At 38.3% G+C, this 252,614-nt stretch overlaps 3 protein-coding genes across 6 annotated transcripts; 2 read left to right on the forward strand and 1 right to left on the reverse strand.

The window, feature by feature from the left end:
* The first annotated feature begins 22,206 nt into the window (after nt 1-22,206).
* Nucleotides 22,207-136,361, forward strand: GAB1 (GRB2 associated binding protein 1). 4 transcript variants are annotated; one of them, XM_058550127.1, is made up of 12 exons: nt 22,207-22,719; nt 98,750-99,044; nt 108,662-108,887; nt 109,251-109,331; nt 112,400-113,001; nt 114,259-114,344; nt 114,535-114,838; nt 123,751-123,840; nt 125,546-125,639; nt 126,751-126,874; nt 131,953-132,075; nt 134,354-136,361. In XM_058550127.1, exons 1-12 carry the CDS (start codon nt 22,648-22,650, stop codon nt 134,510-134,512), a joined length of 2,256 nt encoding a protein of 751 aa, XP_058406110.1. In that variant the 5' UTR covers nt 22,207-22,647; the 3' UTR covers nt 134,513-136,361. The 4 variants fall into 4 exon arrangements, with proteins under 4 accessions (XP_058406110.1, XP_058406112.1, XP_058406111.1 ...); XM_058550129.1 differs by lacking the exon at nt 123,751-123,840; XM_058550128.1 differs by lacking the exon at nt 109,251-109,331.
* A 49,967-nt stretch (nt 136,362-186,328) lies between these two features.
* Nucleotides 186,329-232,109, forward strand: SMARCA5 (SWI/SNF related, matrix associated, actin dependent regulator of chromatin, subfamily a, member 5). Its single transcript, XM_058550126.1, has 24 exons — nt 186,329-186,897; nt 190,290-190,364; nt 196,796-196,962; nt 199,409-199,509; nt 201,028-201,128; nt 201,902-202,081; nt 203,660-203,815; nt 203,909-204,040; nt 205,514-205,582; nt 214,172-214,281; nt 216,440-216,666; nt 218,803-218,924; nt 219,006-219,158; nt 220,691-220,823; nt 223,608-223,756; nt 223,943-224,062; nt 225,209-225,319; nt 225,650-225,763; nt 225,955-226,077; nt 226,833-226,965; nt 227,554-227,672; nt 228,106-228,318; nt 230,880-230,987; nt 231,785-232,109. Exons 1-24 carry the CDS (start codon nt 186,721-186,723, stop codon nt 231,848-231,850), a joined length of 3,159 nt encoding a protein of 1,052 aa, XP_058406109.1. The 5' UTR covers nt 186,329-186,720; the 3' UTR covers nt 231,851-232,109.
* A 12,703-nt stretch (nt 232,110-244,812) lies between these two features.
* On the reverse strand, nt 244,813-247,898 carry LOC131411179 (FRAS1-related extracellular matrix protein 2-like). Its single transcript, XM_058549815.1, has 4 exons — nt 247,866-247,898; nt 247,490-247,594; nt 245,426-245,573; nt 244,813-245,263 (listed from the first exon to the last, which is right to left on the reverse strand). The coding sequence occupies exons 1-4, from the start codon at nt 247,896-247,898 to the stop codon at nt 244,845-244,847; spliced, it is 705 nt and encodes a 234-aa protein (XP_058405798.1). The 3' UTR covers nt 244,813-244,844.
* Nucleotides 247,899-252,614: the final 4,716 nt, after the last annotated feature.

Consider the following 252,614-nt stretch of genomic DNA (forward strand, 5'->3'; position numbering starts at 1 on the left):
ACAGCAGCCCTAGGAAACTAATACACATGCCCTACAGGCCTGGGCTCAAAGCTCTACCCCTTGCCCATGGAGCCCCAACAGATCTGCTCATGCCAGGCCTGAGTTTATCACTTAAGGTTCCCCAGAGCAGTGACTGCACAACCTCCACACTGCAGCCTCTGCCTTCCCACAGCCTCTCCCTCACACTCCACCTTCAGTGACACCTCACACTACATGAACTTGCTCGGGAAGTGTGGCCCATCGGCCATCTCAAAATCTCTTGGAGTTCCAGAAAAGAAAATGTCTCCATTTCATTTCACTATCATAATGTTTAATCCTGGGATTTAGGTTGCTGCTTAGATTTGCACCTGCAGGCCTCTGTCCACTCTCAACACAAAAGAGTACCAAGAAGATCTAGGTGTTACAGTTAAGAAGTGGAAATAGAAGAAAATCTGAGGCCTTTTCCTTTAACTCAGCATTGGCTTGTCCACACTAGATCGAGGGGCTGGTCCCCAGCTTTCCTTACAGTAAACTTTCAGCATGATCTTGAAACCAAATGGTTAATCCAAGGGCCCTATATAAAGTACAATTGCCAAATATACTGAAATACTCAGGTCATCTCTAAAGAAAAGTTCTTTTTTTTCTCCTCTAAATAAAAGTACATTGAGACAGGGCGAACCATGTTATGATCTGGATTACTGATGAATATCAAATCAGAATAATTGCAGGTAGCATACCCTGGTCATGGAGATCAAAAACATGAGCTCTAGTGGCAGACAGGCTGGGTTTAGATCACAGCTCTACCACTTATTGGCTATATAACCTTGGGCAAGTTCCATAGCCTTGGTTTCTTCATCTGTAAAATGAAAATAATAATGCTTAATCATGGGATTATTATAAGAATTACATGAGCTGATGCATGTCAAGTGATTAGCAGAGGCCTGCCTAATCCTTCCATAGGTTATCCATGACTTACATAAAAAGACCAGGGCTCTAGGCCAAGTGGTTATGGGGTGGGAGGTGGAGGTGCTGCCAGCTGTTGCCAGGAACTATGTTTGGTTGCTGATAACAGGGACTTGATATAGCAGTGGTTTAAACAAAATAGAATATTTTTTCTCTCCATCTCTCTTCCTCTCCCTCTCTCTCTCTCAAGGGAAGCAATGGGCAGCCCAGGGCAGGTATTGTGGCTCCCGGTCATGAGGGACCAAGGATCCTTACTTCTTGGAGGATCCAGGCCTCCTTGTCCTGTTGTTTCCTTTCTCAAGGTCACTTTGTAATACATAATGGAGCTACAGCCATTACATCTGCATCACAGGCAGCTGTCTGTCTCCTTTAAGGAACATTCCCAGAGTCTTTTAAAAACTTCTGTTTACATTTCATTAGCTGGAACATAATCACATGACCACACCGAGCTGCACAGAGGGCTGGAAAAGGCAGTTTTTTAGGTGGGCACTTTGCTTTCCCAAATAATATTAGAGTTCTCTTACTGAGAAAGAAGAGGAGCATAGATTTTGATAAGCAGCTCTGGTCTCTGGAACGAGAGCCTTTTTCTTCTCCAGTTTAATCTTCACACAGGCTTGGAGCCATAAAGGACCTGGGGTTCTGAGGTCCAGAGAAAAAGAAGAGTCACCCAGAAAGGTCAAAAGAATGCTGACTCTAGGAGACCAGCCTGGACCTCTTTGGTCTAACCACAGAAGGTCATTCCTAGAGACGAAGGAAGAACAGCACCAGGACGAAACGAAGGCCCTGATTTGACAGGGGTTCTTGTCATTTTAGAGAATAGAACTTGAGCAAGTGTCAGTATCACTGCCCATTATGAGTTGATGCTTTTGTAGTGCTTGTAAGGCAGATAATGTAAAAGAAACTCTGGACAAGGAGACGTAGGTCTGAGAACTGGCTCTACCGCTCCCTCAGTGTGGGCTTTGAACAAGTCACTCTCCTCCTGAAGGGAGGTGGGAGAGGGAAGTAACATGTACGGAGTGCCTATGTTAAAGAAGCTTTATATTATTCTATCCTAATAACAGTGAGTTAGATATTCTTAACTCAGGGTATAGATGAATAAACTGAGGATCAGAGAAGTGAGATAATGTGCCCAGGGTCACTCAACTAGGAAGTGGCAGATCCAAGGTAAGGCCTCAGCTCTTACCCACTTCCATGGACCAGCTCCCATCCTCCAGCTGGGTCCCTGAGTGAGGCAAAGATGAGCCTGACCCATAGAGGGGTAAATGAACTGAAGACCAGAAAGGTCAGCAAACTCAGCAAAGACCCAGGAATTCCTTCTCTTCCAATTTTGTTCAGCATCCTCTCTCCTATTTTCTTGTAGGCCTGTTGTCTCAGGCACCTTTGAGTTGATGTTGATGTTGATAATGATCCCACGATGATGCTGGTGCCACTGTTCATTCTCTCGAGAAAACAAAAAGGGGCTTTAATGGTCAACCGCCTTTAGAGAACATGGCACATTATAACCCCTTCTTTGTTACTCTCAGTGCCTAAAATCCTACAGCAAAGAACTTAGTGTAGTTTAATCTAGCATGTTTTAAAAGATTCTCTTTCAGTAAATGGTGTTATTTTCCATCCAATAGAAGATAATGAGAAACTTCAGACATGCCATTCACCCACTCCCCTCCCCATATGCACATATTTCTGGTCATCTCTACAGCCTCACTTGCCACCACCCAGATTTAAGTCACACTTGACTTTCTGTACCAGCCACTTAATTGGATTTACCTGCTTCTAGTCTTGCCATACTGCTAATCTGTCCTCCATGCTATAGCAAGGGCAATCTGAAAATAAGTAAATCATCTCACTGTGCAAACTCTTAAGACAAGATTTAAAATCATTAAATTGGGGGCCGGCCCGGTGGCGCAAGCGGTTAAGTGCGCGCGCTCCGCTGCGGCGGCCCGAGGTTCGCTGGTTCGGATCCCGGGCGCGCACCGACGCACTGCTTGGTAAGCCATGCTGTGGCGGCGTCCCATATAAAGTGGAGGAAGATAGGCACCGACGTTAGCCCAGGGCCGTCTTCCTCAGCGAAAAAAAGAGGAGGATTGGCGGATGTTAGCTCAGGGCTGATCTCCTCACAAAAAAAAAAAAAAAAAAAAAAAAAATCATTAAATTGGTCCAGACCCTGTCTCTGGCCTAAAACCCTTGATAATGCTCTACTCCAGTCACAGGGAAACCTTTTCAGTTCTTCAACAGTTTTACCCCATCTCTCCTCCCTGCCTTTGCATGTACTGTGCCCCCTGCTTGGCACACGCTTCCACCTCTTCATCTGGTGAACTCCAACTCATCCTTCAAGTCTCAGCTGAAAATTCCCTTCCCTCAACCAGGGCGTTCCCTGAGCTGGAGTCCAGGTTGTGATTCCTGGCCACGCATCCCCTGTCAGAGCATTCATTGCTGGAAATGTCTGGTTTAATATCTGCCTCCTTCACTGGAACAGGATCCAATCTCTGTTTACTGCTGTAGTTCTCACTTCCAACAAAAAGCCAGCATATTCTAGACACTTAAAAAACATTTGTAAGAATTTATGAATTGTTTAAATTAATTTGACCGTAGGAGTACTTGTTTATTTATTTACATTAACCCAAGCCATTTTAGAAAATATTGTTCCACATGTTAACACTGATCTCCTTACCTGGGATTCGGGGATCTTGAGATTTATTCCAGCCTTCCATACCATTGGTCACTATTCTCACCTTCCTGCATCGGGGCCTCGAGGATATTCTCTCCATCCGGAATGTAAGAATTTGGCCTCTTATCTGCCCAAAATGTAACCACTCATCAAAGCCCAGCTCAGATTCCACCTCTTTCATGGAGCCCGCCATGTTACTCTACAGCTAACACTAATTTTTCCCTTCTCTGGACACTTCTTAGAGCACTAAAAGTTTCTGCCAGCAATTTCGCATTTAGTGTTCGTGGTCTTCTTGTTTTGCGGTTGTATTTTTCAAATATTAACCCCCATTTATCCCTGGGTTTTCCCACTTCTTTCCTCTCCCTGCCTCATTTAAGCATGTAGTCAGACCTGAGTTCTGGCCACAGAGAAGGAAGCAGGAAAAAAGAAATCTCTTGGCTTTGTGTCTCATAAGAGTAAATTTCCAGAGTGGTTTTAAAAATTAGATCAAAGAGAGAAAGAGACTAACAAAAGTTTCCCCCAGACGGGGTGGAGAGAGGAGTAAGGAAGGAGAGGTGCCAAGCCAAGAGACATCAGTGGATCCCAGAGAGAGTGTTTCTCCATCTGTTTCAGGTCAGAAGCCTGGGGAGGGAGCAAGACCTCTGAGAGGCATGGGGACTGAAAGCAACAGGCATCTGCAGGATGATTATTGGACAGAGCTCCAGGGAGACAGTAAGACCTCAGAGAAGCTGTCTGCAAGATATGTCTGAGCAGACAAGGACGTGAACATCACAAACACTCTTAACTTCAATTTGGCAAGAAGGAAGCAGAATAATTCCTGGGCCTTCCAAACATAACATGGGAGTATCCAAGAGATTTACAGGACCTAAAGGGGCCATGCAGACCCTTTAGAGAAAAAGGACATCTTAGTGTCAATCCGTATGCAAAAACATCTAGAGTGGTGGATGCCTCATGGACAAATCATTTAAGGAACATATGGACACTTTCCCAACATCTTGGCACTATTTACACCCACTAGAACTTAGACAACTTGGAGATTAACCCTACTAGACTATAAGCTTCTTGATGGCAGAGATTTCATAAAATTTTCTTTTAGCGTCTCCTCACACAGTGGTGCCTTTTACAAGAAAGGTAACTAGTAACTAAATAAACCATGTTCCCCAGAAAGAAATTCCTGTTCTTAAACTGGAGTCTCCAAGAAGAATATATTCCTCTAAGCCAACCCAGTAATGCCGTGAAGTCTAGGTTATTGCACACGGGATATAGGAACTCAGGACAAAACTACTTCATCCCACTGTGGAGAAAAGAGGATATGTTAGCACTAAGAAGGCCTACTGGTTGCTCTATAGAATAGGAGCTGGTGAATGAGTGAATGTGCCTTCATTATGAACAGTAGACCATGGAGCATTTTGCAGTGACAGCCATCTCAAGAAGGCCTCAGAGTTCCTACTTCTCTCACAGGCACCAGAGGAAGTGGACTAAGTGTCTTCATTGAATGTTCTCTATCTTTCTACACTGTTGGTAACCTATGAGTTTCTATCAGCTTACTGAAAATTTTTATTTAGATATCTAAGTGCAGGGATAAAAGAAAATAGAAAAAAAGAGGATCTTTATTGAAAACATTAGTGCTTAAGTTTAAATGTCCTTAGAAACATTTTTAAAAAGAAATCCCAAGAAAGTATGAACAGGTTATAATAGGTTTATACCCCTCTACAAAATAGCATATATTCGTGTAATAATTGCATGAGAAATCTTAAGGTATGGCATAATAGGATAATAAAATCTTGACTAGAAAGCAAAGCCATTTTTGGAAATCACAAGTAGTGTACACATTTTAAACACATTAGCTTCCTTTTTATTGAGCCAAAACAGCTCAACTTGTAATAAGATAATAACTGTGGTTTTTGTTTCATTCTTTGCTCGTCACCAGCTTCAACTTTTTGTCACGCAACTAACAATCTGAAGGTCATTAATCACTTATCCAGGAATTCAAAGATGTAACTATTTCCAGATAAAAAAATCAATGTTTTTCAATGAGGAAATTTCTGGACTTAACATTTCATCAAAAGAAAGAAAAGAAAAGAGAACCCACAGTGAAACATGTGACTAAACCATTAGCTATAATTTGTGCAAAATAATTTTTACAATGAACACAGACTTTGGGCCAGGAGACCACACTTTTTAAACCAGGAGGGTTCGGAAGTCTGAGGTGAAAAAGCTGGCACTTGTAAGCATCCTTATTGCAGCAAAACACGGTCAGGACCTCCTGTGGGCACTTCTCAGATGTGCATCTTGGATTCTCATTCCTATTTAGATTGGGCATCTCCTTTTCTCTCATGCTTCCTGACCTCAGCTCTTTGTAGATGTATAGGACTAGCAATATCCAGGTCTTAGTGGCTTTGTCTTTGATGCTGTCCTGATCAGTGCTTTTATCAACCAACTTGGAGGAAGGCCGAGGTGAGGGAGAGGGCTGCTCTGGGTCACCAGGTCAGTGAGACCAATGAGGCAGTGAAGGTCATTCACTCACATAGACAAGAGCAGCTCTGGGATGAGCCCTTTATCAGTATAACAGGGTTCGCCATCCTTCCCTCCTGGGTTACTGAAATTTATATCTGCAATTGTCCCCAACATCGGTTATTCCAGTTGGCCTTCCAATTCAGTTTTGCCCTTGGCTACAGATTTCTGACACGTCCTAAAACCCATCTCAGTGCCTCTCATAAGAATACCTGTTGCCAGCTCAGCTGTCTGACCAGGGTCCAGCCTTCTAGATATTGGGCAACATCTGATACCCAATTGAGACTCCAGTCACTGACTGAGTATGCCCCCAGACTGGGTTTCAGACAAGCCTAATCATGCTAGGGTGCCATAGAGCAAAGTTTTCAAATCCGTGAATGACACAAAGCTAGGAGAGATGGCTAATGTGATGGAGACTTTTAAATACTCTTGAGAGGTTGGAAGACTGGTTCAAAAGCAACAGAGTAAGATTTAACAGCCCTGAGTTTGGGTTCCAAATACCAATACAGATGATGGAAAAAATGGCTTGACTATTTTATATGAAAAGACCAGGGTATTTTTGTTGATCATAAGTTCAGTGTGATGTGACTTAGCTGCTCTAAAAGCTAATCCTCTTGTGGGCTGCATTAATAGGATTGTGTCCAAATCACGCAAGGCAATAATCTCAGTAGACTCACCTTCAACTGGTCAGGCAACAGCTGACTACTCAGTTGTGACCTCCATTCTACAAAGGGGTCATTAACAAGCACAGACAACCCAGGGGAAGAGGACCAGGACAGAGAAGTCTGGGCTTTCTATTGCATAGGGAATGGTTGGGACAATTGTTTAGCCAAAGCAGTGGCTCTACATCAGTTAAAATTCTTTTGGTCAACAGAAGATTCAGCTGGTTTAGGCAAAGAGGAGGTCTTGAATCCTAGTGATATAGACAGGACTGCCATCCGGATGAGATGAATAGGTATGGCTGAACTAGTTGTTTATCTCTGGCATCTGCTCTGATTCATTGGTTCCCATAGAGTACTGGCTTTAAATATTTTGAGTATCACCCCTGGAAACAGGAGTGCCTCATAGAATCCAAGGGGAGGAATACAGCTGAGTTTTAGGAAGAGCTAGAGCCAGGAAATGGAATGTCACTGGGAAGGCTGGCAGTATTGGCTCTCTGCTCCTCCCCTCTGCTTCATTCTTCTTTGTGAGATACAGAATGTGAGACAGCTTTCTCCAATCCCTACTCCACTTGCCAGAAACTGGCTTTCTCTCGATCTCAGCTCCAAGTTCCCAACAGAAGGGATTCTGCTTGGCATAGCATGGGTCAAGTGCCTACCCCTGTCCCTATCAACTGTGGCCAAGTGGATGGAATATGTTAGACAAATACGGCTGCTAGAAACCCACTCCTATGAATTGAGAGGCGGATGATTAATGAGATCATTCTGTGGTAGGCAAATACCCAAGAACTTTTGTGTCAGTTTCTTAACCTTCTTTAATGCCACAGGCCCCTTTGAAAAATTGGAGAAACTTATGTTTTCTTCTACACAAAAACACACACAATTTTGTTTATGCTTTCAAGAGGTTCCTAGAACCTTGGAATATATCTATGAATCCCAAAATAATAAACCTTGGTCTAGAGATGGAATACTTAGGGGAGAAAATATGAATATCTTCCTTCAAATAGCTTAAGAATTGTTTGGGGAAGAATATTAAAATATGTAAATATATGCATAGTAAAAAGGTTAGAATGTTTTATGACAGTGAAAATGTGGTTCCCTCTGGAGGTAGTATAATGGACAATTCTTACATTTTTATACGTTTCCCAATTATTCCACCAAGAACATATATGGTTAGTTTTATAAGCAGATACAGCATTTTTTTTTAAGAAAAGTAATTAAATTTTCAAATGCTTCAGAGAGAGTTTAGAATAGTGGATGAAAGTGACAAGAACATAGAATCTGACCCAACGGTACCGGTTGCCTTAGGAATAATCACAATGTCCTTGAATCTATCCTTGCCCTCCTAAAATCTGTTCTCAAAACAGAAGCCAGTTATGTTAAAACATAAGTCAGAGCATGTCTCTCTGCTCAGAACCCCATGATGGCTCCCCAGCTCACTCAGAGTAAGACACAGTCCTTGCATTTGCCTAGAAGGCTCCATACAACCTTGCCTCATCTCCTACAACTGTCCCTCCAGCTCATTCTGATTCCTTTGTTCCTTAAATTCCATCACCTCCTTAAGTCTCTGCAAACAGCATGTTCTCAGTGAGGCCCACCCTGTTTTATTTATTTATTTATTTTTTTGAGGAAGATTGGCCCTACACTAACATCTGCTGCCAGTTTTCCTCTTTTTCTTTTTTTCTCACCAAAGCCCCAGTACACAGCTGTGTATTACAGTTGTAGAGTTGTAGCTCTTCTATGTGGGATGCCTCCTCAGCATGGCTTGATGAGCGGTGAGTAGGTCCACGCCCAGGATCTGAACCCGCAAACCCCGGGCCTCCAAAGCAGAATGTGCAAACTTAACCACTATGCCACCGGGCCAGCCCCAGGCCCACCCTATTTAAATTGCATTCCCCTACCCTATCACCACTATTACTCTCCATGCCCCTTACCCTATTCACTTTCTTTTTCTCATAGGACTTATCACCTTCTAACATATTATGTAAATTACTTATGTTCTTGTTCACCAGCTGTTTCTCCTCGCTTGAATGTAAGCTCCATGAAGGCAGAAGATTTTGTCTTTTTTATTTTTTGTCTGGTTTGCTTAATCCTAAGCACCCAGAACAGTGACTGGCTAATAGTGGACACTCAATAGACATTAGTTGGAGGAAGGGAGGGATGAAAAGAGGGAAGAAAGGAAAGAAGACTTGAAGTGGTCAAGCAGAGATGGAGTGGCTCTCTCATAGAAGGAATTCCTGAAATGGGGAAGAAGTTTGACTTGGATAACTTTGAAGTTTCATTGCAAACCTAAGATTCTACATGACAGGACTCTTCCTGCCACCGTAATCCAGATTTTTACTTACTTGGATTTATTACTTGCCAAGTATCTTAGACAGGAATCATTTGGATGCAAGGAAGAGAAACCACTCAGATAACATTAAATAAAAAGGAAAGTTTTAATTTAACACATGGAATCTCACAAATTCCAAGGGCAAGAACTCCAGGGTGGCCCCTTGAGAGGCTGAAACCAAGATTGTCTCTGCCTTTCTGGTACTTCATGAGCATTCATTTGTTTTTCCCTCAGCAGACATCTCGTTTCTCCTCACTGGAGAGCTACAAGACCTCCCAGCTCCAGGGCCCATCACTAACTAATTAAAGTCTCTGTCTCAAATCCAAATTCTTTAAGAGTGAATCTGACTGTCTTGGCACAGCTTATCAACTCTTTTCCCATATGTCAAGTGGTACCATCAGCTGTCACCAGAGACAATAGCATTAGAGAATGTAACCATGACCAAGAATCCACCCTGGTGGGCTTGGGAAGGGAGCAGTTCGCAGAGAAGAAGCACATGAGCTGAACAGGCAAATTGGCTAGCACGCCAAGGCACCACCCCACTGGAATCTAACTGCATTAACATCCTGAACAATCTAATTTCATTTCCCCAGCAATTTCCTGTCTGGAAGAGGTTGCTGATTTCTTTGAAGCTAAAATAGGCACATCCTTCACTTATAAAAATAATAAACAGCTTTCTGAGAAACTTCTGAGGAAATTTTTCTACCACCTGGAAAAGCAAAGTGAGAGGATTCATCTCCCAGAATAGGAGTGGCAGAGACTTTACCCTGAAACACAGCTGCAACGTGTCACAAAATTCTGTGCCATGATCACAGATATACATAATTGTTTTTTATAATAAATAAGACTTTTTAAAAATTGAAGTATAACATAAATACAGAAATGTGTACAAATCATAAGTGTTCAGCTGGATAAATTTCCAAAAGTAACCAGCACTCAGATCAAGAAATCAACACTACCACCCTACTAGAAGCAATTCCTTCTCCCCAACCCCCACACCAAAAGTAACCATTCTCCTGACATCCATTGATTAGCTCTGCCTAAGTTTGAGTCTCTGGTCCTTTTTATCTAACGAGTTGGCTATCTTTTTTTAGCAACTTTATTAAAGTATAATTGACATGCAATAAAGTGCACATATTTGAAGTGTACAATTTGATAACTTGGCATATGCGCACACCATGAAACTATCACCACAATCAAGATAGTGAAGATACCCATCCCACCCAACCCCAACCAACCACTGATCCACCTTATGTCATTATAGATTTGTTTGTATTTTCTAGAATTTTATATAAATGGAATCACGCAGATGCCCTTATTTTTGTCTGGCTTCTTTCACTCAGCATAATTATTTTGAAATTCATGTCATTACATGTATCACCAGTTCATTCCTTTTTATTGCTGGTAGTATCCCATTGTATAGATATACCACACTTTGTTTATCCATTAACCTGTTGATGGGCATTTGAGTTGTTTCCAGTTTGGGGCTGTTTAAAATAAAGCTGCTATGAATATTTGTGCACAAGTCTCTGAATAGACACATGCTTTCATTTATCTTGGGTAGATATTTAGGAATGGAATGTCTGGGTCATATGTTATGTGTATGTTTAACTTTATAAGAAACTGCCAAAATATCTTCCGTTTTACATTCTCACAAGCAGTGTATGAGAGTTTCAGTTGCTTATTCTTGTCACTAACACTTGATATGATCAATCTTTTTAATTTTAGACATAGGTGTATAACAGTATCTCATTGTGATTTTAATTTGCATTCCCCTAATGACTAATGATTCTGAGCACATCTTTTGATGTGCTTATTTGTCATCTGTATGTCTTTTTTGGTTAAGTGTCTGTACAAATCTTCTGCCCATGTTTTAAATAGGCTTTCTTATTACTGAGTTTTGATAGTTCTTTATGTATTCCAGATATGAGTCCTCTATCAATTACGTGATTTGAAAATATTTTCTCCCAGTTTGTGGCTCGTCTTTTCAGTCCCTCAATAGTGTCTTTCAAAGAGCAGAGATTCTTAATTTTAATAAATCCAATTTATAATTTTTTTCTTGGGTCATGCTTTGGATGTCATATCTAAGAGATCTTTGGGTAACTCAAAGTCACACATATTTTTCTTCTATATTTTCTTCCAGAAGTTTTATTTTTATCAGGTTATATATTTAGGTCTATGATTTATTGTGAGTACATTTGTGCATGTGCTGCAAGGTATGGATCGAAGTTGGTTTGTTTTTGTTTCTTTTTTCCTTTTGATATCAATTGCTTCAGCATCAATTATTGAAAACACTATCCTTTCTTCTTTGAACTGCCTGTGCACCTTTGTCAAAAATCAATTGACTGTATATGTGTGAGTCTATTTCTGGACTCTCTATTCTATGCCATTAATCCATTTGTCTAGCTTGATGCCAATACTACACTGTCTTTATATAAGTCTTGAAGTCAAGTAGTATAAGCTCTCTAACTTTGTTCTTTTTCAAAGTTGTTTCAGATATTCGAGGTCCTTTGCATTTCCACATGAATTTTAGAATCAGCTTATCAATTTTGGGGAAAAAAAGCTAGCTGACTGGGATGCTGGGGTATTGATTGGGATTGGGTTGAATTTATAGATCGATCTGGGGAGAAATTGATAACTTAATAATATTGTCTTTTGATTTATGAACTCAGTATCAATGTTGTGTCATGAATCTATGCATTGCACCAAATTTAGATAATTTTTGGCCATTATGTCTTCAAATATTTTTCTGTGCCCCCCACTTTGGAGACTCCAATTACATGTAAATTAGGCCATTAGAAGCGGTCCCATTTTCATGTGCTCTCTTCACTCTTTTCAATCTTTTTCTCTGTCTGTTGCATATTGCTGTGTTCAAATTCAGTCTTTTCTTCTGTGATATCTAATCTGCTGTTAATTGCATGCAGTATATTTTTCATGTTAGTCATTGTATTTTTTTGTGTGTATGTGTGTGTGAGGAAGATTAGCCCTGAGCTAACATCCGATGCCAATCCTTCTCTTTTTGCTGAGGAAGATTGGCCCTGGGCTAACATCTGTGCCCATCTTCCTCTACTTTATATGGGACGCCGCCACAGCATGGCTTGACAAGCGGTGCGTAGGTGCGTGCCCAGAATCCAAAGCTGTGAACCCCGAGCCCCCGAAGCAGAGCACAGGCACTTAACCACTACGCCACTGGGCCGGCCCCCTAGTCATTGTATTTTTTTATCTCTAGAAGTTTGATTTAGGTCTTTATAATATCTTCCTTGTCTCTACTCAACATGTTAAGTCATTCTTCTAGATTCTTGAACATATGGGATATAGTTACAACTACTGTTCTATTTTTGGCAACTAATTTTACCATCTGTGTCATTTCTGGGTTGGCTTAAATTCATTTTTCCTTCATTTTTCATTTTCGGTTATATTTACCTGCTTCTTTGTAACTTCTGATTGGATGTCAAACATTGTAAACAAACATTGTAAATTTTATCTTGTTGGGTGTTGGATATTTTTGTCTTCCTATAAATATACTGAGCTCTGATTTGGGACATAGTTAGGTTACTTGGAAACAGTTTGATCCTATGGGTCTTGCTATAAAGTTTTCTTAGGTGGGACCACAGCACCATTTTGTCTAGGGCTAATTTTTCTCCATTATGGAGACAAATCCTTCAGAGTACTCTACAGTGCCCTGTGCATTAGATGTTTCTTACTCTGGCTAGGAGGACAGGCACTATTTCCACCCTGTGTGATTACCTGATGATTTTTCCCTGTAATCCTTTCCAGTGGTTCTTTCCCTAGTGTCGAGTAGTTCTTCACCTGTATCTGCTGATCAGTATTCAGATGAAGCCTTGAGACGACCACTTGAGTGGGGATTTCCAGAGCTTTCTCTCTCTGTAGCTCTCTCCTGTTTGTACTCTGTCCTGCAACTTCTAACTGCGTTAGCCTTCCCAAACTCCCAGATCCACTTCTTCAACTCAGAGAGAACTGCGAGCTCCCTGTGCTGTGGCCTAGAAAGTCTCTGCAGGCAGTAAGCTGGGACATTTACAGAGGTCACTTTGTTTATTTCCTGCCAGCAGGTATCACTGTCCTTCATTGCCTGATGCCCAATGCCATGAAAATTGTATCATATATTTTGTCCTTTTTAAAAAAGTTGTTTCAGTAGGGTAGGTAAATCTAGTCTCTTTTACTCCATCTTGGTTGAAAGCAGAAGTCTTGGGTTGCCTATCATCTTCTTATTGATTCTAGGAGTATTTCATATATTCCAATTATAAGCCCTTTGACATATATATACGCATCAAAATATCTTCTTCCACTCTGTGGCTTGTTTTTGTACTCTCTTAAACACGCTTTTTGATGAAGAGATGTTCTCAGTTTTACTATTGTCCAATACAAAATCACTTTTTTATTGTAGGGTTAGTGCTTTCTGTGTTTACCTTCCCCAAAGTTAGGAAGACAGTTTTCTATGTTTTTGTTTAGCAACATTTTAGTTTTTTCACTTTAATTTTTAAATCTACAAATCATCTGGCATTGATTTTTGTGTATGTGGTGAGATAGGGGTCAAGATTCTTTTTTTTCCATATGAATATCCAATTGACACAGCACCACTTATTGAAAAGTCTGTAATTTCCCCACTGTACTGCAGTGTCAACTTTGTCATCAATTTAATGACCATATATGTGTGGGTCTGTTTCTTGGCTCTCTGTACACATAGTTTTAACCTCAGTTTGATAAATAGCATTGATCTGAGGCAGTCATTTCATAATTTTCAGTTTAAAAGAAAACTAAGTTTTCTTAAGTATATATGTTTTGACTTAGTAGAATATTGTTGCTCATCCAGAATAAAGTACAGTGCAAACACAAATGTGAAAAGGTAATTATTATATTAAATAACTCTAATACTATTGTATTAAATTATTGTATTAATACTGTATTAATACTATTATATTGTATTAAAATGTTTCTATGTCACAATCACAAAGGGATTTTAGTTTACATTTTACAAAATAAAAACTCTCTTTTACCCAGTTAGTGACCTAAATTTTCAAATATTAGGTTAGAAATAAAATTATCCAGGGACTGGCCCCAGTGGTGTAGTGATTAAGTTCACATGCTCTGTTTCGGCATACTGGGGTTTGCGGGTTCAGATCCCAGACATGGACCTACACACCACTCATCAAGCCATGCTGTGACAGCATCCCACATACAAAATAGAGGAAGATTGGCACAGATGTTAGTTCAGGGCCAATCTTCCTCACCAAAAAATAAAGTAAAATAAAAAAGAAATAAAATTAAAATTATCCAATTCAGGCAGTGTTAATGTAATCTGTTTAAATTTATCATAGCCCCTAGTAATTGTAATTCAAATATTCTAAAAACAAACAATATTTTATTTGTTTGTCAAATGACCATCTTCTCATTATTCCTATATAAATCTTATTGCAAGGATATTCTCATTCCAAGATTATTTAAACACAACTTCCTTAGAAATGTGTAGATGTGCGAAAACTTCAACTTTTAAAGTTTAAGTTATTTGTTAATTTAAAAATAGTAAGTTAATATTTTTAAAACAAAAAAATTCTATTACAAAAATAATGCATTTTTGTTATAGAGAAGTAATCAAATATACATAAGATACGGGGCCGGCCCTGTGGCTTAGCGGTTAAGTGCACGTGCTCCGCTGCTGGCGGCCTGGTTCAGATCCCAGGCGCGCACCTATGCACCACTTCTCCGGCCATGTTGAGGCCACGTCCCATGTACAGCAACTAGAAGGATGTGCATCTATGACATACAACTATCTACTGGGGTTTTGGGCGGGGGGGAACAACAAAAACAAATATACATAAGATAAACGGAAAAATTTAAAAAGAAAAACAATCCCACCTTCAGGTAGTGACAGAAAGCACAGTTTGTCACTTTTTGGAATCTGGTTATTCGGGAGACAATTCCTACCTGTCCCTTTGGGCTGCTATAACAAAAATACCTTAAACTGGGATGCAAACATCCGTAGCACTACCCAGGCACCTTGACTCCAGTACCACCTCTTGTTACCATGTCCGTAGCAAGCAAACACAAATCTGGGCCAGTCAACCACCCAATCAAAGCCCATCACTTCATTCATTCATTCGCTCATTCAACAAACATGTGTTAAGTACTTTTTATACACCAGGTACCCTGCTAGGTGTCAGGGGTACACTTGAACTGAATAAACAAAATAGTCATGGTCCTTTCCCTCCATAGAGGGAAAGTAGATATCGATAGTATCATAGTGAGAGAAGTAGATATCAATAAAATAATCTCACAAACAGATGTAAAACGACAACTATGATACATGTTCTGAAGGAGAAGACCAAAGGAGAGTAAGAGGGTAGAGTAGGGAATATGCCTCAACCCAGGGCATGAGGAAAAGTTTTCCTGTGGGAGAGACGGGTGACCTGAGATCTGAAGTGTGGGCAGGAATTAACCAGCCCCAATAAAATTAAATGAAAGTCATGCAAGGGGAATGGCAGCGTTCTAGGCACGGGAACAGTAAGAAGAGAGGCCTGGTAGCAGGAAGGCAGAAGAGTGTGTTTGAGGAACTGGAAGAAGGCCTGAGTGATTCAGCACAGGAGGTAAGAGAGCGGTATAAAATGAGGCTGGATACCTGCAAAGGGGAGAGGCCATGCACGTCTTTGGAGGCCATGTTAAGGATTTTGGTTTTTATCCTATGATCAGTGGGCATCTATTGAAGTGATCATATTTGTGCTTTACAACGATTAATCTGGCTGAAAAGTGGAGAGTCTATTGATCAGGGGAAAGATGATGTAGATACATTAAGTATATGACCAAAAATCCAGGTGAGAGATGAAGTAGTTTGAAAAGAGTGGTAGGACACAGAAATGGATGAAATGGAAAAATTTTCCATAGGCAAGCTCATCTACATTGGGTAGTGGGTTGGTGAAGGAAGACGAGAAAGAAAGATATAAAGAATGACTCCAAGAGGAAAAAAAAATAACTGGAAGAGGACTAGATTTGGTGAGAGCTGGGGAAGAGATCATGCTTCTGATTCTGTGCAGCCATGTGGCATATACAGAAGGCACTTGGATTTACAGGTTGGTTGTTCAGAAGAGAAAACTGGGCTGAGGATGGAAATTTGTGAAGTGTCTGTGTATAGACAGTAATTGAAGTAAAGACATGGATACCACCACACATGAGAAAGTATAGAATGAGAAGAGAGGCAGGCCAGACTTTAGAATGCCAAGGGCCAGTAAAAGAAGAGCCGGCAAACAAATCCGTGATGGAGCAAGCAGATAAGAAGGTTCAAAACTGTAGTGGTCTCAGAGACCGAGGGTGCTGAGAGTTTTAGGAAGGAGTGAACGAGGAATATGAAGACTGAAAAATCTTGTCTGATTTAGTGATATGGGGGTCATTGGTAATCTTAGCAAGTATAACAAATTAGGATGGCAGCCAGAACAAAGTAGGTTGAGGAGTGATAGAAAGTGAAGAACTAGAGAGAGAAACTATAGCAACAATTGATAGAAGTTATATATTGATATATATATTGATAGAAGAAACTTTCTTCTATATTGATATAGAAGAAAGAAGAAAGAAGAAAATTTCTTCTATATTGATAGAAGAAACTATAGCAACAATTGAAAGAAGAGACAAAAGCTGGTAGCTAAAAAGGAGTATAGAATGTAGAGGGTTTTTCATGTTGTTTTGTTTTAACAGAAGAGATGTGAGTATATTTAAAATGCGATGGATAATTTAACTTGGAATTCAATGAAAACTGAAGAGAACTGTAATCTATTGCCTACAATCTTTTTGTCAAATGCAACCAACTTTCATTCTAATTATCTGCAAGTTTATTCAGAAGAATAGTGCTAACACTAGGGAAAATTAAATAACCTGCAACTGCGTGTTATCTGCAATTTCATATAAGATTCCCCTCATAATAGCTATTTAAAAAGGCATCATAGTAATGGTTTACTTCCGTTTAAAAAAAAATGTGGTTTGTGTGTCTGAATGTACACTCAATTGGATCACGGTGGTATAAATCAAAATTTAATAAACTATGGCCCTTTGGCCAAATCTGGCTCACCACTGGGTTTTTGTGGTTTTTTTTTTTGGCTAAGGAAGATTCGCCCCCTGAGCTAACATCTATTGCCAATCTTCCTCTTTTTTTGCTGAAGAAAATCTACCCTGAGCTAACATCGGTTGCCAATCTTCCTCTATTTTGTATGTGAGCCACAGCCACAGTATGGCCACTGATGAGTGGTGTAGGTCTGTACCCAGAAACTGAACCTGGGCTGCTGAAGCGGAGCATGCTGAACTTAACCACTAGGTCACTAGGGCCGGCACTCACCACTTGTTTTTGTAAATAAAGTCTTATTGGAACACACACATACACACAAAAGGTGACAGAAAGAATTCATTGAGAGTAGAGTATTTAGATATATAGAGAAGAGACCATTTATAGGGAAAGGTTCTTGGGAAGGTACAATGGGATGAAATCCAAAGCATAAAGTGGAGGGATTGGCCTATCATAGGAGGAAAGCAATGTCCTCTATTTGCCATAAGAAGAAGGGAGAGTAGGAGGAGTGAAGATGGTATGTAGGTTTGCATGTTTAATGGCTAGAAGCTGAAGGAGTTTCCATCTGAGCACTTTGGTTTTCTGGTGAAGCTGTAAGAAATATCTTCAGTTGATGGAAAAGGTGGAGGGTTTGGAAATTTGAGAAGTTTGAAGAAGGTTTCAGTTATCACAAGCATTATTCATAATAGCCAAAAAGTAGAAACAATCCAAATGTCCATCAACTGATAGATGGATAAATAAAATGTGGTATATCCATACAATGGAATATTATTTAGCAAAAGAAAGGAATGAAATACTGATACATACTACAACATAGATGAACTTTGAAACCATTACACTAAGTGAAAGGACACAGTCACAAAAGGTCACATATTGTTTGATTCCATTTATATGAAATGTCCAAAAGAGGCAAATCCATAGAAACAGAAATATTACTGGTTGTCAGGGGCTACAAGGAGGGGAAGAAAGGAGGAATAGGGAGTGACCGTTAATGGAAATGGAGTTTCTTTTTGGGGCGATGAAATATTCTGAAATTAGATACTGGTGAGGTTGAAGAAATATTTGAATATACTAAAGACCACTGACTTGTAACTTTAAAAAATGTGAATTTTCTGGTATAGGAATTATATCTCAATCAAGCTGTTATTTAAAAAAAAAGAGAGAAAAGTTATTAAATAGGCTAGTTGCACTATGCAGATAAAGGAAGTGGGATTGGCAGGCAGCAGAGACATCCACGAAATTAAATAAGCTTCAGCTTGGAGACCCTCATTGCACAAGTCCCCATGAGAATAGGGAGCTGCTGGAAGAGGTGGTGTGTCCTAGTTGAGAAGGGAAACCAGGAAGCACTCAGGAAGCATATCCACGTTAGGATTCTGGTAATCATAGAGATCTCAAAAGAAAGGCATCTGTATCTCTAAGCCTCCAGTAATTTTTTATTTATTTCTTCATTCTAAATACATATTCATCCTAATTTTGTATTTGTAATTGTATATTCTTTTCCTTTAAAAGGACTCTCCCCAAACTGTAGAAGCTTCAAGTTCCAGAAAACCAAGATCTGCCCTTGCAGATAGTTGAGGATGTATTTGAGGTCATTGAACACGAATTTATAGTGATGTCACTCATCCTGTTGTGTGACTTGCTCCAACAGTACTCAGCTGCTTGGGTGTAAAAGAGAGTAGAGTTGAGTTCATCTAGAGTTGGGGTTTTGTGAGTTGGGAGCATGTTATTAAAAATGTGGACCACAAAATTTAAACTGGATAAGCGGGGATGTGAAGTAAGGAGAGGTCTGATGGATCATGAGAAAGCAGAGGAGTCAATAGGCCACAACAGTTGTTGAGAAGAAAGATGATTATAGAGGAGAATTTGAAAGATCAAGTTGGAAGATAACATGGTTAAGGTGGGATGCCGGAGGTGAATGACAATGTCCATAGGGGCGATTGTTTGAGGCGATCTGAAGGTCACAGGCGATGACATGATCATTTGCTCTAAGGAAAATCTAAACTCAAAGATGATCTTCAAGGAGCTGCACAATCTGTCCCCTGCCTGCCTCTGTAACCTCACTCAGCCCAATGTCCCTCTCACTTGCCTCACTGCTGCCTTCATTCAGGAGCTCCTTCAAGCCTAAGGACTTATACACCTAGGAGTTTCTCTGTAGTTTCTCTTCTGTCTAGAATGTTCTCCTCCGCTACTTGGCCAGGCCAACTTCTACTCATCCCGAGGATCTCAGTTTAAAGTCTTTTCCTCAGGGAAGTCTTTCCAAATCTAACCACTCTTCTCCCAAGGGGTAGATCCTCCTATTATATGCCCAAATAAGACTCTCTTTTTTCTTTTATTTATTTATTTATTTTTTCCCCCAAAGCCCCAGTAGATAGTTGTATGTCATAGCTGCACATTCTCTTTTTTCTTTCACAACATTTATCAACCATATTGAAGAAGTGATGGGGCTAACTATTTGTAAAATAAAATTATCTGTAAAATTTAATAAAATTATCTGTAATCTGTAAAATAAAACATACACAGACTTCTCCGGGATTGAGGAGTGCAGGAACAGGTCTGGCTTTCCTCTCTGTTGTATTTGAGATCCTCAGAGACTTGCACATACTAGGACGTTCCATAAATATTTGTTGTATGAATGCAATTTAAGACACGTATAATAGCTTTTTCCAGCATACGTTTTAAAATACAAAGATATAGAACATGGTTTAACAGATAATCTGAAAACGGCATATAATATAAAAATAATGTAAATTTCCTTCCTAAAATACATACATGGAGACATATCTATCTTCAACCTCTCCTCAACCCTTATTTCATCTCTACAAATACAAATCTAAAACAACACAGTCGAAGATAGGGAAAAATAAAGATTTCTTATATAGAAATGAGATAATTGGATCCCTTATTTGAAATAAAAAAGTTATTGGAACTTCCAAAGGTAAATAGTACATTATACTACCATTTTCCATTAAAAAGGACTTTACAACAGGAGTGGAGGGAGTGGTGAATTTTTTAAAGCCAACAACACATTTGGAGGACGTGAGGCAAAATCTGTGTTCACATACTTAGAAAGAATCGCTTTGGTTTATTAGCTGCCATAAAATTTACACTCATGTTCTAAAAAGCCTTTAAATTTAAGAAAAACAACAACAACCCCTCTTGCTTGTTCTTTCTCTCAATCCTCTTTATGGTTTTCCTTGTTTCCACAAAACAAGTCTGATTCTCTTCTCTTTAATCTTTTAAATCTCTGGCTAAAGGCCTCCTCAAAGAAGACTTCCTTCTTATTCTGTCTGACCTAGTCCACTCCAGTTATCCTTTCACCTTACTGTGTGTTTATTTCCCTCAGGGCACCACATTTATCACAATCTGTACTTATGTTGACCTTTTATTTGTTTACTATCCTATGCGACCGCGGGAATGTCACCTCCGTAAGTGCAGGGACCCTTGTCACCACCCCCAGCCTACTATAATTGTACATTTTCAGACTCAGAGGAACTCCTGAACACGAATGATGTGTTAATAAGAAAATGCCTGAGGTTATTTTTCCCAGAAATGTTCACTTATCTCCTTTTATCTGATTGTTTATATTACCTTCTAAAATTTGTTTTGGGGCTTTGTTTTTCATAAAAAAAGTGGAAAAGATATTTCTATTACAGGATCAATCATGTTAAACTCAGGACCAGGGATCATAATTGTAAAACACATACAAATAGGCAAATAGAACTAGGACATCCAGTAAGTTTCCCTTTCTAGTCCAACATCCCAAGGGTAGATTTTAAAGAAATACGAAGTCAGTGGAAGAAACTGGCAACAAATGGAGGCAGTGTGAGACTAAAATGTCCCAGAGCCAGACTCGGTCAAATCCTTTGGCCCCGATAAGCGCTCCCACCACTCTGGCAGGGTTGCTTCGGGGACCAGTCCACGCCAGGCTGGGTGGGTCCCCCTCTGTCCTCCCCGCCAGGCTGGTCCCTAAGGCGCACTCCCCTTCGCCTTCGCCCTCCCGGTCCTGGGGCTTCAGTCTCGCCGGCAGAGATCAGCGGGGTCGCGGACTCTCCAAGGCGCCGTGGGCTCCCCAGGCTGTTTTGCTTTGCAGGCTGTCAAGTAGAGAAACCCACCCCATGCCCCAACCCCTCCCCCCCAACTCCTGATTTCGTGCACAGTACAAACTCCGAAGTGACACCCGCCAGAGCCAAGATGGCAAACCGCAGACTGAACAAGAACGTTAGTCGCTCTTCCCCGCGCCCAAGCCCCGGTGGCGCTGCCTTCTCCGAGGACTCGGCCGCGTTCCCCGGCGAGGAGCCCCCTGGGGGCTCCAGCCGCCACCGCCGCCGGGCGGCCGAGGACCCCGCTCCAGGTTCTCGAACTACAGATCCCAGGGTGCCTCTCGGACTCCCGCTCCCTCCCTCCTTCGCTCCCTCCCTCCGTCCGTCCCCTCCTCCCCCGGCCCTTGTTGTTTTGGCTGGAAGCGTTCTGGCGGAGTTTCAGAGAAAGTCTGGACAGAAACCTGAGCCGGCCTGAACGTGGGAAGGGGAGGAGGAAAGGGAGGAAGAGAGCGCCGGGAGGCCGGGAGAGGGAGGGATCGGGGCTGGGGGCCGGGCCGCTCAGAACCTGCCGCGCGCCCCAGGGTGGGGGAGGCGGCGCGGGAAGAGCGAGAGGGGACGGGACAGTGGGATCAGTCCCGGGAGCCCAGCAGCCGAGCGCCTCGTCCCCCCGCCGCTTCCCGCCCTCTTCGGCGGCGGCGAGAGCGAACCCACCCTCCGGCGGGACCTGCGCCCTCCCCAGCGCCCGCCGCCCGGCGACGCCCCGCGCTTGGCCGCCGACCCTGCGGCTCCCTCCGTGGCCCGGGACCTGCCCTGCGCCCGCTGCCCACGGGACCCTCGCGGCTCCCCCTTCCCTCCGCGCTTTTGGGCGCCGCGGGGAAGTGACCCAGCCTCCCCCGAGGAGGGGGAAGGAGATCGCCCGGGGCGCACCGAAACCGAGAGCGGGCGAGCCAGAGTGGGCGCCGCGCGGGGTCATTGTGTGTGTGAGTGAGTGTGTGTGTGTGTGTACGCGTGCAGCGTAGTGTCTGTTTCGGAAAACGCTCTGGGGAGGTCCTGTCCCTAGAGGGCGGAGCGCAGGGGACCGAGGCTCCGGCGCTTTGCTGGGTCAGAGTCCCGCGGAGCCGGAGCGCTGCTGGGGCGGCCGGCGGGACGGCGCGCCTGGCGGTGAGGCGGGCGCCCTCGGCCCGGCGGCGGCCCCTGCCCGGAGCTGTCGGCCTTGGTGGCGCAGCCCGCCCCTGTCGACGTCCGCGGACCTGCGCGGGAGAGGCTCGGCCGCCGAGAGCCAGCGCGCCGCAGAGCCCGCCCGCCCCGTCGGCCCGGGCTGCGCCGCCGGAGAGCCAGGTCCTCGGCGCTGCGCGGCGGCGGGCGTCGGCCGTGTCGGGAGCGCGCCCGGCCGCCCGTCTGCTGCCCGGCGCGGAGCCGGAGAGGCGCGCACCATGAGCGGCGGCGAAGTGGTCTGCTCGGGATGGCTCCGCAAGTCCCCCCCGGAGAAAAAGTTGAAGCGTTATGTAAGTACAGCTTCGGCCTCGGCCGCGCCGGCCTCCGCGCCCGCACCCCTCCCCGGCCGGCTCGCCGGCGGCTGCAGCCGGCCGCGCGCGGGGCTGCTTCTCCAAGTCAGTCCCCATCTCTTCCCCCTCGACCCCTTCCCCATGCTCGGGACCGAGTCGACACTCACGCCCTGGCCTCCTCTTTGCCGGGCAACTTTCCTCCTCTGGATTCCAGACGCCGGCTTTGCGGGCCTTCTCGGCCCATAGGAGGGCCCGGCATGTCCAGCTAAACGCCCGCTGCGTGTTTCTATTATTCCTTTTAGCAGGGGTGAGGAGAAGACCATTCTTTCTTTATAGCTGCATCTCATCGTTATGGGGCTGCTGTGTCCTCAGTTTCCCGCACTAGGAAAACCGCGGAGATTTTAGAACTCACCAGCCCTCTCGCTGGTCCGCGCCGCCTCTCGCTTTCCCTCGAGGTGGGTTGCGGGAAGCGGGCTGTGGACCTGAGAAGTCAGTATTAGAGACAGGCATCTCAAATCGGCGCAGAAGGGAAAGAAAAGTTATTACGCGCTCTACCGTTTGCTTAACAGGGTTCACATTTTCGCGGTTTTGAATCGAGGGCCATTGGAGCTTGGCCCGAGAGCCTTGGCAGTTTGCTGCGAGAGGAGGGCGCTGGGGGGAGCCTGGTGGCTGGTGTTTGGGCGCCTTGGACACGCTGTCAAGCTCTGCAGGAGGGGACAGCTGGGGCCAGTAAGGATTTCTGTTTGTTGCGGTCCTTTCCCAGGCCACCAGAGTTGCTTAAATGGTATTTGTGTGATTGATACAAGATGCTGATTATGTGTTAAACCGTTTTAGCTGTTAGGGAGAAAATTCCTTGAAAGAATCAATGTTTCTTTGGTGGAAATCTGTGTCTTCTTCAGGGGTCTGAAATCTCGCCCCTTCTCCCCCATTGGTGCTTTTGTCGCTGCCCCCTGCAAAGGAAAGAACTGATGCTTTTGCCCTGGCATTTGGAGCAAATATTTTTCTAGTAAAATATATTTCAAAAGCAAAATTTATGCCCCCTAAAATATAAATTTACTATCAGGGGGCTGACACTTCTTCTAATGGAACCTGTTTCTTGTTGAAGGACATCTACACCCAGTGTTAAAGCTCGGGTTAATCCTATTAGTCACTGTTTGCTTGTATAGAATGGAGTGAAATATTTAACTTCACTGACAACTCAGCAGTGAGTTCTGATTTACTTTCTGCCAGAATTTGTTATAGACAAGTAATTCTCATTTAAAGATTTGATGCCACAAATCCTAAGAAAGTTCTCCAGAGATTTTGCATCCTTCCAAATTCTGTCTCTCCACCTATCACAGCTTGCCTGAATATTAATGGTAAAGATGCTGACTTTATTCCAAAAATTTGAGAGAAGTAGTAGTTTTTTTCAGCTCTTAGTTCTAAAGAGAACGTTGTATGTGTGTGAGAAGAGGGAGTAGGGAGAGAGATGTATTTGTTTTGAGAGGGCACACTTTAGGAAAGACATAGATCTAAGTGATTGGGTTCTTGGGGGAACTAAAGAACAAAATGTTTGCTGAAATAGGTAGTGATAATAGAGAATTACTGCATTCTTTCACGTGGTTGGTTTGTGGCTCCGTCAAAAGATGCTAAGCACTGAACTAGGCACCCTAGGATTAGAAAACACAGTAGGAAAACAGCCCTGCCTCTTGGACTTGCAATTTAATGTAATATAAACCAAGAAGAAAATCAGCCAAAAAGATTATGTCATAACAAGGACCAAAAAAAAAAGGAAAGTCTAACTTAAAAAAGTATTTATTATTTTATTTGGTCGTTACAACAGTTTAATGCGGTAGGTGTTATCTCTGTTTTACAGATGAGAAAACAGTCTACATAACTAGAATGTACCAGAGGTGGGATTTGAACCCAGATCTGCCTGACTCACTGGGCTCTAAAAGGTTAATGCCTCTCATCTAGTTCATTTCAGGTAGAGCTCAGACTAGATCATCGCTAAAGGTCCTTTCAGATTATAACTTTCTATAAGTCTGTGAATGTTAGTTGAGAATGTGAGGAATAGGTGGGCTGTGGATCAGATGTGCAGTGCTCAAGAAACGTAAGACCCTTCAAGCAGCTTTCTGGGTCTTTGGGAAGATAGGTCAAGTATACATGAAAAAGTGAGCCAGCAATTCATAGTGGTTTCTCATTGTGTGCCCAAGCTGAGTGGTATGTTTGTTCTTTTTTTTTAATAGATGTTTTGAGGAACAAATCCAATGTAGTCTGAAACCATGAGAATATTTGAGAGAGACAGCAGGCTACCTAAATTGTGTTTTCAACAGGGGGAAGAATATGCCTAACAGCTAGCTGGGAGGAGGCGGGGTTTTCTTGCCTGGAGGAACACTAGTCTTTTCTTTACACACCAGTGACTGGGCCATGGAGATGGCCCAGGAAGACTGGGCAGGGTGGCTGTTAGAATTGAGGGGTCCAAGAGGGTGACTGAAGTGTTATACGTTACAATGAAACTTGTCTCATATTTTAACTGTCAAGTTGATTGCCCAGAAGATTTTGAAATTTCCAGATTATTGATCTTTTGCCTTTGGTATCCAATTTAGGTTGTTTTTGCTAACGCTGCTTTGACCCACAAGGACATAGGCATATATGCATGCATTTCCTATGCTTGTTTTCTTTTCATGTAGAATCTTTATTTTGTGGATGAAAGGAAACATTGTTGGCCACCCAATAGGCAAAGTATTGCTTGATAATGGTTTTTAATGAATGGATTTGCTGTGAAAAGGTATCTTGGGAGCATGGTGCTGTAATTGTTAAATGAGACTTCAGAGAGTTTGAGCATTTGGGAAACATTTGGCCCATGGGATTTTTGACAGTTGTCTCGCTATTTACAGTATTTATAGGGTAGTCCAAACATTGATTAAGTTGATCCTTAAAGGCTTTTAAGTGACAAAAAATTGTTTTAGTTTTATTTTTAAAGTCATATCAAGTTATGGTGCCAATGCATTCCATTTACAACTCCATTTTATGTTACTGTTCCATAGTCAACTCACAGCATTGTGTTCTTTGCATACTAGTGTGTTCTTCTGATATGGAAGCTTTTCTTGAATTTCCTAAAGAGAGAGAAAGTGATGTAAAAGAAAGTGCGAGAAAGACTGGAGTAGTGAGCAGATTCCCTAGCCTTTTCATCTCTTCTTAATTGTTTCTATATATTTATTTGCAAAAGGGTGAGAACTTCTTGTATGTGTTTCATGCCTGGTGTGAATTTTTTGAAGTCTTCTTAAATGGAGGTGAAAATGCTCATGCTCTCTTGCAGTTTTGCTACTGCTCTGTTGCTGTTTTTGTCCTGAGTTATATATTAAACAGCTGCTTTTTCACTTTGTTAAGGAATCATATGTAGATCACTGTCGCTAGGGTTACAGAAAACAAGTACACTCACGGTAGTGTGCACTCAGCAGTGGTGCTCAGATTTTTTAAGAGTTGTTTAAAGACAAATCAGCCATTTGAAATAATGGTGGAATTTTCATCAGGACTTGAAATTTTAGCTGAGATAAAATACAAGTCTGAAAACAAAGGATTGATTCAAGCCAGCTGGCTATCACCATATCTCTGCAGGAGGAGCTTCCCTGTGGCCTGCCTTGAGTCTGGACACCAAGTTTGGGCTTCTCCATGGCCCAGCTGTCAGCACTGGGCAGGTGTGCAATCTCAGCAGGGGAACCTGCTTCTGAGGCCAGAGCAAGGTGGCCTGTTAGCTGCCAGTCAGCAGGGGAGCAAGACCTCAGCCGGTTCTCGGTTCTCGGTGTGTAATCTGCACCCAGCTGGGGCTCTGCTCTTCAGCTGTCAATTAAAGGATGGTTCTTATCTGGACTTCCAGAACATACCCCTGGTTCTGAAAATGGGCCTAGAAACAGAAATAACCTCTTCCTCTGGGGTGGAGAGGGACACTGGTAGTAGGAATAGCAGCATCTCCATGTTTCAAGGACAACCTGGGATCTCTGCTAAGTTTACGTCCCTGCTCGCTAGTGTCACTACCACAAAGAGGGCTGTGATGTGTGGAAGCTCTTCCTGCCCCTTTTTGGCAATTACCAATAGCAATCAATGGATGCCAAAGCTTCTGCTTCCAGTGACTGAAGGAGCATAATCATTCTGTTGAAGGAAATTTTTTTCTTGCAGTCCTCAGGTTAGTAAACATTCCATTCAAATTCCTAATGTTTTCTGTTTGCCTTTTCCAGTGTGGCGGAACAAAGATCATCAACTACCAATTACATTCAGCCTTTATGGTCGTTGATGAAAGTTAATTCTTTCATTGTGTCTGGGCTTAATGAGTACAAAACCCTCCATGTAAAACTTCCTGAATTCCTAAATCTGATTGTTGCCTTTTGGGATTCAAAATTACCATTAAGAAGGTGTATCAATTTGGAGGGTAGTTTTTAGTCTGCTGTTTTAAAAATTTATTTTTAAATTTTTTAAAAAGATCCTCTTTGAACAAAATACAATAAATATGGCAAGAGTTATGCTTGGGTAATTGGGTTGACAGCTGAATGGGTTATTTCAGTGTGTTTTGCCATTATGTCTGCTTAAAAAATATGAAAGAAATAAAATGATAAAACACTTTTTATGATTAAGTAAAATTCCGTATTTTAGAGTCGACGTAAGAAATAATGTAGACAAGGTCCTGATAATTTGCAGATTGCGAAAGTTTAAGAGGTGATATATTCAAAACATTAAGTGCCTGTACTCCTTATTTTCTCACAGAAACTAGCACAGGAGAAGGGACATCATAGCAGGTGTACCACTACAATTTTGAAGGTTTTGGGTGAATCGTGCTATGGTGGAAGGAACCCGGGACTGAATGTCAGGACCCAGGATTCGACTTGGCTTTGCCACTACCCGCATGATCTTTTGACCATTCTGATCTCAGTTTCCTTATCTGTAAAATGGGGATGGGGTGGGCAATAGATAGACTTTTTTTTTTTTTTTTGGTGAGGAAGATTGGCCCTGAGCTAGCATCTGTGCCAGACTTTTTTTTTTGGTGTGGAACATTGGCTCTGAGCTCACATCTGTTGCGAGTCTTACTCTTTTTGCTTGAGGAAGATTGCCCCCAAGCTAACATCTGTGCCAGTCTTCCTCTATTTTTTGTACATGGAACACCGCCACAGCATGGCTTAACAAGTGGTATGTATGTAGGTCTGCGCCCAGGATCTGAACCCGTGAACCCCAGAAGCGGAGGGCGTGAACTTAACCACTACGCCACCAGGCCAGCTCCATAGACTTTCCAGACTCTCTTGGTTTAACATTCCTCTTCTCAGACATTTCCTTGGGAGAGAGGGGCAGATGGGGGGCTTCTCAATAGGCTTCCTTTTTGGGAAATAAATCTTAGTTTATTGTACATCTTAAATAGTTCAGTGAAGATATTAGGAACTGCTTAAGCTGAATTCTTTGCGGACCCTCTGACATTCCCCTTAACAGAATGCAAGAGCACTGAGCACAGGGCTGCAGGGTTCCTGTGCTGGGTGCTGTGTTTCCAGCACCCAAAGCATGCCTGGCTTAGAGTAGAGCTCACCAAGTATCTGTTGACTGAATAAATAAACAGATATTTCTGGAGTTTTTGTAATGTGCCATGTGTGGAATACAGTGGAGGGAAAGGCCACTCCCTGCCCTTAAGGAGTTTCTAATCTATTTGTGAAGACAGGCTGTAAATTACAGGACATATCTTATAAGAGGATATATGATTAATGGCCAAATGAATGATACAGACAATAATTGCTTAAGAGTTTAGACTGAGAGGCGAGGGGGAAGGGGGATGCCAGGGAAAACTTCACAAATGAATTTCAGGTTCTGTTCTTGGAAGAGTTGAGGTACTGCTGGCAGAAATAGCAAAATCATAAGGGAAGCCTGGTTTTAAAGGAAGAATGAAGACTTTGTGTTGAGTTTAGACATCCTAGTGAAAAGAACAGCTTCAGAACACCTCAGTTTCGTGCACGGAGTGTGGACGTCAGCTGTAACTTCTAGCTTGAGAAGTTTCTGTTTCTGCCATGACCTAATAATGCTCCTGATGGGATCCTGACTACGAGTGAATTTTCTGTATCAGACTAGAAACAAACAAACAAAACACTTGTTTGATCACCTGAACTTATTAAAATTCCAAGGGACATGTGTTATTTAAGATTTCTTTATGTCTGTTTTCAGCTAAATAATTCATTCTGGCAAGCGTTTGGTTTACAACAGAGAGGGAGCATGTTCTGGTGGGAGGGAGAATAAAAGAGCCTTTGATTCCTTTACTTCTGAGTTCCAGCAGGAGGGCCCGCGCTGCCTTGGGCTACCGTCTTATTTTGGACTCTGGAAGCCATCTTAGCCCAGCTGTGTGAGTGCCAGCTAGCGTTGGAGAAAAGAGAATAACACCATTGGATCACATTAAACTCCTTCTGACTGTTGATGGAGGGGTTTATCTCATTTCACATTCCTTGCATTAACATGGTGGCTAATTTTCACCAAGTTAGAGCGCCATCTGAATTTGCCATTTGAACTTGGATTGAAGTCACAACATTTCTGTGACTCCCTTTATCTCAGTCTGTGGACTAAGTACAGGAAACTTATGAAGTCCCAGGTCTCTTGATTGTCTCCTCTTTGGCTACTAGAACAAATAAAATCAGCATTCTTTTCTTCTTTAGATTACTCCTAGGGAAAAGTGGCTCATTGTACATGGATTTCCACATCCATTAAATAAGTAGCCTCTTCAGTTGCCCACTCAGTGGCTGGGGGAGCCTGAATGAATTGTAGATGGCAATTCAGGCCTATGGAGTTACTGGAAAAGTCATTTTAGGAACTGGAAGTTTTTGACCATTCCAGGCTTGTATGTGTGAACACCTTAAGTAATACAAGAATGTCTTCACTGGAAGAATCTTTTCTATTTTAAGCAATTTTTTTGTTCATAGGAGTAAAATTCTCCCTAACCGAAGAGAAAAATTCTCATTGCTGAATACATATGAAGTAGAACCTAACAGCTTTTGACCCTCGCACACCCTGCTTTATAAAAAATAGTTAAGACTGTGCACTGAAATGCATGCTTGGTGGTTATCTCTGTTACATTAGCTCTTGAAGCAGTCTGATTACAACTCGTAGCTGCCAAGCCCCGTCCTACAGTATTATCTGGACAAAAATTTTCCATGTGGTTGTTTTTAGCAGAGCTACTATATACAAACCACACATGAAGATGTAAGTTGCAAAGAAATAGAACTTCTGCAAGGGGAAATGTGAGTTATCTTAATTTTTTTTTCTACTATTTAATTGCTCTTTCCTTTGTGTGTGTTTCAGAAATTTTTATCATATTTCTAAACTGAGTTTTCTTTTATTTTTTAGATACTGGAAAGAATGCCAAATTTACCACCAGTTTTTCTTATGGTGGTGTTCTTTTTTTCTCCCAGCTTTTTACTTTGAATTCATACTTGGCCTAGGTAATTCCCTATGTGTTCAAAAAAAACAATGTCCTAAAAGGAGAAAAACAAATGGCTACATTGTTCCATGAATTAAAAACAATATACCGAGAGTCCAAACATTTCTTTTCAATGTAAAAATCTTAGTTTATTTTTTTAAAAGGAAGAAAAATACTAAACTTTGCTTTAACTATCCTGTTCATTGTTTTTCTTTTCCCTTTTTTATTTATTTTCCTTTGTTTTGACTCATGTAGTTTAAATTTTTTTTGAAAACAGTTTTATACGTTCTTCTTTAAGAACATTGCACATGGAAAAAGAAAACATGAAAATGGCATTTTACATTTCAAGACACCAGTGAGAGGAGGACATCCTCTGGGGTGAAGAGGGGAAAAAAATGTCAACACCAAGGCTTTGTAACTTACTTTCACGTTGCTTGGTTAAATTGAATGTTTGTCTTTGTTGCGTCAAGATATTTAGCTATTATACATGAAATAAGCAGGTAAATATAATTTTAGTTAAGATGCTTGCTTTTGTGAAATGAAAATGCAGGACAGTAGGGTCAGAAGAGGGTTGAAAACTCAGTCTATTTTTGTTATCGTTTTTATTATTGTTTTTAATGCATCAGTGAGCTAGTTGCTGTACACTTTCATTGGCTCACTTTTTTAAGTGGGAGAAAGGTAGAAGCACTCTTGGATCCCTGCTCTCTTGCTCTTTCCTCTGTTTCCACTTCTTCTTCTGTAATAGAAGCCTAGCCACCTACATCACAAAGTATTTGTGTCAAAATTTTTACACACCTTCTTCCACTTTTCCTCTAAGAGCAGGGAGTTGTTTATGTCCCTGTAATGTGGTAGTCAAGACTGGGAATACTAATGTTTCACCCAGCATGTAGATTGTTTTTCTCTCCTGAAATGCAGCTTTTAGTTACTACTGTATTGGGAAATGTGGTTTGGCCACTTTCTGACTAGCAGAACTCCTCCCTGAGATGACTACCTGATTAGAGAATTAAGTACCTGGTGTGTGCTTTCTCAACTCCATCCCATCACACATTCCCGTCAGTGCCTTGGCCAGAGTCATAGTGGCCAAGATGAAGGTGCTTCTGGTTGGAGGGATGATCACTTGATTAGCGGGAGAGAAGTGCTTTCATCTTTGACTCTTGGAAGAGAAACACTTGGTAAAACGCTACCTCCAGTGTTTTGAATTCCAGTGGTGTTACGTAGAGCTTCTTGGGGAATGATGGCCTCATTCAGTTAGGGAGGTATTATATGAACCCCCTTCCCTCTGGCAAAGTTATAATTGACCCCAAAGTTGTGTAGGAGTATTGGATTTTACACATTCTCCCTGGCAATTTCAGGTTTAAATTTCAGGTTTGAAGTGTTGAGAAAAGGTAAGAGGAAATACAGAACTAGTAAGGAGGCAAAAATATTTGGGAAGGTCATTTGCTCCTAGCGATGCTGTTACGTAAAACCAGAGCCTGCTAGTAACCTACATGGGTATATAGGTCATTTATCTCCAAAGAAAAAGGCACAAAATTAAACTGGTGCTATTGAACAGTATTCTTCTTTTCCTTCTCTTCATTTAAGCAAATAGTCAAAACAGAAAAAGCAAACCTAATGTGTTTTTATATTTTAATATATTTTTCTAGATGCTTTTCCTAATGACCCACAGTATACACAATAGAAGGTGTATACACATAATCTGTTTACAAAGAAACTTATGTCTTCATTTATCATTCTTTGATGTTTGTAATAGGATATTAATTTCCAGAGGACAAAGATGGCATTTGTTCTCTGTCTAAAATGTGCAGTGTAGTAGTACCTTACACAGTCTCTTGAACAGCATGACCAAATAATTGTAGAATTTTAAACCTAAAATTATAAATCATCTAGTCCAATGTTTCTCAGCCTTTTTAACCCATTTCTCTCTTATGTTTTGTTTGAATGTCCTTTGGTTTTTAATCCAGTTTTACTTTCTGTGATTTGCATTACCAAAACAAAAGCTATATTGTATATCTTTTCCAGTTACACATAGCTCCTTCTCCCCTAGTTGAGTTCAACTTCCTTGTTTTACAGGGAATGAAAATTAGCCTCTGGGAGACTAATTGATTTGTCTGAAATTGATTTGTCATACAAGTTAACCAGCTGTTCTGGCAGGGCCAGATCTCTCACGTCTCAGGTCACATCCTTCAGTCACTGAGGGAGTGCCTGCTGTGAACAAGGCACTGCGAAGAATTCAGAAGAGGAGGACCAAGAGGCCACTGTTTCCACCCTTCTGGAGTTTATATGCTACTAGGGCATAGGATGCACTCAGTACTGCAAATTATATTATGATCAATGATGTGTGAGACAAGGCTCTAGAAGAATTTAGCAGAGGGAGGTGAATTCAGGGACTCTGTGAAGGCTTAATGAAGGTAGTAAGAGAGATTTCAGCAGGACCGTAAAAGATGGATTCAGTTGTCAAAGATGGGGCTGGAGTGAGACTCTTTGTATTCCTCTCTTTCTCAGCCAGACTCTTGAGTGAGTTTTGTACACTTGGCTGCCCCCTCTTCCTCATCTGCCACTCATTTCATAATAGGATACACCCTGGGTCCTTTTATACCACCCTTATCTAAACACCTCCCACAAAGGTCCCCACTGATCTCCTGGTTGCCAAATCTAGCAGAATTAGATTTGAACTTTTTAGTTCTTATTTTTCATGGAACTCCTGACTACATTGATGGAGATGACCAGTCCCTCTTCTCAATTATGTTGTTTCCTGTGCCTTCCTGATATCAGGCTCTGTTTTCCTTAAGTGTTGGAGTTCTTAAGGGTTCTAGTGCTAGCACTGGATGGTCTCCTCTCCCATCTCATGCTGTTTTCTTTTTCTTCATCCATTGTGAATTCATGAACTCCTTTGAAAATTTGATTAAAGCTCTGGGCTCTCAGTTTTCACAGAATTCTTACAAATTTACACACAAATGTTATTAGAACCTTGCACATTTTCTAACCTTTTAAAGCCCATCTATGGATCTTAAAGGCCCCTGAATTCTATGTTGATGATTCAAAGACTGTCTCAGCCCATTTCTCTCTCCACATCTGTGGATCTAACTGCTTAGATACCCCACAGCAACTCAGAGTCAGCATGCCCACAGCAGGTCTTAACCATCCTCTCCCTAAACCTGGTCCTCTCAGTTTCCCTCTCTCAGTCAGTCTCACCACCATCCCTCGTCCAGTGGCTTAAGCCAGAAGGTTTTCTTTGTTGTCCCTCCCTTTTTCTCCACACCCAATGACCAAATTCTGACAGTGTTACCTCCCAAATATCTCTTGACTTATTGACCCGTGTTGCCTAAGCTACCTTTGCCTTTCTTCTGGATTGTTGCAGTAGCCAGTTGGTCTCCCTACTTCCATTCTTGGCCCCTCCAAGCTGTCTTCATCAAGGCAGCCAGAATGGCCTTTCTCAAACACAAATCTGATAATACTGTTCCCCAGCTTGGAGCTGTTCTGCAGCGTTCCTTTGCTCTTGGGAACACCCAAACCTCTTCTCTTGGTTTGCAGGGCTCCTTGTGACGTAGCACCTGCACATGCCTCCCGGAGTACTTATTGCTGGCTTCTCACTCATGCTCTCCGCTTCAGCTGTACTGAACTTCCATGTCCCAAATTGGCCTTGTGATCGCTCACTCTGCCGTTTGCCCGTGCTCTTCTCTCCTCCAGGAATTCTTGGCTCTCCCTTCTCTGCCTCCACAGCCAGGCTGACTTCTGCTCACTCTCTGCCCTCTGGGAGCCTCGCCTGAGCTCCCACCACCTCCATCACTCACACACACAGATGCAGTGGGCTGGGAGCATCTGTTTTGTCCTCCTGTGATGCTCTGCCCTTCCCATAGCACAGTACCTCTGACACCTGATTATACTTGCTGGTTTTAATTACTTATTTCCACTTTAGATGGCAGGGCCACATTGTGATTTTTGTGAACTCCAGGAGCTTTTACCGTCATGGGCGCTCCTTCCTCTACAAAAAAAGAATAAAAATTATATTTTGCAATTCTGTCAGTATAAAGGTGAATATATTCCAAGCTAGTTTTATTATTATATATTCATTATTATTATATTCATTTTTTTATTCTAATTTTAAAAGAAATTAATGTTAAAACACTTTTCGTGGTCTCCGAAAAGTCTCATGGGCCCTAGCACTGTGCCTCCTGTGCCTGGTGGATACGTCGGCTCTGGTAAATGGACATAAATACTTTGGAGATGAAGGTGACAGCGTACTTCAACTGCTTGATTGTGACCAGGAGAGGTGAGGAGCCTACTCAATTATTTCATTTCGTGGCACTTTTTTTTTGTGTATGTGAGGAAGATCAGCCCTGAGTTAACATCCATGCTAATCCTCCTCTTTTTGCTGAGGAAGACTGGCTCTGAGCTAACATCTATTGCCAATCCTCCTCCTTTTTTTTCTCCCGCAAAGCCCCAGTAGATAGTTGTGTGTCATAGTTGCCCATCCTTCTAGTTGCTGTATGTGGGACGCCACCTCAGCATGGCTGGACAAGTGGTGCGTCAGTGCACGCCGGGATCCGAACCCGGGCCACCAGTATCGGAGCATGCGCACTTAACCACTAAGCCATGGGGCCGGCCCCCGTGGCACTTTTTTAATGGCTTGGATAAGTTAACTAAAACAATATTAAGATTTTATATTTTAGTCCTTGGTAATGGAAAAATTTATGGGAAAGTAAGATGATATACTTAAAAGGTATATATTTAATAGATATATTTAAGAGAAAAATCATGAGATTTTTATGATGTCAAAAGTATGTTCTATGAGCTGTTTTACTAGTATGAACATTTCTTCATGATGTTTCTGTGTAGAGCAGTGGTTTTTAGTGGGGGTGGGGAGGTGATTTTGCCCCCATGGGGGGCATTTGGCAATGTCTGGAGACATTTTGGGTTGTCACAACTGGGGATGCTACTGGCTGCTAGTGGGTAGAGGCAGGGCATTGCACAGGACAGCCCCCACAACAAAGAATGATCTAGTCCAAAATATCAATAGAGCTTAAGTTGAGAAACCTTCATAAAACTTGGTTCCTACATCTGTATTATTTATTTAGTTTGTTTCCTTATGTTTCCATTAAGAGCCACTATTCAGATGCGGGATTGTTGTAGCACTGGATTCAAACATTAATTTTTATGAATTCAATAGGTTGAGAAAAACAGTCATTGAGAGGGCTGAGCTTTTGAACATCAGAGGTTGGTACTGTGCAACCCTTTCACAAGGGTTCATATGATAGACAGACTCTCTGAAACAGGTCTGTTGTCATTTAAATCATTACCCAAATACTCATTTTGTCCTCACTAATCCTAGCTAGAGTAAACTCAATTGTTGTCCGGGTGGGGAGGGGGGAATGCTGAGTCATATATTCATGCTTTTTATTACCTCTTGGCTTAGATATCACCATTCATTGGTCACAAGCCACCCAGCTTGTTTACTTTTTATAAATTACATGTAATCAGTCCTCTTGCAGGTGTGGCTACTGTAATTGGCAGTAGCCACAGAGCAGGGCTGACGAGTCTGCATTTATGCTGACATCTCTCATTCAGTTCATGTTCCACTCTCCATGCTTTCTTGCCTCTTCCATTTGTATTGTAAAAGGAAGGTGAAGAGAGGACTGCCACCATGCTCTGTCTTCTCAGATGCTCTGACGCTACTTATTTACAGCTTGGCAAGTCCCTGTTTCCTTGGTTTGGGGCAGTGGTCCTCAGACTTCAGTGTGTATAACAGTCACCTGGGTAACTTCTAAAATGAAGATTCTTGAGCCCTACCCTCCTTTTGATATTTTTAGTAAATCTTGGTAGATGTCCAGAAAGCTACATTTTCTAACTTAAACCCTTACTGATTGTGATGTAGGTGGTCCTTAAATTATACTTGGAGAAATCCTGAATTGGGCATGGAGGAAAAAAGGAAGAAGAAAGAAAATCCACTAGAAGTAAATAGGTGTAGAGAGTGGGATAGGAGGGTAAGAACTCAAACTCAGAAAGTAACTTTAGGTTCTCTTCGCGAGATAAGGGAAATACACTGTGATGCTGAAAAAGATAGGTGCTTAGTGTTTTCTAGCAGTGACTTAGATCAAACTGTCCCCTAAAGAGGACATATTTAGAGGATGACAAAAGTGAAAGGGAATTTTTAGAAAGGTTAGAATATAAGAAAGTACCTAACCGTCGCCAAGAAGCTCAAAAGATCTTGTTAAATCAAGGAAGGTATTATGTAGGTATCGATTTAAAAAAGAATGTGCATTCCTGAATCAAGAGTCTATGAGTGGCTTAAAGCTGAAGAGGAGAGATGAAAGAGGATTAGCTTTTCACCAGAAGTTCTGGTTATTCTGGTTACTGGATCTAAAAGCATATTATTAAAATAGAGTCCAAATTTCCTGGAATAGCTCTAATTTCAAATATTCTTTCCCATTGTCTTTGTAATATTTGTCTGGTTCACCCTTATTTTTGGTTAGTTGAGATGTGGTTGATTTGTGAAACAGCACCAAATTAGTTCTAGTTGACTAAAGAAGTTCTCTTGTTTTCAAATCTCTCTCTCTGTATGTTCGTTGTATATATTCTAATCTATCTCTTATAAATAACCTAAACTTTGATTTTAAAGTTCATTTTAGAGAAAGAGAACAAGACAGACAGACAGACAGACAGACAGATAGACAAGACAGACTCTTTTAGAACACTGGTCAAGAAGTGGACCAAGTGAGAATGATTATTTAATCCTGAAAGAGGAGTAAAGGATTTTATTTCTACCTACTGAACTTACTCTGTTTCTAGAAAGCTATAATAATTTTTGACATATTATTTCCTTAGGGGAACTTTATGATTCCAATCAGTTACCTTGTAGAGCGATCTTAACCCCCCCCCCCCAAAAAAAAGGAATTTTGGAAGTTACTTATAAAATGATGGCTATCTATAGCTTTTGTAAAATCATTCTTTTTTTTTTTTTTGGTGAGGAAGATTCGCCCTGAGCTAACATCCGTTGCCAGTCTTGCTCTTTTTTTGCTTGAGGAAGATTAGCCCTGAGCTAATATCCATGCCAGTCTTCCTCTATTTTGTATATGGGTCACCGCCGCAGTGTGGAATGACAAGTGGTGTAGGTCCATGCCTGAGATCTGAACCCGTGAACCCAGGCCGCCAAAGCAGAGCGCTTGGAACTTCAAGCACTCGGCCACGGGGCCGGCCCCCTGTAACATCATTCTTTACCCTGCCCTAACCATCTCTGTGTCAAAGTATTCGTTTTTTCATAAACATGTGCTGGGAACCCAGAATGTGCTTGAGAACTCTTCATCACTCTGGTGTCATTGACTAGCTTGTTAATCTTTCCACCCTCCCTTCCTTTTTATCATCTTTCATGCTCTCTCCCTTCTCCTCCATTTATTTACTCAGGAGTGCTTCAGCCTCTTAGATACTCTGCCCGTCTGCCCACAGGATCTTATAGAATCTTCACATCTGCTTTGTAAGTCTTGAGTATCAATTATTGTTATTATATGAAGTGTCTACCACACCCTCTCACTGCACCCAGAGTCCAAGTAAGTTTGGTTAGTAGATCACTTTGCTCCCGAAGTGAATAGAAGGGTTGTTTCTGGGTGGTGGTGGAGACCCAGAACCAGCTTCTACCTTTTTCTCTGGCAACCGAGAAGGGCTGGACTCCTGTGACTTCTACGTGGCGCCAAGAATTGAAGGCTGGGCTCAGGACTTGCTCTCTTCCTTTCAGGTGACCTTATTTCTTGACTTTCTTGTATTTTTTAAACCATACACTTGGTAGATCTCTTTTCTTCTGAGCCTCTTGATATTTCTAATTATTTTTTCAGTTTTTTCCTCCAATTTGTTCTGACTCATGTGTCGTTTAACATAGTGATAGATGTTTCCAATGAATATTTATATTTGCTGAAAATAAGCATAAATGCTCTTAGGGAGAACCATAACATTAAGTAGTCATCCAAGTGCAGCATAAAAAATATATAGCTTATAAATTTTCAGTGGGAGTGTTTTAACTTAAAATTTTTTGGTTTTGGTTTAAAATATAGGAAAAAAAGTTATAAAATATTAGATAATCAGATTTATTGCCTTTTGGATAAGTTGCCAAAGGGAAATATTTCTTTAATAATTAATAAAATTTATCATTAAACTTAATATATATATTTAGCCTTATAATATTTTTATATTTACTTATATTTGAATAGAAAAATGTGCCTAGATTGACTTAAAATTCATATGTTGGTACTTTGATTATTTCTGTGTTTTAAGGTATAATTTTAATACTCAGACGTTTTTAAATGTTTAACTTCTCCCTACTTAGTGATTTTTTTAAACAACTTAAAGATACTCTTATGGTAGATTTTATGCATACTACATTTTTTAGCAAACGTGGTTTTCTCAAGTTGGAGAAATAGTTGCATGTTGAGAAACTCATGTTCTTACTAACTCAAGGAAAACTGGAACATGGATATTGAAATGTTTTTAATCTTTTAAATAAGGTTCTTGCCTTGAAATCATTCATGTCTATTTTCAAATAGAATCTGTTGTGTTTCTAAGCCACATATTTCCAAAGCAGAATAAATTTTCATAACTTTGAAATTTTTATTGAAACACCTAAGGAGAAGAAAATGACTGAAGGAAGATGATGGCCAGTTCTTCTTAAAGTAATGAAAGGAGAAAAACTTTTATTACTCTTCCCGTTCTTAATGAAAAAAATGAGGCCCTAGGGAATTGAGGCCTAGGAAATACCCTGAGTCCGAGGCCAGTTGGTTTCAGCAGGCAGAGGTGGACATGAATACAAGCTTCCTAACACCCAGCCCAGCACCATTCCCAATCTGCCATACCTACCTTCATCTTCAGTGGGTTGGTGTAATTTATGAAATTCAAATCCTTTCACATTTTAAGAGCATTTGAGCTGCCCCTCAGAGCAGTGGCAATATCGTTAAGTTCACCCCAATCTCCCTTTATTTTTAATTTTTATTTATTTATTTATTTTTTCTGAGGAAGAGTTGCCCTGAGCTAACATCTGTTGCCAATTTTCCTCTTTTTTTTTTTTTAACTTCCCCAAACCCCAGTACATAGTTGTATATTCTATTGTAAGTCCTTCTAGTTCTTCTGTGTGAGCCGCCACCACAGCATGGTTACCGACAGACAAGAGGTGTGGTTCTGTGCCGGGGAACCGAACCCGGGCCACCGAAGCAGAGCGCGCTGAACTTTAACCACTAGGCCATCAGGGCTGGCTCTAATTTTTATTTTTAATTGTGGTAAAAACAACACAACATAAAATTTACCATCCTCCCCGTTTTTAAGCGCACTGCTCGGTGATGTTACGTCTGTTGACATTCTTGTGCCACCCGGTCTCTTCTGCTTCTCCGTCTAATCTCTAGCATTGGAAACATCTGAAAGGGCTTTATACCAACACCTTTTGGGAAGGCGTGCGCCTCTCTTCTGCTTGCTTCTTCACTGTAGTAGGAAGTTAATTATGTGGATTTGCTCACCTGATCCACACAGAAGATCCTGCTTTAGTGCACGTTTGGAAATCCCACACCCCTTTCTGCCCCTGAGGAAAAATTCTTTCCTGATCCTAGATTCAGTGCTCAGTTTGCTCTTGAGCATATGAGAGTGAGTCACCCTGGGTGAGTGTGTAATCCCATTTATACCTTCCTTCCAACCTCCCTTTCATTTTTTAAGCTTCAGATACTGGATGATCCTGATGTCTTGCATAAGGGCTGGTGGTTTGGGGACTGGGAGATGTTGAGATTTTTTTTGGAACCAGCGCTTTCTGTTCCACTAAAAATGAAGCTGCATAGCCTGAGTTTTAAAATTCAGACTATGTGTGGAATGTCTGTGTGGATGAAGAAACAAGTTAATGCTTTTTTGGGAGGCAGGAAGAGCAGAGCGAGCAATGAAAATTTTAAGATAGTCTGATTTTGTGGGGGAAATTTTGAGATTTTTAGAATCCGTACAAACCAAAGCTGAGTCACTAGTTACTTTGTGATTTCTTTGTGTACACAAAAGAAATACTTGATATTCGGCTAAAGAGATATTGTTGAGTAGGTGTATTAACTGATAAAATAACTGAGTTTTGCTTTTGATTCCAGTTGTCTACACGATGTGGAACCACTCCTTCCATTTCTTCATCTGTAAAATGAAAAATACTTCACTGGGAAATTATTTTTAAAAGAATACTTGTGAAGTACCTTAGAATCTTTAAGGTACTTTAAATGTGGTACTTAAAAAATATAAATCATTAATGCTTATATTTTTACACCAATAGAGGAATAGGGAAGTGGGAGTAACTTGAACATCAAAATATTCATTTTTAAAGATGACATACGTTTGAGCAAAGCTGTTCTCCTGAAATGCTTGTTTTAAATTGGCAGTTGTTTAGCCAGCAGTCAGTAATCTCACTTAGCTAGTGTTTGGCACGCCTGTTTTAACCTGCACAGGTTCAGTTCGCACAAAGAAAGAGAGGGTGGGATTATGTGATGAGAGCCTCATTAACATATTTTGAATAACTGTATTTGAATATTTGCCAGCTAAACTAGGCTGGCTGGAGGTCTGCCACATGAGCTATAGGAATTTCTGAGAGGAGTGTAGAGATTTGAGCCTGTAAAATGTTTGCTTTTTCTTTTTGGAGGGGGAACGTTTTAGAAGATGCTATGCTATTTAGGATATTTCCCTTACCCTCCCAACAGAACAACCCTTTTTTTTTTCCCAATTCTGCAGAAACTTCATATCTTCTCTTTCCACCACTTTTTTATTTTTTTAGAATATGTACCATGGGACTTGTCTCAAAAGTAGCTTTTGGTAGTCTCTTCTGGAGAAGTTTGAGTTCCTACTCGGCCTGTTTTTTGTCTTTGCAGAATTAGTCCTAAAGCTCTTTCTGTGAGCCTAGCTGGAGAACCTCTTATACAAGCCTATTGTGTGAACACAAATAGTTGGAACAGGACAGACAGGATAAACTAGGATGCCTGTAGAGTCAGCTCCCACCTAGTGGGTGCTCAGGTCATAAAGATGCCAGCCTGGCTCAACTCTCGAGTATAGAAATGGGCTTTATAAGGTTCTCGTTTTGGGGCCTGTGTCTGTGTCTGTCAGAAATACTTTTTTGACTTTGCACTGACACCTGTCTGGCTGAAACCACAACTTTGGGCTCTAAAACTAGTCAAGGGAGTAGTCAGTTGAAACCAAGGGTTCTAAGATATTTTGATGTTGAGGTTTAAGAGTGAGAAGATGAGGTAGCGTATATGCTTAGTTCTGTAATTCTCATTTCGGGCTTTGGGGGGCAGGTCAGGGAGTGTCAGAATCACCAGGGAGCTTTTTCAAGAACCATTCACCTTGATTTTTTCCCTGTTTTTCTATTGCCATGAAGGATGGAGGGGGATGACAATGTAATGAGGTGGCATTTGAATCTAGAATCTGTTGAGGCTGTGGGTGCTTGCCACAGTGTGGTAGTTTCCATAGTTTAGGCCAGTTTGCAACCCTGCCTCATGCTAACTCTTTGGAATAGAAAGATACAGGCTGATGACACCAACTTTCATTCATATTAAAGATTTTGAAATAAAATGTTAAATGTTTTGGCATTTAATAGGATTGCCAAAAGAGGTTTATTTTTTCCTTGATTGGAGCTTTGTTTTTTTTTTTCTTTATCTCTTCAAAAGTGGTCCTTAAGACTGGCTTTTTAAAAACACAAATATGGATTATCAAAAAGAGGGAAGAACAAATTTGATCATAGCTATCTTTTAAAAACACTTAAAAAAATGAGAACCTAGGAAAGAACTCTGGTACATTAAACCAAACCCTAAATTTTTAACAGGTATTGTAAAGAGCAAATATATTTATATTTTATGTGCCAGTTGCATGTGTATATAAATTTATACACCATATATGCTTTTAAATATCTAGACTGGAGTTATTAAATTTCAGATAGCTTTTGTTGGACTTCACTGATTTAGTTGCATTTTGTCAGTGTTGTGTGTGATTCTTATTTTTACACAATCACCATCTACTCTTAACTAATTATATAAATACAACTTTGATTCTTCATAGCTTTTTTTCCCAGTTGATTCATAACAGCCTGTTAAAAGAAAAACTTTATACGTGATTGTAATCATGTACTTCATGAAGCAATGTAGGGTTAATGAATACCTTTGATTATCATTTCAGTATTTTCCTTTTTTATTGTAAACCGTTAAGTATTATATTTGTGGAGCTTTTCTACTGTCGGTGTATTGTATTATAAGAATACTTGGGGAATGTTACCAGTTTCACTATTTAGTACATCTTCAACATCTCTGAGGGTGTTAGATCTAAAATCTGTTTCTCAAACAAGTACATGCATGAAACTAAAACAATTTATTCAGGTCATACAACAGCACTAGTGAAACTTGAGTTCTGGCACCGGGCCTGCATTTAAGCTGATAGCATGTGTGTGTGGGAAGAAGATACTAATTACTGATAATCTCTTTAGAACGTGTTAATATTTTTAGGTCCAAATATCAGTTATTCAGGAGGTATACCAGATTTTAAAAAACTAAATGAAATGTAAATATTGACTTTTGTGTCACTTTTTATTAATTTTAGTGACTTGGTATTTGTGGGCATACATTTAATAACTTTTTTTGGTTTTCGTATTGTCCGTATTTTAGTTATAAAGTGCGGGGAGAGGAGAGTGAATGAAGACTCTGCCTTCAGGTGCAGTGAGGTTTAACTCATTTAACCATTGTTCCAGCTTGTCCTACTGTCAGCTCGCTCCCTGGCTCCCTGGCATATTCACATATTATATAATCCAGACTGGCTTGTCCTGTTGGGTAGGTTTGTTATAAACTGCAGAGCTAAGTAAATGTGTGATAACATTTTAAATGGCATTAGAAGGTAAACAGTCCTTGAGGAGTGATGTAGCAGAGGGCCCCAGCTGTCAGGTGCCTCAGGCTCAGCCTCCCTTGGGGCCTTTTCCGTTTTCTCTGAGTAACAGGAAATAAACCTGAAACTATAGTAACGCTTGGCCAGAGGACCACTCCTTTATCCAGATGACATCCAGCATGCCATGTCTGATACTGAAAATATCTGATACTGAAAGTAGATGTTAACTATGTCCGTTAATGAGTTTTGTACATAGGCAGAAACCAACAAACCTAACCGGTAGAACCATTTTCATCTGTCTGTGCCCACTATGAAGACAGTGAAGGAGGACGGTAACTAGGCAAGTCCTGTTCCTCTCCCATCTCAGTGCATAACAAGAGAACGTTTCCATGTGCTTTGTGATGAGCATTTCTGATGGCTTCACACTACTGGGTTGTGCTGACATATGGTGCTTAACTCATCTCCAGTGGTAGAGTTTTCTAAAGCATCCTCTGTCTTTATCTGTTTGACTTTATGAAAGATATGCATTGTCTCATGTGTGAGTTCTCCAAACCCTGTGTAGGGCTGTGTCTCCTGTTCAGTGTTGTGTATGTACTTCTCGTATTAACTTAATCATCAGCCCCCCAGCTGGAAATTGGGATCTAATAGTGGATGTGGAAGTCTCTCCTGGAATGCCTGTCCTCTCCATACAGAGCCTCTCTGAGATTTGCAGGGGTTCCCAGTGCCAAAGGGTGTTTGTTAAACCTGAAGTGATGGTGATGACCTTCCCCTGCCAGGTTACACTGTGCGGTCTTCCACTCTCACCTGTCCCAATCCCAGGGCTTCTCTTTGAGCAAACAGACTGGGGAATCCTAACTTAGAAGATCTCAGTTTAACAGCAACTTATTTTTTCTCCATGTGTCACTCTTAGTTCAAAATATCTTAAAAGAGGTTCTCATTTCTGTAGGTCAGACAGGTTGAAGCCTGCTTGATTTTTCAGTATCTCTAGTTAATAATGATTTTAGAGAGTAGAAGAGGAAATGGTTCTTTTATGAATGTTGCATAAAACTATATGACCTTGTGCAAATTGTCTAACTTCATATGAATCCTGGCTTATAGACAGAAGCTTCCTTTGTGTAAGTAGATTCACCACTCTGTGTCTTGGTCTGAAATAATGGAGGAGAGAATAATCTCCTATATATCACATAAATTTTAAAAAAAAAATCAGAATTCAGAGCTGGGAAAATTTTCAAACAGTTCACATTCTTCTGTTTCTGATTTTTTTTTTTACATTATGTTTGCTGCTTTAAATTGCTTTTATTGTTTGAGATCAAAAATAGTTTTTTCCATTCTAACTTTTTATTTTTGAACTGATGGTTAAAAAAGTACATCCATGGAATTACCATCTTTTCAGCAGTTAACTGTTGGAGTTTATAATCAGAAGATTGTGAGATCTTTAGAGGCCAAAATGGAAAATAAAATTAGGTTTAGGACAGGAATTCTACTTGGACATTGCAAAATAAAAAAAAAAAAAGTGAATGGATAACTGGCAACACAAACTCTTTTTCCTGTAAGTTCTTTTTTTCCCAAACCTTCACCATTGCACTAAAAAAAGTTTTCTTGTGAGTTGATTTTTCTCAGAATCCTGCTGCTTACTGTTAGTAAGAATTTTTTTCACATGCCAAAGTTTTGTTTTTCATGTGATTTTCTGCTGCAATTCGGGTCTTACTGAAAATATGTTTTTTTAAAGTACAGTGGTAAAAGTTATAAAAAGCCAAAAGGAAAATTTAATATGAACTTCTATACTATTTAGTTAGAGTGACCAGGGGAAATTAAATGCATTATCCGAGGCGAATGAAATTCGATTGTTATAGGAGAAATATCAATTCTGATTAAAATGAAGTATGAGTCCTTATTTCCAGTTTTGAAAATTACATTTTTCCGTTGCTACCTGGTCTTTTCCCCTAAGGATGCATGTTTGTAAGATTTCTCTCTCAGGCTGATACAAGATCACGCTACTGACTGAGCCAGCTTAATGGAATGGCATCACAGTTTCTTTGGAAGTAATTAAGCAGGGAGATAAAAATTCAAGTGTTTTGGAGGGAGCAATTGGACTTCTTGAACAACATGATACCTTACAACATACAGGAAAGTAACTGAATGCTTTTTAGGGGATAGGCAGTGTTTGCATCTCTTGGTGTGATAGGAAAAAAAAATTACATTTTAGATACTGCTATTAAAACAGCATGGCGATGTAGTTAACCTATCATTCCTTTTAAGAAATGATTTCAGAAATGTTCAATAACGTCTTCTTTGGCATCTCGCTCTGACTCCCAGACTTATTGGGAGGATCTCAGTGTATTTGTTTGCTCTGTAAATCTTACAGTGGCCTTTGACCAAAAGTCATAAAATGTTACGTGACTTGGCATATCAGTCAGGATTCTCAATTGCAAGCAACAGAAATCTCTAGCTAATTTCATCAGAAAAGGAGTTATTAAGGATATTAGGTTGCTCACAGACTCTCTGGAAAAGCCAAGAACCTAGCTTGGGAGCTACTCAGCCAGGAACACCACCACTGAACTGTCCAGGGACCACATCAGTGCCGCCTCACAGGCCGTGACCATAGGCCCTGCGTCTTGCACTGCCAACACCAGTGACACTAGACACTGAACGCTGCCGCTGCTGCCTCTGGAAGCTGCATTCATTCACCGCCCCAACCCTGGACCTAAGTTTCTGTGCAATTCTTGTTTCTTGAGATTTCTTGAGATTCAAAATCTGGGATGAATTTGGTGGAGCCAGTGTACCTGATCATGTGCCTGCACTCTGTTGCAAGAGCAGCTAAGAAAACAATTATCTGGAATTTTCTGCTTTTGTAGTATTAGGGTTAATGATTTTCCAAAACTGGGAAAGGGAGTTCAGATGCTGGACAACCTAAACTACTGTACTTGGCATATTGGAGGTAGAGGTGGAAGGAGTAAAAATAAGGACAATAGCTACCCTCCTACCGTACTTAAAATAAATGTCTACTAATAGTAGGTATGAGGGAAAAAATGTCATAACAAAACCCATAATTTCTCTGTATTTCCATGAGAGCAGCCTCCACAGACATGAGAGCAAGCACTCTGTGTATTGAATAGCTGCCATGTGCTGGGTGGTGGGGTTTTTGTTTTTAATTTTATCTCTAATCCACACAACAACTTTGAAAAGCAGACATTATTGCCCCTATTTTTACAAGTAAAGAAACTGATGCTCAGAGTGACTTCCCCAAATTATACAGCTGGTATACGGCACTGCTGAGACTGAAACCCGTATGTGTCTGTTTCAAAACGTCTGTTCTTTCTATTATAACCAGTTTCCTCCTCACAGAAATTTTGTCAAAGATCACAGATGACCTTCCTGATTTAAACCAGAAAATTTTGTGGGTGCTTCTGCATCGTTTCCCTTAATAATCCATTACTTATCATTTATTATGAGTCGGGAGGCCCTCCTAGGCTCAGCAGAGTAACTGAGCTAGAGGGGCTAGAGCTACAGATTTGGGAACCATAACAATGTAAGTGTCCCTGGTGCTTTGGGCATCCATGCAGTTGTCCAGGAAGAGTTTGTAGAGTCAGAGAAGAGATGATGGGACCTTACAGAACAGTAGTTTTGGGGATGCGTCAGAAGGAGAGGAACCAGCAAAAGACACTTTTACTTGGTAGGAGACGACCAGAATAGGGACTTGTTAGGGGAGCCAAAGAGCATAGTTTAAGAAGGTGGTGTGGTTGGGAGCCAGGTGCTTCGAGAATGAAGATAGGATGATGTGGAAAATAGGCCATTGGAGTGGACTGGCCAAGCAGGAAGTTATGGTGACCTTTTGTAATTTGAAATTATATTCTCTGAATCTTACCCTTCTCTGTAAATCTGCCATGAAGTCCAGTGATAGAAACACCACCCTGTATTTTAGGTTTATATACTCAATGGACATATACTATTTTGCGTTTTAATTTTTAATTCCTTTTTTAATGATGCTTTGATTTCAGTGGTGTTTGGGGCCACACTTATATAGTGAATTGTCCAGATGGACTGCGGTGTTTCCTGCATCCCATTCTGGAGTCACATTTGTTGATTTAGAGGCCATCATCCTTCAAGAGTGACTTAGATCGATTCCCCCTCAGTCTGTTATTTTCTGTCTGTCCACATGGAAGCTAATCTTTCACTTTCCTTCCTACTCACGTGGCCTTGTGAAATCTTCCAACCGCTTATGCTATTTGTTTGTCTTTTTGCAAATCAAAAGAGCCTCATGTTACCTTAAAGCATCCTTATAATTAAACTTCAGAAAGGATGAGTGATTAAAATTTAACTATTTATAGTTTATTTAATTCCTCCCTCTTTAGAGAACCTCTTTTTTGTAAGGAAGATCAGCCCTGAGCTAAGATCCATGCCAATCCTCCTCTTTTTGCTGAGGAAGATTGGCCCTAGGCTAACATCTCTGCCTGTCTTCCTCCACTTCATATGGGACGCCGCCACAGCATGGCCTGATAAGCAGTGCATTGGTTCATGCCCGGGATCCGAACCCCGGGCCGCCAGCAGTGGAGCGTGCACACTTAACTGCTACGCCACGAGGCCGGCCCCTAGACAACCTCTTTAGAGTTCACGGGAGTAGGAGTAAACATAAAAATATTCCTAAATGGGTTATGGAAAATTATGGGGAAAACGAGAGAGGTGTTGGAATAGATGTTAATGTCTACTGTAAAGTTGTATGTCCAGAGCAGAGTGTGTCTTGGGTGGGCCCTGAACAGGACAGCCTCTTCCTGACTTAGGTGCAGGCTTCTCTTGTCCACTCCTGAGCTAGCACCGTTTCTCCTTTGTTCTGGGGAGGTGGGATTTCCCTCCTCTCAGTCCTTTCTTGTCCCTGCTATAGCCCCAGTATTTGCTAGTCTATTCCTCCCAGCCTATGTCAATACCAGTCATCTCTGCCCTGCGCTAGTTGGCATTGGGATCTATTAAAAGGGGTGGAAGTAGGGGAGATGAAAATAAAAGCTCTCCCTGCATCTGCTTTTTAGTTATTTGTTTCCATCCCTCATCTCCTCTTACCCTACTGAGGAAATGAGTGCAGATGGAGGAAGGAGGGGAAAGTGATACCTAACATTTCTAATCTTCTTTTCCTTTTCTGCTCATCATACCTCTCCCCCCTCCCCACTCACCCCTGTTCTCCTTTCTAACACTTCAATGTCTGGCTTCCCTATTAGACCACAAGCTCCAGAAGGAGAAAAACCGTGTCGATTTTGGGATTTTGGTCTCTGCTGTGCCCCCCAGTGCCTAGCATATAGAAGACCTCAAAATATGCTTGCTTGGTGAATGAGTGAGAAAATGGAAGGCGAGTCAGGGGAGTAAGCCATTATTTCTGTCTGTATCATTCTTGACAACTTTACTCTGGTCTAATTTTTCACTCGTCTCCCCAGTCTCTAATCTCGAAGGAGCCTGCCTTCTGGGCAGCAGCAGGAGGATGGTTCCCACAGTGGGGTGTTGGACGCATTTTCCCGTGGTGCATTTTTCTGCATGGTGGTTAGTCTGTTGGGACTATATACTTAAGGAAGCTTTTGTGGGCTGGCCGGAGAAGTGAACCGTTACGTACAACATCATTTCTATGGGAAAATGCATTCTGAGTTCAAATGAATCTACTTACATACAAACTTTGGATTACAACCTTTCCGTTAGTTGGAGACTGCCATTGCCTGTGATCCCGTTCAGGCTTTTATTCATTACTAACGTATAAATGAACAATAAGCCATTTCTTTGTAGAAGAACCAGAGCCAGAAGTCTTTCCTTCTGAGATTATAAACTATTAGATTGAAATGAATTCCATTCATCCAACAAGCATGGCAGTTCATTTCAAATGTATTTATAGAGTGCCTGGCACGCGCTGGGCTGTGCACAGAGTATTCTCACGTGAATGAAATAGGGACTCTATCCTGGCAAGGTCACAGTCAGGTTTCCATTTAACTAGGAAGTGGACTTTTATAGCCCACGAGGTCACTTCCAGCTCTGAAATTCATTAGTTCTTTGGTTTTGAATTGCTCTATTCATTCGCCCATTTCCCTTGTCATATGCGGTTCCATTATACAATGTGTTTTTAGATGGTGATGGAGAAAGCATGTTAACATTCATGAGTAACAATTAATAGCAGCAGCCCCACCTTTACAGCTTTTAAGTAATTCTAAATTTGTTTTAATAAACTCCAGGAACAAACCATTTCTTTTTATTGTAGCTTTTTATCATAGAAAGAATGAAGCCAGAAAGATTATGAAATTGACATATAAAAGTAAAGATAAGGGCTTTACTTTGAAAGTATGAGTATTTCTCAAGGACATATGCATGGGTGTTGCAATTAACAGATATTTTTGTTTGTTTTTTCTGAATGCTTTTCTGTGATTTTCACACTTTTTACTGCAAGTATATATTAATCCCCCACTGTCACCATCACACATACACACATGACATGCGTACAACACAGTATTTCTTCAGATAAGTAAAAATATTTCAGTGAGGTATGCTTCTTTCCCCAAATCATTTACCCATGTGTCTTAATAAATACTGATGAACAAAACCTAGTTTCTGGGAGCTGGAATGTGGGAAATATGGATGTTTATATAACAAATTCTACAGATATTTGGAACTCCCTGGAGTAAAAAATAAGCCTTTCTTAAACTGAGTTGTGACTTATTCTGCCCTGAAACTTGGAAAAGTTACCCAGTAGTTAATTTCAAATCTATTTTGAGCCACAGACTTCTTGACTAGTGGATCTCTTTTATTTTCAATTAAAGTCTGTAATTCAAGTTATATATTAACAGTTTCTGGCAAATGAATTAATGACTATTTCCTCCCAGGACCTAGAGAGAAACAGATACTATATCTAGCTTCTAGAATTCCATTTAGTGAGCAGGCTAACAGGATAATCCCCGAATTAGTACTTAAACTTGAATTTGTCAATACATTTTAGGGTGTTATGTTTCTTCTTTGCAGTAACTACTAATAAACTACATATTTTATTGCCTTATTGGTTTCTTATTCATCCTTTTAGCAGTTTCTTTTAATGTAAAAATCAATCTTTAGCTAGAATCTGGCCCCCATAATTATGGGAAATTGGAAACCCACATTTGAGGACTAGTTCAGCTGTAGTAAAAGAACAATTCATAAATTATTCAGTAATTTGCTTCTGTGATCCTTTAAGTATTCTTTGCTGTCCTATTTAATACAGAATGATAACTCATGCAGGTATACATCACAGTGTTTCTACTCGCAAAAAGAGTTCATTATCTAGAGTTGGCAGAATCTTGAATTATTAAAACACGCTGGACTCGTATTAACTTGATTTAATCGGTATTTATTATTATTTCACCATTATAGAAATTAAAAGTAGAGGCACTTACACAAGTTTATTAGAAGGTTGTTTTTAACTGAAGTTTCCATTTTAGGAGAAAGTCTCATTGCAAAGCAATGAAAAAATTTTTAAATGAGGGAAATGCTTTTCTTGATAACTGGCACATAATAGGTACACAGTAAATAAAAATTTCACTTATGACAAGGTAAATATTTAGATTTAGAAGTTCAGGCTATCTCACAATCCACATGTCTGCATGTTGTAAGGCATTTTCCTTCTATTTGTGCCTTAAGTATGTGCATGTGGTGCAGTATCAGTGAGCTTTTTATTGTTTTATGTGCAGTTGTATTATCTTCTTCACTTTTAGTTGCTTTTACTCTTAAAATGAACATTTAATTAAGCTAAATTTTGCTTGTGCTGAGTCAAGTTTTGCTTATTCTTGAGCTTTTTCTAAGTTCATTGTGTATAGCAAAGCACAAAATCAGAAATTTATGGTAAATATGACGCAGAAGAGGATGCTGTTAGCTTCCTAAAGTCTTTGACCCTTTCTCAGAGGAAGACAGAATAAATTAAATACTAATATCAGGTCTACTTTGTATAATTAAGGACAAACAAATGAACCACCAACGCAAAACAAAAACTAGCACCTGAAAATGTGTGATTGAACTTTTTTTTTGTATGGTCTTAGAAAACTTGTACAATGGAATAGAGCCCCAAGTTTCCAAAAAAAATGCCATATGATAATTAAACCTGACGTCATATAAAGGACACTAATCTCTTGTAATAACCACTTTAGTTTGTGTTCAAATATTGAGCTTCATATAACTTGTGTTTATTTATCATTTATTTTTAATACCTGAAGTGAACCTGATTTTAGGGGTTAAAAGGATAGCAGATTCATTTCTTCTAGGAATGTTCTAAGGCAATGAATCTTAAACTCTTAAAAATTTCAACCTGCTGTGTCCTATGTTCTGTACATATGTGGTATTCTCTATCCATAGTTAATACATGTGTCTAAGTGAAAAATACGTGTAGGATACTAGCCTAAGTATTGAAATTCTTTATAAACATGAATATTAAAGTAGATTTTATTTTTTTATAATAGCTTTGAGGTATAAATCACATACTGTAAAGTTCACCCTTTTATAGCGTACAATGGAGTGGGTTTAGTGTATTCACAGAGCTATGCATCCATCACCACTATCGAATTCCAGAACATTTTTATCACCCCTAAAAAAACCCATATGCATTAGCAGTCATTCCCCATATCCCCCAATGCACCCCCCACCAACCTTAGGCAACCACTAATCTACTTTCTTTCTATATGTATTTGACTATTCTGGGTATTTCATATAATGGAATTATATAATATGTGGCCCTTTGCGTCTGGCTTCTTTCACTTGGCATAACGTTTTTAAAGTTCATCCATGTAGCATGTAGTAGAACTTCATTCCTTTTTATTGCCGAATAATCTTCCGTTGTATGGATATGTCACAATTTCTTTATCCAAAATGGGTTAAATTTATTTTTTAATTGAAAATTTGACGATCCTCTGGGGCCAGCCCTGTTGCATAGTGGTTAAGTGCAGTGTGCTCTGCTTTGGCGGCCCAGGTTCACGGGTTTGGATCCTGGGCGCGGACATACACCACTCATCAGCCATCCTGTGGTGGTGACCCACATACAAAATAGAGGAAGATTGGCCCGGATGTTAGCTCAGGGGTAATCTTCCTCAGCAAAGAAAAGAAAGAAAGAAAGACACGAGAGAGAGAGAGAGAGAGAGAAAGAAAAGAAAAGAAAGAAAGAGAAAATTTGCTGCTCCTCAAGGCCCTCTGTAATTTTCCCAGGCTTCTTTCTCTTATCTCTCTCTGTCTACATCCCACACCTTTCATGGCTGGTTTTCACTGTACTATTTCCTTGTTTGAGGACTGTCTCAAAAGCTACTTCCTTTCCAATTTTTTTCCCTTGATCTTTTGACTAATAAGTAATTTCTCTTCCTTCAAATTGTCACAGTTCTTTGTCTGTGCCACAACTTCCACTTGGACATTTGGTTATTTATATTCTTGTCTCTCATTTCAGATTTTAATCCATGAGACAGGGACATTTCTGTTGCTATGATAAATAGCCTTGCAAATAGCCAAAATAGTTTTTAATAATTTTCAATAATTTTCAATAAATAGTTTTTAAATTAGTTAATAAGATCATTGGAGATCGTCTGGGTGTCATAAGACTAAGACTGTAGTTGATAGTTATTATTTCTAGTTGGGATGCCAAAAAACTCTCAGGAATTAAGGAAGAAGACAGCATTTTTGGAAAAGCCTGTCTTCCCATTATCAGTGCAGGGATTTAGTGTCTGACACATAGTTGGAACTCAATAAATGTTTTGAACTGGACCCAAGTATCCAGTAGCAGGACTGGGGGAAATTTTCAATGTCTCCAGAAAGGAAATTCTATATTTATTAATAAATATATTTAGAGGGCCCAAGTTTAAAAGGGAGCGAGTGAGAGCCTGTGTTGGCCAAATGAGGAAAATGTTTGGAGGGTACCTCTTTGCAGGAGAGCCCCAGAGCCGCTGTTTTTCACTTCTATGTTGGACGTGTCATATTTGGATATGTCAGTAAATGTTTGCTTTTGTCTTTTCCCTTCCAGAGAAGTAAGTTTCACTGAAGCCTTAACAAAACAGGCTGTAATATGTTCTCCTCTAAGTTCAGGGGCTGAGGCTACATCCTTTTTGAAGCCGTATTTAGACCAACCTTAAGTCCGAGCTAGAACTGCAAATTCAGATGAGTGTCTTGAAGTTCTGGTGATGGTGCCGTCCACAAGTGCCTTCTTGGGTGCAGTGTGGGCTTTGATTCTGGCCTAATGTTTTCAGCCACATCCACAGGGCTTTGTAAAGAAAGAAAGATTTATTGGTAGGTCCAGTTTTTGAAAAAAAATGAATAAACATGTGTTTCTGCCAGCATGGCAAAGAATTTCTTATATTCTAGTGCTAATTACTTTGTGTGATCAAAGATCAGACAAACAGAGCCCTGGGCAGGACAGCAGCCCAGTGTTGGAAGAGGGAAGCACTTGGGGTTCTGTTTTTCCCGTAACAGTTGTCCCAAAAATAGGACTGTGTTGTTTTTGGAGTAGATGATGCTACTCCATCATTTTATGATTGTCTAAAACTTAGATATTCAAACAGTTTGAAAACTTGTTGCAGTAGGAATTATAACAAAAGTTTAGTGGATTTCATTTTTATCTTCTCCATTCCCACCCCTCTAATTTCTATATGCCAAATTTCTATAAATAGATAAACCATTGAAAATATTTTAATTATAATACATGAGTAGTTGTTCTTGGCAGTAGATTACTCTGGAGGTTTTGCTTCATATTTTGTGCAATTCTCAAGATTTTGTTCTCTCTATGTAATAATAAGTTACAAAGTTGTCTTTATTTTCCCTTGTCTAAATTCATCTGGTTTTTTGTGTACTTTTCTCACCTACTCTTTTGTTTGCTGAATGCTTGCTATGACACTAGGCCATATAAAGCAATACCGACCCTTACCAAACATTTTCATTCATTTTATACCACTCTGTTGGCAATGAGAAAAGACAATATTTTCCCACCTGATAGATTCTTTATAAGATAAAAATCAATGCAGGGTGAAAATGTCCATCTGCTCTAGTAATTCCCACGAAAGGTCAGCCTTAATGATAAAAGATGAAAAAGAAAAGTTGGGTGGATTTGCTCTTTCACAAAGTCCTAGCTGAAGAAAGAACATAATATATACATGATTTCCTGATAACCGCCGCTGGTGTCCAAAATCTGATATTGTTGCATGATAACCCGACATTGCTTCCTGCTTCTGAAGGAATGATTGGATGTGAAGCCAGAATGCTTGCTAAACCAGGAAACTGCTGTTGCGGAATGCACAGGAAATCAAGCTGCTCAGGCCGTTGTGCTGAGACACAAGACTAACTGTAAACCGTGCAGGCTGCGTGTCTTCCCACTGTCGTGGCTGGTTTTCAAAACTGCCTTCAAATAGGTGAAAGGCCAAGGGTTATTATCATAGTAGTGCTAAAGCTAGGGATAAGAATTGTAGAGTTGACTGAATTTTATAAAGGAGACACATCTAACCATTAGAGCTGTGCAACGGAGCTCTCCAAAACGTAGTGTGTTCCCTCCCCATCCCTGTAAGTGTTTGAACAGAAACTGGATGAGTACCTACTTAGCTGGGGCGTTGATCAGGGGCCTGGTGGGAAGCAGGCGGCACACTCAAGTTGTATAATGTGAGGAACTTTTAATAAAAAGACTACTTACCAAAATAGAGAGTATAGTAAGAATGCAAGAACAAGCAAGAGGGCTGGGCAAGGGCCAGTACCTACACCTGAGGAGGAGAGAGGAGGAAATGTTACCAAACCCCAGGAGAGATGGCTGTGTAGAAATGGCTGCCTTGCAGGAGCTGAGGTCTCCAGTCAAGGGACATGGCTGTCCATTGAGAACAGAGAGGGATGCGGCCAGGGAATCAGGCCCCTGACCTCAGGCTCCTCTCCCTCTTATCCCCATTGGGCAAACCTAACCAAACGTCAGAGAACAAGGATTGGTGCAGCCCTTAACAGTTCAGCCTGCCCAGGCTCAGAGCAGGATAGAACTAGGTGGAGAGTGGATCTGGAGGGGTAGATGGAAACTGCTCTGCACAGATGTTGTAAAAGAGATTCCTGTATTGAAGGGGACATTCCTATCATCCCCACTGATACTACAGAACTCTTTTCTATGAAGAATCATTGAGTCTCAGAAATACTTGAGGTTACCCGTTTCAAGCATCCAGACAATACAGACTTGTATTCATCCAACATTTAGTTTAATATTTTCAGTTATGGAGAACAAAATGGTACTTCAAGAAGCAGCTTGTTCTGTGTTGAACAGCTCTAATTATTAGGAAGGTTTTTCTTGAGTTGAAATCTGCCTTCCTGTACTTAGAATGCTTGCTAGTTCTCTCTTTTGGAGCCACACAGAACAAGTCTACTCTCTTGCCCTTTGTCTTTTGTCCCCATTATAGCCTTTTTGTTGTTGTTGTTTAACAGTCATTCATTTATTCAACATGCAGTTAATGAATTTCCACTGTGGGCCAGGACATGTTCTAGTTGCTGGATATTCAGCTGTGAGCAAGACAAAGCTCCTGCATTCATGAAGCTTATACTCTAGTGAGTAGAGACAGACATTGAACAAACAAATACGTAATGTGATGACCAGTGGTGATAACTGCTGAGACTGTCAGCTGTTAACCATCGTTCGCAAGAGAAAACTGTGGTTTAAGTTGGGTCTAAATTCATTATGAGTCATCTGTGTAATGCAGTTGCCAAAAAGCCTAATTCCATCTTGGGCTGTGTAAATAGAATGCCCGGCACTAGAGAGGTCGTGTTTCCTCTGCTTTCTTATTGTCCAGCTGGACCTGGAATATTGCATTTATATTCTAGAGGGATGTTGACAAACTGGAATTAGTTCAGGGGATGTCCCCATTATAGCTTTTTAAATAGTTTAAATAGGATGGGAAGCCATCCTATCCCCATAGAGAGTTCTTTAGGATAAACCTTCCCAGTTTTGTCAACAGTTTCTCAGATGGTATGATTTCTATACTCTTAACTGTCTTGTCTTTCTCCAGATCATTAATTTCCTCTTAAAATGCTGCCCCTAGAATTTAACTCGGTTCTCTAGATGTGGTTTCAACTTGAGTAATGCCTGGTAGACTGTTTCTTCCCTTGATCTGATTATTTAATTTTAGTAATGCAGCTGAGGATTGAATTTCCTATTTTTTTTAAACAGCTGTGTTTCTTCTGACTCTCACTATTAAAGTACTGGTAAGCTAGGTCTCCAGCATTTCTGTTTGTACAGTTTATGTTTATCTAAATATGGGACTCAATATCTGTCTCTATTAAAATGTCGTCTCATTGCTATCCATGCAGTATTCTGCACTAAGATTCTTTTGAATATTGTCTGTCATCTAACTTAGTGTCATCTACTGTATTAATAAGCATATTTCAAACTTCATCTATGCGATTAATTTAATTGTTCAATTAAAAAAGAATAATGACACCAGCCCATTCTTTCAGGTTACAGCTGTTCGATAAGTAATACTCTTTTAGGAGTATTTCTAAGTATAAGGCATTTCAAAAAACTATGAACACTCTTAACTGTGTCATCCATCTCACATTTCTTCATTTTATCCAGACATTTTCAAGAAATGAAGATATATTCTGTTTATGGCATTTCTCTCTGATACTAGGCTTATCAAAAACCACATTAGGATAATTTGACATAACATTGGAAATAAAATAAGCCATTGCTCCTCCTGCTCCCAAGTCTTTCTAATCTATCTACTTAAAAACCCAAGGGAGAATTTTATTTGACTTGAACCAGACTTACCTGTCTGTGGTTTACCCTTTTTGTATGTATCCTTTCCTTCTTTTCTGGAACCTCTTCCTTCATCTCTAGATAGCTTGCCAGTAGAGACTCCCTTGGTTCCTGAGAATGAGACGAGGCTAAGATTTAAAAGTGGCCTTTGTTCCCTCTTTTCAGGATGGGCCACCGTTTCCAAAGTCCCTTCCTTGATCAAATCTAGAACATTGAGGTAAAATAGAAGTTAAATAATTCGGCCTTCGGACTTTTGTGAAGTGTGTATCATCTTACCCAGGATTTTTATCTTGCCTCTGATAAAGCTTAAAAGAAAGGGAGAGAATGGATTTGTTGCCACAGTTGCTGCTGCTGGCTGTCCCTGAGCTCTTTCTGGGGTCTCTCTAGCCTTACTGAGGCGCTCGTAGGGAGTGAACTCTTATATTCAGTATTAGGTATGTGCCCAAAGCATTACTACATGTTTTTGGTTTGGTTTTTAATTTGCAAGCTCCCTGTAAGACTACAGTGTCTTCTTTAGAAGCCTCCTTATTTGTGGGTAGAAAAAAGATAGTACAGTCGTGTTGCTTAACGACCTGGATATATTCTGACAAATGAATCGTTAGGCGTTTTCATCGTTGTGTGAACCTCACAGAATGTACTTACACAAACCTAGATGGTCTAGCCTACTGCACACGTAGGCCAAATGGTACTCATCTTTTAGGACCACCATCGTATATGCCATCTGTCGTTGACTGACATATCATTGTGGGATGCTTGATTGTATTGACCTTATCCTTCCTGGGAATATTTTTGTTTCCAAAGAGTTTGATATGCTGTTTTCTAGGATTTTCTAGGTTAAATATATAACATCTTTACTCCACTCAAATGCCCACAAATCGATACACCTTGTGGCAGTGTGACTTTAAAGGAGAGAGTTACTGAAGCTGTCCATCTCTTGTCTAGTACAGAAGTGTCCATGGACTAGAATGCAGTTAAACATGCTAAACCTGTAAAGTCGGGTGACTTCTAGCTGAGGGTTTGCATTGACTGCACGTATCAGAAATGTGCTTGCACTGACTGGAGTCTACTAACTAAGTTTAAAAATAAGAGACTGTTTAACAATTTTTCTTGCTTTTCATGTGATGCAGAGAAAAGGCTAAATCCCATCTGGTGCACACTATTGTGGGAATTGTATACTTTAGATTCATAAACACAATATGTTCAGGTTTTCCGGATTTGGCATTTGCTTGAATATTTTCTGTGTTGATTTTATGCTGAGTGTCAAATTCTTTCCTTATGACAATAACCGATTTTTAGTTGATTAAAAAAGTAGTAGTCATACTAATGTTTAGTACCTGTGGCTGTTACAAGGTTTACGTGAGCATCGTTGCCCACCTGAGGTTGCTTCAGAAGTGCTGACATAGCAGTCATGGCTTCAGTGAACACTTGTCTTGGTTTATACCATTGTCCTGGCATAACTCATTCTCAAGTGTCTTGATTTGGAAGAAAAATTATATGGTTCCCTTGGATATGCCCCAGAGTATCCTAGAAAGTGAGTGGTTCCCACTGTGCAGTCATGGCTCTCACCTCTTGGGCCTTTCTTACTCACCTTTCTCTACAAAAAGAATCCAGAATGATTTGTAGGACCAGAAAACCCAGTGATCCTTGGAATACTGTTAATCTTCTTGAAGGGACGTAATTACATACGCACTTAGAAGGATACACAATGAAATACTACTCAGCCATAAGAAACGATGAAATCTAGCCATTGTGACAACATAGATAGACATTGAGGGTATTATGCAAAGTGAAATAAGTCAGAGGGAGAAGGTCAAATATCATATGATCTCACTCATTAAGTAGTAGATAATAACAGCAACAAACAAACACATAGAGACAGAGATTGGATTGGTGGTTACCAGAGGGGAAGCGGGGAGGGAGGAGTGCCAAAGGGATGATTAGGCACATGTGTGTGTTGATGGGTTGTAATTAGTATTTGGGTGGTGAACATGAGAACATAGTGTAATCCATGCAGAAATAGAAGTATAATGATGTACACCTGAAATTTATACAATGTTATAAACCAATGTTACCACAATAAACAAAACAAAACAAAAAAGGATAGAAATGATACTCATGGCTGAGGAAGACCTTTCTTCATTTCGTAGATTGAAAACACATTTTCTTAATGTAACCGAACTTTTCTGGCTGAATTGATCTGAATTTAAAAACTGGTCAGTGATGGCTTCTTAGTAGTATCTGCTGATTAAATGAGGTTTTGATACCTAATGGATCTTTTAAAGAACCTGTGAGCTGTTGTAAGCCACGTTCCATCTTGCTGTATCCAAGCAGTGACCACTCTGTCCATTTTCCTGTCTCTTTCACTAGATGGGAGCCCCTGGAAGGCAGGGACCCTGGCTTATTCATCTTGCCTCCCAGTATTGATCATTCAGTAGGTGTGGATGAGACAAAGAGGGAGATAGGGGAAGAAACGGAGCTGTGGACGAGCCGTGTTGCTTTCTGCTTCCTTTTAGGAATTGAAGCACTTCCGCTGCCTGTCTAGGAATATGAAAATATTTTAGGAAATGACCTCCACAATTTTCTGAATAGGACAAATCGTTTAGTTTCCCAAGTTTGTTACTCTGCAGCAAGACTTCTCAACCTCACCGCTATTGACATCTCGGCCTGGATGATTCTTTGTTGTAGGGGGTTGCCTGTGCATTGTAGCATGTTGTAGTTAGCAGCATCTGTGGTCTCTACTCACCAGATGCCAGTAGCACACTCCACCCCAGCTGTGGCAACCAAAAATCGCTCCAGACATTGCCAAATATGTGGGGAGCAAAATACTCCGACCCCGCAACCCCTCACTGTTGAGAAAGTTGAGAACCACTGCTCTACAGGAGCTCCTGTCTGGGATAAACGTGGACCAGAGAAACCAGCAAAGAATAGAAATTTGGAGTTGGAAGGGAACTTAGAAATCATCTAGCATCCAGGTGCTCGTCACCTCCTGGCACCCCCACTCCATCACACACCCCTGTTTGATGCCTGAAGAAACTGTAACTCAGGGGAATTAGTGAACATAATGAAGAAAAAATACAGGTATTTGGGGTAATACTGATTTTAGACTATAGGCTTATTTAAGTTTGTTTATAGATCATGAAATTGGGTCTCCTTTCAGGTAACTCAAAATAAGAAAACATAAGCTTATAGAAATAGATAAGGGGGGGATAAGGATTCCTGTCACAGAAAAGTGGAAGGCTAGCACCACTAAAAAAGAATTTACGTTGTACATTGAACATTTTTCAGATTAAAAAGAACAGAGCCAACTCACTAGAATGTGGCTGGTTTTCTGGCACAGCCCTGTGGGGCTGTAGGGCTTCACATTAGACTATTTTAAGTGCATGTATCTAAAAAGAAGCAGAGAAGAGTATTTAAAATAATGGTAATTTGCCTTTTTCAGAAAATGACTTGCTTTTTATATCTGGATAGTCGAGATGCTAGTCTCCCTGATGAGAGGTTTCTAGTGTAGGTTACTTATGTTTTATAAGGGCATTTTGTATCTTACTAAGAATTCTCACATAAAGGTAAGAACACCAAATTAAATATTAGCTGCTTGTGGTTCTTATAAGACTCATCTCAATAACCAAGAGAATTTGGTTCTCACATTTTGTACCTTTTGATTACAAACAGCTTTAAACAGGTTTATGTTGTACTTGATCAAAAATTATAGAGGATCGGCAGACTGAGACGCTTTGGGACTGAAATTAGGCAATTCAGAGTTTCTCATGCGCGTAAGCTGCCTTTTGTTTTGATCCCTATCATTCTCAGTCTCCCTCTTTCGAGAGTCTGCTGGAAGGACTGTCCTGAATGAGGACATAGGGAAGATGGCAGGATACTGAGCCACCAGTCCACCCAGTACCTGCTCTTTGAGGTAGGGTAAAATCCAACTGACAGATTTTTGTCGGAACTTTTGGTTGGGAGTGTCAGATTTAGATTCCATCTGTTCTTTCTTGTTTTTGTTTGGTTTGGTTTAAGTATAATACAGTCACATCTGAGCTTACACAACAGGAATGTTTCTGAAAAATTGTGGGTAAATCCATTTTTAATAAATCAGAAAGCACCAGGGGAACTTATTAACTGAATTTATCCTAATGTTCCGGTCACCTATTTCCTTTCATAGCTGCAGGGATCACAACCATACTCTGATTTATCTCTTTCTATAAGCTGGAATTTTTTTTAAATCTTCTTAAACCTGGCACCTTGATTCTCAATGAAAAGACTTTGAACCATGTATGTTGCTGATTTGTTGAAAATTCATAGCTGAAAACCTGCAACTCAGCTTTTAGTATTTGAAATCCCTTGGCAGGGAGACATTTTTCTCAGAACAAATCTTTTGGAGGACCTCAAAAAGTTAATTATTCTGGGAAGAAGTCCTATCTGAACTTTTTGGATCATTACAATATTATGCTGATTTATCTCAAAAGTGCATTCTGATTTGAATAACTGTAGAGTCCTGGCAGACATGAGCATGTCAGATGTCTTGGCGCAGTTTTGGGGCAGAAGGGGACTTTCCCACTTCTTTATGTAATCCACAAACATAACATGTGGGAGTTTTATGAAATTTCTTCTGTTATACTGAAATGCTTAGCGTTTCGTACTGTACGTGCTGCTCAGTGAAAACAGGCTCTATGTATGTCTGTATATATTTAAATGAAATGAAAAAGAAGAGTGAAATCTAAGAAATTCCTGAAGTTTGCAGTAGTGTTTATTTTTAGGCCATGTTCATGTGTTCCAAAAGATCTCTTTTAAGTCAGTTGATTGGAACTTGGAACAGAGCTTCCCATAGAAACAATAGTATAGTATATGTGGTGGTAAACTTTCCAGACTGGCCCTCAAAGCTTATTTAACCCATCATATACTAACATGTTTTATAGTACAAGGGACAATGATGGGTAGCTTATCAAAACACTGTTTAATGATATTCAATTTGCAACCTGTTTCAATGCTAGAAGTTAAATAAAATTGAAAACTCAAAAAAATAAATAAGGAATAAATTTTATTTCTTTTAAAAGGTGGGTTTGGAGGGAAAGAAGTTTTAAAGAGACTTGGTGGTATGGGGGAAGAGCCCCAGGCGGACCTTAAGATGTGCTACTAGCAGTTTGTGCTTCTTGACCAATTAAATCAACCTCTCAAGCCTCAGTTTCTTCAAATGTCGTGAAGTAGTTGTGAGGATCAGAGAGAAAGTGCACGTGAAGGTGATTTGTACTCTGTAAAGTTCTAAACAAATATACAGTATACAAGTTCTGGTTCTTTCCGTAATTATGAAAATCCTATGACTTGGCCTTTCTTTTCACACATGCGTTAGTAGCAAAACTCTTTATGCTTAACAACAATTCGCTCACAAGCCACAGTAAATGCATGTTATTTTGACTCATTTGGAAGACTGTAGTATTTGCTTTTTTGAGACAGGGGTTGGAATTTCCAGAATAATCTCTCTCCTCTATCTCACGCTCTCATTTTTCTAGTCTCCAAATCTCTTCTGTTCTTTGCTTGTCTGAGTATCTCTTTCTTAATCACCTTCTCAGGTTTCAGGTTACACACCAGGGCTCATACTCCAGGCTGGCCTCCCAGTGGCCCTGGCCTCTCTCTGACCTGTGCTTCTGGCCTCAGACCAGCTTCACACTGTCACAGACCCTGCAGTTGACCGGCCCTGACGAGGGGCCCTCTTCTGCTCAAGGTCTCACCAGACACCAAGCAGAGGCAGCCTATCTGGAGGGACCACGGCCTTGCAACAGTATTTTTGATGTGACAGGCCTAGCCTCGGGCCCTGATGCCAGGAGTAAAACTAGAAGTGCAATGAGCCTAATCTCGCATTGGGATGGCTCAATGGTCATCACAGAGCAAAGCTTTCCTCATTCATTGGGGCAGATGGGGGGTGAGGGCTGCTTGTATACAAGTAAGATTCACAATAACCCAGCAAACAAAGAGGCAAATCGAAGGAGGCTTATTAAAGTATTATTTTTTGTGTCAAAGTTATAAATTTAAGGACTAAACAGAATAATAACATGTCATGTTGGAAGAGGCCTTAGAGATCAGAAAGTATAATTTACTCATTTTGGAGTGGAAGAATCTTAAGCTGAACAGGTTAACTGATTTACAGGTGCCTTCCAATCCTGAGTCCTCTTATAGGATGTCCTTAAGACACTATACGTCTGGGGGGCCTCCCCGGTGGCGTAGTGATTAAGTTTGCCGCTCCGCTTTGTGCTGTTCGAGGGTTTGGATCTCTGGGCCTCGCTACCCTCTCTGTTTTCTGTGTAAGGTTCTCTGTGTAAGTTGGCATTGACTTTGCCCAGCTGTGTACTGAGACCCTAGGATCTGCCTAACCGTCTACAAATGAAGTAGGGATCGCCTACTACACCACTTGTGATTCCCTCCTCCCACCACAGAGAGAATTAGTAATATTTATTAAGGAAGGCAATTTGTGGAAGCTGTAGAAACAAGAAATATGACACAGATCCTCTTCTTTTAGAGCTTTTGGTACTGTATTATCTTACATCGTCAGAGGGAGCAAATTCTGGGCCATGTAGCACCTGTTGAATTAGATATTAGTGCACTGGGTTCTAGTTTTGTTTCTTCCACTGATTCTAGTTAAGACCTAGAACATTTAGTTCTTGGGCCTTAATTTTCTTATCCATAAAATGAGGAGATTGAGTTCTGAAGCCCTTATATCTGTATATTTTGTGAGTCATAGTCTCATGATACTTTTTTATTTTAATCATCAGGCTTTTGATCCCTATTATTCTTTTTATTTCAAGAAGTTCTTAGCCAGCATGTAGATGCTAATTAATTTATATGCTGATGTGATAGGCAACTTAGCAATTTATTGAACCACAGGCTAGAAAGAGTCTGGAAACATATAATGGTCCAATTTCTTCAATTTTAAGGCAGAACTAGATCCCAAACCTATGTAAAATAATTTGGATTATTATATACTTCACTAGGTTGGTAAAATAGAATGTACCTGCTTTTGAATATTCAGACTTAGAAAGTAAATTAGAGGCTGATTATTATGAGAGGTTTTGGCTTTACAAAGAGATTGACCACAGAATTCTTTTCAATAGTGAGTTTGTCTGGTGCGTTTAAAATGTAATGTGATTTGCAGAAGCTTAGTTTATGTGCACCAGATATACACAGTTGGTTATATTTACAATTCATAGTTCTCTGCAGCAGTACTGAGCATGTGAACACCAAATATGCTTTCTGTTACCTAACTGGGAATTTTCTGTGGTTTGAGAGGGTTTTTTGCTGTTGCATTGGAATTTTACCGACCTTTCTTCCCTTACTCTCCATGTTCCTCTGAATTGTTAAGGCAGCATTCATTGGTGAAATGACTAGCTCAAATATGGGAGATCATCTCTGGCTTTTGGATGAGTCGCCCATTTAGGGGATGAACCTGTGGCTGGGGAGGTAGGATACTTTCTGTAGTAGCAGGAATAGGGACACTTGCAAATGTCAGTTCAAATGCCAGCATTACCTCTCACTAGTGTTAACCAAGGTACCTAACCCCTCAGAATCTCAGTTTTTCATCTGTAAAATGGGAATAATAATAATAATGCTGATACGACATGATAGATGAGAGCATTTATCTTTTCAGAAGGGGGTGACATAAAGTAGGCGCTTAATGAAAGTAGCTCTCTGCGCTTTGCCCCCAATCCAGGGAGCAACAAGAAAGAGGCAACAAAATTGCAGCTCTGGGAGCAGGAGTTTCTGAGGCCTCCCTGAGGCTTAGGCAAGCAGGGCTGTATGCACTAGCACTAGCAGGATGCGGTAGAGGTAGCCTGGTGTCATGGTTAAGCCCTTGGCCTCCAGAGCTAGAGAGCCTTGCTTCAACTGTACTAGCTTTGTGATCTTGGGAAAGGCATTTATCTGTTCAGTGCCTCAGTTTCCTGATTTGTAAACTGAAGCAAATAGCACTTACGTCATTGGGTTGTTGGAGATCCCGTGGGTTAGTTTGTAAAGAGCTCAGAACAGTCCCTGGCACATAAGTCTCTGTGTTTACTACACTCTATTACAATGAAAATCTTTTGTTGTCAGAGTTTAATGCAAACTTTAAAAACATCGCAAGGAATGACTACAGGCTTTCTAAAGAGAGCTGATCTTTTCCATTGAGGAGGCTGTTGTTTCTGAACAGTACTTGGCCAGTTTCTTTAACAGGAGATAGATTTGCTCTTAGAAGTCTGCACCAGTCTTCTCTTCCTCTCCCCCTGCATGTCCACTCTGTACAGCTTTTGTTATTGATGTGGAGCAGTTGAAGTCACTGACTTGGGTGCAGGCCAGGCCAGCGTTCTCTGGGCATATATTACTTTCCTAGACTCTGGTCATGAACAGGATGATGGCAGTCAGAGGTACGGGGAAGCTGTCCTTTTAGGCAGCCTGCGTGAAAGGTGTGTTTGCTGTCTTCATCACATTGCTGCTGATAGATCAGAATCTTATTTAGTATCTTACTAATGTTTTTCTCTCTTATCCTACAACCTTTATCTCTTTGGGCTATTTTGCTTGTTCTCTGGTTAGACAGACTAATGCTGTTTTGTAATGTGTCTTTCTCCATTGTTTCATTGTTGAAAATCTTCTCTTCAGTTAACTGAGTATTATTTAAAGCAGGTAAAATTTCTGCATAAAGCTGTGTATTTGTGTAGAAGATAGATAGATATGACATTTGGGGATTATTCAGTCTATACTGTGTTTTTTTATCTGTAAATAAAATAACCCTGTGGGGAAAATATTCATGAAATAGCAAGTGAAAGTATGTTTCCCTCAGGAATGGTGTAATTTGAGAACACACTTCTATTTTCTGCTCTGCTTTTGTATTTGGGGCTTGGGAAACTATGTTTCTGTTATTTTGGAAAAGCAATGGAATTTTATCAGACATTTTCCTGAAACTCCCTAACTTCACCTTTTCCTGAAATATTTCTTTCAAAGTCCTGTTTTCCTCTGTTAGGAGGTTCCATCATTTAGAAAGTACAGGAGCTTGGTTAGTTTAGGCCTTTTTGATAGTCTATGGGCTTTATAAAAGAAGACAGTTTGTCTGAGAAACAGCCCTTGGAAATCATGTGACCATTTAGTGTGAAACTTGGGGCCATGATTTGTTAACTTGAGCCATTAAGATTTTTTTTTTCAGTATCTGAAAATAAATATGTGGCCTCGGACCTCGTTGTACCTTGTGACTGGGATGGGAGAGACGTTCTCCAGTTTTAGATTTTATTCTGACTTCTGTTCCCTAATTGTGGGGATTTTCTATGGTTTTTAGTAATTCCCATTGTGAAATAGAAATTGATTTCTAGTTGATTTTAGCTACTACTAAATTGTGACATGCACGTATTTCTTTTCAGTTTAACGGTTGTTTTCTGCTGTTTTCTCAGTTTGAAAGCAGTAATTGTGAAGTAGAATTCGTGGAAATATTCTTCTTCCACAATGATATGTCACAGATGTTTGATTGCCATACATACTCCCTGTTCCCTTTTTAATGTCAACTTAGTGGAGATAAAATGTGGATAATAGCTGTGTGTTGTAATGAGTCTGTACCCTCTCCCCAGTGGCTCTGCATCTCCATGTGCTGTGGTACCCCTCTGATCTTTCTGAAAAGTGCACTGTCAGAACATTAGACTTGGTGTGCCATTTAATATGTGAGTTTCTGAGATTTTTATATATGATTTGGACCTAAAATAGCTTGCACTATTCCCCAAACTGCATTCTGCACCTCTTACAGAACATAATGAAAGGAGAGTGTGCCTTTAGTGTCATGATATTCTTTAGATAGTCTAGTTCTTTTAAAAATATATACTTTTATGATATGTTATAGAAGATTTTGAAAATGCTGAGAAGAAAATAAAAATCACTTGTAATTTTACCAACTCAGAGAAAAATTGCTGTTAAAATGTTGAGGTATTTACTTCCAGACTAATTTCCTATGCATATTTGTATAGATACTTAGTTATTCTTTTGTAGGAATTTCTATAAACCTTTTGAAACCTGCCTTTTTTTTAACATGTGGGAACATTTTCCACATCCCAAAATATTCTTTGAAAATATGAGTTTAAGTGGCTGCATGGTTTGGCATCCATTATAGTTTGGCTCTGGAAATACTTAAAGATGTGCCAAATAAAAAAGTCCATTTTGGGGGTGGGGTCTTCCTTTCTAATTTAAAAAATAATTGGTTTAAAAAAGTGATTGAGAACGTGTTAATTTTGTGCTTTACTCAAGATAGACTTATTTATTCTTTGCTACATTTCTGTAATAAAACATTTTCTTTATATAATCCTTAGTATAGCAACAACTAATTATAATAATTAATTTTTAATTAGCCATTCATAGCTGATAAAACAAAGTTCTCAAAAATCAACTTATCCTATTAAAAAAAATCAGACTAATTTTGAAATAGTTCTTCCCTTTAAATTTGAAGTAAGGTTAAAATTTTTTGCAACTGATTTTTGGGTTCGTCTACTGTGATCAGTTGGTGCTGTTGTCTGTGCTGTGATTTCGGGGTGAACTCAACTTTCCTTGATCCTCCAGGCTGTGCAGGGCAGGAAAGGCCATGCGGTCAGGGAAATGGAGCCAGATGGTCCCCGTGATGAGTGCCAAGCCCCCCGCAGAGACAGATGCTACACCTGACAGCCTAGGGTCAACAGCAAATGTTAGTGGCGTTGCTCACCCTTTCCTGGAGAGAAAAGAAGCTCTTCCTCTCTGCTGGCATATTTTGAAACTACTTTGCAGGCTTTGTTCAGCCTGTTGTAGCAGGTGTCCAGGCAGTAAACTTCTAATGGGCAGTGGAGGAGGAGGTGGTAGCAAAGCTGGGGCCGAGTTGGCAGCTCCTGTGGCTGTCTCATGAAATCCACGTTCTGGCATTCTCACAGTCTTTCAAAGGAATCTGGGTAAGTCATTTAACCTTGTGTCATTTTGGTTTACTTGGCTTTTAGAGGGGAGTAGTAATTAAACCAAATGGAGCTGTCAATCAGTGGATCTTAGTGGCGCTTTTCACTTTGAAAATTGAAACCTGGAGTCACAGAACCATCTCTAAATATCACCCTCCAATTGACTACTGTGGCTTGTCCTTGACACGAGGGAGCTGATTTGGGGAAAAGAACATGCTTAAGAGTTATGTGTCCCTGAATTTATATATATGTATAACTACTTAGGAGCAGTATGACCTTGGGCATATATCTTAATCTCTCTGAACCTCATCTGTAAAAAATGATCATCATAATAATTGCCTCAAGATAAGTGAGCTTGTATTTTATAAGTGCATGGTTTTATAAGTGCATGTGCGTCATTAGATATTAGTTCCCGTGATGATGATAGATTTGAGCCGAGTTATCTGACGACTGTGTGGGTTTGTGATTGATCATTCTGTAGCCCTGCAACAGAGTCATTTCCCCTTCTGAATACAGCCTCGTGCAGTGAGCTAAACTTGAAAATGCAAAGCTTTATAAAAAGATGCCCCCCCAAAACACTGACTTAACAAATTAAACAGTTTTTGTGGCTTTTTTCCCTCTCTTTCTGTCTCAGAACAGTCCAGATGGTCCATACTAGTCCAGGACTACTATTGTACCTCAATAGACAAATTCCTTCCATCTTGTTTCTCTGCCATCCTGAGGTGTTGCCCCCATCTTCATAGTCAAAGATGACTCACCGTGATCTCTTTTCAGCCAAGAAAAGGGGGATGATCTAGAAGTTGTACAGATCATTTTCACTCACATCCTGTTAGCCAGAACAGTCACATGACCATAGCTAGCTGTAAAGGAGGCTGGAAAATGTCATCTTTAGCAAGGCAGACACCCTGCGAAAGCTTTGTTACTATAGAACAGGAGTCAGCAAACAATGATCTGAGCATCAAATCAGCCAGTTACCTGTCACTGTAAATAAAATTGTGTTGGAATACAGCCATGTCCATTCCTTTATGGATTGTCTGTGGCTACTTTCACATTACAGTGGAAGAGTTGAGTGGTTGCAACAGACCATACTGCCTGCAAAGCCTAACTTATGTACTATCTGGAGCTTTACAGAAGAAGTTTGCTGACCTCTGCTATGGGAACTGGGAAATGAGTATTAGGGAAGCAACGGGTAGTCTCTGCCACAGTAAGGGACCTGCTAAGCAGGGTGAGTCACTGCCTTGGAAATTCTGAGTTAGGAGTTTGTTCTTATGAAGACTAGTGACCCATAGAGGAGCGAGTTGGTAGGCAAGTGACTCTTGAAGAAGCAATGTTTAAGGAAAGATTTAAGGAGCCAGGCATGAAGTAGCCTGGTGGAGGTGAAGGGAGAGGGTACAGAACGTTGCTTACTGAAGAGAGCTTCCACCTTTAAAGTGGAACATCATTACTGAAGTACCTTTCCCACTACTCTGGCTTGCATTTGACACTTGCTACAGTCCCATCACCACTGCTATAGGTCACACGCTCTTTGCCCATTGCCTTCTCACTGGTCTCCCTGCCTAGAGCCTCATCCTCCTCCCAGCCCTCCAAAGTAGCCTCCAATAAGTGTGGCTCTTAAGTTCCTCCCCTTTAGAGAACTTCCCCTGCGTCCCATTACCTATGCGGTAAAGGCCCAGCTCTGTGGTTTGTCACTCCAGGTCTTCCCACTCTTTGGCCCTAATCTCCATTTCCTGTCCTGTTTTCCTTCATAGTCTTACATGCACCCTGGGCTCCAGCCTCGCAGAAACACCTCATGCCCACTCTGCACTTTGCCGTAGTCGTGTATTTGCTCCAGTTGTCTCCTTAGCCTCACTCTGCGGAAAGGCTTTGGGGACCTAGGACCCTGAGGACCCTAGCACAGGGTAGGCACCTCCAGAGCCGGGGCAGGTGGAGGTGCTGACTTCCTTTTGGTACCTCCCACATTTATATTTTCCTTTCAAGCTGGGCCCCTTCTCTTAACCTAAGAGTAAGCTCTCCCTCCTTGAATGTTTGTAGTGCTTTGTTTATATCTCTGTGGCATTCACTACTTTCTGTGTGGTACTGGAGTTATTCTGTGTATATTTCTAGTCTTGGAGAGACTGTGAGGTCTCTGAGGCCGGGTCCAGAACTGACAGCTGTGCAGTCTTCACTTCCATCTAGGAGCTGTTGGTCAGTGTATAGTGATGCTGTCTACAAACAATGCCATCTGCAAATTAATGCTTCTCACTGAAAATGGAACTTACTACCTGGAGGAATTTAGGTGCAAATGAAAATAGAGCTCTAATAATTGTGTTGAAAATGAGTGCCCCTTAAGAGCTTAAAAACCTAGAGCAATTTTTAGCTAGTTTTTAGTGAAAGAACACTACATATTAAAGGTGTTTTCTTAACAACTGAAGCAGTATTTGAATGCATTCATATTTGGAAGTTTTAAACAGTTCCTTGAGAAGCCAAGGCTGAGCCAGAAATCAGACGGCACTTTTGTAAGGCGTCAGGAGGAGCATGTGGGCAGAACCCCTGAGTGCGGGAGATGGGCCACCTGCAGAAGAGCCATGGAGTCTACTCTTGCTGCAGGACTGGAGCATTTTTTAAACGGTGCTGTCAGAGAATACCTTACTGCATAGAAGATCCATCTAAAATCACTCACATTATATTCACAGAAGGTAGTATTTTCACAGCTTCATCTTTCTACAGTTCGTAATTAAATGTAAGAAGAGCTTTCATTTGTGTAAAAATGGTCTACCCTATAGAGTGCCAGCTCCTTTTTCTTCAAAGACTCTGTCTTTTTAACCAAGCGTAGAATGAGGAAACCAATCTAAAGAACAAAATACTTGCTTATGCTGGCAAAGAATTCATGTTGTTCACTCATCTCCTGTTAATTAAAACCTGTTAAGGTTGGTGACAATGTTGAGAAGCAGATGGATAAGGGTGAATTTTAAATGTATATGCAGACCTTCTGAAAGGATTAGAAAGAGAGATGCTACCTAGACAAAGTGGTAAGGCATCCCCCTGTGGGTTCAATAGCTGATGCCCGAAGCAGAAATACAAATGGTGCTTACAGCCCCCTCTGACCGAGGGACATCTGACAGGTAAGAACAGAAAGAGAGGGGTTTTCTTTTCTTGCGTCTGTGCATTTTGCAATTATTACAGAGTAGGACAATTTATCCTAGAATTTTTACTCAAGCTTAAGTTAGGATAAAAAGCATTACCATTTTATGGAATTTCCTGCTTACTTCCATCTTCTAACTCTACTTGTACTTACTATTCTGTGTGCACTGTCTGGCACAGTACCGAACAAACAGTGAGTGTCCAGTATGTATTTGTTGAATGAATAAATAAATGGATTCTGGCACTTAATTATAAGAGCTTTCTGGAAGATTAAGTGCATTCTTAAGGAAAATAATATTTTTTAAGAGATGAAATGTAAAGACAAAAGAAGCTTGTCTTTCCAACCCCCTTTCTCCCTTCACCCTGCTAAACCCCTCCAATACATCCTTCTCTGGCAGCTCTCCCTGGTGTTAGTTTAAAAAGTTTGAGAGGAGTGAAGGTGTGTGGCCTCATATTACTGAAAGGAAAGCCCCAGTGTTGTGTAAGTGTTTCATGGGCCCTTTCATAATAAACAGTATTAAACACAGCCAAAACGAGTTTGTTTTGAATTAATCCTGTGTCTTACAGTGCTGAATTGAGGTACAGATCTAGGCTTTGTGTGGAACATAACCGAATTTTGGAAGCAGAGTAAAACGTTTCAACCAGAAAGCTGTTTCAACTTGGCCTGCTGTCTGATTCCTTTGAAGTTTTGGGGTTTTATACAAATTTAGAACTTCAACAACCAGAGGTTTAAGGGCATTATGAACAGGCCAAATGTAATTTATATCCTTTAATTTTGAGCTCATAATATTTCTGCTCTAGGTATATGAGAGAGAACACAGAAGAAAAATCTCAATTAGAGTGAGGTAATTTGCAAAGTGATTAGTAAGTTTCCTTTTAAGGACACTGTAGTGTAGTGGTTAGTTAGGTGATTGAACTTTGCATCATATAGATTTGCAATTGAGCATTGCACTGTCCTTTCTACTCTTTGCTAGTCTTTGTCTTCGGAAAAATCACTCAACTCTCCAAGTCTGTGTTTCTTCATCTGAAAAATGGGAAGAATAACTACTTTCCTCAGAGGTTCATTAATGAGATAATTCGTGTAAAGCATGCAGAACAGTGCTACATAGTGTTTGTAACAACTGTGATAAAGCCTATGCTGCTGGAACAAAGAAACCCCAAAACACAGTGAATTCAAGGAGGTAAAACTTTATTGCTCATGTAACAAAGTGGGCATTCCACGCTTGCAATGCAGTCATGCTCCTTGCAGAAATTCAGGGACCCAGTTTCTTTCTACCTTGTTACTCCACCCTCCCTACATCATGGAGTCCATCTTCATAGTCAAAGCAAGGTCATGGGCACTTCTGTGTCCAAGCTTGATGGAAGGGGAAAGAGTATGGAGGCATCATGCCCAGTGTCTTTAGACCCAGACCCAGAAAAGGTACACATCCCTGCCACTCACTTTCCGTTGGGGAAAATTAAGTCACTTGGCCACATCTGGCTGCCAAAGAGGCTGAGAAGTGTAATTTCTAGCTGGATGGCCATGTACCCAGTTACAGCTCATTCACTGTGGAAGAATAGAAGAATAGATTCGGGTGAGCACCACAGTGCTTAATAAATGCAACCATGATTTATTTATTAAAAAATAATATTTCAAGTAAAGGTTTAAATATCCTTGTTCAGGGGGGAAGAGGAATTAAAGAGCTGCTACAGCACAGAATTTGTGTCTACCGTAAGTTGTTAGTTGTTTTGGAGTCAGGGGGTCCTTTAAGTATTGAACCGCAAATCCAGGTAAACCTCGAGGGAGAATAGAAAGGGTAGATAAAAAGCAGTCGAAGGAGTGGGAATGCAATAAAATGAGTGAACACTGATTAGCTATGCTCTTCCTTCTTCTCAGCCAGCCACTAACAAGAAAGGCCTGCTTTATAAATTAAACTTAATCCCTTATCTGACCTGGCAAGGACAAAGTACACTGGCTTCTAAAGAAACTTTTTCTAGGAGTAAGGTTGTTATTTCAAAGCACAGAAAAGAAGGCCAGAAGAAGGGAATTATACAGGGAAAACATTCATCTTGATTTTTCTCTTTAAAAGCTATACTTTGCACTCTGTAAAGGAGAAAATTATATAAATATTCATTGAGATTATCTATGACTTGTCATTGTCGCCAAAGAAGAAACAAAGGTGAAATACACAAGTTTCTGCATTTAGAAGAAAGTACTTCAGGTAAAAATTAACTATTAAGTAAGCAACTTTTCTCAACAGAAGAAATGCACAAATTCTTAAGGATGACCAAGTTGGAGATAAAGATCTAGTAACAGCAGATATTTTTAAGTGCTTATAAAAATTACCTCCTCAAGTTATTTTATTCTCGTGTATCTAGCAATTGTAAGAAACGGTTAGAAGGAATGAAATGATATCCTGAGTTGCTCTATAGTGTTTCAAAAAATCTACAATTTTGGGCTTGACAAGTAATGTGCACTGGACTCTTCAGTATGCAAGTAATGCTCAGATGTTTGGTAACGGGGTGATCTTAAAGAGAAGGCGTCTGTTTTTGTTTTTGTAAGTAAACATTGCCTAGCTGCTGAAAATAGCTCCTGTTATTTTAAACAGGTGGTGCAAAGTTGACAGGAAAGTAGAAGTGTTTCTCAATTTTTGTTTTTCCCCTACTGAAATGGCAAAAGTAATTAATAGTAAATTTTCTGAACCAAACTTGATCTAAATGTTTATTTACCTCTAAGGTGTGAGTTGTCTGAGAATTGGGATTTGTAGATTGAGCCATTCGACTTTGTAGAGTTGAAAGCCAAGATAAAGTGCTTAAATTCCCACTTTCTGATTGAGTTCATTAAAAATGACTGCTGCATTGTTGCCATAGAGATTTTGATTTCTATAAGAAAATTAAGTTGTGGTAAAATATATGGGAGCCTACAAAAATTTATGTCAAAAATTCTGAATTCTTAAGAGGGCGGTAAGTTGTGGTGACATGTTAATGTTTTATGTGAGTAGGACATAAAACATTGAAGGAACAGTGATTGATGAAGTTCATGTTGTTATGATTTCCAAATTCTCAGGAGTCTCGAGCTAGTAGTTAATGACTACTCTTACTGAGTTTCTAACACTGAAGATGATAATGCAGCAATGAATTACTGTTTATGAGGGACTTTGAAAAAGAAGGCATTTCTTTAAAACGCAGATGCTGTTATTGGATTTCACTTAGCAGATTACAATTGTTGTTCTTTCCAACAGAGAAGGTAAGGAAGATGAACATCCAGAGTTTTCTACTTGTGAAATACTAGGTTGTTGACGCTCTCTTAGCTTTTTGGTTTTTATTAATTCCCATTAGTGATAATTTGCACCTGGTTCATATCTCTAAACTTTATGTCCTTAGGAGCGTCTACAAACCACCTAGATTCTTTGATTTTGATGTTTGCATTTTCTTTTCTTTCATTGTTTTATTGGCAACCCACAACTGATAGCTCCTGGGCGTTCATGGACTACGGTTTGTAAGCCTCCCTGTCTGGAATCTTTTGCCTTTGCTTCTGTCTAAATTTGTATAAATGAAAAAAAAGTGGACTGGCTCATATTAAATAACAAAATCATAGTCCAGGGTTTAGCAAACTACAGCCTGTAGACCTGATTGTGTCTAAGAAGTTTCTTTACATTTTTAAAAGATTGTTTAAAAAAAAAAGAAGAAGAAGAATATGAGATAGAGACCATATGTAGCCTGCAAGGCCTAAAATATTTACTATCTGGCCGTTTACAAAAAAGTTTGCTGCCCCGTGTCACAGACAGTGTAATGTTAAGTGGTTAACGGCACGGGCTCTGAGGCCAGGCTGCATTGGTTGCAGTATGACCTTGGGTAAATTAATCTCTCTGTGACTTGTTTTCTCATCTATAAATGGGAATAATTATAGTGCCTGCCTCATAGGATTGTGGTGAGGCCTATGTTAATGTATAAAGTGCTTAGAACAATGCCTGGTACTTAGTGAGTACTCAATAAATGTTAATGATTATTGTTATTGTGGTGGAAAAAGGCTTTAGAGATCCGCTAAACCAGTCCTTGCTTTCAACTGGTGAATGTCCAAATTATCGAATACCATTTTCTGTTTTCTGCGTCAAGAATGAAGGCCCGTTTTCTTTTTAATAGTGCCTGCTTTAATGAAAAAAGAAAAGTCAAGATGACCCATAGTCAAATGTAAAAAAATGCTTGAAAGCATAAAAGGAAATTTAAAGAGACTTGCTTTTTAAGAAAAGGACATTAGATGTGACACTTAAAGCAAATGCAAATTCTTTGATGTTCTTATGATAACGCATAAGAAGAAATAAAGTGGAAATGAGAGATAGAGAAGAGAGGATAATGATTAGAGAGAGAAAAGAGAGGAAACAAGAATAAGAAAGGTAGTCAGCAGAAGAGGAGAAAGATTTAGATCAAAGGGGAGGCTGGAGGTTTCTGCTGGGTATCCAGTGTTAACCTCCGTCCTTCCCTCGAGAGCCCACCTCAGTTATTCTGTGTGTTTAATTTAATTGCTCCCATTTGAAGGAAAGGGTGTCTCCTTTTTGTTTTATTATTTTCCATTGCAGAAATCAGTTTTCAGCATCAAGTCAAGTAATGTTTACTGAACATACGTTGTATGTAAGGTGTGTTCCCTCAGAAAACCTGTCACGTATATACAAAATCATCGTATTTTGTATATATATATATTTTTTTTGTATATTTATTTTTTAGGCCAAGTAATTTTATTACCTTTAGCCACTCGCCTTAATCATCATCATCATCATCATCATCATCATCATCATCATAAAATATTTGCTGGATTCCTAAATATGTTTCTTCATCATTTCTAATACCTCTTTATTTGCTTCACTTGCTTTTTTAAGTAGGGGAAGAACAAGCTTAGTTATTTACAAAATGTAGAAAATGTTAAAAAAAATTTTTTTAATGAAATGTAATTCATTCTCTCTTTTTCCTTCTCTTCTACTCAAGTTGTTTATTCTGTTTATGGATATTGGACTAGAGAGATGAGTGTTCCAGGACTGGTATTTGATGATGTCAAGGGACTGAAGTAATGGCCTTGCATGGAGATTACACAGTGAAGCCGCACATTGATTACCTCATCTGATTAGCTGATGGAGACCTCTCAGAGGCCAAGATGGCAGAGCTTTCAAGCCTGCTGCTCCCAGGACCTGATCCTAAGAGCTTGATAATTGTCACTGCCCAGTGCGACTGTGTTAAGAATAGCGGTGGCTTAGTGTACTAAAATACATTTTATAAGAGTGTTATAACAATTCCCCACATCCTTTGGATTGTTTAGGCAAGGTTAAGACTTTCAGATCAATTTGCATTTTCCTTTGTAGCAATTACAGAATTCTAGAATCAATCCTGCTTGTTTGCTTGCTTACTTGTTTTCATTGTCTTCCACTGTAAGTTCACTGAAAGTAGGTGAATGTTTGTTTCTTGAACCACTATTCCTCCAGCAGCTAGATCAGTGGCATATGTAGGTGCTCAATAAATATTTTTGGATGAGTGAATGAATGAATACATTAAATATAGCTACTCATTATTTCCACTGAAGTATCCTCCTCAGATGCATATAGTTGCCAGTTGATGTCATTTTAGATGTTTCTGTGCTAAGAATAGTTTAAATTTTTTTTCTTTTTTGCAGCGAAAGATTCTCCCTGAGCTAATATCTGTTGCCAATCTTCCTCTTTTTTTTTCCCCCTCCCCAAAGCCCCAGTGCATGGTTGTATATCCTAGTTGTAAGTCCTTCTAGTTCTTCTATGTGAGCCACCACCACAGCATGGCAACTGACAGATGGGTGGTGTGATTCTGCAACCGGGAAACAAACCCGGGCCACTGAATCAGTAAGAGTGCCAAACTTTAACCACTAGGCCATCAGAGCTGGCTCAAGAATAGTTTAAATTTTGAATGAATTCTGTTTAACAGATATACAGTTGAGTACATAAAAGGGAAATTGAACATGAAATCCATGTTAATCAATATTAATCCATTGATTAATATTATTGTAACTTAAATGGTGAACGATAAGGTTGTTAGATGCACATGACTCAGGCAGTTAAGGCCTTTAGCTGCAACTCTCCACGCCCCAAAATGTTTCAGAGGGCTTTTAAAATATTAACGTTCCCTTTATTCTAAGAGAGTAACATAATAAATACCAATTTTTTTGAACTGTGTTCTTTCAAAGAAGTGAAGTATAAAACATTGTTAACCACTATGCTATGCTGCCTCCTTTAAAGCATGCCTCCCATATACTCTTTCTTAGGATTTGAATGTAACAAAATGAGGAGTAAAGGAAGAAAGAGGAAGGTGTGTCTTGCAGGGGTTGGTGGACCCACCCTGGGACAGCAGTACAGGAAATCGCAGGATGAAAGCCAGAACCAGGCCTCTCAGCACCCATTCCTGATGAAGGAGAAGGGCGAGGTGGGGGAGGATTCCAGCAGAATGGACCTAGGAAAGGAGAGAGGATGATAAAATAGGAATTATAATGGGAGGCTTAGAAAAAGTTGAAGATCTGATAAGGGTAATTGGTGAGGTGAAAAACAAAATCCATTAGATCTTGACCCTAGGAGCATTCTCTGTTGGGTGACATGGGGGTAGTGGTACTGACACTGGACAAGTAGAGAAGCCAATGCAGTCCTAGCCCCTACTTGGGACTATGGGGAACAACACATCCATGATCATGATAGTGTAAATCCCCTTTATTGATTTTAAACTCTTAGACTCAACCTTTAGAGTAAAAGACCATAGAAAATTGAGGTGGTTATAGGATGTAAATGTTATCAACTTTGACAATGTAAAAGTATATATGTATAGCAGATGAAAATTAGGCAGTGGAAGGGTATGAGGGAAGATGGAGGGAGAGGGTGAAAACTAATTACTGTAAGAAAGTTACCCTCTATGACTGATAAACTAAAACAGTGCTTAAGTATGTGGCTTGAAGTCCCTCTGGTTGAGGGACTGGAATGGGTGGTGTCACTACATTGGGAGGAAGGAGGGGAGAGGCAGGTAGAAAGTGAGCTGACTGTCAAGGCTGGACTTGAATAGATAATATCTAAAAGTGATAAGTCACGCATAAGCATAGTATTTGGAAATATGAGGTGTCTCGTTTAGTGTCCTGGTAAGAAATGCAGACTTTAATGAAGGGACTACTTACAGTGCTGTGGGCTGAGTTTACATGAGGGCCCCTACACCCTTAGGACTGGAAGGACAGGAGGAAATAATAAGTGTACACAAGACCATTGAGCCCTGAAACAATGGAGGAGTGAGGAGCGACCACCTAGGGGCACTGTGGTCAGGAATTAGGCAGCCACTATTGGAAACCAGGAGTTAAAGCCAGGAGATAGGGAAATAAATACACTCAGCCCTCCCCAAACACAGAGAAAGGCAGAGTATGGGAGGGGATGAGGCGGGCGGAGGCCAGGGGAGGGGTGAACCAAGAATAACCAGCAGGGGATAACCAACAAGACAAGCCAAAACCAGGACAGGCTTCTCTTTAGAGTGGAACTGGGAATGAAGATGCCTTGGGTGGGGATTATCGTGTTGCCTGTAAGTTCTTCTGTATAGTTTAATGTTTTAACCTCCTGCAGGTAGGAATTTAATAGAACTTTTTAATATAAATACTTTTATTCAGCACCTGTTATTCCATGTAATGTGCTAGGAGCTTGGTGGACAGGAGAGACTCAGAATTTCTGCCCTGAAATTGCTTACAGTGTGCTTAGAGAGAGAAGATGTTAAATAAACCAGCAAAACCACATAATAAATATGATTACAAATTGTGATTAATGCTATAAGTTTAATTTCATAGCACACAAAAAAGTTAGTGTTGCTTGTATAAACTTAAATCTTTAATAATGGTGTTGCACTAATTTTTAAAATAAGTATGCTTCTTTGGGAGTGGGAACAATTCTTTCCTGAGCAGCCTCTTTTGCTCTGTTTAACTATAAATACGCTACTTGCTGCAAATCAGATACACAAACGAAACAGCTGCCTCTTCGTTGTTTTGTTCCGTTGTTACTCATTTCAGTGAATAATTTGAACAGACTCCAAAATGTTAAATTAGATGTATAAGCATGCTTTAAGAATTATGTCATAACGTTAGTGTATTTAAAACTTAGTAGTGATATCATTGTCTAAATATAGTAAATTTTAAGGAAGTCAATTATTGGAGCTGCTTTTACCCTCTATAAATAATTTGGCAGTAAAACAGACAAGACTTAAAAATTAACCCCAGGATCCATGTCCAAGTATAGAGAGCTGGGAGAATTCCCCCCACCTTCCTTCTTCCTGACATATGAACCTTGATGATTGGAATAAATCTTTTGAGGTCCTTGGTTAAAATTTGCCTTTCCTTGCTCTTCTAGTAGAGATCTGAGCAACAACAGAGAAACTGGGAAAAGTATTACAAGCATAGGAGTTTTATTCTGTCGTCTTTGATACTTCCTGTCACTGAGGGTTTTGTCCAAAAGGAAAAGATAAATGAAGAGGAAGATGAGTGTCAACTGTCTCCTCATCCCTCCCACCTTTCATAGCATTCACAACCGTCTGAGAACAGAAAAATTTAAGTCTTATGTTCTATATCCTGAGCATTTGCTTATTAAAATAAACCTTTGAACACTTTATCTCCCCTGATATAGGCTACTGTTTCCTCCACGAAAAAGCTGGGGAGGGTGTTTTAAGCTGATACTGCATAGATGTAAGATGTAGTCATAAATCACTGGAAACTAACTGCTTTTAGAACCTGCCAGAATTATCATACTAATGCACTTCTACAAAGGGTGTTAAAAATGGTAATTAAGTCAACTGTTTATTTTAGTACCTTTATTCATCTCAGAATGTTTTTTGTTTGGATTCTCTCCTTTGATTTTTATACAGTTCTGGGAAACAGAATTCCTGCCAATGCAGGAGGAGTTTTATATGTTGAAGTCCTTAAATATGGGTGAAAATCTAGAATCACCTCTCTAGAAATCATTTTGTTTATAATAATCGTGAGTTATGATGCATTCTGATTGCTCTGGAAGAAGTGGAACCACTGAATCATTGATGCCCAGAAACTGTGTCTAATACTTGTATTTCCCCTTCAGGGATCATTTTCTGATGTTTTTTGTTCAGTGAGTGTAGTTTGTATAACCCTGGCTGGCTTGCAAATGTGTGTCACCAGTCACAAGGGGAGGGGGTGTCACATGATTCGTTGTTTACGTAAGTCACTAGCAGTGTCTGTCATCTTTGTACTTAAGGAACTGTACATGTTAGTGCAAAACTCTGGTATAAAATGGGCAGCTGATTTAGAGGAGAGTCGGCTGTTGCTGATGATGAGATCATAGACAAAACCCACAGTCCTTTCTAGACAGAAAGATCCCCATGGAGATAAGCGTGCTTTCCGAAAGGAGTCACTCAACCACGCCTGCCATCACTGAACCAGCGTCTCCGTTTCACTTTACCTGTTCCTTGACTTGATGTACTGTGGAAATGAATCCATAGATTTCCAGAATCTTCTTTATCGAAATGATTTTGTTTTAGCTATTCATGTCTAAGACACCTGAAAACCAAAAATAAAGTGGCCAGAGCATGTCAACTTAGAAACTAGCAGTAAAATATTTGTCTTTTTAAATATCGAGAAAGCCATATACTACCTAGATGCAGATGCAGACTTTTCCTTAAAAGGCAATGAGCAAAAGTCCAAAGGTCCACAAGGAAATAGTGAACCTACCTAAGTTGATAGGAAAGTTTTGTCTGTGGGGAAAAAAGTGTTTAATAGGAATTCGTAAGTTAACTTTCTATTCTTGAGTGACTGATTTGTGGAAGTCCAAAGTAAGCTCTTTGTGCTTTGTGTTTTGTTTTGTTCTGTTCTGTTTTTGTTTGTTTTTCCTGATTTTTGTAGTGCCTGCCTTTTTTATGTTTTCTCTGCTCTTAAGGACTCCACTAGGGGGCAGACAAAAGAATGGAGAAGAAAGGAGACCCATATCAGTGCATTGCGTTCACTATAACTTGATGCCTTATGTTTTGCTTCTCCTTCTGCGTAGATTGGGGGAAAGTTTTTCTATTTAGTTGTATTTTGTATAATAGCACCAAAAGTGGTTTTTAGTATGCTTATTTCTACATTTAAAGTGTAAACATATTTATACAAGTTTAATGGTAATTTTTCAATTAATTCATTGTCATAGTATTTCTTTTGCTTTTCTGGCATGTTTCTACCATCTAACCACTTAATAATTGTTTATGGATGACTGTAATGATCCCTCTAAGGTTTGCCTTACACTGTGAATCAGGACTCTCATTCATTCATTCACTCAGTCACTGCTTGCTCAGACCCTACTTTTTGTCAGGCGTGGTGTATGTTAAGGTTTTCTGGGGGTTTTTTTGGTGAGGAAGAGTGGCCCTGAGCTAACATCCGTTGCCAATCTTCCTCTTTTTTGCTTGAGGAAGATCGTCCCTGAGCTAACATCCGTGCCAGTCTTCCTCTATTTTGTATGTGGGATGCCGCCACAGCATGGTTTGATGAGTGGTGTATAGGTCCATGCCCGGAATCTGAATTCACAAATCTGGGACCGCTGAAGTGGAGCATTCGAACTTAGCCACTACGCCACTGGGCTGGCCCCATGTGTTAAGTTTTGAGGACAGTGCACTTAAGAGAAAGAGCCTAGAAGATTGAGTATAAATGAATGGTTAGTTATAGTTCCCTCTAAGACATGGTGAAAGGACTAGGCTGAGAGGAACCAGATGGCATTTTTAGTGGCCACAGCGCTGACTAGTTTTTATTTCTGATTATTCTTTTAAAACTGCTCTGTAAAGATTAGAATGCCATATGGAGTTGGTGTGGGGAACAAGCTCCTCCTCTTAATCTGTGCCATGTCTAGGAGGCTAGCTAAAGATGTGTTTTTTATTCTTCCTCTGTCTTTGCTCCACCAAGAATTGGATCTAGTTACCAAAAAGTCATTTACCTCAGCCAATTTGGGGTTACATAATCTTAATCTTTAAATGAAAATCTCATTGCTTTGCCTTTCTTGGTCAATTATTTAACAAAATAGAGAGTAGTGCTTTTGTTTTTATTTCTTTTTTAAAACTTAAATTTTAACTAGAGATAGTTTATGTCTCCTCAACTTCCCCTTTTTTTGGAACAAATTATCCTGTGTTCATTGTAGATAATCTATAAGTAGATGGCCTAATCTTTTAATTTTTAAGGTATAAACATATAAATGGCCAAGAAGTAGAGAGATTTACTCTGAGAATGTCTTCAGGTTACAATGCCTAACATAAGTTGAAGTATCAAAAGACCTTTTTCTGGAATAAATTTTTCATCTTTTAGATTTAGTAAATCATTCTATACAGTATGAGATTGCAATTGTTGGTAAACAAGGTAATAGCATTTCTGTCAAGAGGATTATACATATTTGTTTTAGTCATTATTTGCTTAGAGCTTCAACTGCATACTGTACCAAATTGGACAAGGCTTAACAGGACGTTCTTTGAGTTATAATTAAATAGCTTAATTGCTAGAATGTGTGTGGAATGCTGTGCTAAATAAGAAAGCCCATGGTAAATAAATGTCTTGTGTTGTTACAATCATTAAATGTATTTTTTTAATCGGGTTTCAGAAAGCATTTCAGTGAGGGCTTCACCTTCATTTGCATAATCGTAGCGTGCTAAGTAAGACTTGGAACAAGTCACAATAAGTGAAATATTAATGAATTAAAATTTTAAACCTGAGAATTTTAAATCTCAGAAAATTAGAAGTGTAGCTCATGAAACCAAGGATACATTCATTCATCTTTAAAAAATTAATGACTTAAAAAGTATGTGTATATATATATGAATAAAAATTAGATGAAAATATGGAAAAAATACTTCTTGATGGTGGGATTATATATTATTTTTTCATAATTTTTCAGTTGAATTTGTTGTTGCAAGTAATTTATTAACAATAAATTTGTTAAGAAAGTGCCCGTACGACTTAGATGATTTTATTCTGGAGAACACTTTGCTTGGATATTGGATAACCTCCAGAAATATAGATTCCACCATAGTACTTTAAATTAAAAGGCACAGACATTTGAAGTTTATGACGTACAAGCATAGGGCTAAGTCTGTTGGTGCAGGTTTTTCTTTCTCTTAATTTTTTTTAACAGCTGTTAAATTTTTAAGATTTCTTAGAATTAAAGGCAGAAGATAAAACTTAAACCAATCCTATGCAAAAATTAATATCAAAAAATAAATTTACATAACTTATAGAGACCAAGTAGACATTTTTTTCTCCATTCATAAAATACTCCTTAGAATCTTTAATAGTCTTACCACAGCCGCCCCAGGCTGTCCCAACTGATATGAGCATTATGGTTTTCAGTTGGAAGATTTTCCCTGTGTTTGACTTAGACTTATCTCAGTTTTCAGGAACAGGAAAAGAGTTAGAATTGTTGTCTTCAAAATTCAGACACTCATGTGCCAGTTGGGATGTGGAGACTTTTGCATATATGTATATATGTTGCACTTGACTTCTTGTCTGCATTTGTCTGTTGCAGCAGCGGCTACAGATTTAGGAATGAGGCAGGGGGAGGGGACTGCTGAACTGGGGAGTGGATGTGTGGAGCGGAAAAATACAGGCAGGATATCCCTGTCAGAATTTCAAGAAGGTCAGGTCCCACCACAAAGAGGTAGGGGATTTGTGGTATTCTGAAGCCCTCTTATTAAATGGAGAAAGAGGTACCATCTTTTCCTTTCCTGCTCGCCTTCTCTATTCCAAACCCACTCCTCCTCCACTCTAGCTAAATACCACCAATTGTATATTTAAAGTAAAATACTGAAATGTGAACTTCTGTGGTGAAGTGGGGGATGTCCTGATGACGTCTTTGAAAACCCAAAGCCAATCCCTGTACTCCAAACTCAAGGTTTATATTTAGAAGACAGTGTGGATCCTGTATTTTTTAAATGCTGTAAACATGTTTGTGTGGTTATTTTTAGCTCTTGCAGACTTTAAGTGAACTTCCAAGTTGGCAAGTCAGACGCAGTCAGTTGTCCTCTTACCTCGGATGCCAGCACTTGGTGAATGACTCTGATTGTCCACAGGGTTCCTAACATGTTTAAAGCAGATAAGAGTATAAGTTATCTTGCATCAACTGCATGTGGTATATCTACATAGGTATTATTGTACATACTGTACATGTTTTTTTTTAGCTTTTCTGAACTGCGTAACTTGGGTAACAGTTTTGCTTGGAGTTCAAGATGAGTTGGGTCCTGCCAAATGCCACTGTTATTCCTCTGGCAGAAATAGCTAGTCATTTTCTCTTTTTCCCCTAACCCTTGTCTCCTAGTCCTCAAGCATTAAATCACGCATACACAAATCCTTACAGTCACTGTTATTTTCAGTCCATTGTATCTACTTCCTGTTGGTCAAAGGTTATGAGGCTTGGGTGGTGTAGAGGGAGATGGAAAGTTGACAGGAAAAAGAAAACTGGGCTCATTTTAGGGCTGACATACCATAGAATGGGCAAGATAGCACTGATTGATTGAAAACAAAAAGAGGTAAATGATCAACAGCTTTTCTTATATGATGAGATCATTATCTGCATGTTACATGGTTGAAAAAGTGTTTTCCCCCCAAAAATCAGGTTTTACAAAAAGGCGTACCCCCCCTCTGTCATGGGGCAGGGAGGTCATCAGCATCAGTACTTGGCCTGAATCTTCCACATTCGCATCAGAGATCTTCTTGATTTCGTTATCAGTGGAGTAATTTTTGTATCATGTTCAACTTTGTACTTAATTCTCCTCTTTGGATGAGGTTATTCTTCCTTGCATCTTAAACTTAATGTGTTTTATAGTGAGTGACTCCAGAATGCATAATTTATCTCTTTGGAAGTATCTTTCTAAGGAAACCTTTCATTGCCACATCTCTTGTTGTGAAAGCTTTAGACTTGAGTTTTATGTTTAGAAGAAAATTATACTAACCATTATTTTGGCTTATTACGTATAAATGTAATTATGAAAATTTGAAATTTGTTTTTGTAACACTTCATTGCTTTTCCTCTAGTGCTTAATGTGCAAGTGTTGTTTTTGAACTGCGATCCAAATCGCAATGTATCAGTGTTTGACTTGATTATAAATTGTGATTGTTCAATAAGGAACTGAGAGGAGAAAATGAGGATGTTTTTGTATATTTTGCTGGAAACTCACAACACTAACTCTATTCCAGCACTAATTATTTTGGATTGAATAGCTAAGCAAGAAATAGAGTTTAGAAATTTGTTGGTTTTATGGAAGATAAAGTTTGTTATTGGTGTTCTATTATTTTTTTTAAAATCTCTATTTAAGCAAGCATATTCTTTTCAAAAAAATAATAACAACATAGATGACATGCATTTGTGGGACAAAGTAAGTTTGTGGAACACAGTAAAATCAGGAAATAGGGTCACATAATTGTTAGCATCTCAGGCACAACAGCTTACAGTAGCACTACACAATTTAAACATTTGTTGTGGGTTTTATTATTTAGAGCTGCAGCCTCTTTAGCAGTTGGTATTGCCTCTCCCTCAAGTCAATGAAATGGACTTTAAAACTGCGCTGTCCGTAGGATAGCTACTAGCCACATGTGGCCAAATTAAATTAATGAACTAGAAAATCAGTTCCTCAGTTGCACTAGCTACCTTTCAAGTTCTCTATGGCCTCATGTAGCTGGTGGCTACTGGGAGGGTCAGGGCAGCCGTTTCCATTGCAGAAAGTTTTGTAGGACAGCACTGCTCTAAAACTGCAATTAGAATTTGTATCTGTGCTGGAAAATTCTGTGACTTTAATTTAAGATGTGAAAATAATTTCCTACTACTTAAACAACAATATAAAGTTCTCACATCTTGTTCTTCATGTAAACATGTTCATTGACACTATGCTTCATAGCACATGGATTTTGCCCTTATTCTCTAATGACGTTACGTTCTACCCTCAGAGACTGGAATGTCATTACACACGCATACACACAACAATGTTGAATATATATAGAGAGAGAATATAACCATGTATATATGAATAAGCATACTAACATAAACAATGTTTTATAACTAAAATATGTAGACATTCTCATAATACTATAGGCACTGTCTGAAGTTGTAGGTTCCTAATTTTAGCATATTGGCATGATTTCATATTGACTTGTTCCTTGATTAAGTTAGTTTCACTTTTTGTGGACTGAGCCTTGTGGAGGTGGAGATTCGATAGGATTTATGGCTGCACTCTTAGAGCAATAAGGAGGCCCCCTGTTGGTTTGGCATATCCTTCATTTACGTGAAAAACAAGTTAGTGAAGAACAGAGACATCATCAGGGTCACCAGGAGACATTCATTCATTTGTTTGTTTGTTCAGGTAACGGTTATCAGACATGGTTTTTAAGCCGCCAAGTCCTTGCGTGCTATGCACTATGCTAAGTTCTTAGAAGAGGAATAAGACAGGGTCTTGAGGAGAAAAGAAGCTGTGCAAAGGACTGATGGACATGCCAGAGAAGATGACTCTGCTAGAAGTTTGCACCAGGTGCTATGGACACCCTGGAGCAGTCAGCTCTACCTGGCACAAGTGATGGGGGAGTCAGAAAAGGTAGAAAGGAAAGTGTTGCCAGTATTCCTTCACAGCAGATTCCACTACTACAAATGGAAAAGATTAGTTGCTTGCCAAGATCTCTCAGTATTTGGGAAATTTTGCAAACCATGGGGAAAAAAATCTTAAAAATGACATTCAAAAGTGTCATTTTAATGACTATGTAAGACTCCCTTATGGAGATGTATCATGATTTATTTACTCAATTCCCTAATCTCACCAACCTTCCTGGTTTGCTCAGGACTAAAGGGTTTCCCAGGTTGTGGAACTTGCAGTTCTAAAACTGGGACAGTCCTGGGAAAACTGGGCTGGTTGGTCACCCTGTCTGTTATTGAAGATTTAGGTTGTTTCAAATATTCGCTCATATAAACAACACTATGTGGAGTATTTTGATGCCTCTGTATTTAGCTGCATTTTGCATTATTTCTTTGGGTGAGATTCCTAGAAATGGAATTAATGGCTCAATGATTCTGGGCATGTTTGGAGCTCATGGTAACGCTCACAGCTCTTTATTGCACTTTCGCTGTCTTCTGCTAGATTGGTGGAGTCTGCCTGGACATTTGTGCTACCTCTGCCTCCATGGGTTCTTAGGGAGATACGCAGAAGACAGAGCCACGTACATGCTTGCTCTATCACTAGCTGGGGCTCCGCTTCTAAATCTCTAACTGGCCAGATTGCTTATGACTCCAACTACCTTTTGTCCAGGCCAGAGGTGGGCCAAAGCTGATTCCAAAAGATGGAGTGGACTCCCTGACCCCATTTCCCCCGACCACACCTTAATATGAACTCACTGACTCTTACTGTACACGGTAGTAAGAAAAGGGTGAGATCAGATGAAACCCAAGGCAGGTGGTCTTCCCATTACAGACTCAGCTATACTATCACCCCAGGCCTTCATCCCCAGTCACACAAGATGTTGCAAGCCAAACTCTTGCCTCTCTTCAGCCTCCTCCTAGGCGGGGTAAGGAAGCCTGAAAACCCCCTGAGTTACAGTGTGTCCCACAGACCTGACAATTGGAAATATGATGAGATATGAACTAATATTTACAAGTAAAAATATACTCGACCTGCCCCATAATGCTGTGTTGAGAGTTAAGGCCATCAGGTGACCTACTTTCCTGTGGAACTTTAGTAACTAAATTTCCCTGGTTGGGGTCCAAGGTCTCATACCAGACTGTTCTTTGTAGTAAGAAGTGTTAAAGTGTAGTCCTATTTCATGTGTTCTTAACAGGTGCCACAGGAAACCTGTGAACCCCTGAAACTGTGTACAATATTATTCATGTGCCTTTTTCTAAGAAAAGGTGCTTTTATCAGGTTCTCAAAGAGGTCTATGACCCAGAAAAGGTGTAAGAACGACTTTGTGTATATTAAATACTAAGGAGTTTTTGTTGTTGCTCTGTTTGTTTGTTTTATGTGGGACTTGTGCCAGGGCTTTGAGGTAGGCATCAGTTTAGCAATGATTTCAACAAATAAATTATATACACTATTAATTAATATTTTAAGATTCCCTGTAGTATTTCTAAGTTAAATTTGATTTTTTTTTGTTTGTTTTGCTATTATGAAATTGTACTACTGTACAGCTACTGTAGTATTTCTAAGTTAAATTTGATTTTTTGTTAGTTTTGCTATTATGAAATTGTTTCAGGTCCAGCTAATTTGTTTTTGTCCAGGCAATGTATGTAAACTCTCATTTAAAAGGTTTGTGGAACAGTTGTTAGCCTACATCTAGGCATTGTTCTGCATTATTTTTGGTGTATTCTTTTGTTTATATTACTAAGCTAAAGTTAGCACAGATAGCACTAGGCTAGAAAATGGTGACAATGGTTTGAAAACAGGAAATTTTAGGCTTGTGTGTGTTTGGAACAGATGATCATAATGATAGAGCCAGTGGAGTGGAAACTTCCACCGAGCCTGTTTTTTCCTTATTTTCCTCTATGAGAAAAGATGGTGCTTCCTGGAAAACAACTCAAGTATTTTAAAGCAAATGGTTTTCTTTTGTCCCTGCTTCGTGGTTAATTTGTTTTTATTTTATTTACCCTGGTAGTAGTAGTATAGAAATTTAATATTTTTAGTAGGTAAAGTAATTCCCAAAGTGCTTATTTTAGATATTTAAATACCTTAGTATAGTACCATTTACTGACATGTTTTTAAAGAAATTTAAAATAGTATGAATATTATAACCATGAGACTTCATGGGAAGAAGAGAAGGTGAAATTTGTTCTTCTATCAAAGTGCTCCCAACTTTCCTTTTTTTAACCCTAGAATTTTCAGTCTTTAAAACAAAGTAGTTATACTTTATTTGTCTAAGCTATTTCCTGACTAAGACTCCTTCCAGATGTATCCTGGAATTCTATATTTAAAAGAAAGGTTGAATTCATTCACTAATTGCAGAGTAAGAAGAGAGTATGCATTTCCATACATCCATACACTTTTTTGTTTTGGGTACATCATTCCTAGATTTTTAAAAAATTAATAGACTTTCTTTTTTAGGGCATTTTTAGGCATAAGCTCTTTAAACATGTAATATTTTTTAAATTATAAGAGTAATAAGTGGAAGTTCCTTGAAAAAAATAAGACTATACAAAAGTATATAAAATAAAAATATGAAACTTGTCTGATCCTCCCATCCCTATATTCCAACAGTTAAAAATTCCAACAGAGACCAGAGACCTGGTCTCTAAACATAGTTTATGTGTGTTGTGTGTATACAAACACATGATCATTTCGGACAAATGCAGTCATACTATGTGTACAATTCTGCAACTTGCTTTTTTTCATTTAACAATTACTTTGTAGGCATTTTTCAAATATATATAGATTTATCTCACTTTTTAAATGTTTCACATAGATTTATTATTGTATAGATTTCCCATAATTTATTTAACCATTACCTTGCCAGTGAAATTTAGATAAAACCTATCCTATGAAAAATAGCATTTTCATCTTGTGATACACGTATCTTCAACTCAAACATTTTACGGATTTCTGAGATTAGACATAAATTTTGAATTCTACCAAAGAATTCACAGTAATGATCCCCTTTCGTTAAATATCAGTTGTGATATACCTTTTAAGAGATTTCAAAATAAGAAAGTTCCACTGCACTTTAGTCCCCAGTTTTCTAGGGTAATAGAGGGTTAGTAAATTACAGTGGTGATGTTTCACGATGGAAGGGCAGTTGGCTCAAGAAGGTCGAAAGTGCTGTTCTTCTGCAGCTTTGGGGTCCAGGTGAACTTGAGGATTCAGCAACTACCGAGAGACCTACATGCAGTCGTCAGAGTTCTTTCTGTAGTGCTCTAAGGGAATGGGCTTGTTACTGGCTACTTGAGACCTCAGCTCTTGTGCTGAGAGCTCGGAGGAGTGGGATGAGTAGGTGCCTAAACTGAGGGGAAGTTGAGGAAAGCTTCAAAGAAGAGGTCTTGAGCTAGGTCTCGAAGGAGTAGGAGCTCATTGAATGAGAGAGATAGGGTGTGTTAGACTCAGAAACAACAAAATGTAAAGCCATAGAGGAGTGAACAAGCTGTGTGGGTGCTCACTGAGGCCGTCTGTAGAGGTGAGAGATTGGAGAGGCAATGCGGGTAAGTGTGGTTGTGAAGAACCTTGTGTGCTATCCTGTGAAAGGAGTTTGGACTTGACCCTGAGGATAACAACTTTAGACTTCTTTTTTCTTTCCCTGAGATCTTTTCATTTAAGTTCACTGGCTCTCTGCGATCATTCTGATGAACAGAAATCTTTAAGAGCATCCCATCAAGGCTTTGAGGGCTTCACAATATGTAAAGCACTGTTACAGATACAAAAATATTTAAAGAATGGTCTCGGCTTTCAAGGAACTTGATGTCTAGTTGGAAAAATAATTCACAAGCATTTGGCACAGTTGGAAATGTACATAGTAAAATTACAGATGGTTCCAAACTGTCCCATGGCAATTTCAGGGCAGTAACTGTCGGGTTGCCAACAGTCCAGAGGGAAGGTGTGGCAAGAAAACGGGAGAGTTTGGACAGAATCTTGAAGAATGGATTAGGTTTCCAACAGTAGAAAGGAGTTTAAACATTCGCCAGTGGGATAAATATTGTGAACAAAAACAAGGAGGGAGATATATTTAACCGCATTGGTAAGAGCAGAAGGCATGAGAAGATAAGGAATTAGACATAAGCTTGAAAAGACCTCTGATTTTTTTTTTTAATTCTATTTTAAGAAGCAACCTAATTCTGTCTATTGGTTGGACTGGTGATTCTCAGTCTTGACGGCATATTAGAATCACCTGTTGAGTGTTTAAAACTACCTATGCCAGTGCAAGGCTGACGTCCCAGACTACGATTTAGTTGGTCTGAGGTGAGGCCCCAGACATCAATTTTTTTTTGAAGTAAAGTTCTCCAGATATTTCTTTTTTTTTAATTTTTTAAAATATTTTTGTGAGGAAGCTTGGCCATGAGTTAACATCCGTTGCCAATCCTCCTCTTTTTGCTGAGGAAGATTGGCCCTGAGCTAACATCTGTGCCCATCTTCTTCTATTTTGTATGTGGGACGCCTGCACAGCATGGCTTGATGAGTGGTGCATGGGTCCACACCCGGCATCCAAACCTGCGAACCCAGGGCTGCTGAAGCGGAGCACGCGAACTTAACCGCTACACCACCGGGCTGGCCCCCCCTCCAGATATTTCTTATGTGTCCTTAAGGTTGAGAATCACTGGACCACCCTGACCTCTTCCCTTTTGCCCATCTGTATATTGGCTATTTCCTCAAAAGTTATCTCTTCCAGTAAAGGTACAGGGAAGGGATTAGGGAGTCTTGGGAGCATTATATCAGGCATATACTCTGTCAGTTATACCACAGAGGACTCAGAAAACAAGTGTGCAGCAGTTGCCATGTTTTCTTTAAAACTAAGCTCGTTTGCCATTTAGGCAAATTAGTCATATTTTGTGAATTTGTTAATAATGTTATTGCAGGTAATGGTTTAGGGCTAATCCAGATTGAATGTTTTTCCCCCGCTTGATAATGGGACTCCGTCTATACTTCTTGCCAACATGCACATAGCCATACTCCATAAGGTGTGATAAACTTTATCTTAAGACCTTGCTTCAGTGTGACAAGTCTGTCTTCAATTTAACATGTGCAATTTGCTTAAATACAGAAAGTGTTTAAAAGAATAGTTCTTTTGAAAGGAAGTTTAAAAATATCTCTCGTATCTATCGAGTTTTTAAAACAGGTTTATTGTTTATATGCCTCTGCCTTACCTGACAATTCATGTCAGCCAGCTTGCCAGCGGGCTGGGCAGGTTGCAGTCATGTCAACATCCCCATGGCACGTAAATAGTTTGCGAGCTTCCATATTTTTCTCCTTGCCTCCTGTGATTGGAATATTCAGCAGACATTGACTGAGCACCTCCTTGGGACTAGGCAATGGGAAAAGAAAGATGAAAGGTGGAAAGACGTGGCTCCAGCCCTCAAGAAACTCACTTGTAGAGACGTCAGGCACGTAACTAGGAACAAGGTGGGAATGGAGAGCTTGGAGGGGCCCGCTCAGCGATGGTGCCCCAAAGAGGTCTGAGCTGAACCCAGGAGGTGGATTATGTGCCAGAAACAGCGTGTGTCAGGGCCAGAGGCAGGACAGAAGCAGAGTGTTAGGGGAACTGCAAGCATTTCTGATACGGATGTAATTGGAAGGCAGAGAGGCAAGAAGTGAGGCTGGAGAGATAGGGAGAGGCTTGGAGGGCCCCAAATGCCCTGCTAGAGAGTTTGGGCTTTATCCTGTGGGCAGTAGGCAGTCACTGAACATAGGGAATGGGTAAAGGGCAACCCAGATACCCCAAGCATTATGGATATTTAGTTTGGCAGTCTAACCTAAATGCGTCTAATCTAAATTGGAATCCAGGGACTATACAGGCTGTCCTCTTTTGGTATTAATGTAAGAGCCGAAGTTAATCTTGAAACCCTGAGATGAGACACTGGAATCAGAGTCTGGTGCTTTTAAGCTGCTTCAAAATGCAGACCTGCTGCTGAAGTCTGATGACTGCATCCTTTATTCAACTTAAAATAGAAGTGACTACTGCATATAAGAAACGACAACAAAATAAATTTTGCATAGCTCTTCTCAAGCGTACCTGCTCGTAATGGGAGTCCAGTAGTTAAAGTGATTTTTCACAAGAATTTCGTTTAAAATTGCTTTGAGTATTTGGTTTTGAAGGTTTCTAGAGAACTTGTTCTCTTTGCCTCTTACTGCTCTGCAGGGTTGCTGAGGCAGTATACAGCTTTCTCTGGGGCTACCAAGGCAGCAGGGATAAAAATAGGACAAACTTTAAGAATCCCAGATATTTTCAGATAACAAAGACTGATTTATTTGGGCCCATTTTATGCTCTGACAAAACATAGAGAAGCTTTTGTGCGGCGATTAGCAAGGGTGCTGATGTCAGTTCTCTTGTCGAGCATCAAGCTTTATTCTGTGGCTAAATTGTGCTTTGTACCCTAATCCAGAGAACCTTTGTATCTGCCTTATTAAAGTGTGTAGTTTATGTAATTGCTTTTGTTTTCCAGTTTAATCTGTGCCAGATTCAATGAGAGTGACTCATTTTGTGGCTGAGACAAACATTCGCATTTGGATCATGTTAAAAATAAATAAATAAGTGGCAGGTGCTGCTTGGCTAAATTCTGTGTTTTAATGCTGTAATTTCCTGCTGTAAGGGTTCATCTCTTAGATAATGTCTACTCAGCCTCTGTGATCGCTAGCCCAGTCTATCTAGTGCACCTCACTTCATTGCTGTTCATTTCTTGGCTCTTTATTTTAGTTTCCAAACGCCTTTGAAATTTTAACAATATCATTTCAACAGGGAAACAATGAAGTGGTTGGGGAGCCACGGTTAACCAGAAGACAAAGAGTGACACTTAAACTATAGCAAAAGGACACGTTCTGTTCTTTTCTGTTTTTGTCATTTTCCAAAAGTGTTTTGTGCGTGTGTTTTGGTAAAGCTGTCTTAGTTATGTTTATTATGTGTATGTTCAGTATTGGAGCTCTTTTTCTCAAGTGCAAGATGTTTTGAAAGCACACCTTTCTATTCAGTGTCACCCATATATCTAATCTAATATTCTCAAAAATTTTACAACTGAAGGAAATTCTGTTTATTTACTGTACAAATACTTCTACCTACTAGGCACTGTGCTACATTGAGTATGTAATGGCAAACAAAGCAGACACGGTCACTATCTTCATGGACTTGACAGTCCACTAAGGGAGTTAAATACTAAATAAACAAATACAGAGAAAAATTGAATTGCAGAATTACAAAAATCACTACCTAGGTAAAATAGGGTCCCTAAAACTATGCCCTACTTTACATCAGGGGTGGTTGGTTTGAGGGTGGTCAGGGAAAGGAAGGCCTGAAGGTCAGAGTCGGCCTGACAAAGACTGGGGGAAGAAACATACCTGACTTAGGAAACAGCATGTGCAAAGTCCCTGAGGCAGGAAACAAGTTTGGCATCCTATAAACCATGTTATTAGGAGGGAGAAGTGACAATTGATAAAATTTAAGAGAGAAAAGACAGAAAGCTGTATTAAGATGAACTATACAAGCACAGCAGTATGGCATTATTTAGTATAAGGGCAAATGAGCCTTCGTGCAGCCCAGCAGCCTCTAAGAGCCTCACTGAAGTGTAGTATAGAAATTGATGTCTATAATACTTGGTCTTGAGTCACTGGGGAGTGGATGAATTATGTTTGATGAATTATGTAGTAAGGCATTTTAGAAAGATTTCCATGCAAGACATTAAACTTTTAAAAAGTCATTTCTGTATTTAAAGACAGAACCTTCACCATCTGGAGAAATCACTTACTAAAAGATATGATTCCTTGATGGCCCTGGATAGATGACAGAATAGTGTTTTTTCTTTTCTCTTTACTTCTTTATTACTTTTTCAAGCTTACTGCTTGATAGGGAGGTATTCGTAAAGTCATAATTTTACTAAGAGATGATCTGTATTTATTTTGAAGTAAATAGATGTCTTATATGTTAACTGAATGGGTTTTTATAATCCAAAAACCAGTGCTAAATAAATGTGAAGTTAATGGTTTACGGCTTTTCAATATTATCAACAGCATCAACAGAAGTCTACACTGCCTTCTCTACTGGACACCAATCGTTTACTTTTTTTTTTTTTTTTTTTTGGTGAGGAAGATTGTCCCTGAGCTAACATCTGTGCCCATCTTCTTCTGTTTTGTGTGTGGGATGCCGCCACAGCATGGCTTGATGAGTGGTGCGTTGGTCCGCACCTAGGATTCGAACCCTCAAACCCCGGGCCACTGAAGCAGAGTGTGCAAACTTAACCACTATACCCCCGAGCCAGCCCCTCAATCGTTTACTTTTTTCCTTTAAGCTGCAGTCAGACTGAGACGTTAATTTAAAATCTTGATGGTATTAAAGCACTACATAATATTTTTAGGCCCTAGTGATTTTTGCCTGTCCATTTAGCAATAGTTCTGCAGATACTTCGCTAGGGTTGCTATATTCTCAAATAGTTTCATTTACAGTATTTTCTTCATAATTAGTAAACTCCTTGAGGGTAGGAATCATGGATTACCTACTTGTATTTCTTCCCACAAGTACCTAGCGTGGTATTTACAGTATATTCAATAATTTATTGACTGCTTAACTCATTGGTTTACTTCTTAATGTATCTAAATTTTCTTGAACGGATACAATTTAAAGAATCTATTAAAATATTAAACCTAAAGTTATCACCCAAGTTAATGCAGTTATCGGTACAGTTGTCCAAGTTATTAAAGACCAAATGAGCTGGTTTATGGACCGCTCAGTCCCCTTAGTTTTCATTTTCTCTATCTCTTCCTCAGACCATTGTCATAGTTTCCTAGCACCTCCATCAGTGAACAATACAAGTGAATATAGATTCATGTCAGAATTTATTATAAAATTTGGTGAAGATGGAGGTGAAGACTAAACATCTGTTGGAGAAGTATATGTGGATTGTAGTTAATCCTCTTTTCTCTCTGTTCACATGTATTTTTCAGGATAAAATGAAGCAGTTTTTAGTTGACGCTACAATGCCTTTTGTGTTACATATGCCAAATTTTGTAAAGCATAAAAAATGTAGAGATCCCATCATATCACATTCATATTGCTTTTGGTGATTATAAATTTAGTAGTGTTTTTTTTATAGACTGATATGTTTGCTCATGAAGACATAGAAATAATGCTTTGAGGAAATTGGCCTATGTTACGTACCAACATCGTGAGCATTCTTGGTCTGATTAGACTGTATGCAGAACACCAAACTCATATACTACTATAACATTTCTGAAAACACCATAAGTGTAAGACTGTCATTACTCCAAAAGAGACATACTTTGTCAGGTTATACCTTTCCAGAACTAAAGGATTGGGCTGTTGTGACTGGTGCTCATCGTGGTCTCCAAATGAACAGAAGTGTACAGTGGCCATTAAGAATGTTTGATTCGGGCCGCCCGGTGGCTTAGCGGTTAAGTGTGCGCGCTCCGCTGCTGGCGCCGCGGGTTCGGATCCCGGGCGCGCACCGACGCACCGCTTGTCCGGCCATGCTGAGGCCGCGTCCCACATACAGCAACTAGAAGGATGTGTAGCTATGATCTACTGGGGCTTTGGGGGGAAAAAATAAATAAATTAAAAAAAAAAAAGAATGTTTGATTCCATTGAGGATCATAAATTGTCATGTTTCTCAGTCTTTCTACTTCCTGGAGCGTTCTCCAGGTGATCTTACTTCACACGTTCAGTCTGGAGTACAAAATGTCTCTTAGTAGGTGACCAAGACTTGCTAAAATTGGCCTCTTTTCGATCTAGCTACCTGCCAGCTGAGGAAGAACTTCAGAGAGGAATAAGGCCTAATTTTGTTTCTGAGCAGAGATGTTGGATTTAAAGACTGCCTAAGCTGACTGGTTCAGTCATTTGGTTCTGCTTTTATTATTTGATCAATGCAGATTTTAGGGAGGGTAATAGGAAAAGAATTTTAGGCTTCTTTAGGCATAGTATGAAACTCAGAATTTACCAAAACTTCTGGAGTACATGGTGAGTATAGGTCCAGATGCCAATATATGTTTGTTGGGAAGAGAAGGAGAAAGACTAAAAAAAAGTTATCGCATACTCAAGAATACAGATCTTTTCCATGTAGTCTTTGAACAACAGTCTGGCCAAAAGAAAGACACAGTCCATTTCTTTGCTTACTATCCAGATGGGAAACCAGGAAAGCTTCTAAATCTCTGTTTCTCCTCCCTACTCCTTGCTTCCACACCAAAAAAAAAAAAGAGAGAGAAACCTATAGCTTAAAATATAAAGGAGTCTTTTGAAGAAGCACTTCATGTGTATTCTTTATGGCATGATATTAAGGTGTGAAAAAACATTGCTTTTAAAAAAAATTGTCCTAAGACATACATAACTAAAATGTACCATTTTAGGGGCCAGTCTGGTGGCATAGTGGTTAAGTTCGCTCAGCTTTGGGGGCCTGGGGTTCGCAGGTTCGGATCCCAGGTGCAGACCTATGTACCACGTATCAAGCCATGCTCTGGCAGGCTTCCCACATAAAACGGAGGAAGATGGGCACGGATGTTAGCCCAAGACCAATCTTCCTCAGCAAAAAGAGGAGGATTGGCTACAGGTATTAGCTCAGGGCTAACCTTCCTCACCGAAAAAAAAAAAATTTTACCTTTTTTTTTTTTTTTTAATAATTATTTATTTATTTATTTTTCCCCCAAAGCCCCAGTAGATAGTTGTGTGTCATAGTTGCACAACCTTCTACTTGCTGTTATGTGGGACGCGGCCTCAGCATGGCCAGAGAAGCGGTGCGTGGGTTCGCGCCGGGATCCGAACCCCGGGCCGCTAGCAGCGGAGCACGCGCACTTAACCGCTAAGCCACGGGGCCAGCCCCAAAATTTACCATTTTAATCATTTTTAAGTGTACAGTTCAGTGGCATTAAGTACATTTGTGTTGTTGTGCAATCATCATTACCATCCATCTCAAGAACTTTTTCATCTTCCCAAACTGAAACTCTACCCTTTAAATACTGACTCCCCACCCCCCCTCCCCCAACCCCTGGCAACTATCATTCTGCTTGCTGTCTCTATGAATTTGTTTACTGTAGGTACCTCATATTAGTGGAATCACACAATTTGTATCCTTTTTGTGACTGGTTTATTTTGCTTAGCATAACGTCTCAAGGTTCATCCATGTTATAGCACGTGTCAGAACACGTGTCAGAATTTTCTTCCCTTTTAAGGTTGAATAATATTCCATTGTATGTATACACCACATTTTGTTTCTCTCTTCATTCATCAGTGGACACTTGGGTTGCTTCCACCTTTTGACTGTTGTGAATAATGCTGCTCTGAACATGGGTGTATAAATACCTGTTTGAGACCTTGCTGTCAATTCTTTTGAATATTTATCCACAACTGGAATTTTTTGAGGAACTGCCATACCATTTTTCCACAGCAGTTGCACCATTTTACATTCCCAGTGCACAAAGTTTCCAGTTTCTTCACATCTTGGCCAACACTTGTTATTTTCTGCTTTTTTTTTGGTAATAGCCATTCTAATGCATATGAAATGGTATCCCATTGTGGTTTCAATTTGCATTTCTCTAATGATAGTGAAGTTGAGCATCTTTTCATGTGCTTAACTTCTTTGGAGAGTCTGTTCAAGTCCTTTGCCCATTTTTTTAATTGGGTGGTTTATTTTTGTTGTTGTTCCTGAGTTGTAGGTGTTCTTTATGTATTCTGGACATTAATGTCTTATCGGATATATGATTTGCAATATTTTCTCTTATTATGTGATTTGCTTTTTCACTCTGTTGATTATGTCCTTCAGTGTATTAAAGTTTTAAATTTTGATGTAGTCCAGTTTACTTATTTTTTCTTTTGTTTCCTGTGTTCTTACTGTCATATCCAAGAAATTATTGCCAAATCTAATATCATGAAGCTTTCCCCTGTGTTTTCTTCTAAGAGTTTTGTAATTTTAGTTCTTACATTGAGGTCTTTGATCCATTTTGAGTTAATTGTTGTATGGTGTGAGGTCAGAGTCCAACTTCATTTTTTTGCGTATGGATATCTAGTTTTCCCAGCACCGTGTGTTGAAACCACTGTTTTTTTATGATTAGTAAAAACTAAATCTTTTTTGGTTTGCTGACTTGATATTCCATATCAGTGTAATATCTTCTAATAATCAGTTAATATCTTCTAATATTCTATTACAAGATCTAATAGAAAATACTAAATATGCATATATACACACTGTTAAATTAATTGAGGCATCAGTAAACTTTGCTGGAGTGGTAGGTTATTCTATGGAAACAAAACATTGTATGTGAATTTCTCTCGACAATGCATTTGTAAAATTGGTTTGAGAAATGTGCATCTTCCTGAAAAATTTCTCTCAAATGAATACTAGATGGATATTTTTGTTTTGTTCCTAGGCCTGGAAGAGGAGATGGTTTGTGTTACGCAGTGGCCGTTTAACTGGAGATCCAGATGTCTTGGAATATTACAAAAATGATCATGCCAAGAAGCCCATCCGTATTATTGATTTAAATTTGTGTCAGCAAGTTGATGCTGGATTGACATTTAACAAAAAAGAGTTTGAAAACAGCTACATTTTCGATATCAACACCATTGACCGAATTTTCTACTTGGTAGCAGACAGTGAGGAGGAAATGAATAAGTGGGTTCGTTGTATTTGTGACATCTGTGGGTTTAATCCTACGGAAGAAGGTAAGTTCAAGACTTTGTTTTTCAACCCGAGTTCTCCTTTATTACTACTTTTTTAGACCTGTTATAAAATTCTTTATTTCAGTTATACAATATAATATTTGTTTTATTTTTTTATAATAGTAACAGCATTTGGAAAAAGCACTAAACTCTTTAATCAGTTTGGGGAAAAACTTTTTATAGGTTTTAGAAAGAGAGACTTAACCATTGTGAGGCAATGTCTGAATAAATGTCCTGGAGAAGAAGGTAACACGAAGACATACTTATTTAAGAGCATTTCTTGAGTTCCTGTCTAGATATTAAGTTGAACCTTACAACACTGCTGATATTTGACTATTTTTGTCCTATGAAAAACAGCACTTTCATGTGGCTCAACTTAATTCTTTAGGTGTTACTTTTAAAACTATGTTGGATTATGAAGTTATGAAACTGCCAAGGCAACTATCAGTACATATGAAAAGAAATGAGAATCCGTCACGAAATGTGATGAAAAAGTGACAAACAAATGAGTTTACTTAACGTAGAAGTTCTGAAGAGAGCATGGAGGAAGAGGGGGCTCAAGGTTTAGATAAGAAGTAGTGAAGAAAAGCTTCTTGGAGGAAGACAAATTGTAAATTGCAGGCTTTTGAAAGAAGTAGTACTTCTGCACAAATGAAAGGAAGGGTGCAGAAGCCTCCAGGCTTAGGGGCCAGGGAGAGAAAGGACCCAGAGGTAGACTAGAATTCTACTTCACTGGAGCAGAGGGCTATGAATGACAAAGGCAAGGGGAGAGTTGCTTGAGGATCTGAGATTTGGGGCGCCTATCCTGGGAAGAGCTGAGTGATTAGAGGTCTCCAGAAGAGTTTTATAAGTGGAATTCCTCTTCAGATGCTGTTATATAGCTGTCCTGACCACCTGTTCCCTGTCCACTTCTCTACTTCTCTTCCTTTTTAAACAAACACTAAGAACCTATGTAGGCCACTCCAATACAAATTTAGGTTTGTGAGCCAAGAGTCAGAAATAAAGGCAGCCTGAAGTCTTTGACCTTATTGTTTTCATGGTTATACTCATGTTTACAAGTGTGCATTTCCAAATATCTATATTTAGGAGTCCCGGCGATTCAGTGAGGGGTGGAAAAATTGTATTAGCCATCAACATCCAGTTTTGGATTGAAGTGAAACAGTAATCATCTCTAATTAGCTCACGTCAGCATGCTGTTTCCTTTCTAGCCAGTCAGCAGCCCAGGAGAAGGAGCCTTCCAGGGCTGGGATGGGCCCAGTGGGGTGGGGGAAACCCCTTGGTGAGGGAATCCAGAATGCCCCCAAGGGAGCAGACCTAAGAGGGAAGGAGACATCCAGTTTAGACAGGAGGTGCCTAATGAGCTAGAGTTTGTCAACAGAGCTCTGGTGATTAAAAGCCTCAAAAAATTGCTTCATGTGTGGAATTAAGGCTTCAGTTGTTTCTGTGAAGTTACTAAATATGTTCACATTTTAAGTGGGCACAGGGGTATTATTTCTAACTCCAGTTAAACTTCTTTCCTTTCTTGTTTGCATATAGAGTCATATTTGAGTGCAGTGGAAGATTTTAAAGTCACAAACCAGATAGCTCTCTTTTTAATGGTTATTTAACAACCACTCAGTAATGATAATTATTGGGTTTAGACACCACATTAGTTTCATTATGTGATGGATTTTCAGTTAAAAAAATATAAGCTGTGTAATCTTTTTCTTGATGTACCTTTGCGTGCTACCTTTTCAATTTAGAATTTGTTTTGGGGGGACAATGGGGACAGGCAACCCATTGGTTGCCTGTATAGATTCAGCTGATCCGAAAGACTGATCCTAAAGACTAAGTAGTAGGCGTTCCTCTGCCTGTCTGTTTTCTTTGTAATTCTTCTAAATATATTTAACAAAGGAAATGAGATGCTCTCTGAGAGGAGGCACATTCTCCAGTCAAGGAATATGAATGTCTAATTTTTGGAAGCCCGTTTAGGGGTGGGTAGAGTTGAGAACCCCCGAAGTAAGAATATCTAATGCTCAAGCGTCCCAGATTAATTTTGCAAATGTTAAGACATGGAGTCTGGTCCATTTGTCCACCTTAGAATGGGTGGACATTCTCCTCAGCTCTGGGAAGAAGAAAAGTTGTGTCTACTTAAGAAAATTGATTCATTAATTTACCAAAATTTGAGTTTGCCAGCACTCCACCAGGCTTTAGAGATTCATTCAACCAGCATATATTAGGTGACTAGTTAGGGAGACAAATGGCAAACATTACAGACATGAAACCGAGCATCTAGAGGGAGAGGATTCATACCCAAAATAATTCATTACAGTTGTTGATGATTGCAAGTTATATATATGTGTGTGTGTGTGTGTGTATCCACATATATAATAATCATACTTTAATGTATTAAGTATGATACTGTGGGAGTTTGTAAATACAGTTCTTAGAGCTTACAGTCAGTCCAATAGGAGAGACAGGCAAATAATCGAGGAATTACAAATACCGCTTGATAAGTGCTTGGCTAAAGAAAAGATAAATAAGCATAGATAGCAGTTGATTTAGTCTTAAGAGGGTTAGGAAAAGCCTAGGTGGTAGTAAATGGCTCTGTGGCTATAATTGATAATGCACTGAGAACTTTATTCTTATACTTAGCGGAACATTTTCGTTGATATTGGTAGTCAGAATCGGCCGGCCGTGTCTGTTTTCACTTTACAAAGTTACTGGTATAGGGAGGGGAGGAAGTTTCAAAACTTGAAAGCTACAGTGACTTTTTCAGTGGCAAAACTCCCAAATCCTTATAAAATGGATTAGAAGTGTTTTTGCCTTGAGTGAAACTCTCAATTTGTGAACTTTTTATCTTCACAATATCCATAAAATGAGTGACTGTAAGAAAATTAATAGAATGGTTAATCAAATTTGATATATATAATCTGAGTTAGCTACCAAGAACAGCTATGCTAATCACAAATCATTTTTATGTGTTCATTACAGCAAGCCCCTATGGACCTCAATTTGCCAGTGCTTTCTAAATTTAGTTCATGAGCTATATCTAAATGCAACTGCGTTTATTTTTTAAATTCTACAATTTAGATTTTTCACAAGTTCATCCTGGCCATCTCCCAAATAGCCACAGTTAGAAATGTCTTACTATGCTATGTCGAAGACTTGAGTTTCTTGGAATAAATCAGTTAAAGATAAGCAGTCCTTCATTGTGTAGTATCAGGGAGCCACAAAAATATTTTATTTTACTCTATAATTTAGGTTTTTGATGCATAGTAACAAACCTGCAAAAAGGCTTTGAAGTCTACCTCTGTATTTGCTTATTCACTTATAGTAGCTGACTTTGTTAGATGCCCTTTTTTTAAATCTGCACATTTAAAGATTTGCGTCAAATTCTAAACTGCAGAGAACTGCTATTATCCTTTGTGATCACATTCATACAGTTTAATAAGACAAGGTAGATACCAAAAAGTCTTTGCTCTTCCATTAACTTTACTACCTGCTTTATATTCTCTTGCTTCCAAATAGATCTCACGTCAATCACTAAATAATAGGTGTTTTTGTTTTTACCTAGATCTGTCCCCTGAGCCCTGTGCCCTTCCCATTTCAGAGAGCTGAATGTGCTCCCACTCTTGGCTTAAAACTAATAACACGAAATGATTTTTCACTACACTAGTGTCAGGCTAGACGTAGGAAGAAATAGGCTATGATCGGATACTGCAGTCTGAGAAAATAACTATCCCAATCCCTATGAGAATAACTAATTTTCTCCTGAAAACAAAAGAAAGGGGAAAAATCTGACCTGTGTTTTGATTCCAGGAACCTCTCAAAATATCGTTACCATGTTATTTCCGCTGCCCCAGGTGACCACTGCTATTATTGAATACTCAGAATGCTGGCAGGCGGAATCTGTTTTTAAATTCTAGCTCATTGAACTGTGTGCCGTTCCTATGAATGCTTTTATTTAGTAGATTTGAAGGTAGAAACTAATTTCTTTTGTTTTTCTTGGAAATGTGCAGATTTATTTTTGTTTCTACACTGAGGTGGAAGCTGTTAAATCTGCTAAATAAGCGCCGGGAAGCACAGTCTAAGGGCCGTAGCAGCTGACTGACTTCGCGCAAAGGCTTCTGGTCTAATTTCAGGAGGCAAGATTAGCAAGTTGCCTCTTATCATCAGAGGAGTTACTTTTCTCAAAATCCCAGATAATAGTGCCTTTAAAAAAACATCATGATTCTGTGTTTGATATTCTTCCCTTTAGAAAAGTAGATAAACTAACATGTAAGAATATACATATGCTCCCTTTCCTGTAAAGAAATGCTTCTTAATTAGGGAACTTTTAAATTTCTCTTATTTACTTTTTAATTCAGGTATAACTTACTATTTTGAAAAGCACAGATCTTAAGCGTACAGTTCAATATAGTTTTATATATCTATCTATATCTATACATAGAAATAGAAATCTGTGTAACTGCCACTCAAATCAAGAAATGGAACATTTCCAGTCCCCCAGAAGGTTTTCTCATGCTTCTCCCTAGTAAAAAAACCAGAAAAAAGCCCAAATGTAACCATTATTTTGCTTCTGTCACCATAGATTAGTTTCACCTATACTTGAACTTCATATAAGTAAAACTATTGAGTTTGGCTTCTTTTTTCGGTATTAAGTCTGTGAGATTCATGCACGTAGCATGTAGCGAGAGTTCTTCCTCATCCTATGTAGCATTCCATTGTGTGACTGTATCACAAATTATTGATCTGTTTGAATACTGGTGGACAATTGTGTTGTTTCCAGTTTTTAGTTAATGCAAGTAAAGCTGCTGTGAACATTATTATATGTCTTTTGATGGACATGAACAGTTAGTTCTTTCGGGTATATACCCATGAGTGGAATTGCTACATCATAGGATATATATGTATATATTTAGCTTTAGTAGATTTAGTCTCTTTAGTTTTCCAAAGTTATTGTACCAGTTGCTTTCCTACCAGCAATGTATGAGACTTCCAGTTACTCTACATTCTCATCAACATTTGATATGGTTGGTCATTAATTTTAGCCATTCTAGTAAGTGTGTAGTGGTATCCCATTGTGGGCTTTTTTTTTTTTTTTTTTTTTTGTGAGGAAGATCAGCCCTGAGCTAACATCCGTGCCAATCCTCCTCTTTTTTTGCTGTGGAAGACCGGCTCTGAGCTAACATCTATTGCCAATCCTCCTCCTTTTTTTATTTTTCCCCCAAAGCCCCAGTAGATAGTTGTGTGTCATAGTTGCACATCCTTCTAGTTGCTGGATGTGGGACGCGGCCTCAGCATGGCTGGAGAAGCGGTGCGTCTGTGCACGCCGGGATCCGAACCCGGGCCGCCAGCAGCACAGCGCGCGCACTTAACCACTAAGCCACCGAGCCGGCCCCCATTGTGGTTTTAATTTGCATTTTCCTGAGGACCAGTTCAACCAGAGAATTTGTTCTATTTTGTTTTGTTTTGTTTTATTACACATTTTCAAGCAATTACCCCTGAGATCTTGATTCACTGAGTCTCCTGAAGTGGGGCCCAGGCACCTAGATTTCTAGGTGTGATTCTGATGCTATGACATCTCTGGATAAGAATTAAGGCGTTAGTTAGCACTTCCTAAGGGTTTATTTTAAAAGTCTCCAAGAATATTTTCACATCCTGTTAAGGAGATAGTCATGACAAATAAGAAGATAAATTTTCTACTTGAAACACATTAAGTAGATTGGTCTATGATTAAAGGACTTCGATATTTGATTAAATAAATTGAAGAAACTGTGCAGGTTGCTTCACTGAAAATTGCAGCTACTGCTGTTTCTTGTTTGTATCCACTTGGTAGACTTACCTTTATAAAATGTTCTTCCATAAAAAAATGATGTGTTCAGAAGTGAGAAGATGGTTATTTTAGCATTAATGATAACGCATACTCTTTGTGGACTCTTATTTGGTAAATTAATTAGATATAGATCTATTTGAAATGCTTCTCATTACAGAAAAAAAATTCTACAACAGACTAGCTAAATCAGTAACCAGTGGAAACAGAATAAACTTGACCAATTTACCTTTCATTGTGAACATAAAGGTAAAACTTTTGCAATAGAAACCAACAAATATTCTATCAGCAAATGTAGCCCATCCTCAGAAAAGAGGCTCTCATCTGGTCCCCTGACAAGGACGTGAGCAATAAGACAGTTTTATTACCACATGCTCAGATGGCAGTATGTTGTTAGTCACAAAATCAGAGGACTTATCCCATCAACTTTGAAATATTCTGCCTTACCAATAAGAAAGAGTAGAATTGCTTCCCTGCGCTTAAGCTCTTGTGCCATTTGGTTAAAAAAAATATTATTCCGAATGTTTAGAGACATCATCTGGGCACTTCACCTTCTGTGAGGGACACTACCACCAGGGCATTATGGTTCCAAATAGGATAAAACTGGGCATTATGCTACGGATCGTGTGGACCAGTTTCTTATTTGTGGTTCTCCTCGTAATAAACTACTTCTCTTCACTGAAAGCTCATGAAGGCTTTCCTTAGCAGGACTTACTGGCTTTCTAAGTAAAATTCAGTTCAGAGTTTGCTCCAGCAGCTCATTAGACCTTTAATAGATGCTAATTATCCTCCTCATGCCTTCTGAATTAAGAGACAGGAAATCATTTTATACACAGAAGAAAACCCTAAACTGATGTTGAGTTCTCAGAAACTTGATACCAGCGTTACTTAGAAAGAGCAGTAAGTTAGAAACCCAAGTGAGGCAGAGCAGCCACCATGGTCTGCTCAACTACTTGTAGGGTAGAATAGGGGCAAATCACGTCTTTATAAGGTGGAACAGTTGGTTAACTTTTGGCCGAAAATTTTATGTTAGAGAGTATTTAGACCCAGTGCAAATACTTGCATTAAAATATGCAGAGCTGAGTATATAGTCAAATTAACATGAGTAGAATAATCCCAAAGACTGCGGCTTTGAAGAAGTGCATTACCTGAGCCAAAGTGGAAAAGCAGTGTCCGTTTCCCTTTAAAGTCCTCTGTGTGCTGTGTTGTTTGGAATGGTTGGGTTTGCTTTTCACGGCTGTTCGAAGAACTTTTCTTTCGTGAGGTTGCTAGTGAACATAACGGAAATTTTTCTCTAGTTCTTACCTCTTAGAAGTGCATATGTCTTCCCATATTGTGAACGAGATGTTTTTATTTTATTTTTTTAAAGAAGCTTTGAATCCCAGGCCTCTTGAGAAAATTGAGAGGATCTTGCAGCTATAAAGAGGGTAAAACAGTTTCACCATTCACAGGTGGGAGAAATGGAAGGTTAAAATGAGATGGTCCCATTGTGTTAAAACAAGATCAGACAGACATGATTGCCTGGCTGGGTGATTTTTTTTCCCACTTAAGATGGATCGCTCAGTTCATTTAGTTCTTGCCATCAAGTTTAGAAAAAATATTAAAGGAAAAGTGTATCTCTAAAAACAACCACCTGGAGAAGTTATTAGGAGTTAGAGTAGAAAACTAGAATTTATACTATTTTACATAGTGATATATTTCCACTGTTTAGTTTCATTTTGTTTTGGTCAGAACTAAAAACTGAACTAGATTAAACAATTTTACAGTGCCTCTATGGTAGAGGAAATGAGAAGTCTATAAAATATGCAGTATGCTTGTAAGTACAACCTGTCGGATACATTAACTGCTTTCTGATCCCTCTGATTTTTTTTCCTCAATGTTGTATATATTGTTTTTGAGCTCTTCTTTAAAAGATAAATATTTTTCATAGTTTTCTAAAGTTTAACAATCTACCAGGATTTACTCTGAGTCACTGGTTGATCTATGGCATTTTAAATCCCCTTAAATAAATCTCTGTATATTTGCAACTGAATCAAAACAGTAAAACATTTCATAGGGTACCTTATATACACTTTATAATCAACATCTATTAGACATGAGGTGTTGGAGTTTCCACTGAAATTATGGATTTATGTTGTATAAATGTCCAAAAATTCATTTTTTTATTCTCACTATTTTCTGTTCTCGTCTTTCAATAAATGAGAAAGAGTTAATTAATTAACTCCTGGCATAAAGTGTTAGATTTTGTTAGATGAGCTTGTGTGAAGACTCTACATTGCATGACAAAAATAAAACGTTAGCAATGAGCTCAACTTCTGTTTACTCAAGCCAGATTTTCCAGGTGAAAGAAGTTTTCAAATTTAATTAACGTCTAGTAGGGCTCACAAATTTCTTGAAGAGCAAATTCCAAGCCACACATGAGGGTGAATGGGTCTTGCAGATGTGAGAGTGCCTCTTGCTTTAATTTCTTCCAATCTGACATAAAGTGCTAAGTGAGTTTCTGCTGGATGCATGAAACATTTTTGAGCGTCTCCCACATGTAAGGCTCAGTGAAGCATAGGAGTTCTGATCCTTTTTGTTTGTTTTGGGGACCCACAATTAAAGATAAACTGTTATATTTAGCCATATTAGTGTGTTACTATTCAGGTTTTACAGTTAGGATATGAACTTCTATGCCTAGAAAAAAGAGTTGTAAAATGAACTACGTAACATTCGCTGTGGTGCATGTATGAATGTTAAATAAAGCTCGTAAACTTCTTCCGTAGTATCTAGAGAAGACAGAGCTGACATGTAGCTCCTCCCTGGTGAATTAACAGGCCACATGTCCTGTGTTTGATTCCACTTGGTAGAACATACTAACTCCCTTACCATTTTTTAGCATCTTTTAGGTAATGTTTTGTTGTCAAAACCCCAGTTTCAACCCAGCCTTTTCTGTTCCAATTTGTTTATTCATATACGAGCATTTACCTTTTCCTGGATTTATAGCCTTGTATTCCTAACCAAACTCACAGAGAATTTTTCTTCTGGGCCCTTAAAAATTTACTTGGTTGTGTCAATGATTATAGTGGGATTTTATTTCTAGGTTTTCAACTTGTTTTCAAATTACTTCATTCTACACAATTTAGCTATTTTGGTATGTCTTCTCAGAGCATAGTTATGTGCTTAATAAATTACTTCTTTACTTGCTGACCGCTTTTGCTTGAAAATAGTACAGAAATCCAGTAAATGACAAATGAGGCTATGAGCTAAGGGGAGAGGTGATGCCTTAAAGAAAAGCTCTTTCTGTGGACATAAATCACAGAATTAGAAATATTTCTCCCTAGTCTACTGAGACATGGAAAGAAAAGAATCAACAGTGAAATAAACATGGGATAAAGAGCTGACTTTGGTGTTCCCAGCACCATGGGCCTACAGATGACATGTAATAAAATGGGTCTCCTGGGAAGCTTGGCTTGGCTTATGAAGCACTTGTTTATTGTCATGGAAAAAAATCTGCCCCTTACGCCAAGATTCTAGAACATCTTCATTCCCATTAGCCTCAAAACTAAAGACTGTTCAAGGCAAGGTTAAGCATGACTTATTCAGAGCCTCTGGAAGAAAGAGTCCTACTCTTCACATCTCAAGAACCAATTGTTTCCTGTATAAATGTTGCCATTTAGGTACTATTTGTTTTAAGTGACACAGTCATGGTTTATCCTGTTTTTGTGTATTTAAACAATTTATCTCCAAACTTTCAAGTAGCTTTGTTTAAGAACAAAATTCTTAAAATGGGATAGACCATGATAATTATACTTTGGTGTTGCAGATCCTGTGAAGCCATCTGGCAGCTCCTTACAAGCACCAGCTGATTTACCTTTAGCTATAAATACAGCACCACCATCCACCCAGGTGGATTCATCCTCGGCTGTGCCACCTCCTCCATATCAGCTCATTAACCTTCCGCCACACCTGGAAACTCTTGGCATCCAGGAGGATCCTCAAGACTACCTCTTGCTAATCAACTGTCAAAGCAAGAAGCCTGAACCCACCAGGTAAATCGAATATGCTTGCGTGTGTGTGTATCTGTGTGCGTGTGTGTGTATATATGTACATTTAGGAATTTTACCTTTAAACTTTTTTAACCCAAATTTGGAGGCTTAAAAGAAACCATCTATGTAGGCTTATATTTCAGGTTTATATTCCTCCACTAATGATTTCTGATATTCAGGAGATTTTATTGAAGAAAAACATTGTCTACCGTCTTTGGCAAAGAACACTTGTACCTACAAGGCTCTTTTGGAATCTGTCTCCTGTTGCGTAGTCTTTGTTACAGACTCACAGTGTTACTTGCTTAACAGATTTCACTGATTTATAAATGGTGATCTTGCTCCATTTCTTATGTGATTGTAAACCAGCCAAGGGTCATCTTTTGTTTCTGAAGAAGGAGAGGAATATCTACTCCTAGAAGATTTTGAAAGCAAAACGATTCCATTGCAGTGAGTGTGTTGTGGTTGCTTTGGATCTGTGTGATAAATTAATCATACAGGTAAAATCCCAGTATAGCAAATTCTATGGAACATACAAATTGGGTTTTAGTGAAATTTGATGAAATTAGATATATTGCTAAAAACCATGAAACTTTCGAATCTTCATACCTAGCTGTGAAGTAGAGCTCACCCCAAGGCCTGACTTGACAAATTTTTAAGTAGAAGGAAGTATATGGATGTCAGTGCTTGACCTGAAGTGTCATAAAAGCCTTTCCCAAGTCCTCAGTTTTCCTGTCGTCTCCATCTCTGCTCTCACACCCCTCTCTTCTAAGCTATAGGATATTTTAATTTGATCATTCTTGTCATTTGATGTTGGAAGGCTTGAGGTAACAGTGCGAGTTGGAGCCAGAAAATGTTGATCAGGAGGCCTCTCTCTGCCATTAACAGCTACATAACAAGAAGTGATTTGGGGTATATTTATTGTCTTAATTTGCAGTTTGAAAGTGGAAATGAATTGCATAGTAGATGTGAAAGATATTTTTTAAACAGGGTTATTAGATATTAAACATTTTTTATAACAAAAAAAGTGTTTTTTTTTTCATGTAGAAAGTGACTGTTACTGGGCTAGGATCATACAAAGCGCTTGTTCAAAAATTTTTATATAGAATGTGTTAAGATCCACAAATTAGTTTCTGTGAACCATTCCCTGAGATGATGAAAACAACTCACAAACATTCCAAAGATGGGTTTCTGTATATTTGTTGTAGTGGGATTTTACCTGTGAGAGCAAAAAAAATTTTATAAATCAACACTAGTTTATAATATCAAATTCTAACTTGATTTTGCTTGTTTGCTGTGAGTATTTAAAATTACACACTCGCAACTTTGTTACCCATGCTACTAACTTTTTATTTTACGACAATTCACAACTATTTTTCAGTATCAACTTTTTAAAAGCCGACAGCTAAGTGACAGTTTTCAGTACATTTTCTTTTTGTATAGTGTTTTTCATTGATCTCAGTGGTATCACAGCTTTCCTGTTGTAGTAGAAATTATGCTCAAAATCATTGCTCAGATATTTTTGTGTGTCTATATTTTGCAAAAGTGACAGTTAAGTAAATATTTGTGAAGTACCCACTGTGTGCTCACTATTTTGCCAGTTGCTGTGAAGGTACAAACTAATTACATAAGATCCAGCCCCCTCAGATATAGTCGCCTTCAGAGTTTACAAGTAAAGCTTGTGAAGAAGTCACAACATGCAAGCACTAAGTGTTTATAGATGAAGGCAAGATATGAGAATTACCTTGCAAACTCTTGTTCATCCTGCAAGACTCAGCTCAGACATGTGCTCCTCTAGCAAACATTCCCCCCAAACTCCCAGCCTGGGTTAAATGCCTTTCTGGGTTTTCATAGCATCCTGGTTGTGCCTCCGTGTCTCTGTTTTATCGCAGAATTGGAAATAGCTTGATATTTTTATTTATTCTCCACTAAACTATAACATAGTCAAAGGCAGGGAACTTATTACTCGTACTTCTAGATTCTCTTAATATTGTTTGACTCATGAAGTGCAAATTTTAGAATATGTGTAGGTGCGTTAGAAATTCGGAGAAGGGACAGTGCAAGTGTTTTTAAGATGGAGGGTGAGATGCTTCATAGGAGGAGACACCTGATTGGTTAGAGAAAAGGAGACATCATTAGTAATTTGTATAAAAACAGCTTGAGGGAAGGGAGAGGTGAGAATGAGAGTGGTGAGAGGAAGAAAAAGAGGAGTAGAGGCTTCTCAGAGTAAAGGCTTTGCTTTGGGGACTAGTAGGACATAACATAGGACTTATAAGGTGGGGCCAGGTTATTAGTAGCCTCAATGCCAAGTGAAGTAGTTTGTGGGCTTTTTGTAGTTCCCACAGCCGTTTGAAAATAGGGGACTGAGAGTTTGGTGAGAAGATGGGAGTTGTCAGCGTTCAGTGGAAGGTAAGGTTATGAGAAAGGAGGATTTTTTAATGGTGTGTGTGGCAAAGAATTGGAGGACTGAATTCTGTTGGCCATTCCCAGATGGAGAGACAGGAAGAAGGAGCCAGTCAATGAAACAAGGAAATAATCCGTGAGGGAGAAGGAAAGTCAGGATATGGCAGTATGGGTTCTCTGATACGAGAGGGGGAAAGTTTCGATGAATAAATGTAATACACAGTGCCAGATGTTACTAATAAATCAGGGAAGATAAGCCCTTAAAAAAAAACACCACAAGTTATTTTTTTAAATATTAAGTTCCTACAGGACTTTGGACAACCCACACGTAGTAGTTGAGATATCTTGTTTAGCATTAAAGAAGTGCAAGTATGCTGGTATTGTTAACTTCATTTTGGCTTATAGCCAAATTTTGTGTTACCACAAAATGCAGAGACTGAAAATGTACCCAAAGCATAAAATAGACTCTAATGAGATTTCTCAAGGTTAATTGTTTGGAGTTGGCTTACTCTGTGGCTTGTATTTTGATCCTCTTTACAGTATTGGCTAAATGTTTGTTAAAGAAAATTAGTAGAAAGGAAGATACACAAAACCTGTCAAATTGCCACCTCCTTATAGATCACATTGGATTTATTCAATACCAGGTAGTCATTGGACTTTCAGTTTTATGGAACAACCCATTTGCCACAGGTGGGCTTGAGAGCGTTGGATCAATGTGATAAACTGTGTTGGCTCGAGGGTTTTGCATGCTCTTCAGAGGAAATGCTTTTCCTTGTGTCTATGCCTTAATCATTTACCTTTCTCAGAGTTGTGTACCCTTCTAATTCCAGTGCTTCAGGGATTGTGGATTTAATAGGTGGAGTTGGGGGTGTGGGCAGGTACAGGATAGGAATTAGGGAGAATACTTTTGGTGGTTTTGTGGTGGCGGTTTTGTTGTCTGGTGTATAATCATAAAGACTAAGGAAGATTCGTGCTTTAAATCTTATGGATCACACAAAAAAATCTAATGAAAAAAAGTCATGTGTTTTGATTGCTAAGCTATAAGTATATTTATTAAAATGTAGTCGTATGTCTTTACCATGTTTTATTTTCTGTCATTAACAATTTTTATTTAGAACACACGCTGATTCTGCAAAATCCACCTCTTCTGAAACAGACTGCAATGATAACGTCCCTTCTCATAAGAATCCTGCTTCCTCCCAGAGCAAACATGGAGTAAATGGCTTTTTTCAGCAGCAAATGATGTATGACTCCCCACCGCCTCGTGCTGCATCTGTTTCTGTAGACTCTAGCCTCTATAACCTGCCCAGGAGTTATTCCCACGATGTTTTGCCGAAGGTGTCTCCATCAAGTACCGAAGCAGATGGAGAACTGTATGTTTTTAATACCCCATCTGGGACATCGAGTGTAGAGACTCAAATGAGGCATGTATCTATTAGTTATGACATTCCTCCAACACCTGGTAATACTTATCAGATTCCACGAACATTTCCAGAAGGAACCTTGGGACAGACGTCAAAGCTAGACACTATTCCAGATATCCCTCCACCTCGGCCACCAAAACCACATCCGGCTCATGACCGATCTCCTGTGGAAACGTGTAGTGTCACACGCACGGCCTCAGACACTGACAGTAGTTACTGTATCCCCACAGCAGGGGTGCCACCGTCTCGTAGTAATACCATCTCCACTGTGGATCTGAACAAATTGCGAAAAGGTCAGCTCTAGTTGGCTCCTACTGTGTTAGAGGTTAATGATAGAAAATCTGTTTTTCTACATATTTGTTCTTTTAAACATACTATGATGTTAAATGAGAGTCCTTTTTTTCTTCAGCTCTGCGGTTACCTACTCATGTAGCGAAGATATCAGAGTCTCAGTAGATCCCTGGCTGGGTGTTTGTGCATGCGACGTGTGCCTGTATGCGTGTTCTGCTGGAAGGGAGAAAGAGTTGGAGTTTTCATACCTGAAGAAGTATGGCCTTAGTAATACCTTACTGCCTCAGGAAGTGTGCACCCCTCTCTCCCACTTTCTATATATCCTGGGCGGGTAGACCCTCTGATAGGGCAGAGGAGCAGGAAATGGACCCAGCCACAAAGCCTCTCCGAGTCTTCCCTTTTCCTGTATATGTGCCATTATGGCCGCTTCTGTGTCCCATCTGTTGGGCTCCGTTTCCTTCCTTCTTAGATAAGCAATTTTTATGTTGTGTCTAACAGGTGATATTCAGTTCCAGTCAAGCCATTCTGCCTTTTTTTGCTTGGTTTTATTTCTTTTTAAAGCTCTGAATCTTCTCTCCCTTTATCCCTAACCACTTCACTTATTCCTGTACCATCCCGTATACACCCATACTAGAGCCCACCAAAAGTTACAGACCTTGAGAAGAGAAAAATTGAATCTGGTTTATACTCTTGAGATTCTTAAAGTCCAAAAAACAGAAAGCCAAAAGTTTAAAATGCACATACCCTAAAAACTGTGTGCTAACATTTCTGTATTTTGTGGTAGAGTTATCCATCTGTCTTAGAGAAGATAAAGAGTTAATGCTTCGTGAATAGTACTTTATCAATACTTATTAAGCCATTCAATACCAATTTCTAACTCCCTTCTTGAAGTGGCTGTATAATCTGGTTATAAGTTACTGAGATATAAGTTAGGCCCAAGGTGATGCAAAACATGAGAAAATAGAAGTATTTCTTTTCTCTGTCTTTAGATAATTTATCTCATCCCAGGCTTAGACGTTCACTCATTGTCATAATCAATTACTGGTACTTGTTAGCATATGAGTGAGTGTCTGCATTTTCTAGTGGTTTAATGTGCCAATTCAAGATATTATTCTGTGAGCATCCTTTTTGAAATCTGTGTGTGTGCATGCGTACCTGCGTGCATGTGTGTAAAGAGAGAGAGAGGATAGGTCAATCCTGATTACCCTGAGAACTGGCAAAGATGGGAAGAAATGTTGATAGTTTGTTCTCTATTTTAGATGCTAGTTCTCAAGACTGCTATGATATTCCACGAACATTTCCAAGTGATAGATCTAGTTCACTTGAAGGCTTCCATAACCACTTTGTAAGTATAATTGACCTTGGTATCATCGAGTGTATTTCATTGTCAAAATCTTCCCACTTAGTGCCCTGAGACTAAATGAGGTCATGAAATAAAAGTCCCTTCAGATCCATATGAATAGGTGTGACTTACAATTGTGTTTTCCTGTTTGACAATAGTTTTGTTTATTAAAAGAAATGTATGTGTGTTTTAGAAAATCAAAAATGTATTGACAGTGGGAAGTGTATCAAGTGAAGAACTGGATGAAAATTATGTCCCAATGAATCCCAACTCTCCGCCACGACAACATTCCAGCAGTTTTACGGAACCAATTCAGGAAGCAAATTATGTGCCAATGACTCCAGGGACGTTTGATTTTTCTTCATTTGGAATGCAAGTTCCTCCTCCTGCTCACATGGGCTTCAGGTCCAGCCCAAAGACCCCTCCCAGAAGGCCAGTTCCTGTTGCAGACTGTGAACCACCCCCCGTGGATAGGAACCTCAAGCCAGACAGAAAAGGTAAGGAGGGCCTGGCATAGCAAAAGAGTCAGGGGTTGCCAGTTTAGATCTGCATTGAACTGTCATTAAATCCAAAACAGAATTGGACTAGAAATTCTGAAGTATTTCATATTACCTTAGTTATCAACTTCTTTAAGTAAAGCAGTATTGCTATTTATAGATTAATACTTATTATATGTTGATGCCTAGGTGAGACTTTTAAGTCTCCTTTCTCTAGAGCAGAGGTTACAAACTGAAATACTCAAAAGGATTGGCAGGCAACCGGAGAGAATTAGAAGAAACTGGAATGCCTTTGCCCCATCTAAATGGAGTAACTAACTGCTTCTTGGCTACAATCCTTTGTTGACTTGTGAAAATGATATAGGCCTGTACAGGCAAACCTTCTGTTGTGTCGAGAGAAGCCAGAAATTTCAGGGTTTTTATGTATTATCTTTTGATTTTTAAGTTCTGTCAGATAATTTAATTATTTAAAAAAAAATATTGCAGACCAAACCAAACACTTCTACAAGCTGGATGTGGTCTTTGGCAGCTATTTTGTAACCTCTTCTCCAGAGTATATAATATCAAATCAGACTTGAGATTATTAATGCACTTGACATAATTCTTTAAGGATATTGAGGTTGCTTGTGTAATCTTTCCATTCTGTCCATATAACAACTTCTTAAAGATGCTTCCGCCTTTGCTGGGGTATAAATAAATGCTTCTAGTCTATTCTTTCACACTGGCCTTCATAAGTAACATTAAATTCTAAGGTAGCATGATTTGTTAGGAGCTCCGTGTGAAAGAAACTTTTCAGCCCAATTGGCAATATGTACCCAAGTTTTTAAAATTTGGGTTTGAGTGGTTAAAACCCAGATAACTAGCTGTGTTGTAGCCTGCTCTTAGTGTGATTTCATCTTCACAACCAAATAAGTTAGTATATTGGCTGTGCAATGGGCAGCACAATTTCTGGGGAATTCAGCACATTTGAAAAGTCTCATGCTGTATATAGCTTTTTAAGAGCATGTAAATTTCTCATCAACCTGGGCTTGGATCATTAATATTCATTCTAATTAAGTTCCAGCTGGGAGGAACAGAGACTGAGACTTACAATATCTTAAGAAAATGAGTTGTGTTTTGTTTTGCTTTTAAGTAATGATACCCTCGCGCTGAAATGAGAAAGTTGTGTGGAACTGAGGCACACTGTGGGGACTGTCACTTTGTCCTGCTCTCTCTGCATTTCTGTCCTAAGGGAAGTCTTTGCATCTGCTTGGTTCTCTCTCACGTTCTTTTCTTCTTCTCTGTTTTTTTCTACTGTGTATCCTCTACTTTATGTGGTTTCTGCTTTCTGAGAGCTTTGGCCCACAACGCCCCTCTGTGGCCTTGATTCTGCCTTGTGGCTCCTTTTTATGTGCCCTTGCAGCTTCCAGATCTTCGGCTAATCTCCTTGTTCATTATTTACTCACTTCAGGTTGTGCAGAGAGAATTTGATTGGTCTCATTTGTCTTTTCGCACCAGGCCACATGATAGACTGTAGGCCAGCCCATAGATTGGCTGCCGTTGGTTCAAGTGCCCACCTTGGTCCGACAGCTGGAACGGTCCTCATGTGTAACACCCACGGCCACCCAGACAGTGCAGGCAGCAGAGCCATAATCAGGGATGGTTGTCTTAGAAAGGGTGTGAGTGTCACAGGCTTTTTATTTGGTAACTTTTCCTTTTGATTCTCCTTGTCCTCATTTGTCTTTAAATCTATTTAGCCATTATTAGTCATTTTCTTCTTTGCGTGCAATATGCAAAAGTACATTTGGACATGTATAGATTTATAATTGAGTTCACATATCGCTGAAGGATTGAGATACAAGTGCCATGAACTCTTTGAAATATTGAAATATTCATTTTAATGCTAAACTGGTTCTTTCCTTATTTTCCTGTAATTAGTGCATGTTAGCAGCAAATCTCTACTTTTTAACCCTATACATAACAGTTTCATATCTTGAGGGCCCACGTAAAAGTGGAGGTGATGTAGTTTGGGTAAGCGTACAAAACTGAGTCCTGCCTGCTTTGTTCTCCTGCCTGCTCCTTCCTCCCCTCAGGCTCTGCAGAACAGTTTGAAAATTCCCAGTATATTTCACAGTTAATGATTCTACATGGTAAGCGTAATGCAGAATCAGAAAAGATCGCTATTTATATGTTAAAAAGTTTTAAGATCGTAATGATATGCTTTTATCATCTATGTCTGACAGAGCTCATGTACCTCATATTATGTTATATATTATTTTATGTTTGTATCCTAATACATGGCATGTATATTATATATACTATATATTACATGTATGTATAATTATCCCTCCCTCTGTATATAGTGAAAGTACTATATATTCTAGTACATGACAGATTAATTGTCCTAGTCCCCTAAACCAACCTACAGTGACTTTACAGTAGAAAGAACAAAGTAGGTTCTTGGTTACTTCTGGAGATTGTGTTCAGTCTTTTAAAAATTAACTGAACTGTTGAGAGACAATCCTGAGCTCATTGGCCAGATAATTTATTTGATATCTTTGCTTAAATACAAAATGAAAGCACCCAGAATAAAATACCCATATAGTTTTTGGCAAAATCAAGGAGAATAGTTAGCAAAACAGTAAAGAGGTTACTAAAATCATGGTAATAAAAAAAGATTTTTGCTTTTCTTTAGTACTATTCTGCTTTTTAAATAAGTATGATACAAGAGAGGAGGCATGAGAAAGTATTTAATGTTGCAGGACAAACTTTGCCAACTCACTTGTAACTATTCAAGAAACACACATTTTAAAACCCAAATTCAGATCTTGGAGCAAAGTTTAAGAAAGATTTAAACTGTAAAACAAATGTCTTATTTGGTCATGAAATTCTTCTTACTGTATATAGCATCAGATGAGTCGATTTTAATTTCAAATTTTGTGACGTCAGATACGTGACTCCATTTATTATTCTAGTATTTCTTATTAACTAAACCTCATAATAAGCAAACCTAATTCTATCAAATATGACTTGATTAGTTTCAAAGCCCAGTATAACTAGTTCAACACCCAGTATAACTGGTTTCCGTGGTTGTCGTCTTTGGAAGGATCTATAATAAATGAGTAACATTCTAGTCTTGTTTATACCCCCAATTATAGATGTCAGCTGCTGTAGTTAGTAGTACAGATGAGTTTTTCAAATACTTCTGAGTAATTGAAGCTGCAGAAATACATAGATGTTCTAAACACTTAGGTTTAATGTATTTTCATGGGCCCTTTGCCCATCACCCAACTTGTGGTAGCTCTGTTTTCACCCATACTATTTCCGTCACCATAGTATTGTTTTGAACCAAGTTTTGTGTATATTAATAGAGAAGAAAAACATAATTTACATGTATTGTATTAAATATTAGGAAAGCAGATGAGTCATTGGAAATGCAGGACAAATTATGTTTTGATTGCTTTAATTTTAACTTTTATATTTTAATGGAAAAGAAATCTTATAAAGTATGGGAAATTTTGATGAGATATCTATTGTGGCTTCTCTTAAAGTAAGTCATTACATAAATCCACCATATTTAATCACTGCCCTTACCTAGGCCCCCACCCCCATCCAGTCTCCTTCTAACATGATGTGGCAGCTGTTGGAGCCTCCAATGCTGTCTTTATATTTTGTTTTGTTTGGCTTTGTCCATTTATGGCTTTCTGCAGTAGTTCTGACCATTAGTTATTGTATTGATTTTGAAAAAGCAGTGCAAGGTTACCTCCGACGTTTTCGTACATTTGTTTGGTTCAAGCATCTTCAGGTCAGGTCTTCACTTTGGTGTGGGAAGCATCCAGAAGGCCAATTCTGAGGAGCTTCCCTAGGTGGGTCTTTTTTGGCACAGTGATACATTTGCTCTAAACATTTTTTTCAAGAGAGCTTCTAAAGAAGTGTTTGAATGTGTTTAAAAATTAATATGCTTTTCAAAAACTACTTTTATACTGTAATAAATGTTTGGAATATGGATGAATGATACCAGTAAATATAACTGGATTTTAATAAACAAGTATTAAAGTTTGAACCTCAAGTCAGATTTTTGATTCGATGTTAGTTTAAAGGAAACGAGCATGGAGTGCTTTTTTGTGGCATAGCCTTTACATGCAGGATTTTTTTCCCTAAATATTCTTGACCTTCCAAAATAATCATCATTATTCTATTCCTCTTTATACAATGAGACCTTAAAACAAGCATAAAAATTTTTCGGTATGCTATCTGGATTATGTTTTGGAATTAGCAGAGGATAATAATGTTGTGCATTATTCTTTTTCTTTCTTGATTTTTGAGATGCCTCCTGGAAATAGTAGCATAATCTTTAAAACTTTGGAAGAGTAAGTAATTTAGGCAAAGTTAAACCTGTAATAATACAGAAAATAAATTTTCCACTCTGAGTTGAATTTATGTAAGCAGTACCTATTGAAATAATACTTAATAGTGTATGGACTTTTCAAAGAGGATTGCATCTGCTTATTTGAAACATGCCCTTGTGTGACTGTCTTGACCATGGGATGATGGGCTTTTGAAACAAGATTCAGTTCCCTCTTAAAGAGGGAACAAGATTCAGTTTCCTCTTAAAGAACAAAAAAATATGCCATTGATCCAGTTAAACACCACCAGCTTTAAGAGAACTGCAGTTCATCAACACAGATTTAAGTGCCTACCGGTGATAGGATATCCCCTCTGCTAGGTCTTGGGTCTCCAGACACAAGGAAGAAAAGGTGTCTTCCCTGAAGAAGCTCACAGTCCAGGGGAGGAGGTAGAAAAGTAAACACATTATCATAATTAGCATGGAAGGGGCTGTGGTTGAGGTAAGCTCTTGGCACTATGAGCTGAACTCCCCTGAGGAAAGCCTTAAGAGGGTGCGTGGCAATTACATGGTGCTAGAGGAGGGGAGGACGGCAGAGGATCTAGTCAGAATAAACAGCGCACCCAGATCCTTTAAAAAGACCAGATGGGACTGGCTCAGAGTTGTGAGTGGGAAGGAAGGAAGGAGGAAAGGAAGGAGGGAGGAAAGTATGAATGGAGGAACAATGCCAAATGCCTTGCAGGGCCTGACCCTGAGGGCATTATAATCCACGCTAATGAGTTTGGGCTTTATTCTGAGTACACTATTTAAGGGTTTTATGCAAGCCACTGACAATCAGGTTGGCCTCTAGAAAGCTCTTTCTAAGATTTAAGGATATGATAGAAAAAAACAATTGTATTCTTTAGTGTAAAATGTTAAAAATCAAACCTTTTTCAGCATCTTACTGAGAGAGTGCCTTGCCCGGTTCTCCAAATCCAGAATTCTTGAAGCCTTGGTTGAGAGGTGATCAAACGGGAAAGGCATAACCAAAGTCCCTTACCTGGCTCTCAGTTGTTCCCTCAGCTTGGGGACTTACAGTGATTTTTAGAAGTTTTGAGGGCCCTTGGAGCACAGGTGGAGGTCATTTAGCCATACAGTGTGAGTTCATCACTCTCAAAAAAAGAAACCAGGTAAGTGACATGCACATTAAAAAAGGAAGGAGGGAAGGACTTCAGGCTTGCAGATTTTTTATTTTCTTGGGTGAATGAAAACAAACTATTATATTGTCATTATAAATATAAAGAAAAATTATATAGGGAGATTAGAGAGAAAGTAGAATCTAGAATAATTTCGGAAATCTACTATGGCAACTGGTAATATAGGAAACGAAGCCGGTGGATCAAAGAGGGTGAATTCTATTTTGAACATGTCGTGTGAACACCTGCAGGGCATCCATGTGGGGTGATTTTGTAGACTGTAGATTAGGGTTTGAGGGGAGAGATCTGAACCAGAGATTAAGATTTACCAAATTGTGCTCCAGATTAGGGAGCAGATCACATGATCCAAAGATTGACAATCCTGGGTGAGATTGTTTTAATGCATAAAGGTTAAAGCACAAGAGGAGTCTCACCAATAGTCCGAGCTCCTTGCTAAATGAAATAATGTTACTTTCTAGCCTAGCTAAAGCCAAGTTGTAACTACCTTGGATTTAAAAGTTGAGGCTCAAATAAGTTAGTTCGTTTACTCTCAGAATTTGAGAATCAGTCTGTCTCTAGAATTGGTTCATTTTTGCCTTTTACTTTGGTATTCTTATTTCTTCCTCTTTATTTTCACACTTTTCTTCAACAGCTCAAATGAGTTAGTTTGTTTACTCTCAGAATGTGAGAATCAGTTTGTCTCTAGAATTGGTTCATTTTTGCCTTTTACTTTGGTATTCTTATTTCTTCCTCTTTATTTTCACATTTTTCTTCAACAGTCAGAAAAACGTTCAAGTATTTGCCTACAGGTAGTAGAGGAGAAGACAGGGCTCAGACAAGGGTGCTTACACCTTGCACTTCTTTTTCACCTTTCTCTCCTCATAAGTAATACTGAGCTGTCGTTTGGGTATGACTTTCATTTCTGTCTGGAACATAAATGTCGAATTGAATTTGAAAGGATATAAAGAAATAAAGCTGACAAAATGCCCGAGTGACTCAGTACAATTCGGTGCAACATTTCCACGTTACAACTTGAAATCAACCTAAGCTTTGCATGGAGTAGAAAAATACATGTAAATTTTAAAAATACACTTTAAAAATCTCACTTAATACAATATTTTTCTATTAAGAAAACCAAGGAGTCCCCTTGAGAGTGCTTGAGAGATGGCATTGGTTTGGAGGAAAGATGATCAGTTCATTGTGAAGTATTGGAAGGATAATTGGAAATGACCCGTCAGACAACTGAAGTATGGAACTAGCTCCTAAGGAGGTAGATTTAGCAGTCACATGACCTTGGTTATTTAACCACAAACACAGATAAGATACTGAGGGCGCAAAGTTGAGAAATGCCGAGAGGGACCACTGGTGTAACCACGGTGAAAAATCAGGAGGAAGCTGAGAGCTCATGAAAGTGGGTCTTTCAGAAAAGGAAGAAGGCAGAGGGCACACTGAGTAAACACCAGCAAACCAAAAGTAGTTCTAAAAGCAGTTTGCGGCCTGGCCCTGTGGCTTAGCGGTTGAGTGCGCGCGCTCCGCTGCTGGCGGCCCGGGTTCAGATCCCGGGCGCGCACTGACGCACTGCTTGTCCGGCCATGCTGAGGCCGCGTCCCACATACAGCAACTAGAAGGATGTGCAGCTATGACATACAACTATCTACTGGGGCTTTGGGGGGAAAAAAAAAAGGAGGAGGATTGGCAATAGATGTTAGCTCAGAGCCAGTCTTCCTCAGCAAAAAGAGGAGGATTAGCATGGATATTAGCTCAGGGCTGACTTTCCTCACAAAAATAAAAATATAAAAAAATAAAAGCAGTTTGCAATTATTAAATATCACATCACTCACATATCAACCATCTGTGGCATTCACGCAGATGTGAGATCCCAAAGTGAACTGAGCAGTTCAAAAGTGAGCTCTGAACGCTGATTTCCTAAGATTCTCTATTTCCCAAATGGAAAGAGAGGTAAGGTAACGTGGTATATAGCACAGGAGCACGACACCAGCAGGTAGGAGGCAAGAGGAAGCCTTAATTTGGCCTCTGACCGATGCTGTAACCTGAGCAAGTCACTTAACCTTTTTTGTTTCCAGGGATTTCTCATCCATAAAACCAAGAACTGGATTTGGTCTGAAAGGACCTTTCACCTCTACGATAAATGTATTTTTCTATAGTAAAACAAAAGGAAGTACACTATTTTGAGGAGTTTAAGAAGCTGACATCTTCTTTTATTTTAGAAAAGTGCCCTGCGGCATGGGCCGTGGGTAGGTCAGCCTTAGGGTAGGATCATGGCCCCAAATTTTAGCACTGACATTTTAACCTAGGCCTGCCTCACTTCTTAATAAACTCAATGTATTAATTGTCTAACTTAGAAAGTTGGTTGATTAGAGAATTTTCATTTTTTTTATAACTTGGAGAATCACATTATAAGAAACTTTTAGATTTGGGTCAAGAGCTAGATGTCAGCATTTAATCAGCAAATTCTAATTTTGCCATCTAATAGATGTCGACTTAACTTTGTAAATGCCAAGAAAAAAGAAAATTTGGTGCCGTTGTGAGTAGAGTAGCTTGAATTACTGATTCAAATGATATTGCTACTCTGGCATCCAGGCTTCCTATGGGAAAAAGTCGGAGGCCAACTGCTGGGTGTTAACCCTGTACTTCTCATAGGCTTTCAGCACTACTTGTATGTGGCAGAGAGTAAATGAAAAGAAAATGATGCCAACTGAATTTATGCTTTCAAATACTTAAATTGAAGCTAGACAGTCAACAGTTTGAGAATCTAGACATCTAATCCTTGCCAAGTGATGTCACCAGGCAGCAACTGAGTATCCAGAGGAAACAAATGTTGGTCCTGTTTTTGGTCTTGGATTAGTAAACATTGTAACATCCACCTGCTCCTCTAGAAGGGCTTAGGTTATGAGGTGAGGGAATAGTCTGATTAAGGTTTTTAAAACAAATTATCAAATTAAGAAAGTAATATTGTAAGGAAGTGGGCCTTGGTACTTTCTTATGAGACACCAAACTTCAAAGAAAAGATGTTAATTGAGATCTGACTGAGGGGTTCTATAATTTTTTATTTGGTCCAGTTTTCTAAGACATGTTAGAAGAATAATTAACATGGCACGTGTTTTTTCTCCCTTCTCCCAAATAAAGATAACAACTAACCAGGCTGGTTATCCCACTAAAACCCTACCATCTTTTATAACACTTTGCTTATTACATTGTTGCATGCGGCTTCCTCCTTTCCGTTGTACTGAGCATGAGTGATATGTAACAGGATTGAAATATTCTCCACAAACTTTTGTTTATGCTTTTGAAATGTAACATTTCTGCTCAGGGCTCTGTTGCTTTTTTACAGAATCCATCTTTCCAATTAAAAAATAACATTATATTAAGAGAGTCTTCTTTTTACCAATTAGGTCAAAGTCCTAAAATTTTAAGACCCAAACCCCATGGTTTAGAGCGAACTGATTCACAAACCATAGGTGACTTTGCTACAAGAAGAAAGGGTATGTACTTTAGCACCGCATGCTGGATGGGGCATTGGGAATTTATTTATTTTGTGATGTTTTTTCTTAAAAAGTAAAGGAGAAGCGTCTTAAATACTACTGTTGTAAATAAAGTTTCCCAGCACGTTATTTCTAAAGTGAATGCTTTCCATAATACATGGTGAATCTGCTTGTTATGCCCATTAACAGCAGCATGTTAAATATTTGATAATATGTGATATTGAGTCTTGTCTTTTTGCATTATCCTTTTAACCTTTTACACATCAATACATTGTTTTCTTTAAGCTTGTGAACTGCTTATGAGTTCCAGTTGTCTCCTGTATTTATATATAGTGTATGTATTTTATTCTGAGACAGAATACAGAATCATTTCCATGGATTAATTATTTTATGCCATTACTTAGAATTTGACAGCTAAACTGCCATTAGCCTTTGGGTTTCAAAAAAGTAAAACATAAAGAAATACTTTCTGTCAGCACAATATTCTATATATGTCCATTTTAAGTGTACAGATGGGCAAAATTAACTCGAACTTAAATAAATCAATCTAGTCTTCAGAAAATCACATTGAGTTTTTTGTATTTGAGTTGACAAAAAATAGTTATAAGCCTCAGTGAATCTACATAGTCCTTTAAAATGACTACCTATTATAGTTTGTTGGTAATTCTAACATAGTTGATTAAAATTACACGCGTATGGACAAAGACTTGGAGGAAACCTGGAAAAATGAAAACAAATTTTTTAGAATGGCAGGATGAAATGTAACTAAAATATTTATCTAATGTATTTAAATAGTCTCCTAATATATAATGAATATTAAGAAATAATATTGTTTTAGTTCTTTTGCACATTTCGTAAATTTCTGAAAAATGTCTGTCTTGACTTTAAGAAAAGAGCTGAGAGCTCTGTGGTTATGTACTAGCATAGTAATTGTCTACTACAATAATGAGGTAAATAAGTAAAGACCATTATTAAATAAAGCTAATAAAATATTAGCATTTATTTTTCTTTAATTTGGTAAAGGATATTGTTGGTTAAATCAAGCTAAAAATTTGAGGTAATTGTTTAATTATGACCTTTTCACAGAACTGAGTTTGAATCTAAAGATAATTTATTGCTTTGTTTTATTTGTTTCCAGACTTGGCATGAATTAATTTAAAATATTTGGTCATTAATTCTTTTTTCGGTTTTTGGTTTGGTTAAAGTTTTGCATTTAATACTTTCCATACATCATTTTATATGTATAGTTGTATAACTGAGGCTTCGATATTGAAGAATAGGAATGTTTTTAAAAAGAAGATTAAATCTCCATATGTGAGGATAAAATTAGTGGAAATAAGGAAATAATGAAAAGTATAAATCAAGTAATTGTAAAAGAATTGGGTCATATTACTCTTTCTTTTTCTCATTTAGTTTATATTCATAAAATATTTACTTAAATTAAGAAGCAACATGTTATAATAGAGCTTTAGACTTTGAGTCAACAGTCATGAAACATTATCTGATTTAGCTTTTGCCGCTAATTATTTAGCTATGTAACCTCGGACAAATCACATAACATCCATGAACCTCATTTCATGTGTGAAGTTAGCTGATCTTAGGTGTACTCTGGCTGTAACATAGAAATAGACATATAGAGAGAGGATCTTGTTTTGTTTTCCAAATTTCTGTATGCTAAAATCTCTTTTTCTCTCTTTTGTTTCAGCCAAGCCAGCACCTTTAGAAATAAAACCTTTGCCAGAATGGGAAGAATTACAAGCCCCGGTTAGATCTCCCATCACTAGGAGTTTTGCTCGAGAGTAAGTCTTTAAAATAACGTAGGTTGGGTGCCGGCCCGGTGGCGCAAGTGGTTAAGTGCGCGAGCTCCGCTGTGGCGGCCCGGGGTTCGCCAGTTCTGATCCCGGCGCGCACTGACGCACCACTTGTCAGGCCATGCTGTGGCAGCGTCCCATACACAGTGGAGGAAGATGGGCAGGGTTGTTAGCCCAGGGCCAGTCTTCCTCAGCAAAAAGAGGAGGATTGGCAGATGTTAGCTCAGGGCCGATCTTCCTCACAAAATAAATAAATAAATAAAATAATGTAGGTTGATTGTTCATTATAGTGGAAAATATCTACAATGTTGGTTCCCAAAGGATAGTCTCAGGAGCCCCCCTCTTTGGAGTTCTGTGAAGTCAAAACTATTTTCATTAAGATACTAAGATGTCATTTGCCTCTTCCATTCTCCTTTCCCAGGAGCATACACTGGAGTTTTCCACAGGCTACGTAATATTTCATGATATTGTTGTGACACCTAATAGAATGTGTATTTGTGTTTCTTTTGTTTTTAAAAAATTTCTATTATTTATAATGGTAAATATCAACACATATAACTCATAAATAAAGTTCCTTGGGGTTCTCAATAATTTTTAAGAATGTAAAGAGTTCATGAGGCTAGAAATTTCTGAAAACTACTGATATGGAAAATATAGTAGTTTTTTGTGGGGGTTATTTAATCAAGATTTATTTATATGTATATAGAGGAATGAAAAGAATATATAAAGTTATAAACCTGTGTTGAATATGTGTTCATGTTTTGTGTATACATATAGCTAGGTTTTTATTAGTAGGAATTCTTAAATCTTCCTTTTTATATCTGTGACTTTCTACTTATCCCTCAAATCACTAGCAATACTTTTTTTTGTTCTACTCAAGGTAATTTGATGCCCACAAATATACTTTTACAATATAGCTATAAATATTAGTTGTACGTTTGAATGTGTGCAATAAATTGTTTTATAATAAATGTCTACAATAAATGACTGTAAACTTGAATATTTCTGAAAGTGTGAACTATCGCTCATTTTTATTTTGGAAGTGATTTTAGAAATTTTTGTCAAGGTTTATGTTTGTAATGATTATTTCTGTAATTAGCTCCTCTAGGTTTCCCCTGTCCCCCCGGCCGGATTCAGTGCACAGCACAACTTCAAGCAGTGACTCACACGACAGTGAAGAGAATTATGTTCCCATGAACCCAAACCTGTCCAGTGAAGACTCGGTATGTGACGTCTTCATCTTAACTTCTCTCTTCCTGGGCAGCCCTCCTAAATCATTCACGCTAGAACCTCTCTTCCAGTCCATAAATTATACCCTTACATCTTTCTTTATATACTTAAGGGAAAAGGATAAAAGACAGCTTTTTAAAATGCTTTTTAAAAATAGTACCGCAAAGTCTAAAACCAGTAAGGGTCCAAGTGTAATATCAATAGTTATAAAGTAGATATAAATTGGTTAAAAATCCTAAGTTTTCCAGTTATATTTCTTTTAAGATGTACTTGATTTTTAAAGCTATTCAAGAAAATACTTTATCCTGGAAGCATTTTATAATACAGTTCTCCAGGCCCACGTCAGGGCACTCTTATGGTGAAATGATCATATACGGAAGACCTTTTGATAATCTTTCAATAATGCACCCGTAGATGAGGCTTAATGGTTAAAGAAGACCTGTTACAAACCTAATTTGTTTCAGACTAGCTGTGTTACCACAAGGCACAAGAATTTTATAGTAGTAGCAAGCATTCTGTTTCCCAGAAATCAGATGGTTGCCAGAAAGTACTTCAGATGTTTAAGAGTGCAAGCCAATTTCAATTTCTTAAAATATTTTGCTTTTACTTTTCCTTAAATCAGATCCAATGCTTGCTCTGTTATTTGTATTTTAGTAGATAAGTATATCAGTTAGGATTAGGTTCACCCTCTGAGTAACAGAAAATAAACAAATTAGCAGCGACTTAAGACAGACCTTTCTTTCTTTCTCATGTAAAAGTCTAGAGAGAGTCAATCCAGGGTTGTTATGGCAGCACTGTTCTACAGAGCCCTCAGGGATTCCGGCCCTTCCAGCTTTCCAATCTGCTGTCCCCTGGGTAGGGCTCACATGCTCATAGAACAAATGATGCTCCAGCCAACACACTCACATTCCAAGCTGCAGAGTGGAGGAAAGGGAAAAGAAGCAAAGGGTACAGCCTAACTTCTGCATTCAAGAAGGTTCTCAGAACTGCCGTATACAAACTGTTGACCAGAACTTAGTCTCTGTGGCCACACAGACACGAAGGGGACTGGAAAACATAGCCTTTGTTCTGAGGGACAGTGGGCCTGGCTAGAAATCCCATTCACATGGGAGTGGGGAGAACAGATATTGGGGCACAACCGGGCAGTGTCTGCCAGGATAAGCAAGTATCTAATGTCAAAATTTGGAATGAGTAACATTTTAGTGGCTTTATTTTCTTTAAAACAGTCCTATTTAGAGATTCAAAATATAAAGTCTAATTCTATCAATGACTTTATTTTACATGTTTAATGGACTTTAGGCAAAAACCCATTCCTCACAACCATATGTTGTCAGGGAACAAAACTAAGTGATTTGAAAAGCTCGATTTGGTGCTTAAACTAATTTAACTTTAAAATCTTATCAAGTTTATAAAGTGTTCAAAAATGAATAAGATAATTTAAAATATTTGTCTCAGCCCTGACTTAGAATACAAACTATATCAATAATGTTTTCACTAATTTTTCAAAGCAGGGTAGTTTTTATTAATTGACTTCTGCTTTTGGAGTCACTGTTTTTCAACTTGATGAGTGAGTGATGTTTTATTTTTATTAACTTTATTTTTTTTCTTCATTACAGTAAATAGTCTCTAGTAAGAGTCTAAGTAAATCCTCAGTGCTACATCAGAGTATGTATTGTCATCAATTTTCATCTTTAGGTGGTTGAATAAATACTTTTATTACAAAAGTAATTATTTTCTGAGATACTAAAGAGTCTATCCTTTTGCCCAAAATAGTAAATAACCATAAAATTTTTGGAAAGGACGTATCATAGGAAAATTTGAACATATGATTTGTCATGAGTAAGTGTTAGGTGAAGGGAAAAGACTAGAGAGAAAAATGTTACAATCAGAAAGTCAAAGGAAATAAAAATATAAAATTGTTCTTTTATACTTTATAACATTAAGCCAGAAAGATACTTTTACCTGCCAGTAGAGGTGTCTAAATAACCACCAGCTGGTGAATTTCTAAAGTACTTAGGTCGTTAAGTGTTAGAAATAAGCAAAAATGTCCTAGGTGCAAATATCCGTCTACCATTCACAGTAGAAAAGTCAACTGTGTCATTTCTGTCTCCTCATGCTACCAACTGCCAGGGCTCCTCAGAGTCCAGACAACTCTTCCTTACAAAAGAGTGTGACAGGTACAGCAATATTTTCCCCACCTCTTGAAACTTAGTCTATTAATGGAATACCACAGAAATTCACAAGATCTAATCTGCTTGGATTGATGAAGTCAGTAAAAAAGTCGTCTTAGAGAAGTTGAGACAGGATCCAATCCAATCTGGTTTATACAATGAAGATTGAATTCTATGCATTGAAATTTTGAAGCATGGTGCATTTCCTGTACTGGTGATCATGGAGTAGGCACAGTCTAACAGTGAACTGGTGATGCTGCCTATTCCTTTACACAGAGATCTGAAGTAAAGCATTTGTGAAGTGAACCCTTAATGTGATACCTGAAATTCGAGTGATGGGACATCATTACTAAAAACATAAATATTGTTATATAACAATGACGTAACAACAAAAATATGTTCCATAATTTCACATATTTTAAAAAGAATTTTAGAAAAACAAAGCACTAGTGTTTTGTTTTTTTTAATTCACAAAGCGCTTATAATAACTCCTGGAATCTTAGGGTTTTTCTGAACTGTTCTGGGAAAACATTGGGTTAAAGGCTACAACACAGAGACAGGCTGTTCCCAGTTGAGATTAGATCAAGAGCAAATAGACTTCCTCGTAGGGACACAAATTTTAACAATGCTTAAAGAGGAAAATATTTCCAATTCTAATAATAATTAAACAGAAAACAGTAACTAGCAATTCTGAGAAATTCTCTTTAGGAACAACTTATTAAGATTGAATGTGTACATCATATAACTCATGGGTTCCTTTCATAGCCTTGCAATACTATGAACAATTCTGGGCGTTTCCAATTAGGGAAATTCCAGGTATGGGTTCTTTTTGTTGGTCACATTTAAATACAAAATTTTACACACACACACATACACTCCTGCTTGATTTTTTTTATGAGAATGAAATATGGAGTCATTCAGAGAAAAAATTTTAGTTTCTTCATGAATTAGAAAAAAAGCAGGGGAGGAGAAGGGCTTTTTTTTTTTTTTTTTTTTTTTTTTTTAATTTTATTTATTTTTTCCCCCAAAGCCCCAGTAGATAGTTGTATGTCATAGCTGCACTTCCTTCTAGTTGCTGTATGTGGGACGCCGCCTCAGCATGGCCGGAGAAGCAGTGCGTTGGTGCGCGCCCGGGATCTGAACCTGGGCCGCCAGCAGCGGAGCGCACACACTTAACCGCTAAGCCACGGGGCTGGCCTGAGAATGGCTTCTTGTACTAGTTGAGCACCAAAACTTGCTTTCATTTTTTTGTGCCCTACTTGTTTCTGTCAATATTTTTTTTCAATTTTTTTTATGTTTTGTTAGCAGTAGTTGATACGTTTGGTTTAAAAAATCTGTTCCTAGAAATAGGGCCATCACACTCAGTTGTGTGGGTCGTTTACTGCATAATCATACTACATACAGTATCTATGTACAGTAGGCTGCACACGTACTGCATTCGTGAGTATGTGCAATCCAGACCATGTCCTGCTCACCAGGCCGTGGGCCCTGGCACAGAGCTGTGTCACCCAAGAGGAAGGAACACCTTTTTCTAATTCGCAAAAATGTTTCACACGGGTTCTCAGCAGCCCTGCTTACAAATGGGGGAATAAACTCAATATTTTTCTAGCAATTCTCCTTTCCCTAAACCACAGCTTACTCTGTTGAACTTGAGCAAAATGAAATGGAGTAGCAATATAAAAGAATCAACAAACCAGATTTATGCAGTTTCTAAATTGTTTTGTTCATCATCATAGTAAGTATAAATTTTTAAGTTCATTACATTATTATGGTTTTCTTCAAAAGTTTGCAATAATATGTGAACATTAACATCTTCACGATAGAGGGCACAGGGATGAAAGTCCCTAATGAATATATAGTCTTGCCTATGAGAAGTCAGGAACATTTCTAGATGAGGTTAAAAGCAACAAGACAAAGGGGCAAGCCCGGTGGTATAGTGGTTCATACGCTCCACTTCGGTAGCCTGAGGGTCACAGGTAGGTGTGTCCTGGCGCGGACCTACACACCACTCATCAAGCCATGCTGTGGCAGGCGTCCCACATATAAAATAGAGGAAGATGGGCATGGATGTTAGCCCAGGGCCAATCTTCCTCACCCAAAAAAAAAAAAAAAAGCAAGACATGGAAACAAGCCATTTGTTGGAACACAGTTAGGAGATTGTCATAATTAGGGTAGTGAGTGTATGTAGGGATGTAAGTTCGTGTTGTCCTTTCCTTTTTGTTTAGCATTGATCTTCGAGTTCCTAGTAGCCAGTTTCTCGTTTTTCTGCCCCAAGCTTTTTCGTTCTTGTTATTTATTCCTGTCCTTTATCTTCCTTTTTTCTTTATCTGTTTTTAGAGAATAGTCCTTCTATTGTGCAAGTTCTGTTAGGCAAGAACGGATAAGGCTAAGAGAAGACAGGAAATTAAGTGGTAAAAATTCCAGATGGTTGAAACAAAACAGACTTTGCCAATAGAGATTATTCATAGCCTCTACTTAACATACTTATTCCAAACTAATTTTAGTGTGAAAGCCTTTAAATGAAATATAGAACTTCTTTAAAAATTTAATTTGAAAGCAAGAAGTATAAGGATCCTGTAGTTAAAAAATGTAATTGAGATAGTATTTTAGTAATGTTCAGGTTGAACTATTGCAACTAACTGTAGCTTGATGTCCCAGTCTTAGTTTGAACCAAGTTTGACTTTTGAAACTACTTTTAGCTTGCTCTAAGCTGTCTTAATCAATTTTTTTAATATTACTTATTTTCCCCCCATCCTAAAAGATTATTTAATTTCTAAGCAGACATTTCTTCAAGCTATGTCCTCTTGAAATAAATATTTAGGCTTCAGTAGATGACAAACAAGATAAGCAGTATGTCTCGCAAATACTTGACAGTCGATTTTGTTGTTTTATGCTTCCAGAATCTTTTTGGCAGTAACAGTCTTGATGGAGGAAGCAGTCCTATGATCAAGCCCAAAGGAGACAAACAAGTGGAATACCTAGATCTAGATTTAGATTCTGGGAAATCCACACCACCACGTAAGGTAAGTGAAGCCTCATTCTATAAGTACAATTAGCTCACATTTTAAACCTGAAGAATCATATCTCCCTTGGGGAAATTTTATTAGTATGTTTAAATAGAATAAAGTCTATTACTTAATGCTGTTTCATAAATCACAAGTAAACAAACTATTTATTAGTTATGGAAACTAATAAATTAATTTTTTCCTTTCTAATGGTATGAAAGTTATACACTTTCTACTCTTTTAGCAGTTCCCATTGAAATGCTTACTTAACAAATTCTAATGTTAATCATTGTCTTCACTCGCTTTCCTGCGTTAGCTCAAAATTACTGCCCTTCTGACTTCTGTGCTATTTTTGTCCAGAATTTTAGTTTTTTCCTTTTGTTAAACCCACAAATTGAACATTAGTAGTAGTACTATTCTCATTATATAGACAGTGTTTATTTGCGTTTTCCTTCCTTAGCCAACTTCTTTTGTTATCGTTCCTTCTTGTATCTTAGACCTTCCTTTATAATCATTTTCCTTCCTCCTGAAATACATCCTTTAGAAGTTCCTTTTCCCGGGGGTGGTGGGGTCTGTTAATGGCAAATTCTTGCAGTTTTTGTTTAACTGAAATGTCTTTATTTTGCCTGCATCCTTGAAAAAGAGTTTTTTTTGAGTTCACAATTCTTGATTGACAATAAGCTTCTCTCAACATGTGGAAGATACTGTTTGCTATCATCCGGCTTCCATTGTTCCTGTTGAAAAGTATGCTGTCAGTCTAATTGCAGTTCCTTTGTAGGTAATCTGTCTTTTCTGTCTGGCTGATGTGAAGGTCTTTTCTGTTTCTTTGGTATTCTTCAGGTTCATGACAATGTGTCTAGACATCTAAACATAGATTTCTTTTTATTTATCCTGCTTGGTAGAAGTTGTGCTGTCTTTATTTCTGGATTCCTATTTTTTTAATCAATTCTAGAAAAGTCTCAGTCAATATCTCTCTAAATATTGCATTTCCTCTATTCTTTTTATTCTCTTCCTTGAGGTTTCTGATTAAACATTAGTTAGAACATCTCATTCTATTTCCCATACTTCTTATCACTCTTACATATTTTCTATCCTATTGTCTCTTTGTGCTTACTTGGATAATTTCTGAAGATCCATTACCAAGTTCACAAATTCTCAATTCTTCTGTTTAATGCACTTGTTTAATTTTTAATTTCAGTTATTTTATTTTTCATTTCTAAAATGAAGTTCTGCTTTTTTTTTTCAAATATGCCAGCTGATTTGAATAGCTTTGTATTTCTTTCATGTTATTTTATTCTTTTTATTTAGTTTTATTTTTTAATTCCTTTAAACATTTTATACATATATATTTTATACTGTTTATGCAATAATTTCAATATATGAAGTCCTTGGAGGTCTGAAACTGTGTTTACTGTTCTGCTAACTCACATCCTTGATGGCTTGTTTCCTTCTATGTTTTATACGTTTTTATTGTGAATTCATTTTGCTGAGCATGTCTGTGGGAATCCTGCAGACCTCAATTTCCTTCAGAAAGAACTTGCATTTGCTTCTGCTAGGAAGCAGGCTGTGCTACCACCCAAGGACCACCTCAGTTGCCTTCAGGGGCCCCTAGCTTAACAGGATGGTCTTGGGTTTGGCATGACCTCCCACCCAGGGCCTTCTGATTGCATTGCTGAGAGTGACATTCATCCTAAAGACAATACTGCCATTACCATTTAGCAGCTCTCTGCTCCCCCTGTTCCCCTCATGCCTTGGGTATTTCTCTTACTTTCTAGTGAGCCCATCAATGTATTAATAATTATATTTGTTTTAAGTTAGCTGCTATCGAGTTGTATTTTAGGAGTTAAGAGGGCCCATCAGCCTATGTAGTTGGCCATTCTTGAAATACTGCTTTTCAAAACACATTTCTTAGCTCTGAAAGTCAACACTGATAGATGTTCTTAGGACTTGGAAAAGTCAAGCTTAAGCTGAAGGCTGAAGGGAGAAGCCAGTTGTGTATCTTAAGATGAACCAGGTGTCATCTGCTATCCCTATTTTATGAGAATTTCATCTGAGATGCGTTAGTTTATGTTAGTTTGCATTCTTATGTGTAATAATTTTTAATTTAAGGGAAAAAAATGTATAATTAGAAGAGAGACAGTATTGTTCAACTGAGGTAGTTAATGTTATTTTTTTGTGACCCAATAGAGTTTCAAGAATTATTCACAGTGCCTGTGTGTCTGTGTTTTGACTGAATTTCACTCAAAAGCACCCCTTTATATGTGGGACTTTATGGTTTTTTTCCTTTGCTTTTTAGCAAAAGAGCAGTGGCTCAGGCAGCAGTGTGGCAGATGAGAGAGTGGATTATGTCGTGGTTGACCAACAGAAGACCCTGGCTCTAAAGAGCACCCGGGAAGCCTGGACAGATGGGAGACAGTCCACAGAGTCTGAGACACCAACCAAGAGTGTGAAATGAAAATATTGTTTTGCCATCTCTGAACAAAAGAGAACTGAATTGTAAAGATAAACCTTGTTTGACTGAAGATAATTTGACACTTCTACTCTAGGTAGATCCTCAACTGAGTAGAGTGGAAGTCAAAGGACCTTCCAGACATAATCAAGCAATTCTGACTGTAAATGGTGCTTTGTGGTATCTGAACGATTCATAACATGTAAATAATGTGGGAAAATAGTAATGGTTAGCTCCCAGAGAAACATTTGTTTCATAGTTAACACACTTGTTAGTATTACTGTATTTATGCACTTTTTCATTTACAACATTGGTTTGGGTATTCCCAAATGTACCTTAACATAATTCCTTTGGGAGTTCTTTTTTTCCTCACACTACTCTATATAACAATGTTAAGTTAACTAAGCTACTTTTAGATTGGAAAATTGCTCTTTAAACTGCAGTCTAACAATGTTAAAGTGAGAAGTAAATTCACAGTTTACCTTTCTACCTGAAACTTCAGGTGAATGGTAACTATTAGCTTACGACCAGAGAATATAGTTGGCCTCATGATTCATTGCCTTACAAAGTGCTGAGGATAATGTGTGTACTTGTGTCAGGACCTAGTTCTCTGATTCATGTACATTTAATTTTCAGTGGTGGGTCTTTATTATATTTTGTTAATTGCAGTGTTTTTGATTCATTGAATGAAGATTCTGGCAGGTGGAATCTTGCACCTTGGAAAGACTGAATAATTATGCTCTCAAGTAAGCCTACGAAACTGATGGCATGGGGTGATATGTGCTGTCACACTTATTAACGTGTATGAAACTTTACATTATTTGCAAAACGTAGATTATATAACTAGTCAGGTACGTACCAGGCACTGATGTGCTAATACACTGATCAGGTTTAGACATCAAGCTTTAGTTGTTTTCCTGTTGGTCCTAATGTTGGTTTCCAGTTTGGAATTAATGGAACAGTTGACATTCACTGTTAGTTATAGCAACATACTGTGATTTTTTAATTAGACAGTAACTCAGATTTATTACTCTCAGAATGAAATTTAATCTTTTGACACCATAGTGCCCTATGATTTTTTTTTAACTTTACTTAATATTCTTCTCGGCCTTATATTTAAATCCCTATGCAATTAATATTTTATATCTGTCTTTTTTAAACAAAATAGATGTTATATAAATGATTCTCATATGTAGCACCTATTGCTTTTCCAGTAAAAGAATTAAGAATTTTGTACTGTGATTTATATTCACTGCCCCAATTCAAGAAAATATTGGAGCCTTACTGTAATGTGAAATCTTAGAGTCATGGACCTCTTCCAACCAGATTTCTGAAACCACCAGAGGAATCGTATAATTCTGTCTCACCTGTAACATGGTCCTGTGACATGGATATCAAGACCACAAATTATATATAGTGAGGCTACGATTATATTGATCTGTCTTGGCTTTGCAATGTAATTTAGAAAGCAGGTATAGTAGTTTGTGTGTTTGTTTGTTTATTTGTTAACTACATACAATCTCTCATGTATGGATTTGAGACTTACTAACAGAGTTGGAGGGGGCGTAGAGATAGGAGTGCCCAGCACTGAGGCAACACTTCCTCATTCAGACCTCTAACTGTTGCCTGAGTACACAGATATGCCCTGATGTCTGGCCTCTTGGCCGTAGTGCTGTGCCTAATCTGGGTAATGGGTTTATTTCCCCACTCCACAGACTGAACATGTTCATAACAAGATGAATTGTACACTCATATAACATTTGATACTTTTAAATGTTTGCTTCTTTTTAAACAAAAACTAAAACCCGGAAGTGAATTTTGAGGTGGATTTTTAAATAAAAAAGATTGTTTGAGTTTGGTGTGTGCAAGCTGCTTTATAATGAAGCCACAAAATCTGAAATCATTGAAATGTGCCTAAACTACCAAAACACACAAACCAGTTGATGTGTAAAGATACTAAATTGTGTTATATGGAGGACACACGTATTTTGAGATTAAAAAATAAAACACAATAATAAATATATTAATTCAAATATAGAAATCTTGTTTAAAGCTGCCTATCAGAAGAGTCTAAGGCAATTATGAATTTTTTAGTATAATTTCTCCTTAATTTTTTACAAGTTACTATTTTTTAAGACAGGCAACACTGTAATTTGTAGACATTTTCCCATTATGCAGAGTAATTTAAGAATTGAAATGTGTTAGGCAGTTTATTTGAACACAAAATCACATTAAATATTATATTAACAAGTTACATTTAAAGACAGTTTCTTATAGAGAAGTATTTTCCAAACATTTTTTAGCACTAAAATCTTTTTTAAATGAAATTTTGTGTAACTCCAGTACATAAAGCCTGAAAAGTCCATTTTATCCGTATAAATGCACTTTGAGTTCACACTTATGTTTACTTATCTTAGTCCATTACTAAGAATAAAATTTCTGAATAACACAAATGTGAAATTGGGGTTATAGATAGTTAGCGAAAAACCTCAGCAGCCCATTTATTTCTATACCTTGTTTTACTTTCATACTATTAAGAAAATTGTGATTCACACAAACATAAGTAAGTGCAAATAATAACAGGTTTTAAACACACGTCTTAGGAGGTTCTTTAATTAGAGATAGCTGAAGTTATATTCTAAGGTTCACATAAAAATAAATGATCCTGGTAGTAGAAGTTAATACATAATCAGTCTCCAGAATGATAAAAAAGGGGTATGTAGCACATTAGAATGTGTATTTTTATTGTTTTATTTAAAATATGCACTTATAGAAACGAAATTTGAGTCAAACCCTTTTAATAACCTTAATTACCTCCAAGAAGCTGAGTTTTGGCCAGAAACCACTGGTTTGGTCGAAAACCACTGGTTAAGCATGTGATAGTTATGTTATAAATTAGAAGTCTTTTTCTCCCACATGTTGGATGTTCTCTGCCTTTTATTCCTTATTTTGAAAAACTGTAAAATTTTATGAAGGTTTGAATACCAAAGCACAGTTCTGCTTTCAAAAATCAAAATTCAAACTTGAATAATTTAAGCTATTTAGCCCACAGAAGGTATCATTTAGTAAGCTATAGAATGTTGTGTTATCTACACTCTAGTTTATACATTTTCATCTTTTTTAAATCAATACTTTGTAAGCTACTATGAGCATTTTAGAGAATTCCATAAAGGTACTATGAGTGTGTGTGTGTGTGTGTGTGTGTGTATGTGTGTGTATAGCATTGTATTTAATCATAAACTAAATTTAATTCGATATAGAAATACTGCTATACTTGTACATTAAGGTCATAAGTCATAATTTCTTCTGAACTCTTACATTTAACTAATGTGGGTCACTATCTTTATATTCATAAATGCATTTACACTGGAAATTGAACACCAGTGTTTGTTTTGTTTTGTTTTTCCTACTAGTGGAAAGTTGTCTGTTTTCCCCTTTTAGTGAAAACAGTATAAATTTTTTAAAAATGTTAACTATTGTATGTCAGTACACTATACCGTAGACATTGAACATAATTCTTGGATGCTCCCAAACACTCTTAGTGCCTCTTTATGGGGCCCATTGAAAGTATTGTGTCAGTACTTTGTACTAGTATTAGTATTTTGAATGAATACACAGCCTTTAGAATTTTAGAAACAATTAGGTGGGCCAATACTTCCAGTTCTTATCTTTGGGTCATTTCGGTGGGTCTTGTCCTCCACTGTCAGATAAGCAATCAGGTCCATGACAGGGATTGTACATATGACCAAATCAAGTGGAAACACAAAGAGATCCTAAGATAAGAATTATTGTCAATAACATCTGATATGTGTAAATCTGTATATAATTTAAAATATTGACAACTATGAGATGAAAAGCTATGGTGTAAATGCATGTTGACCTCATGGGCTTGATGTGATGAAAAATCACTTGTCAGGTTGTGGAGATAATTGGTTTTAGTCTGACTAAATATGTTTGTATATTACTGCAGCTTGAAATAATTTAGTTTGTGTTCTCCTCCACAGACTTATCTTTCTTTAGGTTCGGTATAATATCTATTATGAATTTCAAGAAAATGTTTAGTCAAGGGATTACCACAGCTTCTGCTTCCTTTACATAAAAAGACATGGCTTTGTGTGAGTTGTTGTAACCTAAATCAATTGTTGATCATCATCCCAAATTTCAACAGCAAAATCTTGTGTTATCAATTTATTTCTCCCCTCTTGCACATTTTCTTTTGTGAAGATCCAATTGTGGACATTTTCTGCTACCAAATAAAACTTTTCAAACAGTTTGGTTTCAAGACCTTAAACAGTCGATTTGGATCCTGAGTTTGTGAACCAATAGGGACATATGAATTTATATTTCCAACCCTTCCTTAGAGTCTTTATCTAAGTCAAAAACCCAATTCTGCAATTGTGGGAAGACAGTCCCAGCCAGTCTTCCCAGCCCTGCTTTTATAGGGTCACTAATTTTCTGCAACAAAGATCTCACTAAATCATGCTAAAATAGAATAGTCACGCTCTAAGTAGGAAAAGCTTCTGAGACTGTTGCCGTATGCATAGGCCCTTGTTAGTCCATCTAGCCCATGCTACCAGCCTTTTGTTCAATAAAAGGCCGATAAATAAGGGGCTGTGTGCAACCTTTACAGTTGGAAATATATTTTATACATAAAACATCACTTGGGAAATGGTAACTGGCTGGGCTTTTTCATTTCTCTGAGAGTTTTCAAACATCTCCACTAGTTCATAAAACCTCAAGAATTACTGTCAGTCAGTCTTATGGCCTGCTCAGCCCAGCTTTTCGTGACTGACTCTCATTAAGTCATATTTGGGAAGTTTGGGAAGGGGAAGGTTATATTCCTTGAGATCATTCTCTCCTCATCTGTCTTTCTGTCACCTTGTAAATGGTAAAACTTCTGGATATTTGCATATAACTTCTCTGGGAAAAAGCTTCTTTCTCCAATATAGAAACACTTTTTGAATTATAGTTTTTTTGGAGAGTTTACTGGAGAATAACTTGGCAATTCTGTGAATGTGTGTTACTACATATTTAAAAGCTGAGTCTGTGATGGGAGGCGTTTTATTAACTGTTGTATGGGTAACATTCCTGCCTTAGATTCCCTGTTTTAATATTACAAAAAAATTGTTTTTTTCATAAATGAACACTTATAGAAAATTAAGTTTCTAAGATGTATTTCTATGCTTCATTAGACAGGATTTTTATTACTATTACTAATGGTTATGTTGGTGATTAACTCTTAGTATAATGTGCCTCTGCTTTTGTGGCATATGTGATGCCCAGAACATTTGGAATACTCAATGTGTGGGATGTATAGTGGTACAGAAAAGAAAAAAAAAAAATCAAATAAATCCCCCCAAAAAGCCCACTTTCTGAAATATGGTATTGTGATGGTTAATGTATCAATTTGGCTAGGCTGTGGTGCCTGTGGGTTTGTTCAAACGCTAGTCTAGATGTTGCTGTGAAGATATTTTGTAGATGTAATTAACATTTACCATTACTTGACTTTAAGTAAAGCAGATCATCCTCCGTAATGTGGATAGGCCTCATCCAATAGGCCTCATCCAATCGGTTGAAGGACTTAACAGCAAAAACTGAGATTTCCCACAGAAAAAGGAATTCTGCCTCAAAACTGTTACGTAGAAATCCTGCCTGAATTTCCAGCCTGCCAGCATACCCTTCAAATTTCAAATTTTTTGGCCTTCATAATTGTGTGAGCCAATTCTTTAAAATAAATCTTTCCAATAAATGGATGGATGAATGGGTGGATGGATGGATGGAGAGATCCTATTGGTCTGTTTCTCTGAAGAACCCTGACCAATAGAGGTATTAATTCATTAATCTGAGTGCCTTTTACACATATACCGAGCAAAGAGTTTAAGGTTTAATTTGAAATATATATACCTCTGTATACCTCTAAAATTATTTTTTAATCAACTTTGTATGAACTTTATAAAAACAATAAGTCTGAAAGTTGCTTATTCCAATCCTTAGACAAAGCAATAATTGTGGAATTCAGACTAAGGAGAAAGTACTGTTGTCTCAGATTTTGATTCTACTAGATGACAAATTTAAAAATTAAATCATTTAGGGGCCAACCCGGTGGTGTAGTGGTTAAGTTCCCACGTTCCGCTTCGGCAGCCCGGGATTTGTGTGTTCACATCCTGGGCACAGACCCGCGTGCCCCTTATCAAGCCATGCTGTGGCAGGCATCCCACATATAAAGTAGAGGAGGATGGGCACGGATGTTAGCTCAGGGCCAATCTTCCTCAGCAAAAAGAGGAGGTTTGGCAACAGATGTTAGCTCAGGGCTAATCTACCTCACCAAAAAAAAAAAAAAAATTATTTCACTAGAGTAGCTCCTACACTTGTGGCATTGTGCTAGGTGCTGTAGGAAACAGAAGAAATCTACATCGTCTTTGTCTTTACAAATTAGTATGTGTGAAATAATAAATGATATGGGACGGTAAATAATTACTTCTGAGGTACCAATGATGAGCTATGCTCATAGTTTCCATGGTCAGACATTTAGGAGTGTCTTGGCTGGGCAATTCTCGCTCAGCATCTCTAACAAAATGACAGTCAGATCAGCTGAGACTAGTCATGCTGGGGCTGAAGGATCTGCTTCCAACGTGATTCACTCATATGGCTGGCAAGTTGGCAGGAGGCTTGTGTTCCTCTTCATGTGGGCTTCTTCCAGAGCAGCTTGAGTATCCTATGGCATGGAGGCGGGCTTACCCCGAAACTATTGATCCCAGAGACCAAACAGAGGCTTCATTACCTTTTATGACCTACACTTGGAAGCCACACACTGTCATGTCTGCTGTACTCTAATGGATCATACAGTCCACTCTTGATTCATTGTCGGAGGAGACTTACAAGGATATGAATACCAGGAAGTAACGATCACTGGGAGCATCTTGGAGGCTAGCTATCACAAAGGCAGAGTTGAGTGTTAAGAGATGAGGCCAAGGAGGGAAGGCCTTGAGAACCAAGTGGAACTCAAGTGCATTGAGTATTAAGGACTTTAAAATGTCAGAATAACAAGCCAAAGCATAGAAAGAATAGGCCATAGGAAGTCAGGAGACAGTTCTAAACCTAGGTCTATGAGTTTAACTGTGTTCTTATAAATTACAAAGCTATTCAACAGTTACTGAGACACTGTGTTTTATATTTACTCATACCTAATCCTCATAACATTGTGAGGTAGTTACTGTTATTCTCTCCAACCTTCAAGTTCCAACTAAACTCCATGAAGCTTTCTCTCAACTCCCTCACCCAGAGTTGATAGCTCCTTCCTCTGAAAGTCACAAAATTGGTAACTTCCTTTTTTCATATTTGGCCTTTGTGATGGTGTATCAGTTTGCTAGGGCTGCCATCACAGAGTACCACAGACTGGGTAGCTTAAATAACAGAAATTTAATTTTTCACAGTTCTGGAGGCTGAAAGTTCAAAGTCAAGATGTGGGCAGGTTTGGTTTCTTCGGAGGCCTCTTTCCTTGGCTTGTAGATGGCTGCCTTCTCACTGTGTCCTCAATGGCCTATTTTCTGTGCATACAACCCCTGATGTCTCTCTCTTCTTATAAGGACATCAGTCATAGGGATGAGAGCCCTTACAACCTCGTTTAATCTTAATTACCTCTTTAAAAGCCCTATTTCCAAAAACAGTCACATTCTGAGGACTGGGAGTTAGAACCTCAACATGAATTTTAGGGGTGACACAATTTATTCCATAATAGATAGCTATATTTATATCTCATCAACCTGGCTGTATGCACCTTAGAATAAAAACAGTGTCTTATCCATCATTATATCAATCACATTCCTGGCAGTAAAAGATGGCACACTCAAAGGAGTAATTGAAGACAGTTGAATGAAGGAACTATTGCATAACTATTGCAACAGGGATGGTTAAAAACCCTAAGCCAAGAGTAAGAAGCTATTACCACTTCTAGAACTAAAGGGGTAAATGGAGGGCGCTGTTACTGACACTCAGCAAGACCTGTCCACCAGCAGATACTTTGGTCTTAGGTAGAAGGACACAACCACTACCAAATGCAGACCAGCAGGGAGGGAGTCAGGTTACCTCTCCTGTCACTTGCCATTGGCTAGAACCTATCAGCAGCTAGATATAACCCAGGAGATATAATACATGGAGGTCAGCCCCCCAGGGCACATGGCAAGACAGAGAGGGGTGGCAGGCAGATTAGACAGAGCAAACAGAGAAAATCCTTCACCATCTTCATATTTATTACCATGGCAAACCATCGAGGAAATAAAGGATCTATGGAAGATTGGCTTCCTTAACAGCTGATCCAACCTCTTTCTAGAATGCCATCCTGCACTCCAGAAGCAGTAAGGATAAAAACTACATTTTCCAGGCTTCCTTGCAGTTAGGGTTCTGCCTGTCATTGACTTTCCACCAATCACCTTCACTTAAATTCAGAAACTGAGTTCAGTGGAGAGGGAGGCAGAACTCCGTGAGGTATAAATATTGTTAAATCTAGCCATTTGCATTTAGTAGATGAAGCAATAGGTTCCTGATCTTTGGTCCACAGCTAAGGTGATATGTTCTTGGAGCCAACATCTGTGGTGACAGCTTCCTGCACCCTCACGGTGCGATGGGCTCGTGATCCCGGATTCAACCATTGGTGCGGTGGTTTCCTGAGCACACATTCCTCATTGTTCCCGTGTCGGGCAGTTCCGTGGCGTTCTGAGAATCATTCTTTAAAGGCCCTACACACCTGCCGGTGGCTGTAAACTCTTAATTCTTTATATTAAATTCCTTTTTGTTTAAAGTTACTAGAGGGGCTTAAGTTTGTTGAAAATTGACACAGGGGCCAATTTTTTGCCTCTTGCATTCTGGAATATTTTTTTTCTTATTCTTATATTGTAAAACTGTATAATTAAAGAAAATGGGAGGGACAAACAGGAAAAACGCCCACAAACTGTGTTACTTCCCTATCTTTACTTGAATGTGCAGTTGGATTCTGCTTTTTGCATTGACTACTGTCATATTTTCCCAGGTGTTAAGCACCTGAATTGTCATCTTTAAAGACTGCATAATATTCCTTCAAAGATTTTAAAATACTCAATGATAGTATCCAATATTGATACAGGTGTGGGGACTAGAACACTAGTGTATGCTCCTGCAAGGAACATAAATTGATACAACTTTTTTAAAGAGCAGTTTATCAATACAATTTTAAAGTCTTGAAACTGTACTTAACCTTTATTTAACATAACAATTGCATTTCAAGGAATTAACCCTAAAGAATTAAACCAAGGTTTGCACAATAATTTATCTCCAAGGAGTTAGAAGTGTATCCAACAGTGGGGGATTAGTTGAATTGTACATACGTATGTATGTAGCCATTTATAGTATAGAACAATAATTTTCAAGTGTGTTCCTCCAATAGGAGAGACCTCTGACACCAAGTGGAGACCAAGTTTGGGAGATTCAACCCCCCTTCACCTTGCTTTAATTAGAGTACCTTCACTTTTTCTGTTTCTACATTGGAAGGTAAATGTGAGATTTTATTTGAAAAATAGGTTCCACTACTAGAAAAAGTTCTAACTGTTGCAATAAAAGAATATTTGATGTCGTGAATGTTTTTTCAAGATATACTGCTGTGCAAAAATTAACGCTAAATGACTAAATATAGTCCTCTGTTTGCATGTAACTAGTAGAATTAAAACAGCAGGATATCATGACAAATATTACAGACGTTAAAATGATGATAAAAAGATATTATGGGCAACCTTAGGCCAATAAATTTGCAAATTATATAAAATGAATAAATTGCTAGAAAAAACAGCTTACTAAAACTGAAAAAAGAAAAGAAGATTTGTATAGCCTTGTATTGACTAAAATGAATTTTAGAATTAAAAATCTTTTCACAAAGAAAATTCTGCACTCAGATAAAATCTCCACTGAATTCCACCAAACATTTAAGACATAAATAATGCCAATCTTACATAAGGTCAGGAATGTAAGGTAATACAGCACATCAATAAAATAATGGGGAGAAAGTTATGATCATCTCAACTGATGCAGAAAATTCGTTGATGAATTTCAAATTCTATGGATGACTGAAAAAACAAAACTTACCAACATAAAGTAAAAGGGAAATTCATTACAAAGAAAAAAATATCTATTTAAAAGTCCATCAACAAACCTACACTTAATGGTAAAACATTGACAACTTTCTCTTTGAGACCTAAAACAAGACTAGAATGTCCACTATTACCACTTCTATTTCTTATTGTACTGAAAGACCCAGCCAGTGAAAACTGTAAGATTTGGGCAAAATAAATAAAACTGCTACTATTCACAGATGATATGATGTATGTAGAAAATCCAAACAAATCTACAGATAAAAGATTGCTACCGACCAGGTCAATATACAAACATCAATTGTATTTTTAGGTACCCAGAACAAACAATTTGAATATGAATTTTTTTTTAAGATAGAGATAATGATAGAATCAAAAAATGTGAAATACTGGGGCCAGCCCAGTGGCATAGTGCTTAAGTTCCCGTGCTCCACTTTGGCGGCCCGGGGTTCACAGGTTTGGATCCCAGGCACGGACATACGAGCAGCTTATCAAGCCATGCTGTGGCAGGCGTACCGCATATAAAGCAGAGGAAGACGGGCATGAATGTTAGCCCAGGGCCAGTCTTCCTCAGCAAAAAGAGGAGGATTGACAACGGATGTTAGCTCAGAGCTAATCTTCCTCACACACACATAAAGAATGTGAAATACTTAGGAATACGTTTAAAATAGAATGTGCAAAAACCTTTACTATAAAACAGTATTAAGAATAAATAAAATCAAAATAAAGGGAGGAATATACAATGTGCATGGATTGGGTAGCTCAGTGATGTGAAGATGTCAGTTTTCCCCCAAATTAATCTTTAAATTCAATGCACTCTCATTCAAAATCCCAGGAGGGTTTTGTGTGTGTGTGTGTGTGTGTTTCAATGAACCTGAGAAGCTGATTCTTAGATATTTATAGAAGTGCAAAGGACCAAGAATAGCCAAAATACTCTTGGAAAAAACAACGTGGAACATGTACTCTTCAAAATCTGTGATTTATTACAAAGACATAGCAATTAATTCAGTGCAATATTGGTAATACAAGGAAAGAAAAATACAGCAATGGAACTCAAGAGAGAGCACAAAATGACACATATATGGATACTTGATTTATCACAAGGTGACTCTGCAGAGCAGTGGAAAAATCATTGTATTTTCAATAAATGGTGGTGGACAAATCGGATATCCATATAAATAAAAGAAGAACCTTGACCTCTAGCTCACATTATAAAGAAATATCAATTCCAAGTAATCCATAGACATGATTGTGAAAGGCAAAATAACGAAGTTAATGTAGGATAATTTTATGATGATTTGGAATAAGAGAAGATTTCTTAAAAAAGACAAAAAAAGAATTAACCAAAAAAGAAAAGATTGATAGATTGGGTTATATCGAAATAAAGAAAATCTGTTCATCAACGGACTCCTTAAAGAGAGTCAAAAGCAAAACACACTGTGGGTTACGTTTGAAACTCACATAATTGACAAAGGAGTCATAACCTAAATATAGTCAGAACTCCTACAGACCAATAAGAAAAACACACTAATCCAAAAAGGGGAGGGGGGAGACAAAAGAAACAGACAGAATTTTCACAAAAACATATAAAAAGGCTCAAATAAACTTATGAAATGGTTCGCTCTTCCCAGTGATGGGGAAATGCAAATTAAAACCAGAATGTCATATTACTGTACATCCACCAGAATATTAAATTAAAAAGACCGCCAATACCAAACATTGGCAAGGATGTATAGCAACAGTTACTCTCATATAGTGCTACTGGGAGTTCAAATTGGTATGACTACTTCGAAAGACTGTCATTATTTACAAAAGTTGTACATATGCATACCCCATGGCCCAATAATTACATTCCTGAGTATAGGCCCAGCTGAAACACATGCACATGTGTACCAAGAGACATACACAAGAATGTTCATGATAGCATCATCTGTAAAAACCAAACAAACAAAATAACCCAAATGCCCATCAACAGCGGAAAAGATATGTGAACTATATTACAATCTTACAATTAAGCTATGAAAATGAATGAACTACAGTCATTCACACACACATAGATGTCACAAATACAACATTGACTAAAAAGAAGCCAGACACAAAAAGAATGCTTAATATATGATTTTACTCATAAAGTTCAAAAACAGGGAAAACTAAATCATGGCATTTACTGCATGCTTAGGTGGTAAAACTATAAAGAAAGAATCAATTTCCATAAAAACAAGAGGAGTGGTCGCGTTGGAGGGGGAGGGAGGGGCCAACAGTTGTGAAGGGTTACAAGAAGGGTTTCTGTTGTGCTGGCAGTGTTTTAGTTATTGAGCTGGATAGTGGTTATATAGGTGGGTTTATTTTGTTTTGTGCACTTCTATGTGTTTTGTTTCATAATAAAAAGGTTAAAAATAAACTATTGCCAAAAAATTCGAATCTGAATCTAACCTCCAGAGGACAGAGGAACAATTAAATTGATACCACTAGGAAACAATCAGACAAAATATAGAACATTCTACATAAAACAACTTGTCTAATCTCTACAAAAAACCAAAGTCATTTTTTAAAAAGTGAGGGAGTGCTCTAGAACAAAGAGACTAAACAGAAATAACAACCACAATCCTATGTGTAAACCTTGATGGGGGGAAAAGAGCTATATAAGACATTTTAGGCAAAAATAAGAAATTTTAAATGGAGTAGATAATAAATGATATTAAATAATTACTCTTAATTGTCTTAGTTGTAATAATACTATAGCAATGTAGCTGAATATCCTTCATCAAATAGATGCATGCTGAAATACATAGGGTTAGAGCATCTAAAATAAATGCTCACAATATACATATATGTAGAGAAACAGATTTAAACAAATAAAACAAAATAATAATTGTTGAGTCAAGGTGATGGGTACCTATTGTAATATTTTCTTAACCTTTCTATTGAAGAGTTTCATATTAGAAAATTAAAAAATAATTGATCAATTAAATGATCTTTTCTATACCCAAAAAGGAAGGAAGGAAGGAAGGAAGGAAGGAAGGAGAGAAGGAAGGAAGGAAGGAAGGAAAGGAGCAAGGAAGGAAGGAAGGAAGGAAAGGAGGAAGGAAGGAAGGAAAGGAGGAAGGAAGGAAGGAAGGAAAGACATAAGAAGGAAAGAGAGAGAAAACAGAATGGTAAAATAAATAATACATGGGAAAATCTTTGAGCTCATTAGAAGAACATGGTTTTTTTTTTTTAAAAGCTATTAGTATGAATTGACAATCATTTTTAAAAACACTTTTTAAATAACATCTTTATATTTTGCATATATTCTTACATCTCTTTTCTCAAATTCATATCTTAGTCTAAATAAGATCACAAAGTAATTTTCCTTACAAAGTATTGTTTGTTATATAATATTTGGAATGAATAACACAATCACATAATTCAAAACATAATGTATTATACAACAAAAAGTATCCCTCTTAAGATACCCATGTCTACGTTTTTTTGTCCTTCTATATATTGTGCACTCATAAGCAAATTCATATATATTGACGGAACTTGTAAATTTTAGTTGTCTGATGATACTGTGTTTTTCCCCTGAGATGATATTTGCAGATTTCCAGCAGCTATGAACAAGTCTGTTATTTGGTGGACAGCGCCCTCTTGTGCATAAAACTGAATCGGCACGGCAAGTCCTGACAAAAAAGTGGAATAAATTTACGTGAATATTCTCTCGTGGAATTACAACTGTAAAAGTTCCTTGAAGCCCTATGGTCTGTGACCATACTTTCAATTACTCGGTTATAACCAGCCCCAAAATATCAGGCCTTGTTTTTAAGCCCTCAATGAAGATGTCCCCACGCTTGCCTTAGTGATCTCACGCATATGTGCTGCTTTTTGGTCTCCGAAGAACTCTCACATCTGTATTTTGTTTGATTAAAATAGGAGTTACTGGCCTCCTTTTCTTTTTTAATTTTTTTTAATTAATTAATTAATTAATTAATTTATTTATTTATTTCCCCCCAAAGCCCCAGGAGATAGTTGTATGTCATAGCAGCACATCTTTCTAGTTGCTGTGTGTGGGACTCGGCCCCAGCACGGCCGGAGAAGCGGTGCATCAGTGCCCGCCCAGGATGCGAACCCAGGCCGTCAGCAGCGGAGCGCCCACACTTAACCGCTAAGCCATGGGGCCAGCCTCTTGGCCTCATTTTCTATCGAGATATAATTCACATACCATACAATTCACCCATTTAAAGTGTACAACTCAATGGTTTTTATTATATTCAGAGTTATGCAACCATCGAAACAATTTATTTTAGAACACTTTCATCACCTCAAAAAGAAACTCCATACCCACTAGCAGTCATTACCCTTTTCCCAACCTTACCTGCAGCCCTAGGTAACCACTACTCTACTTTTGTCTCTGTAGATTTCTTTCTTCTAGACATTTAATATAAACGGAATCATCCACTATGCAGTGTGGTCTTTTGTGACTTTTCTTTCCCTTAGCTTAACGTAGACAAGGATCATCCATGTTGTAGCGTGTATCAGCACTTCATTCCTTTTTATAGCTGCATAATATTCCACTGTAGAGATGCACCACATTTTAATTATCCATTTGTCAGTGGATGGACATTTGGATTGTTTCTACTCTGGCTCTCATGAATAACGCTGCTGCAAGAGCTCAGTTGTTCTCCTTTTACAGTTGCAAAGAGGGAAGCCTCCTGAGCTGAAATGATAACTCGAGGGCTTGCAATAGGAGGAAAGACGTGTCCTCCTCAGAACTTGACTCTGCCCATCGCCAACACCACTCCAACCACTGTGGGAACCACCGCACCTGAGGGCTCCTCACATCCCACCACCTCAGCCTTCCCCTGAGGTCCTGTCGTCTATCATCTTCAGTTCTTCACCCCCCAAATAATCATCCATCAGCTGCCACGGTCTCCCACTCCCATCCCTTTCCCAAGCCTTTCCTCTGGTTCTCTGAAAAACTTGATCTCGACTTGATGCCCGATTTGCACGGTGGAATGCGGGCTCCCCTGAGGATACCACTTCCCCCACTCTTTCATGTGGAACTGTTTCCTGTCATACCCCAGGCCCTGGGAACAGGATGTGAGTCCCTTTCCTCTCCAACACAGCTTCAAACAGGTTCTCCTTCCTCCTCCCAAAACCCTAGCAATTTAGGAACTTAAGACACCACCCTTCTTGTTGTTATAATCTAGTGACTCCTGGTCACCCCTTCTCATTCAGTGGTCACTCCCTCTCGCTCCCCCACAGCTCACTGTCTTCCCTCATCTCTATTCCTTGAAAGTTCTGGGTGGCTTTAATATCCTCCCGGGCAACGCACACAACACACTAGCTTCTCTCAGTTCCTTGAACTCCAAACCTTTTCCTCCACCTGCTTCAGCCATCCATCGCCACGTTTCCATCCTAGATCTTGCAGAATCAGGCCAGTTCACCGAACAAACAATTGGCAGAATTTACTTAATTCTTGTTACTATTAATAAAGTTTACAACCAGGTCCCACATTGGATGGGATAGATTTAACAGCTTTTGATGATTTCCTGTGACATTTTAGTTGGATAATTTCATTGCATCTTCATAACAGCTTTTAAGGAATGGGCCATTCAAGTCCATTCCAACTCCTTGTTTCGGTAGCTAGAGGAAGCTGGAGCAAAGATGGAGAAAAGTTGGAGAGGAAGCTCCGCAGCACACAGAGAGTCAGAATATCCATTAAACCACATCTATATCAGTCCAATTTTTGTATATGTGCTGCACAGTGGGCATAATAACATACACTTTTGTAAATATCACTTCATTTATCTTTATAGAATTTGTAAATTCCTTTCATGCTTTCAAGGGCATTATTTACATTGACCCTAGTCTTATATGATTTGATTATACTATTATTTTGACTTAAAATATTGTATCAATTTTGTCCTAAGAAAACACATTTAAAGTGGATGTTTTCGATTTATGCCTAGAGCTTGAGTTCTAAAATCTATATCTGTAATAATATCGTCAATAATTTCTACAAAAGCATTGCATATTAGCTATAATTGAGTTTTTAGCAGCCTGGTGGTATCATCTCAACTTTCCAGTAGTGTATTGACAATGGTTCAAATTTGTGTTTAGTAAGTGTTTTTGATACATTTCAATGTGTCGTTGAAACCAAAAAGTAGTTGTAAAATTATTGGATGATATAAAGAAATTCAGTGTGTCAAAAGACATTCTTCTGCTGCTTCATTCATTACGAAGTTTAAAGAGTAAATAGAACAAGGAATATAATGCCCTAGAATGTTGTTTGAAGGTGTTTTTTTGTAACGTGTTACGTTTGCCACAGACATAAGGCATTGTCATATCCCTGAACTTTCAACTTATTTTTGACAAGATTCAAATTTGTTCAAGTAGTCTACTAAAAATGTGCATAATCTTTCTCTAGTTGTGTCTTCTACTGGACAAAATCCTCAAAACTATTCAATATAGAAATATTTGCATTTTATTTATTTATTTATTTTTAGGAAGATCGGCCCTGTGTTAACATTTGTTGCCAATCTTCCTCTTTTTTTTCTTTCTTTTTTTCTTTTTTCTCCCTAAAGCCCAGTACATAGTTGTGTGTCATAGCTGTAGAGTTGTAGCTCTTCTATATGGGACGCCACCTCAGCATGGCTTGATGAGTGGTAAGTAGGTCTGCACCCAGGATCTGAACCGGCGAACCCCAGGCCACCAAAGCAGAATGCATGAACTTAACTGCTACGCCACTGGGTCAGCCCAATATTTGCATTTTAAATCCATATGTCTAACAATAATTTTTAACTATTTCACATGATTTACATCTATTACATCAATTGAAAAATAACTGGGTAAAATTTAGCATGTCTTACTTTATTCAAAATGATTTTGTGGGGCTGGCCCTGTGGCATAGTGGTTGAGTTTGCATGCTCTGCTTCAGCGGCCCGGAGTTTGCAGGTTCGGATCCCAGGCGCGGACCTACACACTGCTCATCAAGCCATGCTGTGGCAGGCATCCCACATATAAAATGGAGGAAGATGGACACAGATGTTAGCCCAGGGTCAATCTTCCTCAGAAAAAAGAGGAGGATTGGCAACAGATGTTAGCTTAGGGCTAATTTTCCTCACCAAAAAACAAAAAAGCAAAAATGATTTTCTGAATCTCAGTTGCTATAATTTAAATTGTCTTTGTGTTTCACTCCCTATATATTGTGTTATATTATTTCACATCAATGTTTGTATTCTACATAAATATATACCATAATATGATCAACTTTTGCTGTGGTTTTTGAGACATGAAAAAAGCCTTATTATCTCACTCAAACATTTATTGGATGATCCTCTGAATGTTCAACACGGCCTTGCCAAAAACTGCATCATCTATGTTATGCATTTGACAATGTCAAACCAGTATAATCTCTGTTCTGCTGCAAAGAAGTTAAATTTTATATCAATTTTGAATACTTTACAATGTTTATAACACTTCATGTTTACTAAGAATATAATACAAAATCTAACAATCTTTATGTCCATTCTTATTCTTCAGTTGCTTTTTTTCCCCATTCCCAAAGAGGTTGCAATACAGACAAAATCCACAGTCTTCCAAGATAAAATAAAGTAGTGAAGGTCCAGTTTTCCCCTGTTTTGTCTGCCCCACCATTAGGAAGAATTTATCTATAATAATTTTCTGAAAAATCTCAGTCTGAACTAGCCTTTGAAAAGTTAAAATTTCTTACTTTAGATGGATAATTTTCAACAAGAGTGTACAATTGTTTAACATTCAAATTACTTGACCAGGCCGGCCCCATGGCTTAGCAGTTAAGTGCGCGCGCTCCGCTGCTGGCGGCTCGAGTTCGGATCCCAGGTGTGCACTGACGCACCGCTTCTCCGGCCATGCTGGGGCCGCGTCCCACATACAGCAACTAGAGGGATGTGCAGCTATGACATACAACTATCTACTGGGGCTTTGGGAGAAAAAAAAAAATTACTTGACCATTATCTAGAAAGATTTAATGGTCTCTGTGACATAATAAGAAATATATATTTAGGCTCTGCCGCTGGTTCCTGAGAGAGCTCCTTTAAAAACCCTTGTAATTTCTGGAGTGATAGGGGTGCTAGGAGCATCTTTTGTTCTAATGTCTGGTCTCTGACCTCAGTTCCTGACACAGAGCTCCCAAATCCCTCGGAATTTCCTGGATGATAGGAGCGTCTTTTGCTCTAGTGAGGCGACTCTTGATGGGCTCCCGAATCGCTTCAGGATAAGAACTGGTCACAAAAAAGACCAAGATATGATTAGAAGCTTGGATCTTTCAGCCCTGCCCTCCATCCTCCGAGAAGGGGAGAGGGGCTGGAGATTGAGTTAAGAATTGAAGCCTCCGTAAAAATCCCTAAACTGCAGGGTTTGGAGAGCTTCTACTTGGCTGAACACATACACGTGCCGGGAGGGTGGTGCACCCCAGCTCCATGGGGACAGAAGGTCCTGCACTTGGGGACCCTTCCAGACCTCACCCTATGCACCTCTTCATCTGGCTGTTCATCTGTATCCTTTATAATAAACCAGTAAATGCAAGTGAGTGTTTCCCTGAGTTCTGTGAGCCGTTATAGCAAATTATCAAACCTGAGGAGAGGGTTGTGGGAACCCTTGATTTATAGATTTACAGCCAGTTGGTCAGAAGTACAAGTGACAACTTGGGACTTACAACTGGCATCTAAAGTGGGGGTTAGTCTTGTGGAACTGAGCCCATGAATAATAAATACATTACTAATATGTATCTTAGAATTAATGAAATGCAATAATTTTCTTTCAATATCTTCTCTAATGGCTTTATGTTCTTCTTTTTCTGATTTGCATACATATTTTTAAATTTTCTTTCTGACATCATGGAACATAATATAATAGCTTACTATTTTAACCTAAAATTTGTAGCATTTTAATATAATATGTAAGCAATACTAGTGAAATTTTAATAGCAATTAATTTTTTTTTTTTTGTGAGGAATATCAGACCTGAGCTAACATCCATGCCAATCCTCCTCTTTTTGCTGAGGAAGACTGGCCCCGGGCTAACATCTGTGCCCATCTTCCTCCACTTTATATGGGACGCCGCCACAGCATGGCCTGACAAGCAGTGCATTGGTGCGTGTCCAGGATCCGAACCCCGGGCCGCCAGCAGTGGAGTGTGCGCACTTAACCGCTACACCACGGTGCCGGCCCCAGCAATTAATTTTTATACTGAAGAAATGTTCATAAAAACAATTTTTATAATTATCTACCAATCTTTCATTTATATGTTTGTAATGAGTTATTTATTTATAGTAATATATCTGTATAATAATTATTTTATTGAGCAAATATTGGTTTACATCATTGTATAAGTTTCATGTATACAACGTAATAATTTGACTTCTGTATACACTACAGTGTGCTACCACCAAACTCTAATTTCCATCTGTCACCATACAATTGACTCCCTTCACCCATGTCACCCTCCCCTCAGCCCTCTTCCCCTCTGGTGACTACCAATCTCTTTTCCGTATCTATGTGTTTGTTTTTGTTTTGTCTTATTTGTTCATTTATTTCGTTTTTTAATATTTCACCTGTGAATGAAATCATATGGTATTTGTCTTTTTCTGGCTAACTTATTTCGCTTAACATAATGGATGTTATGATGATGGTCCTTGAGGTCCATCCATGTTTTCACAAATGGCAAGATTTCTTTTTTTTCTTTTTTTTTGGTGAGGAAGATTAGCCCTGAGCTAACATCTGTTGCCGACCCTCCTTTTTTTGCTGAGGATGAGTGGCCTGGGCTAACAACCTTGCCCATCTTCCTCTACTTTATATGTGGGATGCCTGCCACAGCATGGCTTGATAAGCGGTGTGCAGGTCCACGCCCGGGATCCAAACCTGCAAACCCCAGGCTGCCAAAGCAGAGTGCATGAACTTAACCACTATGCCACTGGGCTGGCCCCAGATTTCATCTTTTTTTATGGCTGGGTAGTATTCTGTTGTAAATATATATACCACATCTTTTTTTTTTTTAAAATAATTTTATTTATTTATTTTTCCCCCAAAGCCCCAGTAGACAGTTGTATGTCATAGCTGCACATCCTTCTAGTTGCTGTATGTGGGACGCGGCCTCAGCATGGCCGGAGAAGCGATGTGTTGGTGCGCGCCCGGGATCCAAACCCGGGCCGCCAGTAGCAGAGCACGCTCACTTAACTGCTAAGCCACGGGGCCGGCCCAGTATACCACATCTTCTTCATCCATTCGTCTGTTGATGGGAACTTAGTTTGCTTCCAAGTCTTGGTTTTTGTAAATAAGGCTGCGGTGAACACAGGGGTGCATATATCTTTTCAAGTTAGTGTTTTTGGATTCTTCAGATAAATACCCAGAAGTGGAACAGCTGGATCATATGGTAGTGCTGTTCTTAATTTTTTGAGGAATCTCCATAGTGTTTTCCATAGTGGCTGCACCAATTTACATTCCCACCAAGAGTGTATGAGGGTTCCCCTTTATCTACATTCTCTCCAACGCTTGTTATTTCTTGTCTTTTTAATAATAACCATTCTAACAGGCATGAGAGAATACCTCATTGTAGTTTTGATTTGCATTTCCCTAGTAATTAGTGATGTTGAACATCTTTTCATGTGCCTGTTGGCCATCTGTAAGTCTTCTTTGGAAAAATGCCTATTCAGATCTTCTACCCATTTTTTAATCAGGTTGTTTGTTTTTTTGTTGTTCAGTTGTATGAGTTCTTCATATATTTTGGATATTAACTGCCTGTAAGATATATGATTTGCAAATACTTTCTCCCATTCAGAAGATTGTCTTTTTGTTTTGTTGATGGTTTCCTTTGCTATCCAGAAGTTTTTTAGTTTGATATAGTCCCAATTATTTATTTTTGCTTTTGTTTCCCTTTCCTGAGAAAACATATCCAAAAAGATATTGCCAACACTGATGTCAAAGAGTGTATTGCCTATGTTTTCTTCTAGGAGTTTTATGGTTTCAGGTCTTACATTCAAGTATTTAATCCGTTTTGAGTTCATTTTTGTGTATGGTGTAAGATAGTACTCTAGTTTCATTCTTGTGCATGTGGCTGTCCAGTTTTCCCAGCATCATTTACTGAAAAGACTTTTCTTTCTCCATTGCATGATTTTTGGCTCCTTTGTCATAAATTGGTTGTCCATATCTGTTTGGGTTTATTTCTGGATTCTTGATCCTGATCCATTGATCTGTTTTTCTGCCAATACCATGCTGTTTTGATTACTATAGCTTTGTAGTATAATTTGAAATCAGAGAGTGTGGTGCCTCAAGATTGTTGGCTATTCAGGGTCTTTTGTTGTTCTATATAAATTTTAGGATTTTTTGTTCTATTTCTGTGAAAAATGTCATCGAGATTTTTATAGGGATTGCATTGAATCTGTAGATTGCTTTAGGTAATATGGACATTTTAACTATGTTAATTCTTTCAATCCAAGAGCATGGAATATCTTTCCGTTTCTTTGTGTCTTTGATTTCTTTCAACAACGTCTTCTAGTTTTCAGTGTTTAGGTCTTTCACCTCCTTGGTTAAATTTATTCCTAGGTATTTTATTCTTTTTGATGCAATTATAAATGAGATTGTTTTCTTAATTTCTCTTTCTGCTAGTTCGTTGTTAGTGTATAGAAACACAACAGATTTTTCTATACTGATATTATACCCTGCAACTTTGTTGTATTTGTTTATTATCTCTAATAGCTTTTTGGTAGAGTCTTTAGGGTTTTCTATATATAAAATCATGTCGTCCACAAATAATGACAGTTTTACTTCCTCCTTTCCAATTTGTATCCCTTTTATTTGTTTTTCTTGCCTGATTGCTCTGGCTAGGACTTCCAAGACCATGTTAAAGAAGAGTGGCAAAAGTGGGCATCCTTGTCTTGTTGTCAATCTTTGAAGGATAGCTTTTACTTTTTCACTGTTGAGTATGATGTTAGCTGTGGGTTTTCATATATGGCTTTATTATGTTGAGAGACGTTCCTTCTATACCAACTTCATTAAGAATTTTTATCATAAATGGATGTTGAATCTTGTCAGATGCTTTTTCTACATTTATGGAGGTGATGACATGATCTTTATCCTTTATTTTGTTTATGTGATGTATCATGTCGATTGATTTGTGAATGTTGAACCATCCTTGCATCCCTGCAATAAATCCCACTTGATCATGGTAAATGGTCCTTTTAATGTATCATTGCATTTGGTTTGCTAATATTTTGTTGAGGATTTTTACATCTACCTTCATCAGAGATATTGGCCTGTAATTTTCTTTTTTTGTACTGTCCTTGTCTGGTTTTGGTATCAGGGTAATGTTGGCCTCATAAAATGAGTTAGGAAGTATTCTGTCCTCTTCATGGTTTTGGAAGAGTTTAAGAAGGATAGTTATTAAATCTTCTTTGAATGTTTGGTAGAATTCACTGGAGAAGCCATCTGGTCCTGGACTTTTGTTTTTTGGGAGGTTTTTGATTACTGTTTCAATCTCTTTAGTAGTGATTAGTCTATTCAGATTCTCTACTTCTTCCTGATTCAGGAAGGTTGTATGATTCTGAGAATTTATCCATTTCTTCTAGGTTATCTGATTTGTTGGCATGTAGCTTTTTATAGTATTCTCTTATAATCTTTTTTATTTCTGTGGTATCCATTGTAATTTCTCCTCTTTCATTTCTGATTTTATTTATTTGAGCCTTCTCTCTTTTTTTCTTAGTGAGTCTAGCTAAGGGTTTGTCAATTTTGTTTATCTTTTCACAGAACCAGCTCTTAGTTTCATTGATCTTTTCCACTGCCTTTTTAGTCTCTATTTCATTTATTTCCACTCTGGTTTTATTATTTCCTTCCTTGTAATGATTTTTGGTTGTTTGTTTTTCTTTTTCTGGTTGTTTTAGGTGTAAGGTTAGATTGTTTATTTGAGATTTTTCTTGTTTCTTGAGGTAGGCCTGTATTGCTATAAAATTCCCTCTTAGTACCACTTTTGCTGCATTCCAAAGATTTTGTATGTCATATTTTCAATTTCATTTTTCTCCAGGTATTTTTTTACCTTTCCTTTGATTTCTTCATTGACCCAATAGCTATTCAGTAGAATGCTGTTTAGTCTCCACATATTTGTAATTTTTCTAGCTTTCTTGTGTTTGATATCTAGTTTTATACTGTTGTGGTCAGAAAAGATGCTTGATATGATTTTAATCTTCTTAAATTTATTGAGACTTGTTTTGGGTCCTAACATATGCTATATTCTTGAGAATGTTCCATGTGCATTTGAGAAGAATGTATTTTCTGCTGCTTTTGGATGGAATGTTCTGTATATATCTTTTAAGTCCATCTGGTCTAATATTTCATTTAAGGCTGATGTTTCCTTGTTGACTTTCTGTTTGGATGATCTATCCATTGATGTAAGTGGGGTGTTAAAGTCCCCTACTATTAGTGTGTTGCTGTCAATTTCCTGCTTTAGGTCTGCTAATAATTGCTTTATATATTTTGGTGTTCCTATGTTAGGTGCATGTATATCAATAAAAGTTATGTGCTCTTGGGGCTGGCCTGATGGTGTAGTGGTAGAGTGTGTGCACTCCACTGCAGCGGTCCAGGGTTTGCAGGTTCGGATCCCGGGTGCGGGCCGACACCTCGCTTGTCAAGTCATACTGTGGTGGTGCGCCATATAAAGTAGAGGAACATGGGCACAGATGTTAGCCCAGGGCCAATCTTGTTCAGGAAAAAGAGGAGGATTGGCAACAGATGTTAGCTCAGGGCTAATCTTCCTCACAAAGAAAAAAAGTTATGTCTTCTTGATGGATTGTCCCCTTTATCATTATCTAATGTCCACCTTTGTCTCTTGTCACCTTTTTGTCTTGAAGTCTATTTTGTCTGATATAAGTATGGCTACACCCACTTTCTTTTGATTGCCATTTGCTTGGAGTATCATCTTCCATCCCTTCACTTTGAGCTTATGTTTGTCTTTAGAGCTGAGATGGGTCTCCTGGAGGCAGCATATAGTTGGGTCTTGTTTTTTAATCCATCCAGCCACTCTGTGTCTGATTGATGAGTTCAATCCATTTTACATTTATGATGATTATTGATATATGAGGTCTTAGTATTACCATTTATCTTTTGTTTTCTGGTTGTTCTATATGTTCATTTTTTTTTTTTCCTTGTGTTTTTGTCTGCCATTTTAGTTTGGTGGTTTTCTATGATGTTTTTTCTCAGTTTCCTCTTTTTTATGTTCTTGTTTCTGCTCTAGCTTTTTGTTTTGTGGTTACCATGAGGTTTATATTAAACACCTCGTAGATAAAATAAGTCCTTTTCTGCTGATAGCATCTTATCTTCATTAGCTCATAGAGGTTCTGTCCCTTTCCTTTTCCACTTTGATATTTTTGTTGCCACAAATTATCCCTTTTTGTCTTGTGAGTTTGTTACTAAATTAAAGCAGCTATAGTTATGTTTAATGCTTTCTCCCCTTTAATCTTCATGCTGTAATTAAGTGTTTAACATCCTATTCTGATATACAGTTGCATTTTTCTGATTCTGTCTGTCTAGTTATCACCTTACTCAAAGTTTTGTGCACTTGTGCTTTTTTTGTTTCAGGCAGAAGAGCTCCTTTCAACATTATTGTAAGGCAGGTGTAGTGGCAATGAACTCTTTTAGCTTTTTTTTTGTTTGGGAAAGCCTTCCTTTCTCCTTCATATCTGAAGGATATTGCTAGATAGAGCATTATTGGCTGACAGTTTTTATGTTTTAATCTTTTGAATATGTCATTCCATTTTCTCCTGGTCTCTAGAGTTTCTGCTGAGAAATCTGCTGATAGCCTAATAGTAGTTCTTTGTAGGTTACTGTCTTTTTCCCCCTGGTTGTCTTTAAAATTCTTTTTGTATCATTGATTTTTGACAGTTTTAATATAATGTGTCTTGGAGAAATTCTTTTTGTGTTGAGATAATTAGGTGTTCTATTGCTTTGTGGACTTGTATATCCAGTTCCTTCCTCAGGTTTGGGAAGTTCTCAGCTATAACTTCTTTAAGCAAGCTCTCTGCTCCCTTCTTATTCTCTTCTCTTTATGTTATACCCATTATCCTTTTGTTGCCTTTTCTAATTGAGTTGAATAGTTCTCATAGAATTTCTTCATTTCTTACCAAATCTTAGTTCTCTCTCCTCTTCTACCTGAATCATTTCTAGATTTCTGTCTTTGAGCTCGCTAATTCTGTCTTCTATCTGGTCTACTCTATTTCCAACCCTTTCTAATGCATTCTTCATCTCATTTATTGAGTTCTTCAGCTCCAGAATTTCTGCTTTGTTCTTTTTTAGAGATTCAGTCTCTTTGGTAAAGTATTCCTTCTCTTCATTAATTTATCCTGAGCTCATTGAACTGTCTTTCTGAGTTTTCTTGTAACTCATTGAGTTTCTTCATGACAGCTATTTTGAATTCTCTGTTAGTTAGATCACAATCTTCTGCAACTTTAAGTTTAGTTTCTGGAGAACTGTCATTTTCTTTTTGTGATACTGTGTTACGTGGTTTTTCATGGTGCTTGCTGAGTTGTTCCTCTGCCAGTCATTTGAAGTAGCAAAATTTTTCTTATTTAGGTATAGCTTTGTTTGTTTTGATTCAAACTTTTCAACTACTTGGAGATTAGAAGCCTTTCTTTTGTTTTTCAGTAGGTGGCGCTATAGTGCTAATTTTTGGTTTCTCTTACCTGAGCTGCCTCTGGCTATATTTGAAAATCAGCACTTTCCATCCTCCACCATCTCTGCCAGAGGTGTCACCAGTGCCTCTGCTTGTGCCTCCCAGATCACTGGTGCCTTACTGCTGCCAGTGTCATTGTAGTTGGCAGTGTTGCTGCTGGGGGCACTGGGATGGTGGGTGCCTCCTCCATGTCTGGGGTAACCTGGATCATGGGCACTGCCACTGTGGTGGGGGTAGGTGAGGGGGGAGCCAGGTTTTGGGTGCCTCTCCCATGTCTGGTGTTGTTGGGTTTGCAAGAGTCATCGCCACAGGCAGAGGGGCCTAAGTTGCAGGCACAATCGTGACTAGAGGGACCAAGGTTGCAGGCCCTGCTGCTGCTGCTGCCAGGTTCCCTGTGGCCACAGGAGCCACTGTGCTCTGGAGGCCAGAGCCATGTGCGCTGCCTCCACTGCTGCTACCAGGTTCCCTGGGGCTGCAGACATAGCCACTACAACGGAGGTGGGGGGGGCGGACTGGGATTGCAGGCACCACCTCTGCTCTTCCCCTGGTTCTGCCTCCTCTGTGTGTCCCAACCCACCCACCTTCAGATGTACAGATGCGTGGATCTCTCTGGCATCCAGGTATGTTGAGCACAGGAATATTTGTTGAGTTATGGATGTTTTACTATTTGTAGATTGAAGGCAAGAGACAAAAGGAGTGTCTCATGCCACCATGATGATGATGTCACTCCCCAATAAGCTTATGTATAATAATATTTTATCATTATAAGTATTTATATTATAAATATTTATATAATGCAAATACATATTTATGCTATATATTTATTTATAACATATATTTATGTTGTAAATATGTTATGTTTCATAAATATTTATTTGTTTATGAGATGTGTTTATAAATACATTATCCACATATATGATATATAATACTTTTATGTAACATAGTATTTATATTAGAGAGACTAATATACGTACTACATATAGCATATAGTAATATATTTTATAATATAATTTTATATTTATATCTATATTTATAAAGAAATATGTTGTATCCATATATTTATTCACATAAATATATTATCTACATATGTGATATGCATTATATTATAGCATATTATAACACATATTATTAAAATATTTATATTATAAATAAATACATTTTACAATAGTTACCTTTTTAATCATTAATGATGATTTATTATATAATGAAAATATTTGTCTATTTAAATTGGGACTCAGTAATGGCATTTTCGTTCCGTAAACAAATAGAAGAATATCTGACCTGTCACGTACACTATAAAATTTAGCCAGTGTACCAGTACCAACAGGAGATTTCTTTCTCTTTTTAAAATTTTCAAGATATTTGGTAATCTATACATCAGCCAGAAAAATAGCTTTTTGCTTATAAGCACATATTATTTTAGATATTAAACCAATGAGATTTTTCAGTTATCAAAGTCTCACCTCTTTCCTAAAGTGGAATGCAAAGTATCAATCAAATTAGAAAATGACCCTTAACTTCCGTCTGTTGACAAATTATATTCTACTGGTTTTGTTGGATTACAATACATCAGTTCTGTCTGTTTGAAAATATCACTGTAATTATACAAATTATCCAAAATAATGAAGATGTTTGTATTAGTTATCTACTGTTGCCTAACAAATTACCTGAAAACTTAGTGACCTTAGAAAAAAATATACATTTATTTTCTCACACATACAGTTTCTGTGCGTCAGGAATTTGAAAGCAGCTTAGGTAGCTGGTTCTGGCTGGAGGTCTCTTCTGAGATTGCAGTCAAGATGTCAGCCAGGGCTGCAGTCATCTGAAGGCTTGACTGAAGCTGGAAAATCCGCTTCCAACATGGCTCCTTCACATGGCTATCGGCAGGAGGCTTCAGTTCCACAGCCAGGATCTCTCTTTAGGTCTGCTCGAGTATCCTAAAATTGTGACATCTGGCTTCTTCCAGAGTGACCGATTTGAGAAAAAAGGTGGATGCCTCAATTTCTTTTAAGACATAGCCTCAGAAGTCACACACCATCATTTCTACGATATCCTACTGGTTACACAGTCAGCCCAACTCAGTGTGGAGGAGACTACACATGAACATGAGTACCAGGAGGCAAGGATCACTGGGGGCCATCTTAGAAGCTGGTTACCACGTTGTCTATGATGTGAGTGGCACTCATTTGGCACCCTGGTGTAGTGCACAACTTGAGCAATCGTGCATGGCAGCCTCAAGCGGCCACACTGAACAATATACAGTGTTTCCAGAGAAGACGTTTTCCATCTCTCTGAGCAATAAACTGGTTTGATAGGTAAGATTTCTTCCTAACTTCTGAAGTTTTCTTCCTAATGTGTTTTTCATTTAATTTGTATATTTTGTATATTTTCTTTTCCTGTATTATTGTATCTTAATGTGTTCTTTTTCTGTCTCTGTACCTCATAGTATAGTACATGAATTTCGCTAGTGTTAATATCTCTTTCCTCTTGGTCCTAATGTATCTTGTTTTATTTTTCACTCTTTTCGTTTTCTTTTAGTCTTATTTCATTTTCCCTTTTTGACTCTCTACTTCATTCAAACAGATAGTTTTTCTACTAATTTTCTTTAATAATGAATAGGTTTTTTTTTTTAATCTTTTTTTTTTTTGAAATTCATTTATTTGTTTGTTTATTTTGTGAGGAACATCAGCCCTGAGCTAACATCCATGCTAATCCTCCTCTTTTTGCTGAGGAAGACCGGCTCTGAGCTAACATCTAATTAATGAATAGTTTTAAACATCCTTAAATAAGTGTTCTAAAACCATCGATTCTACACAAACTGCTTCTCTGGATAGGATGACTCTATCTCCTGGTTTATACCTGTAGAACTGGTGTAATTTTTGAAAGTTTCTCTTCCTCATAAGTGTCCTGATTTAGATGATAAATTACATGGTCACCCTAATAATATTATAGGGAACTTCTATGTGTTATAGGTGATCTGATATGAGTGCAAAACAGTAACCAAAAAAAAAAAAAAATTTCAATTCTACAAATTGTTTTGGATAACAAGGACTACATTATGTCCCCTGTCAATGTATTTTGAGATGTTTATCTAATGATTGAGCTAACAAACACAAAAGTGAAACTACCACACAAGTCAGGCATTATTCCTATAATATCAGTTGGCTTTATGATATTGAAAATGAGTGATAACTTTCCTAGAAGGTGGCTGCATTCAGGTAAAATGTTAAAAACCAAGGTTGCCTATTTGTTAATGCAGTATGAAAGAATGGGTACAATTCATGGTCTTAGTTACTCTTTGTCCTCACCTTCAATTTAATGTAATAGTTCAAACTTAAGAAACAGAAAAGCAGAATTTTGGAACTCATTTAAAAGCACTCTTTAAATATTATTTAAGCCGTGTATTTTTAATAGCAGGGGATAGACTTATTCTATTGATAGAGAAACAATTGTTTAAAAAAAGTCAAAAATTGTCACACTCTTCTAACTGTAACTTGCACAGTTTTGAACTTTATAACCTACTTAATCAGGTTTTAGTCACCAGTGTGGCTGGTTTCTCATGTCAATAACTCTTTGACTTGGATAAAGACTCAGAGGCTTTAATGAGGCTGGTGGTGCTAATTCTCAGAAACTGTCCAGTGGAGAAAAGCGAACCAAAGACCTGGGTGGAAGAGTGCCTAGGAAATGGAAAGAAAGCTAAAGAACGCTGTGTGGCAGGGCCGGCCCCGTGGCTTAGCGGTTAAGTGCGCGCGCTCCGCTGCTGGCGGCCGGGGTTCGGATCCCGGGCGCGCACCGACGCACCGCTTCTCCGGCCATGCTGAGGTGGCGTCCCACATACAGCGACTAGAAGGATGTGCAGCTATGACATACAACTATCTACTGGGGCTTTGGGGGAAAAAAAGGAGGAGGATTGGCAATAGATGTTAGCTCAGAGCTGGTCTTCCTCAGCAAAAAGAAGAGGATTAGCATGGATGTTAGCTCAGGGCAAAAAAAAAACAAAAAAAAACTCTGTGTGGTAAAACCAAGGTTGCCTATTTGTTCCTCATAAGTGTCCTGATTTAAGTGATAAATTACATGGTCACCCTAATAATATTATAGGGAACTTCTATGTGTTATAGGTGATCTGATAGATCATATAAGAGTGGAAATCAGTGACCAAAAAAAGAACCATTTTTCAATTCTTTTCTTTTCGAAATTCTTTTCAAAATTTGAAAGATACCTGGTGGTAAGATACCCAATGACACTCCATTGCTGGAGTGCTTCTTTCCTTCCTTCTTTCCTTTCTCTCTCCCTCTCTTCCTCCTTCCTTGCCGTCTCCTTTTCTTTCTTCCTCCTTCCCTTCCTTCCCATTTTCTCCTTCCCCTCTTTTTCTCTCTCTTCTTTCTCTCTCTCTCTGGCTCTCTCTTTTTTCTTTTCCTTCCCTCCTCCTGTCTTGGCTGCCTGCCTTCTTGCTACAGTCTAATAGAATTGGGCAGCGATTTTTTGTGTGTGTGTGTGAGGAAGATCAGCCCTGGGCTAACATCCATGCTAATCCTCTTCTTTTTGCTGAGGAAGACCGGCTCTGAGCTAACATCTATGGCCAATCCTCCTCCTTTTTTTTTCCCCAAAGCCCCAGTAGATAGTTGTGTGTCATAGTTGCACATCCTTCTAGTTGCTGTATGTGGGACGCCGCCTCAGCATGACTGGAGAAGCGGTGCGTCGGTGCGCGCCCGGGATCCGAACCCGGGCTGCCAGTAGCGGAGCGCACGCACTTAACCGCTAAGCCACGGGGCTGGCCCTGGGCAGTGATTTTTAACTCAAATACAAAAATGCTTAGAGCCATTTTTTCTCACGATTAGTTTTCATGTGATTTAATCATAACCCATCAGATTCTACTTTTTTTTAACATTGGTGAAAGGCTGACAGTCATCAAAATGCTTTTCCCTGACCTCTGAACTTTGGGTTACGACCTCTGAGCTTCAGGTTACCTGTAAGCTCATTTCTAAACACTCCAAAGTACTTGCCTTTTCCCCTCCACTCCTCTATTTTTAGTACTTGTTCCATTACTCTCTTCCTCTTCTTCAATGCTTTTAATTATAATCCTAAAATAGGATTCCTATTCTTGTGCTTCCTATTTTTTGCTTTTTGGCTATAAATTATGTTCCTAGTTATGTACATAATAGATTCTTGAGTTCAATTTTAGTCATGTGTTAAGAACTTAAATTAGTAATTTTATAAATCCTAACTTATTTACTTCTTACTTTTCTATTGAAGTTTTGCAAGATTGCAAATTAAAACTTTGTGTTAAATTTTTTAAAAAATATCTTAATATATATAATTTAAAACTTTGCTATGTTTTAATGTGTTTTCAAAGCTATGTGTGCTCAGGTTGCCTATTGTGTTTGATCCCCTGCTCTTTGAATCTTCCTCGCTCAATGTTCTTCACTGGGGGCAGAATTCTGAGATGGCCCCAAGATCCCCTTCACCTGAGGCACACACTCTGTATGATTCCCCCCTCTTCAGTGTGAACAGGCTTGAGAATATGACGGATTTCCCGCCCATGATTAGGTCACTAATCAGTTGACTTTGACTTAATCAAAAGGGAGATTATCCTGGGCAGGTCTGACCTAATCAGGTGAGCCTCTTAAAAGACGGTGAAGCATCAGAGAGATGCTCGCCTGCTGGCCTCAAAGAAGAAGTAAACTGCCATGAGTTCTACAGCTGCAAAGAAATGAATTCTGACGCTTGAGCCTAGAAGAGGACTCGGAGCTCCAGATGAGAACCCCAGCCCTGGCTGACATTTTGATTGCAGGCTTGTGCGAACCAAGCAGAGCGTCCAGCTAAGCCGTGGCCAGGATCTTGACCCACGGCAATTGTGAGATCATAAATGTAGGTTGTTTAAGGCTGCTAAGTTTGTGGTAATTTTTTAATGTAGCAACAGAAAATGAATACATTCACTCTTTGCCCCCGTTTGCTTTTACGTCTCTGAATGCTCTTTCCCGTCTCTCTTCCTTTACTTTAACATAACCCCATGTGTCCTTGACTTTTCTGCCCCTCCAGGGCCAGTAGGCCTTTCTGGGGATGAGCTTCCACACTGTGCCTCTGCTAGGAAGACTGTGCCCTTCCAAACCCTGGCTTGGAGGTTGAGGTTTAGCTGATAGGGAGGAAGAGAGAGGACACACCCAAATATGCATTCTGAGGCAGCCAGAGCATTCCAGAATAAAATCCTCATTAAAAAAGGCAAGTAGGTAATCCCCAAGGGAGTAGAGCACATGACAGTCAGCATATCACTTCAGTATAACACTTCATACCATCATGGCGACTGCAAACGAGCAGACTTGCTGGTGAGCCCGGGTGTTTGGTAATAATTATGTATATGAGAGCCCTTAAAAATATGAGACAATTATGTCAAATTAAAGCTATACTTTCTAAAATTTACAACTGTGTAAATGTATATGGAAAGGCATAATTATTGCCAAGGGGATTCCACTGGCGTTGTATCTCATCTCTATTGAAGTGATCTCTAAACAACTCTTCAACACTGACGTTCAGAATTATGCGGAGTAGAAGTAACAAATGGTATCATTAAATCACTGCTGTGTGATTCCTTAAAGCGTGTCTGCTATTGATAAATGTCATTGTTCCTACAATGTCAAATTAGGAGAGTTCTCAGCAATAAAAAGAAACAAATCCTTGAGACACATAACAACCGAGATGAATCTCCAGAGAACTACGCTGAGTGAAATAAGCCAATCTCAAAGGGTTACATACTGTTTGATTCCATTTATATAATATTCTTTTTTTTAATAAACTTTATTTTTTATTTATTTTTTTGAGGAAGATTAGCCCTGAGCTAACATCTGTTGCCAATCCTCCACTTTTTGCTGAGGAAGATTGTCCCTGGGCTAGCATCAGTGCCCATCTTCCTCTACTTTATATGGGATGCCGCCACAGCATGGCTTGACAAGCAGTGAGTAGGTCCACGCCTGGGATCTGAACCTGCAAACCGCAGGCCACCAAAGTGGAGCGTGTGAACCTAACCACTATGCCACCAGGCTGGCCCCTCATTTATATAATATTCTTAAAACAACAAAACTATAGAAATGGAGAACAGATTATGGTTGCTGGGGCATAAGGAAGGGTTAGGGGCAGGAAGAAGTGGGTGTGAATATAAAAAAGCATGAGAATACTGTGGTGATGTAAACTTCTATATCTTGACTGCATCAATGTCAATATCCTAGTTGTGATATTGTGCTATAGTTACCATTGTTCTATAGTTGCCCAGTGATGTTTTCTTTGTAATCCCAAACTCCATAAAGTCAGAGCAAACTTGAATCTTAGTATAATGTGCATCATTTAGACTATAATAAATAACATCAAAACCAAATACAACTCATATTGTTAACACCATAGGAGAATTTTAGTGATTCATCAATGAAGTTTAGAATTTAAAAATCTATATTAATAAATTCCAGGAGGGAAATGATAATTTAAAAAGTGAGAAGAGCACTAGACTTAGAGTCCAAAGGGTTGAGTGGACCACTAACTGCCCAGATAACTTTAGAAAGTTAATCTTAATTTGTTCAGATGAAAAATGGTTGCACTAGATCAGAGAGGTTTTATAACTTAAATAGAACTCAAACAGTGCTAACTGTAAAAGACTGAAAAATCAAATTGTTAACTTGTAGTATGTTAAAATTAGGAACTCTGTTTATCAAAACATACCGTTAATAGAATGAAAAGAAAAGCCAAGAGTGGGAGAAGATATTTGCAATACACCTAATTGATAGAAACTCATATCCAAACTATAAAACAAACTCCTACAAATCAATACGAAAAGGCAAGTAACTCAGTAGAAAAATAGACAAAAGACTTGAATTGGCACTTAAGAGATACGGCAACACATACGGCAATAACATAAGTTATTCCCAACTTCATTATTTTTCAAGTAAAACAAAATCACATTATGATTTACTACACATCTATCACAATGATTAAAATTAGAAAGATTGACAATATCAAGTATTGGCAAGGAGTGGAGTTACTGGAATTCTCAGATAATGAATGAGCCTATAAATTGGTCCAACCTCTTTGGAAAACTGCTTGGTAGTATTGCGAATGCTCAGCAGTACATTCCTTAAAACCCAGCAATTCCACTCCTTAGACATGTACATAAAAGAAATGCATGTGTATGTTGATCAAAAACATGCACAAAAGGTTCATAGCAGCATTATTCACAATAGCCAAAAACTGGAAATAATCCAAATGTCCATAAACAGTAGAATAGATTAAGAAAATCATGGTATGTTAATTCAATGGAATACTATGCAGAAACAAAAATGAATGAACTGCTGTGGCATGCAGTGGGATTTGGGAATCTCATAAACAATATTTTTTCCAGCTTTATTGAGATATAGTTGTCATATAGTATTGTGTGAGCTTAACCTGTACAATGTGGTGATTTGATATACGTACATATTGTGAAATGATTGTCACATTAAGGTTAGTTAGAATATCCATCACCTCACATAGCTACCATTTGTGTGTGTGTGTGTGATGAGAACTTTTAAGATCTACTCTCTGAGCAACTTTCAACTATACAATATTGTATTGTGAACTGTAGTCACCATGCTGTACATGACCTCCCCAGGACTTATTCATCTTATAACTGCAAGTTTGTATCCTTTGACCACTTTCACACCTACTCCCACCCCCTACAACTAGATGAGCAAGACTGACCCATTGAAACTGTGAGACAATAAATGTGTGACAGCCCCTAATTTTGTGGTAATTTGTTATGCAGAAATCAATAATTGATATAATCAATTTGAGAATTGTGGTGAGGTGTAGTGAATAAGGTAGAGAGGGGTATGGTATGACGTCCAAAAGGTAGGCAGGGCCAACCAGATTACACAGGAATTTGTTCTAAATTTAAAGAAGCCATTGGAGAGGTTTAAGTAAAGAAATGACATGATCTAAGTTTTAAAATGATTACTCTGGATACTTATGGAGAACGATTTTTTTTTTTGCTTGAGGAAGATTAGCCCTGAGCTAACATCTGTGCCAATCTTGCTCTCTTTATATGTGGGTCACTGCCACAGTGTGGCTGACAAGTGGTGTAAGTCCTCACCTGGGATTTGAACCCGTGAACCTGGGCTGCCAAAGCAGAACACATGGAACTTAACCATTTTGCCATGGGGCTGTGTCTTGACATGAGTACAGCCATGTTTGTCCACTCCATTGACCTACAGCCACCAGCACAAGAAGAAATATAAAAGCTGCTTTCTGCGTGGTGGGAACTGGCCCTTCTCTCACGGAGGGAGTTGCACGTTGTGACATTTCAAGGCTCTTGGAGCATCGTAGCACGGGATGGACTGGCCATCTGTGCCGGGCTGGGACGATAACCAAAGAGAACAATGCACGTACACAACTACTGGGCTGGAACGTTAGCCAGGGGGCTCAGTGCACGTACGCCACTGATAACCATTTTGTGCATGGGAACACTAAATGCTTGCTCTGCAAACTCTGTAATTGCTTACTCTGAAAATTACTGATGGTATAAAAACTGCTGGAAACTGAGCCCGAGAGAGAGTTCCACCTGTGGAAGGGACACCTTGCCCAGGACGTGTGATCCTTGCCCAGCCGCGTCGATTGACAGGACTCTCCCGGCAGTGGGGCGTGGATGTTGTGAGTAATTGATTTGATGTGAAGTAATTGATTTGATATGAAGTAATTGATTTGATGTGTTCTCTTTTCGGTCAACCTGGTGTTTCTCTTTCCGGTTGATTTGTGTCATTTCTCTTCAGCCGATGTGGGTGTTTTCCCTTTCCAGTCGGGCTGATGTTTTTCCCTCTTAATATTTGACCTATCTGGATCTGTTTGCAGACTATCGCCTTTACTATCCTCTATATAATAAAATATACCTTCAGTCCATTTGTTTGGAGTGGAAAGTGTCTTTTACGTCTCTGATCGAATCCCCGAACCTCTCATAACAGGCTGGTCCCATGGAGAATGATTTTAACAAGCAAGAACAAAAGTAGGAAGACCAGTTCGGAGTTTCAGTAATCAAGGCAAGAGATGATATTGTCTTGGACTGGTGGAGAGGTAGAGAGAAGCGAATGGGTTCAGGATACATATAGGATAGCTTCAACAGAAGGTCCTGGCAGATTAGATGTCAGGTGTGATTAACTGGATGGATTGTGGACCCATTTATGAGATGGGATGTGCTTGTGGTTTGGGGACAAAGTTCTGTTTTACCAGGTTAAGTTTGAGATACATTCTAAACATTCCCATAGAAAAGACAATAAGCTATTGAATGTGATAAGAGTTTCAGGGAGAGAGCAAGGATCATGACATAGATTTGCAAGTCCTCACAATATAGATGTATATAAAGTCCTGGAAATGGATGAGGGCACCCAGGGAGAATGTGTAGATAGAGAAGAGAATTGGTTGCGTAACCAAGTCCAACATGTAGAGATCAAGCACAGGACAAGGAGTCAGCAAAGGAGGCTGAGAAAGAACAGGTAGTAAAGTAGAAAGAAAACCGGGAGCATATGGTCTCATGGACAAAGAGTATTTCAGGAAAAGGGAGTAGTCAAAAGTGTGAAATCCTACTGAGACGTAAAGTAAGATAAGAACGTAGAAGCAGCCGTTTGATTTGGCCCATGAAAATAGGCCAAGAGCACTTTTAGTACCCTGCTGGAGATAGAAGTGTGAGTAGAGTGGTCCAGATGGTGCAGAAGAAGAGACATCAGTGTAACAGCGCTTTTAAGGAGCTTTGCTACGAAAAGATTCAGAAATATTGAGGGGGGTGTGTGATATCAAAAATGTGTGGTTTTTCTCCTTTTTTTTTTTTTGTGAGGAAGATCAGCCCTGAGCTAACATCCGTGCTCATCCTCCTCTTTTTGCTGAGGAAGACCAGCTCTGAGCTAACATCTATTGCCAATCCTCCTCCTTTTTTCTTTTCCCCCAAAGCCCCAGTAGATAGCTGTATGTCACAGTTGCACATCCTTCTAGTTGCTGTATGTGGGACGCAGCCTCAGCGTGGCCGGACAAGCAGTGCATCGGTGCGTGCCCGGGATCCGAACCCTGGGCCGCCAGTAGCGAAGCGCGCGCACTTACCGGCTAAGCCACGGGGCCGGCCCCTCCTTTTTAAAGTATTAGATGCTAGCCCATGTTTACATGCAAATGGCAATGATCCAGCAGAGAAGGAAAAAAAATCTATGACACAGGGAAAAGAAGGAATAACTGTAGGAGTGAACTCCTTGAAATGGCTGCAGATGGAATTCAGAGCCCAAGTAGACTTTGATAGGAGCAGGTATACTTCTACGTAGACATAAAACTATTCAAAATTTCTACTTTTATTTCTGCTTCTGTCAGTTTGAGATTTCTTATTTTTCTGGGAATCTGTCCATTTCAAATAAATTTTTCAAATTTATTGGCAAAATCTTCATAATATGCTTTTATCATCTTTTTAATGCCCGTTGGGTCTGTACTGATATTCTTTTTTTATTCCTGATTTTTTATTTATTTATTTTTTGGTGAGGAAGATTGTCCCTGAGCTAACATCTGTGCCAATCTTCCTCTATTTGAGGAAGATTGAGACGCCACCACAGCATGGCTTGACGAGTGGTGCGTTGGTCTGTGGCCGGGATCTGAACCCGCAAACGTTGGGCTGCCAAAGCAGAGTGTGTGAACTTAACCACTATGCCACCAGGCCGGCCCTTCTCTTTTTCTTTATTGATTGGCTTTTCTAAGGATTTATCAACTTTATTAGTCTTTTCAAAGAACCAACTTTTGGCATTGCTGATATCTCTTTTCTCTTTCATTAATTTCTAATATTATCTTCATGATATCCTTCCTTTTAGTTTATTTGGGTTTGATTTGTTGTTCTTTTTATAATTTATAGAGATGAATACATACTTGGATTACTGACTTTAGCTGTGTCCCACAATTTGAAATATCATATTTTTATTACCATTTAATTCAAAATATTTTCTCATTTCCATTTTGATGTCTTCAGAATTGATTAATAGGCAAACATGAGGGATTTATAGTAATTTTTTAGTTACAGATTTCTAGCTCTATGCCCCTATGGTCAGAGAATATACTCTGATTTTAATAATTTGAAATTTGTTAATGCTTGCTTTATGACTTAGCATAGCATCACATTTGGTAAGTGTTCCATGCGTTCTTGAAAAGAGGGAGTATCTGCTGTGATAGGTGCAATATCCTACATTAATTAGGTCAAGTTTATTAATCTCATCAATCAGTCTTCCATACCCACACTGATATTTTTTAGCTGCTTGTTCTATCAGTTTCTAAGAAAGGAATATGAAATTTCCCATTAGATTGTAGATGTCTCTAGTGCTCCTTATAACATTTTTGCTCTGTGTATTTTGAGGCTTTGTCATTAGATGCATACAAACTTAGAATTTTTATATTTTCCCAGTAAATTGACCCTATGATCATTATGAAGCATCCCTTTTTATTTCAAGTAATGTTTCTTGCCATTATAACTATACCAGTTTTTTTTTTGATTAGTATTTCCAAGAACTATCTTTTTCTATCCCTTTATTTTCAACCTTTGAGTATCCTTATATTTAAGGTGTGACTCTTATAAGCAGCATATAGACTAATTTTGTTATTTTGTCCAGTCTGACAATGTTTTTCTGCTGATGGGAATACTTAGCCTCTTCCTTGATATCTGCCTTGGCACAGAATTGACACACCCCTGGGGATGTGCTTGGTTTTGAGCAATTTCTCATCTGAGCCTGTTTTTCCCCTCTTCATTCTTGTACTTGAATTTTTCCCTCGTCAAAGAGCTGGGGATACAGCTTCTGTTTCATCAGTCCTTCCTAGTTATGTGGTGTGGAGCTGGGCCGATGGACACTGTGGTCTGCTTGGAGCTCTGCTTCTTGGTGGGGCGGCACAAGCTTGCTTCAGAGGCCCATTCCTCTGCCAGATTTCTGGAGGCAGAGTGCCTAATACCTTGTTAACAAACTGAAAAGATGCTTTTCCTCCTTAATACTGGTCATTTAACACCCTCTCGTCTTTCACTGAAGAAGTGGCAAGGGATAGTACCAAATTCCAACCTTCCTTTTCCCCCCATCTCTAAACCACAGAAGCCACAGGCAAGTTTGAGCCATTACTCTTTTTTTTTCTCTTCCAAGATTTAAAAATTTAGTAGTTCCCAGCCATGTGCTTAGCTTCTCCTACTAATCTCAGCCTAAGAAAGTAATCCTTACTTAAACAAAATTATATATGAAAAGGAAAGTAAATAATTTAATATTTTGATATAATGTCTTAATATTATTTCAGTATGCTTAAGAACTATGGCTTACCCTGGGAAGGGATGAAACTTATAATTATGAATGTATCTTAACCAAACATTTACCTTTTCATCTGGACAGGTGACATGCACACATTTATAGAGAGAGTAGAAATATTAAAAAGAAATTGATTTTTAGACGCTTGAGAAGTACCAATTTTGTGTCTTGATGATGGCCTTTTTTTTCCATTGAAGGGCACATGCTCCATGCAGAAAATCATTTTTGAGTCTCTGTCTCTAAATTTTTTTCCCCTCGATCTCAATTAGTTTAAAAAAATCACAGTCTCAAGAGCAGAATTGTGCACAGGAGGGAAATTAAACACTGTATTATTGAACATAGTTTTGTGGCATGTAGCAGGGGCTTAAAATAACAGTGGCTTGCACAAGATAAAGGTTTACTTCTCTCTTATGCAAGTGAAGGAGGAGAACTTGTCCTTCGCTCACATGACCACACCTGGCTGCAAGGGAAGGTGGGAAGTGCTGTTTTTATTCAGTGTGGTCACATGCCCACCTAAAATGAGAGCACTGGAGAATGGTTGTTAGAGAACAACTCTCAGCCTGTCATAATCACACATTTTGAAACAGACTTTCTCAGGTAAAAATAATATAGGAACTAGTAGAGGTGCTAACCTTTTGGGTTTTCTTAGAATTAACCTTCCTTTACAATTTTATTTATATATATGTGTATATATAAATGTATATGTGTATATGTATGTGTATGTATACATATATCTTGTGTTATTTAACTTTTTACTGCAGAGAACCTCATTGCATGCATATATAGTAAGATAACCCAAATAGAATTTCATCAGCATTACCATTAAATAGAAGTAAACTGTTATTAGCAGAATTAAGGGCCCGCCTGGTGGCACAGCGGTTAAGTGCTCGCTCTCCGCTTTGGCAGCCTGGGGTGCGCAGGTTCGGATCCCGGACACGCACTGATGCCCCGCTTGTCAAGCCATGCTGTGGCGGCGTCCCATATAAAGTAGAGGAAGATGGCACGGATGTTAGACCAGGGCCAATCTTCCTCAGCAAAAGAGAGGAAGACTGGCATCAGATGTTAGCTCAGGGCTAGTCTTCCTCACAAAAAAAACCCAAAACGGTTATTAGCGGAATTAAGATAAATTGGGTGATTTCTTTTTCCTCTTGAGAGACTGAATATACACAGTGATCGTATATGGTGATGGAACTGTGACCCACAAACTCTGTATCAACTAGCCTAAGAAGCTAAACCACAGCCTCTACAGCAATTTGCCCAGAATGATCAGATCTTGATCAAGGACTGCCAACTTACCTATTTTTTGCCTCAAACTCAGGACCAACCAGAGAAAGCCAGATATGCTCCCCAAACCAATCATATAAGATGCCCTGCTTCTAGTTAGTTAATCAACCTCTAGCTTTTCCATGCTGACAATCTCTAATCAGAGCATACCACTGTGAAGCTTTCCCACCCCACTACTCGGCCACTTTCTCACCCTGCCAAGAGCAAGTGATGGTAGTTAACTCCTTGGTACTCAGCAAGCTCTGAATAAATAGCCTCTGTCCTCATTTGGGCAGCCTTCATTTATTTCCACACTAATAATAAGCTACCAGTCCTGAGCTATATGTTTCATCTTTTACTCTTATGCAATTTGGTTGAACTAATCTGTCATATCACACGTTGGCTGTACAATGCTGTGCAAACTACTCTACCTTCTATGTCTGTTTCCCTTTCTGCAAAATTGGGACAAATATTACCCACTTCACAAGGGCTAATGTGAGGGCCAAATAAGTCAACACATGTAAAACACCTGGACCAGTACTTGGCACAATACATGTAACTAACAAATAAATGTTTAGCTATCAACTGTGACAATGATAATATCAACTAATGATAATATCATCATCATCGTCATCATTGAAGTCCAAGTCTTCTTTCATCTAAATTTTATCTTATTCTGAGTACCTGGGATCTTCGTGAGTCCAAAATAAGGGTTCAATGAAAAGTTTATGTTTTATTTTTCTATCCTGAAGATAGTGTTGTGTGTGTGTGTATGTGTGTGTGTGTGCATACATACGTGTATCAAATTATTTGAAATTAGTTAATTAAAATTAGAAGACAAATTGATTAAAAGTGCATTTCTTTCTCTTTCCAAAACATGTCGTATACGTTTGTGGTGACTATAGGGAGGTAAAAAATTCTTTTTCCTTCTACTTTCCTAGGTTGTCTGGCTGGAGCCCTGTAAAAATAGACTGACAAAAGACAGATTAACAAGAGAAAACCAAACAATTTATTAACGTGTGCAGCACACATCACGCAGGAGAAACCTCAATGAAGAGTAATTTAAAGGTGTGGTTAGAACTTGGGCTTATATAGCATCTTAACAAAAGAACAATAAATTTGTAGAGAAGTGACAAGACAAAGGAAAAGGGTCTTAGGTTTCCAGGAGGGGCAAACTGTGGGAAGGTAAACATATCAGGGAAACTAATGAAGTAAGGTTTGTTTGTTCAGGTCTGTCTGGGTGCTGACTTTTCGCCTTCATTGCCATAAAACTTCCTCCGCAGGGAGGATGTATGGCACTCCTTGTGTTTCAGAAATTTCTGTTTTTATTCAGATAAGAGATGCTCTGGGAAGCCTTCTTTCTGCTTCTGTTGATTCTTATCTGCCTCCAGCTCAAAATAATTCTCATGCCAAAGGGACATATTTCGGAGTGGCATATTCTGCTCTCCTACACCACCATGAAAACCATGCTGCTCAGCTCAACTGTGGTAGCCCCAGCGGCCGCCTCTCTGGACCCACCTTCCCAATCCCTGATCCTTTCATTACCCACCTCTCCCCTCAAAAAAAACTCACCCCCATGTTCTGCTTAGGGCATACTTCCAGGCTGTCCCAGCAGGCAGTGGTACTAGAACAGGAACATTACCATGGGACATGAGACTCATCTAACAGGAGACTGTAGCCTGAGGACTCCCCATCAGCCTGGCCGAAACTTTCTCTTAGAGCTCTGCTCTAAGCTGGAATTCTTTCTTCCCACTCCTCCATCTTTCCCCTCTTCTTTACAAGTGTCAGCCCTGTGTCTTCATCTGAAGGTACTCCCTGCCTGCTCCTGCGTCCTCCCTTAATCCTTAACAGGCATTTCCCCTCAGTAAATCTCTTGCGTGTCTGACCCTGTCTTGGTGTCTGCTTCTGTGAGGACATGAACACAATATGTAAATAAAATGCAAACCAGCTGGAAGATACCATTATAGTCACAATTACCCCTTTAAGGCTCTGGTTTGAAATTAAAGTGCTCAAAATTTACTAGTTTTGCAAAGAGAATTACAGCATCATAAATAATCACTTCATTGTGAGTTTAACTATAAATCCAGAATTAAAATTCAGTCTATTTCCAAATCATGTTTCATCAATGCAGAGTACTGAAAGAACTGTAGAAGAAGAAAATTCAGTAGTAAAAGAATTTAGATTTTAAGTGCTCATCAAAAGCAGTGACAAAAGTAGCAAGCAGGAGCGGCCTGCAAAGGTTACGAAGTTCTTTTTCTTGGTGAGAAAGATTGTCCCTGAGCTAACATCTGTTGCCAATCTTCCTCTTTTTGCTTGAGGAATATTGTCCCTGAGCTAACAGCTTTGCCAGTCTTCCTCCATTTTTCGTATGTGGGTCACCACCACAGCATGGCTTGTGGAGCAGTGTGTAGGTCCGCAGCAGTGTATAAGTCTGTGCCCAGGATTCGCACCCTGGAACTCCAGGCTGCCGAAGCACAGCACACAAACTTAACCACTACACCACCGGGCTGGCCCTTACAAAGTTCTTATTGTCAAGGTCCCTGTTCTGTCATTTCTGATTCTCTAAGTAAGTGGAGGCCTCCTTTGACTTCTAGCCTTCTTTTTTACATCTGAATGTGAGACTTACAAAATCTCCACTTCCTTCCACTAGCTAGGCTCTGAAGTGGCCCATCTTTCTAGGGCAGAACCAAAAGTTGTGGTATGTTCTTAAGCATGCAACTGAGTGTGTCTCCTGACTGGTAACGGAGAGTCACAGGATTTTCCCCTTGCATGCCCTCTGGGGCATTTACTATAGACAGAAGATTAAGTTCAGCACTAGTGAAGAGTGTCTATTTTGAGATAAGCTAAAAACTGTAAAGAATTTTTTAGAATTTATAGGATACTAAGTTCATATTTTCTTTCATGATGAGTTATTGTAGAATAATAATTACATACATAAAAAGGTAAGAATCAAATTTTCCAATGGGTGAAATTAATCTCCAGCTCTCACAAAAACATATTTCAAATACAATTTAGCTGAATGTATTTCAAGTGCAAGTGAGCTTAGAATGACACCTTTGATGAAATTTAAACCATGAATGAAAATTAAAAGGATCATAGTGCTTGAATGGGAACACTAACAGCTTTTTCTGTAAAACATAGTTTCCTTTCTGTGACATAAATAGATTGTAGACAAACGCTGGAGATGCTGAAGCCGGGTACCTGAGGGGCACTGCAGATATTAAACCAATTTGCTGTTCTCCTGTGTAACTTGAGGGGAGACTCAGGGGTCTCAAGGATATTTTCCAGAAGATTTGTGAGCTTGTTTTGCAGAAGAAAGAGAATGCCTTTGGGGAGGTTGTGATCACCTGATGGCCGGCCCTCAGCAGCTGGTGAAGCTCAGAAGTCAGATTGCCCAGGGGCTTATCGGGAGCGACCCCTTTGTTTCCCTGAAGCTCCTGCTGCCAAGCCCCTTAGCTCCATAAAACCCCCTGCTTTCTGTTCTTGGGGAGGCAGATTTGAGCAAACTCAGGCTCCCACCTACTCCTTTTGGCCAATTCGAATAAATCTTTCTCCATTTCCAAGCACTGATGTCTCAGTGTTTGGCTTGCTGAGCATCGGGCATGTGAACTTGTGATTAAGAGGTTCGGTATCAATGCCAGTCAATGCTTCTCATCCACCACTCTTCTTTTTAAGAGAACCTGCTCCCATCCTGGCTTCTGCTCAGGAAGCAGACCTAGATGACTATGTCTGTATCCAGTGGCCTGACCCCTATTAACACCTAATCAGTCTGGAATGGGCACTTGATCTAAACTGGGTGATTCTGTCTCCCAACACGAGGAATTTGGAATTGAAACACTGATAGTAATCTATGAGGTACTACAACACATAGCTGATTAGAGTTGGGACAGACCAAAGACAGTGCACTTGATCAGGAGCAGAGAAACCAAGAGAAAGTAGAGAAAGCCATTCTAGAGAAAGATGCAGGAGAAGGACAAAAAAGATATAGTACAGTGGCTACCAGCACGGACTTGCGTTGAATTTCAGTTCTTCTACTTAGTGTAAAATAAAGAAAAATTAGCCAGTTAGGAGGCTACTTAGTAGTCCAAATGAGAATTATTTATAATAATCTAGGGCAATCGTGTGTAGGGAAAAATGTAATTCAGTGAAAACTGTGAATTGTCTAGAGCCTAGAGGATAATCTTCTGGGTTTTTTGATTCTACGGGAGCTATTTTACAATTCTTAATTACAAATAAGTGATACAAATCCAAAATAATTCTTGTCTATAGCAATGCAAACACTGTCCAGTTCAGTAGAGTACACTAACTTCCCTTCCCCACTGTGGAAGAAGCTGGTTTTACCTCCATTTACACATCCTTTTCAACAATCCTTTACTCCATATTAATTTGTGCTTTTTTGAGTTTTCCTTTGAACCCATTGTAACACCTCACTAATTTCCATTAACGAGTTAAATAAAATATGCATTTAACAAGCATTCTTTTTCATATATATTTGAGAGTCACTTTACTTTTTTGAAAATTTTCTTGTAAACAGTTTTGGAAGTCTTCCACCAAGATGCCCAGTAGATTCCCCTAGCAGGGCCAGGTAAACTTTGTCACTAGGGAAGTGTACCTCATGGGTAGTTTAAGCCCATGTATGTCTTTTCTCTGCTCCCAGAGGTGAATCCAAAGCAGCAAATTTGCTCATGCTATTTTCCTATTTTTATTTTTCCTCTCTACTAATTTTGTGTTTTGTTCTTGGTTCTTTTTCATCTGATAAGTTATTTTCTATTAGTGGCAGCAATGATCGGTAATTTGGTTTTATGGTCTGCCCATTTGGTGATTTCTCTAAAAGAATTAGTGTTTTATAGAGATCTATTCTCTGCTGAGTGACAGACAACAGAGTATTGGGTTTGTTAGTCTTTTGTTTGTTTGCCTATTTATCTATTTTGAGCTCAAATCAATTAAGAATTTCCTGCCCACCAGGAAGAAGAAGAACTCTTTCATATTTGGACCAGAGGCTTATTGTGGTGTGTTTACTCTTGGTTGACTTGTGGCTGAAATTTTAGAATTGAAAATGTAAGTGCTCTCTTATCTATGTCTATAATTCGGAAAGAACTTTACTTTTCATTGTGTGAGTGTGTAATGTTTTTCCATCTCAAGATATTACTGATAGACTAGATTATAAACTCTTAAAGAGTCCTGTTCTGATTTGCTGATAGAGGCAAATAAGCACTTATGTGGGTTGAATATTCCTGAAATTCCCAGAAAATAATGCACTTCTAATACTTTAAATGTGCTAGAATCTAAAAGGAAAGAAAAGTTTTCTCAGCAAAACTAACAAGTAACTTTTTAAGAAACCAAGTTTACAAAATTTAGGTGAATCTTTGGCAAACAAAACTAGTTTAAAACTTTTGGTTTAATAAATCCAGCTATGTTTTCTCCAATTTATCAGTGTTAAGTATAATGCAAGTCTATATTTTATTCTAGTTGGGAATGTTCTTTCTAAATTTATACTAGTTTATTGAGCAAATAAGCTAGCATTACTTCCACTTAATGTTTAAGATTATAAAAAATAAAAATTCATGTTAGTCAAATTGAATCATTATTCTGATTTTCAATAGTAGTTACATTTTATAGTATATTAGCTTGAAGATAATTTCTTTAGGTAACTTAAAACCTTGGACTTCTATTAATTCCCAGATATTCATTAGATGCCTAAATCATTTATAAGTAGGATATGACACTGAAACATTGATTACTAAGCATAATTTTCAGTTGCTATGTTTTTATTTTGTATTTTAAATGCTACCAACAAGAGGCTACTTTTTTTTGGGTCTGTAAATGAATGTGCTTATTTTTGTACTTAGAGAAGCCTTGTGAAGGATGTGTCTGGCTGTAGAAAGTTGTGTTACACGTATTCATGAGCTTTGCTAGTCTGCTAAAATGCCAGTGTATAATATAGAGTTCACAATTATTCACCCTCCAGTTTTTTGTGAAATAAAAATTACTTTGATTAAAAGTTGCCATTAATACAAATGATTGAGACTAAGGGACAATAGTTTCAGAGAAATACAACTTTGTACATGCTTTTGTTTTTCAAGAAAAATAGTATTTTTTTCCCTAAAGCAGCCATCCTCAAGGTTTTTTGGTCTATAAACTCCTTTGCACCACATTTCCACCAGCAATGTATGAGTGATTCAGTTTCTCTGTATCCTCACCAGCATTTGGGGTTGCCGTTATTTTTTATTTTAGCCATTCTGTTAGATGTGAAGTGATATCTCATTGTGGTTTTAATCTGCATTTCTCTAATGGCTAACGATGTTGATCATCTTTTCACATTCTTTTTATTTTTTTGCTGAGGGTGATTTGCCCTGAGCTAACACCTGTGCCAGTCTTCGCCTATTTTGTATGTGGGTTGCCACCACAGCATGGCTGACGAATAGTGTAGGTCTATGCCTGGGATCCGAACCTGTGAACCAGGCTGCAGAAGTGGAGTGTGCTGAACTTAACCACTATGGGCAGGGCCGGCCCCGTCTTTTCATGTTCTGATTTACCATCTGCATATCTTCTTCACTGAAATGTCTCTTCATTTCTTTTCCTCATGTTCTAAATAGACTGCTTTTTTTCCTGTTGAATTTTGAGAATTCTTTATATATTTTTAATATTCATCCTTGGTCTATGTGTTTTGAAAATATTTTCTCCCACTCTGTAGCTTGTCTTCTCAACTTCTTGACAGTCTTTCACAGAGCAAAAGTTTTACTTTTGTGATTCAGTTTATCTGTTTTTCCTTTCATTGATCATGCTTTTGGTCAAAGGTTAGGAACTCTATGCCTAGCCCTAGGTCCTTAGCATTTTCTCCTACATTTTTAAATAGTTTTTTATTTCACATTAAATCTATTATCCATTTTGAGTTAATTTTTGTACAAAGTGTGAGACTTAGGTCAAGGTTCAATTTTTTTTGCTGATGGATATTTCTCCAGGACCGTTTTTTAAAACACCTATTTGCATTGAGTTCACATGTTCATTGCTAGTTTACAGAAATAGTTGATTTTTCGAATGTTTATCTTGTATCCTGAAACTTTGCAGAACTCACTTATTAGGCCTTCGGATGTTTTTGTAGATTTCTTGGCGTTCTCTGTGTAGGTAATCACGTCATCTGCAAATAGGGACAGTTCTGTTTTTCCTTTCCAGCACTGTATTGAATCTCAGTGGTGTGAGCAGAATCCTTGCCTGTTTCTGATCTTAGAGGAAAAGCATTCAGTTCCATCAAGCATAACGCTATCTGCAGGTATTGTAGGTGCTCTTTACTAAGTGAAGGAAGTCTCCCTCTTTTTTTTTTTTCTGAGAGTTTTTATCCTGAATGGGTGTTAAAATTTTGTCAAATGCTTTTTCTGCGTCGATTGATATAGTCATGTGAGTTTTCTTCTGTAATCTGTTAATATGGCAGATAACACTGATTGATTTTCAAACATTGAACCAGTCTTGCATCTCTGGAATCTCTTATTTGGTCAGGGTACACAATTATTTTTACATATTGCATAACCGTATTTGCTAATAGTTTTGTTAAGGATTTTTGCGTCTATATTCATCAGTGATATTTGTCTGCCTTTTTCTTTTTTTATAGTGGCATTGTTCGGTTTAGTATCAAGGTTATAGCAGCTTCATAAAATGAATTGGCACGTGTACTCTCTTCTATTTTCTGGAGGAGATTATGTAGAATTGGTGTAGAATTGTGTGGAAATATTTGACAGAATTCTCCATTGAAACCATCTGGGGCTAGAGATTTCTTTTGGGGAGTTTTTTGGTTATGATTTAATTTCCTAAATAGTTATAGCGTTATTCAAGTTATCTATTTCATATTGTCTGAGTTACTTTAGCTTATATTTTTCAAGGAAGTGAAATGTGTTTAAACCTTACTTATCTTTTTTATTAAGAGCATAGTTAATGTTTTGGTTTAATTGGAATCCCCTTACATGGCAAATGACCTATGTAGGAGAATTCTGAGCAAGATACAGACAAGATGTGATCATTGGTATTTAGTGTTGGAAATTCCCATTCTTAGATACTCACAATCTCAATACTGTTTTATTGTTGTTATGTAGTAACCAGATTTTATTCTCCTAGGCTTTCACAAAATAAAATGAGTATGTGATGAAGAGAGGCTCAGCATTCCTACTTTTTCCTTGATAAACTTAAGTCCTTTTTGTTACCATTCAAGGTGAAAATGCTGAGAGAGTCCTGGCTCTGTGACATCTTTTGTCCTTTGGCAACATCTCTTTGTTCCACTCTATTCAGCACAGCACATGCTGTTCTAGCACGCTAAATCTAACAGAGGGAATTTCAGGCATAAATACCTATTTGCATATTTGAGATAGAACACTAACGTGGTTTTATATTGTAGCATTTTATTTCTGGGAACGTGGTTAAAGCAGTAATTTCTTTTAGAGTTTCCTTGACACTATTTCCTTTATCCTCCTACTTATTAAAAAACCATTAGCTTACTCTTCCTCCAACTAGACTCTGACCCTTAGTCTTACGATTCTTCAGGATTGGAATACCCAACACTTGAACACAGGGCTCATTATATTTCAGGCACTGTATTAAACACCCTCCATGCACCATCTCATTTAATTCTTATGACATCATTATAAGATTACCCCAATATAAAGTTAGGATAATATAATAATAAAAAGATGAGAAAATTGATTTCAAAGAAGTTAGATAACTTGCCTACATTCACACAGTTACTAAGTTCTTGAGCCTGCACTGGAATCTAGGCTTGACTGACTCCCCAGCCTACTCTCTTGCCACTACACTAATCCTATATTATACTATCAATTCCAGAAGTAGCTATTAGTTTTAGCCTATTAGTCTTTAAGAGAAATGAGCCTTCGTGATTTGGCCACCATATAAAGACTACTGTCTGTCTGACTAACTCAGCTAATGTCCCTATAGCTCAGTTTCCAGGCATCCTATCTTTTCTGTAGCTCCCCTCTCCTCTTCCTCACTGCTCCTAGACTCTGCTCAAAATCTGTTTCTTTGTCCCTGACGTTAGATTCGTGGATTCAAACATTCTGTCTCCTCTTTGTCCTTTTTTCTAATTATCTTTCCTCTACAATTTTCCCCAGCAAGATTCTAATACAGCTTTCCCATGCTCACATGAGAAACTCACAGTATAAATGCACATGTTAAAGTACAATTGCCATTTTGGAGATAATTTAATTTATTGCTTTTCTTGCTATTTATTGCTTTCCTTAAATAGTTGTCAGAATTAAGACCCTTCCATTTATATACTTAAGTATATTTTTAGGGTTTCCAAACCAGGACCCAAGATATTTATGTATCACTATGGAGTGAAGAAATAGTCTGAATACCAAATAAATGTTATGTTCTTTCTACTTAACAATGTCAATATTAAATAAATATTTATTCAATAAGTATTTATTGACTGTCTATACATCAGGTCCCACCCTAGATACTACCATTTTTATCCTTCCACACAATTTTTTTTGGTGAGAAAACATTTTTAATATTAAAAATAAGTCTTCTCAATATAATAATATACAGATTTATTTTAGTAATATAAAAACACACAGACAAGCAAAAAAGAATTAGGAAATATACAGCAACAACACTTTCAGAACTTTATTATCCTTCCAAACTTTTATCTATATTTTTGAACTGTTAAAACGTTTTTCAGTTAAACATTTTTTTAACTGAAACTTTAACATTCAGTTAAAGTTTTTTTCAGAATAAATGTTCTTCTACATTAATGGTTGTTAAAGGTTAATAATAGTTCATTTTGTGGGTATACAATAGTTCTAGAATCATACTTTTCAATATTGGACTTAGCCTATTGCTAGTTTTTTGCAATTACTAGCAAAGACTATGATGAACATCATTGTAGGTATTTTTCTTTTCACATATCCTTAGCATTTCTAACGGGTTGGGGGATTATTTTTCCAGATCTCAATTAAAGAATTATCATTCTATTAGGTAAAAGTTTGCAGGCTATATATTCAAAGGAGATCTCTTCTGTTTGAAATTCAACATAATCAACCAGTTAGCTCAAACCGTTAACTCTTGAAAAATGTGCCTGCTTTATTCAATAAACACTGATAGAATACTGGACATGGAGATACAAAGATAAATAAGCGCCTGTACAGGGCAGACAAAAATTTAGTGTAGTATGCAGATTTGTCATTAAATAGAATATATGAACATTAGCAAAAGAAACCTCAACTAAAGTTGGAGTTGGGAAGGCCTGTAGAGAGAGCACCAGTGCCCTACTACTCTTCCTCAATTACCCCAAACAGGAAGAGACTACCTTACATCTCCAACAGAAAGTTGCCTACTACCTTACTTCTCTAGGAGGAGGAAAGATTTTCTTCTTGCCCAGCAACAAGCCCCACCGATGGAAAACACTGCAGCTCGGCCAATGAGGAGCTCTGCTACTCTGAACTTTTACTCTCCTCCAAGGAACTTTCATTTAAGGAACTTTCATTTAGAACTGTCCCAACACTCCTTTTTCTGTATAACAGCAAGCTCCCTTCCTTTGTTCTTCAGCCTTGCCTATGGTGCACATGTCCAAATTGCAATTCCTTTGCTATTCCCAAATAAACTCATTTTGCTGGTAAAATAATTGGCAATTTTATTTTAAAGTTGACAGATACAACGTGCTTAAATTCTGTGGTAGATGGATGCACAAGACCCTTAGGCTACGTTGAAGATAACCTAAGGCAGTGTACAAAATAATTAGTGGTGATTACCTTTAACAAGGAGAAGGATGTGCATTTTTATTTAATATTTGGTGATCGAGGATAAATTACAACTCACCGCCACTCTTCCTTATCTATTGATTTCTCATATGGTAGAGTGAACATAATTTGCTTACTTTTACCACGTAAATTCAGAGGAACTATTGTTTCTGTACCTAAGGGAAGTAGAAGAAATTTAGAAATGACTGATAAAAACAAAACAAAACAAAATCACCCTAATGGGCCCTTTTCTTTAGACAACACAAACGTGAGACGTCACTTGGGATAACTATAATATCGTCAACGCTGTGGCGTCACGCCTATAAGCCGAGGCGATCGAAGTGCTAAGGCCACCACAGGCCTCCGTTTCAGTAAGCGTCGCAAAACCTGGGCAAGTTTTCCACGAGTCCGCCGAACCAGCCAAGCCAAGAACACACGGCCGCCGAGGACAGCCAGCCGTTATCAACGCATGTAAGACTGGGCTCGCGTCACGCCAGGGAGCCGACGCACAGACTTGCGTCTCCGAGCTCTTCCTCGAGGCCCCGCCCACTCCTCGCCCTAGAGCCCGCTGGGGGCCCTGAAGGGGGCGTGGCTAGGGTGAGGAGAGGAGAATGCGCATGCGCACTCGGTACTCAGTCAATTAGCCAACTATCAATCTCGCGAGGGTTGAAAGTCGGTGGCGTAGGTAGTTGTCTGGGATGCTGGCGAGATAGATGCTATCTACGAGGAAGAAGCGGAGGGGGCGAAACTAGTTCCTCGCCTCGGTCTCTCTTTCGCTTTCCCTTCCTCTTCCTCCAACCCTCCGCCCTCCTGTAATTCAGCCCGCCTTCCCTGACCTCAGTGACCCGGGTGGCCCCGCCCACTCTCGTCGACGTGATTCCCGCCGTGAGGTAAGCGCCGGTCGAACCCCGAGCCCCGCGGAAGAGGAGGACGACGAGAGGAGGAGGCTGCTGGGCCCGGCTCAGGCTCGGCGCGGAGCCGCGGCGCGGGGGGCGTTCGGGTGGTCCTCTCGTTCCTCTGTCCGCTCATTGCGACGTAGCCGGCCAGGCCTAGGCCTCCTCCTCCTCCCTGCCGGCCCGGCCTCTGGCAGCATCGGGTGACGCAGAAGGAACATCATGTCGTCCGCGGCCGAGCCTCCGCCACCCCCGCCTCCCGAGAGCGCGCGTTCCAAGCCCGCAGCCTCGGCCGCCAGCAGCGGGAGCAACACCAGCAACAAAGGCGGCCCCGAGGGCATCGCGGCCCAGGTGGCTTCCTGTGCGGCCAGCGCCGGCCCCGCGGACTCCGAGATGGAGGTGAGGGCGGCTTGTGGCCTGGGGAGAGGGCGCCGTGGTGAGGAGGAGCTGGTTCCCTCGCCTGGATTTTAGTGATCGGACGCAGAGCTGTGCGTAGCCTCTCTGCACCCAAACTCGGCCTCAAACTCTTTGGATCCGAAATGATGCTCTCACCCTTGCGCCCTTGTGTTTAACCTACCCAACGAGGCTGAAATGGATTTCTGCACTTCCCATTTTACATTGTCTCTGGAGCGAATCTTGCCAAATCCTTGAACTCTCTTATTAAACAGATGTTCTTGATTACCGAGGCCAAGAGGGACTTACCCGGGTTTTTTAATTTTTTTCCTCTAGACTCCTGTAATTCTCTCTCTCGTCTCTGAATCTAGGTTTTAGTTTCCACTAAACTTGGGGGAAGGGCGAGGGAGCTGCCCCTTAGGAGTGAGGGATAGACGGGCGGGGTGGGGAAGGCATTTAAAAGCAGCGCATCCGAGGACTTGGGCCTGCTTTTCTTCGTCCCGGTCCCTGCGGGGGCGGTATCTGTTCTGGGCAGAAACAATGGCGAGAGCTGGATGGCCGAGTGCGCAGTGGGGATAAGCGGGGCGCAGCTGCTCCTGTGAAGGGAGAGGAGGCCCCTCCCAGGCACTGTTCCTTAGGGAGGGAAGCGACCAAGGCAGCAGCAGCTGTTTTGGACCCCCCTCTCATTTAGGGGGAGGGAATGGATGGGTGGATGAATGAATTAGTGAGCCAAGGGCGGTTAGTTGGCTTTCAGTGCGGCGCAATTCCTCTTTTTGGGCCTTGGCCTTTTTTTTGAAAATTGGTCCCGCTCGCTGCCGACCCTGCCTTTTGGCTAGGGTTGGCCGGGGAATGGTGACAGTATGCGGGGGTGGAAAGATTGGGGAGCGGCCAGGCGGGTCTCTTGGGTGTGCTCCAAGGCTTTGCGATGTCTGGGAACAAAGTGATTGCTTGCTCCTTCCAAATTTCATTCTTGGCCTTCGATCTGTTTTGAGATATTTTATAGTCGCAGCCCAAGGCTTTTTGGGATTTTTCCATCCTTAGATAGACGGAATGGAGGTAATACTGCTCTAAAAATGAATCTTGATGCAGAATTAACACAATAAGGAAATGGAAGCGCAGGTTACCATTGAAATACTTGGTTCAGTATTTTTATTTGGGCACCAAAGGTCTAATCCAGGGTAAAGTAACATTATTTTGTTAGTTTTTCAAAGAACTTTTAGCGATGAGGGTAGGTTTTAGTGAAGTAGGACATCTGATATTCTGTAGTTTTCAGTGATTTGAGATTGGTTTCCATTTCCTATCTAGTGTTGCCTGTTTCTTTTACTCAAGGTTTTAAATAGTTCTTTTGGATTATCAGGGCTTTTTAACCTGGTCCTACTCCATGGCTTAAGGGGGTTTGAAAATCTGTGACGCTGAAAGCAGTTGTGTTTAAATGCACAATTGTTTACAAAGTGGTATCCAGAGTTTTCATTAGCCTCTCAAAAGAGTCTGTCATTTAAATTTTAGAATAATAATCGATGTCTCACTAGAGATGTTATTTAAATGTCAGAAAGCAGAGTAATTTAAAGCCTAAACTATTTTGGCTTTCAGTTGCTATCTTTAAATTAAAGTGGAATTAGAGTTTAAGTATTACTATTGATGTGATAATAAGTACCAAATGAAGTCAGTGGTATTTTTAGTATTTGCCAGATGAGGAAACTGAGTCTTCTGATAAGTAGAACCTGTGATAGAACCCATGTTTGCTCTGAAACTGACCCTTTTCCCACATATCTTGCCTTATCATGTTCTTACAAAGGAGATATTTGACAATGTCATTTATTAAAGAATGACTTACTTTTACCTTGTCAGAATAGGCGTTACAGTAATTTTATCTTTTATCAATCTCTTTTTCACTGACTAATTTTAGTTGTGATTTTTTTCTTTTCACATTATAGTGTGATTTTTTTTTTTGGTCTTTTAAAATAAATGTCACTTGTCTGCTTTTTTCCCTCAACTGAATTCAGAAGTCATTGAGTAAAATCAATGGTAAAAACTAGGTTTGAGTATACATGCATGATATATCTGGCAATCTGTTCACAGTTGAAAAACATATTTTAAAATGCCATTTTCTTTTTGAAAGTAGAATTTAAGGTGGGTTTTCCCCAAATCAGAAAATAAATGAAATCTTTCATTTATGATTTTTTTCTGACAAAGCTGACCTTCCCAGAAATATTAGCTACCTTTCCTATGTATTCAGTTAGTTTTTCCTTTTTGCTTGGTACTGATAGATCAAGGAAACAATCTCATTTTTTGTTTATTATCATCTTTTGGCAGTGTGGATGGAGCCTGTCTTTGTTCTTCTCAGCTCTCACTATTGACTAGACTGATAGATAGGCACTCTGTATGCCAATAATCATATGACCTCAGGAGTCTTGGAATCCAAATCTTTTTTTTTCCCCCCAACTATGGAAGGAATGATGATTACTGTTGGAAAGCACATTTTATTTTTTTGGAGTGTATTTGACCTTTCATGGTCTTCCGGTAGGCTAGGTAGGTAGCTTTGTCGCTTTTACTTGTGGAGACCAGAGATTTGTGATGAGTTTAAGGTTACACAGGTGCCTAAAGGTCTTAGCAATGAAGTTAGACTTGAATTGAGGTCATTTGACCTCTTAATTCTAGTAGTGTACCAGCCTCCACCCCCAACTTTTTAACCAGAGATAGCGTTATTATAGTGTATATTGCAAGCACAGATTTGTACATCATTAATGAAAATTATACTTTACTAGCTGTTCTTATGTTGTTTTTTAATGGATGAGTGAAACCTTGCAGTGTAGAAGTTGTTGCTGTTTTTTTGTTGTTTGTGGCATTTTGAATGTCAGGGTGAATAAATTTGCAAGAATAGCACATTTATTACCAATTTAGGAATCAGATTGTAGTTAAGAGAGTGTTCAATTTAGGCTACATGATAAATTTTTTGTAATATTTCAGAAAATGGAAATCAGGGTGACTAATAATGCTGCTTTCCGGGTGTACATTTGTGTAGTAGCATGGTACACTGCGATTTTATGATTAAAAGGAAATATATTTTCTTCACATTTTATACTATTTAATTTGGTTTCATAATTTTTATTGATTAGAAAAGAGATTTGCCGAAAGTAATTAGGATGATGTAGATAAAAATCTTGTGTTTTAATATTGCCAGTAGCCATGCAGTTTACATATGTGGGTTAAATAGATTGTTATCATCATGTCACTGAATTTCATGAAGGTTTCCTATCAGGTTAGATGACAGCCATTTACGTATCTAGGAAGTTTGGGAAAGGAGTCTATTATTAGAATGTGTTTTGGGCAGAAATCAGTTTGATAATGGTGTACTGACTATTCTTGAAGAACAATCCATGATTTTTCCCTCCTACCAGGAAGTGTTTGATGATGCCTCTCCCGGAAAGCAAAAAGAAATCCAAGAACCAGATCCTACTTACGAAGAAAAAATGGTACGTTCTAGGTATATGAATAGTCTGTAATAACTTTTTATTAGGTGATTAAATGTACCACACGTCTACATTTACTTACTTTTTATAATTGAGGCACAGATATACAATTGAAATATGTGTAATGTGGGCTACTGTAACATTTGTATCTTGTTTGCCAATGTAAAGCAAATATAGAAGTATTACATGAATTCACGTAATATTAGGTAAATATATGGCTTATATTAACACCCCCTTGATTTTAAGATTTAGTATTGGGAGTGAGGTGAATTAAAGACCAGAGAAGTAGTTATTTAAGGTGTGTTTATTTTGCATCTGTCTAGCATTGTACTTGACTGGTTACAAAGAGAATAATACATGCTCCTTACCCACAGCATTCTTACAGTATGGATGGGATCTTTACAAAAGAGCATATGATGTTATGCTTGAATCCTTAAAGACCTGGCTCACATCTCATACTTCTTAGGAAACTTTTTTTTAAACCATGACTTAACCAATACCTACAAAGAGCTTTAAATTTAAATTCAGATTCAATAATAATAATGACTAACAGTGAATACTTTACTATGTACCAGGCCCTGTTCTGAGTGCTTTATATGGATTAAACTCATTTATTTGTATTGAAATCTTAAAAAGTTAAAATAACATATGGTAAATAATAACACCCACTACACTACACAACATAACATAGTATGCTCCTTAAGAGTAGGAACAGTGGCTTAATCTTCCTGTCTTTAGCATCCAGAACAATATCTGGCACATAGTAGATTTTAACATAGTAGATTTTTTGAAACTTACTTTCTTCTTGTCTTTTGACTTTCTCTTCAAGATCAGTAAATATTTTTGGATCTCTTAAATAGCTTTAAAATCCTAAAAATGTATGATGTGTATTTTTTGTACACACATGTATATGTATACACATACATAATGTGCGTAATACGTATAATAACTGTAAAATATGAGATTATTTTATATGATTTCTATTACATTTTATATATATGTATATCTGTAACCATCCCATCTCATTTCTTTGCTGTCAAACTTATTTAAAGAAAAAGATTGGGCCAGCCCCGTGGCTTAGTGGTTAAGTGCGCGTGCTCTGCTACTGGCGGCCCGGATTCGGAACCCCGGGCACACACCGACCCACCGCTTCTCCGGCCATGCTGAGGCAGCGTCCCACATACAGCAACTAGAAGGATGTGCAACCAGGACGTACAACTATCTACTGGGGCTTTGGGGGAAAAAAAGGAGGAGGATTGGCAATAGATGTTAGCTCAGAGCCGGTCTTCCTCAGCAAAAAGAGGAGGATTAGCATGGATGTTAGCTCAGGGCTGATCTTCCTCACAAAAAAAAAAGAAAAAGATAAATATGCTGGCTCTATTTTTCTCATTCATTAATTTAATCCTTCACAATTTAGATGCTGTCATTAACACTGTACTAGTGAATCTAAATTGCCAATTCTGTGGCTTCATTTCAGTTTCATTCTTGACTCACTTGTGTTTGATATTGGTGAACGCTCCTCAAAATTTTTACTTGCCTTCAGAGACCTTTTTTTCCCTTGATGATATCCTGTTTACTTGACTGTCTCTTTATTCTTTTTCATTGCATTCTGAACATTTCTTCTTGGACAGTTTGATCCTTATCATTGGTTTTCATCTGCCATCTTTAAACTGAATACTTCTGAATATTTCTCTCTAGCTCAGATGTCTCCAGCCATTGTGTTTTCATTTGCTTGTTGGGCATGTACGTCCGTTTGGTACCCTTTACTTGGGAATATCCAAAACTGAATTCGTTGTCTACTCCACACATCTACTTAGTGTTATCTCAATGAATGAAAGTTCCTCTTAATATATACCCAAGCTGTCCATGACAATCTCATGTCCTTGCAACCTCATAAATATTTCTCTTTTTCCCATCAGTTCAGCGTTCTATTGCGTGCATTATTTCCTTGGCTTCTTTTTTGTTTTGCGAGAAAGATCAGCCCTGAGCTAACATCCATGCTAATCCTCCTCTTTTTTTGCTGAGGAGGACCGGCCCTGAGCTAACATCTATTGCCAATCCTCCTCCTCCTTTTTTTTTCCCCCTCCTTTTTCTCCCCAAAGCCCCAGTAGATAGTTGTATGTCATAGTAGCACATCCTTCTAGTTGCTGTATGTGGGACGCTGCCTTAGCATGGCTGGACAAGCAGTGCGTCGGTGCGCGCCCAGGATCTGAACCCGGGTTGCCAGTAGCGGAGCGCATGCACTTAACCGCTAAGCCACGGGGCCAGCCCCGTCCTTGGCTTCTTTATTTGCCTCCTTTGTTATGATCTGGCCTCTTCCAAATCTCATATTTTTGCAAAGTATATTTATGACGCAAATCTTGTTATATAATGGAGATTTTCAGTGGTTCTTTACAGTGCTTTTCATCTTCATGGGGGCCTTTATTGTAAATGTTTTCTCATTTCTTCCAAGTTTTTCAGTCTCCTAGTTTCATTTCCTTTTTCAGCATCATGATCTTGACTAGCAGTTTTCTTCTAAGCAAGCTCCCTTATCACCCTCTAGTTCCTAACCATAGGTAAGTCTTGATATTCACTCTTCATTCTTTTTTTTTTTGCTGGGAAAGATTCACCCTGAGCTAACATCTGTTGCCAATATTCCTCTCTCTCTCTCTCTCTTTTTCCTTCCCAAAGCTCCAGTACATAGTTGTATATTCTAGTTGTAGGTCCTTCTAGTTCTTCTGTGTGAGCCACCACGGCAGCATGGCTACTGACAGATGAGTGGTGTGGTTCTGTGCCTGAGAACTGAACCTGGGCCGCTGAAGTGGAGCATGCCAGACTTTACCCACTAGGCCATCAGGGCTGGCTCCCACTCTTCATTCTTGAAGCCAGGTCCTGAATACTATTTGAGAAAACTAATAGTGCTGATTTGTACCAGAATAAATGTGTGGTCTTTACTCTCTTAGCCTCTCAATATTTATTGCTCAACAATTCCATTTAGCACTTCTAAAACTTGACCACTCCGATTAAGCTTTCCACTCCACTTCTGCCACACCGTCATTTTCAGTCTTCCTCCACAAAGAATTGCAGGCCTGTCTTCAGTGTATTTCCAAACGTGTGGCCTCTACTGTTCTGTGTCATTTCCTCCTATCTCAGAGAAAGAAGCTTGTCCAAGGCTACTGATTTACTCTTCCATTTGATTTCATGATTCATTTCTTTCAGGTTCCTGATCTTATTCTATTGTTTCTGTTTTTTTTAGGATCTGTTAGTTTTTCTCCTTTTACCTGTTTTCTAAGATCTCAAGTCATTTTAATTTTTTTTTAGATTTTTTTAATTTATTTTTTTATTCCAGTAACATTGGTTTATAACATAATATAAATTTCAGGTGTACATCATTAAACTTCTATTTCTGCATAGATTACATCATGTTCACCACCCAAAGACAAATTACAGTCCATCACCACACACATGTGCTTAATCAACCCTTTTGCCCTCCTCCCTCCCTCCCTCCTTCCCTCCCCTCTGGTAACCACCAGTCCAATCTCTGTCTCTATGTGTTTGTTTTTATCTTCTACTTATGAGTGAGATCATATGGTATTTGACTTTCTCCCTCTGACTTATTTGCTCAACTTAATACCCTCAAGGTCCATCCATGTTATCCCAAATGGCTGGATTTCATCGTTTCTTATGGCTGAGTAGTATTCCATTGTGGAGTAGTATTCCATTGTGTATATATACCACATCTTCTTTATCCATTTGTCCCTTGATGGGCACTTAGGTTGCTTCCTGTCCTTCTCAAACTCTTCCAAAAAATTGAAGGGGAGGGGAAGCTCCTTTACTCATTCCACGAAGCCAACGTTACCCTGATAGCAAAACCAGACAAGGACAACACAAAAAAAGAAAATTACAGGCTACTGTCACTGATGAACATCATTGCAAAAGTCCTCAACAAAATACTAGCAAATTGCATACAACAATACATTAAAAAGATTATACACCATGATCAGTTGGGATTTATTCCAGGGATGGTTCAACATCTGCAAATCAATCAGCGTGATACACCACATTAATAAAATGAAGAATAAAAATCACATGATCATCTCAATAGATGCAGAGAAGGTATTTGACAAGATACAGCATCCATTTATGATAAAACCTCTGAAGAAAATGGGTATAGAAGGAAAGTACCTCAACATAATAAAGGCCGTATATGACCAACCCACAACTATCATCATCCTCAATGGTGAAAAACTGAAAGCTGTCCCTCTAAGAACAGGAACCAGACAAAGATGCCCACACTCACCGCCTCTATTTAACATAGTACTGGAATTCCTAGCCAGAGCGGTCAAGTTGTTTTAATTTTAACCATCTCATTCTCTCGAGCAACAAAGTCTGCTGATTTTTCCCCCTAATCTTTGCCATGATTCTGCTGAAAGCTTGTTCGGTAAATATTGTTTTGAACTCCTTGGTTCTTTGTAACTAGTTTGTAACCCCACCACTACTTGAATGAATGAGTAGAGGGAGAGAATTTTGAAACCATTGAGTCTTGTGTAGATAGAACCCTAGTGAAATTGATACTTAATCCCTTAAGACAGTAGTTCTCAAACTTGATCCTGTAGAAGATAACAAGGATCTTGGATGTTTTTGATCTGATGGGTCATGAACTATACTTTGAACAAATACTGTATTAAGATATCTAGAGCCCTTAAACGTTGTTGAGCGTTAGAGAGGTGTGATAAGACCTAAGAATTAGGGAAGTCTGCCCCCGCTTCTCTGTTGAAACATCACTTCTGTTAGGATTTTCCTTATCATCCTGGTGAAAATTTCAGTGCTACTCCCACTTCCCGTCTCCCTTAACCCTGCTTTATTTTACTTCTGAGCACTTATCACCTTCTGACAGTCTTATATAATTTACTTACTATGTTTATTTTCAATATTGAACTGTAATGAAAACTTCATTAAGAACCAAAGTGCGTTTTCTGCTAGACACACAAAAGTACTTGTTGAATTGAACAGCTATTTAAGAAGATAATGTTGATTTGAAAATGTTTTGAAAGAAGTGAAGAATGCTTAGTGATTTGAATATTGTAGAATAGCTTTTACCTTAAAATGTCTAGACTATATCTGAATTTATTTCCAAAGCTTATTTATATTGATTCCAAACATAATCACAATAATTGAATAATCTTTTTTCAGTCCCAGCATCTTCTAGTTGCATGTTCTTGGCTTTTCTTTTATTACATATGAATCAAGAAATGAAATTGTGAAAAATACACACAGATATATGTCTCTTAGTTCAGTACTTTAAACAATTTGTAATCTTCAAAAACAAACTAAAGCTCGCCACCTATAGACGTTACCAGGGAGAAGCATGTTGACAGCCTGTTGTTAATTGTGCAGATTGCGCTACTTTGATGACTGTCATTTGTGACCCAGTGAAACACTATCACCATGTGCCTTCCTGATAGCAAACTGGTCTTCAGTTTTTACATTGGTGTGATTTTAAAGATTTGTGTTTTCCTTTAAAAAAAACATAACTTTTACAACATTATGATGTTTGGATACCTCTGGTGTTTGCTTTACCAAGTAAAATGCATTTTTGTAATTCATTCTAAAACCCACATTTTAAACATTTGTAGGCAGAGATGTTGAGTAACTGGTTTTTCTGTTTATTGAGCTGCTCTTGTCTTCTTGTTTCTCCTTTTTTTTAACCAAACTATATTAGTGTGTCTGTAAAAAGTCTGTTGTGGAAAGGCTCTAGATTTTATTGTTTAATTTTATGGAAACTTGATTTTAAGGATCTTAAGTTTTTTTGTTCAAATTCTTCCATTCTCTTGTTGTGATAATAGGGAACATTCAAAGCAGCAGATGTTAGATATGAAAGGAAGAAATAGTGTTAAGACCTGCATTGGGTTAATGAATATTTCATAAACTTAATGTTTTTCAAGCCTGATACCTTTTTAAAATTTGGCACTGCCTGATGAATGACCAATGCATTTTTCCCCACTACTGAATAAATTCACATGTATTACCCAATGTTTTTAATTTTTTATTTGATATTTTTTGGTCAACTATATTGAGGCGTAATTGACACAGCTGTTTTAAGTTTGTAATTCATCGAGTTTTGGCAAATAAATGCAGTCATTCACCACCTTGCAATCATAATGTAGAACAGTGGTGTCATCCACAAAAAGTTTGCTCCAGCCCACATCCCTTTACCACTTCAGATCTGTTTTCTGTCACTAGTTAGAACTTCATATAAGTCGAATCATACAGTATGTGGCGTTTTATGTTTGGCTTCTGTCACTTAGTATAATGATTTTGAAACTCTTGTATGTTCCATGTGTCAATAGTTGATTCCTTTTTATTGCTGAGTTCATTGTATAGAGGCATGTTGAAACTTTGATTTCTGAAGTTATAGTAACATTCTGATAAAATATGTCTTAAATTTTTTGTAGCAAACTGATCGAGCGAATAGATTTGAGTATTTATTAAAGCAGACAGAACTGTTTGCACATTTCATTCAACCTGCTGCTCAGAAGACTCCAACCTCACCTTTGAAAATGAAACCAGGGCGCCCACGAATAAAAAAGGATGAAAAACAGAACTTGCTATCAGTTGGCGAGTGAGTAATAGTTTGTACTTCATAGTTGAACTCAATTTATTTTTGATAATCTTCATTAGAAGCATCAAATCACTTCAATAAAAAAATTATTTTAGTGCTGTTATTTATTTGGTCCCAGTTGGCTTGGCAAGAAGAAGCCATGCATGTATGTATAAATAAAAATTATGCATAATGCCTTATATTTTATAGCATTATGCAGTTTATGGATTGCAACAACCACATGGAGTAGGAAATTCAGATGTTATCCATTCTTTCGAGAGGAACAGAGGCAGAGGTTAAGCTGCCTATTTAACATCACGTAGAAGTAATTAGAATAATCGAGGCTTGAATTTAGATCTGATTTGGTGTATGCTCTAGTCTCCTGAACCACATACATGCGTTGAGGGTGTTACTTTTATCTGAAGTCTGTGCTAGTGTGTGGAATATTGTGATAATTTATGCCACGGCAGTTTGTTTAAAATTTTTGTTACATACTTAGTTGTCTTTATATAAATAGAAGTGTCAAGTTGTATGCTACCCTTAGATGGTGGTTCAAAATGTGTAAAATAACTCTTACATGTTGAATTTATAAATTCTTTTTTAGAGTTTTTGTGCTGATTGGATAACTGAGATGTTTAATTAATAATAATTAATAGATTTAGAGCAGTCTCAACTTCTTGGAAAGATGGTGTGTAATTCCCAAAGTGAAAAATGAAATGTGATCAGTAATTAAAATATGCTAGGTTATCTAAAAGAGGAAATTACAAACTGTTATCAACAATGTTAAATTTACTACATGTTTTACAGAAACGTGGAGGTATGAGCTCTATCTTGAAGGGGTTTTCATCAGAAAGCGTAATACTTTAATTTTATTTGGAGTATTCCACTCATCCATTATATCTTATTCTTTATCCATTGTGTATAACCAAAGTGCTTTTGTTTTAATACTTAGGAAACTTCATGAGAGAAAACTTTGCACTTCGCGTGTATTTAAATTGTTCAGACTTGAGAAGTTGGCAGCTATTTAAATCGCATCCGTCTCATGCTCTGAAAATGCAAACTACTGTTAATAGATGTTGTTATGGGGTAGTCAGTATGATGTCATGAAAAGAAATACTCCTATTAAGATCCTATGAGTAAAGATGTTCTGTGGTAAATATATAGTGAATTGTTCAGCTTGATCTTATTAGTGTTATTGGGGAAAAGGAGTCTCAGTTAACAATTTCTTCTCTACCCTTCAAACCATCTTAAATGGAAAGTTAACTTATGTAAAGTAATTAGGGTGATGGTACTATACTTGAGTATAGGGACGTACAGCCTTTATTTTCCATGCCGTTATCCACAGTTATATTCAGTGATGCCTCAGTTTGAAGTAATACGGAACACTCCAGCCTTTATCTTCAGTTTCACGACCATAATAATCAGCCATCTTGAAAATATATTGTGAAGGAGATTTTATTTAAAAAAAGGCAACAAAGTTCAAGTTCTATCCTAGTTTATGGAGAATAAATTGGGGTTGGGGGTGGATCTTTGCACTAAGTTTCGTAGGGTTATAATGCAGAGAAATACAAGAAATAACACGCTGAGACATTCTGATTAGAAGCATATAAAACAAGCAAGAAGATCCTTGCATATTTATTACATTGGCTTGAATTTCTGAGGAATGCTTCTCTGTCTGGGAAGCATGATTATCCTCTTCCATCAACCATGTAGTTGTGGTAGAAGTCAAGCTATAAATTAGATTTAGAGATCACAAGAGTGGCGTAATCTACTGTTTTTTAATTTAAACGAAGTATTTGTTGAATGTATGAAGGTATAAAATTGGAAGCTTCAGAATTGGGGAGTAAGTAGTTGTAGTAACTTGAGCCCTTTAGAGATTAAGAAATCTGGCAATATTATAAACTTCAGAAAATTAGTTTTTAAGGGGATGTATCTGACTCTTGGGATGTAGAATCTGAGCATGTGTATCTAAAAAGCTTTGAAGAATTCTGATGAATCTCTGGTTAAGAGTCATTGCTTAAGCCCTAAGTCTGTTCTGCATATTCTGCAGCTTTTGGTGAAGGTTGCAGTTTTTAAAATGTGATTTCAGGAACTACTTTTTTTCCTGACAAAAATGCTTAAAACGGTAACTTTAAAATACAAATTATGAGATTTTTCTGACAGCATATTTCCTTGAAATTAGATATAACATTTAATCACATTTAACTTTTATCAGGTTCTGGTTAACCTAAGGTATTACTCTATTTCTAATTGTATGTATATTTTAGAAAGCTATGGAAAACATTTCAGGTTTAAATTTACTAATAATTTCTACTGTTTACTTTTTTTATTCTTAATTTAGATGCCTGTTAAAAAATTATTATTGTGGAGTCTTGGTCAGCCACTTGAGTGTTACACTGAAATAGTAGCTGGTAGTTAAATTTAAAGCCAAAACTCAAATCACTTGGTTTTATTTTAAACTTGACAGCTACCGACACCGTCGAACAGAGCAAGAGGAGGATGAAGAACTATTAACAGAAAGCTCCAAAGCAACCAATGTTTGCACTCGATTTGAAGACTCTCCATCATGTACGTTATACGTATTTAATTACTTGATTTTTAAAAAATCCCCTTTTGAGGCATCCTTTGGTTAATGTTTTGGATGTCTTGGCTATAATTTATAAAGGAACTTTTTGGTTGTCTTTTGAAATTTGTTGATTGTGAAATATACTTCAGATTTTTTTGATGCAAATGTTAGTATATTAGTATAATAGTGGTGGTGTATTTCAGAGGGGTATAAGATGCCAGTGTGTTTGCTTATTGTTGCCTGAATGTATACGTAAAACTAGGAGTGGTTTTTACCTTTTTCTTTGCCCTAGCTAAGAAAACTAATGTGTAAAAAGAAGGTACTTCATGAAGACTTTTACTTACTCATCTCCTGATTTTGTATTAATTTGTTTTAAATTTTTTTCTGAAATGTATTTGTTATTAATGGTTTTCCAGAATAAAACATGGTTAACCAGGTTTACGTTTTACCTATATATTATCTTGTTTGGTGGCACATTTGTCTTTACTAAAGCCTAGCATTTTTTCCCCAGCCTCCTCCTCCTCTCTCATTTGATGACCAGTTTGTGTGGTCTTGGTGGTTGTGAACAACAAACAAATTTATAAAGGTCAATATGGGATATAAAATTTGGATTTGTTATTTAATTATCTGTAATCTTTAACTCTTAGCACACTGAGCTTCAGGCAGGACAGGACCTGATTAGAAATTCAGCAATCTACTTAATGTGTGTACTTTCAGATTTTTTTCTTTGGCTGTAGAGGACCCAGTTTCCATCTCTTTTCGTAAAGCTAGAGGCCAGAGCCAGATGGATGGTATAAGGGGGAAAGGAAATTTCAATTATTTGGGTTATCTCTTTCTCATGTTCTTACACTGTAATTAGTGTTCCCCAGCATTGGTTAGCTTTTCATTTTAAAGCAGTGTGTTCAAAAGGGAACGAGGTGCAGAATGTACGTATTAAAAAAAGTCAGGTGACTGTGATGCATATACTTAGTAATTATTCTGGGGTGGGAACTATGTAGTAAAGCATGAAAGAGATATTGTCTCTATAGGACCTATTGGAAAAGTAACTTACGAGAGTAAAGGAAAACAGTTTATTTCCTCTATTTTCCCTTTGTTAGGAGGAAAACAAAACCTCCAGAGAACCTCTATTTGGGTCATCATGGAAAGTGAAAAACACTTGGTTAGAAACACTTGTGATAAAATTAAAAAACGAAATGAAGAGGCTAAAGAGTCTCTAGGACCAGTATATAGGTAACATAGGAACTGAGTGACTAGGGTCGGTACTGTGATGCCTGCAGTCATGTTTCCTGCACTTGGTTATCTTCCATATCCATCTGCTCCTTCTCCCCTCCAGACCACAGCAGCTATCTCGGGTGACTTGGAACTTGGAAAATTCCCTTTCTTAAAACCTAGTAAAGAAAGTAAAGTTGGAGTAAACATGTGTAGGCCCAAGTTGCACCTCTGAGTAGCAGAGGAAGGGGACTGCCTGCCTGTATTTCTTTTCTTTAAAATGTGCATTGTGTTTTGTCTTTTGTTCTTAGATGTAAAATGGGGTAAACTGAGAGATTATCAGGTCCGAGGATTAAATTGGCTCATTTCTTTGTATGAGAATGGCATCAATGGTATCCTTGCAGATGAAATGGTATGTGTTTGGTAGTTTTTTAGAATACCATTTTTTGTAATTTAAGATACTTTTTACCATTAAATTTATAAAAAGTTGGCAGTATTAACATAAAGTTTTTGTTGATTACAGTCTAGAACTGTTAGCAAACATCCTCTGTCAAACTGGTATAAGCAGCTTGCTTTAGTTGCATAAGCAGGGTCTATGCTTAATTGCGAGGAATTATTTTCTATGAAAGTATAATAAATTTAATAATAATACATTTTGAGAAACATGCTTTTGCTTGACTTTTGTAATATAATGATTTGGCCATTTCCCCCCACTTCTATAAAACACAAGAGGGATCAATTGAATGTTTGATTTATCATCAGTATTTTCTCCAGGGTGGTAGCTTGTATATAGTTCCATCTCATAAAACATTTTATCTCTTGTTTACCACTTACTAGTTATGTAGTGAATGTTTAAAAAAGTTTTCCATATAGCTATAGTGCTAAGACAATTATTTGGAGAAAATATGGAGTCAGAAGAAATGGGTCTCAGTTCTAGCTCTGCTGGGTAACTTTGGGAAGGTGACTTAAACTTCTGGGCCTTATGGGGATGCTAATAGTACCGCCTTCATGGACTTGTGAAGATTAAATGACATATTTATAAACTTGACACGTATCAATTTCTTGCCATTATAGCTGTTATAAACACATAGCTTTTCTTTTAAATGTTCTTATATATGTCAGGAAGTATAAACATGGAAGTCTGTTTTTTGTGTTTGTTTCAGTGCTTTGTGGTTATTTTTTCAGGGCCTAGGAAAGACTCTTCAAACAATTTCTCTTCTTGGGTACATGAAACACTATAGAAACATTCCTGGTCCCCATATGGTTTTGGTTCCTAAGTCTACATTACACAACTGGATGAGTGAATTCAAGAGATGGGTACCAACACTTAGATCTGTTTGTTTGATAGGCGATAAAGAACAAAGAGTAAGTTGCTTGTATTTTGTTATATTTTTGATATTAAAAGAATTTGAATTTAGGTTTGGGGGAGGGGGATAGCGAGAGAAGGGATAAAACAGAAGGAGTCCAATAATAAACTTGGTCTTCACAAATGAGTAATTTACAGATTCATTACAGATGATGTAAGTTTGTCTTGGTGGTTAAGAATCATACTGGGGGAAAGGAGTTGTAGACTGTAGAAAGCTGTAAGAATATAGTTTGGTTCTGCCCTGGGAGTGGATGTATAAAATCAAAGGCTGTGTTCTCATTCTAGAAGCATTTTCTTGTTTTTAAAAGTTTTGAGTGCAAGTGGTTGGAAATGTAAGGAGCCAGATTTTTAGATTGATATATATAGTGATAATAGTGATAGAAGAGTAGTTTTTAAAGATGGACTGAGTCAATTATAGTAATTTGGTGAGTTGGTATGATATCGATGGAAATAAGTTAAAATGTTGATCAGTTGATACATCCTTTTTAGAAGAAGAAATGGAAATAATGACACTGTTAAGAATATAAGGTTCAGATTTAAAAATTTACTCAGACTATATTGAAGGATTATGTACTTAATTTTATTTTCCTTTCCTTAGGCTATCGGTAATGATTCTAGATTTCTTTTCTCCCTTTATAGATACTTCGGGTATTTTAAGTTACCAAATTGCTTTTTACGTTTTGGAGCCCAATTATTTAATCACTTTTTGCTTTAGTTCTTCACTCTGAAAAATGAGAATAATAATAGCAATGTCTTAATACCTCTATAAACGTGAATGAAAATGCTTACTGCAAACTATCTTTCAGTCCTCTATCTTTATGTCAGAAACCCCGCTCTCTTTTGTCTAAACCTGACTTCTAAGAAGTTCAGCACTTAGTGGAGTTGAAGAAAGAAGACGTTTTAAGAGTTAGTCTATTGAATTTTGCACTGATTAATTTTTCAGTTATGTTTTACTAGATGGCTCTGACACTTAAATGATTAATGAAGTTACTTTGAGCTTGTTCTAGATGCTTGCATTCTATAGATGACTCTATCCCTTTTTAATATTCCCACCCCCTTTATCTGTGGTTTTACTTTCCACCGTTTCAGTTAAACCGAGGTCGAGAAGCAGATGATCCTCCTTCTGACGTATTGTCAGAAGGTCAGTAGTAGCCTAACGCTGCGTCACAATGCCTACGTCATTCACCTCACGTCATCTCATCACGTAGGCATTTTATCATTTCGCATCATCATGAGAAGGCTATGTACAGTACATTAAGATATTTTGAGAGAGAGACCACATTCACATGGCTTTTATTACAGTATATTGTTATAACCGTTCTGTTTTATTAGTTATTGTTGTTAATCTCTGACTGTGCCTAATTTATAAATTAAACTTTATCATAGGTATCTATATAGGAGAAAACATAGTATGTATAGGGTTTGGTATTATCTGCGATTTTAGGCGTCCACTGAGGGGTCTTGAAACGTATCCCCCGTGGATAAGGAGGGACTACTATATTAGATTACTTGTCATCACTAAATTTAATGTGTAGTTTATTTCTGCATAATGTAATTTTTTTTCTCTTGCTACACAGGCTGCTTTCGTCAGAGATGTTTTATTACCAGGAGAATGGGATGTATGTGTAACATCTTATGAAATGCTTATTAAAGAGAAGTCTGTTTTCAAAAAATTTAATTGGAGGTACTTAGTTATAGATGAAGCTCACAGGATCAAAAATGAAAAATCTAAGGTAATTTGTTATTTATATATGAAAATCATTTGTGCCTTCATTAGAATTTGATCAATATGTAGAATATTCTAATGATGAATTTGGTTTTTTCAGTTGTCAGAAATAGTGAGGGAATTCAAGACTACAAATCGACTATTATTAACTGGAACACCTCTTCAAAACAACTTGCATGAGCTCTGGTCACTTCTTAATTTTTTGTTGCCAGATGTCTTTAATTCAGCTGATGTAAGTATTTCTTACTGTTTTCTGGTTGGAATAATAATAACATTTTTGTTTCATGCTATACATTTTTGTGATAGAATTGGCTTGCCTTTCAAAGCATTGCTGGAGATAATTGTTAATTTTTCATGCTTTTAGGCCGTTAGTGGGGTGTAACCTACTAAGTTTTTTATGCATCCTCAGAGTTTACTTTGGTGCCTTTTGATTTCAATCTCCTTTTATAAATCATTGTTTTCTCTGTATGGAATGTCATAGATTCACATTCCTGTTTCATGGTCATGTTGGGCTTGACTTTGTTTCAGTGGCTGTAGGTGGACTGCTTATGTTCTTAAGGTGCTGCTCAGGGTATTCCCCGATTGAATTTACGTAGTTCACGTGGCTTGTGTTTTAAGTCCAAGGTGGTGTCTCCCCAAGATGGCCTTCAAATTTGGTGAAATCTGGCTAGTCATTTTTTTTATGGTCTAATAAACATAGAACCTAACCTTTACCTTTAGTAAATGATATGTAGTGATAGAAATTGTTAATTAGCTATTTGAACTGTTGGTTGTACCTAGGAACATAATACATATGTCAAGAGTCTATGCTATTAGTAATTTCAGTTTTTTGCTGGACCAGGGTTCGTTTTTGAACCTTTGTTCCCATGGCTAGAGAGAAAGAAGGAGAGTGTGAGTGAGTCTGTGGCTTTGGAGAGCTTTACATTAGTACGTTTGTTCAAGTAAGTTCTGAAAGGTGTTTATTTTGATTTGTTGTGTTAAGGGTCATTTTAAAAGAATAGAGAAATTTGTGTTCTCCAAAGATATTTAAGCAGTCTCAGAAAGCTACTTTAGTTCTGCTTTTATGTATTTTGATGTTTTTGAGATAATTTTTTTTCTTAACTGTATTGACACTTTCATTTGTTGAATGATCTCTTAAAGCTTTGTTTTAGTTAACACAATGAATTCTAAGATTATATTTACTAACAAAGCAAATATACAATAAATATGCTCAAGAAGTAAGGATAGAGAAACTATCCTTGTTCAGATTCTACCCAAATACTAATGAAATGCTGGTAATCTTAATTTCACTTTTAGTAAGTTTAATTAAAATGGATATTGCTCTGAAATCTTGTATTTGAGTAGTCTGAGTGGCCTAGTGAACAGGTTGCAAAGTGATTTTAAGTTTTAAGCTTTTCTGAAACTGAGGAAGCATATTAATTTTCTAATTCTATAAAACTTACTTTTCAGCTGTTTTCTTTTCACTCTGAAACTTGTCATCCTGATGTTTTTGAGAAAAATGTTTAGGAAGTAATATGATTCTCAAACTAGTTCTAAAATTGTTAACAATGACACATAGGAAAAATAGGGGATTGAACTAAGTGATTTTTGTGGTTCACAACTCAAATATTAAACTAATTCTAGAAATCATTATATTTGGCATAATAGGGTATTTGTAGTTAATATTATCTCTGATCGTAATATATTTTTTTGTTCGTTAATCTAGGACTTTGATTCCTGGTTTGACACAAATAATTGCCTTGGGGATCAAAAACTAGTTGAGAGGCTTCATATGGTAAGTATTTTGGAGTAGGGTTAAAGCATATTTCTAATGGGAAAAATGATAGAGGTTTCAATTAGTGGATTATTTTTCTGTTAACAAAGCATAGTAGCTTTAGAATCAGATCTGTTGGAATCCTGCCACTTAACTGTTTAATCTTATAATGGGGGGAGGGGGTGATATACGGTGGTTTTAGTGTTAGAACCTCTGGTGGAATCCTAACTTCATGAAGGAAAAAAGTAATCCCTTAGGGTTAAAAACAAGAACAGTAGGGGAAATAAGAATTGCATAAGGACTAATATAGACAAGTTTTCAAAGCTTAGTTCCATTTACGATCCGTAGAAGAATCTAACAGATTTGGTTCTGAAAGGCTAAAAGTTCATCTGTTGTTCTTAAATCCAGTGACTGTGTATAAGTAACAGCTAATTTAGTGCATTGTGAGCAGAGTTGATAAGTTTTTTTTTTTTTGAACCTTTTTTTTTGAATCTTTTTTTTTTTTTAATGTTTTAATGGTTTCTAACATTGTGAAATTTTGGGTTGTACATTTTTGTTTGTCCACCACCATATATATGACTCCCTTTACCCCTTGTGCCCACCCCCCACCCCCACTGCCCCTGGTAACCACAGTCCAGTTTTCTCTGTCCATGTGTTGGTTTATATTCCACATATGAGTGAGATCACACAGTGTTTGTCTTTCTCTTTCTGGCTTATTTCACTTAACATAATACGCTCCAGGCCCATCCATGTTGTTGCAAATGGGACGATTTTGTCTTTTTTTATGGCTGAGTAGTATTCCATTGTATATATATACCACATTTTCTTAATCCAATCGTCTGTCGAGGGACACTTAGGTTGCTTCCATTTCTTGGCTATGGTGAATAATGCTGCAATGAACATAGGGGTGCATAAGCCTCTTTGCATTGTTGATTTCAGGTTCGTTGGATAGATTCCCAGTAGTGGGATGGCTGGATCATAGGGCATCTCTATTTTTAATTCTTTGAGGAATCTCCATACCGTTTTCCATAGAGGCTGCACCAATTTGCATTCTCACCAGCTGTGTATGAGGGTTCCTGTTTCTCCACATCCTCTCCAACATTTGTTGTTTTTTGTCTTGGTGATTATAGCCATTCTAACGGGCGTGAGGTGGTATCTTAGTGTTGTTTTGATTTGCATTTCCCTGATGATTAGTGATGTTGAGCATTTTTTCATGTGCCTATTGACCATCTGTATATCTTCCTTGGAGAAGTGTCTGTTCATTTCCTCTGCCCATTTTTTGATCGGGTTGTTTGTTTTTTTGTTGTTCAATTGTGTGAGTTCTTTATATATTATGGAGATCAACCCCTTGTCTGATGTATGTTTTGCAAATATTCTCTCCCAGCTGGTTGGTTGTCTGTTCATCTTGATTCTGGTTTCATTTGTCTTATAAAAGCTGTTTAATCTGATAAAGTCCCACTTGTTTATTTTTTCTTTAGTTTCCCTAGTCTAGGTAGGCATGTCATCCGAAAAGATTCCTTTAAAACCAATGTCAAATAGTGTGTTGCTTATATTTTCTTCTATGAGTTTTATAGTTTCAGGTCTCACCTTCAGGTCTTTGATCCATTTTGAGTTAATTTTTGTGAATGGCGATAGCACATGGTCCACTTTCATTCTTTTGCATGTGGCTGTCCAGTTTTCCCAACACCATTTATTGAAGAGACTTTCCTTTCTCCATTGCATGTTCTTAGCACCTTTGTCGAAAATTAGCTGTCCGTATATGTGTGGTTTTATTTCTGGGCTTTCCATTCTGTTCCATTGATCTGTGTGTCTGTTTTTGTACCAGTACCATGCTGTTTTGATTACTATTGCTTTGTAGTATGTTTTGAAGTCAGGGATTGTGATGCCTCCTGCTTTGTTCTTTTTCTTTAGGATTTCTTTAGCTATTCGGGGTCTTTTGTTGCCCTATATAAATTTTAGTATTCTTTTTTCTATTTCTGTGAAGAATGTCATTGGGATTCTGATTGGGATTGCATTGAATCTGTAGATTGCTTTAGGTAATATAGACATTTTAACTATGTTTATTCTTCCAATCCACGTGCATGGGATATCTTTCCATTTCTTTATGTCATCATGGATTTCTTTCAGTAATGTCTTGTAGTTCTCATTGTATAGGTCCTTCACCTCCTTGGTAAGATTTATTCCTAGGTATTTTATTCTTTTTGATGCAGTTGTAAATGGTATTATCTTTTTGAGCTCTCTTTCTGTTAGTTCATTATTAGCATATAGAAATGCAACTGTTTTTTGTAGATTGATTTTGTACCCTGCAACTTTGCTGTAGTTGTTGATTGTTTCTAATAGTTTTCCAACAGATTCTTTAGGGTTTTCTATATATACAGTCATGTCATCTGCAAATAGTGAGAGTTTCGCTTCTTCGTTACCTATTTGGATTCCTTTTATTCCTTTTTCTTTCCTAATTGCTCTGGCCAAAACCTCCAGTACTATGTTGAACAGGAGTGGTGAGAGTGAGCAGCCCTGCCTCGTTCCTGTTCTCAGAGGAATGGCTTTCAGTCTTTCCCTGTTGAGTATGATGTTGGCTGTGGGTTTGTCATATATGGCCTTTATTATGTTGAGGTACTTTCCTTCTATTCCCATTTTATTGAGAGTTTTTATCATAAGTGGATGTTGTATCTTGTCAAATGCCTTCTCTGCATCTATTGAGACGATCATGTGGTTTTTATTCTTTGTTTTGTTGATGTGATGTATCACGTTGATTGATTTGCAGATGTTGAACCATCCCTGCGTCTCTGGTATAAATCCCACTTGATCATGGTGTATGATCTTTTTAATGTATTGTTGTATTCGGTTTGCCAATATTTTGTTGAGGATTTTTGCATCAATGTTCATCAGAGATATTGGCCTGGAATTTTCTTTCTTTGTATTGTCTTTACCTGGTTTTGGTATCAGGGTGATGTTGGCCTCATAGAATGATTTAGGAAGTGTTCCATCTTCCTCTATTTTTTGGAATAGTTTGAGAAGGATGGGTATTAAATCTTCTTTGACTGTTTGGTAAAATTCACTGGAGAAGCCATCTGGTCCTGGACTTTTATTTTTTGGGAGGTTTTTGATTACTATTTCAATCTCTTTACTTGTTATTGGTCTATTTAGATTCTCCATTTCTTCTTGGTTCAATTTTGGGAGGTTGTATAAGTCTAAGAATTTATCCATTTCTTCTAGATTGTCCAATTTGTTGGCATATAATTTCTCATAGTATTCTCTTATAATCCTCTGTATTTCCATGGTATCCGTTGTAATTTCTCCTCTTTCATTTCTAATTTTATTTACTTGAGCCTTTTTTCTTTTTTTCTTAGTAAGCCTGGCTAAGGGTTTGTCGATTTTGTTTATCTTCTCGAAGAACCAACTCTTTGTTTCATTAATCCTTTCTACTGTTTTTTTGGTCTCAATTTCATTTATTTCTGCTCTGATTTTTATTATTTCTCTCCTTCTGCTGGCTTTGGGCTTTGTTTGTTCTTCTTTTTCTAGTTCTGTTAGGTGTAATTTAAGGTTGCCTATTAGGGCTTTTTCTTGTTTGTTAAGGTGGGCTTGTATCGCTATGAGTTTCCCTCTCAGGACCGCTTTTGCTGCATCCCATATGGTTTGATATGGCATGTTATCATTTTCGTTTGTTTCCAGATAGTTTTTGATTTCTCCTTTAACTTCATCAATGATCCATTGGTTGTTCAGTAGCATGTTGTTTAATCTCCACATTTTTGTCAATTTCCCAGTTTTTTTTTCCTGGTTCATTTCCAGTTTCATAGCCTTATGGTCTGAAAAGATGCTTGTTATGATTTCAATCTTCTTAAATTTATTGAGGCTTGCTTTGTTTCCCAACATATGGTCTATCCTAGAGAATGTTCCATGCGTGCCTGAGAAGAATGTGTAGTCAGCTGTTTTTGGATGGAGTGCTCTGTATATGTCTACTAGGTCCATCTCATCCAGTTTTTCGTTTAAGTCTAATATTTCTTTATTAACTTTTTGTCTGGATGATCTATCCATTGCTGTAAGTGGGGTGTTAAGATCCCCTACTATTATTGTGTTGTTGTTGATTTCTCCTTTTAGGTTTGTTAATAGTTGTTTTATGTACATTGGTGCTCCTATGTTGGGTGCATATATATTTATAAGTGATATGTCTTCTTGATGGAGTGTCCCTTTTATCATTATATATTTCCCTTCTTTGTCTTTCTTAACCTGTTTTATCTTGAAGTCTACTTTGTCTGATATGAGTATGGCAACACCTGCTTTCTTTTGTTTGCCATTAGCTTGGAGTATTGTCTTCCATCCTTTCACTCTGAGCCTGTGCTTGTCTTTAGTGCTAAGATGTGTTTCCTGAAGGCAGCATATTGTTGGGTCTTGCTTTTTAATCCATCCTGCCACTCTTTATCTTTTGATTGGAGAGTTCAATCCATTTACATTTAAGGTAATTATTGATATATGAGGGCTTAATGTTGCTGTTTTGTCACTTATTTTCTGGTTCTTTTGCATTTCCTTTGTTTCTTGTCCCATTTGTTTTGGACTGCCAATTCAGTTTGGTTGTTCTGTCTTATGATTCTTCTAGTTTTCTCTTTGTTTATCATATGTGGTTTTGCTTTGATTATTTGTTTAGTGGTTACCTTGAGGTTTGGGCAAAAAATCTTGTGTATGAGATAGTCCATTATCTGATAGCCTCCTATTTCCTTATACTAAGTCAATTCAGTCACTTTCCTCTTCCCCTTCTAAGTTGTTCTTGTTATACCTTATTCTATCTTGTGTTGTGGCTGTGTGTTTACAGTGATGAGGTTAAATTTATTTTTGGTGAATTTCTTCCTTTGATCTTTGACTTTAGTATTTAAGTGGTTGCTAACCTATTCCGGTAAAGATCTACTATTTCTCTGATTTTGTCTACCTACTTTTCTCCTTCCTCCAAGCTTTGTGTTCCCTTTCTCTTCTTTTTTTCAGGCCTGAGGGCCTTCCTGAGTATTTCTTGTAGGGAGCGTCTCGTGGCCATGAACTGCCTTAGCTTTTGTTTATCTGGGAGAGTTACTATTTCTCCATCATATTTGAAGGATATTTTTGCTGGATAGAGTATTCTTGGCTGAAAGTTTTTGTCTTTCAGTATTTTGAATATATCATTCCAGTCTCTTCTAGCCTGAAAAGTTTCTGTTGAGAAATCCGCTGAGAGCCTGATGGGAGTTCCTTTGTACGTTATTTTTTGTTTTTGTCTAGCTGCCCTTAATATTGTTTCTTTGTCGTTGACCCTGGCTAGCCTTACCACTAGGTGTCGTGGTGAAGTCCTTTGTCTGTTAATATATATAGGTGTCCTGTTGGCTTCGCTTACTGGTATTTCCTGCTCCTTCCCCAGATTTGGGAAATTCTCAGCTATTATTTCCTTGAATAGGCTCTCTGTTCCTCTTTCCCTCTCCTCTCCCTCAGGAATACCTATAATTCTTATGTTACATTTTCTAATAGAGTCAGATATTTCTCAGAGTCTTTCTTCATTTCTTTTTAGTCTTAGTTCTCTCTCCTCTTCCATCTGGAGTATATCTGTATTCCTATCCTCTAAAGTACTAATTCTTTCCTCCATATTGTCAGCTCTGTTCTTTAAAGATTCCAGATTCTCCTTTATCTCCTCCACTGTGTTCTTCATCTCCATCAGCACTGATTGGTTTTTCTTTATGATTTCAATCTCTTTTGTGAAGAAACGCCTAATCTCATTGAATTGTTTGTCTGTGTTGTCTCGTATTTCGTTGAGTGTTTTTATGATAGCTATTTTGAAATCTCTGTCATTTAGTTTATGGATTTCTGTGTCTTCGGGGTTGATTTCTGGGTGCTTGTCATTTTGTTTCTGGTCTGGTGATTTCATATATTTTTGCATTGTGGTTCCTGTGTTGGTTTTGTTTTTCCTCATCCTGGAAGTCTCTGGTTGCAATTTCCACCTGCTGCCACTGCCTGGTGGTAAAGGGCTGTGTAGTCTAAGCCCCCTGCGCTCTGCCCCGGTTTTTCTGCTGCGATCCGCAGTTTTTTTTTTTTTTTTTTTCCCCCCGCTGCGATCCACAGGTCCAGTTGTTTGATCAGGTCTGCCTCGGATCGCTAGGTCTGGTCGGTTGAGCTGCAGAGTCCGGGTTGCGGGGAGGGGGGAGCTCTCTCTTTTGCCCTCTGGGTCCCTGACATGGGAGGCTTCTTATTTGCCCCTCTTTATCCGCTCAGAGTTGATATGTTTTTGCTGTGATATATGGGTTTGTTCTTTCTGTGAAGATTCACAAGTAAAAGTTGGTTGGTAGATAGAGAAATTTCTCTAACAGACCACAGATTAGGATAACCTGACCAGCAAGATAAAGCCAGACCCTGGAAGCATGGCGTATAAGGCCTTTCATGACTCAACTCAGCGTTTCTCATTTTCTGTTGACATTTCAGTCTAGATAGTTTTAGGCGGACAGGGAAGTTGGTTTTCTTGTTTAACAGCATCCTTGACATTCTACTCACTAGAGGCCAGTAGTATGCCCCCATTTGTGACCACCAAAAATGTTTCTAGGCGTTACAAATGTTCCCCTGGGGGGCAAAATCGCCCCCTGCCCCCCCAACAATTTAACCTAACATTCTATAGCTTCTATTTCACTTCTTGTATCAAGCTTTAATTTGTTAGAATTGCTGATCCTGCTGTCAATTTTCTGTAAACACTGCTACTTCCAGTCTCTTTGTCCTTGGTTATATTTTCTACTACATATAGTATCCCCTGTCCTGCCCTCTTTACTAATACCTAGTCCAAAGCTCAGTGGTGTTACCTTCTCCACTCAATACCCAAGATGAGGCCAGCCTAGAGACTTTATCCCATCTTTAATAATCTTGGCATTCTAACATTATCGGACTTTGCACAGAGTATTGAAATGATTAATTTACAAGTGTTTTTCCTGCTGCATTGTAAACACAAAGACAGGAAACATGTTAAGTCTTTGTATCCCTAGCACAGTGCTGGGCTCATAGTGGATATCTGAACAGGGGAAAAAAAGTTAAGTTTGTAAATGTTCAAGTTTTTATTCCTATATAAATTAATTATAAAGTGCTTTAAAATTCTTACATACTGAAATTTTGTTAAATATTTGAAGGTGATCTCCTAGACAATTATATTTAAGTTTAATGGCATTTAAGCATGTAAGCACTCAATTTAGATTAACTTATTTGAAAGATTTTGGAGTGTATATGTAGACTGTGCTTTAATAAATATGTTGGTACGTGTAGGTAAAGCAGACCAAAACAACCCACACAACAGAATCAACCAGTTTTGGCATCTGTTTATTTTGTTCAGGGAGTAGTATGAAGATGCTTATCAAATCAGAGAGAAGAGGTCTGGTAGCTACCTTCCTATAGTCTGTCTTGAAATTCCCACCACAGCTCCTGTGGTCTAATGGAAGAGGATATTTGGAATCAGCATGGGTATATTTAGGAATGAGATAATTCTTAGTTGATGTATCAGTTTTGCAAACCCGCCCCCCAAAAAAACTTTAGTAGTATATATTTTAATAACCTCAGAGTTTATGGATTGGCTGAGTGGTTTCTATGCTGGTTTTAGCTGGATTCATCCAGTTGCGTTAACCTGGACAGTTCTGGAAGAGGACCAGTGGGGCTGAAGGTCTTCACTCACATGTCTGACAGTTGGTGCGGGCTACCAGCTAGAGCTATACCATGTCCTTACATGATTATATTAGAGAAGTGTTGCCAGTTATTTTTCTCACCAATTTTTGATTTGTTTTGTGATGATCATATTTTTATATGCTAGTGTAAATAGAACAAAGGAAGATACGAATGAAGGGATATCTTTATCTTTAGTTTTATAAGTATTTTACAGTTTATTATGAAAATGAATGAACTACTACATACCACATGGATCTATCTCACAAACATAATGTTGAATAAAAGAAACCAGACATAAATGGGCATATACTGTATGAATCTTACATATAGAAAAATAACAGGCAAAACTAATCTATGATAAAATGTAAGAATATTGCTTACCCTTGGGGAGGAAAGGGGGAATTAAAATGTTCCCCTGGGTTACAAGAAGTTAAAGAAGGTTACAAGAAGGATTTCTGGGGTGTTCTATTTATCTAGGTGATGGTTACGTGGGTGTGTTTACTTGATTAAAATTTATTGAACTATATACTCATGATTTGTATCCTTATGGTCTACTTTCATAAGGAAAAGTAAGTTTAAAAACTGTAACCGAAAGGCATCTTAATGTGGACCTAGCCATTTCTTAAGTAATGTGAGTCTACATGCAAGTAACTAGTTTTAAACCTGAAAGGCAGTGAATGTTGAAAACATCATCTTTACAATTTACTATTATTTTCAGTATTTTATGACAGTATAGCCAAGTATATACTCATTATATATGTTGAATAAATAATGGTCTTTTATTATTATCCTTCAGGAACTCAGTAATAATAAATTATTATATATTTGGAAGGGAGAAGTCCTAAAAATCACTTGATATTCAAGCAGATAAATTTCTTTTCCATGTGTTTAATAGACAATTTTGGGATCCTGAAATAATACTTAGATTACAAATAAGGTTGTCTCCGTTTCTTTTTCTGTTTTAAGGTTTTGCGTCCATTCCTCCTTCGTCGAATTAAGGCTGATGTTGAAAAGAGTTTGCCTCCAAAGAAGGAAGTAAAAATCTATGTGGGTCTCAGCAAAATGCAGAGGGAATGGTATGTGTTCTGAGATGTTTTTGAAATCACTATTGATTCTTCACTAACTTTCATTTGTATTTTGTTTTCCTAATTTGCATCTTCAAGGAATTCCTGTTTGCTGGGTTGAACTCAGCCTGAAGAGTTTTCTGGTCCTATAGTGTAGGGCTTGCTAATCAAATTTGTGATACGAAGTCTTGAAACTATTTGATGACAGCATCAGGGTGGGAGGTTTATGAATCCAAAAATTAAACTTGGCATTTAATTAAACAGGGATACATATAAAGCCCTCTACTTGGGTTTTTAAAAAAGAAGGTATGGTGGCACAGATGTGAGACATGAATAACTGGGTGGTTCGTAAATACTGGTTCATGGATTAGTGCTGTTTTTGATGAAGTTGGAGATTGTAGAGATATGAGAAAACTTAAGTGCTTTCTTTTACCCCATAAAGTTACATTTATTTAATCTAAAAGACTCCGTTCTGAGTTGTTTTATTTTAGGCAGGATAAAATGTCTTTTTGTGAAATTACGGTGATGATACATGGTAGCTGTTTTTTTTTTTTAAGTTACTTATTTGTGTATTTTTTTTGCTGAGGAAGATTGGCCCTGAGCCAACATCTGTTGCCAGTCTTCCCCTTTTTTTGCTTGAGGAAGATTAGCCCTGAGCTAACGTCTTTGCCAGTCTTTCTGTATTTTGTACATGGGTCACTGCCACAGCATGGCTGACGAGTCATGTAGGTCTGTGCCTGAGGTCTGAACCCACAAATCTGGGCCACCGAAGTGGAGCGCCCCAACTCTACCCACTATACCTTGGGGCTGGCCCCCATGGTAGCTATTTTTAAACACTCGTATGGGGCAAAATAAAAAAGTTAAAAACGTTATGTTTCTTTTATCTTTTTCATTTTTTTTAAAAGTTTTATGAATGTATGAAATCCAGAAGGCTAGAAACAACTGATTTAGTATTTAATTTTTATTTTTTGTATATAGAAAGCTCAACATGAATCAACAATGTGAAGTGGCCGCAGAAAAAGATAACTGTTACCTTAGCATGTATTAATATAAGTGTAGTGTTCAAAGGAGGGAGATAAATAGCCACCCTGTTCTTTACTGGTTACGCCACATCTCAACTGTATTCAGTTCCATAACTGATAATGATAAATATTTACAAGGGGCTGGAGTTGTTCGTAAAAGGACAGAAAGGATGTAATGTAAAGAAACGGGCATGTTATCTGGAAAGAGAGGACCACTCTGGAAGATAGGCATCCTAAATGTCCTCAGAACTTTTGAAAGGCTTTTATAGGGTAGCAAAGATATTAGGCTTGTCTTGTATGGCTCTAAAGTACAGAACTAAGACATGAGTCAGTACTAAGGGAAGACAGATGTTTTTAGTTAAACATGTTAGTGAACTTTATATTAGTCTGAATTTTGATGGAAAGGTCTGCCTCGAATATTTTGTGGCCCATAATTGGAGTTGTTAAACATAGATTGCTTAGATTATTCAAGTTATTTTGTTCAGAGGATTCAAGGTGCTGAGATTTTGGTACTTAGATTGTTACTTCCTGCAGGATAATATCTAAATTCTTAGTATACACGCAAGACTTTTTGCACTTCAACCTTAGGCTATGGCTGTAGCTTCATTGCCCTCCTATCTCCCCCCAACTCCCATGTACTTTTACTTATATTTAAATCACATTGTATTCATCCTATTCTCATCATCCTGCCTTACCCTCTCATGATTCTTCCTCCCTTCTTAGGTCTTAATGTTCTTACCCAAACACTACACTAGCTACACTGAATAGTTATTGAATAGTGGCACTTTTCTGTTGGAAAAGGCTACAAATTAAAACTATGTTTAAAACTTAACATTTTAAGTTTTGCTTAATTACTTAAAAATGTATCATATTGCTTTGTTTGAATTCATCCCAAGGAGACGATTTTATACTGTTTTGGGCCTCAAGGCCCAAAGCATAACGGTGAACATTAGAACACTGGGGGCAATAAAGAGAAATAGAAGAAAAAAGGAAGGTTGTAGATGGTAAACTCCTAACTACCCCTTACAAGTTGGTGGGTTGTTTTTTTACAGGTATTTGGGTTGAGATGGGGAAGGAGATTAATGTAAAGTGGCAGGGACTGGTGAAGGAACCCTTGAGCTGTCTTAAAATATTTTTCTTGTCAATAGGTATACTCGGATATTAATGAAGGATATAGATATACTAAACTCTGCAGGGAAGATGGACAAAATGAGGTTATTGAACATCCTGATGCAGTTGAGGAAATGCTGTAATCATCCGTACCTATTTGATGGAGCTGAACCTGGTCCACCTTATACGACAGATATGCATCTAGTTACCAACAGTGGCAAAATGGTGGTGTTAGACAAGCTGCTCCCTAAATTAAAAGAACAAGGTATCTGTGTTAATGGTATTAAATTGAGAAGTAATGAAAACTGTTTAAAAATTCTGTTGTTAAAATGAGGGAGTGCTACGTTTTGAAATGACTATTCTGGCGCTCGATAAAGTTGAGGTGTGGGACATTAAAAAACTTGATCCATTATCTGAGCTCTATCTCTCCTCTCCCCCTGCAATTTTAGGCCTTAAATCTTTTAGAAAGTGATCAGTAGTTAGGGCAGCCACACTCCCTGGATTTTGGGAGAGAGTTCTTATTTTATATATGTTTTCCTAGAAATCTGTGTCAGGGTTTTTTTAATAAGATGCCAAGAATGTTCTTCCTACCCATACACAGTTCCCAGATCCTTTGGTAGATAGTGGTGGTGTGTTTCATAGTATTGTTTTTCAATTATTTATGTGGATTTTTTAATTAAACATGTGCATGTACCCAAAGCAATTTTATTTATGACATGCTGACTTTTTATATGAAAATCAGTATGTCTGTGGTATGTGTACAGACTTATTTAAATTACATGAATGTAGAGCGAACTTAATATGAAGCCAGCTTCAACAATTATGAACTCATGACAAAACTTGTTTTCATATACCATAACTTCTTTCTTCCTCCCAGATTGTTTTGAGGCAAATCCCAGACATCAAGGCATTTTACACACAAATGACTCATTCTGTAATATGAAGTATACAGTCAGATTTCAAATTTCTCCATTTGTGTTTCTCTGTATCTTTTGATACGAATGACAGTTGTACCAGTAGATGAATCTCCTGTAGGATACTGACTATCAAAAATATCGTAAGATGGGGCCAGCCCAGTGGCGCAGTGGTTAAGTGCGCATGTTCTGCTTCGGTGGCCCGGGGTTTGCAGGTTTGGATCCCAGGAGTCCACTGATGCACTGCTTGTCAAGCCATGCTGTGGTGGCGTCCTGTATAAAGTAGAGGAAGATGGGCATGGATGTTAGCCCAGGACCAATCTTCATCAGCAAAAAGAGGAGGATTGGCATGGATCTTAGCTCGGGGCTAGTCTTCCTCACCAAAAAACAAAAAAAAAAAAAATTGTAAGAGTTGTCAGTGAATTGGTTTACTTTTTTCTTGTTCCTTTTGTGCCTTTTTGTGGAAATATATTTTCTAAAATGCTTTCCTTGGAAGCTAAGTAATTAAAGGAATTGAATTGATGGGGAGGAGTGGCGAGAACTTGGTAGAAATACTCAGATATTAATGAAAGCTATATTAAACTCTGCAGGGAACATGGAGACTTTTGAACATTCTTATGCATTTGGGGTATGGGAACATGGGACAACAGCAGATTATCAGCCTCAGCTTCCAAGACAAGATAATTTCATAATCATTGTTTTTCATAATGATCCCTTTGTCTTCATACATTCTTTTGAAGGCATTGTGCAGCTGGCTGGAAGGCAGTTGAATAATTTGAATCATGTCATAAGTGAAGGGCAATCAGTGTAGATGTGAGGCACACCTTTATGATCTTTCAGTCTGGAATGGTCTTCAGAACTAGAATGATACCCCAGGGTGTTGGGTGTGTGTTGGAGGATGGAATGTTATTTTATTTATTTATTTTTTTGTGAGGAGATCAGCCCTGAGCTAACATCCGCCAATCCTCCTATTTTTTTTTGCTGAGGAAGATGTCCCTGGGCTAACATCGGTGCCCATCTTCCTCCACTTTATATGGGACGCCGCCACAGCGTGGCTTACCAAGCAGTGTGTTGGTGCACGCCCGGGATCCGAACCAGCGAACCCCGGGCCGCCGCAGCGGAGCGCGCGCACTTAACCGCTTGCGCCACCGGGCTGGCCCCTGGAATGTTATTTTTAAATGTATGTGGGATAAAAAGATGATTGTCTCAGCCTTTGGGGTGGCAAGACCTTCCAGGCCAGAGGCAAATACCCTTTTCTGTTTACCTTAGTGTGTTGTACAAATATTACAACCATTTCTATTTGTGCCATGATGTGGGGCATAACTGATTTGGATAAAAAATAATGTACAGTTTATTTCTTATAACCAACTAGGTAACTTGTAATTAAGGGGTGATTGGTTAGTCTTAGTTTTGGTTGGCCTTAAAGTTTTAAATAAATTATTTTTACTTTGAATCTTCTGATAATGGGCTATTTTATTCACCTATAGGTTCACGAGTACTAATCTTCAGTCAGATGACGAGAGTATTGGATATTTTGGAAGATTATTGCATGTGGAGAAATTATGAATACTGCAGATTGGATGGGCAGACACCGCATGATGAGAGACAAGTGAGTAAAATGTGAGGAGGGGAGATAAAAAATCATCAGATTAAATAGTTTTCTGACATTTGTTTTAATTTATGTCCATAGGAGTCCATCAATGCATACAATGAACCAAACAGCACGAAGTTTGTGTTTATGTTAAGCACACGTGCTGGTGGTTTGGGCATCAATCTTGCTACTGCTGATGTAGTAATTTTGTATGATTCAGATTGGAATCCCCAAGTAGATCTCCAGGCTATGGTAAGAGATAACAAATAAATATATTCTGTGCTTAATAGATGTGTTAGAGTAAGCTAATAAACAATCTACAAATGTCAGTGACTTAACCTAGTAGAATTTTATTTTTCTCTGACCTAGTAGTTCATTGAGGGTATTTTGCAGGTGATCGTCCATCTAAATTAGGGTATTTCTGTCGTACAGCTTTGGCATATCTTAGGACCTTGGAGTCCTGCTGTGTCCCCTGTATCCTGATGCCAGAAGGGAGATAGGAGAGAGCTGAGGATTATCCAGGAAATTTTTTGTGGGTCAGGCCTGAAAGTGCCCCCACATTCTTTGGCCAGCACTCAATCACGTAGCATTAACGGATTGCAGGGAGTTGCTAAATGATAGTGTAGTTGTGTCCTAGGAGGAAAAGGAAATTGGTTTGGTGAGCTACTAACCCATCTGCCACATTAAATGCTTAAAATTTACGTCCATGTGTGGGAGTACCTTGACCAGATCAGGAAAATCATTCTTATGTTGAAAAAATTTATGATCTGTAGATTAATTTGAAAACTTATGAATTCTTAAGTTTGATTCTTTTTCTTTTTGTGAGGAGGATCAGCCCTGTGCTAACATCTGCCAATTCTCTTTTTTTGCTGAGGAAGACTGGCCCTGGTCTAACATCAGTGCCCATCTTCTTCCACTTTATATGGGACACCGCCACAGCATGGCTTGCTAAGTGGTGCGTCCGTGCACGCCCGGGATCCGAACCGGCAAACCCTGGGCCGCCACAGCGGCCCGTGCGCACTTAACTGCTTGCGCCACCGGGCCAGCCCCCAGTTTGATACTTTTAATGACTTGACCCATGGTGTTGGTGACCATGAACCCAACGGTTAGATCTCTGGTGTTGGTCACTTTAATCTTGTCCTCTTTGTGAGGGTGACTGGGGAAAATTGATCAATTAGAAATAGGGATGTTTTGTAGGAATATGTTTCGTGAACTTACCAGAATTTAAACAGAAAATAGAATTCAAATTAATTTGGCTACTTGTATGTAGTTAATTGAGTGATATTTAAAGACTAGGATTTTTATATTCTTTGTGGAGTTCATTTGTTTGTTACTTCTTTCCCTAATAGCTGTGAAAATTTAGATTTGATTTAGGTAGAAAAACATTTTGAATTTAAACCTAAGAAAAAAAGATTAAAAAAAAATCTTTATGATCAGACTTAAAAATTACAGTTTTGTTTGTCTTGTCTGGAGATATTATGTGTGTGTTATCTCGGTATAACCTAGTAAAGTTAATCTGCTAGTTTCTCACAGATTCAGCAACTGTGACACGTTCTGTACACTCTTAAGTTTTGCTTGTGAGATAACCAATTAATTTGATTGAAACAGAAATTTTTGAGAATTTAAGAAGAATTAATGTACTATGAACCTGTTTTTAGTATACATGTGTATTTTAAAAACCATTGTATACATGAACTTATTTTAATTTTGTTTCTTAGTATACACATTCAGATGTTATTTATGTGAATTTTTAACTATTCAAAATAACACGGTAATTTGCCTAGGACCGAGCACATAGGATTGGACAAACCAAGACTGTCAGAGTGTTCCGATTTATAACTGATAACACTGTAGAAGAAAGAATAGTGGAGCGTGCTGAGATGAAACTCAGATTGGATTCAATAGTCATTCAACAAGGTGAGCCTTAAAACTTTAAAAACGTACCAAGTTGGATTGATACATGTTTTTTCCCTGGATTTTTGAGGAGATTCTCACTACTAAGCACCTGCTGACTCAAGCTAGCAGCCAACAATATTTGTATTCTACAGATAGTGAGCTTTAGTTTTGTTGTTAAGAGGGTGGGTTTGGGCTCAGGAAGGTTGAAGTTTTAATATTGACTCTGCCAGTTAGCAATTCTTTTACACTATCTGTTTCCTCATCTATTAAATAGGCGTAAAGGGAGCTACTGTTTAGGATTTTTAAGGATTAAAGGTGATAATGTATAAAATACCCAGTATTCAGTGTGGTACAGATTAAATAGAGCTGTGGTCTGTGTGATTTACGTGTCCTAAGTACTCTATTGATTACTCTGGGGGATACTGAAGAAATAAAAAGTATACTCAAAGAATCTGATTTTATTCTTTTTTCTAGTCTGCAATTTACTGAGCAGCCCCCACCAGATGCCAGACACTGTTCTTAGTGCTAAGAATACAGTGGTGAATGAAACTGACAAGTGTTCTTGTTTTAGAGGAGTTTATAGTTTAGTGAGAGGGAGACACAGAATAAACATTTATGTAAATCGGACTAGAGAGTGAGAGTGGGATTTTATTTTGGATTGATTGAAGGAAATGTCAAGTTCTCATGTCAGAGTAGCTTTAAAGGAAGACGGTTATGTTCTCATGAAGCTCACAATAAAGTTAGCGATGGGACTTGTAAAATGGAAAAATGGAAGAAACCCTTGATAACCTCAAGCCCTCATTGGTTTCTTTCCTTCTCAAATTGCATCATGAATGTATACTTTTTATCTGTAAAGCTGAGAATGTATACTGTTAGACTGTTCCTGGTTATTCCACGTATGTGTCTTGGTTTTGTCAACCGGTCTCTTAGTATCCGTCCATGTATGTAAGGGAATATTACGTTTCTTTGATATCCCATAGTGCCAACCATAGTGTTAGCCACATGTTTGAATACATGAAGACAGTTAACACTTGCTTATTATTCGTTGTTTTTGTTAATAATTGCTTAACATTGAGTGCTTACTTTGTGCCAAGCAATGTGCTAAATACTTTACATCCCTTATCTCCTTTAGTCTTCATGGTAGTTGGAGATTGGCATCAGATGTAGAGGCAAGTCACTTGTTCGTCTCTGTTAACTATGAGAGTGAAGTGTTTAATGAGAAAAGTTACTGGGGACTTCTGGGGCTTGCCCAACAGTGAGGTTTCTCATGGGTGACGTAATGGCTAGTTTTTTTCTCCTCCATATTCACCCATGTTTTTAGAAAAACACCTGCCTTGTGGTTCTTGTTCTCAATTATTCTCGTGTGTGAAACATTAAGATTAAACAAATATTCATTTACAATCAACTTAGAAAAGCTGTTTGTCTTTTGACTTAATTTTTTTTTTTAGTATTTACTGGGGCAAATTTCAGAGCAAAATTTTGTGCTAGTAGTTTTGTTAACCTCATTTGTAGACATATTAGTTGAACAGCAAGTGCATACCTCATGTGCATACCTCTGTGTTACTGTCTTATGGACTAAGGGACATAATTAAAAATCAGAGAATACACAGAAGCACTTTTATGTCTGAAAAGCTCCCTTCTTGTCCAACAGGGAAGTAGTTTCTGTATACCTAGGAACATTTTGATTGCAGTGAGACAGCTTTCAGTCCAAAGAAATATGTTCTGTGGATGTATTCTAATTTTGAACATAACAGATGTTCGGTTGTGCATTCTCTTAGGTATCCAAAACCACGATAAAAGTAGTTAATGAAGTTGTAGAAAACAACTTGAATCTTTATCTACTCATTACAAGTTAGTTGGAGTACGAAAATTGAAGCTTTATGTGAATGGCCTTTGAGGATGGAAACAATTCTTTGTGGTATTTTGTTTTTATGCCTATATTTTTGGAAATAGATCGTAGGGTTGGCCAAATTCCTGCCAGTGGAAGATCTTAATTAGTTTTCTGGTGTTGGATTTGTTCTATGATCAAAATAAGCTTTCAACAGTTTTCAGTTCTTAAGATTAGAAAGTTTTCAGAAATGATGTATATTTCAGTCCTTACATAAAAATTGGCATTATGAAGGTTTTCTGTACTTCAATTTTCTAAGTAGAAAAAGTCGATTTGGGAGTATTAGTATGTTAACATCTTTCTGCTTATCAGAAATTTTTTGTTTATAGTGCTCTCATCTGTTAACACCTGAAAAAAAATCTTGCTAGTATCAGTTTTCACATACACGAAATTACTGTTATTCACCTCATACAAAAATATTTTGTGTGTGTGTGAGGGAGATCAGCCCTGTGCTAACATCTGCCAATCCTCCTTTTTTTTTTTTTTTTTTTTGCTGAGGAAGACTGGCCCTGGGCTAACATCTGTGCCCATCTTCCTCTACTTCATATGGGACGCTGCTACAGCATGGCTTTCCAAGTGGTGCGTCAGTGCACGCCCGGGGCGAACCGGCGAACCCCAGGCCGCCACAGCGGAGCACGCGCACTTAACCACTTGTGCCACCGGGCGGGCCCCCGAGACTATATTTTATTGAGACAGTATGCAACAGTGTCATTACATATTACTCTTTAGGAATATTTCAAAGCCTCCAACAGAAAATTTGGCATTAAATTTTATGTAAAAATGAAAGTTAGCAGATGTGAATAAAGAGAAGTGATTTATGTTTGAGGCAAAATGACACAGTTATTACATCTAACATTTAAAATTCCAAGTTTCCAGTAAAATAAAGTTTAACAGTATACAACATAATCTTTTTTCAGGAAGACTTGTGGATCAGAATCTGAACAAAATTGGGAAAGATGAAATGCTTCAAATGATTAGACATGGGGCAACACATGTATTTGCTTCAAAGGAAAGTGAGATTACTGATGAGGATATTGATGGTATTTTGGAAAGAGGTGCAAAGAAGGTGAGATGTAGATTAAATGATGATGTTTTTAATATATAAAATACTTTAAACCAAAACTGAGGAAATATTTGTTACGTGGATTATAAAAAGAAGCTTCTGTGCACTGTAAAGCCTAATTCATTTTGACGACTGTTCTTGTGCTTTTTTGTCTTCTCAGTCTAATAAGGTGTTCCTTTTGTTCCCTAGACTGCAGAGATGAATGAAAAGCTCTCCAAGATGGGTGAAAGCTCACTTAGAAACTTTACCATGGATACAGAGTCAAGTGTTTATAACTTTGAAGGGGAAGATTATAGAGAAAAACAAAAGGTAATTTAGAAAGAGTTTTTGGTTACTTGAAGGCTTTATTTTACTTGAAACTTGGAATTTTTAAGTGTTAGGTATAATGCTTTGTAAGTTTGTCTCAAACAGCAGTCATTTCTATTTATTCACATCTAAATTATTTTCATTTTTATGTTAAATTTAATGCTAAAATTTTCAGTTGGTAAGCTCTGAAATGTTTTAGAAGTTTATGTAATGAAGCTTACTGTACACCATTCAGTATATTGTGAAATATACTGAAATATATTGTGTGGGGTGAATACAGTAATTTGAGATAGTTGAAAATTAAAATTATTGACAAGAAAATTGTCACATTATTAGATTTTTTTTTTTTTTTTTTGTGGGGAAGATCAGCCCTGAGCTAACATCCGTGCTAATCCCCCTCTTTTTGCTGAGGAAGACGGGCTCTGAGCTAACATCTATTGTCAGTCCTCCTCCTTTTTTTCCCCCAAAGCCCCGGTAGATAGTTGTATGTCATAGTTGCACATCCTTCTAGTTGCTCTATGTGGGACGCAGCCTCAGCATGGCCGGAGAAGCGGTGTGTCGGTGCGCGCCCGGGATCCGAACCCGGGCCACCAGTAGCGGAGCGTGCGCACTCAACCGCTAAGCCACGGGGCCAGCCCCTAGATTTTTTTTAACAGCAGAGAAATGACTGGTAATAATTAAAGGAAGAAATTCCCTAATTTCGTAAGTAATACTTGGAATTATAGAGAAATTAGAAAATTTCTACAGGGTAGAAGAAAAAATAATTCTAGTGTTTTTCTTGTTAACATTTAGACATGTATATCGTCCAAATTTTTTCTAGGCTAAATATATACATCTGCGTTTTTCTCCTAATTTGTGTTGTAGCATACATTCTGTAGCATTTTTTTTTTCACCCAACAGAATTATTAATTTGGTCAAAAAATACTTATTGAATGCCTGTGCTATTCACTAGACACCGTCTTATGTGTTACAGTGTTGAGGAAAGTATTGCAGTCCCTACCCTCGTAGAGCTTATTAGTCCAGGATTTTATGAATATCTTTCCATTTACAAACAGTTGTAATGATGTGCGTAGTGTGTGTTGTATTCAGGTAAGATTTGTGACTGTATATAATAAAAGTTGCTGATTTGATTTGTTTCCCATTTGCTAGATTGCATTCACAGAGTGGATTGAACCACCTAAACGAGAAAGAAAAGCCAACTATGCTGTTGATGCCTATTTCAGGGAAGCGCTTCGTGTCAGTGAACCTAAAGCACCCAAGGTGAGTTGACGGAGCACAAAAGTTTCTAAAAATATTAGAAATGTAAATTATTTTTCTTCTTATATTCTTGCAATAAAAACAGATTGAGAATGACATTTTATCTGATTTCTAATAGTGTACCTCCTTGAGATTGTAGTTGTTAAAAGTTTTCTAAAAATTAGTTTTGAATCTATGCATTTAAAATTTGATTAATGTTCAGTTTTATTAAAAGATACATTCAGTTGCTTAGAGAATTAGTTGCTATGGTTTATGGAATAAAGAAGATTAGGGGTAAATTTAAAGCAAAATAGTTTCTTCTTTATGGACAGTACTACTTTTATTTTTCTTTAGGCTCCTCGACCTCCCAAACAACCCAATGTTCAGGATTTCCAATTCTTTCCTCCACGTTTATTTGAATTATTGGAAAAAGAAATTCTATATTACAGAAAAACTATTGGATACAAGGTAATAGAAATAATACTTTGTTCATAATTAATCTGGTTTGTGTTTAACTTAAGACAAATACAGGATATTGGTATGTTTTCTTTTATGGTTGGATTAAAATTTATGAAATGTCATTTAATTGGTTAGGAATTTAGTCTGTCACATACTTTCTAAAATTTACTGATTGAGGACATAAAAAATATTTTTTTTAGGTACCTCGAAATCCTGACCTACCAAATGCAGCACAGGCACAAAAAGAAGAACAGCTCAAAATTGATGAAGCTGAACCTCTTAATGATGAAGAGTTAGAGGAAAAAGAGAAGCTTCTAACACAGGTATAGCCTTCAATCAACGCAAAATTGAGTAACCGATATTTTGTAAGGTACTGTGTTAGGTTGTGTTGGGGTATACAAAGAAGTAACAAGTTCTTGCTTTCAAAAATGGAATAATTGGAGACGATAAAGCATGGGCATATGGGTAAATGCTACATTTTGATTGTCAGTAGCTGCTAAGGTAGTTAAGAAAGATTATAGATTTGCACTGGCGTTGACAGAGTGGGTATCCTTTTGATCACCATTCTGTTTTCATCTTTCTTTTCCTGTGAATCTTTCACATTGCTACTGAGTTACAATTCTCAGTTACATATCTTTGCTTGGTACTTTTTTGTTTAACATCCTTTAGGGTTCAAAAAAGGCCTTTCAGAATCTGACCGTAACCTACCTTTAAATAAGCTTCATTTTCCTGCCATTTTCCCACTTTCTTCTATCTCTACTCTTTAGCCTCTGTTCATTCTTCCTGGCAAACTCCTACTAATCCTTCAAAGCTCAGCAAAAATGTCACCTTTTCAGGCAGCATTCCTTACTCTCTTCCACTCAGATTTAATTGCTTGGGTATCTAAGTGATGTAATGCTAAAAGTGCATATCTATGTACATGAAAAGTTACCACTTTAAAAGAACTTAATTAAAACAAGATAAACCAGGAGTGACTGAAAATTATTTTCTGTAATACTTAGAAGCATTGGTAAAGTATGATAGTGTCTTGTCCAAGTTCAGTGTGCTGTGATTAAATATTGTTTCTATTGCTTTGAAGGGATTTACCAATTGGAATAAGAGAGATTTTAACCAATTTATCAAAGCTAATGAGAAGTGGGGTCGTGATGATATTGAAAATATAGCAAGAGAAGTAGAAGGAAAAACTCCGGAAGAAGTCATTGAATACTCAGGTAATTCTTTTATTATTGTAACAGGTCTAAGAATATTCTCAGGCTTTTGGAGAGCTGTTGGAAATATTTTCTTGCTCTGAATTATGTTTTGATAAGCTAAATTTTGCCACAACGTAGTGCCTTATTTTTTTCTGTGTTTTTAAAACATTGAGTTAGAAAATGTCCCCTTCTTAAAAACGGCGTAGTTTTTAAGTTTTTTTACCCTAGGTAACTAACTATAGGTCACTGAATAATGGTGCTTTCATTTTTATTTCATTTCTCTCCCTAACTTCTCAAGAATTACGTGCCTATTTCCTGAAGTCAGTTGGATTGTCAGGTGTATATGTGTAGTTGTGCTGTGATGAACCTGCTTAGAATTTCAAAATAGCAGAAATTTAAGAGTTGAGAGATACTTAAATCATCTAGTTCATCTCATTTTTTTATAGTTAAGGAAACTGGGAAATTTTAAATGACTTACTTTGTAGTAGTAGATGTGAAAGAAATGGAAACATTTCTTAATTAGCAAGTAGAATAAGAGCATTTACGATAAGTTATATTTCTCCCCTTTGCTCCACTCATCCTGTCTGTCTTACTTTTACTCTTTTACAGCTGTGTTCTGGGAAAGATGCAATGAGCTCCAGGACATAGAGAAGATAATGGCTCAGATTGAAAGGGGAGAGGCAAGAATTCAGAGAAGAATTAGTATCAAAAAAGCACTTGACACGAAGGTACTTTGTGTATTAATAAATATGGTAGTTAATAAAATAACTCCTACCTGTGAATATGAGTGTTAAAGTAACTTTATAAAGGAAAAGAATGATGGTTTAGAATTAAAGTTTTCTTCCAAGAAAAACATTCAAAAGTTATAGGTATTCTCAACAGAATTTACCTCAGTATTTCAGTTGATATATCTGGGTCAGAGGCACTAGGATTAGCTCTTTCCTATGTAGTGTCAGAAAGTCTGAGTATATATTTCTCTTTAGAATAATAAGGACTATGAAGTTGTTTCAGGATAGCGATTATATAATATAATTGAGGTGCTTTTGGTACAAAATTCTGACTAGAAATACAGCAGTTTTAGCTAATTTTACTAAAGCTGAATTTGAAGTATAAATTATGTAGGATTTATATTTTATATAATATAAAATCTGACTTTGATAGATTGGACGGTACAAAGCACCTTTTCATCAGCTGAGAATATCATATGGTACTAACAAAGGAAAAAACTATACTGAAGAAGAGGATCGTTTTCTGATCTGTATGCTTCACAAGCTGGGATTCGACAAAGAAAATGTTTATGATGAATTGCGACAGTGTATTCGAAACTCTCCTCAGTTCAGATTTGACTGGTTTCTTAAATCTAGAACTGCAATGGTGAGTGCTTTGTGGCCTTTTTGTGTAATGTAGCAAATGGTTACAGAGTAAGTGTATTTTTTAGTTTCTTAAGGTAACTTTTTAAATTTTATTAAGAGAAGATTGTGGTTCCATTCTATCTTTTTGTGTGTGTGTGTGTTAGGAAGATTAGCCCTAAGCTAACATCTGTCGCCAATCCTCCTCTTTTTACTAAGGAAGATTGGCCCTGGGCTAACATCCATGCCCATCTTCCTCTACTTTATATGGGATGCTGCCACAGCATGGCTTGATAAGCAGTGCGTTGGTCTGTGCCCAGGATCCGAACCTGTGAACCCCGGGCCGCAGAAGAGGAGCACACAAACTTAACCACTACGACACTGGGCTGGCCCCCCATTCTCTTTGAAGTTAATTTTTGTTACAGTATTGGTAGTATCATAGGTTAAATCAATTCCTTAGAAAACAGTTCATGTCCACAGTTAAAGATCTAATATCATAGGCAACTGAAAAAGGTTATTGGTCCCATCCTTTAATATCACGTCTTTTTTTTTTTTAGAGAACTTAAGCAGGTTTTTATTTATTTATTTATTAACATTTTATTTCTTTTATTGCGGTAGCGCTGGTTTATAACATTATGTAAATTTCAGGTGTACATCATTATACTTCTATTTCTGCATAGATTACATCATGTTCACCACCCAATGACTAGTTACAATCCATCACCACACACATCACATGTCTTTTAACATCACTATATATGATAGGGCTAGTTTTTGATATTAAATTTAATCAGGTTCTAAGTAGGAGGAAATGTCACCATCAGTTTCAACTTCTGAATGGGATGATTAGAATGTAAAATTTGCACAGTTCAGAGTTTTGGTTTTGTAAATGAACAGGTTTTGATAAAGAGAGGACTTACTGCACTCAGGCATCTGCCCATAAGAATGCTGAGTCTGGGCTATTGTAAAATAGCTTAATGTAGTAAAACTCTCTTTGTACTGATTTAATGCTGGGTTTTGTTTTAATTCCCAATATCTGGCTATTTCTGATGAGGAAGTTCTGTTTCTAATGGCCTAGAATTAGAATCCAGAAAAGTTGAGCTTTGATGAATTGCTTTTTCTTATGTATTTTATCACCTTTGAACTTTTCACTTTGTCTTGAGTTCTGCAGGATGGTGATAATGCCAAAAAAGTTCTGTAGTCTTTTAAGTTTGGGATCTAAAGTTTAAACATTTTATATTTATAAGATTTTCATCTGTGTTTGAAGTATATCGTCACTCTGGAGGATGCGGGATAGTGTGCAGTCTTGTCGTGTTTGACCACTGAAGGATTTTTGTTTTTGTTTTTGTTTTTTTCAGGAAACATCAGGGGGGAGGGGGGGGCGCTAGTGTTCTCTGAAACCCTGGTTTGGGAAATGTTGCCCTGCAAATGCACTGTAAATGTGTACTTCGAGGAAAGACAGATTCAGTTGCTGTGAACTCTACCTTATGTCTTTTTAAGTAGTAAGGAAGAATGATTTTGTAGTGAGGGAAGCAAGATGCAGTGTCCCATTGATTTACTAGTACAATACCGTGGTCTAAAACTGAGCGTTACTTCCTAACGTGTTTCATGTTAAGGCACGTATAAAAAATGTTAATATATGTATGGCCCCCTGTGATAAACATTGAGGCATAATTCTTGCCTGAGAGCCAAGAGGGTTCATAGCTTAGCACATCTGTAACACGTTCTGGCATGTATGCCTCAGTACACCTGTTAAGGGAAAGACAGAACTTTGAGGTCGTGTACTGCCTTCTGTCTCTATATGCTATCACAAATTTTCTAGACCTTGTTTGGTGTATTCTATAAAATAGAATTTAAATGATTTTGTCATGATTGTGTAGTATTAGTATCACTTAGTACAAGAAAAATAAAAAACAATTTTGCTCAGTAAGGAAGGGAGCTGCTAGCCAGCAGTGATTCAGATGGACTTCTTTTTTCTTCAGGGTTATCTACTACTTCTACACTGTACTTTAAATTTTTTTCTGGAGGCTGCATAGATTGCTGGAGAGAGAGAAGGTAGAACTCATCACAGACTTCCACGGCTATTTTTCCAAAATTGGGAAAGGTGGCATGTGATATCTTGACTACCATAATTCTACTGATAATGCTTTTAAGACAACGATTATGTACACCTTTATTAAAATTAGTTCTAGTGGATTTTGACCCTCAAATATACGCACTATTAATTTTTTTAAGTTTGGATGTAAATGATAGTTCTCAGGCATAGCCACTAAGTAGCAGTGTTGGATATATTATGAAATGTTCCTTTTCACTGTTTTAATTCTTAAGTGAAGGAAGGATTTATGAAGAATACACAGCAGTATGGCTTTAAATAAAGAAGTAAAAACATATATATTTTTTATCCTCGTAGCATGGATTGTGTATGGAAATCAGTTCCTTTTTGCTTTGTAAAATTTTATCTCTTGGGAGTGTGTAAGTGATTTTATATTACCCTATTAAACCATACCTTTGTTTTAAAGTTGTAATCATGAACACTTGTAGAGGGAAAATACAAGGTTACCATGTAAATTTATATTTACAACTCAGGAGCTCCAGAGGAGGTGTAACACCTTAATTACCTTGATTGAAAGAGAAAACATGGAACTAGAAGAAAAAGAGAAGGCAGAGAAAAAGAAAAGAGGACCAAAGCCTTCAGTAAGTATTCATGAATATGTAAATATTTTCTTGGAGGACTTAATTTTTTTCTTTTTAAGAATTTGAACATTACTTGGCTATCATTGATATGTTAGTCTCTTTTTTGTTTTTTTGTAAATGGTATAGCCTTGGGTAGCTTAAAGTATAGATTAAACTTGATTGCATTGTGTGGGGAAAATCACATTATGATGGTAGTCCATAGTACGGGGATTCGTGAAAATATGGGAAGGTATGTCTTGTGAATGACAAGGGCCTATACTTGACGTTGGGAATACAAGTTATAATTTTAGAATATTTAAAGAAATATTAGGAAAACAACGGCTTTTACAACCTTTGCTATTGACTTCTAGCTTTGATTTATTGTCCTAGGGATATCCTAGTAATGTGACAGCAAAAATTTTAAGAGAAGAAAGCCATTTTGTTATTAAATAATAGTTACTTTATAAAAGCATGAATAAATGAGTGTCTCTGGATAATATCTAGTTATTTATGTAACTTCACGAAATACTTCTTATTACTGTTTTGTTTTGGGAAGAGGGCATGTTATACATTTATTTGGTTTATTGATTTACTACTGCTAATTGTGAATGATTCATTTATTTCATTAGTAGCATTGAAATTTTTTATTGTTAGTAAAATAAGTAGATGAGATTATTTGGAGAATTAAGATTATTCTGGGTAAGAAGATCTACTACTTGTTACTGTATAGCAGTTATTACTAAAGTGCTACGTGTGTCTACCAATTATTTCACGTTAATATTCTTGTGATGGAAAGTAATCCTTCTGTTTGTTTGTAGACACAGAAACGTAAAATGGACGGAGCACCTGATGGTCGAGGAAGAAAAAAGAAGCTGAAACTATGAATACATATTTGTTTCATAATCACTAACTTTAAACCAGTAGTTCTTTAATTTACGGGTCTTCATAAGATGTACTGTACAATGCTCAATTGTTATGTCATTCAAAGACATCAGGTTCATCTGTTTACCGAGCTAGAAACATAGTATGTAGTTTCACTTTTTTAAATGCAACAGCTGTGCTGAAATTTTTTTTATCATTAACACTTGAATAATAAAATAGGCTTCATTTATTAATAAATGTTTCATTTGATTTATTTTTCTATTATAGTTCCATTTGTGAAGATTGTGACTTTTTGTTTATCAGCTATAATTTCTACACTCGTAAGGCTTAAAAACAACCAACCAAGTTAAAAAAAAGAAAATTGCAAATAACGTTTGTCCCATCACTTTTCACTTACTTGTGTAATTGTTTTAATTCACTTTGCCTTTGCAGAAATTTGGGTATCTTTGTAGTGCTATTGAGTCTCATCTGGGAAGATTATGTAAATTGCATTCTCCTTGCTTATTATGTGAGTAGGATGGGAAAAAAAGGCAAGACAAAGTCATTAAATTCTATGCATATTTCTTTCATGCTTGCTATTTCTGTAGTTGGTTCTGAGGTGAATATGCCCCATTCTGTTGGCAGAAGAATGGCCTTTTAGTTGTATAGCCAAAGACATTTAGTATTTTTTGGTTCCTTACGGTGTTGTACCATTTTGTAAAAGGAATATTATTATTATTATTTTTAATCATTTGGTAAATATTTTGACAAATTACCTTTTGAAGCAGCCACAACTTAGAAAGATAATGTCAAAACTAAGGTGATTTTTTTTTTTTTAAATGACCCAGCCAAAATAAGGTGTGCATTTGTCATACTGTTAAATTGAAATTGGTAACAAAGTGTATCCCCTTCCAGTTTACCTTTTTTGAGTTTTAGAGTAATTGAAAATTTTATTTTATTATATTTTAAAATAATTTCTAAATGTGAGTAGCAAGACTGACTATAATTCCAGTTTTATTTTCTATGGACAGATTTGATAAACTGGAGACCCTGAAGCAGGATTACCCAAATTGTAGTGTCAGGATTTTAGCTGTACCAGAGGCCTTTATGTGCTACACATAATTTGTATAAAGTTTTATATGTGCAAATTGGGTACATAAACAGTTCTCCATTTTTCTAAGGGAATGCAATAAATGTAGCATCGTGAATAAATATAACTTTTATAATCCTTAAGTGGTCTTTTCTTTCCATTTCTGTAATTTTCTTATATGATTTTTATTCACTTTTTTCCTTAGGACATTATCTTTTTCTCTTAATTAGATTTCTTCCTCTAAAATATCTGTCAGTTGTCATTTTCATCTGCCCACAAATAATTGAGATTTTTATTTATAATGCTGATTTCCGTTGTCATACTAATACTGCTTACTTTTCCAAAATGTAGGATTGCTGCTGTCAATGTCAAGCAAAACACAGTGCTTCTGGCAAGTTGTAGAGTAATTTGAATGTATTTTGTGCTTCCCTAAATTGACCTCTATATAACCTTGGATTCTTAAAATAACAGTTATGGGTCTAATATATGCAAAGTTTGAGGAATGGTTACCTTTTTCATGAAAGGAGCTATCATTCTTAAGAGTGGTGACTGCATCTTGGAAGAAATAATTGGAAAAATATAAGGCTGAAGAAAACTTGACAGAGGTCACAAAAGAAGTGATGTTTTCAAGAAGAAGAGAAAGCCTAATACTGGCTGGGGGTGGGGAGTGGGAGGAGGTAGAATGTGGAAATGCAAAATGAATCGCGTGTAGTGCCAGTCCTTGAGAGCTTGGGGACTCAAATATAAAAGAAACGTAAAGGAAAACACTTGAAAAACAGATGAAAGAAACAATATCCAGATTGAGCTTTGCAATCTAGCCAACGTATGAGATATTTCTATTGCACAGGTCAATTAGGCTATCACTACAGCATGTTTATCTAGAATAAAGCCAAGTTTTTACTTATCTTCTTAATTAAAGGAGAGAAAAATTATCAACCGTTTTAAAGAGGAATTGATGGTGGAGAAGATAGACTCAACATTGGAACTCAATTTCCAATTGATTTCCTCAATTTCCAGTTGAGGAAGAGGAAACCTTTACTAGAATTTAGTTTAGAATGGTGTCTAAAGCCAGCCTAGAGGAGGCTGGGTATTTACATAGGTGACTGGGGTTACAGTGATCTGTTACTGAGAATATTTCATTTAATAATTGAGTAAGGCTCTGTATATTATTTTTGTTAGGAAGATTATATTCTGTTGGGAAGATATCCAGGTAAAACTAATAAAATGTAATCATTACTTTCAACTAAAATATTTAAAATTTTAATGCTAAAACCTTGGAGGAAAAAAGATAATGGAAATTTTTCCAGTAGCAAACATTTTTTTAAAATTCAGCGTATTTCACATTCACATACTCAATTTTTTTTTTCTTGTTTAGTGAGGAAGATTGGTTGTGAGCTAACATCTGTTGCCAATCTTCCTGTTTTTTGCTTGAGGAAGATTGTTCCTGAGCTAACATCTATGCCAGTCTTCCTCTATTTTGTATGTGGGATGCCTCCACAGCATGGCTTGATGAGCAGTGTGCAGGCAGGTCCACGCCTGGGATCCAAACCTACAAACCCCGGGGCCGCCAAAGCAGAGCATGCGTACTTAACCACTACGCTGCTGTGCCGGCACCAAAGTGTGCTCAATTTTATAGCAGTGCTTACATAATACTTATTATAATATGTTGAAGTTTTATTAATTAGGAAATCTGAACTAAACTGCCCTAATTTAGGATAGTTGCATTTATAAGGACCTCTAAATATTAGTCTTCCTTATAGTATACTCAGAGTGCCTTGTTTTGTGTGGTAGATACATGATAGCAAAAAGTAATAAACTGGTCAATATATTAGTATTTAACACTTTTACCAATTAACCTACCAATTTGTCGATAGATTTCAAAAAACTATTTTTCTCAGAATTATACTTTATAATATTTAATTCTGTGTTCATGGAGTATTTTAAAAATAACTTATATGTTAATTTTTTTTTTTTTTAAAGATCTGCATGTCCATAATAAAGTGGTAGTTGGGTTCAGGTGTAGTAACATTTTAAGGAACATTTATAAATCCCATTTCTGAGAAGCCTCCAGCCCTTAACACGGGACACCATTTTCTGTTCAGTTTTTCTGTGGGAGAATTAATTCAGTGGACAGTCTCAAGTTGAAAAAGTATGAAGTTGAATCAAGTGCAAAATATTGCACTTCAGGAGAGAACACAGTTGTCCTGATTTCTATGACCATTTTAAAGGAAGGAGCAGCTCTTGGTAAGAATAATAATGGTGTAACCTGTTTCAGTTTATCTGGATCCAAAACACTGGTGCATAGGCTCTGCACTCAGATTTGTGCAGCCGAGGTTTAGAATCACTGCTTAAGGTCGGCGGTCACTCGTCACTGCTGACACATGGCAGCAGAAGCAGGGTGGCGTTCTAATGTCCTCACCATTTACACCTCTTCCTCTTTCCTGAAACCATTTTCTCTTCTGCTTATGTCTCAGGCAGCACTCAGCACTGCGAGTTTCACTTGAAAAAACTGTCACCCTGAGTCTGATGTATTTTGAAAATTGAGATCACGGTAATCCTCTCTGGGCCTTCAGCGATATGTTCTAAGACCTGCTCCTGGGAGCTCGTTAGAAATGCAGAATCTGAGGCCTCATGCCAGGCCTACTGAATTAGAATCTGTATTTTAATAAGATCCTCAAAAGTGATTCATATGCACAGAAAAATTTGAAAAGCACTGTTTTTTTTTTTTAAGATTTTATTTATTCATTTTTTTCCCCCCAAAGCCCCAGTAGATAGTTGTATGTCATAGGTTCACATCCTTCTAGTTGCTGTACGTGGGACTCGGACTCGGGTTGGACGGAGAAGTGGTGCCTTGGGGCGTGCCCGGGATCCGAACCCGGGCCGCCAGCATCAGAGCGCGCGCACTTAACTGCTAAGCCACGGAGCCGACCCTGAAAGGCACTGTTTTTGAAACACATTTTGCCTAAGCAAAATAAAAAGAACCCTTAATAGCTATTTAACAGATATATTCAGATTAACATGACTTCAACAGGGTAACATGAATTTTTTCTTTTAGTTAAGCTGAGGAAGATCATTCAATAGTATTTCAGAGAAAATGTTTTTATCTTGAATTTTGGATATGCAGATAGTTTTACCGAGGATTTTTCTGGCGCATTTTAATATACTAGTATTTTTAAGTCACTACATCCCAATTATGTTAGAGCAGTGTTACTCCAGTATGTGATCCGAGGACCAGCAGCAGTTACCACACCTGGTTCTTGTTAAAAATACAAATTCTCCCATCACACTGCAATATGCTGAATCTGAATCTGTGGGTGTGGCCCTGAAATGTAAGCTCTCCAGGTAAATCTTCACATATACTGAGATTTGAGATGCACTGTGTTAGTACATCTCAATATACTTGTTGATTATGGTTTCCCTTTCCTTTAAACGGAATAAATGTTACAGAACTTTTGATGATGGCTTGCTTGCTTCTACTCTCAAGTTTATAAATCTAATTATGAGACTATAACAGGAAGAATGCTAAACACATGGGTAATTAAATGACACCTGAGCAACCTCATATTTTTACAGTGACTGCAAGGCATTGGTGAAGCTATAAGCCCCCTCTCCTTGTTGGTCTGATGTACAAGTGGTGGTTAAAGAACTAGACTTGCTGATAGAGAATGATTTTGGGGTGATTGTGTCATCCCCTTCATAGGAAGGACAACATCAAAACAGCTAAAAGTAATTCTTGGCACATTTATCTTGCTGTATATTCTGTTTTTTTTTTCCCCCAAAGCCCCAGTAGATAGTTGTATGTCATAGTTACACATCCTTCTAGTTGCTGTATGTGGGACGCGGCCTCAGCATGGCCAGAGAAGCGGTGCGTCGGTGCGCGCCCAGGATCCGAACCCGGGCCGCCAGCAGCGGAGCGCGCGCACTTAACAGCTAAGCCACGGGGCTGGCCCTCTGTTTTAAGACGTGATTGATTTGGTTTGAAGTCAGAAACTTATGTTTCCATGTTGATGCACAGATGACAATATCTGCTTCTAGGTATGGTTAAGCTTAAGCTGTCAGAGAAGGTGCTTCAAACTTCAGCAGATAGTTTAGGCTTCTGAGGAGTCACCATAACTGTAGAGTGGAGTGACTGTCTGGTTGCTGTTACAGTTGCTTAACCAATGGGTCATTTTTCTCATCTGAGCACAAACCTTATGTCTGAGTAGAAGTGAAGTCAGTAATTTGATGCAGCTCAGGAATAAGAGACCAAATGCACCCCCCAAAATGGACATGGTGCTGCTTTGAGGATCTATACCTACAATTTCTAGTCCCATTTGCTCATGAGCCTTGCCACCTGGGAACAAGTCTGGAGTGAGGACAGCTTTTCTGGAATGGTTCAGGGCAGTAATGTTGAATATTAGTGCCCCTGTTTTTATCAGCGTCTATATCTTGAGATAGAGTGAGTAACTCAGGATTGGCTCTTCTGTATTTCAAGGTTTTGTCCCCAGCAAAGGAGAGTGCAGACTGATAATATTCCAGTCTCCTCTTTCCAAATGCCCTGCATTCTCCCCTGATTGGACAGTATAAATTGTATGGATATACCACTCTCTTCTCGTTGCCACCTTTGAAAAAAAAAGACCAATTTGCTTTGAGGAAGTTGACAAAGTATGAGAAGTGATACGGGGCAGGGAAGTTGGAGGCCATTATTAAAGTGTGAGTTGTAGGACACACACCTGAAAGAGGGCAGCAGAGGACAGGCTGATACCATCAGATCCTGGCTGTCTCACTAGAGGAAGTGCTTTCTTGTCGTTTGTGGCTGAGTATCAAAATCCACATTGCCAAGTTTTCTAACTTGAATCTCTGGCTGAGCTCTATCCTAGAAGATGACATGAAATATTTGGTATTACCTTTTAAACTCTAGTATTAAAAAGTGAATGGTCCACCACTTTCTCCCTGACTGAAGCATAAACTTTTGATTTCAAGAATTACCATTAAATAAATTTATGAAACTGGCCTCAACATATCTCATTGACCAGCCACACTGTCCACTGGTAGCAATAATATTCCCTGTTTGTCATTTTCTTTCTCCTTAAGGTAGTATGCTATTGACCATAGAGCAGATGGTTAACATAAGATCAAAAATCACATCCCAGGATTTTGAACCTGTAGAGTAGGGAGGGTGCATCAGCCAAGCAGCCATATCCCTTACGTCCTGGATTATATTTGGGAACATATCCGTCTGCTCCTGTGCGTGGGAACACCTTCGCCATGTTGCAAGTGAAAGAGTCACCTGCATTTTGAACTGGGTCTACTATTATATGACCATAGATCATTGAACCTGAAAGAAAATATGTAAGTCTGATGTCATGTTGACCATAGGGGAAGTCAGATCAGATGAGAGTCATGTGCTAAAGTGTGTTCATGAGTTTGGCGTCTGTTTTCTTTTTTTAATGCAAATCTGGTGATTGAAAGTGTTTCTGAAGAATGAAAAAATCATGGAGACCTAAAGGAGATATTTTCCAGATTTTGTCAAAAGCAGCCAATACATCCGATGCTGAATATGGAGTTTTCCTAGAGTTTCCTAATTGTGAAATACTGTATGGTCATGCATCACTCAATGACAGGGATACGTTCTGAGAAATGCATCATTAGGCCCTTTCATCATTGTGCAAACATCATAGAATGTACTTCACAAACCTAGATAATATAGCCTATTACACACCGAGGCTATATGGTACTAGTCTTATGGGACCACTGTTGTAAATGTGGTCCATCATAGACTGAAATGTCGTTAGGTGGTGCATGACTGTATGAGTTATTGAGATAGATGATGACATCGCTTTCTCAAGGTTTTATTTTGTTAATAAATAGGTTACTTATCCTGAAAAAATGAAAGACTTTCAAAGTCTTATTACCCAAGTCTTATTATTCTTGTGTATAAGTTCATACTGACTTAGGTTTTCTTTTACCAAGAAATGATAAAATCCAGAAGGTCACATGACCAATGGAGGCACACTTATGGATGCTGCTTCTACGGTATTTTAAATCAGAAATAGTATTGAGTTTCATTTCTCATGACAACTCTGAGGATTAGTAGTAGCCACTTGGAAGACTTGGAGATTTCGGGGGTTCAGCAGAACCGGGGAACATGATTAACATGTTTGTCTTAAGTTTGGAAAGAGAGAATGATGTCACATTGTTACATAGGCCATTTATTTGCCAGCCCTGGGCTAGACATTTTGGACTGAAACGTATATGAGCTATGAACATAACTCTAGTTCTTTAAATGTAGAAGGGCCTTTAACCTCAGATAAGATCATATCAGTTCCTTCTTCAAAGCCCACAGACCCATCAGATATCCAGAGCTCCTTTTTGGAGAAGAGAAACATCTGCGTATTGAGACTGAATTCAGCTGCAACTGGGTCACTGACCTAATAGGCAGGAGGAAAAGAGACAGATATGTAAGCAAAACCAGAGTATTCAAAATAGATTTATGATTTATAAATCTAAAATGAGTTAGTAAGCGATATAGATATTTTACTCTCATACATAAAGTTATACGATCCAAGGTGCCAAGCAACACTATGAAAGTGATCCAATGATACTGTGGTTTAAAGACATGATTAATATCACCATGTTAAATATTCTGAGAATTCCTAGTACAAGTTATAAAGGATAAATATATATTATATATATATATATATTGTTTTTTCTTTGCTGAGGGAGATTCGCCCCGAGCTAACATCTGTGCCAATCTTCCTCTATTTTGTGTGTGGGTCGCCACCACAGCACGGCTGCCGACAAGTGGTGTAGGTCAGTGCCTGGGAACTGAACCCGGGCTGCCGAAGTGGAGTGCGCCGAACATAGGCAGAGCATGCTGAACTTAACTACTAGGCCATGGGGCTGGCCCCTATATTATATTTTAATAAATATATATTTGAGACTATAACTTCTTGAAGAAATGACCTTCCCCGAAGAGTGAGTGCCAGTATTCCCACAGTGATCCAGGATTTGCTGAGTATCTAATAAAGTCAAAGGTACTTTTCTAGTCATTGAGACAACAGTAAGGACGACTATACAAATGTTTGGTATCGCATTTTGGAAAGCAGTGTGGATCTAAACTCTTTTTAATATATATGTATAAAAAACTAAGCTTTGAGAATAGGTGAGCAAGACATACACAGTTCCCTCCCTCATGGAGTTTATATTAATCTTGGGGAGACAAATGATTAATATATAAGAGTCTCTCAACCTGAGTTCTATTGACATTTTGGACCATGGAGGTAATTATTTATTGTGAGGACCTGTCCTGTGCTCTGTAGGATGTTTAGCAGCATCTCTGGCCTCTACCCACTAGATGCCAGCAATACTCCTCCTATTGTGACAACCAAAAATGTCTCCAGACATTGCCAAAGGTCTCCTGGGGGTAAAATCATCCCTGACTGAGAACCACGGGTATATCACACTTTCATGAAGTGATACACGCTATGAAGAAAAACAAAGCAGGGTTTAAAGGACTAGAGACGGTTAAGGGAGTGTGCTCTGCTGCTGGCGGCCCGGGTTCGGATCCCGGGCGCGCACAGACGCACTGCTTCTCTGGTCATGCTGAGGCCTCGTCCCACATACAGCAACTAGAAGGATGTGCAACTATGACATACAACTATCTACTGGGGCTTTGGGGGAAAAAATAAATAAACAAAAAAAAATTGTTAAAGGACTAGAGAACAATGAGGAATAGACAAGGGCTATCCTAGACAGGATGTTTTCTGAGAGGGTCCATTTAGGCAGAGACATGAAATGAGGGAGTGAGCTTTGTGCAAATAACTGGGTAAAATTTTCAGGTAAAGAAAACAGCAAGTGCAAAGACTGTGAGGTCAGAGGAAGACAGAATTATCCAGAAACAGCAAGCTAGACCTTGCTGGCTAAAAAGGAATGAGACAGGGGTAGAGTGAGCTGAGGCTGCAAAGAGACAGGGGCCAGTGGTGTAGGGTCTTGTAGGCCATGGTGGGAGTTTGTGTTTTTATTCTGAGTGATATGAAAAATGATTGAAGAATTTTGAGTAAAAGAGTGATATCTGTGGTTGCTCAAACCAAATATTTTTTTAGATAGTCTTCAAAATTAAATTATCCCAAAATAAGTAGAGAAAACTAGCTATAAATTATTATTTCTATTTTTCTCAAAACCATATATCATTATTCACACATTCTCAAATTACTAAGATTACCGTAAAGCCTTAAATATTAAAATACTAATTAAGTATGCCTTTTCTGTTGCTTAATTGTACATCTGACAAAATAAAGTGCTGGCAGCTATTATAAACTATAAAATAATATTTTGGAAACCATTTGACATACTCAAACTGAATGTGTCCTGGATTATATACTTTTAAAAGTAACCAAAACACACCAAAAAGCAACACTATATCTCTAAGTCATTCATAATGTTGAGAGAAGCAGCTCCTAGTCATAGAGTACTTTGAATATTAATTTAAAATAGGCCGATCATTTGAACTGATCTGCATTTAATTATACAAGCTATCTTTGGCTTAGGTACATTTCTAAATCTCAACTTTTAAAAGCATTATAAAATACCACTCTGGCTTTCCAGAAAAACTCTGAATGAAAAAAAGAAACAATTTCTTTTCTTATCCCTTTTTAGCCTAAAAAAATCCTTTGAGATGATGTGTTATATTTCAAACCAATTGTTTTGGGGTAGAACATGTGTGTGGCTAGACACTCGTAAAAATATAGGGATTAAAGGGGGGAGATTTAAACAAGTAAAGTGAATTGATAACTCAATACGAACTGATAAATCCAAACTAAGGGAATCCTAGAAGGCATGGATTAACTGAGGAGAAACCTTGAAATACACAGCTGTTACTAGAAAATATCCTTACCTATTGGAACCTGACGTCAAGGTCAAAGGTGATGAGATCCTTCAAGTGACAGATAATGGGTAAAGTGTATTCTAGGTGTGGAGCAGTGATACATGGAATTAACTTCACTGTGTACATCCCAGAATGGTCTCAGATCTGCTAAAGTTTTTATTAAAATAATTAAACAGGTTTTGCAGCGTTAACTTGACTGATTATCAGAAGAGACTATGATATGAGAACCAATATTGAAGTGAGAAAAAAAGACTGAAATGATGTGATTCTAAATAGGAAAATAAGGTAGTGGGATGGTTTCTTGGTAGGCAGAGCACTGTTTCTGAGCATTCAGAGCAAGTAGACCTTATTTCTTTGCCTTCAACTGTTGTGAATTCCCAATTTGTCTAATCCACGTGACTATTCACAAGATTTTCTTTATCACTTTCCCTCCATCACCGGAAAATCCAGGATGTGAATGCCATACTGGATAACTATAGGAACTTCTTTTTCATCCCAAACTAAATCCTGTCCTGAAAACTCACTGCGAAATCTGAGATGAAACTCGAGTGCTGTGCTGGCCGGTGGAAGGTGGGTTCACTCCTCAAGAGGCTCAGTGTGAAGGTAGCATCAGGATGGTCTGCAGACATCACCCAAGAGGACAGAGAGGTACCTGGGTGGTTGGGAAAAGGACGGATCATAGACACCAGCAGTGTCTTTCCAGAGCTCAGTCACAGTGAACAGCAGCGTTACTCATCAGACACTCTCTTGTTTCAAAAAGCCTAGAGAAATCCAGCAAGGAACAAGCACCGCTTCTACAGACCACTGGTGTGTCTCTGCAGCCAATGTTTGAATTTTTGTCAAAGCTTCTGTGATCTCATGCAGATTGGTGACTTCTTTGGATGAGGCGGGGCTGTTGCTTAGAAGCTTACCTGGGTGAGACCTTACCAGCGGCCCTTGGAAGCAAACCTCCGACTTACCACCAACCTGCCTTCCTCGTTGCTGTGCATGCTGGTTGGGGATAGGGAGCCTGACCAGAGGGAAAAAGAAGAATATAGGTGATACAGGTTTACTATGAAGAGGCAGAGTTCCTCCTGGCTCTCCTTCATGAACAGGTAGGCAGTTAGCTGACTTCCTGACGTTTCTCTAAGAGGTGGCTAGAGGCCATACGGTCATCTAGCTTTGCAAAGAGTAACTGCACTGTTTTTTTTTCATTTCAGATTCCCTTTAATCCTAGACCATGAATATGTTTGCTTTCTTAATATGATTTCAAATTGTAAAAAGCTTTTTTCTCTGGGTACTGTTTTCTGTTTTTTCCCTATTTCTTGTCCCTCTCTTTCCTGGGGACCCAGTTTGAGAAATGAATGGCACATGTCCTGCAGGATACTCCTGCCAATCTCTAAGTGTTGCAGACACCACAGCACTGCTTCTCACCCTTAATAGTCATAAGACAAGTTAGAGGGAGTGCCTTCAAGAGTACCTGAGTGTAGTTTCTCCATAGCAGGAATGAACCTGTTAAAAAATTAACATTTGCATCCCCATTGTGCCTGGATAGTACTGGGACCTGGTGCTTGGTAAGAGAGGGAATAGTTTTAGCAGTTAGAGTGAAATTGCAGGTCACTGAGGGCTCCCCAAGGCTCCCCAAGGCTTTTTTCTTTTTTTTGAGGAAGATTAGCCCTGAGATAACATCTGTTGCCAATCCTCCTCTTTTTGCTGAGGAAGATTGGCCCTGGGCTAACATCCATGCCCATCTTCTTCTACTTTCTATGGGACGCCGCTACAGCATGGCTTGACAAGCGGTGTGTCAGTCCGCTCCCGGGATCTGAACCTAGGAACCTAGGGTCGCCGAAGCGAAGTGCAAACTTAACCACTATGCCACTGGGCTGGCCCATGCTTTTTTCTTTTTAACTTTTTCTTTTTCCATTGCTTAAGTTTCCCATCATGGGTTGAGGTTGGCACCCACTGACAGCATGTGCAAGCACATATTTCTCTTGGGTGGTTGACTCTGCTTGGTTTCTGACTTGTTGCAGACCTCAGTCGTGGATACTTTCCTAAGAGACATACCTCTAGGAACAGAAGGTATCTTCTTGCCATTTTAGAGGCCAGGCAACCAACAAAGAAAGGTGTTAAGAATTTTGATTCTTGGTTACATTATAAATAAGTTGTAGAAGGGAAGTTTTCAAGTTTTTCATGTCTAACTCTATGTCTCTCCTGCAGTTGTCTGACCTGCTTCTCATTTGCCCCAAAGGAGGCTGTAGAGAAGCTCTGGGCTCATGGTCATGCATGCAGGTGCATCTCAGCAGTGGAAATTCTGGATCAGGTGAGGCTTCCTGTTGGACTTTTACACTTGAGCCCAGCAGAACACTGCACTTCCAACATTAAGTCGTTTTGAAGAAGCTACCTAAGTCTGAGACTTTGCTTTAACTCTAAAAGAAGATAAGAAGTCTAAAAAGGCTTAAGAATAATCTTTCAAATCACTCTTCGTCAGAAGCAGTGAGCCCTGGACTAGCAGCCCGGAGAACAGAGTCCTAGTCTCAGCTCTATTGCAGCCAATGTGATGCTGGGGAAAATAATTTGCTTAAATTGAATATGAACTCACCATTTTAAAGCATTTTTGCCTGTATATTTCAGCTAAATCAACCAGAGCCTCAGTTTTCTCCGCTTCCATGTTTTTTTGTATAACTCCCTACCTACCAGCTACGTGTATATGCTCATCCACAAATCACAAGCACTTCGATGCATGCTCTGCTTTTTATGGCGCAATGTGGAAGAAGTGTAGAATTGGCAATCAGATGATGTGGGTTCAAGTCTTCATTCTGCCCCTATTATCTGAGTGACTCAGGGGTGTTTTTATTTTTATTATGGGGGTCTTCACATGAGACTAAGGAGGATTAAATGAGAAAATGACAAGAAAGCATTTTGTAAACTTCAAATAAGGTAACTGGTGACAGTGATGATGATGGTGTCTAAAGTTCCATTTGGAATTATGGTTCTGGAGTGGCCTCTCCAATGAACCAGTTTAGCCAGAGATCACTCACACTTAGGGTTGCTCCAAAACTTTCATGGATTGTTCTGTCTTCAGTTACAGAATCCAGATTGCCTCTCCGCTCCAAACCTTCCCCCTGTCCCTTCCCAACGGTCTCTTCTCAGAAGCGACCTGGCCATCAGTGCCTACGCAGCCACCACACTCAGTCAGCAGTTCCGACGTGTCATAGGAACCGCTGAATTCCCAGAGAGGAACCTCAACCTGAAGGTTGAGGTTCTGGTAAAAGCAGCGAGTGCGGGCCGATCTCAGGGAGGCGCTGTACCGACAGGGGGCGCTCTGTCCGAGAACTTCGGGGCACCTGGTGTGGGCCCTGGTGCAGCCACGCTTGATGCAGAGCTCGCTGTCGTCCAGGAGATTGGAGCGCTTGTGGTTGCCCACACGGGTGCCATCAGGGCTGGGAGTGAGCTTGCAGTTGGCCAGAAGCCGCGTGGAGATGACGGTCCGCATTCCGGGAACACGGAGAGGCAGCCCGCATAGGGCAAAGCTTGGGGACAGGGGCACCCGGTGCCACCTGTATCTTCAGCTCTTCCCGTGGCCTGAGGCATGGCCCTGAGGTTCCCTTCTCCTCCCAGCGACTGCACGATTGTGCCTTTGGTTTTACCGTAACACTTGCCATCTGTGTGCTGCATCATCAGTTATTTTGATCAGATTGGGGTAATCAGGGTCATCAGGCCCCATATATTGAATCTTGCTTGGGAAAGGTTCCGTGCCAAGCAAAGAGGCTGACAGACTTGGGGAAACAGATGCTAATGAAAACGTATGGGACTGGCCAGTCCAGGGTTAATAAGAATAAGAAAATAAAAAAATAGTAGTTACAGTTTGTTGATGCCTAATAAGTACCAATGTACATATATCATCACATTTATTCCCCACAATCCTACAAAGGAGATATTCTCATTTTGCAGATGAGAAAACTGAGTCTTTGATACAAATATCTTTGTAAATTATTGACCCCAATATTATAAGGGAAAAAGGTTTGGAATAAATTGATTAAGAACAATAATCTAATAATGCATTTCTCTCAAAAAATTTCTTGTCCAAAAGAGGCCTGATTTCTTGTTGCTTCAACAAGATGCAAACGCGTGGGGCACTTCCCTTAGCGGACAGCTCAGCTGACCCTGTGACTGGAGTTTCTTCTAGTCCGCGGAGGACATAATTGTCAACCTAGAAAATCATAAACACGCACATGTGCACACACATATTTAATGAAATTATTTCATGTTTGTTGATTATTATGTAAACCCCCCCCACATGCCAGATCTGTACTTATTCAGAATGGCTTGAGAAAGAAAGAGGAGGAAGCCCAAGCTTAGTGCCCACGATGACCAGCCAGCTGGGGAGAGCTGGGCAGGGGGTCTGGACCCCGTGAGAAAACTTTAGGGCTAAAAATTGTTACGTGGGGTTTGCATTGATATGAGTTCCAAGGGGAGCCCCAGCCCAGTCAGCCCTGACCTGGCCCTTTACACATACTATCTGATGAATAGGTTTTTTATCTTAGAGAAAGTTGCTGTCCACCTCACACACTGCCCCTAGGCACGCATTCTGTGGCCTGGAAGTGGCTATCCCTTTGATTTAACATTCCCTTTAATGGGTAAAAGACATGTGAATTTCAAGGTTTTTCCTCAGCGAATATATTCGTTGTAGCATTGTGTCTATTTGAGTTAAACAATTCAACTGTAGATACCTTACAATTCAAAACAATACCTCATATATACGATATACATAATGCAATCTGTTAAAATAGACATTAGAAATATGTTGATCCTTACATTGTAAGAGCAATATTGACAATTACTACAAATTATTGTCTAGGGGATACTTACTGATCTTAAAGTACTTGGGGTCATCATTACACGTGGTTTTTATTCCTGCGTGATACAGTATTGAGGCATCAAGTGAACTGGAATGAACTTGAGCTTTAGAATCAGACTGAGCTGCAATCTTGATTCTCAAAATGACCTTGGACAAATTGTCTAACCTCTCGGAACCTCAGTTTCATTACCTGTAAAATAGTTCCTTCACTTGAAGACCAAATAGAAATGTTGTGAGAATTAAATGAAAAAATGTGTGTAAAGCACTTAACACAGTTCCTGGCCAATGGTCAATTCAAAATAAATGAGAGAACTTAATATCATACAGTCCTGCTAATGTGGATGTAGGGACTGGACGTCAAATTTACAAAACTTATAACATCTTGGAAAGTTAAAAAAAAAATCTATCTTCCATTTGTCTCTTTTTAAAATAATAATATTATTAATTATTAACAATATTACAATAAAATGCAAAATGTATGTAAAAGAATCCCCACTCCCAAATCTGGTTTAATATGCTCTTAAATATTTTATATAAATGGAAAGTCGTGTTATTTCAGTGGTGAAGAGTGAATGTTACGTGGAGCAACTTCCATGGTTTTCGAGCAGTTATAATTTTCTCTTTGCATTGTGGAGCCCTTGTGCCAAGGGATTTCCTTTTAGGATACCCCCACACACCATCCTCTTTATTTACAGTGACAATTGGACTCAGAAGCTCAAGGCCCACGTCGTCACTGGCACTGACAGCTCGAGCTGCACACTGTACCCTTGACCTGGCTTGGGAACTGATGGGGTCAAGTGTGATAGATTTTGTGGCGGTGAAGAAAGTGTTGAAGTCTACTTCCTGCTCTGGGCTGGTGATCCCATTACTGCTGCGCCGACCAGCCAGCGGTACAGGGTCAGGGTGTCATTAATGCTCTCAGCTGAGCAGATGGCTCCTGTCTTCTCATAAATGGAAGATTTGGGATTACAGGCCTAAAATGGGATAAAAAATAGGAGAAAAAGATGCATTCTCTTAGTTTATGTCTGTATAGATCAAATGTTTCCACTGACGGGAGCTGTGGCTGCAAACAGACTGAATACGTGTCACCCTGGGGATCTGAGCAAGAAGCAGAAACGGCAAAATGTTTTTAAAGTTTGTGGCTTGTCTCAGTAAGGCAAATTTTCTATTTTAGTCCATAGTATATCTGCTTTCATTAAGATGTTGCAAATGTGTATCACTAATGCTTGAGGGAGCATTACGCACCTGTGGCTCCTGCTGGGCGGCTCGTCTCTCCATGGGGCTCCAGTTTTTCCAGGCTCTGCTCACGCTGCTCTGTCCCTGCCTCTCCAAGCCTCGTGGTGGCAATGGCTCCTCATTGCCGCTGGATCCTCGGTGCTTCTGCACTCCTCTTGGCTCCCTTAATCCTGCCTGCACCTCTGCAACATTCCCCTCGTGGAACACTCTTCAGTTAAACACTTTTGAGTGTGCCATGGCTGTCCTGCTGGGACCTTAAAAATCCCTTTAGGAAGAATAGCATTTAATCGTACACTTGGAGTCATCAATTTATTTGATCATTTATTCATGATCTTGGCACATTTCCTATGCGCCAGGTGTGGGGTTAGGTGTTGGACATAAGAAGAGTAATATGATGTAGACTCATCCTTTCTCTCACTTTAGGAAGTTAGAATGCATCATTTGCCTTAAGGCATTTATGCAGGTGCTTAGTAATATTCACAGTAAAGGAATAAGGCATAATATATTATATTCCAATCTCATTTTCTTACAGAACAGTATCACATCCACAGTGCTCATTATTTACACCAGTAAAATAATTTTTTCATGAATCTTAACATTTACAGAACAAAGTAGATCATATAATAGTTAAGAACAATAAGTAAACTACTGAATCTCTAGAAAGATGGGTTAAGAGCAGTTCTAGTTAGACTTTTTGGCTCATAGAGAGTTGCCACATGAATCACCAATTTTTAAAGAAATATAATGTAATAAAATATTCTTAGCACAAAATTATGATACATATTTCTTTTGGTTATAATTTTGAATTCAGATTCCCAGTTTAGCATCACAAATGTGGTTTCTGAAAACTAGGGGTTGCTCATGCCCATGTATTTTCCATTGACAAGATACAGGGAGCCACTTAGCGATAGAGGATTTGGGAGTTGAAAAATGCCCTCAGAAGTGAACGTCTGTTGAACATACATGATTACCAACATAACCGCAAAAGTTAAAAGGCTATATGCAAGATAGTCCCTCATAAGGGTAGTCATAGAGTTGCCACATGGTCTCCCAATTTCTCTCCAAGTACCTGCCCAATAAAAATGAAAACATGCATCCACACAAAAACTTGTACATGAATGTACATAGCAGCATTATTCATAATAGCCCAAAAGTAGAAACAACCCAAATGTCCATCAACTCCTGAATGGTTAAATAAAATGTGGTATATCCATAAAATGGAATATTATTTAGCCTTAAAAAAGGAAGGAAGTACTGATACATACTACTACGTGGATAAGCCTTGAAAACATGCTAAATGAAAGAAGTAAGTCACAAAAAATCTTATATTATATGATTCCATTTAGAAGAAATGTCCAGAATATGCAAATCTATAAAGATATAAAGTAGATTAGTGGTTGTCTAAATCTTGAGGGGAGGGAGTTTGGGGAGAAATGAAGAGTAAACTGCTAATGGGTATGGAGTTTCTTTAGGGGGTGATGAAAATGTTCTAAAATTCATTGTGGCGAGGGTTGCACAACTCTGTGAATATACTAAAAGCCACCAAACTGTATAGTTTAAATGGGTGACTTGTTTATCCAAAGGTGTATATAGATGAGTTTTATTATATTTTAAACTTTAAAATATATAAAATTTAATGGGGGTAAGGTGGGGAAGGCAATCATTTTTTTGCCTATCATTTTTTTCTTATTGATGTTCCATTGATGTTCCATTGTAAAGTCAAAGAACAAAGTTTTATAAAAAGTCCAACATATTTGTGCTTGCTGTCAATTGAATTCAGTTGACATATTGTACTGTTAATATATGCCACAATACCAAGAACGGAAGAGTCTGAAGCACTGGTCTTTCAAATGACAATATGACCTTTAGGTCAAGAAGTGATATTGGGTAACTAGTCTTATTGTGGTGATCATTTCACAATACATACAAATATTGAATCACTATGTTGTATACCTGAAACTAATATAATATTATATGTCAGTTATATCTCAATAAAAAAATTGAAAAAAAAAAGAAATGAGATTGGTGAATGAGTGAAGGAAAAAATGGAGATAGAGCTGCATATATGGCCCCTGCTCTGAAAATATTCTTTCAAGGATATGAGGATCAAATTATTACTTGCCCTTCATCTGATCATTATGAATTTGATTTATAGAGGGATATATAGAGGGCGATAATATATCTATATCTATAAAGAGAAATGTATATATGTTTTTTTCTCCAGTCATGCTCCAAATGTGGAGTCTTATTCTACAGTCTTGAAGTCACTAGATTTCTTAATACTTAGATTACTAGTATACTTAATCTACAGTATACTAGTATACTATAGACATAGTAATCTATAGCTGCACGTAACCTCTTTTTCTTTTTTTTTTTTCTGGGAAAGGTTTGCCCTGAGCTAACATCTGTTGCCAATCTTCCTCTTTTTTTTTTTTTCCTCCAAAGCCTCAGTACATATTCTACATGTATATTATATGTATATTCTAGTTGTAAGTCCTTCTGTGTGAGCCACCGCCACAGCATGGCTACTGACAGACAAGTGGTGTGGTTCCATGCCCTGGAAAGGAACCCAGGCGGCAGAGCGGAGAGCACTGAACTTTAACCGCTGGGCCATCAGAGCCGGCTCACAGTTTCTTTCCAAACACAGCTTTACCGAAGCTGCAGGTTGGAATTTACATTGCTTTCACGACATGGTGTGTCTGTTGATGCTGCTTGCCAAGTATTCCCTCTGGAAGATGAACTGAGTTGTGTCTTCAGATTAGGGTCTTGAATCTGTGTATAAAGTTTACCTCATAGCAGAACACTGAGGGCCAGACTCTGTCTGGAGTCTCTGAGTGTGTTTTATAGTTTTTTTCATTTTACTTCATAGCCAACATCAGCAAACTCTGCTGATCTCTAATTGCCTGTGGTACTAGTTTCCTGTAGCTGCTGAAACAAATTACCATAAACTTGATGGTTTAAAACAACAGAAATGTACTCTCTCATAGTTTTGAGGGCCAGAAGTCTGAAACCAGTATCACTGGGACAAAATTTAGGTGTTGGCAGGGCTGTGCTCCCTCCAGAGGCTCTAGAGGAGAATCCATTTCTTGTCTCTGCCCGAGTCTGGTGGCTGCCGGCCTTTTGTGACATGTCACTCCAATCTCTGCTTTCATGGTCACATCGCCCTGTCCTCTTCCATGCGTGATCTCCATCAACTTCCTCTTATAAGGAGACTTGTGAATACAGTTGGGGCCTACTCAGGAAAATCTTCCCACCTCAGGATCCTTAGCTTAAACTCAACTGCAAAGATGCTTCTTCCATACAAGGTAAAACTCACAGGTTCCAGGGATTAGGATCTGGATTCTTTGGGGGCCATTATTCAGCCTACTACCTGTGTCAAATTCTGTTGTTTTGTTTCTACCTCATATTTGGAGCCACACTTGGTGACACCCAGTTTCTGAACTCCATTTACCTTCTCTTTTTATTTTCACTTCTATTGTACTTAGTTTTGGTGACCTGCTTATACCTTTTGGCATCTAGCTCATTTTTCTAAAGTCAGGGCTGATGTTCCCAAGGGGACCCTATGAGACTCTGTCACAAGTTATGATAATATAACTGAGCAAGGTCATTATAACCTGTTTAATTTCCTTAACTTCATAAATAGCAACAACTTGCTATTGAACACATATTTACCAATACAACTATAGAGTAAGTTTGGAAAAAAAATGACTAATAATCTTATTACTCTAACATGAAGTTATCATCTTTTCCAAGCATATCCTTTCAGTCTTCTCTATATTTTTAAGAGTTGCCATAGCAACATGATCACTGGTAATCTAGAATTCACATTATTCTATCAAGTGGATATCCCATAATTCAATTAATCATTTCCTGAGTATTGGGCATTTAGGTTGCTTATAATTATTCATTATTATAAATAAGGTTAGGAGGAGCAACACTGTGGTGCCTAGCGTCAAAAAATTTTTAGAATGCTTACCTGGTAGAAAACTAATTGCGGAGTCATCAGTGTTGGGCAGCTCCTTGTAGTCATCACCACCTGGGCTGAGCCCTGGAGGGTATAGTCGTGCACTAAGGACCTAGGGCTGGTGTCTTTACTCTAGTAAATGACTGACCTTAGCTGCCTATCTTTTTCATTCATCCTGTAAGTTGGCTCTTAAATTGGGCCTGGGTACTGGAATAAAATATACAACACCTCTCCATTTAGAATTTACAGTAGCAGTGACATCATGGGGCACCTGGTATATATCCATCATGCTTTCCAAATCCCTAAGAAAACTAAAGTACTAAATGAGAAAAAAATGTATATACTTTTTTTCCATAAAAATGTTAACATAGGGGAAGAATATGTGAGAAATGAAAATAAGCCCAATCTTCCATACTGTGTAATTCCATTCTTGCTAGGAAATCAGGCATTTTTCATTCTTTTAGGCCACTAGATCACTTTCACTACCCAGCTATAGAATACACTATAGGTTGTATCTAGAATATACTAGGTTTTGTCCTAGAAGCCTAAAAAAATGTAGTTTTACTCCCCTGGCATGTCTTACAGGGAGGAAAAGGAATGGAACAGACTGACTTCATAGAAAGCACTGTTGGTAATGTCTCCTCCCCCAAAAAAGATGTGTGCGTAAACACTGCATTCATCTGAATGTAGTTCCTTAATAAAAGACAGACCAGAGAGAGCAAGAGAGTGATTTTCTGCAAAACATTGAAAGACTGGGATTAATTTCAGGTTCAAAACAGAATCTTCCATGGCTT

Source organism: Diceros bicornis, chromosome 11 (assembly GCF_020826845.1).
Source record: "Diceros bicornis minor isolate mBicDic1 chromosome 11, mDicBic1.mat.cur, whole genome shotgun sequence".
Taxonomy (NCBI): Eukaryota; Metazoa; Chordata; class Mammalia; order Perissodactyla; family Rhinocerotidae; genus Diceros; species Diceros bicornis.

What these genes read in the sequence shown, in the direction of transcription:
- SMARCA5 (XM_058550126.1), top strand. Translation starts at nt 186,721, where the DNA reads ATGTCGTCCGCGGCCGAGCCTCCGCCACCCCCGCCTCCCGAGAGCGCG. An exon ending in CACCGCATGATGAGAGACAA is followed by an intron (nt 218,925 to 219,005) that starts GTGAGTAAAATG and finishes TTATGTCCATAG; the next exon opens with GAGTCCATCAATGCATACAA. An exon ending in ATTATAGAGAAAAACAAAAG is followed by an intron (nt 224,063 to 225,208) that starts GTAATTTAGAAA and finishes CCCATTTGCTAG; the next exon opens with ATTGCATTCACAGAGTGGAT.
- LOC131411179 (XM_058549815.1), bottom strand. Translation starts at nt 247,898, where the DNA reads ATGGAGAGACGAGCCGCCCAGCAGGAGCCACAG. An exon ending in CCGCCCAGCAGGAGCCACAG is followed by an intron (nt 247,595 to 247,865) that starts GTGCGTAATGCT and finishes ATCCCATTTTAG; the next exon opens with GCCTGTAATCCCAAATCTTC. An exon ending in GCTGGCTGGTCGGCGCAGCA is followed by an intron (nt 245,574 to 247,489) that starts GTAATGGGATCA and finishes TGGACTGGCCAG; the next exon opens with TCCCATACGTTTTCATTAGC.
- GAB1 (XM_058550127.1), top strand. Translation starts at nt 22,648, where the DNA reads ATGAGCGGCGGCGAAGTGGTCTGCTCGGGATGGCTCCGCAAGTCCCCC. An exon ending in CCTCAAGCCAGACAGAAAAG is followed by an intron (nt 114,839 to 123,750) that starts GTAAGGAGGGCC and finishes TTTACCAATTAG; the next exon opens with GTCAAAGTCCTAAAATTTTA. An exon ending in AATCCACACCACCACGTAAG is followed by an intron (nt 132,076 to 134,353) that starts GTAAGTGAAGCC and finishes TTTGCTTTTTAG; the next exon opens with CAAAAGAGCAGTGGCTCAGG.